Source organism: Oncorhynchus tshawytscha, linkage group LG08 (assembly GCF_018296145.1).
Source record: "Oncorhynchus tshawytscha isolate Ot180627B linkage group LG08, Otsh_v2.0, whole genome shotgun sequence".
NCBI lineage: Eukaryota > Metazoa > Chordata > Actinopteri > Salmoniformes > Salmonidae > Oncorhynchus > Oncorhynchus tshawytscha.
Window position 1 is genome coordinate 17,969,322 of NC_056436.1, and position 243,793 is coordinate 18,213,114.

Here is a 243,793-nt window from a genome sequence, read left to right on the forward strand (position 1 = left end):
GATCACATGCATGGCTGTTTCATGAAAACTTTACTGTGGAAACATATCTGGTTGGTCTCAGGGAATGTAAAACTGTAAGGAATTGAGACTTTTAAAACGAGATTGAGTGAAGTAGCAGAAAATATGTTGAATGAACAACTAATGATCATGGAGAGCCTCACAAGTTTGAGGAAATTACCTCATCCTTCAGTCTAATCTGTCAATTTGGTTAACTTTTGTAGCTCTTCGCTAGAAACAGCTGGAATTTAGCCCAAAATGCTTTGACAAATGTGATTGGTTGACGATACGACATTGGCCCACGTCTCGTCTTGCGCTGCGCAGAACATCAGATCTCACAATGATTGGCGAGGTGTTTACATCACCAGTAGCCTACTATAGACGTATGATATATGTCTTGTCATAAGCGTAACATGACTGCAAAAGAGACCGGTTGGAATGTTAATTCTCATCAAATCAATGAGAAGTCTGACTGAAACATGGGACAAATCAACATTTATTTGTAAATTGGTGTTTTAATTTGTTGATAAAATGCGGAACATGATTGTTTGGTTATGGGACGGGGGGGACAAGGAGCCAAAATGCATGACTGTCCCGTAAAACCCAGGGCAGTTGGTCACCCTATTTCAGCCACTATCCAACCAAGTCATAGAAGTCCCCAAAAAAGGTGGTGCTTACCATTCTGCAGTTAAACAATAAAACGCTCATTTTTAAATAGAGCTTGGGTCGTGTTCAGCAGTGAGAAAACGTTTTGAAAAGGAGTGAAGTACTACATGAATTTGTCCAATAAGAACACATATTTTTCTTTTTCCCGTGCCCTACTGAACACGACTCTGCTAATCCAATCCTCTCTCCTGTCACTGTTAAGACAAAAGCCCTCCTAGGTTCTCTCTCTCTCTTTCTCCCCCTTCTTCACTTCTCATCACAGAGGCTATAGATTGCGGCCATGTACAGTATGGCCCTGCTCCCCTTGTTTATTTAGACCACCTCCATTGTTCCCTCTTCTTTTAGCTGTTGAGACCATCAATACATCTGTTTCAACGGCTGCTAATTAGCAGGGCATTTATTTTGGGCCAGGTTTAACCACAGGGTTGCCCAGCACTCTCACACAAAACCACACACAACCACACACTCACACACACTGTTTACCCAGCATCCCCTGCTCCCACCCACCGCCGTGATCAGGCCAGCCGGCCTCCCTTCCCTCGTCCCTTTGAACGGTAGTCCCTCTGAGTAGGTGCTGAGTGGGGAGACAATAGTCTGAATGGGATCCCCTCAGAGCAGCCTCATTGTGTTAGAGGCTCCCTGTGTGCTTCTGGGACTGCTGGTGCTCTACATGAGCTGAATTAAAACGCTGTTAAAAGACATACGCTGTAGACATGGATAGTTCTCTGTGGTGTGAGAGGAATCAATGACGTAACGCCTCCTCCGCCTCAGTAGGAAAACCACTGTGAGAAGCGGAAAAGATGTGATACTTCAGCTGCGTTTTAACGTGTTTGTGAACTGATTTATTACAAGTACCGTTACTTGATTTTGAGTTAAAATATATATAATCCAGTGTTCAAAATGGAATGCATAATATGTCACATCAGAAGTGTAAAACTATTGATAAATCTGAAGTATCACAGGAATTGAAATGGTCACAATACAAATTATTCTCATATGGAAACACACGGATAAATAATATTAATTAAGCCACCCAAGCACAATGTCATTCAGCTCCATGTCCTGTAACAGTGGCTACTAGCTGTGCTTTTCAAACTGTGATGTGATCTGACTGTCTGTTGTGTCAACAGGAGGAGTTGGAGATAGAAGTATATTGTATAGAACAGATATGAATTGGGAAACGTGTTCAATCTATTCATTACATTTCTATCTGCATCGTTCTGAACCGTCTGTCTTTCTGTCCTCTGTTTTGTGTTGTTACCAGGAGGACGTGGAGGTGGTCCAGAGAGAGAGACAGGGCCCTGGAGCACAGCCAACAGCTGGAGGAGGAAATACAAACACTATGCACGTACCACAGGTGACACACACACATACAGACATCTTAAAGAGGAAGTGTATCTGCATAGTGAAAGTTCTCAGATAACAGGAATATATGGTTTAGTGCTGCTTGGTACATTGGTATAGTTTCTGCTAGGGTTATACAGCTCCAAATAGTGGAGATTTAAAGGCACAATAGTGAAATATGATAAGACTCATATTAGACTTTGTTGTGACTTAGAATCTTAGTGGAAAGTCATTTATGTAATTAAATAAACCTGCTCACTCGTGCATTTTTCCATTGGTACATTGTTATACCATTGGTTTAGGGGACACAGTTAAACAAAAAAGTATCCTGTCATCGTTATCGTAATGATTGTAAAATACTGAACCTAGTAATAAAGTATGTTATTCCTGGGTACTTTCTGATCCCATTCTGCATAAATACTACTAGCCACAGAGCAAGAACTACACATTCATAGGACCACAGATCATTTCCATTTCATTTGGTTGAAAGGGTCAGGTAGCTATGATTGCACCCCATTCTAACTTCTTAATAAAAAATGGCTGCATAGCAAGACAGCTCATTGCTCTCCCGCTTATTAAAAATGTCTGAGAAACATGTTTTCACAAACTCTCCCTCCAACCTACTCATATTAAGAGCTAAAACTAATCCTCATATGCATCGTTTTGCTCTAATTTGAGATATATAAAGTAATTACTCCCTAATTATAATATTAATCCATGGGAATTCATTATTAGAGGTTTTGGAAAAAACAGAAAAAGAGTGCTTTAGCTTTAATTGTCTGCCAATTTCATTTTTTTTTGTAATTAGTCATTCAATGGAATACATTGTGTGACAACACCTTAAAGAGAAAACTGTACAGTGGTGTAGCTAGCATGTCCTACCATCTATTTTCTGTTGGCTCAGAAAGTAGCCCATCTAGTTTGGTAACCTGCATCCTGTTCTTAATGTGTGTCATATCCTGATAGTTAGTTTTCTCTGCATCTCATCTGTCACGTGGTAGAGTGTTAGTCTGGCATTGGTCACCACAGAGTGACAGGGATCCCTGAGAACGCTAGTAGGTTTTTATGGAGTGGTCCACCCCACCCTGGCTTTGCTCTGAGGAGACTAAGGATAGCATTGTATTCTCCTCTTCTCAGACAACTTGCATTATGTGAGAGCGGGAGCAAGAGAGAGAGAGAAAGAGAGAGTCTATTTCATTTGCTTTGGCAATGTAAACATATGTTTGCCAATTGAATTGATAGGGAGAAAGAAAGAAAGATAGAGGGAGGTAGCCTAGTACTATGTCTTATCAGTGGTCCTGTAGACCTTTATGTGGGGAACCGTCCTTCCAGCCCCAACAAAGCGGAGAAGAGAAGCTGGCTCTGCTCTGTGTGTCTGTTTGAGGATTCACTGGCCCTCTCCATTGTGTCTCCTGGATAATACACACAACCAATCACAGGCATGCTAGCTACACTGCTGGTATACCAAGCTAGCTACGGTTTTCTCTTCTATTCTTAAGGTGTTGTCACACAATTTCTTCCATTGAAAGACAAATTACAAAAAAAATATTTGGCGGACAGTTAACGCCAAAGACAAATAAAAAGCACCTTTTTCAGTATTTTCCAAAACCTCTAATAATGAATTCCCATGGATGAATATTAGAATTAGGGGGTAAGTACTTTAGATATCTCAAATTATAGCCAAACGATGCATATGAGGACTAGTTTTAGCTCTTAATATGAGTAGGTTGGAGCCATATGGGCCCTGGTCAAAAGTAGTGGGAAGAGGGTGCCATTTGGGACTCAACACAAGGAGGCTGGACAGAGTCAGTCAGGCCAAGCAGGGCATGTATAAACACTCCGGATGGACATGAAACTCCCTGGAGAAGGCTGATCATCACGGAGGTTGAGTGGGTCGAACTTTAACACCTACAAACTCAATAGTGATTAGCTAGGCTAGCAGAGGGAAACAAGACAGGCTGGCTGCCTGGGGTTTTTCTCAGTAATTACTTTTAGTACCTTATGTTCCTATCTACATAGTGATCTACACAGAACCCTGATTCCATGTTGGTTTTAACAATAAAGAAGCATTTTTTCTTTTGACCACAATCCTAGGGTGTTTCTTTGGAACCTTGGTGTTCATGGTTATGGTCACAATATTATGGTCTGTCCAGCCCACTGGCATTGATCTGGCTTTTGAGCATTGCAATCGTATATTACAGAAAATCAGATCAATGCATGTCTCTGAACGATGACCCAACTTAATTTAAGATCTAGTAGTAACATTAACCATTTGTTTCAAACCACAGTTCTTGGCATATCTCATCAATTGCGTTCTATTCTAATTATTGTGATCCTTCCAATTTATATTAAAATCACCCAAGATAAATACATCTCTGTTTCTATCTGTGGCCTGGTCAAACCCAGTACATAAGCCATCCAGATAGGACACCTTAGAGCTAGGAGGTCTATACACACATCCTACCAATATGGGTGCCTGGTGAGGCAGATGTACTTGAGCCCATAGTGCCTCTATTTGACCTACATTAAGGTCATACCTTCTCTTAAACGGTATATGATTCTGAATATACAGTGCTACACCCCCACCATTCCTATTCCTGTCTCTTCTCAGTAGACTATATCCTTGAATGTTAATTTGCCCATCATTTACAGATGCATCTAAATGCGTTTCGGTCAAAGCCAAAATATGAATATTATTTATGTTGACCAAGTTAAAAACCTCATGTATTTTGTTAGGAAGGCTACATACATTAACCTGAGCTATATGCAACCATTTCCTTATCAAGTGAAGATCAATAGAGCATGTATTCGTTATAGTTGAAGTTGTCATGATACACTACAACACACAAACTCAGATTTGAACATTAAATTGAAATAGCCAGGGAGTTACTCTAGAGTCCCGATACAATTGCCCGTTGATATAAAGTTTATCCATCACCATGGAGACTCGTTGATTCAGGCAACGCTTTTCCTTCATGATGGGATATAGTCTTTTTCTCCTGTCATTGATCTCAGTGGGGAAGTGATCATTCATTCCAAAATCAGTGTTTCTGAGTTCTCTGCCCATGTTCTTCGTCATTTCCTTTTGCTTAAATGTATCAAAACATGCAATAAAAGCCTGTGGCCTATTTCCAGAGGCCTTACCTATTCTATGGACTCTGGAGAAAGTGGCATTAGCACAACATCAGTGGGCAGTTTTAATTGAGTTGACATAAGGTCTCGGACAGTGTCCTCACAGCCTCTGCTGTTGTCATTCTCTGGTATCCCTGAGAATATTAGATTGTCCCACATTGATCGACACTGTACATCAAGCAGGGTTTCTTTACGTTGTTTGTTCTCCCTTTGCACCACCTCCACCTTGCTATGAACAGAGTCTACAATACCTTTCAGCTCCGTGTTCTCTTTCCTTAGATCATCAATCTGACGTTGGCTGAATTCTAAACTAGCATATAATGCATTGATGTCCTCTCGTAATATATCCAAGATATCAAGTTTGGTAAGCCTTTCATTGAAGGATTTTAACAAGTCAACATCCATATCAGTAAACCTCTCCCTACTCGCCACACGCGCCCTCTTACTAGGGGATGGTTTGGTTCCATCGTTGATACCTATTGGCCAACCTGGTTTTGGTTTTGTTGATTTGGTTGGTTGTCCTTAACAATTCTTGAATCCTCCGAAACCAGCGAGATGTTTCTTTGAGTTCGTAAGTACATGTATCTCTCGTCAATGAATCGTTCAAGCTCTTCAATGGATTCGGAATCATCCAGTGTGTTTACAGGCAGAGTTAATCACACAAACAAACTGTTCAGCCGTAACTGATGAAACGTTTAAAAAAGTTGAGTTGTTTAGAAGGAACACATAACACTATGTGTGGAGAAAGAATGTGTGTGGAGAATGTGTGTGGAGAAAGAGAATGTTAAACACTATTATTGCACACAGAGTGAGGTCATGCAACTTATGTGACTTGTTAAACAAGTTTTTATCCCTGAACTTATTTAGGCTTGCCATAACAAAGGGATTGAATACTTATTGACTCAAGACATTTCAGCTTTTCATGTTTAATTAATTGGTCAAATTTTCAAAAAACATAATTCCACTTGGTCATTATGGGTTGTTCTGTGTAGGCTGGTGACAAAAAAAATCTACATTTAATCCATTTTAAATGTAGGCTGCAACAACAACAAAAAAGTGAACCAGTGCCTCACTCAGGGTTAGCCCATACTTTTCAATCTGTGCTCCCCAATACATTTGGTGGATTGTCTAGGAGCCCTCTCAGCAGGCTAGACTCCGCCGGAATAGAAATGGAGGAAGTTATTCAAAATGCTCAGCAGCACCCCTGCAAACCACTGAACCCCTAGCCCAAATTGGTTTGTGTTCATACATCATAGAGGCAGGTGATAAAAATAAGTGATTAAGCAACCAGTCACTCACTGTTAATTACATTTTCATTAGGTAGTAGGAGCGAAGGTAGCCTGGACCCAGATCAATTTGTGCTGTCTTGCCAAATCCTATCGTCTTTCATTTATTGTCATGCCAAACTCAGATGCCATCATAGGAGTTGGCTATTCAGCAGAAACCGATCTGGGACCAGGCTAGAGCCAAAATACTGTAGGTGGATATTCTCCCCAGTAATTGTGGCTTGGCTTGGGATACCTGTGTGATAAAAGGTGAAGTGACCTGGCTGCTTCTCAGAGGTGCCATGGTAGGAAGGCGACAAATGGTCATCCTGTCCTGTATGTAGCTTGGTGTACCAGTCTGTCTGGTAACAGGTGAGCTCTGTGACCTGGCTGTAGCTTGGTTTACCAGTCTGTCTGGTAACAGGTGAGCTCTGTGACTTGGCTGTAGCTTGGTGTACCAGTCTGTCTGGTAACAGGTGAGCTCTGTGACCTGGCTGTAGCTTGGTGTACCAGTCTGTCTGGTAACAGGTGAGCTCTGTGACTTGGCTGTAGCTTGGAGTACCAGTCTGTCTGGTAGCAGGTGAGCTCTGTGACCTGGCTGTAGCTTGGAGTACCAGTCTGTCTGGTAGCAGGTGAGCTCTGTGACCTGGCTGTAGCTTGGAGTACCAGTCTGTCTGGTAGCAGGTGAGCTCTGTGACCTGGCTGTAGCTTGGTGTAACAGTCTGTCTGGTAGCAGGTGAGCTCTGTGACCTGGCTGTTGCATGGTGTATCGGTCTGTCTGGTAGCAGGTGAGCTCTGTGACTTGGCTGTAGCTTGGAGTACCAGTCTGTCTGGTAGCAGGTGAGCTCTGTGACCTGGCTGTAGCTTGGTGTACCAGTCTGTCTGGTAACAGGTGAGCTCTGTGACTTGGCTGTAGCTTGGAGTACCAGTCTGTCTGGTAGCAGGTGAGCTCTGTGACCTGGCTGTAGCTTGGTGTACCAGTCTGTCTGGTAGCAGGTGAGCTCTGTGACTTGGCTGTAGCTTGGAGTACCAGTCTGTCTGGTAGCAGGTGAGCTCTGTGACCTGGCTGTAGCTTGGAGTAACAGTCTGTCTGGTAGCAGGTGAGCTCTGTGACCTGGCTGTTGCATGGTGTACCAGTCTGTCTGGTAGCAGGTGAGCTCTGTGACTTGGCTGTAGCTTGGAGTACCAGTCTGTCTGGTAGCAGGTGAGCTCTGTGACCTGGCTGTAGCTTGGTGTACCAGTCTGTCTGGTAACAGGTGAGCTCTGTGACTTGGCTGTAGCTTGGAGTACCAGTCTGTCTGGTAGCAGGTGAGCTCTGTGACCTGGCTGTAGCTTGGTGTACCAGTCTGTCTGGTAGCAGGTGAGCTCTGTGACCTTGCTGTAGCTTGGTGTAACAGTCTGTCTGGTAGCAGGTGAGCTCTGTGACCTGGCTGTAGCTTGGTGCACCAGTCTGTCTGGTAGCAGGTGAGCTCTGTGACTTGGCTGTAGCTTGGAGTACCAGTCTGTCTGGTAGCAGGTGAGCTCTGTGACCTGGCTGTAGCTTGGTGTACCAGTCTGTCTGGTAACAGGTGAGCTCTGTGACTTGGCTGTAGCTTGGAGTACCAGTCTGTCTGGTAGCAGGTGAGCTCTGTGACTTGGCTGTAGCTTGGAGTACCAGTCTGTCTGGTAGCAGGTGAGCTCTGTGACCTGGTTGTCTCAGGCCTGGAGTCCTAGTTTATTTGTTTAAAGCCCAGTCTCTATTAAAGGGTATTTTACATACCCTGCCCCTGATAACAATCCTCTTTCACACTAAGCATTAATCATATATGCATCCCAAATGGCACCCTACACCCTTTTATAATGCACTACTTTTGACCAGGGCCCGAAGGGTTACCATTTTGAGACACACCCCATCACTAGAATTAGAGGGCAGGTTTGTTGGGCTCTAGCATCTGTGCTGCTGGGTTATCTGATTAGAGGAGTTAATCATTAACTGTTCTGCATTGCAGACTGAAGCCCTTCTCTTCTCTGTTCTGGAGGTCACTGGCAGAAACTACAGCAGTAAGCCAACATGTTCAGAAACTCAGAATTCACAGTCATAAACATTCTATAGATAGACACACAGACGCACAAGAGCAGGTGGGAAGATAAGAATGAGGAATCTGGAGCGTAGCATCACTTGTTGTAATTACTGTACTTTATGATAATCAGGTCATGGGAGCTTAGTTTACTAGGCCTGTTTCTTACTCCAGTTAGGTGTTTGGATGAAACGCAGATGGATGAAACGCAGATGGATGAAACGCAGATGGATTAAACGTGATCAGATCAGTACAACAGGAGCAGACACTCGTCCTCATGAATGGAACGTGATCAGCTCCAACAGTACATGCATGGCCTTGTGCCTTTGTTTTTGTTGTTCCAGGGAGTACTTCCCATGGGCGTTGTCAGCACTATCAAAATACAGCTTAAAATCACCTCTCACCTGGTTTGTGTTGAAACACACCCTCTCAATAGGTAGCTCTCTTTCTCTCCCTCCCTGCTTCCTTCCTTCCTTCCTTCGCTCTCTCGCTCTCCCAGGAAATTCATTCAACAGTTTGCGGACAGTGTTTTTCTTTCCTCTTGATTGGTTTCCATGAATATGTGTTGTAAAGGGAGGTTGTTGTGTAGCTCTGGGGGTTGAGGTGGGGGGTCGAGGTGATGCAGGCAGGGTCAGATAAAATAATCTATAGTGAAGCAACGCTCCCCTCTGTTCTCTTTCCTCTGCCCTCCCCTCCTCTGTTCTCTCTCCCCTGCCCTCCCCTCCTCTGTTCTCTCTCCCCTGCCCTCCCCTCCTCTGTTCTCTCTCCCCTGCCCTCCCCTCCTCTGTTCTCTCTCCCCTGCCCTCCCCTCCTCTGTTCTCTCTCCCCTGGCCTCCACTCCTCTGTTCTCTCTCCCCTGGCCTCCACTCCTCTGTTCTCTCTCCCCTGCCCTCCACTCCTCTGTTCTCTCTCCCCTGCCCTCCACTCCTCTGTTCTCTCTCCCCTGCCCTCCACTCCTCTGTTCTCTCTCCCCTGCCCTCCACTCCTCTGTTCTCTCTCCCCTGCCCTCCACTCCTCTGTTCTCTCTCCCCTGCCCTCCACTCCTCTGTTCTCTCTCCCCTGCCCTCCACTCCTCTGTTCTCTCTCCCCTGCCCTCCACTCCTCTGTTCTCTCTCCCCTGCCCTCCACTCCTCTGTTCTCTCTCCCCTGCCCTCCCCTCCTCTGTTCTCTCTCCCCTGCCCTCCCCTCCTCTGTTCTCTCTCCCCTGCCCTCCCCTCCTCTGTTCTCTCTCCCCTGCCCTCCTCTGTTCTCTCTCCCCTGCCCTCCACTCCTCTGTTCTCCCTCCCCTGCCCTCCACTCCTCTGTTGTCTCTACTCTGCCCTCCACTCCTCTGTTCTCTCTCCCCTGCCCTCCACTCCTCTGTTCTCTCTCCCCTGCCCTCCACTCCTCTGTTCTCCCTCCCCTGCCCTCCACTCCTCTGTTGTCTCTACTCTGCCCTCCACTCCTCTGTTCTCTCTCCCCTGCCCTCCACTCCTCTGTTGTCTCTACTCTGCCCTCCACTCCTCTGTTCTCTCTCCCCTGCCCTCCACTCCTCTGTTCTCTCTCCCCTGCCCTCCACTCCTCTGTTGTCTCTACTCTGCCCTCCACTCCTCTATTGTCTCTCCCCTGCCCTCCCCTCCTCTGTTCTCTCTCCTCTGTTCTCTCTCCTGTGCCCTCCCCTCCTCTGCCCTCCCCTCCTCTCCTCTCCTCTGCCCTCCCCTCCTCTCCTCTGCCCTCCCCTCCTCTCCTCTCCTCTGCCCTCCCCTCCTCTCCTCTCCTGTGCCCTCCCCTCCTCTCCTCTGCCCTCCCCTCCTCTCCTCTCCTCTCCTCTGCCCTCCTCTCCTCTGCCCTCCTCTCCTCTCCTCTGCCCTCTCCTCCTCTGCCCTCCTCTCCTCTCCTGTGCCCTCTCCTCCTCTGCCCTCCTCTCCTCTGCCCTCCCCTCCTCTGCCCTCCCCTCCTCTCCTCTCCTGTGCCCTCCCCTCCTCTCCTCTCCTGTGCTCTGCCCTCCTCTGCCCTCCTCTGCCCTCCTCTCCTCTCCTCTCCTCTGCCCTCCCCTCCCCTCCCCTCCCCTCCCCTCCCCTCCCCTCCCCTCCCCTCCCCTCCCCTCCCCTCCCCTCCTCTCCTCTGCCTTCCCCTCCTCTGCCCTCCTCTCCTCTCCTCTCCTCTGCCCTCCCCTCCTCTCCTCTCCTGTGCTCTGCCCTTGTTTGTCACAGTCATCGGACCTTCGGACCCAGTATGTTTGCATTTAATTAAACAAAGCACACAAACTTTACATCACTCCCATACCTGTCAATAGCACATCTGAATTGATTACCCTCAGCTCTGAAACAGAAGAGGAAGCATAAAACAGGAACTTCACCTTCCCCCCTCTGAAACTCATTAAGGGGACAACAGGCCAGAATGAGTCATAAGATTGTAAAGCTATACAGTATGTACACTCCTAGCTGGGATGGAGGCAGAGGCCTCGGGTCATTAATCTATACTGAACAAAAATATAGATGCAACATGCAACAATTTCAGCGATTTTACTGAGTTACAGTTCATATAAGGAAATCAGTCAATTTAAATAAATTCCTTAGGGCCTAATCTATGGGTTTCACATGGTAGTCAGAGTTAGCATCAATGTTTTGGTTTCCTCTCCTCCCCTATAGATAATGGGTTTCGTTAGCCCTATACTCAAGCGAAGAATACCCCACCCTACCACGCTCTATTGAAAATATAACCACACTACGGTTTACCTCAATCTCTCTCTTTTTGAGAGCAGCACTCTGTCCCTCTCGCATCTCATTGGAAAACACCTGTCTGCTTTTACCTTGAGCTCCACTCTGTCAGTTTGATGTTCTCAGTAATTCAGTCAGTCCCATCAGTAATGTACGGTAATATATTCCACTGACATTCTCCCGCATTATTGCCTCCAGATATTGTCTCATGTAGTGACATAGCATTTGAATATTAAACGTGTCTCTTTGCCACGGGGTGTTGATACAGAATAACGTTGCCTACTGTCAGGTAAACTGCAGGCATGCTTTCATTGCTTAAGGTCAAGTTTCTGTCGGTTTGTGATAGAAGTGTGGCCAGCGGCACTCTCGCTACAGAGTAAAAACCAGAGAGTAGAGGAGACCTGTTGGTTGGAAGCCTGTTCAGTGCATCATCCGTATACTGCACCTTTCATCTACAAGACCTACTACAGTATCCTTGCAGTGTTTCCCATCCTTCTTTCGTCTACAACTTGTTGTTTTCAGAAATTGAGATATGCCTCTTTGCTGTTCTGTCAACCACCTTTGACAGTACTGATGGCCAGTATGTCAAAATATTTTCCTCCCACCAAATTCGAAGCCAAAGGACCATATCAATGTGTCAATCAAATACAATGAAAACAGCTGTTTTAGAGTGGCTTGTTACAAGTCACTGTTGTTAGCTGACACATCTGTAACTCCCGGTATGTTGCTGTGGATGTGTTGACATCCATAGTTTTACTATGTACCTTTTTCACTCCCTATAAATATGTTGTATCTCTGCAATGAGGGTGTATTGTGATGCAAGGCTAAATACAGTTAAGTATAATCTCATTTAGTCTCATGGTATCTCTCCCTACAGCATGCACCCCCCCCTCACCCTCTGAGCATTTTACAGGCAAGGTGGACATGTTGAGGAATGCTATGATTCCAACTGAAGGTCCATGTCATATACCCTTATAAAAGACTGTATCATGAAAGAGAGGCAATGCATGTTTGAATTTCAACATGTAGAAAGGGAAGAGGAAGAAAGGATGCTGTTGTCTCTTTTGGATAACAAGTCACCTGGTACAGATAATCTTGATACCAAATTGCTTAGAGTTACAGCTAACCAAATATCTACCACACTCTCTCATAATTGTAATAAGTGCTTGATGTACAGTGCTTTGCAAAATGATTCATCCCCCGTGGCGTTTTACCTATTTTGTTGCATTACAACCTGTAATTCGAATGTATTTTTATTTGGATTTCATGTAATGGACATACACAAAAAAGTTGGTGAAGTTAAATGAAAAAAAAAAAAACACAGAAAAGTGGTGCGTGCATATGTATTCACCCCCTTTGCTATGAAACCCCTAAACTTTGAACATCCCATGGAGCACCATTAAAGATTAAGATCTGGTGTTCTGAAAGGCCCCAGAGTCTGCAACACCACAAAAGCAAGCAGCACCATGAAGACCAAGGAGCTCTCCAAACAGGTCAGGGACAAAGTTGTGGAGATGTACAGATGTACAGATCAGGGTTGGGTTATAAAAAAATATCAGAAACTTTGAACATCCCACGGAGCACCATTAGAGATTAAGATCTGGTGCAACCAATTACCTTCATAAGTCACATAATTAGTTAAATAAAGTCCACCTGTGTGCAATCTAAGTGTCACATGATATCAGTATATTTACAGCTGTTCTGAAAGGCCCCAGAGTCTGCAACACCACAAAGCAAGGGACACCACCAAGCAAGCGGCACCATGAAGACCAAGGAGCTCTCCAAACAGGTCAGGGACAAAGTTGTGGAGATGTACAGATCAGGGTTGGGTTATAAAAAAATATCAGAAACTTTGAACATCCCATGGAGCACCATTAAATCCATTAGAAAAAAATGGAAAGAATATGGCACCACAACAAACCTGCCAAGTGAGGGCCGCAAACCAAAACTCAGACCAGACAAAGAGGGCATTAATCAGAGGCAACAAAGAGACCAAAGATAACCCTGAAGGAGCTGCAAAGCTCCACAGCGGAGATTTGAGTATGTCCATAGGACCACTTTAAGCCGTACACTCCACAGAGCTGGGCTTTACGCAAGAGTGGCCAGAAAAAAGCAATTGCTTAAAGAAAAAAATAATCAAACACGTTTGGTGTTTGCCAAAAGGCATGAGGGAGACTGCCTAAACATATGGAAGAAGGTACTCTGGTCAGATGAGACTAAAATTGAGCTTTTTGGCCATCAAGGAAAATGCTATGTCTGGCGCAAACCCAACACCTCATCACCCCGGGAACACTATCCCCACAGTGAAGCATGGTGGTGGCAGCATCATGCTGTGTAGATGTTTTTCATTGGCAGGGACTTTGGAAACTGGTCAGAATTGAAGGAATACAGGGAAATTCTTGAGGGAAACTTGTTTGTCTTCCAGAGATTTGAGACTGGGACAGAGGTTCACCTTCCAGCAGGACAATGACCCTAAGCATACTGCTAAAGCAGCACTCAAGTGGTTTAAGGGAACATTTAAATGTATTGGAATGGCCTAGTCAAAGCCCAGACCTCAATTCAATTGAGAATCTGTGGTACGACTTAAAGATTGCTGTACACCAGTGGAACCCATCCAACTTGAAGGAGCTGGAGCAGTTTTCCCTTGAAGAATGGGCAAAAACCCAGTGGCTAGATGTGCCAAGCTTATAGAGACAAACCCCAATAGACTATAACTGTAATTGCTGCAAAAGGTGCATCTACAACGTATTGACTTTGAGGGGTGAATAGTTATGCACGCTCAAGTTTTCAGTGTTTTTGTCTTATTTCTTGTTTGTTTCACAATAAAAAATGTTTTGCATCTTCAAAGTGTTAGGCATGTTGTGTAAATCAAATGATACACACACCCCAAAAAATCTATTTTAATTCCAGGTTGTAAGGCAACAAAATAGGAAAAATGCCAAGCGGGGTGAATACTTTTGCAAGCCAGTGTATGGAGTGTGCCCAGAAGTCAGGAAAGAGTCAAAGGTTATTCCACTACCTACCTTAGATAAATCTGCATTCACTAGTCCTAATAGTTGTCCTATAAGCTTGCTGCCTGTGTTACGTAAATGATATCTGTGCAAATAAAGGATTATTTCTCATGTAATGGTCTCATGTAAGGGTTTCCAGCATGCATACAAAGAAGGACATTCTACAAGGATGGCCTAAGCAAATAACAGATTATTGGTGAAAGAATATGGATGATAGGAAGTTAGTAGATTTCAGTGCTGCTTTTGATGTAATTGATCATGAACTGTTACTAGGTAAACTCAAATGTTATAGTTTTAAGTCTGCAGCTCTACTGTGGACGGAAAGCTATTTATTCAGGAGAAGGCAAAAAGTGTTCTTTAATGGTAGCTTTTCAAACAGTAAAGAACACTGTGGTGTTCCTCAAGGAAGCTGCCTAGGCCCACTTCTCTACTCTTTCTTTACTGATAATTTACCTTCAGTATTGAACAATGCAAGAGTGGTAATGTATGCTGATGACTATACAATGTATAGCGCAGGATCAGAATGTAATGAGCTAACAGATGTACTGAGTTTTGATCTAAGAATTGTGTCTGAAGGGCTTGATATGAGCAAATTGGTGTTGAACATTTCTAAAATGAAATGTATTGTATTTGGTTCACGATATATGCTTGCTGATGATCTCCAATTGAATTTGTCGATGAATAGAAGGCATGTAGAGCAAGTGAAAAAAACAACAACTAGGTGTCATATTGGACGCAGCTTTATCATGGTCAGAACACATAGATAAAATTGTTATTAAGATGGGTAAGGGAATTGCTGTTACAAGAAAATGTTCAGAGTATGTAAGATCTAGCACTCTGAATCAGGTATTCAGTCCCTGGTCCTATCACACTTAGGACCAGGGATTGACCATATAACTGGACAGTACTCTATCACACTTATAGAGTACTGTCCAGTTATATGGTCAATCCCTGGTTCTGTCACACTTAGATTACTGTCCAGTTATATGCTCAATCCCTGGTCCTATCACACTTAGAGTACTGTCCAGTTATATACTCAATCCCTGGTTCTGTCACACTTAGAGTACTGTCCAGTTATATGGACATCTGCAGCAAAGATATAAAAAGGCTCCAAATGGCTCAAAACAGGGCTGGTAGATTAGCTCTTCATTGCTCTAAACAGGGCTGGTAGATTAGCTCTTCATTGCTCTAAACAGGGCTGGTAGATTAGCTCTTCATTGCTCAAAACAGGGCTGCCAGATTAGCTCTTCATTGCTCTAAACAGGGCTGGTAGATTAGCTCTTCATTGTTCTAAAATTTTTTTTTAAATCTACAGTTTTATGTAGAGCCATAGCTGAATGGAACTCTTTACCAATACATATTTTTCAGGCAAAAAGTAAATCCACCTTCAAGAAAAATAAAAGAACATCTAATGCTATAGACCATATGACTGGACAGGAAATTGAAAGAACATCTAATGCTATAGACCATATGACTGGACAGGAAATAGAAAGAACATCTAATGCTATGGACCATATTACTGGACAGGAAATAGAATGAACATCTAATGCTATAGACCATATTACTGGACAGGAAATAGAAAGAACATCTAATGCTATGGACCATATTACTGGACAGGAAATAGAATGAACATCTAATGCTATAGACCATATTACTGGACAGGAAATAGAAAGAACATCTAATGCTATAGACCATATTACTGGACAGGAAATAGAAAGAACATCTAATGCTATAGACCATATGACTGGACAGGAAATAGAAAGAACATCTAATGCTATAGACCATATGACTGGACAGGAAATAGAAAGAACATCTAATGCTATAGACCATATGACTGGACAGGAAATAGAAAGCATCAACTGAATGTTAAATGTGTTTCCTGTCATGTATTTTAAATTGTCTGTATTGTCTACTTGTTAAATGTTTGTAAAGTCTTCCTTTGTAATGTGTTATTAATTGGTGTTGGACCCCAGGAAGATTAGCTAACGTTACAGCATTAGCTAATGGGGATCCTAATAAAAATGTACAAATTCTCTTGGCCTGTGCTGGTGGTCTCCATGCTGATAGACGATTGGTTACTGGTTGTCTGTGAGTCCTTCTCTCCCCAGTCCCAGCCTGGTTTTTGCTGCTCCTGCTCCCTCCCAGTCACATTGGGCCTACCCGCTCCCCGCTAAACAAACAGTCCCCCGCTCATCTATTTGCCTGGCGAATTAACAGGGGGTTGGGGGGGGGGTGACAGCTCTCAGGGCTGGGAAGGCCCCACACCCCACAGATTGGGAGGGAGAAAAGAGGGCATTCTAGTTGGTATTGTGTTTAAACCATCCTCACTGGAGGGCCTCCATTTTACTTGGGAGATAACAGCTTCTTCTCCAAATCAAATGTTATTTGTCATATGCGTTGTAGACTAACAGTGACATGCTTACTTACAGGTCTTTTTCCAACAATGCAGAGTTAAAGATAAAATAGAGATAGTGACACACACTTTGTTCCAACAGTAAAAACTAATGCACATGAACGTGACATTTTCACTCTTGGAATCGTTTGGGCCAATACTGCAGCTTGCAAGTGCTTCCCATGCATTGCATATATGCACTGAAGTCCATAGTACTGTTGCTGATGATTTGCACTTTTATCAAGTGGCTCCTGGCTCCTAGTGGAGGCCAACAAGACAGAGTTGACAGTTTCAGAGCCTGGTCAGTCAGCATGGTCTGGGATATCCTTCAGTCTGATCCTTTCCCAGAAAGAGGCCTGTCGGGGTTAGATGTGTCAAGGTGTGGAGGGGCGGGGTTAGATGTGTCAAGGTGTGGAGGGGTGGGGTTAGATGTGTGGAGGGGCGGGATTAGATGTGTCAAGGTGTGGAGTGGTGGGCTTAGATGTGTCAAGGTGTGGAGGGGCAGGGTTAGATGTGTCACGGTGTGGAGGGGCGGGGTTAGATGTGTTCAAGGTGGGGGGTGGGGTTAGATGTGTTCATGGTGTGAAGGGGCGTGGTTAGGAATGTCAAGGTGTGGAGGGGCGGGGTTAGATGTGTTCAGGTGTGGAGGGGCGGGGTTAGATGTGTGGAGGGGTGGGGTTAGATGTGTCAATGTGTGGAGGGGTGGGGTTAGATGTGTGGAGGGGTGGGGTTAGATGTGTTCAAGGTGTGGAGGGGCGGGGTTAGGAATGTCAAGGTGTGGAGGGGCAGGGTTAGATGTGTTCAGGTGTGGGGGGGGCGGGGTTAGATGTGTGGAGGGGTGGGGTTAGATGTGTCAATGTGTGGAGGGGTGGGGTTAGATGTGTGGAGGGGCGGGATTAGATGTGTCAAGGTGTGGAGTGGTGGGCTTAGATGTGTCAAGGTGTGGAGGGGCGGGGTTAGATGTGTTCAGGTGTGGCGGGGTTAGATGTGTGGAGGGGTGGGGTTAGATGTGTCAATGTGTGGAGGGGCGGGGTTAGATGTGTGGAGGGGCGGGGTTATATGTGTCAATGTGTGGAGGGGCAGGGTTAGATGTGTGGAGGGGCGGGGCTAGATGTGTTCAGGTGTGGAGGGGCGGGGTTAGATGTGTCCAGGTGTGGAGGGGATAGACTGCAGCCCAGGGCCAGGAGCAGAAATAGCAGCAGTAGTAGGATCTGAAGACAGTCACACCCCACCGTTAGCTGACCTCCAGATGGATGGATGGCCCTGGCCCTGGCCCTGCTGGGACGCATCCCAAATGGCACCCTATTTCCTATTGTGCACTAGGGCTCATGTCAAAATACGTGCACTATATAGGGATTAGGGTGGCATTTGGGACCCAGTGCTGGTTGTGGTGGTGTGGGAGGCAGTGGGAAGCAGCTCTGACGCAGGCCCCGTCACACAGAAGTGAGAAGAATGCAGGGAGAGCAAAGTTACACCCCCTCTCCCCCCCATCACCCCCCAGAGCACACTGCTTGCCAGAGGAAACAGAGGTAGCCCAGAATCTGGCACCTGGGTGGAGTCTGACGGGCCTGATGGGACCTGACAGGGGGGTGATGGGACCTGACAGGGATGACTGAGCCTGAAGGGGCTGACAGGGGCTGATGGGGCCTGAGCAGAATGTGCAATGACTTATCTGGAGCTGCCTGCTGAAGCAGACTTGGCCATAGAGGAGACGAGAGGACACAAAGATATAAAGATCCTTTTCATTAGGAAGTGATGGTGGTCTTGGCCCTCTAATAACGACACACTGCTTACTGGTGGTGTCTGTCTGTCTGTCTGTCTCATCATCATCATCATCATCTGTCAGACCTGATACCCTCCTGTGAACTGAATACAGAGCAGCAGAGTACCTAGCTTCTTCCTCCATACGCTTATTATGATGATTTGGTGTTATGTTACTTTCTTATTATTCATGGTTGTAAATGTTGGAAATTGTATTTTCTGTGTAATTTGCAACTGTATAAAGTATTATGAATGATATATTAGAATATTTTAAATACTTTCTGAGCTCCTCTTTAAAAAATGCATCGCAGTGCTACAGGTATTACTACAGACCCGGGTTCATTCCGGGCTGTGCCACAACCGGCTGTAGCCGGGAGTCCCATAGGATGGCGCACAATTCGTCCGGGTTAGGGGAGGGTTTGGCCGGTGGGGCTTTACTTGGCTCATTTCACTGTGGCGGGCCTGGTGCCTGCAGTCTGACCCCGGTCGCCAGTTGAACAGTGTTTCCTCTGACACATTGGTGCGGCTGGCTTCCAGGTTAAGCTGGTGTGTGTTAAGAAGCGAGGTTTGGGCGGGTCATGTTTCGGAGGACGCATGATTCCACCTTTGCCTCTCCCGAGCCCATTGGGGAGTTGCAGCGATGAGACCAGACTGAAAATTGGGTAAAATAGAAAAAAAAAAGAAGAAATGCCATTAAACACTAACAAGTGCATCTAGGCTGTCCATCCAGCACAATGCCCACTCCACTGAAACACTGCTAGATATACTTCACTGCTCTACTGCAGAAAGCATAGGCAGAAAGATTCTGATTCTGGGTTGTTTAGAATGAATGTGAGGAGCTGAGTGTTTACTTGGTCTTATTCCAGCTATAATTGTTGGTTTTGCGACACTGTGAATTCTTAATCAGGCATTATATTTTCTCTGGCTCCTCTCCTGTGTGTGTTTGGGTTTACTGACCACCCTCTGTAAACAGTGTTGTTCCCAATCCCCCACCGCCACACCAGTACACCTTGGACAGACAAGCGCACTACCTGGAACTGTCTTATTGTGCAAACGTGACAGAGTCGCTAATGTTATATTTAAAATACAACAAGGGATTGCCCCATTTACACACAAGGGGGGACAAGGTATTTGTTATTAGTTTGAGAGGGGGAAGAGATTCCTTGCCTTGTGCACTCGTCTACATTTGAACTAGTTAGGTGTGCCATGTTTGTATGTTGATCTGTGACATGGCCTGTATAGTGTGTGTGTGTGTGTGTGTGTGTGTGTGTGTGTGTGTGTGTGTGTGTGTGTGTGTGTGTGTGTGTGTGTGTGTGTGTGTGTGTCACTATGCCGTGTTCATATCCAGTCATCCAGTCACGGGCTGATGAATACAGCCAGGTTCGTAGTGATGATGAATCACCATGTTGAGGGGAACAGGTGGAGAATAACTTCCAGACAGTACCTGGCTCAGACCACTCCCAGATGCTGCCTGATTACCAGTCAGTCAGTACAAACCCAGGGCAGGCAGACAGACAGACAGACAGACAGACACAGCTTAGACAGCTTCGCTCCCAGGCAGGCAGCGTGATTCTCTGGCTGTATCCCAAATTGCACACTAGTCCCACTCCCTTTGTAGTACACTGCTTTTTACCAGGGCCCACAGGGCTCTGGGTAAGGTAGTGCACTAGGGAATAGGGTGCAATTTGGGCCAAAGCCTCTTCTGGCTGTCTTCAGATCATTACAACTGGACTGCTTAAGGAAAATAATCAATGCAGCATGTTTCAAACGGGAGAAGACAGCACTCCTTCAAAAATATCCAACATGTGTCTTCTGTGTAAAAGTGTTTGTTATTTCTGGTCTGTGTGTAGTGTAACTCATGCACAGTATCAGGAATTCAAGAAAACTTTATCAGCATCCACTACCCACTTATGAGTCAACGTTACAATTAAAAGATAACTTTGATACAATGGCCAGCATATGATTAGCTAGTTGTTTAATAATGACAAGACTAAAGATGTATCTTGTGATATGGTTTATCTGAAAAATCGAAGTGAAATGTTTTGCGGGAGAACTGTTGCACAACTACAGGAAACGGTGTTGCCTGCCTATGTGAAAGCCTTTCCACTTGTCACATTGTATTATTTCCATATCAGCTATATCACGGTGAGGACGGGATAAGATGTTCGTGGAAAGAGCTTAAATCCTCCCTCTATAACAAAAAGCTTGCTGTATTTCAGGGTTCACTCACGGCTTTCTATTCTGATTTCATTCACAGCGGGAGCTTTTCCCTGTATAAGTGCTCCCAAAGTTTTTCATTTTAAGAAATGTCTCCATTTGAAGAAAACTTCCATTACCTTTGTATTAACCTTTATTTAACTAGGCAAGTTTTTATTTATTTATTTTTATTAACCTTTATTGAACTAGACAAGCCAGTTAAGAACAAATTCTTATTTACAATGACAGCCTACCGGGAAACGGTGGGTTAACTGCCTTGTTCAGGGGCAGAATTACAGATTTTTACCTTGTCAGCTCGGGGATTCAATCCAGCAACCTTTCGGTTACTGGCCCAACGCTTTAACCACTAGGCTACCTACCTGCCGCCCCTCAGTTAGGAACAAATTCTTATTTTACAATGACTGCCTACTCCGGCAAAACACTCCCCTAACCCGGACGATGCTGGGCTAATTGTGCGCCGCCCTATGGGACATTTGGCTTTATTCGATTCCCTTGATTAGTACCATGGAATTATATTATAATCGAAGTCCTGTGAAATGTGTTCCTATTTGAAAAGACACAAAAAGACAATTTCCCGACATCTTAACGTTTGACCTTAACATCATTTCCAGTTGGATGCTTTTAAACTGAATAGCTAGGAATATTATTATTGACTCTATTTCAGTAACAAACCCATAATAGTCTGTTTAGGTTCAAATTAGATATGTGATGACTGTGCATGTTTTGGCCAGCCTCTCATGTCTCCTTTCTACAGAGCCAAAAAAGCTATGTTATGTTTCCTCCCTCTCAAACCCAGCTTCTCACTCCAAAAGTATTCCTCTCCTCTCTCGCACATCAATTCTCTGGGATTTTCATCCTATCTGGGAATCATTTGCTTTTATTTTCACCCATAAAGACACCGTGATTGACCTTCCCCTCAGCCAGGGAAAAATACTAGATCCTGTCAACGAGAGACGGAGAGAGAGAGACGGAGAGGAAAGAGTGAGTGTATTTTAAGGATTTGTACGTTGGGTTTGGTTTGGGTGGTGTCTGACTAGCTACCCACTTAGTGTCTACATCCTGCCCCAGTTTACCCTGTAACAAGTGTGTCCTTGTGTTAGAGTGCTGTGCACCACCGCACCAGGAATGATGCATTCATTCCTCACATCCCGTCTCCCTCTCTTCCTCACCCTCTCCCCCTCTTCCTCCTTCTGTCTCCCCCTCACTCACCCTCTCTCCCCCTCACTCACCCTCTCTCCCCTCCTCCGTTCCCCTCTCCCCCTTTTCCTTACCCTGTTTCCCCCTGTATTCCTCCCCACCTCGTCTTCCTCCCTATCTTTGGGGTCCCCCCCTCCCCTTGCGTGTCTTTGGGTCATTATAAAGCGCTCTATAAAACACATGTTATTATTCTTTATGTCAACATGCAGGTTGGAGCGGCTGGTGGAGGTGCTGAGGAACAAGCTGGGGAAAGGCAGCGTCCGAAAGGTCATCTGACGGAGACAGACGCAGAAGGTCAACAGCAGTCTGTCCACTCTGTTCCTTGTTTCGTCCCAAATGGCACCCTATTCCATATATAGTGCACTACTTGTGCGCATAGCCCTATATCCCTATAGGTGCCAGTTAAAAGTAGTGCACTGTAAAGGGAATAAGGTGCCAGTTGCGACACAGGACATCGCTGCACTGTCCGAACTGGAGCTACCTGACCCACTGGCTAGTGGAACAGCCACATCTGGTCACCAGGCTTTCTCCCTGCCTGCCCAGGCCCGGGCTGCTGCTGCTGCTGTTTAACGCTGTGTAAACACAACCAAGCCTTAACTGGGCAAACAGTTGTTAGAAGTGCTGCACTCCAAAGCCTCATTCCAGTCTAGGCTCAAACTGAATAGTAAATGTTTACCCACTTGGGTTGTTGGTTTGTTGCTGCCCACTTCTCTTATTCTCTCTCTCTGTTTCTTTCTTAAATTGTACATTTTACTTTACTGACCATCTTTAGATTTTTTTCCGTCATCAACACATTTTGGTATTGATGTTTGTGTTGCTGCCTATCTACGGTGAGCTCCAGAAGTATTGGAACAGTGACATGTGTTTTGGCTCTGTACTCTAGCACTTTGGATTTCAAATGTCACACACTTCTACATTAGTGTCGATGCTACCATGATTACAGATTGTTCTGATGAATAATGATGAGTGAGAAAGTTAGACACACATCATACCACCACAAAAATGCTAACCTCCCGTTATTTTGATGGTGAGAGGTTAACACGTCTTGGGGGTATGATATTTGTCTATCTGTAACTTTCTCACTCATCATTATTCATTCATTCATTCAGGACTACCCGTAATCATGGTAGAATCCACATTAATGTTGAAGTGTTTAGAAACATATTCTATTCTTATTTACAATAGAAGTGACTCCAAAACGACATTATTTACCATTAATTTCTATTGGGCACAAAATAATCTGAAACAACAAAAAACAAACAGCAAATGCATCCAACAAATCTGTAGAGTTACAAGCTTGATGTAATCATTGCGTGCTATGAGCTTGGGACCAAATACTAAACTTTTGACTACTTTAATAGACATATAAGTGAATTAGTCCCAATACTGATGGTCCCCTAAAATGGTGGGACTATGTACAAAAGGTGCTGTAATTTCTAAACGGTTCATCCGATATGGATGAAAATACCCTCAAATAATTAAAGCTGACAGTCTGCACTTTAACCTGATAATCATTGTATCATTTCAAATCCAAAGTGCTGGAGTACAGAGCCAAAACAACAAACAATGTGTTACTGTCCCAATACTTTTAGAGCTCACTGTATCTCTCTGTTTCAAATCAAATGTATTTATATAGCCCTCCATACATCAGCTGATATCTCAAAGTGCTGTACAGAAACCCAGCCTAAAACCCCAAACAGCAAGCAATGCAGGTGTAGAAGCTTGGGAAAGGGACATGCCTGTATGCATTACTGCACTATTTTATTGATAAATTATATATTCTCTTTGATATCCCACATCAATACAGTGTCCTGACATGTTTCATTGAAAAGTGCTGTATTGTAAAGGTTGTTGGTGCTGCCTGGATTTGACATTGACACTGCCTTGGGCCAGATAACATGTGATTTGTTTGGTCAACTCCATCATGCTCTCGTATTAAATCATTCATGGAATTTGTGATATGAAGAACATCACCTATAACTCAACAGTATTCACTATTCTCAAAGGCTAAATCTGTGACATTCGTGTTGACCAAATATAGTTTTATTGTAAGGGATTTATTTCTAAATGTTTATAAAGGTGCAGTACATATTCAACTCAGTCATTCACAACCATTATATCCCGATGGAATGATAGTGACTTCTAATTGAAGATAAAACTCTGTTTTAACACTTCTGTTTATCTAAGGTCTGACTGAGTGTGGTAATGTGGAACAGGTCTTAAAGAGTAAAAAATTAAATAAACCCACTACCTCTGATATTAACTTTGTTAAATCAATATGACAAATTTCTCTAAATTACACAACTTTTGTATTTGTTCTCTCTTACTGACTAAATGGTTTCATGAAGCAATATTCACTTGTTAGAAGTATTCAAAGTAGGTCAAAGTATAGAGAGGGATATATTTAGGTAACTCCAATAGTCCATGCATATCCATTTCATGGAACTTGAACTTCTAGCTTTATATATTTCAATCTTTAAATGTCTTAATTGTAATACATTGGTATTTAATCCCTTGGCACTATTATGTTGGCTATTGTCATAATATCCTAATTGGCCAGATTTTGGCAAAGACATTATTGACTAAGAAATAAATATATGTTGTGGTTCAGAGAGAGGTGCAGAGAGAGAGCGGAGACACTTTCCATGGATGTATTGCTCATGTATTTATTTTCCTGCACCAAAAATCTCTCTCTCGCTCTCTGTATACTGATAGTTTATCAACATAAGAGGGCAAAAGAGATCCGGCGACCTGTACTACAGACTACACGCCAAGCAATTACGTCCACATCGTTTACGTTTCCTTTTTCTCTTATTTGATGGGTTGACCCGCATGAGCTCTACTTTCCTCCCGGTGTCCACCGATAGAACAGCTAGGGCAGTGGTGAGACTTGTGTACCCATATATGGTCGATTATGTACTCGATGGTTGGATGCACCGTTGCCCTCAAGTTGCAATCCAAAGACAGGAGGGGTAGGAGAGGGCCTGTCTATTTGGACGCGAACGCTGCTGTGTTGTAACCCTCCCCTCATAATGCTCAAGCGACACTATGACAAGCTTCTCGATTTCTCTTCTGGTAACCGTGGAGATCGCACAACTTGGGTGTCCCCACTCTTAATCCCACAAGATCCTCCCAGTGTATGTTTATCCGTCAGATAATCAGCCGTGTTCTAAATACGGAGGCTAAATCTTTCACTTTGTTGAAATCTGATAACGTTTGATATTCCTGGTCATCCCCAAGTCGGCAATGCATCCTTATGATCATATACTCGCAAAAATAAATGCCTCGTGTAGCCTCTATGGCCTAAATTTGTTATATATATAGTTAAACTTTATTTAACTAGGCAAGTCAGTTAAAAAAAAAATCTCATTTACAATGACGGCCTAAGAACAGTGCCTTGTTCAGGGACAGAACGACAGATCTTTAACCTTGTCAGCTCGGGGATTCGATCCAGCGCTCTAACCACTAGGCTACCTGCCACCCCTACATTTGTATTATAGTTCAGTTCCCAATCTATCTTGACTAGACTTATAGAAGACGTTTTTATTTATTTTGCTATGTTATTTTGGAGTGTGTGATGCTTGATTCCTTTTGGTAATTTTTCTCTCTTGGTCTTGGTGGAAAAGGATTGCGCACGAGCGCATCAAAAATAAACGGGATCCCCATTCCCGATTACCCCAATCACACGATGACATGCCTACAAAAACTTTTTATACGCTTTAATTAAAAACGTGTTCTGACAGCCCAGTGGTGAATGGCCTTCAGAGAAAAGCGTGACTGATCCTGTTGCTATAACGACACCAAATATTTCCAGTATTTCCTTTCACTTTAACGCATTCCATCCATGTATTCGTTGTGGACACTCTTTTCTACTAACACTGTATGGAACTTGAGGCTCATTGACAATACAAATGTTAATTAAACACATTTTATAAAGCCTAGGCCTATGTCTAAAGCATGCAATTTGGGGGAATGTGTGGTAATTGCACAATGATTAAAAGTGGGCTATCCTGGCTATCGTTGTTTACGGTTGTTCTTTCCATCGGGTTAGACTTTGCGTGTTTCACTTGTTTGACTATAGATTATTTGGGCGTTCCCTATTACATTGCCAAATGGTTTAACATGTATTCTTTGTTTTCAGTTATATAGCAAATACTGTTTGTTTATAGGGCCACATTTAACAGACGGGTATCATAGTATTTCATATTTTGAAATCTGGTATAGGCATACATTTGGAATCATTTCCGTTTGTCTTCGTCCTCTGCAAAACCTGGTAGGCTAATGCATTTGTTTGTTCTAACTTTTTCCGCCACCCTGCAAAAACAGCAACCAACAAAACAACCAAATTGGGTTGTCCCTTATTGTGGCCTCCAATGGATGAATGAAGACACAAAACATCATGGTGGCAGGGAGGCAGGCCGAGGGACCACCAACCTGACATAGTCGGTCCATATTAGGAGGACACAAAGCCCTAATAAACTTCTTCCGTATAATTTTTAATGGAAAACCAGCTGCTTCTAAAGCTGATTTCGGATAGAGCTCTCTCCCTCTTCCCCCTCGGCCTTTTGAAAGGTTCTTTTCTTTCGTCTGTGAATCTGAAGGGGTATTGCTTTGCTCTTTTCGTTGGCCAAGCACAATTGTGTTATTGGAGATAATTAATTCAATCCCCATCAAAAGGTATTAGAAGCGCTTTGGCCCTGTAGTGGCTTTCTAAACTCAGAATGAAAAGACTGAGAAGAAAGATCTATGGGTAGGCTCGCTGATGGTCGCTTTTGAAGTAAAGGGGTCTGCGCATTGTTGTCTACATTTTTGTCCATAAGGCTGAAAAAAGCTCCAGGATTTTTGATGTGGTAACGAGAAATACCACATCAATTGGAAAACAAGGTGCTGGTTTAAATCTTTATGCTGGACACTGCCTGCGGCTGGGCTGGCGGATAACATATGGCACACTGTACTTAAGATTGAATGAATTCATTAAAAGTTTCCAATGTGCTGCATGGGAGAAATATAGCATACGCCCAGGGCAATTTAAAACTATTAATAATAGTAATACTATTATTATTATTAGGGGCCTAATAATGATGATGATAGTAATAATAGATACACGTGTTGCCATATTGTAGCGATCTATTTGTATGCTACAATTCGGATAATAAACCTAATCTGCGTTTATAATTAGGTCTACTAAATTGACCCACAAAAGTGATTACTTCACCTTGCTATCTTGTGGGCATAAAGATGTTGCTATGCCAACAACATATGTATTGGGTTAGCTTTATCAAATATCCTACTAAAGCGAACACTAATGTATGGGTCTCAACGTGATGTGCTCGAACTGTACATTTTACATGTTGTATCATAGCTTTCAAAAAAGCATTTCATTGCCTCTTTCACAGGCAAATATATTAATTGAATATCTCTATTTGCCCGTTGAGTTATGACTCAATCATCAATATAAAGCATTATATATAACGATTAAAATCTAATAAGCAAATATCAAGCAAAAGCTGGCTCTGTATTTGTTCTTTCACTTTTCCATACTGAATCACACCCTGCAAACCTTTTTTTCCAACAGCTGGGCAAACTAATGAACAAGATTTGTCCAAAGTTCAAAGATTGCTTATGGAAACGAGTAGTCATTTTTGCCACAAACTGGAGTTTATGTTATTGTAATCTGCTAAGAACACTTTGTAATAGAGGCTTAATTAACAGAGGAGGAGAAATAAATGAATTACTTGGTGCATTTTGGGCTATCTGCTGGGGTCGATATTTGTATTCAGCCCCTAATACTGCCCAGTACCATACGATTGTTGAATAAGATAGGCCTACTGCCTCAAATGATACACCTTCAAATGCAGTAGGCCTGAACAAGGTTGTAACGGTCCCATCAAGTAATTCCGGTGGGGACCTTGATCCAAACGTATTCCAATTAAATATCTGATTACGAACACAAATAATTGAGATCATATCTGGAGCTAGGATTGTTTCTCCAGTAAATTCATTGAATTTGTGGTCCATACCCTCATTGATATGCTCGTAATTGATTCATGAACACTGTCATTGTAGAGAAATGACTGTAATTGCATATATCACAATCATTTTGAAGAAATAATTTATCTTGGTGAAAATAACAAAAATTCAATATTAACCTAGGCCTAAATTATTCAGGAGAAATATCCAATCGTTGTAGAACTATACAATTTTTATTAGTCACCATTTATGATATTATCGTCCAATTGATTTGAATAGAATAACATTTAAATATAAAAGGACAATACAATAAGAAAATGTATTATAACAATGTAGGTTTTTAGTCTTAATATTGTTAATATGAATGTGAGTTCATCTGGAGTAAATGTAACGACTCGAGCAACTCACGCGCAGACAAGCTTTTCAGTCGTTCCAAATACACTTGTTTTAGATGTAATTGTCTAAATAAACATGGCTTCTTAAAATGTTTTAATATTTATATTACAATAAGTAGGCCTAAACTTGAATATGTCCGAGTGGAAATATAATCTGGTAAAAGCACAGAGCACAAACCTAGCCCATATAACTCCTAGATATTTTCACGACGCTCAATTCAATTATCTATGTTATTTGCGCATCGGGGGGCAATTACATGATAATTAAACACGTTTCACGGTTACTCAGCCAAAATGTGTGTCTACAAAATACCATGATCAAAGTCAAATCTGTTCAGGTTCACGAGCCGCATCATGTAGGGTTACGGTTCACAAAAAGATGATTTGGCCTTTCCATGAGATTGTTAAAAATCCATCTACAACACGCCGGAATCCTTTATGAGGTAAAGCTCTGTGGCTGTATTTCTGTTAGAGTTGGCTTTAGCGTTGCTCATTGATCAACAACCTGCGGTGCGTCAACCGAAGCGCGACCATCAATAGGGTACAGTTAGCGTTTCTAAACTTTACGGGGATATTATGCACTTTAGAGGTTTTGATCAATGGTTATAACCCGCATTTCATATGGAGTTACATTCATGATATAGTAAGATGACGCATTAGTTTACAAGATTGAACAATAAAGCTGGCTATATGCCACCGACTGAAGATCTAGGCCCTATAATTAGTACATTCCCTTTACAATTGTAATGTTTTTAAGGCATAATTAAACGTAATATTGTTCCTGAATTATTTGGATATGCATAAAGTTGGAACAGTTGCGTAATTGAGTGGTAGGCTATATTTTACGCGTCAGACACGGCTTCAAATTAAGGTAAAAAATTACAACAATCAGTGAATAAATCGTATTTGTTTTATTTGGAAATGAACAAGAAATAAGTTAAGCACATGCAGAGACATCAAAAAAACAGAGAAAGACAAAACGCTGACATTAAGCTGCACATAATCACCCATTTTCTGGTTTGAAAAATACCACAAAAAAGACTGGAATTTTGCTGTAGCCTATAAAGAATAACATTTTATTTATAATTCATTTCCACTTGGAATTTAAGATTGCTTAAAAAATGTTTGTCAGATATTTAGCAAATGAAACCAAAGCAATGCGTAAAATGACAACATCCATTCAAAAAGTAGGCTGTATCTGTAACAGACAGGTGTTTTGCGCTTCACCTGCGTCACGCGTTCCACGAGACCTTATTGACTGACCTTCATTCATGCAAATTGTAACACATGGACATATTAATTGTGGGGACTACAAGTTTTGGGAATACAACATTATTTTACAAGCTCGAAATTGTTTTAAATACACTAGCAATGATTTACAGCTGGATATACAATCATTCAATTGGAAACACTTTACAGGACTACTGTATTTTACTCATACATATTCTTATACATTGAAGTAACAGTCCTTATGCACCAGGTGCATGCAAAAATAAGATAAATGTTTTCTGTTTGTCCTTTTGTCGAGCACTATAAAAATGAGAAGAGACTAAGAAGTGTTGAGGACCGGTCTGGAATACACACCTTGATAGTATGACGCCTCTATTGCGGATGGGTCCATGGCTCTGCCTACCATAGACGCGCTGCCGAGGGGTAGACTGGAGGACATACTTGAGCCGTAGGAGGAGTATTGCAAAGCTTGCTCGTAGGCTTTCAAGTCCAGTTTGTGCTGTTGCTCTGAAGATGACATTAAATTATTTATTGAAAAGGGGTGGTTGAATGAGTAATGGGGATCCCCTTTTAGGTGCAGCTGGGACTCGTGCGCCATCGAGTGCGGAGGTAAAGGGAGAGAGGACAGGGACGTGACGGAGCTGGCCACAGGGTGGAGAGGTGGCCCGCTGCTCTTTAGTTCAGAGGCGCTGCTACTGCTCCTGCGGTCCATGATGTGAGGGCTGGAGGACTGGTTGCAGGTGGAGAGGGAGTTGGGGTCCACATGTCCAGTCTTGCTGTTGTCGCTCGAAGGTGACCCAGAACCAGTCTGGTCTTTCCTTCCGTCTCCTTTACTTGAAGATAGCTTTCTATTTTCGCATTTAAAGCGCTTTTGTCTGCGGAGATAACAACCGTTCTCGAACATATTTCCAGAATCTGGGTGCAGGGCCCAGTATGAGCCTTTGCCTGGCTTATCCGGTGATCTAGACACTTTGATGAAGCAATCATTAAAAGACAAGGAATGGCGAATAGAGTTCTGCCACCTCTGTTGGTTCTGTCTGTAATATGGAAATAGGTCCATTATCCATTGGTAGATTTCGCTAAGCGTGAGCATCTTGCTTGGTGCTTGCTGAATGGCCATGGTTATCAGGGATATGTATGAATACGGAGGCTTTGCGTGCGGGTAGCTTCTCCTGAACGACTTGTTGTCCCTTGCTCGGTTCAGGTTGGGCTGGTTATAGGACATTTGGCTCATTGTAGGGCTCATGCTGGCGTATGGATTCAGAGCGTTCATGGAAGCCTGCTGAGCCGACATTGCGCCCATGTTCGAGGGGCTAAGGGCAGTGCCCATTGACGATACCCCGCCGCACATTCCATTCATGGACGTGCTCGGAGGCATCCCTGCCATTGTACCCGGGCTTATTCCGGCTCCCAGGCCGGGGTTCGCGTAGGACATGTTGAAAGAACCGGAGGTCATATTTCCACTGGTAGACATACTCATGTAACTGTTCATACTATTCATGGAACCCAGTCCTGCATTCATGCCGCTGTTTGCCATGGGTGAATATACCTGGAATAACATGAGATAAAATGTGATCACAACAGTGCTTTAGTCTTCCACACACTCAAAGTGCTTGAGTTTAAAAAAAATATTCTGTTGAAATTGCCTGTTTAATGTACAGCCAATCATAATTAATAACGGTTAACACAAAATATTTCGAAACGAAACGTATTTAATTGATTCGATTTGACAAGAAAACATGGGATTCATTTTGAGAACCTCTTAAACAACAGCATGAAAACAGTCCAAGTTATTGTGAATCTCGAACTCGATATTGTTCCACTGTATTAGGCCATATCAAGCAATTATTTGTTATAATAATTAGACATTTCAATTGACATGTTATGTAAGCTTATTATGCACAAACAAAATGAGGTCAAGGAAAGTGTATTACGCCGTCTTACTGTTTGTGTCAAACAAACTCATTCAAATGGAGTTCTAACATTCCATGCACTGACTGCAACTTTTTTCCCGAATAGTATGATTTGAAAAACATATGCCATGATGTCTGGTAAATATTCAGTTCCAAATCCTAACTTATTATCGGACTGCATTACCAACAGATGTAATGGGTTTTTACTTATTGTAAATTGCAAATATCTCAAGTCAGCATTTGGCCCTCTGGCGAACATGCACTCGTTCTTTATATACATCAGGTTGCATTTAGTGACATCTATACCAAAAACAGCCCAATATTCCAAACAACACTGACTTTAATTGAACAATTTGAGGGAAACTAACTCAATGAAGTTTGCTAGAAAACATTCATTGCAAAAACGGAACAATTGGGAATCTGTTAACACTTTATTCTATAACCCAAATCGAAAACCTAGACACATACCTCTTGTGCGTCATTGTAATAGCTGCTCCAATCTGGTGTTTCGTGACCTTCCATTTTCACTGTTCCCAACATTATGGTAGAAATCCACAAATCGTAAACATGCAGTTCCTCAGATTGAAGTTTTGGGGAAATGTATCCTAGGAAATGGTGTGCTGTAATTGGCTGGATGTTGCAGGAGGGCTAGAGAAAAGAAGTGAAGAGATGTTGAATGCAGTGTGAACTGAGTGTAGATCTTCCCCTATTACGAAGACGGTATAACACACCCACTTTTGTGTGTTCATTTTCCTGGCTCATTTTCGCTCACTGTAGTCACACATCCCCTGTCCACAATTCTTCTGTGTCTTTACAGAGACAAACAGCCCAGTCAAAAAAGTTATTTTCACCCTCATAAAAGGTGTGTAAACATTCGATCGGCTAGAAAGCAGGGTTTGAAAGACAGCCGAGCATGGCATTCCTTGTTGATAATTACGCACTTGAAATGTTCCACAAATAGCCAAAATACATTTCATACGCCATGGAGAACGCCAGGCATATACCAAATAGACTGGAACTAGCATTACAAACCTAGTCTTTTAGACCTGTATTATGATACATCATAAAGGACATTTTAATGCAATAAAAACACAACAAAAACGTCCCTGTTTATGACTAATTTCAAAATGTCCATTATGCACACATGGGCGCCAGCACCCTACAATATCATGACAATATTTGCTCTGGCTCACAGACAGTGGGCTATAGGAATCAAATAGCTCAATTCTGCGAGAAATGAGAAGGCGTGAGTACTGAGGATATTGGATATTCCGATACAAATAATTCCTTGATATGCATTAATCTGTCAGGTTTAGTTTAATGTTTTGCCATATGATGCGATGCATATTATTTTCATTGATTTTTCATCTACGCCCATATAGCATTTACTTTTAGCCCACGTAGGCCTATGTTAAAATTAATGTTATTGTCGCTGGTCAATGGAGAGAAGAGGGAACTTGTCAACATCCATATATATACGTGAAAAGACCTTCATAGCCCTCGGCCCTGCTGTACGCTACAAGGGGTTACAGCCACGTCCTTCGATTCTAAACCCGTTAATGAGCGAATAACAGCAATACTTATCCCCTTACATTGGATTATCTCAGGGTGATTTCTAATGCCGTTAGGGAGAGAACATCGATTAGTTCAGGCCGGATTAAAACCTCCCATAATGCTTACTGCTGGATTTGAATTCTGTCACGGGAGATATAGCCAGGGCATCAAAGGCCTACAGATGAAAATGGTTGTTTTACAGATAGGGCCTAATTAGACTCATCGTATGCTTCATTCTATGACACTAGTTATTATGATCATCCTGCTGTTTATTTTGGCACAGCAACATTTTTTTTAAGACTATAATTTGCCCCAAAGAAACGCCAATTGCTACCATCACCACATGAGGAAGGAATTATATTCCACAGTTGAATAGGCTAGTAAAGGCTACTAATTTATACAGAATTTTATGACAATACAGGTTAATATTTCCTGAAGGCCTTCAGTACAGAATAAAAACAATATGGCAACATTGAAATTCTACTTCTGTTGATGAGAGCAACCTGTGCTTAGCATGGAGCCTTATTATAGTCATGTAGGCTAACTCTTTCTATTTTGTTCCGTTCCCGAAGCTCGTCCCGATTCTGCACCCAGGTGGAGTCTGTTTTGTCCTGCCCAGTTGTCTGGTGGTTGCTAGGAGGTCCTCCCAGCCACCAGGAAGAAATATTACAAAACGATTGTCAACTTTTAACTGGCTCTCTATTTTGCCAACGTGTTTATGAGATACACACTGGTGGATGTTCAGATATAACGTACATTTTAAAAATTTGTGCCAAAAGTTACGTCAAAGTACGGTCAATGTCAGCAAAGAGCTGTGACTTATCACTTCACTATTTTAGAAAAAGTTAAGTGTTGGAATTGTCTAATGTGTTAAAGCTAGATAGCAACTAATAACTAGCTAATATAATCTAGAAGATTAAAGGATAGGTAGCATAAACGTAACCACATGTAACATATTGATTTGCATTAGAATATCCCAATGCAAAGTTATCTAATTTTTCAAGTTATTACTAAAACTGATCAGAATTCTGAAGAATGCTGAACTGAAGTCCTATTGGAAAATGTTTTTGCAAGGTGTGACATAATATGGAGGACCAGGCATGCCAGCATATTCCCTATAGTAATAATCCCAACAGAAATAACTTCAAATGTATAACTTTAAATTAAACCAAATTGTTTGCACTCATGACTACTGGTTTCAATCGAATTTTCCACCAATTTACAAGCAAATACTTTATGAATGTATTGTTACAAATCAGCTTGCAAGGTTGCTAGCCAACTACCCTGCCATCACTGCATGAGTCAGCTATTTGCTATCAACACCTAGCTTACAGCTACATTAAAGTAAACCAACGTTTTGGTATACATTACACCATCTAATCAGTCATCAAACAATGTTACCGGTATATGCAAGTACCTTAGCCAGCAAGCCAGCCAGCTAAAGTTAGTTATTTTAGCCTTGTAGCTAGCCTAGCCTGCAAACTAGCCTAGCTAGCCAACCACCATTGTCGACATAGCTAAGTAGTAAGCCAGAGAACAACTAGTCTAGCACAGGCAGGAACCCACAGACCACAAAAAAAAGCCTGCAGATCAAGTAGAGGGAGCGGAAACTTACTGATTGACAGCTGAGTTAGCTACCAAAGTCAAAGAAGAACCAAGTAGAGGCCTTCAGAGGGAGGCCCTTTCACCGGCCTAGGCAAGGGAGAGTCAGCTAGCTAGCTAATCTAATAGCGATATAGTGAGGTAAATCCACATTGAATTTACTCAGTTTATCTCCATCACTGTTGACACTCGTGATGTACTGTACCGGTAGGTCGGTAGGAAATAGAGGTTGAAGGCTTCACATTCAAGCTCGGTTTCAGTCAGAGTCTCATTCTGCCTTCCGCTGGTTATACTAAGTCATTAAAGTCCTCTGGGGTGTAATGAGCAGTGCATACATACAGTAGACATGCGCATGATTCCTATACTCCAATCCACTCGCTTCGATCGGACACACTGCTCCCACTTCAAAGCTTGCATCTAATTCTTGGGACACAAATTAGTCATAACCCTTTCCTTGTGGGTATTACTGCACTAGCTACAAACAACGGAAAACTACGACAACGCTCGTTCGAATACCACTACCAAACACACAGGAGAAGAGGTGTTGCAGTTTTTCACATTCATTTATATGGTTTCTACATAGTTGTTCTCCAGCACTTGGTTTGGAAAGTAATTACATGCTAGCATGGCTAGTAGTTAACGTTAGCCAGCTGGAACTAGCTAGTTAACACCGGTTCTCCATATGACTTTGAGAAATAGTGCATTGTGGGTAGTCCCAAAGACATACGGAAATAAGTTAATAAATATGTAAAAACGCTAAAACATAACTGTTTGTAATTATAGTTAACCAGATTGTGACTACAACTAAGTTATAGTATTTGACCACACTGTGTTACTCTGCTGAGTAAAAACTTATGCTTCCTATATATTTTTTTTTAAGTGGTTCACTGGCAACATTATAGCTAACTGGGCATTTGACATCTTTCAAACTTCATTACCAACTAAATATACACTATGAAGCTGTTGTTGGTTAGGCTGACAGTGCTCCTACTTTGTAACACAGTAACAACAATCTTAACATCAACAGCTTGATCATCAATTGAGTAATCCCATAGAGAAGAAGCATAATTAGTGACAACAGAGATTTACCAATCATTTTAGATTTTATTATTGCTGTTTTTTTACTCATTTTAATTGATGTTTCATTATCACCCATTAAATTATTTCATCTTCAGTACTGTACTTTAAAAAAATGTTTTTTACATGTTTCACTTTCCATCACTTGGTCATGTTGATAGACACAGGGCAACATGCTGAGAAATAAGAAGATCAGAGCCACAGAAGAGCTGAAGCTGAGGGAAGAGTTAGAGGCTCTACACAAGAGTCCCAGCATGACTTCCTAAAAATGAATCAGCTGTTTTTCAACTCCCACGCAACAACAGCACAATAGCCCAGCCAGCAGACTCTCCCCACACACTGGAGTCATGAGGACTGATGGAAGAGGCTACAGAGGGACGTCGGACGCACCCCAAAACAAGACCTCAACAATGTCTGCAGGGTCAGACAGCCCGTTGGAGTTCCATGCAGACCTGCTACAATCCCCACCTGCCTCCTTACCACGGAGCGCACTACTACCAGACATCCCTTAAAGGAAGTCAGAGGTGAGCAAGAGTCAAGGGATAACACATACAGTGCCTTGCGAAAGTATTCGGCCCCCTTGAACTTTGCGACCTTTTGCCACATTTCAGGCTTCAAACATAAAGATATAAAACTGTATTTTTTGTGAAGAATCAACAACAAGTGGGACACAATCATGAAGTGGAACGACATTTATTGGATATTTCAAAAAAAATTAACAAATCAAAAACTGAAAAATTGGCCGTGCAAAATTATTCAGCCCCCTTAAGTTAATACTTTGTAGCGCCACCTTTTGCTGCGATTACAGCTGTATGTCGCTTGGGGTATGTCTCTATCAGTTTTGCACATCGAGAGACTGAAATTTTTTCCCATTCCTCCTTGCAAAACAGCTCGAGCTCAGTGAGGTTGGATGGAGAGCATTTGTGAACAGCAGTTTTCAGTTCTTTCCACAGATTCTCGATTGGATTCAGGTCTGGACTTTGATTTGGCCATTCTAACACCTGGATATGTTTATTTTTGAACCATTCCATTGTAGATTTTGCTTTATGTTTTGGATCAGTGTCTTGTTGGAAGACAAATCTCTGTCCCAGTCTCAGGTCTTTTGCAGACTCCATCAGGTTTTCTTCCAGAATGGTCCTGTATTTGGCTCCATCCATCTTCCCATCAATTTTAACCATCTTCCCTGTCCCTGCTGAAGAAAAGCAGGCCCAAACCATGATGCTGCCACCACCATGTTTGACAGTGGGGATGGTGTGTTCAGGGTGATGAGCTGTGTTGCTTTTACGCCAAACATAACGTTTTGCATTGTTGCCAAAAAGTTCAATTTTGGTTTCATCTGACCAGATCACCTTCTTCCACATGTTTGGTGTGTCTCCCAGGTGGCTTGTGGCAAACTTTAAACGACACTTTTTATGGATATCTTTAAGAAATGGCTTTCTTCTTGCCACTCTTCCATAAAGGCCAGATTTGTGCAATATACGACTGATTGTTGTCCTATGGACAGAGTCTCCCACCTCAGCTGTAGATCTCTGCAGTTCATCCAGAGTGATCATGGGCCTCTTGGCTGCATCTCTGATCAGTCTTCTCCTGTATGAGCTGAAAGTTTAGAGGGACGGCCAGGTCTTGGTAGATTTGCAGTGGTCTGATACTCCTTCCATTTCAATATTATCGCTTGCAGTGCTCCTTGGGATGTTTAAAGCTTGGGAAATCTTTTTGTATCCAAATCCGGCTTTAAACTTCTTCACAACAGTATCTCGGACCTGCCTGGTGTGTTCCTTGTTCTTCATGATGCTCGCTGCGATTTTAACGGACCTCTGAGACTATCACAGTGCAGGTGCATTTATACGGAGACTTGATTACACACAGGTGGATTGTATTTATCATTATTAGTCATTTAGGTCAACATTGGATCATTCAGAGATCCTCACTGAACTTCTGGAGAGAGTTTGCTGCACTGAAAGTAAAGGGGCTGAATAATTTTGCACGCCCAATTTTTCAGTATTTGATTTGTATTTTTTTTTTGAAATATCCAATAAATGTCGTTCCACTTCATGATTGTGTCCCACTTGTTGTTGATTCTTCACAAAAAAATACAATTTTATATCTTTATGTTTGAAGCCTGAAATGTGGCAAAAGGTTGCAAAGTTCAAGGGGGCCGAATACTTTCGCAAGGCACTGTATGTAAGGAATCAGTGGAGAGAGATGTCAGCAATGCTATTGATTCAGTTCATTTGGTACTGTGTCCTCCAGAGCACAAACCTCCCTCGAAGCCAGCCATACCTCAGCTAGCAGGCACTACCAAAGTGGTGTCCATGTTCATGAGGCCACAGTCTCCTTAAAAGCCCAGGACCAGAGAGGCCAGCAACAGGGACCAGGATGTGTACATACAAGAGCAAGAAGGAGTCAGAGCAGGTGTCTATCTTGGAGAAGGAAGCAGCTGAGAGGCGTGTCCAGAGATCAAACTTCCTCAGCAGATGTCAGGCTCTGAGCTTGGACAGCACGGATGAGAGCAGGAACAGTGAAGACTCGACCAATCACACGGGAACGCCCCTGCGGAAGATTAAAAAAAAGAAAATGAGGAAACCGAAAGATAGGTCTACATCTACACCAAGGACTTCCACTGACAACAGCATCTGTACTGTCAAGTTCACCACAGAGCAGCTTCATGAGGCCCGGGGGATCATAGGGGCTGAGGAAGAGGGCCAGGAAGACTCAGACTCCCAGCAGAAGACCCTGAGGAGTCAGTGGCCACGGCTATGGGGCTTGGCAGAGGGAGGATGGTGGATGAGATTATTGCCTCCCTACAGAGAGGAGGCAGTGATATGTCGTCTGCCTCAGACCAGATGATCAAGGGGCTGATGGGGAGAGTGCTGGGGGACCATACAATTAATTCATTCTATTTCTATGTGGGGGACAGCTACAATGCAGACAATTAGGTGACAATAGGATAACAACAGCCTAACAATTGAGATTATGCTGAATGGTCACAAAAACTAAAAGGTGACCTTCATACTTTTGGTAGAGATTAAATAAACCCAGTGATAGGTACATAATAATAATTGTATTAGTTATTTAAAAAAGGTCTAAAATGCTCATAACAATTGCACTTTATTATTTAATGATCCGTTTTTGTTTTCAATCATGTTTTTAAAGGAAGCGAAAACAGCGCAATCAAAATCAGAGGATTCAGAACAGGAGATAGAAGATATTATCAGCCCTGTACAAACAGGTCATGGAGAGACTTACAGGCAGTGTATTTAAATTTATCACATTTGACTTGCCTTGGCTTGTGACATTGAAAAATAGCCTCTCAGAGCATTTGAAAATATTTTAAGTGTTGAGCTTTCTGTTATTAAGGTTGTATAATGTTTGTATGATAGTTAACAGACATCTTATGCTGATTTTCCAGAGTACTCCTCAGATGTCCCACAATTCCACAGAGGATGTTGTGGGTTAAGAGGGAGACACCAACCCCTCCAAGACCTGTTGAGCTCCCTAAAGTCACAACAGGTCTACAAGATGGCTGGCTCACTGTCTGAGAGAATCAGGGGTCTACAAGATGGCCGACTCACTGAGCGAGTCAGGGGTCTACAAGATGGCCGACTCACTGTCTGAGAGTGACAGACCGACAACAACAACTGCTCTATGGCCTCTGCTCTCCCACTGAAGGTACTACTTGGATTTATTTGGTCATCGTTTTTAGTTCAGTAGGTGTTTTACCCTGATCAACAAATTCAACTACTATCAGTTTAGTATTTTTTTTCTGTCAAAGGTGACTTATACAGATGTAATGACAGCTCGAGATGCCATAGCTCCTTCTCAGAGACCAACGAGTGTGTATTTACAAAATAAAACCATTCAAGGCCTTTCACTTGTAGCAGCATGGGCCCCAAAGAACCATAATACTCTTGTATTCCCTGTCTGTCTGGTTGATCATGAGAGTTGTGAGTTGTTGTTACAAACAGATTGAGTGTGATCATTGAGGTTAAACTACTACAAGTGTGTGTAACACATGGATACAACATGAAATGATGCAACACAGACCTAGCCTGTGTTAGCTTCCACCAACACAGAACTGTAGTAAAAAAATAAAACCAGGTTGCTGTCATAAAATCAGGTAACCCTGTCATTGGCTAGTTATAGGTAGCTGTGACTGCTGCTTGTTTTGTAGGAAGTCGTTTCCCAACGACCTCTTCAACTCACTATCATGGTAACCATCTGCAACCTTGACTTTAATGGCTGGGGCGGGGATGGTCTTGGTGGACGGAGGTAAACTCAGTTCCAGAGAGTCTAAGCGAAGTGACTAGGCTATCATCAAAACTCCTCCACCCCATTCTCAGAGACCCATTGACAAAGAGATTAATTATTATGCTCCCGGCCTAACACTCTCTTACGACTGCTCTCAGTCTGTCTGGTGCCTAGTACACCCACACACTTCCTTATCACTGACTGCTTACTCACCCAAAGATACCAGATTTACTGCCTCCTATTGCAAGCCCGGAGTTGGAATTGTGCCACTCACTCCCTTTCCACTCCCTCCTATCCCCATTCATGAAAAAAAATTACCAAAACAAGTGCCATTTAATTAGGTAGGGGTTTCAGAGCTTTGGTTCACTGAAAGGTTTCTGCTGGATATGGATGGGAGGCTTTATAAGGGGGCCAGGCTGCCAGCCTGCCTGTCTGCCAATGGTAGATGGATTAGAGTTAGATCGACAGCAAGTCTAAAGACAGGCAGCGCTCAGGTTGGCTCCACTCCAGTTCTAGAATTCTCATTTCATTGAAAACAAGGTGAATGACTCTGGTTGACCTTACAGGGTTTTTGCTCCGCTCACTGAGCTGAGGCATACCTACCTACCTACCCCAGAGTTCCAGAGAGATGATTCATCCCAGGAGTGGCAGGCCGTAGTCAACATGCTAACCTCCAATAAATTGTCCAGTGTCTGTCAGGTTAGAAGCCCTAGTCAAGTGGTGGATGGAGGCCAGACCTTTCCCTCCCAACACTAAGCGGCCACACAGAGTCGCAAGTTCAAAGAGGGATGATAAATTATGGCAGGGATGATCTGAGCAAATGCACCTTCAGCTCATCTGCGTACGCAACAGAGAATGTTTCATCTGTTGGGACAAGTCACAAGACCACTGTATTGATTGTAGAGGTTTCAAACATGTGAATTGTTGTTGAATCATTGACATTATTCAATGTAACAAACCAGTGGCGCTTTGTTTCAAAGTTACATTTCCATAATCCCTTTACCTTACATGATAATATGGTGTGTAATGACCTGTGTCATTACAGACTAGGTACAGAAGTCAGAAATTATGTTCAATTTAGATATACAGGCAAGTAAGCATTAGCTTGGTCCTAGATGTATTTATGCTATTGCCAACTCAATTGTTGTCATTGTCAAGCCAGTGACAAGGAGGTGGATGATGACACGAACAGACTGGCTAAGTAAGCATATCACAACATTTTACTAAATCACTGTTCTATTGCTTTCCCACAGTGCAGATGAATACAATACCATTCACCATCTTTGTACAACCGCAGTCAGCCAGGCCCTGCCTCTGGAGCTGACTTCCCTGGTCTGTCACACCTCCAGCCGACTCACTGCACCACCACTGTTTCACCAACAGAGGGTAGCACTACAACACATTGCTACCCAGCCTGACAGACACAGGTCAAATTAAATCTCTTCCAGGCTCTGCTTCATAGGATGTCCAAAACTTGGATGTTATAGCTAAATGTGGAATTTAAGTGATATACATATAAACATATATAGTTGAAGTCGGAAGTTTACATACACTAAGTTGACTATGCCTTTAAACAGCTTGGAACATTCCAGAAAATGTCATGACTTTAGAAGCTTCTGATAGGCTAATTGACGTGTCCCTGTGGATGTATTTCAAGGCCTACCTTCAAACTCAGTGCCTCTTTGCCTGATATCATGGGAAAATCAAAAGAAATCAGCCAAGACCTGAAAAAAAATTGTAGACCTCCAGAAGTCTGGTTCATCCTTGGGAGCAATTTCCAAACTCCTGAAGGTACCACGTTCATCTGTACAAACAATAGTACGCAAGTATAAACAACATTGGACCACGCAGTCATCATACCGCTCAGGAAGGGGGCGCGTTCTGTCTCCTAGAGATGAACGTACTTTTGTGCGAAAAGTGCAAATAAATCCCAGAACAGCAAAGGACCTTGTGAAGATGCTGGAGGAAACAGGTACAAAAGTATCTATATCCACAGTAAAACGAGTCCTATATCAACATAAACTGAACGGCCACTCAGCAAGGAAGAAGCCACTGCTCCAAAACCGCCAAAGAAAAGCCAGACTACGGTTTGCAACTGCACATGGGGACAAATGTCTTCTGGTCTGATGAAACAAAATAGAACTGTTGGTCATAATGACCATCGTTATGTTTGGAGGAAAAAGGGGGAGGCTTGAAAGACAGACACCATCCCAATCGTGATGCACGGGGGTGGCAGCATCATGTTGTGGGGGTGCTTTGCTGCAGGAGGGACTGGTGCACTTCACAAAATAGATGGCTTCATGAGGGAGGAAAATTGTGGATATATTGAAGCAACATCTGAAGACATCAGTCAGGAAGTTAAAGCTCAGGTCTTCCAAATGGACAATGACCCCAAGCATACTTCCAAAGTTGTGGCAAAATGGGAAGCTTGTGGAAGGCTACCCGAAACGTTTGACCCAAGTTAAACAATTTAAAAGGCAATGCTACCAAATACTAATTGAGTATATTTAAACTTCTGACCCACTTGGAATGTGATGAAAGAAATAAAAGCTGAAATAAATCATTCTTTCTACTATTATCCTGACATTCTTAAAATAAAGTGGTGATCCTAACTGACCGAAGACAGGGAATTTTTACTAGGATTAAGTGTCAGGAATTGTGAAAAACTGAGTTTAAATGTATGTTAACTTCTGACTTCAACTGTGTGTGTGTGTGTGTGTGTGTGTGTGTTCTGTATTAAAATGTGGTCATCTTCTCCACTTTCTCTCCCACTACCCTCTTTACTTGACTTCATATATATACAAACTTTGCATGTCAGGAGTATCATTACAACATGTAAAAAAAGATACCTTTAATCTCTTTGCAGTATAGTAAATGAAGGCGTGCCCTGTGTGGATGTGACTGAGTCTGATGTAAAGGACTGTGTGACCCCTCCCCAGGACTCAGCCAGCCTGGCTGACTGGCAAAAGATCACTGGATATTAAGTAGAGAAGCCCAGGATGATGCTTCATGGACAGGCGGGGGAGGAGAATGTTAATGCAACTAAATTAATTCAACTTTTTTTCCAAAATAATGATCCACTAGGTGGCACCAAATACATTTGCAACTCATTAGATTCAGCAGGTTGCTTGAAAGATGCTGCTATAACGTAAGGCACAATTATACATTCACTGAACACTAACTACTCAGCGTTGAATGTCTCAATATATTGTTTTGCTTGTTTTAAAGGAGTCATTAAATTGGTTTAAATTAGTTCCCTCAACTTCCCTGTCCTAAAGTGTGTTTCTCATCTGTGTTCCAACGAGCTGAAGAAATTCTGTCACCCAGTGCCTCCCAAGTTCAGCTGCTTTCATGCCTTCATCAAACTCTTTCCAGGTAGTGTGGTACTGAGCCAAGTTCCAGGTGGTGTGGTACTGAGCCAAGTTCCAGGTGGTGTGGTACTGAGCCAAGTTCCAGGTGGTGTGGTACTGAGCCAAGTTCCAGGTGGTGTAGTACTGAGCCAAGTTCCAGGTGGTATAGTACTGAGCCAAGTTCCAGGTGGTGTAGTACTGAGCCAAGTTCCAGGTGGTGTAGTACTGAGCCAAGTTCCAGGTAGTGTGGTACTGAGCCAAGTACAAGGTAGTGTGGTACTGAGCCAAGGACTAGGTATTGTAGTACTGAGCCAAGGACTAGGTATTGTAGTACTGAGCCAATTACTAGGTAGTGTAGTACTGCGCCAAGTTCCAGGTAGTGTAGTACTGCACCAATTACTAGGTAGTGTAGTACTGAGCCAAGTACCAGGTAGTGTAGTACTGCGCCAAGTTCCAGGTAGTGTAGTACTGCGCCAAGTTCCAGGTAGTGTAGTACTGCGCCAAGTTCCAGGTAGTGTAGTACTGCGCCAAGTTCCAGGTAGTGTAGTACTGCGCCAAGTTCCAGGTAGTGTAGTACTGCGCCAATTACTAGGTAGTGTAGTACTGAGCCAATTACTAGGTAGTGTAGTACTGAGCCTCTGATGTTTACAGATGGACAGGCTACTTCCCTGCCAGACACAGTCAGTCCACTGGAACAGTTACAGGCAGACTTAACTTCAGAAATCTCCATCTGTTCTGTGTTTTAGTTGAGATGTGATGGGGAACATTGGCGATGCTCTTTGATCATTACATTACAATATGCCTTACTACTCTGACAGTTAGATGACATTTACAAGGACAAATTGATCATGCAGTTTTAACCTGGTGAAATAGAATATTTTTTAATATCAAATATCTTTGATATATCTGAAATATAGCTTTGAGTCCTAAAAATGGCAAATTGCAATTTAACCAGTTAACCATACCTCACCAATGTGATCTCACCCTATATATATCATACTGCTGTGTTTCTATGGTGTTTTTTACTTGGGCAATCCGGAATGAAAAGGAAGGATCTGCAGGACCTGAAGGAATCAGCCTGTGACCTGACAGAGATAGAGCCAACCAACTCATTGGTCAGTGTGGTGTTCAGTACCCCCCCTACCCAAATGTTCTGTAATTCCCAACGCTGACCCCCATTTCAGACTATAAATATCTTTAATTAAAATGTATGCGGACTTGATAAGTAGTAGCAATATTATCTTACAGTAACCCCCACAATCTGAGCTTTTTAGGCTATTATCATGTGTTCCATTGTGTGCTGAACTGAAGTGTTATGTTATGCAGTACTGTGAGCACTACAGATATACAGTGTTCTATTTCACTGTGTGCCACCAGTGCTCAACAATGACAGCCATGAGAACCTGAGTGCCTTCCTGGGGCCTGCTCTACACTGAGAAACGGCAGTGGCAACAAGCCATGTCCGACTTTGAAGCGGGATCAAACTCGACAGGTAATACCACTGGGCCTCTTGCTGTGACAGAGTCTGGATCCTTTCTTCTGAAAAGAGCAACGGGGCTTTGAGTGAGAGAGGGGAGAGAGACAGGAAGAGAAAGAGAGCGAGGGGTGTTGGTGCGAATAAGAGTTCCACAATGTATAAGAATGTTTAATGTTTAGATCTAGAATCTTGCTCGAAGTGTAATGACTGGTAATGAGAATGTTGTAGAATACCCTGGAGATGGAGATTGAGAAATTACATTTTGCTCAATGTTTTTCTCTCTTTATGATGATTTCTTGTTTCTCTCATGTCTGTAGCGCTGGCCCCAGTGAACCTGGCTTGCTGAAGGTTGGGAAAATATCCTCAGTGGTTGGTGGATACCCACATTTTACCAGCCCCTCCTATTTTGTTCCAGGCCCATTTCTCTTCTATGCTGTACCCCACCCCGCTTTCACCTCTAGCGTTCAGATTGTTTCTTCTAGAGCTGAAACACACTAAAATAAATATGAATGTACCAGCCAATGCCAAAATCTACCAGCATTTGGCAAGTGGCTGGTGTTCATTTCTCACCCTGCTGAAGATGGGTCAGAATTATGTAGCCATCAGAATGTTCAACAATGCCTTCAGGATGGACCCCACCTACATCAGAGGATACAGGTAGCCTAGTGGTTAGAGCATTGGTTCAGTAACCGAAAGGTTGGTGGATTGAATCCCCGAGCTGACGAGGTAAAAATCTGTTGTTCTGCCCCTGAACAAGGTAGGTAACCCACTGTTTCTAGGCTGTCATTGTAAATAAGAATTAGTTCTTAAGTTCTTAACTGACTTGCCTAGTTAAATAAAGGTCAAATGTTAAATAAGAAATACATCTGCCGGACCCAAGCCCATCGCAATGTGCCGCCATGTTTTTTTATTTATACAAATATTTTACATTTATGGTTCATGTACTGCATCTTATTTGTATCTGAACAGGTCAATGATCTGAAGAGAGAAAATCGTACAAGCCACTCACATGAAACCAGGTGCACATCACTTCCATATCATGAGGTAAAGGACCTTTCTGTCACATACATAAAAGCTATTGTCCTTGACTTACAGGTGTCTTTTTGCTGTATAAATGTTATTTCTCAAGTAAGGCTTGAGCTTACTGTAAGTCTATAGAAGTGACTTCAACCATTATTTTAGAGTACAGTAACAGTACTATGTATTGCCAGTTTGACATGCTCTCTCTGTTCCAGAGGACAGTATCTGAGAGACATGGAACAATTTGACCTGACCACATTTTGTATTAAATACGCTGCTAAGATGAACGAAGGTACAAATATTCTATGCATAAAGGAAGCACAATATGAGCTCCCTAACTGACAAGCCATTGCCATCTCTCAGACAGACGCTATATGGCTGAACTCACTGTGTCCCAAATGATATCCTAATCCCTACATAGTGCACTACTTTTGATCAGAGCCCATAGGGCTCTAGTCAAAAGTAATGCACTACAGTATATAGTGAATAGAGGGCCATTTAGGACTCATCAACTGTCTTATATGGACCAAACAGACTGTGATATTTATATTGGCCCTTCCCCACCACCAGCTCTAGGGTCATTTCCTATCCAGCAGGCTGCAGTCCAGTCTTTCCTGGGGAATGATGCCAAAGCCATTGCCTGTCTAGAGGCAGCCACCAACAACCGACCCTCACCTCCTATCTTCATTCTGCTGGGCAAGACTCCGATGAAGGCAAGCATGGTCATAGTATGTTGTTGCTATGTTATGGGTTACCATACCTTGACATGTTTCATCCATTAACTCAGAGTTTCCCAAACTCGGGCCTGGGTGCACGTTTTGGTTTTGGCCCTAGCACTTCACAACTGATTCAAATAATCAAAGCTTGATGATGAGTTGGTTATGTGAATCAGCTGTGTAGTACTGGGGCAAAAACAAAAAGGTGCACCCAGGGAGGCCCCCATTATCCAAGTCACACTTAACTTTTTTTCTACTAGCGGCGACTTTGCCGACAGCTACTTTAGTGAAGAAAAAATGTACTTACTCTATGACTGAGATGTGGTTGTCCCACCTAGCTGTATTAATATGAATGCACTAACTGTAAGTTGCTCTGGATAAGAGCGTCTGCTAAAAGACCAAAATGTAAATGGATTTTTCTATCAAATCCTCTCTTCTGCGTTTAACTTGGTTGTCGAGTGTCCACTTGTTTTCAGTGCGCCCACTGTATGTTTTATTTCAGCCACATCTTCGCCCACTTTGGCAATTTTATCTTCAAGATTTTTGTTCATTTTGCAAATCTCCTTTAGAACTGGGTCATCAGGCTGTTCTTCTCTGCCATTTTCCTTGCTAGCAGCAGGTGCAGGTAGAGACGACATTTGTGTTTTTCATCAAAAGTGTCTGCTTTTGGGCATTTCTAAATAATTTTCCATGTAACCGATATCTTGGACAATTAGTTAAAATGTGTAACTAGGAGTTGAATAATGAGTAAAAATGGGGTTGGAGCTACACAGACTATAGTTAGCTGCTGATCGTCACCGGAAGCAGGTGATTGGCCATCCTTGATATACACGGGAAACTGTTGAACATGAAAAACCCAGCAGCGTTGCAGTTCTTGACATAACCCAGTTTGCCTGGCACCTATTACCATACCCCGTTCAAAGGTACTTAAATATTTTGTCTTGCCCATTCACCCTCAATGGCACACATACACAATCCATGTCTTAAGGTTAAAATCATTCTTTAATGTCTCCTCGCCATCATCTACACTGATTGAAGTGGATTTAAAAAGCGACATCAATAAGGGATCATAGCTTTCAACTGGTCAGTCTGTCATGGAAAAAGCCTGTATACACTGGGTGTAGGCTACTGCATACATGAACAAGGCAACAGTAAACATGTCCCCACAAATGATGCAGCGGCCCCCATTGAGCCAATTGAGATATTGCGTCCCCTTTGAGCCAATTGAGACATGTTTGACTAAAACATTTCAGTTAACTCTAGCTCCCGCCATGGGCCAATAAGTGTCATTTTGTAAATGTCGGCTCACCATGACAAGACGCATCATTCACTGAAGTTGTGTCAAAATCTGGCAAGCACTGTTTGAGATATCACATGTGACTAACATACAAACCACAGTCCCCTTGCAGGAGTGTCACTACAAACATTTACGTGAGAGGAAAACAAAAAGTGCACATGCATGAGTGGGAAACAGTCAAGAGTCAAATTAAAGCTATCAATCCAGCGAGATTTAAGTTGCAAGTTGCTACTCAATGTGTTCACTGTTCAGTAGTTTCTCAGTCCACTGTGCGCCAGGTATTATACAGAGATTTGTCTTGTCATAAGTTACAAGGTCAGATGGTTGTATTGTAAACTTTTTTGTAATAAGTAGATTGTGTTTAGGCCTGTTAAATCAACATGTCTCAAGGATATGTGGTTCAGTGCATTGTAGGCAATGTGGTAATGAATCAAACCCAAAACACTGCCATTCCAGAATCCATTCTCCAAACCCAGAACTCTGCCATTGCAGGCTCCATGCTCCAAACCCAGAACTCTGCCATTGCAGGCTCCAGGCTCCAGCCAATGAGCCTGATTTCCCTAATGACTTGTGATTGGTCTGCCAGATTAGATTCACCAATTGTGGCCAAGGATTTTAATTAAATATGGGTGATGAATGTGTGACCCTGCAGGCCGGGTGCTATGACAGCCGCCTTGTTATTCTGTCAGCAGGGCTGCTATGTTTCATACACTGCTGTTGGGTCTCTGTCTGATACCAATATTTTGTACATTTATTGTAATTCAGTTCCACTAATTTAATTGTGTTTTTAGGTGCTTTTTCAGACTTGATTGTGTTGATGATAGTGGGATTGCATGGAACTGAATCATATTTAATGTCATTGTTTTAGCATAGACCAAGCCCATTCAATTCATACGGTGTATGTGGAGAATAAGTTATGACTAAAAACATAGTTAGCTATGAATAGACAACCTCAAACTGTCTGGTCTTGGTTTTACTCTGTGTGTATGTCTGTTCTCCTCCAGCCCAACGATGCCCTGGTCTACAAGCGGTGGAGGACTACAGAACAGAAGGTGAACTCCAAGAGGCACCTGAGGACTGAGATGAGCCATCCCCATAGTAGTGGTACTGTACAGTCTGTCTCCATATGATGCTACTCAAATCAAAGTTTTTGTATTAAGTACTTGATGTGTTTAGGTCTGTTAAATCACTCAACCAGTAGGTCTGAACCTGACAAATGGTTGACGGTAAAGATACTGTCAATCAAAATTGATACTTTGTGCATAGGAATCTTTATTTTGTGTTATGCATTTAAAGTAACTTTAATGACATTGCGTGTTTCAAGAGTCATGTGCAATCAGATCTTAAGTGCATTTACTGTGGTTATTTTGAAAAAAAGATTTTTGTGCTGAGTTCAAGATCTACCTTCATGAATCCTCATTGAGTCATTGGAAACAGCTTGCAGTGCCCAACAAACAAAGATTGTATTTCTTTGGCTTTGGAGCTCTTTCCCAGTGAAATAACTGGTTTCCTTCTTGCCCATCCAAATCAGCTGAGTCAGTCTTTATAAAACAGGAGCTAGAGAGATGAGTGGGAGGCCTATGGAGTATGAAAAACACCTGCCAAAAGAACCGGCGTGCATCCAGGAGGGAGATAGGAGTGTGAACACAACCATCTGTTCCACTCACATACTGAGTGTGTGTGTGTGTGTGTATATGTGTTGCTTGTTGCATTTCAAGGACAATCATTCTCTCAAAACAATTCTAGCAAAAGATGATATGGCTGACCCAGCTGAATGCAGTGTTTCTTGAGGAGATTCTTCTGTTTTCCAATCCAACATTGTTTGTTGCATTCTAATGGAACATGTTTATTTTACTTCAATATGAGCCCTTAGAATTATACAATTAAGTCAAAGGCCTCTCTCTCCAGCTGAGGAAATCTAAAATGTTTTAGTTATTGCTCACCAAACACTACTTATGTTTAATTTAGTCTGTTTACTGCCCACTGAGCACAGATCTCAGTTCCTCATTTTGATTTACTTTTGATTGAGTTAAACATGAATTCAACGTGAAAACAATTATTGAACCATGTCATTGGATTTAGATTAAAAGTTCGGTGAAAAAAAAGCATACCAGTTTGTGCCCAGAGGGTAGAATCTAATGTAATTTCGTCAATTCTGATAGATTAAAAGTCAAGTTGTCACATAAGACCCAGAAACTGCTCTCCTATCCAACTTTGTCAACATATATATTGCATTTGGCTTTCCTCATGAAACTGTATTTACTTACTTAGATTTTCAGTCTCTAGAGCAGGGAGTGTCGCAAGTACTGCATGATTTTGCACCACCTAGGGACTATACCTGACCCACTGAGCTAATTAATCAGATCAGTGATTGATTAATTTCAACACACCTGGTCTTCCAGGTCGGTTTTAATCAAAAACATGAAGCGCATGCAGCGCTACAGGATCAGGGTTTCCTACGCCGGCTCTAGAGTGAATCTCTATGTTTTTGTACCTGATTTGAATATGACGATTGACTTTATTAATTAAACATACATTTTAAAAATATCACTGGGACTTATTTGAAACTCTCCGTGACATTCCCCCCTGATGTGGAAATGATTTGTCATTGTGTCGTCTGTAATAATTATAGTTGGTATGACAGCTCACTTATTTCAAAATAAAGACGATCTTTGTGCTCTGTTGCCTACACATGCCAGGTATGCTTTTTGATTGGCATTTTTATTAAGTTATTAAATTAAAGATGACAATTTATGCAGTTGTATTAGTCTCGTAAATGTCCAATAGTGTTGACTGCGTTTTAATTTAATAGTAAAATTGCTGATACGACGAGAACTTGTGGAAACTTTAACTATTGTGCGTCGTCATCAAAAGACAAGGCTCTGCAGCAATTTACCAATCAATCAGTTGAAATTGAATGTGTGTTTTGACGTTCAACGACATTTCTATTTCAGATTACAGTAGTGTATATCGATTAGGACCGAGCCTAGTCCCCACCGCAACGTCATTTTACAAGCTGCGTGTCTCAAATGACTACAGCATTCGTAGCTATCCATGGTCCTGAAACGCAACGTCTGCGCGCTGTACCATCGATCAACTGCCGTGAGGAGATGGGTTCTCTGGACAGTACTGTTTGAGAAGGGTTATTTAAGATATACTTTTTTTTTTAACTGCCAAAATGCTCAACGGCTCTATCAGGAATCTAACACTGGAGGACGTTTTTTCCCTAATTAACAACTCGTCTTGGAACGGAACGTACAACGAGTCTCACGGCAGCGCTATCCTCATCTCCTTCATTTACTCGGTTGTCTGTTTGGTCGGACTGTGCGGGAACTCTATGGTTATCTATGTCATTTTCAGGTATGCCAAAATGAAAACGGCAACAAATATTTACATTCTGAATTTAGCCATCGCGGACGAGTTACTTATGCTGAGTGTCCCCTTCCTGGTGACATCTTCACTCCTTCACCACTGGCCTTTCGGCTCCCTTCTCTGCCGACTTGTTCTAAGTGTTGATGCTATTAATATGTTTACGAGTATTTACTGCCTAACTGTACTTAGCATAGACCGATATATTGCGGTTGTACACCCCATCAAAGCCTCCCGGTACCGGAGGCCCACAATAGCTAAAATAGTAAACTTTGGGGTTTGGATGTTTTCTATCCTGGTCATTTTGCCCATTATTATATTTTCCACGACCGTTCCAAACTTGGACGGTTCGCTCGCTTGCAACATTCAGATGCCAGAGCCAGTGAACCAGTGGATGGCTGTGTTTGTGATTTATGCCTTTCTCATGGGCTTTCTGTTCCCAGTCTTTGCTATCTGTATGTGTTACATCCTCATCATCGCCAAGATGAGAGTGGTGGCAATGAAGGCAGGCTGGCAGCAGCGTAAGAAATCGGAGAGAAAGATCACTCTGATGGTGTTGATGGTGGTGACCGTGTTTGTCATCTGTTGGATGCCCTTTCATATTGTACAGCTCGTTAATGTCTTCGTGAAGCACCATAACGCGACATTCATGCAACTCGCAGTGATTTTGGGGTACGCAAACAGCTGCGCCAACCCTATACTGTATGGATTTTTATCAGACAATTTCAAACGTTCGTTCCAAAGAATTTTGTGCCTGCGGTGGATGGACAATGCAACGGAGGAACCAATAGATTACTATGCCACCGCTCTGAAAAGTCGTGGTTACAGTGCGGATGAATTTCAACCAGACAACATGGAATGTGACAGCACTTATAGAAATGGAATCTGCACTTCGAGGACAACGACACTGTAACCTAGCATATGAACATAAAGTGATGAAACGATATAAACAAAATCATAAATGTGACCACTGAGTGTTTTGCTCATTAGGCCTACTAGGCTGTTACTTCGGTATTTATTAGTTTTGTTTACTTGCAACTATTTATATGAACTGAATTAAAATGTTGACTAATCAGAATGTCTTATTATTGTTCGAATCATTGCAATATGGATTCAGGTTGCACTGTGCGTAAAAGTCCTCCAATTATGATAAGTAGCCTTACAGAGCAGAAACAGACTGGCACTACTAGAGGCTGCCGGTGTGCAGTGTAGTTATACCATTTCCACTGTGTGAGCCAGAGTGTGGACTCGAGTCATAAGACTTTGACTCGAGTCTGACTTGAGTCACACATCTGATCACCTGAGACTCGACGTGATAGAAAATAAAATAACTCGAGACTTGACTCGAAACGCACACTCGGCACTCTCTCTGATTGGACCAACTGTCAATCAACACAGGTCGGATGAGCTGGCGCAGTGAGAAGATTTTCTGGGGTCGCTTGTGCGAAAGCTGAATGGGAAAATATGAATATTTTTTCATACATATTTTAATAGGCTACATGTAGCCTGCCATTTTAATTTTATAACAATGCCTTTGCTTATTCGATCTGGTCACTAACATGATAGGCCTACAGCATTGCAACAAATGGTTGTTTCTAAAACATTCTAAACTATGCTTCAGAACCACAAAGTTGTGCATCTTGACTGTTGACCAGTCATTACCACTGGCGCGCAAAGATGGGCTCACACATCCAGATTAGTGACCAGAAATCGCTTGTTTAATTTCCCCTGGTTTTGCTAGGCAAAAATAGAGTAGCCTGCCTAAATTAATATTATCCAGTGGAGATGCGTCAACCATGGCAGGTGGGGCAGAGCTCCATCTGTTTTGAGCCCCACCTGTTTAGAAAAGATATGTGTGACATATCCGTCTGTAAACAATGTTTAAAAAATGTTGCATTAATAAAGCCGCATACAAACATGGTCTCTTTTTTTGCTTTCTTGAGTAAAGCAGCTCCAAAATGAATGTGTTTCAGCCTAGCTCAGTGCTTTTTGTGGTGGTGGGTCAGCCAGCGGAAAATATGGAGAGTAGGAGTTGGTAATGTTCTCTAGTTGCGCCATGATTGGCTCAGTATTCTGTCACTCATGGGGACACTACCTCACCACAAAATCTATGGGTCGAGCTCGAAAATTCAAGCCCCCTGGGTACTGCCATAGACTTCATTAGAAGTGCCCATCCAAGAAGGCTCAAGGTCATTGGCCACAGATAAAATGACATCAAATCATGTCATATCTACCTTAGCTTTGATTAGATTTATCATGTCAACTTCATACTTTCAACATCTTAGCTATCAGGCTAGACAAGCAATCATCATCATGCATCAAGTCAACAATCTACTGGTAAATCCTTTCAATCCTTGTCATATAAATAGAAATTATAGATAAAACGTAACGGTGCTCATCAGCCATTTGACATAAACATTACACAACAAGTTGGAAATCGCAAATTCAACAATGAGTGCTAAGGCGCCACTGCAGCCCCGGGTTCGATCCCAGGCAGTGTCATAACCGGCTGCGACCGGGAGACCCATGGGACGGTGCACAATTGTCCCAGCGTCGTCCGGGTTAGGGGAGGGTTTGGCCGGCTGGGATGTCCTTGTCTCATTGTAGTCTAGCGACTCCTTGTGGTGGGCCAGTCGGTCGACTTCGGTGTGTCAAGAAGCAGTGCAGCTTGGCTCTCGACCTACGCCGAGTCCATAGGGGAATTGAGGTGATGAGACAAGATAGTAACTACCCCGAAAAGGGGGTAACACCATGGGCCAGAAAAGTTTGAATACATTGGCCATGCTATTAATCCGGCATGACTTCTGCAGAGTTCAAAACTGGAAATTCGGAACTGGGAAATCTGACTTCAGTGAGTTCAAGACAACTGGAAACTCTGAAAAAACGAACTCCAATTGTGAAAATACGGGAAAATAATTTTGAACTGTCATCCAACTTTCTAGAGCCCACAAGAGCGCCACCTTCCTGTTGAAGTGAGCACAGCACAACAAGTCCAAAAATGTCTTGTATGCTTCTGCATAAATTATGTAATATGCCAGGGAGATAGTATTACTTACTTAGCTACAGAATGTTGTGTAGTAAGCTGTTAGTAGACCATGTGCCTTACCTAAATCATTTGATCCCTTTTCCCTTCATAATTAGCCTACTGTTCTAACTTGGTGGGGCACATGTAGCCAATAGCCAGTTGTAGAGAAATGTCATCATCAAATATTGTTAGAGCTTTCATTGTCTGCTTCTATGCACCCTTTATTTATCTTACGGTTCTGACTTGGTGTACAGGGAGAATACTATAAGAACGGTCCATGTTCTGAATTCTAGCAACATACATTTCAAAAGTGCTGAACAAATAGTTATATTGACTAGGTCGCTCATTCATGTCTTAATCAAAATTAAGGATTGCCTCTTATCTGCTCCTCTTCCCCTTAATGCCATAGTTTGTACATCTCAGTTGTCAGTAGAAGCCACATTTGTTTAGCAAGTCAGGCATATCAGCTATGCTTTTTTTAAAGGCAGCAAATGAGGCTGAATGAACTGTTTCGCTGCCAGACAAGGCTCCGCTGATAGCCAGGTGTAGCAGTGGTAAGGACAGCTTTATGTAAGCCCTAATAGTTTGTAGGCACCATTTGTTTTGCTGGCATACATCTAAAATCTTTATTTTTGTTTGCCCCACCTACATTTACATGCTAAAATCGCCACTGATAGCATGTCATACTATTTCTGTCCAGACAGCATCAGTTACATGGGCACGCATAGAGGGGCTCTGTTTCGCTTGCTCGAATGCTTTCTCCAGTGATATAGTTTCAGCAGAGAGGATGAGGCGAAACAAGAGGGTTTAGCCTCTCCTAGTATCCCAGCAGCATACCACCCTGCATACCACTGCTGGCTTGCTTCTGAAGCTAAGCAGGTTTAGTCCTGGTCAGTTCCTGGATGGGAGACCAGATAATGCTGGAAGTGGTGTTGGAGGGCCAGTTGGAGGCACTCTTTCATCTGGTCTAACAAAAATATGTCCCAATACCCCAGTGCAGCTGATTGGGGACACTGCCCTGTGTAGGGTGCTGTCTTTCGGATGGGATGTTAAACGGGTGTCCTGACTCTCTGAGGTCATTAAAGATCCCATGGCACTTATTGTAAGAGTAGGGGTGTTAATCCTGGTGTCATGGCTAAATTCCCAATCTGGCCCTCAAACCATCACAGTCACCTAATAATCCCCAGTTTACAATTGGCTCATTCATCCCCCTCCTCTCCCCTGTAACTATTCCCCAGGTTGTTGCTGCAAATGAGAATGTGTTCTCAGTCAATTTTACCTGGTAAAATAATGGATAAATAAATAAAAATAAATCTGGGGTAAGCAATCACTGGGCTAGTTGATACAATGTGACAAGTTTGTTAGGGACAGCTTTGGGGTGGACCCTGTTAAGATTTAATAAGATGTTAAACTTCACTAGCAATAGCTCAAGACAGATAGAAAGGCAGGCAGATAGGTGGAGAAGAGAGATTCATGTGATTGAAAGAACAGGATACTTTCAACTGTTTTTATTTGTTGGCTTTAGGCATACATATTTTACTTAGTTGATGATGGAAGTTATAGGCCTACTGCTGCATTGGCCTATAGACTATCTCTGAGTTCTATGCTCTCCTGTCTTTAGCCACCAGTGGATCACAGTGTATCAGTGTGTCCATATGGCAGAGACTAGTGCCCTCACCATAGTTGAAATTGAACTTTTAGATTTGTATAATTTTACTTCAGATTTGTATGATTAACCATGTAACAATTATTTTGAGAAACAAACACGCTATTATTGAAATGAAACTGTTAAATATTTATAACTGGCACGCAGATCGGTAGAAATTTTAAGATTAATTGTAAGCCTCCCCAAACTTGAAACTCATGAGCCCCCTGTGGTTTTTACTATTGCACCCATTTAAAAAACAAACACGTGCAAGCGTGTACACACATTGGAGGTCCAGTGAACAAAATGGACCCGCCTATGGAAATCAAATGCCCGTTCAACTGATCCATTCTAGCGCTGGGTCTGCACAGAGTGATGAAAGATCAAATTGACCAGGAAAAAAATAAACAATTTTTGAGGAAGCCTGGCGTCCCTTGGCATCCATGAATACAAGCCACTGCCTAGATCTCAGAACTTTTTGGTAGTGAACTCTTCTTTCATAACCCATTAAGGTCCTCATCTTAAAAGGTCCCTCAAGTCCAAATGTCCATCTGGGTTCAACCATAAGGTTCTATCTGACACATGTTCAGTTTTTAAGAAGACTGTAGCTATTTGACCACATAAATGACAGAATAACACTTCTACCAAGATAGAGTCAGAACACATCATCAAATACATTAAGAAATGCATTATGAGCATCAGACAAATCACTGTCATCGCTGAGCAATGATGTGAAAACATTTATGACAGTTTTGTTTTGTTCCTTGTGTACCATTATTGCTGGCTAGATTAGCCTAGACCAGTGGTTCCCAACCAGGGGTACTAGGACCTCTGTATGTACTTGGTCTATCCACAGGGGGTACTTGAGAAGACTCATGAGACAGTAGGCCAACTGGTAAAAGACACATGAAGGGGTACGTTTGGGGTACTCCAGGCAGAGCAAAATTGAGTTGGTGGCACAGTAAGTGGAAAAAGGTTGGGAACCATTGGCCTAGACCATACTTAGAGTGAGATGGCAAAGACATGTCTTGTGTTTGGTCCGGGTCCGTCTGGATTTGTTCAGGCTTGTGATTGGATTGCAGATATAACTTTATAGTGCCAAGTTCTAATGGGTTAATGCAGATATAACTATCTAGTTTTTAATTTCTTTCACTTAAAATGTACTTTTATCAAAGACATATGAAGAACCATTTAAAGATGTATTATATCTGACTAACTCATTTTTGACAAAAATATCAGATAGAACGTATAGTCCCAAGGTCTCGATTTGTAGTAACATGTATCGATTTTTTTCACTTGACTTGAACTTGTGACTTGCTCTTAAAATGTATGACTTGGACTTGATTCGAGACTTGACCCATTCTATTTGAAACTCAGACCTTGTGACTTGGTCCCACCTCTGGTGTGAGCACATACAAAAAAAGTGTTGAACCCTGCTGCCTATGATTAATTTATTCCAGATTTATTGAAGAGTAAAATGAGATTGATGCAGAGTTTAAGTTCAGATTTATGCTCAGTCTCTATGATTCATTATTAATTGTGTAAGTTCAAGTTAAAACAGCAGCAGTGATTTTTGCTTTAACATCTCTCAGGCAGACAGCAACAGGAAAACGTTTTTACCATTTGGCAAAACGACCACATCCTGGTCCAGATAGTGCTGCCAAGCCATCTCTTATCAGCAGTCCTCTCTCTCCTCTTTGGTGCATATTTACTCTGGCCTCTGTAGGCTAGAAGATAAACCTTCCCACAGTGTCTGTTTGCTCATAATTCATTCAACCTTTATTTTCAATTATAATAAAATCAATGCTTTTAAAATCAGTTGATCTATTGACAAGATAGGGTCTTTCTTTTGAACGGAGAAAGAACTAGGTTAATATGGGCTCAACATTTTAAGCCATGGGCAGAGACTGTGATCCTTTATATCAGGACTAGAAACTTCCAAAATACTGAAGCATCAAATTCATCTTCCTATGTTACATGATGCCTTATATATATACACACAAACCACATACAGTATATACAACAGTACAAAAGGTAAGTACGTAAATAAACATAAAGGCCTAGCAAATACTATGAAGAAATGTGAGCCCACATACAAATCCTCAAAATAAAATAATATCCAAGGCTTTCATTTTCACTACTGCAGTGAAAATTGACATTGTATTGTCTAAGTAGTGGTCAATCCTTTCTATTAAGAAATGTTATTCAAGTGCTTATTGACAATTGACTGTAAGAACTGAAATAAGTCTTATATATTGTCAGTTTAAATCTTCAGGTTGTCTGAGTCTGCTGTGACCTCTGTTCACACTTCTGCTTAAGTTGCCTCCTTCTCATTTGTGTTTTCCAGGGAGTATTTTTCCTCCGAGGCCTCTGCCCTCTTTATTGCCATTTTCTCTGCAGTTTTCATGGCCAGTTTCTGCGATCGCCTCCTGAGACAGCACTTCACAGTAGCCAACACCACGACCACCAGAAAGACCAAGGTCATCACTGCTATCACCACAGGTATGAAGATTTTGGCTTGTTCTCCACTCTTGTCCACTATCTCAATGTCATCCGTAGGGGAAGTGGGAGTGGGTTGGTCCGGCAGAAAGATGGTAATTGTTGGCTTGGGAGTGGGAGTGTGGTCTTGGACCAAATAGTTGTCACTTCCTTCAGGAGTAAAGGTAGCTACTGGTAGTTCATTGCATGACACTGAGCCCTCGTCTTGAAGATTTCCATTTTTATCACGGCATTTACAGAGGTAAGAACCCTCTGTGTTGACACACTGGCCTTTGCAGGGCTGATCTCTGCATTCATCATTGTCCACACAGTTTCCAGACCCATCTCTCACATAACCTGCTTTGCACGAAGCACAAATGCCATCTATAGCCGATCCATCATCACGTTTCCATTTCAGAGTTGTTGCAGAGCAAGTCAGTTTAAACAATTGCCCAGACAAACATTCTAGATCCAGTTTATGAGGATTATTTGGGTCTGGCCTTATTGATCGGGCCTCCAGTATGTGTGGGGTAAGACACTGGTCCATGAAAGGCATCTTTTCATCACGTTGTTTACAAATGAATGGACGATTTGTCTTACAGGTACTGGGAACAAACCCCCAGTTCACTATTTCAGTTCCATTAAACTCACCCGAGAGAAATACACAGTGTATAACCGTGCAGGTTGGTTTGGGCAAAGACTTCCACTGATCCAGTTGTGTGTCACTGCTGCTATCCACTGTCCATTTAAAACCTTTCAGAGGTGTGTCATTTTTCACACAATCCAACTTTTCTTTCCTCAAACCCACCCAAAACTCAAATGTACCTTCTGTGGATGGCATGTTCGCGATGACTTTCAAAATCTTTGTGGCTTCCTCCATACTGGCCACTTTAGTTAGGAAACTGGCAGGCAGACAGGCTTCTAAAGCTTTGTCGAAGTTGAGAGGACTCAGATGAAGAGTATAGTGTTCATCATCAGGAACACACAGACCCACCCCCAAGACGCTCCACAGGCATATCCAGTAGTACTCCATTCTCCCCGCTTGCACCAATCGATCTGATGACAGCGGTGCTCAGTCAGACTGATGATGGTCCTCCTGCAAGCCTCCCCTGTAATGGACTGGCTGACGATGCAAATTTTCCTGCTACTTTCTTAGCCTACTCTGAGAGGTCCTCCCAAGACAACAAACACAGGAAGTGTGCTTAGATTTGATACAGCCATCCACTTCCTCTGCAGAGGGGGTGGTGGCATATCCAAACATTAGCAACTTTTAAACAAATTATCGTTGTTGTAAAAGTATACAGCAGCCTAAGATTCAAGGCCTGGCAGATGAGTTGTGAGAAAAATACACTGATGTACTCTAGGTCATATCAGCATAATAACTCCAGTAATTTCAATGATTTAGCTCTTTGATAATATTTCCCCATGAGATCACCAGGCGAGCTTCACTTTCTGTTGTGGGAGATGCAGGAAGTTTTCCTTCACAGAAAAGGCTTGCAAAATAAAGAAAAGAACCAGTGTCACAAATGGGTGCTGAGATCCAACTTGAAACTTGTGAGAGGATATGCCAGCCTGCTGATACTGCCCTGGTATCAGGATGTGATGATAAAAAGCAGAAGTATGATTAATTCCCTCAGGGAATAGACCCTCGCTAATGTGTGCTTTGATTTTTATCAACCCTAAAACACGAAACTCAGAAAGTCATTGTGTCATTGTATAGCAACTTGACTTAGTGAGGCATTCAGGAGGGACCCCACTTGGGATATACAAAGTATTCATTGTCTACTAAGTAAATTACTATTATTTAGGTTCTGCGGCAGTGTTTCTTTGTCAGGGAAAAGCAGATGCTTCCTGGGGAAGTGCCAGAGAATGGCAGGAAGAGAGGCTGAGGTGGAGTGCATTTCTACAACTCAGATAGGAGAGGACCTTATCCACAGCACATCTCAGGCAGGAGAGGACCTTGTCCACAGCACATCTCAGTCAGGAGAGGACCTTGTCCACAGCACATCTCAGACAGGAGAGGACCTTATCCGCAGCACATCTCAGACAGGAGAGGACCTTATCCGCAGCACATCTCAGACAGGAGAGGACCTTATCCGCAGCACATCTCAGACAGGAGAGGACCTTGTCCACAGCACATCTCAGACAGGAGAGGACCTTGTCCACAGCACATCTCAGACAGGAGAGGACCTTGTCCACAGCACATCTCAGACAGGAGAGGTCCTTGTCCACAGCACATCTCAGACAGGAGAGGTCCTTGTCCACAGCACATCTCAGACACATGGGACCTTGTCCACAGCACATCTCAGACAGGAGAGGACCTTGTCCACAGCACATCTCAGACAGGAGAGGACCTTGTCCACAGCACATCTCAGACAGGAGAGGACCTTGTCCACAGCACATCTCAGACAGGAGAGGACCTTGTCCACAGCACATCTCAGACAGGAGAGGTCCTTGTCCACAGCACATCTCAGACAGGAGAGGACCTTGTCCACAGCACATCTCAGACAGGAGAGGTCCTTGTCCACAGCACATCTCAGACAGGAGAGGACCTTGTCCACAGCACATCTCAGACACATGAGACCTTGCCCACAGCACATCTCAGACAGGAGAGGACCTTGTCCACAGCACATCTCAGACAGGAGAGGACCTTGTCCACAGCACATCTCAGACAGGAGAGGTCCTTGTCCACAGCACATCTCAGACAGGAGAGGACCTTGTCCACAGCACATTTCAGACACATGAGACCTTGTCCACAGCACATCTCAGACAGGAGAGGACCTTGTCCAAAGCACATCTCAGACAGGAGAGGTCCTTGTCCACAGCACATCTCAGACAGGAGAGGACCTTGTCCACAGCACATCTCAGACAGGAGAGGACCTTATCCACAGCACATCTCAGATAGGAGAGGACCTTATCCACAGCACATCTCAGACAGGAGAGGACCTTGTCCACAGCACATCTCAGACAGGAGAGGACATTATCCACAGCACATCTCAGACAGGAGAGGACCTTATCCACAGCACATCTCAGACAGGAGAGGACCTTGTCCACAGCACATCTCAGATAGGAGAGGACCTTGTCCACAGCACATCTCAGATAGGAGAGGACCTTGTCCACAGCACATCTCAGATAGGAGAGGACCTTGTCCACAGCACATCTCAGATAGGAGAGGACCTTGTCCACAGCACATCTCAGACAGGAGAGGACCTTATCCACAGCACATCTCAGACAGGAGAGGACCTTGTCCACAGCACATCTCAGACAGGAGAGGATCTTGTCCACAGCACATCTCAGACAGGAGCAGTCCAAGGGACACAGAGGGAAGGGTCCGGTGTGGGGGAACCAAAGGAAATTGAATTCTAAGTGCACAGGAAAAGGAGTCTCCCCCAAAAGCCATCAGAGAACAAAGGAACAAGGGAGTGAAGTCACACTTCCTTTTGTCTACTTACTGTGAAAATGTATGTGAACTCCAGTCAGGGTTTAATTAATGCTTTCCATTTAAGACAGAAAAAATAAACAACCCTGTCTTGTACCCCAGACTGTATGGTTTCAGTGTGATTGCAAAGGATTGTGGGTAGAGGATTTGTATCATCATTTGCATTTCCACTCCCTACAGTGACCAACCACACAGTCCTTCAGGTGAGGAGGCAACTGTTTGCCGTGGTGGATGGAAATCTGCCACAGTACCCCTACTAAACATAATCCGGTCGAAGGACCATGAAAAAGAAACCCAAGATATTTAACTGGTTGGATAGATGTCACCAGGTGTACTCAGCTCCGGTCAGAGAGCAAGCAGACGACAGAGAGGACTGGTGGTTGGATATGGTGAAGGTGTGTGATTCTGCAACAAAGGAGAGGCATAATGTCAGGTTGCATAACATAAAAGGTCATGTTGATAAGGACAAAGCTATTAAAACATATCTCAAATGATGAAAATGACATTGTTAGGTAACTACAATAAACATGGAAAATAGGAAACAAACTTACTCTTAACTTGAACGCACACAACTGGAAAGAAATGTAGGAATTTCTTGCCAGGATTAAAATACAAAAGATGTGAATGAGCGTATCTGGGCAGTCCGGATAATTAGTGACAAGTTTGTGCCATTGAGAGAGTCAACAGGTAGTCAACAAGTTCCATCTCAGCAGTATGCTGCGCCACTGAGCGCTTTTGTACAAAACCAATAACAACCTTTGGAGTATTGAGTGTCAGTGCAATGTGCTTCATCTTATCATCCTAAAAGCTCATTTATGCTTGATCTGGAAATGTGGTCGGAGGCTGTGTGGAGAGTGTGGCGCAATTTCGGAGTCTGCAGAGGCATGCAGAGGTCAAATCAAGCTCCTTACCGCATCGCTGTGCACCTCTCAAATTTTGCAACAATGCGGAGGGCTCCTTAAAGCTCCCCATTGACATGATTGGTTGACGGTAGGTGGGGGCAGGAGGTCCTGTATAAACACAAACTCACTTCACAAGAAGTATGAAAACCCTGAAGTCTGCAGAGGTTGCATCACAGTAAATGCTGTACGGGCACTTCAGACATCAGATTGACCACGCAGAGCCTTTATTAACACTATTGTACTTGAGGACTATTTCTATGGTTTTATTTAGTGAGAGTCATGACGCCAAAAGTCAAATTATGATATTAAAGTAATGCATGCTACCTACACAACGCTTCTGAATACTAGTGATGCTAATTTTTTGTGAACACCGATTCATGTAGCAATACAATGAGTGGTTGAATTATTCAGTACCAATTTGTTTTCAGGTTTTTTAATTTTTCAATGTTTATTCAAGAAAACATGCACTTGATGGTTGCTCCAAACTGTTCACCTATTTTTTATATTCCCCCCCCCCATGAACACTGTTAAAGATTTAGACTGCTTGTTCTCCTCCTCAGTTTAGTTTGTTCTTAAAATACGGTGCCTCTCCCTTCAGTTTCCTGTCGTATCTCATCAATGTAAACACAACCGTTCTCGATGCACTAACTTATTTCCCCTGCCCTGTCATCCATTTTCCTTTGCTATGATTTCTAATGATATACAGTAGGGCAAAAAAGTATTTAGTCAGCCACCAATTGTGCAATTTCTCCAATTTAAAAAGATGAGAGGCCTGAAATTTTCATCATAGGTACAACTATGACAGACAAAATGAGGGAAAAAAATCCAGAAAATCACATTGTATGATTTTTTAAATGAATTTATTTGCAAATTATGGTGGAAAATAAGTATTTGGTCACCTACAAACAAGCAAGATTTCTGGCTCTCACAGACCTGTAACTTCTTCTTTAAGAGGCTCCTCTGTCCTCCACTGGTTACCTGTATTAATGGCACCTGTTTGAACTTGTTATCAGTATAAAAGACACCTGTCCACAACCTCAAACAGTCACACTCCAAACTCCACTATGGCCAAGACCAAAGAGCTGTCAAAGGACACCAGAAACAAAATTGTAGACCTGCACCAGGCTGGGAAGACTGAATCTGCAATAGGGAAGGAGCTTGGTTTGAAGAAATCAACTGTGGGAGCAATTATTAGGAAATTGAAGACATACAAGACCACTGATAATCTCCCTCGATCTGGGGCTCCACGCAAGATCTCACCCCGTGGGGTCAAAATGATCACAAGAACGGTGAGCAAAAATCCCAGAACCACACGGGGGGGACCTAGTGAATGACCTGCAGAGAGCTGGGACCAAAGTAACAAAGCCTACCATCAGTAACACACTACGCCGCCAGGGACTCAAATCCTGCAGTGCCAGACGTGTCCCCCTGCTTAAGCCAGTACGTGTCCAGGCCCGACTGAAGTTTGCTAGAGAGCATTTGGATGATCCAGAAGAAGATTGGTAGAATGTCATATGGTCAGATGAAACCAAAATATAACTTTTTGGTAAAAACTCAACTCGTCGTGTTTGGAGGACAAAGAATGCTGAGTTGCATCCAAAGAACACCATACCTACTGTGAAGCATGGGGGTGGAAACATCATGCTTTGGGGCTGTTTTTCTGCAAAGGGACCAGGACGACTGATCCGTGTAAAGGAAAGAATGAATGGGGCCATGTATTGTGAGATTTTGAGTGAAAACCTCCATCAGCAAGGGCATTGAAGATGAAACGTGGCTGGGTCTTTCAGCATGACAATGATCCCAAACACACCGCCCGGGCAACGAAGGAGTGGCTTCGTAAGAAGCATTTCAAGGTCCTGGAGTGGCCTAGCCAGTCTCCAGATCTCAACCCCATAGAAAATCTTTGGAGGGAGTTGAAAGTCCGTGTTGCCCAGCAACAGCCCCAAAACATTACTGCTCTAGAGGAGATCTGCATGGAGGAATGGGCCAAAATACCAGCAACAGTGTGTGAAAACCTTGTGAAGACTTACAGAAAACGTTTGACCTCTGTCATTGCCAACAAAGGGTATATAACAAAGTATTGAGATAAACTTTTGTTATTGACCAAATACTTATTTTCCACCATAATTTGCAAATAAATTCATAAAAAATCCTACAATGTGATTTTCTGGATTTTTCTTCTCATTTTGCCTGTCATAGTTGAAGTGTACCTCTGATGAAAATTACAGGCCTCTCTCATCTTTTTAAGTGGGAGAACTTGCATAATTGGTGGCTGACTAAATACGTTTTTGCCCCACTGTATTAGGGCCTGATGACAGTCATAACATTGTTGCCACGGTGCCTTTTTCAATTTGAATCACCCCTCTGCATGTCCTGAATTGTAAATGAAGTGTTATGCTCAGTCAGTCAGTTAGTCAGGCATAACTCTCCTTATGTAACACAGTGAAACTTTGCTGTGATGTGCTGGGCGGGTGGTGTGTACTAAGATGGAGGCTTTATGCATCTCTCCCACAAACCGCCCTGCCTGATACAAATGTGAAATTACAACAAAAAAATATTTATTCAGTGATTCTAAGCTACCTGTCGAAAAACTAATATATTGATAACATTCTTTTGACGGACCATAAGCTTTTAATGTCAATGTCCATCAAAAACAGCTTTCTATTCAGAATGAATATGAAGTATTATGCCATCTGCCAAACATACAGCAATGAATGAATTTCACGTCCAACTGAACCAAATAAGATTTGAGTCTATAGTAGGACAGCCTGACAGTCGGCTGTGTGAAGGCTGATTGTGGTGAGGTCCTGCAGGACCTCTCTAAGTGTGAATAGATCTCCAGTGATACATGAAGATGGATATAGTGTGTGGGAGGGGGGGAGGTAGCCCAGTCATTATACATACAGAGCCTTCAGAAAGTATTCACACCGCTTTACCTTGTCCACATTTTCTTGTGTTATAGCCTGAATTTAAATTGAATTAAACTTAGATTTTTGGTCACTGGCCTACACACAATACCCCATAATGTGAAAGTGGAATTATGTTTTAGACATTTTTACAAATGAATTAAAAATGAAAAGCTCAAATGTCTTCAGCCAATAAGTATTCCCTTTGTTATAGCATGCATAAATAAGTTCAGGAGTAAAAATGTGCTTAACAAGTCACATAATAAGTTGCATGGACTCTGTGTGCGATAATAGTGCTTAACATGATTTTTGTATGACTACCTCATCTCTGTACCCCACACATACAATTATCTAAGGTCCCTCAGTCGAGCAGTGATTTTCAAAAACACAGATTCAACCACAAAGAGCAGGGAGGTTTTCCAATGCCTTGCAAAGAAGAGCACCTGTTGGTAGATGGGTAAAAATAAAGAAGCATAAACAACCTGAAAACAAGTTGGTCAACCCTTGCGTCAATCTAAGTAAAATAATGAAAAAATCCCCATCAAAATCCATCAGTTTCAGCTAGAGACATCCCGAAAATCTATAACGCTGATGTGCCAACTTCTGTCTCTAGTGTCCGAACCGTTTGGGCTACAAACTAATATGTAGAAAGGGGAGACTCTCACAAACACCATGTTGTTCCCCATTTTTCTCAACGCTCTACAGAAGTGTCACGGGACTCGTCTGAAGGTAACCCATTCAAAATAATGGACGTTTGGAGGAACGGTAGTTTTGTGACAACAAAAATAAGCGGTTAAATATGTGTCCAAAAAACACAAGTATTTCCTTAGCTTTCTTCTTTCATATCTCCTAGATTTTGGGACAGACACTTCAAAATGTTATTCCTGATGATTTATTTTTTATGAATGTGTTATTCAATGTGTTTCAATAGGCTATAGTAGTAAAGGCCAAATTCAATATTTTATCAAATAACATTTTAATATTTTTGGGGGATACCTAAAGAGGTCCTAAAAATCCAAACCAAATAGCTAAAATATCCATGGTATGACCATCTTAAAACAATTCTGTATATTATCTTACACTTTGAGGTTTTAATCCATTTTTAATTCAGGCTGTAACACAACAAAATGTAGAATAAATCAAGGGGTATGAATACTTTCTGAAGGCACTGTAGGGATGAATTCACACCGATCCCATCAATACCTTGTGGTCCCAAGATCCCTGACATTTACTCTCAATAAGTCCCTGACATTTACTCTCAATAAGTCCCTGATATTTACTCTCAATAAGTCCCTGACATTTACTCTCAATAAGTCCCTGACATTTACTCTCAATAAGTCCCTGACATTTACTCTCAATAGGTCCCTGACATTTACTCTCAATAGGTCCCTGACATTTACTCTCAATAGGTCCCTGACATTTACTCTCAATAGGTCCCTGACATTTACTCTCAATAGGTCCCTGACATTTACTCTCAATAGGTCCCTGACATTTACTCTCAATAAGTCCCTGACATTTACTCTCAATAAGTCCCTGACATTTACTATCAATAAGTCCTGGACATTTACTCTCAATAAGTCCCGGACATTTACTCTCAATAAGTCCCGGACATTTACTCTCAATAAGTCACTGCAAATATGAAATATTCCATACAAATGGAAGAGATAAATAATGTACTCTTTACGAACACGATGACATGGTTCGATGTGTGTGTATGTAACAGTATAGCTTCCGTCCCTCTCCTCGCCTCGAACCAGGGACCCTCTGCACACAGACAACAGTCACCCTCGAAGCATCGTTACCCATCGCTCCACAAAAGCCGCGGCCCTTGCAGATTGAAACGCTATTAGCGTGCACCACTGCTAACTAGCTAGCCATTTCACATTGGTTACATGTACATGCGTGCGTTCACGGATACGTGCGTACGTGTGTGTGTGTGTAAGCTGAGAAGAGGGCTGTCTATTGGTACATGCAGTGGCGATTTTAGAATGTAAAGTTGAAGTCGGAAGTTTACATACAACTTAGCCAAATACATTTTAACTCAGTTTTTCACAATTCCTGACATTTAATCCTAGTAAAAATTCCCTGTTTTAGGTCAGTTAGGATGACCAGTTTATTTTAAGACAGTGAAATGTCAGAATAATAGGAGAGAGAATGATTTATTTCAGCTTTTATTTCTTTCATCACATTCCCAGTGGGTCAGAAGTTTACATGCTACCAAATACTAATTGAGTGTATTGCCTTTAAATTGTTTCACTTGGGTCAAACGTTTCAGATAGCCTTCCACAAGCTTCCCACAATAAGTTGGGTGAATTTTGTCCCAGCTGGTGTAACTGAGTCAGGTTTGTAGGCCTCCTTGCTCACACACGCTTTTTCAGTTCTACCCAGACATTTTCTATAGGATTAAGGGCAGGACTTTGTTATGGCTGTTCTAATACCTAGAATTTGTCCTTAAGCCATTTTGCCACAACTTTGGAAGTATGCTTGGGGTCATTGTCCATTTGGAAGACCCATTTGCGATGAAGCTTTAACTTCCTGACTGATGTCTTGAGATGTTGCTACAATATATCCACATACATTTCCCTGCCTCATGATGCCATCTATTTTGTGAAGTGCACCAGTCGCTCCTGCAGCAAATCACCCCCACAACACGATGCTGCCACCCTGTGCATCACGGTTGGGATGGTGTTCTTCGGCTTGCAATCCTCCCCCTTTTTCCTCCAAACATAACGATGGTCATTATGGCCAAACAGTTATATTTGTGTTTCATCCGACCAGAGGACATTTCTCCAAAAAGTACGATCTTTGTCCCCATGTGCGGTTGCAAACTGTAGTCTGGCTTTTTTATGGTGGTTTTGGAGCAGGGTCTTCTTCCCTGCTGTGCGGCCTTTCAGATTATGTCAATATAGAACTAGTTTTCCTGTGGATATAGATACTTTTGCACCTGTTTCCTCAAGCATATTCACAAGGTCCACAAATTAACTTTTAACAAGGCACACCTGTTAATTGAAATGCATTCTAGGTGACTACCTCATGAAGCTGGTTGAGAGAATGCTAAGAGTGTACAAAGCGGTCATCAAGGCAAAGGGGGGCTACTTTGAAGAATCTGAAATATAAAATATATTTGGATTTGTGCAACACTTTTTTGGTTACTACCTGCCCTGAATGAAGGGTGACCACTGGGTACATGGGGTTAAAGACAGAGTCCTGTATCTCCTGGATGCAATTAAAAGTGTAACCTTCTAATTGGACGAAACACTGACAGTTATTCAGCCTCTTAATATATGAATCAACACACAATGGCAATCATTCCTGTGGGTTAACATATCTGCTAACATTGACTTAATGAGGAATGATGTTCAGAAGTGACTGCAACTGTGCTTACTGACAATGCCTTATATATATATATATATATATATAATAGTGTTGTTCACTCATTAATATAGCTACTTTTGTTAGTTGACAGCTCTATAAACCAGTAAATGGCCTGCTATAATATGTGTTTCAGTTTCAGAAGGCAGTAGAACATTTTCCTTGTACTTTACAATGAATGTCATTCACATGTATCTGTAGGAACTGCGCAAACAGCATTCAGTGCATCAGAACGCTTTAAAAAAAACGCTGTATTATCCACAATATGACCCGAGGATGATAACAGATCGACAAGAAAATTGGCATAACTTTAAAAAAGTAACCTCTTTCAACTTAACTGGACATGGCAAGTTACCTTCTGACATGACTGCTGAATGACTGTTCATATCCATGTAGTACAAGCAGTATTCTGTTTGTTAGAACACAGTGCTTTGCTTTTGCCTCTGACCTGGGATTGACCTGCGAGCTCTGTCCAACCACATTTATCCAATACAGGTAAGTGCTGTGGGAAATGCTTTCAAGCTGAGGCACATATTCACCCTTTGTTCTCGACAAAGTACTTGAACGGAGTGATTCTTGGTGAATGCAATGTGCAGGAAATGAACTGACCCCGGCTGCAGCTGGTAGTCAGACAGACCCAAAGGCCAGACCAGAAGGCCGTTTGAAACTCCTTTCTTTTCTCTACATTTTACTTTCACATTTGAGTCATTTAGTAGACACTCTTATCCAGAGCCACTTTTTTATTATAATTTTATTTTGTTTTTTAGACAATACACAAATATATGCATACAATAGACAACTTAACGTTCTACAGACTACTAAACTAGACATGACGTTGGCTGGGACTTAATGCCCAACCTCAAATAAAGGCAAAAACACCAACTCAGACATACATACATGTAAACAAACATTAATGCCATCACACTTGCTCCCACCGTATTCATACCCACGGTCTCACAATAACATCCCTTCCCATTTTTCATCTTGTGGCTAGCTCCAGTGATTGAGTTTGATGTCACCTGGTTTCCTATCATCTTGAAAAGGGCTTGAATTTAATTTAAATCCCAGATCTGATACATCTTGGATACCACTCAAACAATAATTTCTTTGTAGGTCAATATCAACACTGAGAAATCACAATCCCCATCAGCAGCAGAGGAGATGTTGGTGCTTTGCTCCCTATACCCACTGCTGTGCACAGACAGGGGTAGGTGCAACATTTGCGGGCTGTAGGTTCTGAACAACAATGACAACAACAAAAAAACATAGTATACCAAATTCTTAATTTGTCATTTATACCATTGGCCATAGGGGCAGGTGCTCGGGCACTGGTAGACCTCTATCGGTGCACGTGCCTGCCTATACCATTACTGACATTATGGGTTGACACAGCGTAGCATGGCAAGACAATACATCTACACAAATTATGTGATACAACTTGTGTCAAAGACATTTCACCACTTGCCTGTTGTTAGTGACTATGTATTTCAAAGGAATGCAGGTTTGAATGAGCCATAATGAGCAATAGTTTAATTTGTAGAAAGCTTAAGGCAGTCAGATGGTTTTCATTGAGAGTTGATACATGTGGAAAAATGACTCTGATGTCCTCTGGTGCTTTTCAGCAAAATTAATTTGATCCTTGACTGGAAGTGTTTTCAACAAATCCCTTTTTCCTGGATTTACAAAATGGTAGATAACAAGAGGAAAAACACCCTACAGGAGAAATTGTTATGCAGTTATATTGTTATCACAGGAGGCTGCTGAGGGGAGAATGGATCATAATAATGGCTGGAACGATACAAAAGGAATGACATCAAACACATATATATTTTTTAATGTATTAACCTTTAACTAGGCAAGTCAGTTAAGAACAAATTCTTATTTACAAGGACGGCCTACCAAAAGGCAAAACACCTCCTGCGGGGACAGGGGCTGGGATTAAAAATAAATTAAATAAAAATATAGGACAAACACACATCATGGCAAGATAGACAACACAACACTACATAAAGAGAGACCTAAGATTACATAGAAAGGCAGCAACACAACATGACAACAACATGGTAGCAACATAACATGGTAGCAGCACCAAACATGGTACAAAAATGATTGGGCACAGACAACAGCACAAAGGGCAAGACGGTAGAGACAACAATACATAACACAAAGCAGCCACAACTGTCAGTCAGAGTGTCCATGATTGAGTCTTTGAATGAAGAGATGGAGATAAAACGGTCCAGTTTGAGTGTTTGAGGCAGCTTGTTCCAGTCGCTAGCTGCAGCGAACTGAAAAGACGAGCGACCCAGGGATGTGTGCGCTTTGGGGACAGAATGTTACTGGCAGAATGGGTGTTGTATGTGGAGGATTAGGGCTGCAGTAGATATCTCAGATAGGGGGGAGTGAGGCCTAAGAGGGTTTTATAAATAAGCATCAACCAGTGGGTCTTGCGACAGGTAAAACTGGTTGATGTATTAGGATGTCATCCCATCCATCCCAGTCATTGCCACGAGCACGTTCTACCCAAACTCCTGGGATTGTTACACTCCAAATTGTTGACTGGTACATTATTTTCCTTGAACCTGAATACTGTTGGAAAACTGTGCACAGTTATCTCAATGATTGAAATAATGTTCTACTGTCAACAGTCAATCTGTCCCATAATAGTTCACTATGGTCTTCTAAAAGTACCAAAGTAGTTGTAATTGTCCCTGTATAGAAGTAGGATCTTAATTTCAGCCAGTTTGCTACAGCGGGGAAATGATCCTGCAGCAATTGGACATTTTTAATTATTGTGTGGAATGTAATTAGTGGATGTTTTTGTAAGGGTTGATTCCTTTTTTCGTCAGGGAAAATTAAGTCTGACATTTCAAAATGGAAATTACAACCTTCAGAAGCCCTTTCAAATATCAAATACACTAAACATTTTACATTTCCTGCATTGCAGGAAAGTTCTCCTGCAATGGGGTGATCAAATTAACATCCTGTATTTATTTTACAAATATATATTTATTAAACTAGGCAAGTCAGTTAAGAACAAATTCTTATTTACAATGACTGCCTACATATTGATCATATTGATCTGTCACCGCTAATGTCCTTGGTGGCCCCTCCAAAGTGTTTTTTTCTTGTAAACAACTCAAAAAGCATTGAATCCAATAGCATATTATCTTTCTTGGTATCTTCTTTGTCTAGATGAAGATAGCTTTGCTCAACATGTGGGTCTGCTAAGTGCAGCAGTCTTAGTAGTGGTATGAACAAAAGTAGCTTAAAGAACCTGTTGCTTTAATCAGGAGGACCTGATGAATATTCTTTATTAAGGCATCAATACAAGGCTACAGCAGAAATGTCAAATATTTATGATTTAACTATTGATGATGTAGCGAGGCACAAGGCGAGACCCAAAGGCAGACACAAGAGGCAGATGGTTGGAGCCTTACAATGTTTATTAATCCAAAGGGACAGGCAAACAGTCGAAACCAGATCAGAGTCCAGGAGGTACAGAGTGGCAGACAGGCCAAGGCAGACAGAATGGTCAGGCAGGCAGGTACATAGTCCAGAAACAGGCAAGGGTCAAAACCAAGAGGACTAGAAAAAGGAAAATAGAAAAAGGAGTATGGGGAAAAACACACTGGTTGACTTGACTAAACATACAAGACAAACTGGCACAGAGAGACAGGAAACACAGGGATAAATACACTGGGGGAAATAAGCGACACCTGGAGGGGGTGGAGACAATAACAGGAACAGGTGAAACAGATCAGGGTGTGACATGATGTGTGTGTTGATTTATCAATACTGCTGTATAAGGGATGGTTCAAGGCCGTTATCTTTAAATAATAGATTCTGAACATAAAGTATATGAAAGCAGGTCTGATTTCACTTCAGTTCTGATAATGTTCCCCCTCTGCTGGTGTGATGTACTGCTGTTTGCGACTACATGCTGAATGCCACATATTTCCCTGTAGCCTCCAGAGACCAATGTTAAACAAACACAGAGCAGTGCACCAAGTCCAACTGACAAAGAACAGTATTACTGGGGGGGGCTTTTAACATTACACTCACTTCTGAGGCTTTTAACATTACACTCACTTCTGAGGCTTTTAACATTACACTCACTTCTGAGGCTTTTAACATTACACTCACTTCTGAGGCTTTTAACATTACACTCACTTCTGAGGCTTTTAACATTACACTCACTTCTGAGGCTTTTAACATTACACTATTGTGAATCAACAAACATTTGAAGTCGGAAGTTTACATACACTTAAGTTGGAGTCATTAAAACTTGTTTTTCATCCACTCCACACATTTCTTGTTAACAAACCATAGTTTTGTTTTGTAGCAAGTAAGTTAGGACGTCTACTTTGTGCATGACACAAGTAATTTTTCCAACAATTGTTTACAGACAGATTATTTCACTGTATCACAATTCCAGTGGGTCAGAAGATTACATACACTAAGTTGACTGTGCCTTTCAACAGCTTGGAAAATTCCAGAAAATGATGTCATGGCTTTAGAAGCTTCTGATGGGCTAATTGACATAATTTGAGTCAATTGGAGGTGTAAATGTGGATGTATTTCAAGGCCTACCTTCAAACTCAGTGCCTCTTTGCTTGACATAATGAGAAAATCTGAAGAAATCAGCCAAGACCTTAGAAAATAAATTGTCGACCTCCACAAGTCTGGTTCATCCTTGGGGGCAATTTCCAAATGCCTGAAGGTACCACGTTCATCTGTACAAGCAATAGTATGCAAGTACAAACCCCATGGGACCACGCAGCTGTGATACCACTCAGGAAGGAGGCGTGTTCTGTCTCCTAGAGATTAACGTACTTTGGTGCGAAAAGTACAAATCAATCCCAGAACAACAGCAAAGGACCTCGTGAAGATGCTGGAGAAAACAGGTGCAAAAGTATCTATATCCACAGTAAAACGAGTCCTATATCGACATAACCTGAACGGCCGCTCAGCAAGGAAGAAGCCACTGCTCCAAAACCGACATAAAAAAGCCAGACTACGGTTTGCAACAGCACATGGGGACAAAGATCATACTTTTTGGAGAAATATCCTCTGGTCTGATGAAACAAAAATAGAACTGTTTGGCCATAATGACCATCGTTATGTTTGGAGGAAAATTGTGTGGATATATTGAAGCAACACCTCAAGACAACTGAGTTTAAATGTATTTGGCTAAGGTGTATGTAAACGTGCGACTTCAACTGTACATACATCATAGCAATAGGAGTGTCTCTCGAGAAGCACAACATTGCTATGGATGTGCATTAGTCTTGCAGGACCATCCTTCTTGTCTTGTTGACTCAAAGCTTGCGCTTCCGAGGCTAGGTTTGTCCCCTTGGCCTTATCAAACCACAGTGTAGTGACAAACCGTAACTCTCCATCCTGCACTGTTTAATTGGGGTTGACCCCTGCCTTGGCCTCATTATCAACATGGCCCCTTCATCAACACACCTGACATCCAGTCTGAGGGGTCACAGCTGCCTTGCATTTGGTTTAGTTTTTTGGTGTCCAGACGTTAAATCAAAAGATGACATCTCATGAATATTTATGCCTATTTATGAATGAGACCTTGTAGGTTGCAAGAGGAAGGGAACGTACTTTGTAAATATGCCTTTGTCCCGAATGGCACCCTATTCCCTATATAGTGCACTACTTTTGACTAGAGCCCTATAGACCCCGGGTCCTTGTCCAAAGTAGTGCACTATATAGGGAATTGGATGCTATTGGGGTCGCAACCATGATGGACCTTGCTAGTGACCACTTCTCAGAGCCTGCTGGGGCAAGGAAAGACACCTGTGTGTCCCCAATGGTATCCCCAATAGCACCCATAGGGCTCTTCTCAACATACCTGCACTATATAGGGACGAGGGTGCCATTGAGGACATAACCACTATTCCATTGCCATTTATCCATGTCCTTATATATAACACTCTTGGCCCTTTTGTGCCAGTAATCCATGACAGAATGCTATACAGTCCATTATTGCAGTGGCAATAATAGTAATTGTGTACCATGTGGATGTCAGCTATGCTGATTTAAGCTATGCCTGACTGTCTAAGAGAGGAGGGTATGTTGTGTCATCAGACAATGCAGCCAGCAGGATCGGATTTATGGCTTTTTGACTCCCACCAGCCATTTGATTAATTGAGTGGGTCTTGCAAGGTTTTGTGTTAATTGCCATTGGCACAATGCATATGGGATTTGTTGGCCGACGAGCCAAAAGCTATCCCATATTCAAAGCATCTCTCTCTCTCTCTGATCTGCCAGAAAGCTATTGCACCGTGCAGATAAACTGTTAGAGGACAAATTTGAGGGCCACACAATAGCGTCCTACACTGATAGTACAAAACATTAAAGTGGAACTGACAGCATTTTAGCAACATAAAATCGTATTCAAATCTGTTCATATACACCCTCAGGAAGAATTACACATTTTTAAAACATTTGACAAGCGAGCACTTAGACTTGGTCATTTTCACATTTTCATACATTCTTAGAATGTTTGGGAATTACAATGCATTCAGAAAATATTCAGACCCCTTGACTTTTTACACATTTTGTTATGTTACAGACTTATTCTAAAATGGATTAAAAATATTTTTCCCTCATCAATCTACACTCAATACCCCAAAATGACAAAGCAAAAACAGGATTTTTTTTTTTTTGCAAATGTATATATATAAATAAAAACTGAAATATAACATTTACATAAGTATTCAGACACTTTACTCAGTACTTTGTTGAAGAAAAATTGGCAGCATTTACAGCCTCGAGTCTTCTTGGTTATGCCACTACAAGCTTGGCACACCTGTATTTGGGGAGTTTCTCCCATTCTTCTCTATAGATCCTCTCAAGCTCTGTCAGGTTGGATGGGTAGCATCGCTGCACAGCTATTTTCAGGTCTCTCCAGAGATGTTTGATCAGGTTCACTTGTCCCGAAGCCACTCCTGCATTGTCTTGGCTGTGTGCTTATGGTTGTTGTCCTGTTGGAAGGTGAACCTTTACCCCAGTCTGAGGTCCTGAGCGCTCTGGAGATGGTGTTCATCAAGGATCTCTCTGTACATCTTAGCATTGCCCCTGACTAGTCTCCCAGTCCTTGCCACTGAAAAACATCCCCACAGCATGATGCTGCCACCACCACTGTAGGGATGATGACAGGTTTCCTCCAGATGTGACGCTTGGCATTCAGTCCAAGGAGTTCAATCTTGGTTTCATCAGACCAGAGAGTCTTGTTTCTCATGGTCTGAGAGTCCTTTAGGTGCCTTTTGGCAAAGTCCAAGCGGGCTGTCATGTGCCTTTTACTGAGGAGTGGCTTCCGTCTGGCCACTCTGCCATAAAGGCCTGATTGGTGGAGTGCTGCAGAGAGATGGTTGTCCTTCTGGAAGGTTCTCCCATCTCCACAGAGGAACTCTGGAGCACTGTCAGAGTGACCATCAGGTTCTTGGTCATCTCCCTGACCAATGCCCTTCTCCCCCATTGCTCAGTTTGGCCGGGTGGCCAGCTCTAGGAAGAGTCTTGGTGGTTCCAAACTTCTTCCATTTTAGAATGATGGAGGCAACGGTGTGCTTGGGGACCTTCAATGCTGCAGACATTTTTTGGTACCCTTCCCCAGATCTGTGCCTCGACACAATCCTGTTTTGGAGCTCTACGGACAATTCCTTCAATCTCATGGCTTGGTATTTGCTCTGACATGCACTGTCAACTGTGGGACCTTATATAGACAGGTGTGTGCCTTTCCAAATCATGTCCAATCAATTGAATTTACCACAGGAGGACTCCAATCAAGTTGTAGAAACATCTCAAGGATGATCAATGGAAACAGGATGTACCTGGACTCAATTTTGAGTATCATAGAAAAAGGGTCTGAATATTTATGTAAATAAGGTATACATTTTTTTTCTATTTTACATTCGCAAAAATCTCAAAAAACTGTTTTCATTTGTGGTTGAATACTTATGTAAATAAGGTATTTTATATGTTTTTTAGTTTTAATAAATTAGTTAACATTTCTAAAAACCTGTTTTGGCATTGTTATTATGGGGTATTGTCTGTAGATGAATGAGGGCATTTAAAAAATTGTTTAGAATAAGGCTGTAACGTAATAAAATGTGGAAAAAGGGGTCTGAATACTTTCCGAATCCACTGTATGTATACTAAGGGATTTTTGAAAATTCTATAGCAATATAGAGTGGGAAAGCCGCCATGGGTCCGGACAATTAAGAAACACTGCAGTAAATAAAACCTAATAAAAACATCTGTCCCATCCAAGAGTTTACCCAGAACGGTGCACCATAGCCAAATCAGAGCTACAGTATGCCTTTATGCAAGCAAGCCATTTGCCACACAGGCCTGCCATCATTCACTTTGAACTGGACTGGGTGTTTACAGGCAATAGGGCCTGCCATCATTCACTTTGAACTGGACTGTGTGTTTACAGGCAGTTGGGCCTGCCATCATTCACTATGAACTGGACTGTGTGTTTACAGGCAATAGGGCCTGCCATCATTCACTTTGAACTGGACTGTGTGTTTACAGGCAGTTGCAACAGCGCGACTTTAGATCATTAGAACGCATTCGCCAAAAGCCACAAAATACACCTGGATTTCTGCAAATATGTCAACACCACAGGAGTCCTCTTACATTTGGGAACATTACTCTCCTATTGATAAAAAAAATCATGAAAAAAAGGTAGCTAGCTATCTATCTAGCTAACGTTAGGCTCTGTGATTTTAGCTTGCTACAAAAATAGGCATGCTAGCCTATTAGCCATGTTATGACTGACTTTTGATTGAATTGACATTCCCAGCCTTAGTTACACTTGTCCGTTTTTGTTCAAAATATTGAGTCATTTCAATTGGAGGCAGCAAACAATGTAACAAGCCAGCTGTGATTTACAACCTGAAAGCAATATTTATTTTTTGGACTACCAAGAAATGGGGCGGCAGGGTAGCCTAGTGGTTAGAGCATTGGACTAGTAACCGAAAGGTTGCAAGTTCAGATCCCCGAGCTGACAAGGTACAAAATCTGTCGTTCTGCCCCTGAACAGGCAGTTAACCCACTGTTCCTAGGCCGTCATTGAAAATAAGAATTTGTTCTTAACTGACTTGCCTAGTAAAATAAAAGGTTAAAAAAATATATATCATGGAATGTTGAGTCAAATAAACTCAGCAAAAAAAGAAACATCCCTTTTTCAGGACCCTGTCTTTCAATGATAATTCATAAAAATCCTAATAACTTCACAGATCTTCATTGTAAAGGGTTAAACACAGTTTCCCACAGTTTCCCATGCTTGTTCAATGAACCATAAACAATTAATGAACATGAAGCTGTGGAATGGTTGTTAAGACACTAACAGCTTACAGACGGTAGGCAATTAAGGTCACAGTTATTCAAACTTAGGACACTAAAGAGGCCTTTCTACTGATTCTGAAAAACACCAAAAGAAAGATGCCCCTGTTCATCTGCGTGAACATGCCTTTGGCATGCAGCAAGGAGGCATGAGGACTGCAGATGTGGCCAGGGAAATAAATTGCAATGCTGTGAGACGCCTAAGACAGCGCTACAGGGAGACAGGACGGACAGCTGATCGTCCTTGCAGTGGCAGACCACGTGTAAAAACACCTGCACAGGATCGGTACATCCAAACATTACACCTATGGGACAGGTACAGGATGGCAACAACTACCCGAGTTACACCACGAACGCACAATCCCTCCATCAGTGCTCAGACTGTCCGCAATAGGCTGAGAGAGGCTGGACTGAGGGCTTGTAAGCCAGTTGTAAGGCAGGTCCTCACCAGACATCACCGGCAACAACTATGGGCAGAAAGTGTTCATCTCTGACGAGTCGCGGTTTTGTCTCACCAGGGGTGATGGTCGGATTCGTGTTTATCGTTGAAGGAATGAGCGTTGCACTGAGGCCTGTACTCTGGAGCGGGATCGATTTGGAGGTGGAGAGTCCGTCATGGTCTGGGGCGGCATCATCGGACTGAGCTTATTGTCATTGCAGGCAATCTCAATGCTGGGCGTTGCAGGGAAGGCATCCTCCCCCCTCATGTGGTACCCTTCCTGCAGGCTCATCCTGACATGACCTTCCAGCCATACTGCTCATTCTGTGCGTGATTTCCTGCAAGACAGGAACTTTAGTGTTCTGCCTTGGCCAGCGAAGAACCCGGATCTCAATCCAATTGAGCACATCTGGGACCTGTTGGATCGGAGGGTGAGGGTTGTAACGGATTTGACTTGAGGTTATTACTTCTGGGTCTGGGAATCCGAGAAAAGCCTCCTCACTTTCCTCTTCAAAGATATCCAGGACCTTGCGGCGCTCAATCGCCTCCAATTCCTCAGCCGAGGGGTAACAGGCCTTAAGGCGTGAGACATGGACAACGCGCATATCTTCACCTGTGTCCTCTTTCACCACTCGGTAGTTCAAAGGGCCCATCTGCTCCACAATCCTATATGGTCCTTGCCATTTAGGAGCGAGCTTGGCCGAGAAGAATTGTTCAGCTTTCGAGTAAGGATGAGAGCGATGCCACACCCGATCACGAAGCTGGAACTGCATGTCTCGTCTGTTCTTATCATAATTTCTCTTCTGCTTGAGTCGAGCCTGGATCATGTTCTTTGAGACAAGAGCTCTCAAGTCATGGAGATGGACTACCTGGTCATAGCAAGCAGCGTCTGGAGTAAGCTGCTGGGGCTGTAGCACCATATCCAAGGGTCCTCGGAGAGGACGACTTAGGTTCAGCTCTGCAGGTGTGACTCCAGTGGACTCTTGCACAGCAGAATTCAGGGCAAATCGAAACTCGTGAAGGTGCTTGTCCCAGTGTTTGTGCTGGGTCCCTACATAGGAAGCAATCATCGTCTTCAAGGTTCGATTTACTCTCTCAGTGAGATTGGTCTGTGGGTGATAGGCCGTGGTCAACTTCTGTCTCAGGTTCCATCTTTGGCAGGTCTCCTCAAAGAGATCAGAGACAAATTGGGAACCTCGATCAGACAGGATGTAATCAGGCACTCCCCAGCGAGTCAGGATCTCTTTCGTAAGGATGTTAGACACGGTCCTTGCTGTGGCCTGACACAGGGAAAAGAGCTCCACCCACTTTGAATAATTATCAACAAAAACCAAGCATGTACACATTCTGATTGGAGCTTCTAAGAAATGGACCCATCAAATCCACTCCTAACATTTCCCAAGGTCGGGTAACCACCGTTTGCTGCAACTTGCCAGCAGGCTTTCTACCTTCTGGTTTGTACATTTGACAAACCTGACAATTTCGGATGTGTGACTTCACATCCATGCTCAGATGTGGCCAGTACAGTAATGCTTGCAACCGCTTGTAGGTTTTGAACCTGCCCAAATGACCAGCTAATGAGTCTTCATGGAAATGTTGAAGCAGTTGAAGGCGTAGAGTTTCAGGTATGTACATTTGGTAGAGTGTTCTGTGAGGTAGTTGTACAACTCGGTGGACTTTATCTTCAATGATGGTCAGCTTTGTGGTAGGATTGACCATCTTTTCTCCATCTTCCAGGATAGTCTGGTACAAAGCCTGTACTTCTGGATCATCCTGTTGGGCTTTCCATATGGCCTCATCAGAGATGGGAAAGTCTGTTTTGGGCGAGTCTCGACTGCTTGACAGGACAGTAGCACATGTAAGATGAGGGCCACCATTATCACAAGCAGGAGCTCTGGATAAGGCATCTGGAACAGTGTTGTATTTTCCTTTCCTGTATTCTACTGCAAAGGTGAACTCTTGCAACCGTAGAGCCCATCTTATGAGTCTGGTACTTGGTTTGTTGGTCTTGAACACCCACACAAGGGAGGAATGGTCAGTGACCACAGTGAAATGTCTTCCCTCCAGGTAGTACCTCCACTTTTCCAAAGCCCAGACAACTGCAAGGCACTCTTGCTCGGTTGTGGAGTAGTTCCGTTCTGCTCCATTCAATGTCCGACTGGCGAACGCTAGCACTTCTTCAGTGCCAAGTCCAGTCTGTTGGACTAGGACAGCACCAAGTCCAACATCACTTGCATCAGTGTAAACAACAAAAGGGCAATCAAAGTTGGGATGACCTAAAATGGGAGGTGTGACGAGGTGTCGTTTCAGGGTTTCAAAGGAGGTCTGGCACTCTGCCGTCCATTGTAATTTCACTCCTTTTCGCTTCAACGCGTTGAGGGGTTCTGCCACCTGGGAGGAGTTCTACACAAACCGATGGTACCATCCAGCCATCCCAAGGAACCGTTGAAGGGCCTTGAGTGTGGTTGGCACAGGGAAGTCTTGTACAGCCTTAGTCTTTTCAGGATCCACATGAATGCCGTCAAAAGACACAATATGCCCAAGGAACTTCAGGGAGGTTTGGCAGAAGTTGCTCTTCCTCATATTCAAGGTCAGACCAGCTTCTCTTAGCTTGTCCAACACTGCTTGAAGATCTTGAAAGTGTTATTCTCTGTTCTGGGAGTAGATAATTATATCGTCCAGGTAGACGAAACAGATCTTCCCTTTGAGCTCACCTAACGCAATCTCCATGAGTCTTTGGAAAGTGGCAGGGGCATTCTTTAATCCAAAGGGCATCACCTTAAAGGAAAACAAGCCCTCAGCACAGACAAAAGCAGTCTGGTCCTTGCTTTCCTGGTCCATCTCAACCTGCCAATAACCACTATTGAGGTCAAGGGTAGTGAACACAACAGCGCCAGACAATGACTCCAGGATCTCGTGGATGGTAGGAAGAGGATAGGCATCAGTCTGGGAAACATTGTTGGTCTTCCTATAGTCCACACAAAATCTAAGACCACCAGTCTTTTTTGGGATGAGGACAACAGGAGCAGCCCAGGGAGAGGAGGAACGTTCTATTATATCTTGTGTTAACATATCATTAATGAGTCCCTTTTGAATGATTAGCTTTGCTGGGGACAAACAATATGGCTTTTGCTTGATCGGCATTTCCTGTGTAAGGAATATCTTGTGCTTCAGGAGCCCAGTGCATCCCAGCTTTGAAGTACATACATCAGCATTATTCTGCAGCTGTTCCAACAGCCTTAACTCCTCTGGCTGCTCCAGCTGAGCTCTTCTCACAGCCTGTAAACGGAGATCGTCAGAAGGATTACCAAGGGTTCGTGGTACCGGAGCAACGGCAGAGAAGACTGCCCCATTTGAACCCCAATCATGTAACTTTGTAGCTTCTGATTGGTGCGGTATTAACTGAAAGGAAGGGGATGTCGATGGGGGGGCGTAGGCAGTGACTCTTGGGGTTTCAGCTCTGGTTAAAGCACCCAGAGTAGGATGGTCATTCCTGCGAAGAGAGTTAGGTGTGTTGGCCTGTTGTGATGTGGTTTCTGGAAGGGTTTACTTGATACGGTCTTGGACATGTAGCTGAAGAATGTCCCTTTTGGCTACATCTCCAACAGAACATGAGAGGGGTCTTGGCTGGAGACTCTGGCTGTTGTTGATGGTCTGTCTTGGGTAACTGTTTGGGTGTATGTTTCTTTCTCTGGTCATATTGCTGTTGGCATTCTCTGTCCTTCTCAAACTGCTGTCCCAAGCGAACCAGTCCATCGACAGTGGTGACTCGTTCTCGGAGTTGACTGGCTAGTAGTGGGTTGATGTTCTTCAAGATCAATTTAATGACCTCTTCCTCCTCAATGCCAGGTTTCCACCTTCTGCACAGGGAGTGGTAACCGTATGTAAAGTCACGGATACTCTCTTTCTCTCTTTGTACTCGATTTCTGACTCTGCCAATTCATCGGTGTAGTCCTCAGACAGAAATGCAGAGGAAAACTTGGCCTCAAAGTCAGCCCAGGAGGTAGTGGTGAGACGTGCCACATCCCACCAGTCTCGAGCTGTCCCATGCAACACATTCCTCAATGTGGCAAGGAGTTCTTCGTCAGCCAGGGGATTGAGGGCAAGAAAGTCACGACATCTTTCTAGATACATTAGCGGATCAGGACTGTCATCTTTTTTCCCAAAGGTGGGAAATTGCAATTTAATGGGCATCGCCCCCACATGACATCTACTCAAATCACCATGAACAAACGAGCTAGGAGGGATTGAGGAAGTAGAGGGGGAGGGTGTTATCGGACAATGAAAATGAACATCAGGATGCATGGTGGATTGCATCCTGCAAGGAGTGGCTGCAGCATGGCCTGGTCTTGGCTGTTCAGAGGTGCCAGCTTGGCCCTCAGTGGTCTGAACAGAAGTGGACACCAGAGAAACTCTGTAAGGAGTTGTGCCTAATGGAGGCCATGTCCACAGACACGTCATCCAACATTTTAACACAATTAGAGAGTTCTGTCTGCAAGTGGTCTACAGTGTTAACCATGGGAGAAAAAACAGAATTAACGTCCTTGAGGACCTCAGTGTGATGTTGCAGGCGCCATTGGAGAGTGGCAGTGAGTTGGTTTCGTTGGTAGTCAAACTGCCTGTCCATGGCACCAGTAATTTCCCATCTTCCACTCTCACTGAGCTCTGTCAGCGTGTGGGTTAGAGTACTCAGTGAGTTTCTGAATTCCATGGCATTCTGTTGTTGCTCTACCCTCAGACATTTGAAATTATGGTGGATAAGAGTTTGAAGATGTTGTTGAGTCCGACGAATATCAAGGATGTCACCTTGAAGTTGTAAGACTACAGCCTCTGGAGATAAACCAGACAATGGAGGAAGGTTGGGCGTCAGAGGGAGGGCTAGCTCAGTACTTCCACACAGATCCATGTCAATAAGTGAGTAACTGGTTAGACCTCCTGTGGCCTGTGGTCCAGACCGAGCATTCAGATTCCTAGGGCTCTGGCCCAAATCAACTCCATTATCTCCATTCACATTGTGATTTGTATTGTCAGCTTGGTGGTCAGAATGGCCCTGTGTATTCCCATTGACAGGTATGACAAGGATGAGCACATTATCTTGGGGTGAATCCATTGTTTTAATTCCACACAAAAGATTTGCTTTGGTTAGTTCTCAATGTTGAGCTGTCCCATCTGGGGTGCCATTTTTTATGTAACGGTTTTGACTTGAGGTTATTATTTATAGGGGTGCCAGGTAGGTTGTGCCTACCAGAGAAAACATTGGTTTCTCCTTTTAGTTTGGGTGGGAATGAGTCCCATCTGGTCCGTCAAGTCTACACCAATACAAAGGACTTATGTAAAAGTCAGGATGGAAATAAACTTTTCATAAACCCTTAAAACATTGGAAAGAACTTCCAAAACAACTAAATTATTTTGCGTGGGTTGTATTAGCAACAACAATGATTACACACACACATATAATAATATCACAATGAGTTCTGGTTCCTCCAGAAATGTCCTGTACCTCGGGCCTAAAAAGAGTCCAGCCCGGTAAAGGAGTTCAGTGAACTCAAGTGACTTTTGTCATGCAATATTTGTCCGTTCATTCCATGTAGCATAAACCCAGTATTTAAACATACCGTCAATATAACAATTATTTTACCACAGAACTTTAAAGTGTATCAACTCTTACTAAGTCCTCAACTACAACTAACTACATAAATCATCACAGTATACCTCACATCAAAACAAATGAAATACCGTATACAAAAAGGTTGTAGTCAGACAATCCAATCCGCCAATAGATCTCCAGCGGAGAAAGGCCACGAAGAACGGAGAGGTGTAGTCCACGGACGCAAAGAGTGGATCCGATCCTGGGTAAACTCTCTTAGGCTACAAAACAAACGAAATAGAGAAGCTTCGGAACTGAGGGTTGAACACATCCTCATTCACGTCTCCATCACAACCCCACTTTTGCGCAGCTGATGCTGGCTATTTAATTGGGAATTAAAGGGAAAGCGCCCTATTGGAAGGAGAAGCACTGAGACGGTTCAGAAAAATTCAGGGCCATCACAGGGTTAGGGCCATTCCCCCCAGAAATGTCTGGGAACTTGCAGGTGCATTGGTGGAAGATTGCGGTAACATCTTACAGCAAGAACCGGCAAATATGGTGCAGTCCATGAGGAGGAGATGCACTGCAGTACTTAATGCAGCTGGTGGCCACACCAGATACTGACTGTTACTTTTGATTTTGACCCCCTCCCCTTTGTTCAGGGACACATTATTCCATTTCTGTTAGTCTCAAGTCTGTGAAACTTGTTCAGTTTATGTCTCAGTTGTTGAATCAAGTTTGCTGAAAATAAACGCAGTTGACAGTGAGAGGACGTTTCTATTTTTGGTGAGTTAGAACCCATTTTTAAAACCTTTTATAAAGTTAGTTTTGTAGCATAAACTGGGAATTTGATATGTTTTACTGATGTTATGATTCTGTTTGTTTCATATCTGCAAAGTAGTTTAAACGCTGTCAGTTTAAGAACACCTTCCTAATATTAAGTTGCACCCCCTTTTGCCCTCAGAACAGGCTCAATTCGTCGGGGCATGGACTCTACTAAGGTGTCAAAAGCGTTCCACAGGGATGCTGGCCCATGTTGACTCCAATGCTTCCCACAGCTGTGTCAAGTTGGCTGGTAGTGGATCTCTACTCCAAATAGCTCGTTCCATCTCATCCCACAGATGCTCAATTAGATTGAGATCTGGTTACTGGTCAAGCCACTGCAGTAAACTAAATTCACCGTCATGTTTGTGGAACCATTTCTGGACAATCCTAGACTTATAACATTAGCCTGCTGAAAAAATCCATTCACAGATGGAGACATTGCTGCCATGAAGGGATGCATGAAGGGATTGTTTTACTCAATGTGTAACTCTGTGTCGTTGTATCTGTCGAACTGCTTTGCTTTATCTTGGTCAGGTCGCAATTGTAAATGAGAACTTGTTCTCAACTTGCCTACCTGGTTAAATAAAGGTAAAATAAATAAATAAAATAAACAGACGATGAATATGAAGTTGAAAATGTGTGAAATTTCCCTTTAAATTACTACTCACTAGAGAATTAGTTTAAAAAAAATAATGTACTGTTTCTTGCCTGCTCACTGGATATGTACATTATGCATAATGTTTCTAAAGTGACATGGCTGTTTGATATGCTTGTAACAATGCATACAAAATATAACTGGCATAATCCTAAGTATAGTGACCCTTACTGTGATGGTTCTTGTTTGTTTTGCCTGTTTGTAGTGCACTACTTTTGACCAAAGCTCTATGGGCCCTCTATGGTACATTATATAAACAATATGATACATTTTGGGACACACTGCCAAAGTGTCCATTAGCTGGTAGTGCTGTCTTTAATCCATTAACCTGCTACTATATTTGAAGTGTAATGGTTCAGCACCGACTGACAGTCATAAAGTAATGTTCCCTGGCTAATTGGGTTCGCATCAAAGCCTAATTGCATGTCTGTCTTATTGAGCAATGTGTTCGAAAGGGGGTCAAATACGAAATCAACAAACCATCCGAGTTGGATTGTATTTCATACCATGTTTGGGGTTTGATTTCTGTGGGTTTTCTTGATAACGATCCTGATTTTACATATTTTGGCGCAATTTGAAGTAATTTCTTTCAGTATGAGGAGCAGATGAGGACAGAATCATCCACTCTCAGAAAGAGAGTGAATCATAGGAAAGTTAAAATCTTTCTGAGAGTGAATGATTCTGTCCTCACCTGCTCCTCATACTTCAACTGAAAGAAATCACTTTTCACAATAGCTATATACCATTTAAAGCACATGAATAAAGTCACTGAATGCCTACTTCCTGTATAACTCATCCATGTGAGTTATAGAGTACAGCAGAAAGAACGATGAATGATCTTTCTCTGTCTCACACACACACACACGTCCTTGTCTTCCAAGAGAAAATTCACAATTACATGGATTAATATGACACTCATTGGCATAATTACATTTGATTGAAATCAGTATTTGCATGTGTAATTGGCTGGTCAACCTCCCACATATTCAGTGTCACACTAAGCACATGAACGCTTGTCATACACTAAAACAGTTGTAACGTCAAAGAGAAAGGCACTTACAAAATTATGCTATCAACATTAATAAATAACGCAATTCAAGTTTTGGATTTCATACACATATAATATAAAACATTTATCCAAATAACAAAAACAAGACCCATGGGTCATATTATTCCACAGAGGAAGGAAGAAGGAGCAATGTTGCTGTTGGTGGTAATGCACATCCCCATCTGGAGGACTCTGTAAGAGCAAGGTGCTTGCACCGTCAGGGTTGTGGGTTTGATTCCTGGGGCCACCCAGATGTAAAATGTATGCCCACATCACTGTAATCACTTTGGAAAAAAGCATCTGCTAAATGGCCTAGATTATATTTTCAGTTCACATCATTGCTATTCATACTAACAATGATGAACAACACCCTTATGTCGTCACCCTTTCCTCCAGAATTAAAGTCTATCATGAAGTCTATTCCCCTCACACTCATTATAGCCTTCATCACCCTTTCCTCCAGAAGTACAGAAAATACTATTATAAAGCATTTAAAGAATAGTCTATTCCCCTCACACTATGGCTTTAACCCAAAGGGCACCCTATTCCCTATATAGTGCACTAATTCCTTATATAATGGGCTACTTTTGACCAGGTTCTTTGGAATATGGAGCCATTTGGGACGCAGCCTCTGCCTTCCCCAGTGCTTCCTCCTCTCTCAGTCAGTCAAAGCCCTCTCAGCCGTCTCTGTGTCCTGTGGCCCAAGGTCAGCCTTAATGATGACAGACTCAGCATGCAGCTGCCATCCAAGCCTGGCTACCTGTGCCCTGTTATACTCGATTAAAGTGACCCTGCACGTTTTGTTTTTTGTAATTTGTATGATACGTTACAAATCCAATTCGTGCTTAAGATACCGGAAGGCGTCTTTAACTTCACAGCCCTGAGTCACCACTTTTGATCAAGGCCCATAGGGCTTCCGTTAGGCTCCGGTCAAAAGTAGTGCACTATATAGGGAATAGGGTGCTATTTGGGACAAAGTTTCAGTGACTACAAACTACAGTGGCAGCCGACCATCCACCTGTACAAGGTCATTCTAGAGGACAGACAGAAGGCAAAGTCAGAAGCCAAATGCTGGGCAGGCAGCAGAGAGAGAGAGATTCATCACTATGTATCGCATCATCAGCTCAGGCCTCATTGTCTATTTAGGACCCATTTGCTCTGATAAAGCTTTATTACTGCCTGCGTTTCCCATTTGAAGCACCTCATACTATTTATCATAACTGTCCTTCAGGGGCCAGTGATTTCGCTGGCTCACAGGCTGGCATGAAAGGACGATTGCAGATAAAATATTAAAGTAAAAGGTCCCCAGGGTATCTAGTGTGGATACATATTCACCCATAGTGTACCTGTTACTAATGAGGAATGTAAAGGAATTGTGATTACTGTTTCATATGCACATCAGGTTAGGATGGGGGGTGTCTTTGTATGAAAGTCATCAAGACAACCCCAACGTCAGTTTACACAGCAGTTGGTATCATCATCAAACACAATGAAGGAGGACCACATTAAAACACATCAATGATTACAGCATATTATACAATGGGTGGGTCTAATCCTGGATTCTGATTGGTGTCTATTCTCTCCTGGGCGCTCCTTTCCCACCTGAACCCAGTGGGATCCGTCTCTCCTTGCCCCAGGAGTACGACGGGAGGGCTGCGAACTGCCAGGGGGTCTTGTTACAATTAGAACTTTATCTGGCCACCATCCACCCAGCTCCATCGGACTGTGAGAGGGTGTCCGCCCTCGTCTCATGCCTCACCGGGAGAGCCCTGGAGTGGGCCAATGCCGTGTGGAGAGAGGGAGATGCAGCGTCGGACCAGTTTGAGGAGTTCACCTGCCGTTTCCGGGCAGTCTTCGACCACCCGCCCGAGGGTAGAGCCATCTGAGGCAGAAGACGAGAAGCACCCAGGAGTTTTTCCTGGAGTTTAGGACCCTGGCTGCTGGCGCGGGATGCAGCAACAGGGCCCTGATAGACCATTACCGCTGCAGTCTGTGCGCGGACGTCCTTCGGGAGCTGGCCTAAAGAGACACCAACCGCACGTTTGACCAGCTGGTGGACCTGTCCATCCGTCTGGACAACCTGCTGGCTACTCGCGGACGTTCAGAGCGGGGTCTGGTGGTTCCATCCTCCCGCACCCCCTCTCCGATACCTATGGAGCTGGGATGGGCGGTGCGCAGGGATACTGGAAGCGGTTCCCGCTGGTGCACCATCTGGGGCCGCAGAGGTCACACTGCCGGTCGGTGCCGGGTTGGTTCCTTTGGGAATCGAGGCAGCAGGCAGGGTGCTCTGGCGTCACCCCAGGTGAGCTGGCACCATTCTCACCCAGAGCCCTCTGTTGCACATATGTTTGTGTCTGTTACGTTCCCTGAATTTTCCCCTCATTCCCAGCATAGGGCGATCGTCGATTCATTCGCGACTGGAAATTTTATTGATAGTGCTTTAGCCTATAGTTTAGGGATCCCTATTGTTCCCGTGGATGTGCCCTTCCCCGTTCACGCCTTAGATAGTCGACCAATAGGGTCAGGGTTAATTAGGGAGGTCACCGCGCCTTTATGCATGGTGACACAGGAGGGTCATGCGGAGAGAATTAGTCTCTTCCTCTTCATTGACTCTCCTGCGTTTCCCGTGATGCTGGGCCTGCCCTGGTTAACCTGTCATAACCCCACTGTTTCTTGGCCACAGAGGGCTCTCACGGGGTGGTCGCAAGAGTGCTCAGGTAGGTGTTTATGGGTTTCCGTTGGTGCTACTACGGTGGAAAGTCCAGACCAGGTCGCCACCCTGTGCATTCCCCCTGAATATGCCGATTTGGCTCTCTTTTGAGAAGGCAACTCTATTACCACCTCATCGACGGGGCGATTGTGCAATAGATCTCCTGGTAGACGCTGCACTTCCCAGGAGTCATGTGTATTCCCTCTCACAGGTGGAGACGGAGGCTATGGAAACATATGTCTCTGAATCCCTGCATCAGGGGTACATTCAGTCCTCCACTTCACCTGCCTCCTCAAGTTTATTTTTTGTGAAGAAGAAGGAGGGAGGTCTACGTCAGTGCATTGACTATCGGGGTCGGAATCAGATCACTGTGAGGTATAGCTACCCGCTACCGCTCATAGCCACAGAGATAGAGTCAATGCACAGGGTGCGCTTCTTCACTAAACTAGATCTCAGGTGCGCTTACAACCTGGTGCGTATCTGAGAGGCAGACGAGTGGAAGACGGCTTTCAGTACCTCGTCATGCCGTACGGGTTGATGAATGTGCCATCAGTCTTCCAAGCCTTTGTAGACAAGATTTTCAGGGACCTCCACGGGCAGGCTGTAGTGGTGTATATTGATGACATTTTGACATACTCCGCTACATGCGCTGAGCATGTGTCCCTGGTGCGCAGGGTGCTTGGTCACCTGATGGAGCATGACCTGTACATCAAGGCTGAGAAATGCCTGTTCTTCCAACAGTCTGTCTCCTACCTTGGGTATCGCATTTCCACTTCAGGGGTGGAGATGAGGATTGACCGCATTGCAGCCGTGCGTAATTGGCCGACTCCCACCATGGTAAAGGAGGTGCAGCGGTTCTTAGGGTTTGCCAACTACTACCGGAGGTTTATCCAGGCGTTTGGTCAGGTGGCAGCTCCCATTATCTCACTGCTGAAGGAGGGACCGGTGCGCTTGCAGTGGTCAGCTGAGGCGGACAGAGCTTTTAGTCACCAGAGGGCTCTGTTTACCTCGGCTCCCGTGTTGGCACATCCGGATCCCTCTTTGGCGTTCATAGTGGAGGTGGACACGTCCGAGGCTGGGATAGGAGCGGTGCTCTCTCAGCGCTCGGGTACGCCACCTAAGCTCCGCCCCTGTGCCTTCTTCTCGAAGAAGCTCAGCCCGGCGGAGCGAAACTATGATGTGGGGGACCGGGAGCTGTTGGCTGTCGTCAAGGCCTTGAAGGTATGGAGACATTGGCTTGAGGGGGCTAAACACCCTTTTCTCATCTGGACTGACCACCTCAATCTGGAGTACATCCGGGCGTCGAGGAGACTGAACTCCGCTACCTTGCCAGGCAAGGTGGGCCATGTTTTTCACCCATTTTGTGTTTACCCTTTACTACAGACCAGGCTCTCAGAACGTTAAGGCAGACGCATTGTCCCGGCTGTATGACACAGAGGAGCAGCCCATGGATCCCACTCCCATTCTCCCAGCCTCTTGCCTGGTGGCGCCGGTAGTGTGGAGCCTAGATGCGGACATTGAGCAGGCATTGCGTACAGAGCCCGCTCCCCTTCAGTGTCCGGCTGGGCGTCTGTACGTTCCATCTGCTGTCCGCGACCGGCTGATCTATTGGGCCCATACTCCACCCTCCTCTGGTCATCCTGGTATCGGTCGGACGGTGCGCTGTCTTATTGGGAAGTTCTGGTGGTCCACTTTAGCTAAGGATTTCCTGACTGATCTTCCTCCTTCACAGGGTAACACCACGATCCTGGTCATTGTGGATCATTTTTCTAAGTCCTGTCGTCTCCTCCCGTTGCCCGGTATCCCTACGGCCCTACAGACTGCGGAGGCTCTATTTGCACACGTCTTCTGGCACTACAGGGTGCCTGAGGATATAGTGTCTGATCGGGGGCCCCAGTTCACGTCGAGGGTCTGGAGGGCATTCATGGAACGTCTGGGTGTCTCGGTCAACCTTACCTCAAGTTTTCACCCCGAGAGTAACGGGCAGGTGGAGAGAGTAAATCAGGATGTGGGTAGGTTTCTGAGGTCTTATTGCCAGGACCGGCTGGGGGAGTGGGCAGCGTTAGTGCCCTGGGCAGAGATGGCCCAGAACTCGCTCCGCCACTCCTCCACTAACCTTTCTCCCTTCCTGTGTGTATTGGGGTATCAGCCGGTTCTGGCTCCTTGGCATCAGAGTCAGACCGAGGCTCCTGCGATGGACGACTGGTTCGGCGCGCGGAGGAAACATGGGAGGCCGCCCATGTCCACCTTCAGCGCGTCGCGCTGCGCCAGAAAGTTGGTGCAGACCATCACCGCAGTGAGGCCCCGGTGTTCACACCGGGGGACCGGGTCTGGCTCTCGACCCTAAACCTGCCCCTCCGCCTGCCCTGTCAGAAGCTGAGTCCGCGGTTTGTGGGGCCATGTAAAGTCCTGAGGAGAGTGAACTAGGTATGTTACAGGTTACAGCTTCCCCCCATGGCCTGCTCCAGGAGTCTGACGTGCGTGAGGCTCCTCCGCCCCCTGGACATTGAGGGGGCCCCGGCGTACTCCGTTCGTTCCATATTGGATTCGAGACGTCGGGTGAGGGGCCTTCAGTACCTCGTGGACTGGGAGGGGTATGGTCCGGAGGAGAGATGCTGGGTTCCGGTGGAGGATGTGTTAGATCCTTCTATGCTGTGATATTTCCACCGTCTCCATCCAGATCCCCCAGTGCCTCTCCCTCCGGGTCGTCCCCGAGGTCGGTGCCGACGCGCGTCAGGGGGGGTACTGTCACGACTTCCGCCGAAGTCGGTCCCTTTCCTTGTTCGGGCGGTGTTCGGCAGTCTAGCCATCACCGATCCATTTTTCATTTTCCATTGGTTTTGTCTTGTCTTCCTTCACACCTGGTTCCAATCCCATCAATTACATGTTTTGTATTTAGCCCTCTGTTTCCCGTCATGTCCTTGTCAGAGATTGTTTGATTGTATGTGATGTGCTAGTTATGTGTTGGTGTGCGATGGGTTTTGTACCCACTTTTGTTATTTTGTATATTTTGGTTTTCAGAGTTTAGTTTGCACTTATTAAACGACTCCATTTATACCAAGTTTGTTCTCCTGCGCCTGATGTCCCTGCCACCAACACGCACCCTTTACAACAACAGTCAGGACTTTGCTAAACTGAGTAACAGTAATATGTTGAAGAGTCCGTGTTAACTCAGTGTAAACGAAATGCAGCACAACTCTAAAGATGTGACAGTGGCACGCCATTTTCCTATGCAGTGATTTGAGATGTTCTGTTTTCAGATCTCTGTCTAATCAGTTGTAGTTCTATTTTCAGGTGTCTGTCTGTAATTATTGTAGTTCTGTTTTTAGGTGTCTGTCTAATCAGTAGTTCTTGTGCATAGATGTGTACCCACGTGTACGCCATAAACATGCATCGTAATCAATGAAGCCCGAGAATATAAACTCAGCAAAAAAAGAAACGTCCCTTTTTCAGGACCATGTCTTTCAAAGATAATTCGTAAAAAAACTAATAACTTCACAGATCTTCATTGTAAAGGGGTTAAACACGGTTTCCCATGCTTGTTCAATGAACCATAAACAATTAATAAACATGCACCGGTGGAACAGTCGTTAAGACACTAACAGCTTACAGACGGTAGGCAATTAAGGTCACAGTTATTAAAACTTAGGGCACTAAAGAGGCCTTTCTACTGACTCTGAAAAACACCAAAAGAAAGATGCCCAGAGTCCCTGCTCATCTGCGTGAACGTGCCTTTGGCATGCTGCAAGGAGGCATGAGGACTGCAGATGTGGCCAGGGCAATAAATTGCAATGTCCGTACTGTGAGACGCTTAAGACAGCGCTACAGGGAGACAGGATGGACAGCTGATCGTCCTCGCAGTGGCAGACCACGTGTAAAAACACCTGCACAGAATCAGTACATCCAAACATCAAGGCTGGACTGTGGGCTTGTAAGCCTGTTGTAAGGCAGGTCCTCACTAGACATCACCGGCAACAACTAAGAGCACAAACTCACCGTCGCTGGACCAGACAGGACTGGCAAAAAGTGCTCCTCACTGACGAGTCGCGGTTTTGTCTCACCAGAGGTGATGGTCGGATTCACATTTATCATCGAAAGAATGAGCGTTACACCAAGGCCTGTACTCTGCAGCAGGATCGATTTGGAGGTGGAGGGTCGGTCATGGTCTATTTACACATGTTAAGTTTGCTGAAAATAAACGTAGTTGACAGTGAGAGGACGTTTTTTTGCTGAGTTTAGAAGCGTCAGTATGTTAACTGGAGAATGGCTGCCTTGTTGTTTGGTTAGACATTGTGTCAATGGGTGATATGGGCAAGCAGCTTTTGTGTAAAATCACCAGTGTGCTTTCATCGATGTGATCATTAAACATAGCCTTTGTTTCGTGCAGTTAGTGCTCATTACTCAAGGTGTCAAAGGTATCTTAGAATGCACAGCCGTTACCATAGAGACCGAATGGCCCTGAGATAAAACTGGAGAACTGGAGAAGAACTGGAGGGTGCATATTAGTACAAAATATGATGCATAATATTCCCTGTATGACTTGATGGACTCACTCTCTCACAGTGTACTCGCACAGTATATTTCTACTCGCTGAAAGTGGAATGAGTTAACTTTTCTTTTCACATAACTTTTCTTTGTAATTCCACAAAATGTATTTTTCTTTATACTGAACAAAAATATAAATGCAACATGCAATAATTTCTAAGATTTTACTGTTACAGTTCATATAAGGAAATCAGTCAATTGACATAACTTCATTAGGCCCTAATTTATGGATTTCACATGACTGGAAATCCCACTTGGGAGCCAGGTCCAGCCGATCAAAATGACTTTTACCCCTCAGAAAGGCTTTATTACAGACAGAAATACTCCTCAGTTTCATCAGCTGTCTGGGTGACTGGTCTCAGACAATCCCGCAGGTGAGGATGCCAGATGTGGAGGTCCTGGGCTGGCGTGTTGTGAGGCCGCTAAATGGTCAGAGATTTATCTAACAACAGAAGGTAAATACTTTGATTCAGTCTACACGTCATTTAACTGCTATGGCCAATTCATACATCAGTGGTGTGTTGTTTCACTCAAACTCTGGACATACCCCCAGCCTGCTGTGATGAGCTAATAAAACAGCATGGCTATTGAAGCCAATTGAAACACTAGAAAACAGGCACAAATTAGTATGAAAATAAAATATATATTTCAGAACAATTGTGTAGGTTGTGATGACTGTTAGTGAATGGCTCATTCATTATGTATAGTCAGATTATGAGATAAGTTCAGCATTGCCTCATAAATCTAGTCACAGTCTCTTGGTATTACTATCATCAATAAACAAGTGTGCTGCCTGCTTGAATAGCAATTAAACTCACGATGAGTGCATGCACGATATTATCACGTGATGATGTATGGAGTTTGATTGACTCTTCAGCACAGTGTACCGACGACTGCCATATAACCTTAAAACCTCTATATAGGCTTTAGTTCAATCAATAGCCATTCATTGAAATAAAATACGTATGTGTGAAATGTTCATTCGAGCCAAAGTTGCCATGGAAACTCAACTGCAATTTATATCACTATATTGGTCCCTTCATGTATTCATGTTGTATAAAAGCCTTTATAACTTCATGTTCTCTTTCACTGACCAGATCAAATGAAAACAAACTCAAATGTCACGCTTCATGCATCATGGATGTGTCATAGGGCAGATATGTGTTCCCTCATCTGAATATATGGTTTCAAGTGCTGTACCATAAATACATGTTCAGCACAATGAATATATTGTCAGTCAGCCCGGAGCTGCTTATTGCATGTATTTTTTATTGGTGTGCCAATCTGCCTCTGCTGAACTCTAATGATGTTACTGCCTATCTAGCTCTCTGGAGGGTTGTTTGTCTCAATATATTACATTACAGCATGTCTTCTATGTGAGACAGGGTGGAGGTTTAAGGTTGGAGAGTGAATCAAAAAGTACCTTCTGCTTTACACTGTGATTGAAATTTAACAGGCAATGTTCCCTTGTAGCTGAGACTGCATTCACGGTAAATGCTGCATATGCCGGCTCAATCGAAAATTTATATTGTGGAATCTGTAACGCTTCAGCTTTCCAGACTGAACAGAGCCCTAAAAGCCTCAGAGATGGTCCTATTTGAAGGAACACGGCAGAAATTGATAAAACAGACATTTCCATTGGACATTTGGGTAAAATGGACCAAATCTGAGAACATTCCTTGTCTCACCGTACAGAAGCCATAGATAGACTCAGTTTTCACAATTCCTGACATGTAATCCTCGTAAAAAAATCCCTGTCTTCGGTCAGTTAGGATCACCACTTTATTTTAAGAATGTGAAGTGTCAGAATAATTGTAGAGAGAATTATTTATTTCAGCTAACTGAAATAAATATGTCTAATGTTTTGGGTAGCCTTCCACAAGCTTCCCACAATATGTTGGGTGAATTTTGTCCCATTCCTCCTAACACAGCTGGTGTAATGGAGTCAGGTTTGTAGGCCTCCTTGCTCGCACATGTTTTTCAGTTCTGCCCACATATTTTCTATAGGATTGCAGTCATGGCTTTGTGATGGCCACTCCAATACCTTGACTTTGTTGTCCTTAAGCAATTTTGCCACAACTTTGGAAGTATGCTTGGGGTCATTGTCCATTTGGAAGACCCATTTGCGACCAACATTTAACTTCCTTACTGATGTCTTGAGATGTTGTTTAAATATATCCACATAATTTTCTCCCTCATGATGCCATCCATTTTATGAAGTGCACCAGTCCCTCCTGCAGCAAAGCACCCCCACAACATGATGCTGCCACTCCCGTGCTTCACGGTTGGGATAGCGTTCTTCGGCTTGCAATCCTCCTTCTTTTTCCTCCAAACATAATGATGGTCATTATTTTTGTTTCATCAGACCAGAGGACATTTCTCCAAAAAGTATGATCTTTGTCCCCATGTGCAGTTGCAAACTGTAGTCTGGCTTTTCTTTGGCGGTTCTGGAGCAGTGGCTTCTTCCTTGCTGAGCAGCATTTCAGGTTATGTAAATATAGGACTCGTTTTACTGTGGATATAGATTTTTCCAGCATCTTCACAAGGTCCATTGCTGTTGTTCTGGGATTGATTTTCACTTTTCGCACCAAAGTACGTTCATCTCTAGGAGAAAGAACGCATCTCCTTCCTGAGCGGTATTTATTTTAAATTTTTTAATTTCACCTTTATTTAACCAGGTAGGCAAGTTGAGAACAATTTCTCATTTACAATTGCGACCTGGCCAAGATAAAGCAAAGCAGTTCGACACATACAACAACACAGAGTTACACATTGAGTAAAACAAACATACAGTCAATAATACAGTAGAAACAAGTCTACGTATATACGATGTGAGCAAATGAGTTGAGATAAGGGATGTAATGGCAAAAAAACACCATGGTGGCAAAGTAAATACAATATCGCAAGTAAAACACTGGAATGGTAGATTTGCAGTGGAAGAATGTGCAAAGTAGAAATAAAAATAATGGGGTGCAAAGGAGCAAAATAAATAAATAAATAAAATAAATACAGTAGGGAAAGAGGTAGTTGTTTGGGCTAAATTATAGGTGGGCTATGTACAGGTGCAGTAATCTGTGTGCTGCTCTGACAGCTGGTACTTAAAGTTAGTGAGGGAGATAAGTGTTTCCAGTTTCAGAGATTTTTGTAGTTCGTTCCAGTCATTGGCAGCAGAGAACTGGAAGGAGAGGCAGCCAAAGAAAGAATTGGTTTTGGAGGTGACCAGAGATATATACCTGCTGGAGCACGTGCTACAGGTGGGTGATGCTATGGTGACCAGCGAGCTGAGATAAGGGGGGACTTTACCTAGCAGGGTCTTGTAGATGACATGGAGCCAGTGGGTTTGGCGACGAGTATGAAGAGAGGGCCAGCCAACGAGAGCGTACAGGTCGCAATGGTGGGTAGTATATGGGGCTTTGGTGACAAAACGGATGGCACTGTGATAGACTGCATCCAATTTGTTGAGAAGGGTATTGGAGGCTATTTTGTAAATGACATCGCCGAAGTCGAGGATTGGTAGGATGGTCAGTTTTACAAGGGTATGTTTGGCAGCATGAGTGAAGGATGCTTTGTTGCGAAATAGGAAGCCAATTCTAGATTTAACTTTGGATTGGAGATGTTTGATGTGGGTCTGGAAGGAGAGTTTACAGTCTAACCAGACACCTAGGTATTTGTAGTTGTCCACGTATTCTAAGTCAGAGCCGTCCAGAGTAGTGATGTTGGACAGGCGGGCAGGTGCAGGCAGCGATCGGTTGAAGAGCATGCATTTAGTTTTACTTGTATTAAAAAGCAATTGGAGGCCACGGAAGGAGAGTTGTATGGCATTGAAGCTTGCCTGGAGGGTTGTTAACACAATGTCCAAAGAAGGGCCAGAAGTATACAGAGTGGTGTCGTCTGCGTAGAGGTGGATCAGAGACTCACCAGCAGCAAGAGCGACATCATTGATGTATACAGAGAAGAGAGTCGGTCCAAGAATTGAACCCTGTGGTACCCCCATAGAGACTGCCAGAGGTCCGGACAGCAGACCCTCTGATTTGACACACTGAACTCTATCAGAGAAGTAGTTGGTGAACCAGGTGAGGCAATCATTTGAGAAACCAAGGCTGTCGAGTCTGCCGATGAGGATGTGGTGATTGACAGAGTCGAAAGCCTTGGCCAGATCAATGAATACGGCTGCACAGTAATGTTTCTTATCGATGCCGGTTAAGATATCGTTTAGGACCTTGAGCGTGGCTGAGGTGCACCCATGACCAGCTTTGAAACCAGATGGCATAGCAGAGGGGGTATGGTGAGATTCGAAATGGTCGGTAATCTGTTTGTTGACTTGGCTTTCGAAGACCTTAGAAAGGCATGGTAGGATAGATATAGGTCTGTAGCAGTTTGGGTCAAGAGTGTCCCCCCCTTTGAAGAGGGGGATGACTGCAGCTGCTTTCCAATCTTAGGGAATCTCAGACAACATGAAAGAGAGGTTGAACAGGATAGTAATAAGGGTGGCAACAATTTCGGCAGATAATTTTAGAAAGAAAGGGTCCAGATTGTCTAGCCCGGCTGATTTGTCGGGGTCCAGATTTTGCAGCTCTTTCAGAACATCAGCTGACTGTATTTGGGAGAAGGAGAAATGGGGAAGGCTTGGGCGAGTTGCTGTGGGGGGTGCAGTGCTGTTGACCGGGGTAGGGGTAGCCAGGTGGAAAGCATGGCCAGCCGTAGAAAAATGCTTATTGAAATTCTCAATTATAGTGGATTTATCAGTGGTGACAGTTTTTCCTATCTTCAGTGCAGTGGGCAGCTGGGAGGAGATGTTCTTATTCTCCATGGACTTTACAGTGTCCCAGTGGTATGATGGCTGCGTGATCCCATGGTGTTTATATTTGCATTCTATTGTTTGTACAGATGAACATGATACCTTCAGGCATTTAGAAATTGCTCCCATGGATGAACCAGACGTGTGGAAATTGTAGACCACCAAACTTGTGGAGGTCTTGGCTGATTTCTTTTGATTTTCCCATGATGTCAAGCAAAGAGGCACTGAGTTTGAAGGTAGGCCTTGAAATACATCCACATTTACACCTCCAATTGACTCAAATAATGTCAATTAGCCTATCAGAAGCTTCTAAAGCCATGACATCATTTTCTGGAATTTGCCAAGCTGTTTAAAGGCACAGTCAACTTAGTGTATGTAAACTTCTGACCCACTGGAATTGTGATACAGTGAATTATAAGTGAAATAATCTGTCTGTAAATAATTGTTGGAAAAATTACTTGTGTCATGCACAAAGTAGATGTCCTAACCGACTTGCCAAAACTATAGTTTGTTAACAAGAAATTTGTGGAGTGGTTGAAAAACGAGTTTTAATGACTCCAACCTAAGTGTATGTAAACTTCCGACTTCAACTGTAAATGCAAAGTACTACTACGGCACGGGGGGCTGCCAGGTCCCTCACAAAAGAGGTTTCTAAAGAAAGGTTAAATTGCACCTTATTCCCTTTACAGTGTACTACACTTGTACTTGAGAGGTATTGACATGTTGATTGCACCGAGCTGGTTGTTTGAACCTCTGGCACACAGCTCGGACACCCATGCATACCCCACAAGACATGCCACCAGAGGTCTCTTCACTATCCCCAAGTCCAGAACAGACTATGTGAGGCGCACAGTATTACATAGAGCCATGACTACATGGAAGAGTAGATTTAAGAAACAGATAAAAATACACTTTATTGAACAGCAGGGACTGTGAAGCAACACAAAATGGGCACAGACGCATGCATACACACACATAACATACGCAATATACACACACGTCACATGGATTTTGTGTTGTAGATATGTGATAGTGGAGTAGGGGCCTGAGGGCACACAGTGTGTTGTGAAATCTGTTGTAAATGTATTGTCATGTTTTTAAATTGTATAACTGCCTTAATTTGCTGGACCTCAGGAAGAGCTAATGGGGATCCATAATAAATCCAAATTGGACTAGGGTCCTTACTTAGAATGTCTGCTCACTTGGTCTCCAGGGCAACATACATACAGTACATACAACACTTTGATTAGTCTATTTCAGTGTCTTTTTCATCAAGACTACCCATTCTCTCTGCTGTTGTTAGTCTATTCTGTTATTTTCTTGTATTATATATACATTTCATATATATACAGTATTTGTGTGGCTGATCTTGCCTATTGGTGTTGTGTATTTTGTCATGTGTTCATGTTTTGTGCCGACCCCAGGAAGAGTAGCTGCTTCTTCTGCAACAGCTAATGGGGATCCTAATAAAATACCAAATTGTATGCTCTTGTATCTTTTCGTGTATCTTTTCTTGTATGCTCTTGTCATTTGCTCATAACACTATATCAGTGGCTGACGTGAAAAAAATGGTGCTTTGCTTACTTTGAACAAAGAGTAGAGCTTATTAGGGAACGATGAGTCATTTGCATGTAACCTTTAACATGTGACCAACAATGCCTCATGTAAGGTTACCAGACAATGTGCTGCTAAATGCAAAAGTTGACTCATCTCTCTTCAAATGTAATTTCAGGTTGTGTAATTTTGAGACCTGATTGGGAGTCCTATCGGGCGGCGCACAATTGGCCCAGTGTCGTCTGTCAATGTAAATACGAATTTGTTCCTAGTTAAATAAAGGTCACATTTTAAAAATGTAAATGTAACAATAGATACATTTTGAGGTCTGATCCAGTGAAAAGCTGCTTGCACAATGGCTGTGGTGCTATTCTACAACTGAAATGCCACACAGTGAACATTCTCACTGGAAATGGATAACCTCAGAGTTCAGTGAGATCTGCTGCGCTCTGCTGGTGTACAGTGCATTTGGAAAGTATTCAAACCCCTTGACTTTTTCCACATTTTGTTACGTTACAGCCTTGATCTATGATGGAATTATTATTCTTTTTGCCTCATCAATCTACAAACAATACCCCATAATGACAAAGCAAAAACAGGTTTAGACTTTTTGCTAATTTCAAAAAATGAAATATGACATTTGCATAAGTATTCAGACCCTTTACTCAGTACTTTGTTGAAGCACCTTTGGCAGCAATTTACAGCCTTGAGTCTTCTTGGGTATGACGCTACAAGCACACCTGTATTTGGGGAGTCTCACATTCTTCTGTGCATATCCTCTCAAGCTCTGTCAGCTGCACAGCTATTTTCAGGTCTCTCCATAGATGTTCGATCAGGTTCAAATCCGGGCTCTGGATGGGCCACTCAAGGACATTCAGAGACTTATCCCAAAGCCTCTCCTGCTCTGTCTTGGCTGTGTACTTGGGGTCGTTGTCCTGATGGAAGGTGAACCTTCGCCCAAGTCTGAGGTCCAGAGCTCTCTGAAGCAGGTTTTCATCAAGGATCTCTCTGTACTTTGCTCCGTTCATCTTTCCCTCGATCCTGACTAGTCTCCCAGTCCCTGCCGCTGAAAAATATTCCCCAAGGGCATGATGCTGTCACCACCATGCTTCAACGTAGGGATCGTGCCAGGTTTCCTCCAGATGTGACGCTTGGCATTCAGGCCAAAGAGTTCAATCTTTGTTTTTTCAGACCAGAAATCTTGTTTCTCATGGTCTGAGTCTCCTTTAGGTGCCTTTTTAGGCAAACTCTAAGCCGGCTGACATGTGCCTTTTACTGAGGAGTGGCTTCCTTTTGGCCACTACCATAAAGACCTGATTGGTGGAATGCTGCAGAGATGGTTGTCCTTCTGGAAGGTTCTCCCATCACAGAGAAACTCTGGAGCTCTGTCAGAGTGACTATCGGGTTCCCCCGATTGCTCAGTTTGGTCGGGCGGCCAGCTCTAGGAAGAGTCTTGGTGGTTCCAAACATCTTCCATTTAAGAATGATGGAGGCCACTGTGTTCTTGGGGACCTTCAATGCTGCAGAAATGTTTTGGTACCCTTCCCCAGATCTGTGCCTTGACACAATCCTGTCTCGGAGGTATACGGACAATTCCTTCGATCTCATAGCTTGGTTTTTGCTCTGACATGCACTGTCAACTGTGGGACATTATATAGACAGGTGTGTGCCTTTCCAAATCATGTCCAATCAATTGAATTTACCACAGGTGGACTCCAAGTTGTAGAAACATCTCAAGCATGATCAATGAAAACAGGATGTACTTGGGCTCAATTTCGAGTCTCATAGAAAAAGGGTCTGAATTACTTATGTAAATAAGGTATTTATTTTTTCTTTTATATTTTACATTTGGAAAAATCTCAAAAAACAGTTTTTGCTTTGTCGTTATTGGGTATTGTGTGTACTGAATCTCAGAGAATAGCTTTGTATCCATTGCAGTGCTATGGATGTTCTTTCGTGCTTTCTTTGAATGCCTGACTTTCAAACCAACATATCTTTGAAATAAAAAACATTTGTGCCAATTCAGTTAACTGCTCTGGTTCTCTTCAGTTCAGGATGTGATTGTGCCTTACAACTTCAAGGAGAAGGGCAGCATGTAGGAACATACAGGTAACTGCCAAAATAAAGGAAACAACTGAGAAATTAGGAATACAAAGTATATTGAAAGCAAGTGCTTCCACACAGGTGTGGTTCCTGAGTTAATGAAGCAATTAACATCCCATCATGCTCAGGGTCATGTATAAAAATGCCCAAATGTCCACTATTTAGGCTACCATGGTTAGACGGGATCTTAGTGACTTTGAAAGAGGGGTCTCAAAGGAGCATAGGGGGTTTAAAGTGTGTGTGTGTGTGTGTGTGAGTGAGAGACAGTCACCAGATCTCAACCCAATTGAACACTTATGGGAGATTCTGGAACAGCGCCTGAGACAGAGTTTTTCACCACCATCAACAATACACCAAATTATGGAATTTTTCATGGGTCAATTGTGTCGCATCCCTCCAAAAGAGTTCCAGACACTTGGAGAATCTATGCCAAGGTGCATTGAAGCTGTTCTGGCTCGTGGTGCCCAACGCCCTATTAAGGCACTTTATGTTGGTGTATCTTTCAGTGCTGACCCCATTTAGTCGACTGGTCGATTGTTTGGTCGTTAGGTTGTTGGTCGACTGAGATTTCTTTAGTTGAGTAGTAGCAAAAGATATAGATTTAAAAAAAAATCATGGTGTGATTGGCACCTGTCTGAGTAATCCATTGTGGAGGCCATGGGGATGGCACAGTCCATCAGTCTAATACGTGCTACTGAAGTTGTATATGGTTAAATTACATAAGAACAATGGTGCAACACTAATAAAAATTATATTTATAACAAATGCGCTTTCTCCTGCGTTGGATAGTGGTTGGGGTCCGGTGTTCAGAAGCACATCAGTGAGCTGTTGAATTGGTGCCTTTTCCTAGACCATGTTGTTATGTGCATAATAGTAAAGTTAACCAGCATATTGGTGTTAAGAACAATGTGGGGGAGGCAGCAGCAGAATGAGATGAGAAATCAGGCCTTGCCTTATTGTCTAAGAAAAGTGATGAGAGAGCAAACCTCAACTTAATTAGATCTATAATCAATAACCTAACTAATAAATGTGCCTGATTTTATAAATAATGAATATATCTACAGAAATATCCTGCTTCTTGTTGCCTGTTTGAGTTTTTGTTTAATAATTGCCTACTGATTCCGCAAGCACCAAGCCTCACTCAATGACATGTCAAGTAAACTATTTTACAAATTCGACTGTTTTTAATCTTTGCTATGCTGTAATTTGTCATTTTTATTAGGATCCCCATTAGCTAATGCCGTAATGTTAGCTAATCTTACTGGGGTCCAACACCAATTAATAAGACTTTACAAACAATTACAAATCAAGACTTCACAAACATTCAACAAGTAGACAATTAAAATCCCTGACAGGAAACACATTTAACATTCAGTTGATGCACAAGGCTGTGGGGCAAGATGGATTACCAGGACGTGTACTGCAAACATGCGCTGACCAACTGGCAAGTGTCTTCACTGACATTTTCCACCTCTCCCTGTCCGAGTCTGTAATACCAATATGTTTCAAGCAGACCACCATAGTGTCTGTGCCCAAGAACATTAAGATAACCTGCCTAAATGACTACTGACCCACAGCACTCACTACTGTGGCCATGAAGTGCTTTGAAAGGCTGGTCATGGCTCACATCACCATTATCCCAGAAACTCTAGACCTACTCCAATTTGCATACCGCCCCAACAGATCCACAGATGATGCAGTCTCTATTTCACTCCACACTGCCTTTTCCCACCTGGACAAAAGGAACACCTATGTGAGAATGCTATTCATTAACTACAGCTCAGCGTTCAACACCATAGTGCCCTCAAAGCTCATCAATAAGCTAAGGACCCTGGGACTAAACACCTCCCTCTGCAACGGGACCCCGGACTTCCTGACGGGCCGCCCCCAGGTGGTAAGGGTAGGTAACAACACATTTGCCTCGCTGATCCTCAACACAGGGGCCCCTCAGGGGTGCGTGCTCACTTCCTCCTGTACTCCCTGTTCAGTCATGACTGCATGGCCAGGCACGACTCCAACACCATCATTAAATTTGCAGTTGACACAACAGTGGTAGGCCTGATCACCGACAACGACGAGACAGCCTATAGGGAGGAGGTCAGAGACCTGGCCATGTGGTGCCAGGACAACAACCTCTCCCTCAACGTGATCAAGACAAAGGAGATGTTTGTGGACTACAGGAAAAAGAAAACCGAGCATGCCCCCATTCTCATCGACATGGCTGCAGTGGAGCTGGTTGAGAGCTTCAAGTTCTTTGGTGTCCACAACTAACATGGTCCAAGCACACCAAGACCGTCATGAAGAGGGCACGAGAAAACCTATTCCCCCTCAGGAGACTGAAAAGATTTGGCATGGGTCCTCAAAAGGTTCTACAGCTGCACCAGCGAGAGCATTGGTTGCATCACTGCCTGGTATTCCAACTGCTCGGCCTCCGACCGCAAGGCACTGCAGGGGGTAGTGCGAATGGTCCAGTACATCACTGGGGCCAAGCTTCCTGCCATCCAGGACCTCTATACCAGGCGGTGTCAGAGGAAGGCCCTAAAAATGGTCAAAGACTCCTGCCACCCTAGTCATACACAGTTCTCTCTGCTACCGCACGATGCCAAGTCTAGGTCCAAGAGGCCTCTAAACAGCTTCTACCCCCAAGCCATAAGACTCCTGAACATTTAATCAAATGACTGCCCAGACTATTGTCATTGCCCCCCCCACACTCTCTGTTGTTGTCTCCTATGCATAGTCACTTCAATAACTCTACCTACATGTACATACTACCTCAACTAACCGGTGCCCCCGCACATTGTCTCTGTACAGGTACCCCCCTGTACAGTCGTGGCCAAAAGTTTTGAGAATGACACAAATATTCATTTCCCACAAAGTTTGCTGCTTCAGTGTCTTTAGATATTTTTGTCAGATGTTACTATGGAAAATTGAAGCATAATTACAAGCATTACATAAGTGTCAAAGGCCTTTATTGATAATTACATGAAGTTGATGCAAAGAGTCAATATTTGCAGTGTTGACCGTTCTTTTTCAAGACCTCTGCAATCCACCCTGGCATGCTGTAACTTCTGGGCCACATCCTGACTGATGGCAACCCATTCTTGCATAATCAATGCTTGGAGTTTGTCAGAATTTGTGGGGTTTTGTTTGTCCACCCGTCTCTTGAGGATTGACCATAAATTCTCAATGGGATTAAAGTCTGGGAAGTTTCCTGGCCATGGACCCAAAATATCGATGTTTTGTTCCCCGAGCCACTTAGTTATCACTTTTGCCTTATGGAAAGGTGCTCCATCATGCTGGAAAAGGCATTATTCGTCACCAAACTATCCTGGATGATTGGGAGAAGATGCCCTGAGAAGCAACCCCACACATGAATGGTCTCAGGATGCTTTACTGTTGGCATGACACAGGACTGATGGTAGCGCTCACCTTGTCTTCTCCGGACAAGCTTTTTTCCGGATGCCCCAAACAATCTGAAAGGGGATTCATCAGAGAAAATGACTTTACCCCAGTCCTCAGGAGTCCAATCCCTGTACCTTTTGAAGAATATCGGTCTGTCCCCAATATTTTTCCTGGAGAGAAGTGGCTTCTTTGCTACCCTTCTTGAAACCAGGCCATGCTCCAAAAGTCTTCGCCTCACTGTGTGTGCAGATGCACTCACACCTGCCTGCTGCCATTCCCGAGCAAGCTCTGTACTGGGGGTGCCCTGATCCCGCAGCCGAATCAACTTTAGGGGACGGTCCTGAGCTTACTGGACTTTCTTGGCGCCCTGAAGCCTTCTTCACAACAATTTAACCGCTCTCCTTGAAGTTCTTGATGATCCGATAAATGGTTGATTTAGGTGCAATCTTACTGATTGCAATATCCTTGCTTGTGAAGGCCTTGTGGTGTAAAGCAATGATGACGGCAAGTGTTTCCTTGCAGGTAACCATCGTTGACAGAGGAAGAACAATGATTCCAAGCACCAACCTCCTTTTGAAGCTTCCAGTCTGTTATTCGATCTCAATCAGCATGACAGAGTGATCTCCAGCCTTGTCCTCGTCAACACTCACATCCGTGTCAACGAGAGAATCACTGACATGATGTCAGCTGGTCCTTTTGTGGCAGGGCTGAAATGCAGTGGAAATGTTTTGGGGGGATTCAGTTCATTTGCATGGCAAAGAGGGACTTTGCAATTCATTGCAATTCATCTGATCACTCTTCATAACATTCTGGAGTATATGCAAATTTCCATCATGCAAACTGAGGTAGCAGACTTGGTGAAAATGAATATTTGTCTTTCTCAAAACTTTTGGCCACGACTGTATATAGTCTCACTATTGTTGTTTTACTGCTGCTCTTTAATTACTTGTTACTTTTCTCTTATTCTTGTCTGTATTTTTTGAAACTGCATTGTTGTTTGGGGGCTCGTAAGTAAGCATTTCACATTTCAAGTATTCGGTGCATGTGACTAATAAAATTTGATTTGATACACTTTGATGTCATGTGGTAGTCGGTGGAGGAGGGAGGAGTGACAACGGGTGCTAGTCACAGTCACTCGCGGTCTCTTTTTTAAAACACAGAGTAGCAAGTCTGAGCCCGGCCCGGCACATTCAATCGCTAGTCCGACTTCCTCTAGTAATTTGTGTTTAGTCATTATTTAATCAGACAGTGTGCTTAAAACATCATGCAAGCTCAGTGCATATAGTTGATTTGATTAAACCACATAGGAAGTGTCAATATATGGAAAAATACACTTGAAAATTTGTACAAATCAATTGGATGACTCTTGGTTGACCAATATTTATTTTAGTCGGGGACAGCCCTAGTTTACTTTATTTTGAAAGTTAACTGTAAAAGTTCATAAAATCTGATAAAACATCTAGTTGAAAACAGCATCACTCAAACTAAATCAAATAGAAAGTGTTAATAGTCAACAAAAATGATTTTTACAGTGAGGTATTTTATTAGAAAAGTCTAAATTAACACTGTTAGTAACAAGGCAGATATGATATGAGATCCGGAGAATAGGGAGGGCAGGTTTAATACTCTGCAAATCTGTCTGTATCGTGGAGCATGTTAGCACCACTGTCTGTATAGTACAGATGTAGGATCTTCATTCGAACCATTTTGCTACAGCAGGAAAATAATCCTGCAGAAATAGAACATGTAAATTATGTGGATTATTATAATTAATGGCCATTTTTCTCGGGGTTGTTACATTTTTTTGTAAAGGAAATGTCTGACATTACAAACTTCCGAAGCCTTTTTAAACCTAAAATACACTACAATTGTTAAATATAATGCATTGCAGGAAAGTTATTCCACAACAAGGTGATCAAATTACAATCCAACATTTGTACTAGGCAGGGTTTTGTACCACAATGAGTGTTTGATATGAATGACGAACATTAATTAGATAGCACACACTAAAGGTCTGAAAATAACCTATTATTCTGTGGCGTACGCAGGGAGAACAGAAAACAAATTCAATTAAGTTGTATTGGATTCCCCAAGCTTTACCAACTGACGAAACAACACCCACCTGTTCTCTTTCTGTAAGCCTGCAGCTATGACAGCTCTGATTGACTGGACGATAGTATTATACATTTGTCTGTTTGATATACTTTTTTTTATAGAAACACAGACAGAAAATGTAATATAAAGTAAGTCTGGATGCTGTATTGTTCTAGATAAACTAGACGTATTGCCATTGAAGCATCAAAATAAAACATCCAATAAAATGTCTCCAACTGGATGAGTTAGTGTTCTGAGGGGAAAGTACATCTACATAAATATCAGACTCATCTTACGATTCATATACTGATCCGGGACCAAACATTTAAGCTAGTAGTCACCAACTGATGTTTTCTTTTGTTTGTTCTTTTTACAATCATTGATCACCGACTAGTCACATAAAAAGGCTGTCCTGCAGATCATTTTCTGTATTGCGTCACTTTCCTGTACATAGCCATTTTCAATATTAAAAAGGAGAAAGAGGAAGACATATCCTCTTCTGGTTGTTGACTTTCCCAATTATAGTATGAGTTGACTGCTGTTGAGCAATCCTGGGTTCATATAGTATTTGTTTTCTTCCAAATACTTTAAGTGTTTGAGCCGGTCTTGAGTGCCAGATGGGAGGGGTTTGCTTTTGGGTCTATTCCATTGGCTTTATTGCGCCAGACAAGCTCAATCAAGCACAGATTAAGTACTTGAAAGAAAACAAATACAATCTGCACCCAGGTCTGCTGTTGAGTGGATGATGAGGTGGAACCATGGTCTGTGATGCTGACGTTCAGTGGTTACTATGGGATCTGTCTCAGTCTCAGGCAGCGCTGGACACAGCCAGCTTCTTCAGGTGGTCCATGAATACCTGTAGACTGACGTCATCTGTCAGGATTGGGGCTCCTGACTCCTACACACAGAGAAGACGAGAGTGGAATTCAGTTATATAATCTGGGAAAGTGGTTACACCCTGGAGGCTCCTCAGAGGAGGAAAGGGAGGATCATCCTCAGTGAATTTCATACAAATAATTAAACATGAAAAAAATGATCATTTTTAAATAAAACTATTCACGTCACCAAATAATGTATTAAAAAACACACTGTTTTGCAAAGGTCTACAGCATCTCCGTAGGGTAGCACGATGGTGTAGCAGGAGGACCGGTTCTCACCCCCTTCCATAGACTTACACAGTAATGATGACAATTTCCGGAGGACGTCCTCCAACTTATCAGAGCTCTTGTAGGATGAACTGACATGTTGTCCACCCAATCAAAGGATCAGAGAATAAATAGTACTGAAAGAATAAGCTACATCTAACTAGCATTGCAGTGCATAACATGTAGTGAGTAGTTGACACAGAGAGAGAAAGACAATATTTGAACAGTTTTGAACAAACTAATTTCTTCAAAAATGAAGGAGGCAAGAAAGAAAGAGAGAGCAATATTTTGTTGTATTTTATTCACTTTCACTTCCTTATCTAATGAATGCAGCTAGCTAGTTTAGCCTACTCAAACACCCGGCTCAAACAGAGAGGGATGCTATGTTAGCTAGCTGGCTATGGCTATCCAACACGGTAACTCTTCCAAGTCAAGGTAAGCTGGTGGCTTTATCAATGTATTACCACTGGAGCCCACCAGTGTAACTGCTTGCTGACTGTACTGCATGATTGTAGCTAGCGGGTTTACTAATGCGTTAGTTCTAGTAGCTATGTTGACTATGACGTTAGCTAATATGGTTACAAAGATGGAGGCTGTTTGTAGCGATTAGCAGCAATGATATGAAGGTTTGGCTTGGAAAGTTTTTTTTGCATGGTCACAGAGAGTTGATATGTTGTACACTGAAGTCCACAAGCGAAGGGAAAAGGTGAGAGAAGGAGAGTGAGTAGATATATAAGTAGGAATTATACAACGCACTAAGTTATCATGCTGTTTGAATGTGGCAGCTATGAAAGTAAATTGTGTTTGCACATGATCAGAGGTGTATTCATTCCACCAATTCTGTTGAATGAAACGGGGATAAACATACCTGAATCTGTCCAATATAAACTCTTGTTTGCAACTGTTGGACTAATGGTTACATCCTAGACCAACTAGCTGCAGGCAATAGTGTGCAAGGCGGTATTGAATGTGCCACTGTCTGTCACCTTGATTACTCAAAATGTTCTCTCGACCTGTGCACTTAAGTTGTAAACTTTCATTCATAAACAAGATTGTAGCAACCTCATGATCATTCGGTATAGGAAAAATCTGAGTATCACGTAGTAGCCTAAACCTATCGATGTTACATTGAGCTGGGTGAATGGATTATGAGTGACAGTCATCCAATATGCTGTAATAGAAATAAGGCCATGCTCATGAAAAAAATGAGTATCCTCCCTCATCTTAAATGGCACCCGACAGCCACTAAGTTACACTTTCATTATCCACTAAAAAATGTAAGATGACTACACTAATTTGTGTAGACTTTACCTGCTTGTGTAAATGAAACGGACAACAAGTAAGAGTTGGGACTCTCTCTCCAGCTACATGATGACTTTCAATACAACATTAAGCTGAGTCAGGCTGAACCACAGTGGACCCTATGCTCCTCCAGGATCAACAGTCATTATTGCACACACATGCCATTCAGAAAGAGACAACGTGCTTATCCTTTACAAAATAAAATACTAAAAACACCATCTTTAGCAGTATGTACTTTTTTATTAATAGTATCTTCTCTAGTTCCTGGGTAAAAAAAAAAAAATAAGAATCAGCAGAAGTCTTACCTGGCCCCATGCATACATGTTGTTGTGGGTTTGTGATGGGTTAACTTTAGATAGCAGGAAACGAGCCTAGAAAACAACAAGAACATCAATACAGGAAGTTGAATAGACTTGACAGTTGACATTCATATACATTTGAGCGAGTGTGTGTATGTACCTGTGATCCACCAAACTCTGTGTCTATGTAGCGGGGCATAGGGAAGCGGCTGTGCAGGATCTCCTGGGCGTCATCCGCTGGAGCCTGCAGCAGGTGGCGGAAGTTCTCGTACTCGGGCATCTCCTGGTAGCCTGCCTTACGCCACTGAGACACAGTCTGATGGATAGACAGAGAGAAAGGGTTAGAGAGAGCCCAGTTAGAGATGTCCTGAAGACATGAATAATTACATGTAGACGTTTACAGATCTAAGAAATTAAGAGAAGTCTGTTTAGGAGCAGATTGGTTTTGATTGACATTATTTCAATAGCAATCAATGACACTGGATATAATGTATTTCTTTTTTTCAAACAATACAAAACATACACATACAAATATCAACGACCTCACCCCCCCAGCGCCGCATCCCTATCCGCGCATCATCCACGTATTTTCAATATTTAGATAATAAAGCATCTGACATCTCCATTTTGTTAACGATGGAGTATTGGTTGATTTCCAATTTAAGTATACATTTCTGAAAGATGATTGCTGAGAAAAGTATCTCTATGCACCCTCATATGCAAACAGATTAAATGTACATTTACAATGTAATACTTCTGACAGCTAACTTTCTAACTCCGCCCATAACGTCTGGACCTTATAGCATTACCAGAAGGCATGGATAATTGAGTCATTGTTAGTTTTACACTTAAGACAGGACTCTTGTATAATAGTAAGAGTACATTTTCGTTAACAAATTTTGTTAGTTATGCTCCAACATTCCCTCCATCTTGTGCTAATATAAGTCTTGGTTCCAATAGTTTATATTTTTTTCTAAGAGGTTGTCAGTTGGATATGCTCTCTGCAAGGTTCTGTATAGCTTACCTATCATATGAACATCCTTTTCTGACTTAAATAGGATTCCCTCAAGATTGCTCTGATGACCAAGAGATTTCAAATCAAACATAATTAAGTTGCATGTATTTGAAAATATCTAGATTGGTCAGTCCAAAATTGCTTTTTAATTTTGTCAAAGAAATAAATATATTTCCTATTACCAAGTCATTTACGGTTTCTATGCCTTTAGTTTTCCATGTGGACCATATTATCGGTGAATTATGAAAAGCTATCCAAGGATTGTTCCATAGGGTTGTGCTTTTGGGGAGTGATAATAGCTCTGGTAGAATACGTATAATTTTCATCAATATTGTTATAGTGTTCTTAACTATGAAGTTAATGTTCTTCGCTTAATCCTTTGAAAATTGACAAGTGAAAAGATTTTGGGGATGCACATGCACATCTTCAATATGTACCCTTTGTTCCTCTTTAGTGCACTTAACTATATGTCACAAGTAAAAAGCCCTGGGTGGCGAGTTGATACAATTCCAAGTCTAGAAAGTTAGGAAATTCTAAAACTTACATTTTTATTTCTATGAGCGTTATAAGCCCATAAAAAAGTATGTTATGAAGGAGTATAGTTTTTTAAAGAATGTATTTGGTGGGGTAATTAGAATGACCGAGAATAAATATTAAATATTTGGGAGCCATGCCATTTTTGAAGAGGTTTATTCTACCTGTAAGATTTGCTTTCATATTGGTAAGTAATGGGATTACTTAAGTCATCTGTATATACAGTTGTAGTCGGAAGTTTACATACACCTTAGCCAAATACATTAAAACTCAGTTTTTCACAATTCTAGACATTTAATCCTAGTAAACATTCCCTGTCTTAGGTCAGTTAGGATCACCACTTTATTTTAAGAATGTGAAATATCAGAATAATAGAAGAGAGAATTATTTATTTCAGCTTTTATTTCTTTCATCACATTCCCAGTGGGTCAGAAGCTTACATACACAATTAGTATTTGGTAGCATTGCCTTTAAATTGTTTAACTTGGGTCAAACGTTTCAGGTAGCCTTCCACAAGCTTCCCACAATAAGTTGGGTGAATTTTGGCCCATTCCTCCTGACAGAGCTGGTGTAACTGAGTCAGGTTTGTAGGCCTCCTTGCTCAAACACGCTTTTTCAGTTCTGCCCACAAATTTACTATAGGATTGAGGTCAGGGCATTGTGATGGCCACTCTAATACCTTGACTTTTTTGTACTTAACCTCTCTGGGATATGTGGGACGGTAGCGTCAGGGCGCCAAATTCAAAACAGCAGAAATCCCATAATTAAAATTCCTCAAACATAACTATTTTACACAATTTTAAAGATAAACTTGTTGAAAATCCAGCCACAGTGTCCAATTTCAAAAAGGGTTTACGACGAAAACACACCAAATGATTATGTTAGGTCAGTACCTAGTCACAGAAAAACACAGCCACCTGTCATGTGGATGGAATATCTTGGCAAAGGAGAAAGCCTCACTAACAGGGATGTAAACAAATTTGTCCACCAAATTTGAGAGAAATAAGCTTTTTGTGCATTTGGAACATGTCTGGGATCTTTTATTTCAGCTCATGAAACATGGGACCAACAGTTTACATGTTGCATTTATATATTTTTGTTCAGTATATTATTTGTGTATATTTTTGCTTAAGGTAATTTATATTATATTTGTATTACATTTATTATTTCAGTTGGAAAGTTGAAAGCTTCAAAAGATTTGAATAGAAAAGACCATTCAAGATGGTCGAAAGCCTTTTATAGTATCAACTGCCATTATTGATAAAGTGAGTGTACAAAACATTAGGAATAATACTTGCTCTTTCCATGACAGACTGACCAGGTGAATCCAAGTGAAAGCTATGATCCCTTATTGATGTCACATTAAATCTTAAATCCACTTCAATCAGTGGTCACCAACCGGTCGTTTGCGATCGACTGGTCGATCTCCAAGCCATTCTTAGTTGTTCACCAAACATTTCTGAAAAAAACCCAACAATAAAGCCTTGGGTTCCTAATTTTTGTATTTGTTTCGCATTGTTGGCGGTAGGTGCACTTGATTCTGCAGCCCTAGTGCCGGTAAGGCAAAGTGTTCTCATTTTGAATCATTTCATGTCTGAAGTTTGAACTCCTCCTACTCGGCAAGCCCAGAGATCAAATCAAGGGTACCTAAAGGCCTTCTCCTGGCAAATCAGACAGCGTCTTTCGCCACAGTTTCCACGTGCCATAGACTGTAAAAGGAAGCCTCTAACACAGAAAAGTTGATAATGTGACATTTCAAAACTTTTAAAACCATAACTAGAGAGAGACTCAACTAATACAGCAAAGACCTGCTGTTTTTATGAGTAAGTTCATTTAAAGTTGTTATTCAGCGCCGTCAACACTTTGTTCAACAGTTTTATAAGCCATTAACTTCTTGACGCTACCCATCCCTTAAGCGGGATAATTGTCATCAGCAACCGCTGAATAGCATATAGCGCCACAGTCAAATAATATTACAAAAAAATATTCATATTCATGAAATCACAAGTGCAATATTGCAAAACACAGCTTAGCCTTTTGTTAATCCACCTGTCGTCTCAGATTTTGAAATTATGCTTTACAGCGAAAGCAATTCAAGCGGTTGTGTAAATGTATCGATAGCATAACAAATCATTATGTACACTAAGCATTAAGTAGCTAGGTCACGAAAATCAGAAAAGCAATCAAATTAATCGTTTACCTTTGATGATCTTCGGATGTTTTCACTCACGAGACTCCCAGTTACACAACAAATGTTCCTTTTGTTCCATAAAGATTATTTTTATATCCAAATACCTCCGTTTGTTTGTCGCGTTATGTTCAGAAATCCACAGGAAAGAGCGGTCACGACAACGCTTACGAAAATTCCAAATAATATCCATAATGTCCACAGAAACATGTCAAATGTTTTTTATAATCAATCAACTTTAAAATGTATATCCGAAAATATATCAACCGTGAGTGTAGGTTTTTCAATAGGACTGGGAGAAACAATGGCCACTTTACTCTGTTATGCAAAACTCACTCTGAGAGCCCCCACCTGTCCACTTACCCAATGTGATCTTTCTCGCTCATTTTTCAAAATAAAAGCCTGAAACTATGTCTAAAGACTGGTAACACCTTAGGGAAGCCATAGAAAAATTAATCTGGTTGATATCCCTTTAAATGGAGGATAGGCATGCATAGGAACAGAGAGGTTTCAAAATAAGAGGCACTTCCTGATTGGATTTTCCTCAGATTTTCGCCTGCAATATCAGTTCTGTTATACTCACAGACAATATTTTGACAGTTTTGAAAACTTTAGAGTGTTTTCTATCCTAATCTGAAATAGGCAGTTTCAAATGGTACATTTTTTAGCCAAAAACGAAAATACTGCCCCCTACACGCAAAAGGTTAAATGCGTGTTCTCCCTACTTCCACTCACGCTACAACCAGCACTTCAGCTGCAATAAAAGAGTATAGCTCTTTTATTGCGTTTCGATAAGCCTGCATTGTTATTATTTGCGGCTTGTTTTTTTGTATCAAGGAATACATTACTTTCTCTGGTCATAGGAGTAATGTGAATTGGTGCATGAGGCAGAAATAATGCAATGCGACTTCTTCTAACTGATGGCAAAACTTGTCTCTTTTTCTCAGTGGAGAGAGGAGGGACGGTGAGTCGGGTGATCAGCAGCCTCACCGCTGCTCCCTCCCTACCCCTCAGACTGACCCTCAGATGCAGGCCATCAGTCCAGTAAAAAAAAGCAAATTATTATGCTCACTTAGCTGTCTCACAAGTAATAAAACAAATTATATATTACCAGTGTGATCATATAGCTAAAATTTGGAAAATATAATTTCAAAATGTTCTGAGAAGAACAATGGCAGGGCAATTCAAGTGTAGCCAATATGCAGTTTTAATGTATTGGGCGTATAGCCTACTGCATAAACCTCATTGCTACAGAACTGGTTGTAATAGGTTCATGTTGCAGAATAGGCGTATGTTTTTTAAGTAATGTAAAAGAAAATCTGAGCGGTAGATCTCGGCTTGCATTTTTACGGAGTAAGTGATCTTGACTCAGAAAAGGTTGGTGACCACTGGTGTAGATGAAGGGGAGGAGACAGGTTAAAGAAGGATTTGTAAGCCTTGAGATAATTGAGACACAGATTGTGTATGTGTGCCATTCAGAGGGTGAATGGGCAAGACAAAATATTTAAGTGCCTTTGAACGGGGTATGGTAGTAGGTGCCAGGCACACCAATTTGAGTGTGTCAAGAACTACAAGACTGCGTGGAAGGCTTTTGACATCTTGTGGAGTCCATGCCCCAAATAACTAAGGCTGTTCTGAACAAAAAACGGGGTGTAACTCAATATTAGGAAGGTGTTCCTAATATTTTGTACACTCAATGTATATCTTGTTTTTTTAGCGTATTGTATTATAAAGAAATACATGAACATGTTTCAGTTTAAGTGTCTAGATTTTAAAAACCCTGTTTGATTGATATGTATCAAGTCTGGTAAGAATTCTGCCATTCTATTGCTGAGGAGCTTTGTTATTATTTTATTTTCACAATTTATTAAACTTATGGGTCTGTAATCAGCAGGAGACACTCCAGATGCTCCTGGTTTTAATATAACTGAAATAACTGTTCGATACATGGAACTAGGAAGCACTGAATTGAATGACGCATGTTGTCATTTCTGTAAATAGGGGGGGCTACTTTATCCCAAAATGTTAAATAAAATTATGGGGAAGCCAAGTCAGCTAGGCGAACCGAACTAGTGTGCTCGCATGGTACCTTAAAATACATTTAGCTTGAAAAAACTAGAAAAGTGACAATAGTACTGTTTGTCCATTGAGACTGTAGCCAGTATACACTTCCAAAAATAGTCCAAATTAAAATAAGATAACTCAATAAATCTGTTATTGATTTTGACGTTTTTGCCGAAGAGATCTTAGTCGCACAATTTTACATCTAATTAAGATGTTTGGTGAAGTATTTCTTAATGAAAAAATTACCATGAAAACAAGTTGTCTCTCGTGGAATAACAACAAAGACTTTATTGAAGAATCCCTACTGTTGACCAATCACCAAAGAAGGGGCGTAGCTTCAGCTACCGATTTCAGCTTGTGTGCCTGAACAACCGAAAAAAACAAAGTCCAAAACAAACAAAAATGCCACAAAACATTGTCATAATATATGCACAAACTCTTCCCAACCTCTTTTGGCTGGGAAGCATGCAGACGCCTTAAGAAGGGTGTAGGATCAGTCCAATTTTAGTTTAATTCCGATTTATATAGATTTTCATTGAAGCTTTGAATTATGTTGTTTCTAATTAACATTTGTATCTTTATCTTTTTAAATTATAACTGGATTGGCATGTATCCGTTTGTGAGGGCTGCGAGATGTTTACCAGGTTTATTTCCCATTAAGTAGTATACTTTATTTGAGTTTCACCTGTAGTTGTTGGCTCTCTTCAAAGTAAAAGATCATATTCCTGCTTAAGTTCAAGATATTTTTATGGGCTTTTTCTAAAATAGTAATGTATTTTTCTTATATTTAAATGTTTTAAATCAGATTGAATTTGTGCAGAGAATGAGATTATAATTCCCCTAATGTACACATTAACTTCTTTGGGACTGGGGGGGCAGTATTGAGTAGCTTGGATAAATAGGTGCCCAGAGTAAACTGCCTGCTACTCAGGCCTATAAGCTAGAATATGCATATAATTAGTAGATTTGGTTAGAAAACACTGAAGTTTCTAAAACTGTTTGAATGATGTCTGTGAGTATAACAGAACTCACATGGAATGCAAGAACCTGAGAAAAAATCCAACCGGGAAGTGGGAAATCTGAGATTTGTAGTTTTTCAAGTAATTGCCTATTGAATATAGTGTCTATGGGGTCATATTGCACTTCCTAAGGCTTCCACTAGATGTCAACAGTCTTTAGAACCTTGTTTGAGGCTTCTACTATGAAGGAGGAGGGAATGAGAGCTGTTTCAACCAGGTGTCTGGCAGAGTGCCATGAGCTCAGTCTCGCGCGCTGCCGTGAGAGTTAGCTGCTTTCCTTTTCATTTCTAAAGACAAAGGAATTCTCCGGTTGGAACATTATTGAAGATTTATGTTAAAAACATCCTAAAGATTGATTCTATACTTCGTTTGACATGTTTCTACGAACTGTAACGGAACTTTTTGACTTTTCGTCTGGACCTAGTACTCACGCCTCATGAATTTGTATTAGTGGGCTAAACGCGTGAACAAAAAGGAGGTATTTGGACATAAATTATGGACTTTATCGAACAAAACAAACATTTATTGTGGAACTGGGATTCCTGGGAGTGCATTCTGATGAAGATCATCAAAGGTAAGTGAATATTTATAATGCTATTTCTGACTTCTGTTGACTCCACAACATGGCGGGTATCTGTATGGCTTGTTTTTGTGTCTGAGCGCTGTACTCAGATTATTGCATGGTGTGCTTTTTCCGTAAAGTTTCTTTTAAATCTGACACAGCGGTTGCATTAAGGAGAAGTGGATCTAAAATTCCATGCATAACAGTTGTATCTTTTATCAATGTTTATTATGAGTATTTCTGTAAATTGATGTGGCTCTCTGCAAAATCTCCAGATGTTTTGGAACTACTGAACATAATGCGCCAATGTAAAGTGAGATTTTTTTATATAAATATGAACTTTATCGACCAAAACATACATGTATTGTGTAACATGAAGTCCCATGAGTGTCACCTGATGAAGATCATCAAAGGTTAGTGATTAATTTAATCACTATTTCAGATTTTTGTGAGCCCTCTCCTTGGCTGGAAAATGGCTGTATGGTTTTCTGTGACTAGGTGCTGACATACCATAATCGTTTGGTGTGCTTTCGCTGTAAAGCCTATTTGAAATCGGACACTGTGGTTGGATTACAACAAGTTTATCTTTAAAATGGTGTAAAATACTTGTATGTTTGAGGAATTTTAATTATGGGACTTCTGTTGTTTTGAATTTGGCACCCTGCAATTTCACTGGCTGTTGGCGAGGTAGGACGCTACCGTCCCACATATCCCATATTCCAAACATTTACATATGTTTTTCAACAGGTCAATGACCCAACACATCTCCAGGCTGTGCAAGGGCTAGTTGACCAAGAAGGAGAGTAATGGAGTGCTGCATCAGATGACCTGGCCTCCACAATCCCCTGACTTCAACCCAATTGACATGGTTTGGGATGAATTTAACCGCAGAGTGACAGAAAAGCAGCGAACAAGTGATCAGCATATGTGGGAACTCCAAGACCTTTGGAAAAGCATTCCTCATGAAGCTGGTTGAGAGAATGCCAAGAGTGTACAAAGCTGTCATCATGGTAAAGGGTGGCTACTGTGAAGAATCTCAAATATATTTTGATTTGTTTAAAAAACTTTTTTGGTTACTACATGATTTCATATGTGTTATTTCATAGTTTTGATGTCTTTACTCTTATTCTATAATGTAGAAAATAGTAAAAATAAAGAAAAAAACTTGAATGGGTAGGTGTGTCCAAACTTTTGACCGGTACTGTATATATACATATATTTTTTTTATTGGGGGGGGGCCTAAAAGACTGTAAAAACACCAGCAAATCAAGTGATTTTTAATTGTGGAAATCTGTCCCAAAGTATGCTGATGCATAATAGAGAGATATACAAATGTAAGCAAGGCTTGAAATTATTATGTTTTAGTCAAATATTGCAGTCAAATTTGCAGTCTACAAATTATGTGTAATTATATTCGGGCACCCTGACAATCCACTGTGGCTGAATCTAGTTGATGATCCCTGCACTACTGCAACACTGGCATTACAGTCCCCACTGCTCCCTCATCTATTCACAAATGTCAAATAAGGACAATAGCATCTGGCTGCAACCTGAAATGAAATCAGTCTAGTGTACGATAGAACAGGGATCATCAACTTGATACAGCCGCGTGACGATTTTTTCTTGAGTGGATGGTGAGGGGCTGGAACATAATACAAAATAACTTGTAGACTGCAAATTGACCGCAAGAAGCCAAACAGATATCATATTTGATGTAGTCTGTTAATATATATGTTGATTATGATTGGATGACTGATGAACATACCTCGCCATGGTAGATGAGGATCTGGAAGAAGGTGTCCATGAGAAGGATGCGATCAGGAAGGATACTGCTACTGTCCAGCAACACAGGCTAGGAGAATGAAAAGTTCTACATTTAAACCACATGTAAACAATACTAATAGCAGGATACTGAACTAAGGCTAGGAGGAGAGAAACATGACACCATCTTAAACCACTGCCCTCTAAATGAAATGTCATCCTTCTAATGCAGCTCCAATCAATAATACTGTTTAATGACTAAACCAGGTTGGTTGAGGTATGGGGGGGTTAATCCATTTATCACTCCAGTGTTATTAATCTGCAAAATTGTAATTATTCGCCTACCTCCTCATGCCTTTTGCACACAATGTATATAGACTCCCCTTTTTTCCCCTACTGTGTTATTGACTTGTTAATTGCTTACGCCATGTGTAACTCTGTGTTGTCTGTTCACACTGCTATGCTTTATCTTGGCCAGGTCACAGTTGCAAATGAGAACTTGTTCTCAACTAGCCTACCTGGTTAAATAAAGGTGAAATAAAATAAAAATAAAAATAGGGTGTCATTTGAAAGGTAGCCTAGGTCTCTGCTAATCTAAAAAAAAAAAAAGGAACACCTGAAGTGCCAGAAGAGTTTCACGGTTAAATGACTAAGACTAACATGCTGACCACACCGCTCGCGTTGCAAAATAAATTCACACATACATGTTATTCAATCATTGCACCCACACTGCCTGCGCGCCTCAGTGAGCATCTGCTTGGCCAGGCTCTAAAATAGAAATAGGTTCTATTTGTGACGCTCAACGCGCTGCAAGTCTGGCCTCTCCCATCTCCTCATTGGGTTTTAGGAGCATATACCCACGTGAGTGATTGAAAGATTAACTGACATTCACACTCCAGTCGGTTGTAGTAATGCACCGTAAAGTTGGTTGCCAACCGCCATATAAAGTCCAAAGAAGTAAAAAAGATGCCAGAGGAAGGAGGAGAGATGACGAGAAAGGAATTTGGTTTACCCTTTTATGTGTGGATTAATTGTCGAGGACCTTGTGCAGTAGAGGACCTTGTGCATTTCAGGTAAAATAACAACCAATGTTTATATCCCAGGATAAATTAGCTAGCAACAGTAAGCTAGCTAGCTAAATTGCCATACATGTTTAATGCTTTTTGACCTGTCCACAAATTAAGATTGGTTCAGAGTTTTTGTTATTTCAACCTGCGTGTTGTGATTGTGTCTGGTGTGAGGGTACAAAATCAACAGGCGCAGGCAGGTTCACGCACCCAGTTTGGTCAGCATGTAAGTCCCAAATGGCACCCCATTTTCAACATAGTGCACTATTTTTGACTAGAACCCCGTAGTGCACTATCTAGGGATTAAGGAGCCATTTGTGACGCAACCACTGTTAAATAACTTACCCTTTTCAGAGAGGTGTGTACTACGCTGTCTGTCTGTAAGGTGTTAAAAATCACACTGTTGATATCTGCACTGAAAAAAACGCTTGTCTGGAACACATTACTGTACTCACACACACTACACTAATTAACAACAAGGTAATCTGTTATAAAAGGACCGGGGTATTTGTGCACTCTCTCTCTGTTGACCTGAGCAACACAGCTAGGCTTGCAGAATGTGAGTGGGAGGGAGGTGGGAGAGTCAGAGAGATTTAGGTCTTCATAAGGCATCCATGATTTACGTTTAGAAAGAAGAAGTAAAGCACATTTTTTCAATGGAAAAATAAGTGTGTGAGTGTCTGTGTGTGTGTCTGCTTGTGCATGTCTGTGTCTGTGTGTGTCGGTCTTACCTCTGGGGGCCCGTTGAAGGAGTAGGCATAGAGAATGGGTTGTATCATGATGAGAGACTGGGTCAGGTCCTGACGCATGAACTGGTGTCTGTAGTACGAGCTCTCATCTGGACTGTTGTTGAACACTTGCAGAAAGGGAGACCTTCTCAGATGGAACATAAACTGAGGGACACAGGAGAAGCAGGTTTTAAAATGCATTCCATCATGCTGCCAAAGCTATAATGTGCATTTTAAAATCATTTTTATACAAAGACTGAAACATTACTTTAAAAAATATATTTTTACCGTTAAGCTATTTATAACACATCTGTGTACTAGCTATAACTGTGTTGTTCTACTAAAGAGCCAATCAGTCATTCAGCACATGATCACTTACCTGGGGATAGAGAGAAAAGGTTTCTGAGAAGCGGAAGGAGTTGGGATCATCCTTATGATAATCTCCAAACTTCTGACACTGGAAAGGAGAGAGAAAAAGGCAATGAAACAGGAGACCTACCAGAAAGTCCTTCCGGAGTCTACACTTAAAAATAAAATGCGACTTCACACTTCATCACACTACTTGAGCATGCCTGATAGCCTGGAAATAGCTACTTTCACTGGTTAGCAGTAGGAAATAATGATATTGTTATATTTCAACATCTCCATTTTTTAAAAACCTGGTCCATTTATGAAGGCTCTGTGGAGGGGAAAATAAAGCAGCCCTCTGCCTTGACCCCTGCCAATCTTCCATGTCATGCGTTGCTCTGTCTTACCTATAAGGCTCTGGCCAAAAGTGGTGCACTATAAAGGGAATGGGGTGCCATTTGGGATGCAGACACTAGGAATAGTAGTGAGAATACTGTCTTACCAGTCGGATGAGCTGTCTATCCAGCCAGCGTAGCACGTCGGGACCCTCCTCCGTCTCAGCGCGATACACAGCCAGTCTGGCCATCAGGATGGCTGAGGCCTCCTGGTCAAATGATGCTGCAATGCTCTGGATCTGGGTCCCTGCATCTGCCCAGCTGAGAGAGGCAGAGACAGAGAGAGGAGAGAGAAACAACCTACATAAGCATTGCATATCATTTGACGTAAACATGTTTGTTTATTTCAGTTGTAAGGTTCTCCTTTATAAGGCAAGTGATACTACCAACACGAATCTCTACTATAGTTAGTATGGTTACATGAGTTAAATAAGGGATATGAAGGCCTCCCGGGTGGCACAGTGGTCTAAGGCATTGCATCGCAGTGCTAGCTGTGCCACCAGTGACTCTGGGTTTGAGCCCAGGCTCTGTCGCAGGTGGCCGTGACCGGGAGGTCCATGGGGCGACGCACAATTGGCCTAGCATCGTCCGGGTTAGGCCGGTAGGGATATCCTTGTCTCATTGCGCACTAGCGACTCCCGTGGCGGGCCGGGTGCAGTGCGCACTGACCAGATCCCTAGGTGTATGGTGTTTCCTCCGACACAATGGTGCGGATGGCTTCCGGGTTGGATGCGCGCTGTGTTAAGAAGCAGTGCGGCTTGGTTGGGTTGTGTATCGGAGGACACATGGCTCTCGACCTTTGTCTCTCCCAAGCCCGTACGGGAGTTGTAGCGATGAGACAAGACAGTAACTACTAACAATTGGATACCATGAAATTGGGGAGAAAAAGGAGGTAAAACAAATATAATAAAAATAAAATAATAAGGGATATGATGTCAGATGTTTTGTTCAGGTTGCTTTGACATTGAAAAGCCTTTAAGCATAATAAGCCATTTAAATGAGTAAGTCCACCCCAAGTAAATTGAACTGATGTTTTAAAAACAGTCTGGGACTCTGCTTATCTATACAAATTTCCACTTGCCACTGCCCTGTCACATGTTGAGCATTGTATAAACACAGATCTCATAAGGTAAAATACAATAAAATACAATAACTAACATGAACGTCAACATTGATCAAACACAATACTGAGAGTTACATCACAGCTCAGTTAGTATCTACATAAATACACATTTAACAGTAACAACCAAGATAATCTCCTCTGATCACAAGACAACAAACACACTTTGCCCTCTTTCCCTACCGCGTTGCTATGGAAACAAGATGCATTTGCAGATGCAGTTCCATAGTGGAATAAAAAGTGGTAGATAAACCTCCAAGTCTGTAGTTACTTTGAAAAGAAGATGTGAATGAAGAATCAAATCCAGATTCATATGTTTGTGTGTTTTTATAAGTTTTATGTTTTGAAGTGAGTTAAATACGCAATCTGTGTGTGTGTGTGTGTGTGCGCGCATGTGTGTGTGCGTATTTACTTTCTGGCCGTGGTGGTGACTCGGATGCGTTTCTGGCCACTGGAGTGTTGGTACTGGGTGACGTACTGGACCGCGCCTCGGCCCCCCTGGGGTATAGGTGCATTATGCTGTGTAGAGGAGACAAGAACGGTTGGTAGGATCATTAGAAAACAATTGAGAACAAGTTATCTGATTATGAATGTACACATGCACATGTTATAAAACAACGCCAAGATATGATAAATGTAAATTACCCATCTAACTAGGCTAATATAAGTGGGTGGTGCCTGTGAGTTTTATTCAAATGGTTTTCCCTGTACAAACACACATAACTTCTACTGCCTTCTGGACAACTTTCAGAACAACTGAAATAATTGGGTGATATGAGGGGGCTTAATAATTCATAATAATTCATTAATAATTCATGATTGGGAGCTTTGATCGAATTAGAGGCAAGCTCCTTACCAATAACCCCCAAAACACTCCAGAGCCAAATGGCTCATTAACTGTGCTGCAGCCATTAGAGTGGAGGAGAGGATATTGGATCTCAAGCTTTTGTTTACACAGAGAGCATCTCTCTCCCTCTCTCACTCCTCAAAAATCTAGTGCTTGAAAGTAAGTTGTTCTGGTCTGTTTTTCTTTCCCTTCCACACTCTAATAGATAGTGTATAGTAAGAAACAAGCTAAGCCCTTGTACTGAACTCCACAGGCCAGAGAATAGGAGGATAGCTTGATGACTTGGAGAGGACCATACCCTCCCAGAGAACAGCAGGAGACTGACACATCACAACAGCAACCGGTTCCCTGGAGCCCCAGAGGATCGACACACACAGGATAACGTGACTTTACACGTCAGACTCTGTCCACCAGTCAGTCAGCCAGGCAAGTCAGTCAAGTCAGCCAGTCAGTGCTCATGGACTGAACCAGGCGAGAGGAGAGTTAGCAGCCAGCCAACCCAGGGAGGCCGTGAGGATGCCGGTGGCCCAGGTCTATGCAGCTCTGATGGTGGTCTCCAGTCTGTTCTCTGTGTGTGGTAATGTGGTTTTATTACTGGTGGTTCTTCTTAACAAGGAGCTCCGCACCGAAACCTGGGCCCTGACCCTGAGCTTCTGCCTGAGTGACCTCGCCCTGGGTCTCTCCATCATTCCCTTCGGAGTCCACAACAGCCTGTTCAGAACACAGGGCTACCCCAGCGACGGGCCCCTCTGCCAGGGCAGCGCCTTCCTCTACCTGCTTCTTCAGCTGGCATCCATCCACTCCCTGACCTGGGCCACGATTGACAAGTTTACAGAGATCTGTTTCGCCCTGAGCTACAGCACCATCTGCACGTCCAGGAGGACCAGGGTGGTGCTGGTCCTGGTGTGGCTCTACGGCCTGATCAACGCAGCCTTGCCACTCCTGGGCTTCGGCCACTACAGCTACAGCAGCACCAGGTTCCTGTGTGCCCCCAGCTTCCAGCCAGACTACAGGGGCTTCAGTCTGCTCTTCATCGTGGTCGGGATCATAGCACCCATACTCATCATGTGCTCCATGTATGCGTACATTGTGTATATTGTGAGGAAACAGGTGCGGCGAGGGACATTTGTTTGCAATGAGCAGCACTGTTTTTATGTCCCTGCTAATAACTACTTCAGGAGCTCCTTAGTGATGGTGGCAACTGTGGGTGAGTCTCATTGGTGCTTATCCTTGTGAATAGTACAGTGAAGCTATTGATTTGTTGATGCCATTTATTTCAAACAAAGTCAGGCATAAGCCTTTGATTATGACCCTTTGATGTACTCTGAGCACTGAGCACAGACACATAATAAAAGCCTTTTATGTAAGGAACAAAATGTCAAGGTCCATCAGTGGCTGTTATTCACATTTTTCTGTTGGCTACATTTATAGACGGTGAAATTCAGTCTTCTTGAATTTGTTAATATTAATGTGCTACAATCACAATAAGGCTCATTGTTATATATTTGCGAGTTTCCATAAATATACCAAATAGAATTCTTGTAACATTCCCGTAATTAATCAAATAACTGCCTGTCTGCATTTCTCCATAAATATACTTTTCTAACGTAATTACTCTGATAATCTCCTGTCTTAATTCTCTCCCTTGTAAGTGTGCCTGCTAGTGTGCTGGCTGCCTTACATCACCACCTGTTTCTATGAGACGTTCAGTGGCCATGACCCGCCAGCAGCAGCCTCAGCCGTGGCTACCTGGCTCATCCTCCTCACCTCCGCTCTCAACCCATGGATCAACTCCATGACGCAGACGTAAGCAATAGCCAACAACTGCTCGCTGGGCGCCGATAACATGGACGTCGACTGAGGCAGCCCCTTGCACCTCTCTGATTCAGAGGGGTTGGGTTAAATGCGGAAGAAACATTTCAATTGAATGCATTCAGTTGTCCAACTGACTAGGTATCCCCTTTCAACTAGCCCCAAACAGTCACTCAGACAATATAAAGTCATTTCAATGCTGTCTCAGGAAGAATAAGGCTCAATCTTATACCTCAATATAAAGCCACTCAATATCCTTGTGGTCCATCAATGGCCACATGAAACCAAAATCAGAGGGAATTGAGAAGTGATCTTGATTCAGACGTAAGGGATAAGCAATAGGGCTGGGACCTCACAACACTATCAAGATATTTAGGTGCCAATACAATATGTATTGCGATTCGATACTGCGACTTTATTGTGATTTGATGTTCCAAACACACACACACACACACACACACACACAAAACTATCCAAAAAAAAGAGTCTTTCTATTTAAATCTCCATAGAAACAGCCCCTCTCAACATTGATTGACTGAGGTTAGAGGAATAGAAACCCATGGATTTGGAGATGAAAATGAGGAGGGTATCAAGTTGATTTTGATTGGAGGTGTTTCCGTGCTTTGGACCAAATGTTACCACCTCCCAATACTAAAATATATACACAAACACAGTGCCTTCGGAAAGTATTCAGACCCCTTGACTTTTTCCACATTTTGTTACGTTACAACCTTATTCAAAAATGGATTATATAAAACAAATCCTCAGTAATCTACACACAATACCCCATCATAACAAAGCGAAAACAGGTTTAGAAATTCTTGCAAATGTATTAAAAACAGAAATACCTTATTTACACAAGTATTCAGCCCCTTTGCTATGAGACTCGTAATTGAACATCCTTGAGATGTTTCTACAATTTGATTGGAGTCCACTTGTGGTAAATGTAATTGATTGGACACTATTTGGAAAGGCACAGCCTGTCTATATAAGGTCACACAATTGACCGTGCATGTCAGAGCAAAAACCAAGCTATGAGGTCGAAGGACTTGTCCGTAGAGCTCAGAGACAGGATTGTGTCGAGGCACAGATCTTGGGAAGGGTACCAAAACATTTCTGCAGCATTGAAGGTCCCCAAGAACACAATGGGCTCCGTCATTCTTAAATGGAAGATGTTTGGAACCACTAAGACTCTTCCTAGAGCTGGCCGCCAGGCCAAACTGAGCAATCGGGGGTGAAGGGCCTTGGTCAGGGAGGTGACCAAGAACCCAATGGTCAATCTGACAGAGTTCTAGACTTCCTCTGTGGAGATGGGAGAACCTTCCAGAGAACCTTCCATCTCTGCAGCACTTCACCAATCAGGCCTTTATTGTAGACTGGCCAGACGAAAGCCACTACTCAGTAAAAGGCACATGACAGCCCGCTTGGAGTTTACCAAAAGGCACCTAAAGATTCTCAGACCATGAGAAACAAGATTGTCTGGTCTGATGAAAACTCTTTAGCCTGAATGCCAAGCGTCACATCTGGAGGAAACCTGGCACCATCCTTACGGTGAAGCATGGTGGTGGCAGCGTCATGTTGTGTGGATGTTTTTAAGCGGCAGGGACTGGGAGACCAGTCAGGATTGAGGCAAAGATGAACGGAGCAAAGTACAGAGATCCTTGATGAAAACCTGATCCAGAGCGCTCTGGGGCGAAGGTTCACCTTTCAACAGGACAACGACCATAAGCACACAGCCAAGACAACGAAGAAGTGGCTTCAGGATAAGTCTGAATGTCCTTGAGTGTCCCAGCCAGAATCCGGACTTGAACCCGATTGAACATCTTTGGAGAGACCTGAAAATAGCTGTGCAGCAAAGCTCCCCATTCAACCTAACAGCACTTGAGAGGATCTGCAGAGAATAATGTGAGAAACTCCCCAAATATAGGTGCCAAGCTTGTAGGCACAGCCTGTCTATATAAGGTCACACAATTGACCGTGCATGTCAGAGCAAAAACCAAGCTATGAGGTCGAAGGACTTGTCCGTAGAGCTCAGAGACAGGATTGTGTCGAGGCACAGATCTTGGGAAGGGTACCAAAACATTTCTGCAGCATTGAAGGTCCCCAAGAACACAATGGAAAATAGCTGTGCAGCAAAGCTCCCCATTCAACCTGACAGCACTTGAGACGATCTGCAGAGAATAATGTGAGAAACTCCCCAAATACAGGTGCCAAGCTTGTAGCGTCATACCCAAGAAGACTCCAGGCCGTAATCGCTGCCAAAGGTGCTTCAACAAAGTACTGAGTAAAGGGTCTACTTATGTAAATGTGATATCAGTTTTTATAAGTAATAAATTAGCTAACATTTCTAAAAACATGTTTTTGCTGTCATTATGGGGTATTGTGTGTAGATTGATGAGGGGAAAAAACGATTTAATACATTTTAGAATAAGGCTGTAACGTAACAAAATGTGGAAAAAGTCAAGAGGTCTGAAGACTTTCTGAAGGCACTGTATATTATTTAGTAGGCCTATATGTAAAGTCAAGACTACATTAAGAATAGTCTGATGGATGACAATACTATCACTTGTGAATTATGTATTTATTATCACGTGAATGATGCCCATAGTGTGCAGTAAATCAAGAACCAGCGCATGCCTTTTTTTGCAACTTTTTCAAAAAGTTACATCTTATTTCTGCGTATGTATCCATTCATTTTAGATCACCCCGACTTTACAAGTTTGTAGGACTTTTTCAAAAAGTCGCACACCTCATCTAGCCCAGCCCATAGGCCTTATTGTTTGATAAGGTTTGTAATCACAACTAAAGTGGCCTAATAACTTCTTGAAATTAAGCACATTAATCCGCTTTACAACAGGTGTAGAGCCTAACTGGCATACATTGGATGACATGGGTCCCATTATGCCTGGCAAAAACCAAACACTGCATTTCACAGTAAGAGCCTCATATCAACGGTCAAGAATGGTGATGGTTTGGGGATGCTTTGCTGCCTCAGGACCTGTACGACTTGCTTTAATAGAAGGAACCATGAATTCTGCTTTGTATCATATAATTGAGCTGAAGTTAAAGTGCAGCTGGGTCATGCAGCAAAACAATGATCCAAAACAAACAATCAAGACTACATGAAAATAGCTAAAAAGCAACACATTTGAAGTTTTGGAATGGCCTAGTCAAAGTCTAGACCTAATCCCAATTGGGATGTAGCGGCAGGACTTGAAAAGGGTAGTTCATGCTTGAAAACCCACAAATGTCACTGAGTTACAGCAGTCCTGCATGAAAGAGTGGGTCAAAATTCCTCCACAGCATTGTGAGAGACTGATCAACAACTACAGAAAGCGTTAGGTTGGTTGGAGTCATTGCAGCTAAAGGTGGCACAACCAGTTATTGAGAGTAAGGGGGCAATTACTTTTTCACACAGGGGCATTGGGTGTTGCACAACTTTGTTTATGAAATATGGAATTGGAATTTTGTTATTTGTTCACTCAGGTTCCCTTGATCTAATATTAGGTTTTGGTTGAAGATCTGATAACATTCAGTATCAAAAATACACAAAAGTAAAGTGAATTAGAAGGGGGACAAATACTTTTTCATGGCACTGTATAATATATAATATTTCTACAAATCGATACTTGGGAGTCAAAATATTGAGATAAAATCATCCAAAATAATAATATGTAACTCTAGGATTTTTTCCAACAACACTTAAAATCAATATCCCAAACAGTCCTTCAATAATATAGTGAGTAGTTCTCTCTCTCATTCAACAAATATAAAGAACGAGGCTTGAAGGCCCCTCAATAGCCAATTGAAACAACTCCTGATGGAATTGAGAAGCTAGCTCCAGAACATTTCTAAATGACGACTGTTATGAGGGGGAAAAGCTGAGCGCTTGAGATTATGAAATGAGCTTCTCAGTGTTGGAGCAGAGCTGTAGAGCCGATGAGGCCGAGCGGCTGGCTACACTGCATTGTTGGTTATTTTCTCTACCCCTCTCTCTCTAAATTCAATCTCACTCACTCACTCACTCTCCCTCGCAGGCGCTACAGAGCGGCTCTGCGGAAAAGCCTGAATAAAATACGACGGTTGTTCCAGCGCCATCTGAAGAACTCCTGCCCACAGAGCACCGCCATCCAACTTGAGATAGTGAGCCAAGATCACCACCATCACAACATCTCCAACCCATCACTCTTGTCAGAAGCAAACTCCAAAACAGGGTCACCAGAGGCCAAATCCATGTCAGAGGTGACTATGGAGGATGGTAAAGACACTATGGACACTACACTAGGCCAAGACTCTGTCACTGTGGAGCCATCTGGAAAATAGCCTGACTACAGACTAAAATACAGACCAACTACAGACTTAATTTTATGAATCCCAGGACTCCCTGAAAAAAAAGTGGCAATTGTTACTGAGTGAACAAAATGAATGAATGAAATGAAATACAATACAGGTTGGGACTAAACACCAGAGAAGGATCATTGTGGTGACAGGATGCAACAGACAGACAGTCTCTAGTATGACCAATGGGATTGTGACACTTGTGTCTTAAGTGGATCTATACACGAAGACCGCCATACCAGCGATCTTATTTGTTCTGTTTCTAACTAAAAAGGTTAGCTTAAAATGCACATTGTACAGTCAATCAGGGACATTGGACCATTGTCTGTTTGAACTACAATGTTGAACTACAATGTTTGAACTAGATTGCAAACTGTACTAAACCGTACATATACAGACATTACTGTCTGTCCAAATGTGTTCTTCCTCAATAAATATACCTATGGCAACACTGCCTATCTAAAATCATTGAAATGTAATCTTTCTGTTTATCATAACTGGATGTATTGGATTAAAATGAATGTGATCATCTCAATTACATTTATAGATCCATCTTATACTACTGTATGTTTCATAAAGAGGCCATAGTGGTTTAATATATGAGCACACCATCTGGTGGCATAGTGATGCTGTTGCACCTCTATCCAGTACCTCTGACCAGCCCAGTACAGCAGTGGAAGAGATCATTATGGAACAGCTAGTACCCTCTATGGTGGTGCAATCAAATTCACTGAGTCTTTGGCACAAGTGGAACATTGCTCTGTGGATCACCTAATCTCCTAATTACTGTGATATAAAAACGACTACTCAGAAACCTTGCCAATAAAAAGCTTTTCACACAAAATATGGTAACATTACACAAAATATGGCAGTTATTGCCAAAAGTAGCTTAGTGATCACAATCCAGAGTGTGTAATATGAAGGCATACCTGATTGACCACTTCAAAGTACAGTGCCAGAGTGGTGTTATGGTCAAGACCACATATCTTCCATTGAGATGTGCCCCCTGTTCCAATTTCCTTTAAGGAAACAAACAGAAGGGATCAGTATCAGAACGACATTGTTCTAGAAGGGATCAGAAACAGAGCAACGTTGATACATCTCCTTCGGCAAAGATTCAGGACACACAATATACTGGATTAACAACTACAGTTACAAAAGTGTTGACCGGTCAAAAGTACATATCAGCTGATCGATGATGTAGAGTATTCACTGTTCTATGTATTTGACATGGACTCACATTTTCAGACACACACGGCCCTTTGGCATTTAATGACACACATGGCCCGATGGCTCCTGAAATCTTGATCTCTCGAGATGTCTGAAATGAAGGACAGATGATATTAGAAGATATTAGCAGTTTGCGCACAATTCTATTTGGTAAAATACAAAGTCAAGAAATCTATATTTCCCATAGAGTTTTATGGATAGAATCAACTATCCAAGAGAGCATGTCCCTCTGTTCCAATATCCACACTACATAGAAGCAATGTATTGGGTATGCGTAGATATTGGAACAGTGGCTGTGTTCTAAAATGACACCCTATTCCTTAAAAGTGCACTACTAGTACACTATATTAGGTAAAACGGTACCATTTCAGACACCGCCAGTCTGTGCAATGGCTCTACCTTTATCTCCAGAGTGCCAGCGAAAGCCATCTTGAAGGCTCCAGCCACATCTTTGGTAAAGACCCTCTGGAAGGTTTGTTTGAATAGTGAGGTGTTGAAAGAGTCTGCCATCACCATGTAGCCTCTGCAAAACAGATATACACATAGGAGTTCAACTATACATAGGGTGAATCTCAGAAGTCTCTCTTCGCCGCCTCCTCTCTCCTCGCCTCCTTCTCTTCCTCAAAGCATCAGACGAGAGCATTGGAGAAGAAGAACAGAGGACAAACTCTCCTCTTACTATGGGAGGAGACAGTGTTATTGACATATTTGTGTGTGTTCAGCGTATCAAATGGCACTATATTCCCTATATAGTGCACTACTTTTGACAGGGCCTTGTAAGTCCTGGTCAAAAGTAGTGAACTATATAGGGAGCCATTTTGGACTGAGCCTGTGTGTTCACCAGACAGAGTGTCCTCACCCGGTGTGATTGGAACAACACTTCATCTCCAGAAGTCCGGTCTGGTCCAGAGCACAGGCATAGATGTCTATGATGTGACCGTTGATGGAGGCACGGCTCGCCAATGCCTCGTAATGCTGAAAATGAAGGAAAAGGGTTTTACCCCAACTTCATACAGGATAAAAAGAGGATCCAATATCAGGATGTTTTCTGGATCTGGATCCCCCTGATCTGCCACAACTGATAAATTCATTGTTTGGGGAATTTTCTATTCTACCTAACTGTCCAACTTTTATGGTGATTGTTAGTTCTCAAATATTATGAAAAAACACTTACGAGGCCCGCCCAAGGATTTCCATGGCAGAAAAATACCATAATATACAGAAAACGGTAATACCCGTTTAACTTGTTATGCTAAAACACATCTAGCCATTTAACTGATTGTCTCACTTTAATGTGGTGTAACACACAACTTCATCATTCACAGACAGTGGCAACGGACCTGAAAAAAGGTCTAAATAACAGGAAAAGTGAACCGTCAAAGGTTGAGCCAAAACTTACTTTGGTCCCCTTTTTCATGAACTTGGCGTTGTCCTTCTCAATGTCGTGCCAGGAGCGAATAGGGGTCTTTAGCTCATCTCCTACCACCATGCCTGGACCCTGAGTTGCTGGTCCACCGATGAAGGTCATGATGCGTGCCCCAGTGTTCGGGAAGGTGCACTGGATGGTGGAAAAAAGGGACATTTTATTACAAAACATTTCTATGAAGCGGAGTAAACAATGCAACCAAACACAGACTAAAGCTAGTAATCCTGGTCAATTCCCACGGCATAATAGGTTTATACATCTTACAAATCCTACTTCATACAGGGAAATATGAATTTGAAGTAGTGTGCGGGGGCTGATTAGACTAAAATGGTAATATTGAAAATGGTGTCATTGAAATATGTACTATTACATTCCAATGACAAATATGAACAGACCTGGGTTTTAATATTATTTAAAATCTTTCAAACACTTTGAAAACAATTGCTTCAGTTTGCCTGAGATGCCAGATAACTATTTTATTGGTGCCGTTAGGTCAGGAAAAATGTATCAAACCAAAGTATTTTAAATATTTAAAATACTATTTGAACCCAGGACTGCACTGAGGCAGTTTATATTTCTGTCTAGGTCTAACCTCCAGCAAGCCAACAGCGATGGACATGGCCGACCCTAACGAGCGGAGGGGCCTTTTTCCCTGAGTGACAGGCCAGGGGTCCCTCTGGAGCTCTCCAAGCAGGTCTGTCAGGTTCATGTCAATCTTCTGGACAGGCTGGAGGAATCTAGGCAAAAGAAAATAAGTCCTAAGATTAGTCTAATTTTGTGTCATGCTAAATTATTTTAATGTACAGTACCAGTCAAATGTTTGGACACACCAACTCATTCCAGAGTCTCTTTATTTCTACAATGTAGAAAACTATGAAATAACACATATGGAATCACATAGTAACCAAAAAAGTGTTAAACAAATCAAAATATATTCTTCAAAGTAGCCACCCTTTGCCTTGATGACACATATTTAATAGGTTTGATGTCTTCACTATTATTTTACAGTGTAGAAAATAGTAAAAATAAAGAAAAACCCCTGAGTGTCCAAACTTTTGTCAGGTACTGTATGTACTGCCATGGCATTGGTGTGTGGCTGTATGTGTATTTTTTTCTTATACATTCAATAAAATCAGTCAATTCAACGAATCTACAGACCACAATCAAAAAGGTACTATACTGAACAAAAATATAAATGCAAAATGTAACAATTTCAACGATTTTACTGAGCTTATATAAGGAAATAAGTCAGTTAAAATGAATTAATTAGGCCTTAATCTATTGATTTCACATGATTGGGCAGGGGCGCAGCCATGGGTGGGCATGGGATGTCATGGGCCCACCCACTGGGGAGCCAGGCCCAGCCAATCAGAATTAGTTTTTCCCCACAAAAGGGCTTTATTACCGACAGAAATACTCCTCAGTTTCATCAGCTATCCAGGTAGCTGGTCTCAAACGATCCCACAGGTGAAGAAGCCGGATGTGGAGTCCCTGGGCTGGCGTGGTTACATATGGTCTGAGGTTGAGGCCGATTGGACGTACTGCCAAATTCTCTAAAACTGCGTTGGAGGTGGCTTATGGTAGAAATATTAACATCAAATTATCTGGCAGCAGCTCTGGTGGACATTCCTGCAGTCAGCATGCCAATTGCATGCTCTGTCAAAACATGAAACATTTGTGGCATTGTGTTGGTTGACATAACTGCACATTTTAGAGTGGCCTTTTAGATTCCCCAGCACAAGGTGCACCTGTGTAATGATTATGCTGTTTAATCAGCTTCTTGATATGCCACTCCCGTCAGGTGCATGGATTATCTTTGCAAAGGAGAAATGCTCACTAACAGGGATGTAAAAAAATGTGAGAGAAAAACTTTTTCATGGTCTGAAAAATGCCTGGGATCTTATATTTCAGCTCATGAAACATGGGACCAACACTTTAGATGGTGCGTTTATATTTTTGTTCAGTACACAATGTCAAAACAAGGCTGTAGACTGTAGTGTGGTTTACCTGTTGGAGAGGGGGGGCTGTGGAGCTTGTGGTCCCCGTCCTGCCTGTGCAGCAGTGGGTTTGGTCAAGCCCAGCATCTCCTGCAGCTGCTTGGCGTTAAGGTCTTTAGTTCCCCTGAAGACGTAGCTCTTTGAGATGCCATCGCAGCCCAGTTCGTGGACCTGGATCATGCGTCCGAAGGTGATGAGGCCAACCAGGGCTGTAGGAGGCAGCAGCGACAGGGACATCTGTAAGGACTCCTTCAGAGCCTGCAGGTCTTCATCCTCCATGCAGGTGTCCACCACGTACAGGAAGACCAGAGGCATCTGGGGACCTCTCTGTGGGGTAAAGAGAGAGAACCTGGTCAACTATCCTATTGCATAAAACAGTGAAAGGATGCTAGAATCCAACAGATGACTGACAGTTTCATTTTCTGTGGGGGCCAGGGGGACAGCAAACAAATTTTAAGGTGGACTAATAAAAACAATGACAAAATGGTTTTCAAGTAACATTATCAAGATGTAAGAGAGGTCTATCACAGGCCTTGTTTTAATGTACTAGATGAAAATGAAATAACATACGTGTAGGAAAGATGAGATCTTATCTGAATGTTGTTAAAAACTATTATAAAACGGATCAAATTGAGATAAATCAAAATATTTTGATTTGGGGAAAAAAAATACTGTATTACAATTCGAGAATCCAGCATCGATCAAATAGAAACATTACCTGGACAACATATTCAATGGTGGAGAACTGTGGCAGCAGCTCAGCTGGCTGGTTCACCTCTGATATCCCAGCATAGGTAGGTGGAAACTGATTTCTCTGATAGCAGAAGTTGCAAGCCCACAGTTTGGCTCCGTAATCCACTTGGCTAGGTTGAGAGACAAAATGATTATGGTAAAAATCTGAGAGAGAATTACCACACAGTGTAGTTGTAAACAATACAACTCTATGCACAAGGATTACGAAGATAATGTACAATTCACATACACATTTACTGGAAGAATGTGCAGATGCAAAGTTTGGTAACAGAACTACGGTAAAATGTCTCAGTTTTTTATGCAACCACATTTTCCAAAAGCTCTTAAAAATCTGCTCTGAATTACAATTCAAAGATGTGGCATGACACATTGAGTTTGAAAAAAATATATACAGTATTTTGGTTATTCAAATACAGTAGGAGACAGAATCCGGTAACAGAATAACGGTAACAGAATGACATTCCCTGATCTGTACTATACAGAAATTCAGCATTATGGATATGTATATCATTCTCTTTTAGAAAACATCTACCAGAAAGTCTCAAGACCCCTTTTCCCTCTGTTTGACCAGAAACCAAAGCCTTTACTTACTCCAAATGTTTTATATGCCTTAATTTCTCAAACATATAGACTCTTAGCTTTCATTTGACACTCAATTTGACATGCTCCTATGAACTTCACATGTTGGTGGTCATTTTGCCTTTTACATGGAAATGCTCCCAGACTACAACTATTTAAACAGTACATGTGAACCTTCTGAAGACTGAGGATGTGTAAATCACCTGTTTACAGTTAGGCTACAAATGGAGGAATAGTCATGGATGAGGGAGGGAGAGAATAGGGCAGGGGTCTCCAACCTTTGAGCATCAGTGCCACTTTTACAAAATGAAACATTGTGAGCTACTGATGTTTTTTCTTTAAAAAAAAAAGGCACATTCTTCTCCTCTCCGCTGCAACGCAACTCAGCTCCAGTTCCTTAGTGTAAAAGAGAAAGACATGCACCGTTTTCCGTCAAGATACCTGGTAAAATAATGGTTAATAAAAAATCTCTAAAGGGGCCCTATAAAATCGGTGTTTTTTCTCCCCAAATTGTTTAATATTTTCCAAAATTATGTTCCTATTTGTATTTTTCCTGGTTTTAATTAATTTCACACTAAAAATTACAATGGTTCAGAGAAACAACGAAATTGGATGTTCCGAGTCGATGTTTAAATCACATCAGAAGACCATTTTTGGGGGGGGGAGGTACAGAAAAAAAAGTAACAAATGTAGATTTGTGTAATTCCCCTTTAATTGCGCATCGGGACCTTCAATTGCACATCTAGTGTGCAATGTGATCTAATGTGCCAGTTTAGCGATGATTCTGTACGGCTGCTGCTCATTTCATGGCAAAGTTTTCAAATAGATACAAATAATATACTTTTGCCAGGTAAGCCTACTGTGCAGTTAACATTTAATTGAGAAGGTTTTGGGGAAAGTATTTCTGTCAACTCACAAGACGGTAGAGGTTGACCGATTATGATTTTTCAACGCCGATACCGATAATTGGAGGACCAAAAAAAGCCGATACCGATTAAAATCGGCAGATTTCTATTCATTTATAATAATGACAATTACAACAATACTGAATTAACACTTATTTTAACTTAATATAATACATCAATCAAATCAATTTAGCCTCAAATAAATAATGAAACATGTTCAATTTGGTTTAAAACAAAGTGTTGGAGAAAAAAGTAAAAGTGCAATATGTGCCAAATAAAAAAGCTAATGTTTAAGTTCCTTGCTCAGAACATGAGAACATATGAAAGCTGGTGGTTCCTTTTAACAAGACTCTTCAATATTCCCAGGTAAGAAGTTTTAGGTTGAGGTTATTATAGGAATTATAGGACTATTTCTCTCTATACCATTTGTATTTCATGTACCTTTGACTATTGGATGTTCTTATAGGCACTTTAGTATTGCCGGTGTAACAGTATAGCTTCCGTCCCTCTCCTCGCCCCTACCTGGGCTCGAACCAGTAACACATTGACAACAGCCACCCTTGAAGCATCATTACCCATCGCTCCACAAAAGCCCCCCTGCAAGGTGAACAACTACTCCAAGTCTCAGAGCGAGTGACTTTTGAAACGCTATTAGCACGCACCCCGCTAACTAGCTAGCCATTTCACATCGGTTACACCAGCCTAATCTCGGGAGTTGATAGGCTTGAAGTCATAAACAGCGCAATGCAAGCATTGCGAAGAGCTGCTGGCAAACGCACAAAAGTGCTGTTTGAATGAATGCTTACGAGCCTGCTGCTGCATACCACTGCTCAGTCAGACTGCTCTATCAAATATCAAATCATAGACTAATTTTAACATAATAACACACAGAAATACAAGCCTTAGGTCATTAATATGGTTGAATCCGGAAACTATAATTTCGAAAATAAAACGTTTATTCTTTCAGTGAAATACGGAACCGTTCTGTATTTTATCTAACGGGTGGCATCCATAAGTCTAAATATTGCTGTTACATTGCACAACCTTCAATGTTATGTCATAATTACGTAAAATTCTGGCAAATTAGGTCGTAATGAGCCAGGCAGCTCAAGCTGTTGCATATACCCTGACTCTGCGTGTAATGAACGCAAGAAAAGTGACACAATTTCCCTAGTTTAATATTGCCTGCTAACATGAAATTCTTTTAAGTAAATATGCAGGTTTAAAAATATATACTTCTGTGTATTGATTTTAAGAAAGGCATTGATGTTTATGGTTAGGTACATTCGTGCAACGATTATGCTTTTTTCGCAAATGCGCTTTCGATAAATCATCCCCCGTTTGGCGTAGTTGGCTGTCTTTGTTAGGAAGAAATAGTCTTCCCAGTTCGCAATGAGCCAGGCAGCCCAAACTGCTGCATATACCCTGACTCTGTTGCACAGAACGCAAGAGAAGTGACACAATTTCCCTAGTTAAAAGAAATTCATGTTTGCAGGCAATATTACCTAAATATGCAGGTTTAAAAATATATACTTGTGTATTGATTTTAAGAAAGGTGTTGATGTTTATGCTTAGGTAAACATTGGTGCAACGACAGTGCTTTTTTCGCGGTGATAAATTATGATAAATTAACAGGCACCGCATCGATTATATGCAACGCAGGACAAGCTAGATAAACTAGTAATATCATCAACCATGTGTAGTTTACTAGTGATTATGTTAAGACTGATTGTTTTTTATAAGATATGTTTAATGCTAGTTAGCACCTTGGCTCCTTGCTGCACTCGCATAACAGGTAGTCAGCCTGCCATGCAGTCTCCCTATGGAGTGCAATGTAATCGGCCATGATCGGTGTCCAAAAATGCCGACTACCGACTGTTGTGTATACTTGAAATCGGCCCTAATTAAATCGGACCCAATTAAATCGGCCATTCCGATTAATCGGTTGATCTCAACAAGACAGTTATCACATCAACTGCTAGTGATGGGCATTCTAAGTATTTTCTGTGAGCTGGATATTTTGGCTCCATTTACCTAAAAGAGTCATTCATTTGGCTCCCAAATGGCTCTTCGTTCAGTAAATCTTAGAAATTGAACTAAAACCATGAAAAAAATAGTACACCTTTAAATTAAAGACTAAAATGTTGCCTATCATTATCTCTGATCGTGAAATGTGAGTTGAAATAAATGTTTACCTGATCAAATTACTTACTGACCTGCAAAAAAAATGAAGACAAAATGTTACGCACTAAAGAAATTAGTGTGGACCAGATGACTAATGGCTTCTTCCTTGCTGAGCAGCCTTTCAGGTTATGTCGATATAGGATTAGTTTTACTGTGGATATAGATACTTTTGTACCTGTTTCCTCCAGCATCTTCACACTGTCCTTTGCTGTTGTTCTGGGATTGATTTGCACTTTTCGCACCAAAGTACATTAATCTCTAGGATTCCTGAGCGGTATGATGGCTGCTTGGTCCCATGGTGTTTATACTTGCGTACTATTGTTTGTACAGATGAACGTGGTACCTTCAGGCGTTTGAAAATTGCTCCTAAGGATGAACCAGACTTGTGGAGGTCTACAATGTTTTATCTGAGGTCTTGGCTGATTTCTTTTGATTTTTCCATGATGTCAAGCAAAGAGGCACGGGGTTCGAAAGGAGGCCTTGAAATACATCCACGGGTCCACCTCCAATTGATTCAAATTATGTCAATTAGCCATGACATAATTTTCCAAGCTGTTTAAAGGCACAGTCAACTTAGTGTATGTAAACCTCTGACCCACTGGAATTGTGATACAGTGAATTATAAGTGAAATAATCTGTCTGTAAACAACTGTTGGAAAAATGTCATGCACAAAGTAGATGTCCTAACCAACTTGCCAAAACTATAGTTTGTTAACAAGAAATTGGAGTGGAGTGGTTGAAAAACAAGTTTTAATGACTTCAACCAAAAGTGTATGTAATCTTTCGACTTCAACTGTATATTACTGTAAATATTGATCACTTTCCCTGTGTATGATGATATATTTTGATACTGTGAAACTGTTATACATTTTTTTTAACCTCCTGTTTCAGGAAGTGTTGTCACTGACTATTGCCCCTATTTATAGGACCTTCCACCCCCATCTGGGATATGGATGCCTGATGAAGACCTAAGGGTCGAAACGTTGATGTAAATAAATATCACCTGCATGAGCAGCAGTGTGCGGCGTTTTCCATGAGTTTTCCTACAACTCCAGCACCTGCGGAAAGTACCTGGATGTGTGTATGTTCAGCTTTTGTATCAGACCGTATACCACGAGTATGACAAAACATGTATTTGTACTGCTCTAATTACATTGGTAACCAGTTTATAATAGCAATAAGGAACATTGGGGGTTTGTGATATACGGCCAATATACCACAGCTAAGGGCTGTATCCAGGCACTCCGCGATGCGTCGTGCATAAGAACAGCCCTAACATATGCAGCTCAAAAAGCAATAGAAACAGCATGCAAATCAGGGAGCCAAATTACATTTGCGATTCGGTTACCGACTTCACCAAAAAGAGCTGTTCAAAAAGAGCCATTTGTTTGCGAACGACCCATCACTACTGACTACACAAGGAGTGCTAGACAAACGCCCGCACTACACAGACAGAAATGGGCAATATTTCTGGAAATGAATTGGCAGATATTGGCTTTATAAGCCAGTAGTGTCTAACTGTAACCGATTTGAAATCGCTAGCTAGTTAGCGGTAGTGCGCGCTAATAGCGTTTCAGTCGGTGACGTCACTCGCTCTGAGACCTGAAGTAGTTGTTCCCCTTGCTCTGCAAGGACTGTGGCTTTTGTGGCGTGATGGGTAACGATGCTTCGTGGGTGTCAGTTGTCTGTGTGCAGAAGGCCGGTTAGGGGCGAGGGGATGGACTAAAGTTAAACTGTTACATAACCAGGGGTGGGATAATGTCAATGTTGCGTTGGTTAGATAGCAGCTGGGAGTTTCCGGTGTCTGATACAAGGTAGATTTGTTTATGACAGTTAGAGGTGGAACACATGAAAATTGCATGTACTTTCAGAATTGTTTTGCGAGCTACACATAGGTGGTCGGCAAGCTACTGGTAGCTCGCAATTGACCCCTGGAATAGGGAATGCTCCTTTGTTCCAGTGAAAAATAAAAAAGATTTGGAGCACAATTATCAAAATGTACCAGGCATTTATACACTAAGTGGCCAGTTTATTAGGTAAACCACCCTGATCACAAAAATGGTTCACTCATACAGACAGTGAGTCACGTGGCCGAGCTATATAAAGCAGACAGGCATCCAGTTAGTGTTTGAGTGAACGTTAGAATGGGCAAAATGAGTGACCTAAGCGACTGGGCGTGGAATGATTGTCAATACCAGGCATGCCGGTTCCAGTATCTCAGAAACGGCCGGCCTCCTGGGCTTTTTACGCACGACAGTCTCTAGGGTTTACCGAGAATGGTGCAACAAACAAAAAACATCCATTCAGCGGAAGTCCTGTGGGCGAAAACAGCTCGTTGATGAGAGAGGTCGAAGGAGAATGGCAAGAATTGTGCAAGCTAACAGGCAGGCCACAAACAGCGCAGTACAACAGGGGTGTGCAGAACGGCATCTCAGAACGCACAACTAGTCGGTCCTTGTCACGGATGGGCTATTGCAGGAGAAGATCAGAACAGGTTCCACTCCAATCAGCTAAAACAAGAATAATTGGCTACAGTGGGCAGGAAATCACCAAAACTTGACAATTGATGAGTGGAAAAACATTGCCTGGTCGGACGAATCCCGGTTCATATTGTGTCATGCTGATGGCAGCCAGGATTTAGCATAAGCATCATAAGTCCATGGCCACTCCTGCCTCGTGTCAAAGGTACAGGCTGGTGGGATGGTGTGGGGAATGTTTTCCTGGCACACGTTAGATCCCTTGATACCAGTTGAGCAGCGTTTCCATGTCCCAAATAATTCAGGCTGTCCTGTAGGCAAAGGGGGTTCCGGCACAGTACGAGATGGGTGTGCCTAATAAATGGGCCACCGAGTGTAGTGTATATCTGCTTTATTTGAAACGTGAAAAATACAAAGTGAAAAAGTATTGTTGTCTCACCAGAGCGGGTTAAGGACAGCGCGGCAGGTCGCCCTGCTACACAGCACAGGCTCATACTGGATGGGGGGCAAGTCTGGGCGCTCCTTCAGGGGGGTGAACAAAGAGGCCACGGGGACCACCATGCGGGTGGCCTCCAGACGACTGGAGGGCCAGACGTTCCAGCTGAAACGCACCCCATCACGCTCCTCATTCTGGGCGATAAACTCTGGGAAGGTCGCCATTCCACCCTACAGACTGAGAAGGAGAGAAAGGAGTGTCTGCGTGTTATAGAAATATAGGCTATACATTTTATGTCATGATTCCATTTGATATTTCAACATAGCATAAATTATATAATAGTCCACTGCACTGCAAGGAGTCTCATAATATTATCTTTTTTATAATTGCCTGGCTTTTTACCATTGCAGTGTCCTGAGATACCCTTTTGGACTTTGAGCATAATGTTACACTCCAGCATGTTTACTTCCAATTTGAATGTGTCATATCAATATACTGGTAGAGGAAATGCAGTCAAATATGATGTAACCTATGCTATGGGAAATTCTGGCTTACTTCTAAATAAGGCAAAAAAAATGGGTCTAAAAATCATGACTAGAACCTGGCTAAGGTACAGAATATGATCCTGACTGTGACCCACTTCTTCACCCACTGTCTGATCAAATGTTCAAAATAATTTACTTTGAAAACACACTGAATCTGAATAGAAATCCAATCAACAGGTGTAGACCTTACAGTGAAGCACCTAACCGACAGTGCAGTTTTAAAAAATACGGATAAGAATAAGAAATAAAAGTAACAAGTAATTAAAGAGCAGCGGTAAAAAAAATATATATATATATACAAGGGGTTCCGGTTACTTGGGGTAGTATGTACATGTAGGTAGAGTTCATTAAAGTGACTAAACACAGATGACAACAGAGTGTGGCAGTGGTATGGAGAGTGGAGGGGGGGGGCAATACGAATACTCTGGGTAGCCATTTGACTAGATGTTCAGGAGACTTATGGCTTGGGGCTGGAAGCTGAATTGGAAGCTGCTTGGACCTAGACTTGGCGCTCCGGTACCGCTTGCCTTGTGGTAGCTGAGAGAACAGTCTATGACTAGAGTGGCTGGAGTCTGACAATTTTTAGGGCCTTCCTCGGACACCACCTGGTATGGAGGTCCTGGATGGCAGGAAACTGATTTAAGTTTCCCTGCATTAAAGTCCCCGGCTACTTGGAGCCCCGCGTCTGGGTGAGCAATTTGCATTTTCTTGTTCGAATACAGCTCATTCAATGCTAGTGAATGCATAGTGGCGCCAGCTAGTAGTAAGTTCATTGTATTGAACTATCACTAACCTTTGCGGTCTCCTGAAGTCACAATATTTGACCTGATGAGATTCTATCAGAGATGCAAATGTTCACAATTCCTTAATAGTTAAAGGTCTTTCAAAATGGAAACACTCACTGTATTGGGCTTTTATCTAGCTAGTTAAGTATCTGACCTGAATCAAACACTCTACACACACGTACATTGTAATATTATTGTATGGTGGCATTACACATTTTGTATTGTAGATATGTAGTGTAATGTTATTATGTACTGTTTTATCTTTCGTGTTATGTGCCTTAATGTGTTTGAACCTAGTAGTTGCTGCCTTGGCAGGAACAACTGTAATGGGGATCCCTAATAAATACAAATGGTGACTCAATCAAAAGGCTTTACAAACGGATGCTGGATTACCAGCAAAGCTATTTTGATTGAATGAACAACCAGTCTCTATACAACAACATTAGCTAGATACAGTAGCTAACAAGGGCACGCCAAAAACAATTACAATTGTTCAATAGATTTCAGGAGAGAAAAAATCACATCACAAAAAAAGATAGCTAGCTTGTCTACTTTTTGGGTTGGCTAACTAGAATAAATTATTGCATTCACCATGTTAACAACCAGCTAACGTTAGCTATCTAATTTAGCTTCAGTTAGCGGATCGACCGGCGAATGAAATGTGTAAAAAAATAATTATTCACCCTGCTCAGTTCGCTAAACCGCCACACAACTGTAACTTAATAAGTATTACATCCAAAATACATTACGTAATACACATATCACAAATATGTCTTAGTCAATAATTACAGCAAATAGTAGCACATTTGAATATTTACCTGATGTCCTCAGACTGGTTGACTCTGCTACGTACTGTAGTGACAGTGAACAGCGCCAAGCACAACGTTGGCTGACAACGTAGCAAACAACATGGCTGCGAGGAGTAATGCCACGTCAAGAGGTGTCCAATCATAGCCCCTCACCCACCTTTGAGGATGTAGTCTAATCTTTATGGCAAGAGTTTCATTGATAGAGCGATAACAAATATGATTGACAACTACGACAATCATTGATCAACCAAACAGAGAAAAGGAGACACTTTTTAAAACATTGCAATACAAATTTTATTACATTATGACAACAAAAAATTCCAACTAATTTCAGCATATCCTTTGCAACATCTTCAAATCTTTGTTGGGTTCATTAGGGTACACCGGAAAACATTTTAAATTGTTTTGCAATTAAAAACACAAATTAGGGTATCTTATTGGACAAGTCCAATAGTGACTCCCGGTTGAAGTCTATTTTCTTCTGTTTGGTGCCTAATGAACATAACTCAGGACAAGCTTCATAATCCCATTATTTATGCATCTTTTGTGCCTATTTTACAATTAGTGTAAAAATCACAGAACTTCTTTTGATTTATCCTGATAAGTAAATAAGCCTCTGCATAATTTTATACACAAACATCTTAATTAATTATATTAGAGGCAAAATAACTCTTCTCTCATCTCGTTCTTGCTAAATCCAAATGACAACCTTTTATTTAACCGGGTTAAGGCTCAGTGGTTCACATATTGTTGAATCCCATCATTCCTTTCGCGTTGCCAGCTGCACCCTGTTGGAACTGTCTCATCATGGACTGGAGACCAGACATTCCACCTGAAGAGACAAATGATAATCAGAGTGTTTCAGGGGGATCAGTTAAACTCTAGATCAAGGCAGAGAGGTAGAGTCACTAAACATGATCATAAAGGTTATTTGGGTTGCAAGGTGATTTGTAGATCAGCGATTCTGCAGTCTATATCACATCTATGTCATTACGTTTGGACCGACCATGCTCAAAGTAACAAAGGAAGTTTGGGTAATGTGAAATGACTTTTACAATAAGTCATGCCTACCCATATGGTGGAGAACCCTTGGGTCCATCATCTTTGCCATCTGTTGGTTCAACTTAGCCATCTGAGAGGGGTTGACATTCTTGGACATATCACCACCTGCAAACATGTAAAAGTGCAAAATAATTTAGAGACATTCTACTGCTTGATGAAAGCAAAATTGTGTAATTGGACCAGTGCTTCTGTTTCCGGGCTGAAACGTGACTAGTCATGAAATCCTTGCTTCCCCTGTCCTTGTTTCCTCCCCTCACAGAGTACATTGAAGGAGAGGCTCCAAGGTCCTTCCCTCAGACCTCCTCCAATGTGATTTGAGAGGGAAATGGAGGAAACATGGACAGAGGAAGCAAGAATGACAACTAGTAGTGTTTCAAGAGCCAAGAAGTGCATACCTTTGAACAGGCCCTTGATGCCACCCATCTTCTTCACCATCTGGGCAAACTTGGTGTACTGGGTGAGCAGCTCCTGGACGTCCCTGGTGGCAACCCCTGAACCGCGTGCCACTCTGGCGATTCGGTTCGGCCCCTTGCTGAAGAGCTTTGCACCGTCTTTGTTGTCAAGTTCTGCAAAAACCAAAGAAAGAAACCAGTGAAGAAAACATGTACGCATTTTGTATAACCCTTTTGTTTCTATCCCTTACTCTTGTTTATTGATGAAAGTGGATTGCATCTTTACCTTGGTCGTTCATGCTGTCCATAATTGTCATGAGTTTCTTCAACCTAGCCATGGACTCCTGCTCGTTGCCTTTGCTCATGAAGTCTGTTCCGAAACCTGGGATCATACCCTTGTGACATTAACAGAAGTCAGATTAGCATTGTCATCTTTAAATGTATCCCACACATGACCAGAAGAATATAAACTATTCTTAGGTATTCATTATTTACCAAGGGGGAAGGGTATACAGTTGAGATTGTTTTCGAAAGGTCTTTGTGCTGAAACGTTGACCATCTGCTTGTTTCATCTATAGTATGTACCCCTATGGGGACTTAGATTTCCCCCTATTGAGTATTCTGGTTGCCGCTTACTTACCATGATCTGTCCGAAAGGTCCCATCTTCATGATGTTTTGAAACTGCTCGTACATGTCACGAAGAGTGAACTGACCTGTGGTGCAAATGGTAATTAGAAGAAACTTAAACCATACTGCATAACTATGTTATAGACTGCAGAGCATATGCATACTGCATGTCAGTTATGATATGGGGCTGGTTTTACAAGTATGTTAGCTGATGATCTCATTCTCACCATGTTTCAGCTTGTCAATTAACTCCTCGTTGTCATCCAGCTTGAGTTCATTGACTTTGTCTATCAAACCTTCAATGTCTCCCATGCCTGAGGACAAAATACACACAACTCAATCAATACAGGTTGTACATAACGTAAAACGTGTTATGATGATCCATTATTCAAAAGGGAAAACAGTTTACCCAGTAGCTTGCTGATGAAGGGTTGTGTCTTAAATGGCTCTAAGTCATCAATGTGTTCTCCAGTACCAATGAAAATTATGGGACTCTTAGTAGCAGCCACTCTATAAAAAAGGCAACATGAGTATGAAACATTACCTAACCATCAGGATTATCATGGAGTTAATGAATTCTGCAGTAGTAAGGAAACTCAGTTGACCATAACTTGGATAAACTGTCAAAACAAAGAGTGACATTTACTTACGCACTGAGAGCACCACCACCTTTGGCATGACCATCCAGCTTTGTCACTATGACGGACGCAACTTCTACTTTGTCTTTGAAGGCCTTCGCCTGGGCTTCACAAGCTTGGCCAATGGAGGCATCCATTACGTACACAATGTTGTCAGGTTGCTGGAGGAAATAGAAACATGCTTGGGGTAAGACCATGCATGCATTGATGCATTTTCTCTAAAGCGATACAGTGCGTTCGGAAAGTATTCAGGCCCCTTGACTATTTCCACATTTTGTAACATTAGTCTTTCTAAAATGTATTAAGTTGTCGCCCGTCCCCCCAATCAATCTACACCCAATAATGACAAAGCAAAAACAGGTTTTCATAAATAAAATATCACATTTACATAAGTATACAGACCCTTTCCTCAGTACCTTGTTGAAGCACCTTTTGCAACGATTACAGCCTCAAATATTCTTGGGTATGACGCTACAAGCTTGGCACACCTGTAGTTGGGGAGTTTATCCCACTCTTCAATGTAGATCTTATCAAGCTCTGTCAGGTTGGATGGGGAGCATTGCTGCACAGCCATTTTCAGTTCTCTCCAGAGAAGTTCGAGCTTGTTCAAGACCAGTCTCTGGCTGGGCCACTCAAGGACATTCAGAGACATGTCCCGAAGCCACTCCTGTGTTGTCTTGGCTGTGTGCTTATGGTCATTGTCCTGTTTTTTCATCAGGGATCTCTGTACTTTGCTCCGTTCATCTTTTCCTCGATCTTGACTAGTCTCTCAGGAAATGCAGCTGAAAAACATCCTCACAGCATGCTGCCATCACCATGCTTCACCGTAGGAATGGTGCCAGGTTTACTCAGTTTGGCCTGGCTGCCAGCTCTAGGAAGAGCCTTGACGGTTCCAAACATCTTCCAATTAAGAATGACGGAGGCCGCTGTGTTCTTGGTGACCTTCAATGCTGCAGAAATGTTTGGTACAATTCCCCAGATCTGTGCCTCGGGGCGCTAAGGACAAATCCATTGACCTCATAGCTTGGTTTTTGCTCTGACACCCACTGTCAACCGTGGGACGTTACTTAGACAGGTGTGTGCCTTACCAAATCATGTCCAATAAATTTAATTTACCACAGGTGGACTCTAATCAAGTTGTAGAAACATCTCAAGGATGATCAATGGAAACAGGATGCACCTAAGCTCAATTTAGAGTCTCATAGCAAAGGGCCTGAATACTTATGTAAATACTGATACTTCCACTTTTATTTGTAATAATTTTGCAAACCAACCCCCAATTTTTTTTTTTCAAAATAACTCTTTGTCATTATGGGCTATTGTGTGTAGACTGATGTGGGGAAAAATATATATTTGAGAACAAGGCTGTAACGTAACAAAATGTGGAAACAGTCAGAGGGTCTGAATAATTTCCGAAAGCACATTTTATAATGATGATACAAAAGCTCAGGCTGACAGAGAGATGATCACAGTGGTGCAAAAATACTACTTACCACTGCATTGGAAACCTGCAACATCTCCTCAAAAAGGGAATCTTCTTGCTTGTGTCGGCCACTGGTATCAACAATGATTATTTCAAAGCTCTCATTTTTGAACTTTTCCACACCTTCCGCAGCTATGACGACAGGGTCCATCTCTGTGTAACTGGATTTAACAACGTTAGTGTACTGTATGCAGCAAATAGACTTGCATCCTGTCCAGGGGGTGTACTTGTACATCAAGGTTTCTTACCATATACATTAGCAAAAAAAATAACTTGAGATGCATCACATACAGATGAGAAGCAACCAAATGCAAAGCATACATACCTTCCATAGAATGGAATTCTGGCTTTTGTTGCATTTTGCTTCAACTGATCAAAGGCACCTGCACACACACAAAAATATGTTGTTGACTTAATTTTCTTTTAGCTAATTTTCTTTCTTTTGAGAAGGAATATCAAACAGATACATTTTGAAAATGAAACTACCAGCTCTGAAAGTGTCAGCGCAAATCAAACAGGTTTTCCACCCTTTTCTTTGGTAGTAGTACGCCAGCTGTGGAAAAGGTTTTCAACACAGAACATTAGTGATGGCAGAATATATTTTGGACAAATGACCACCTGAATGTGCATATCTTTAGGCTGAAAGCCAGGAATGGCTCACCTTGGAACAGGTTGTAGTTTTCCCACTGCCCTGAAGACCCACAAACATGATGACATTGTTCTTTCCCTTTGTGGGTGTCCAAGCCTTGACCCCTGGATCCACCAGCTGAGAGACAACCACAACATTAAATCTTAGACACACTCCCATCGCATCAAATGCAACACAGAAACATTGCATCTTTGTAAAATATGTCAAGTGAGAACATAGCGACAGGCCTTTCCAAACCACACAAGCTTCTTTAATGTGTAAACAAGCAATCTGAAAGTACTTGGAAAGTCTTCTCCCCGCATGAAATCTAAACTGATCAGTTGAGTATCCATGTCTGAGGGTATGCCTTCTAATGTGAAACTAATTATGTATTGAGCTGAGCAATCAAAACCTTTAAATACAGGTAGACTACAGCTACTGGATCCTTTATTTCAATTAAGGTAATTTTTTGAAGGGAATGACTGTTGATGGTATAGTACATTGCCGAAACAGTTTACAAAACACGGTGGAATATCAATAGACCAAATTACTTTTGGAAAACCACTAATATAAATATAACTAGGAAATCCCACCAACAACTGTCAATCATCTACCCAAGTTTTCAATCAAAAATTAACTCCTTCGGTTACTTTACACTGGACCATCATTAAACTAATACTAATGTATGGAGGTATTACAATACATTCAGTTTCACGCCACAACAACTAACTAACAAACAATGAAGTAAGAATTAGAGGTCGACCGCTTATGATTTTCCGACGCCGATATCGATTATTTGAAAAAAAAAAAAAAAAGAAGGCGATACCGATTACTTGGCCGATTTTTAAAATGTATTTGTAATAATGACAATTACAACAATAATGAATGAACACTTATTTTAACACATCAATCAAATCAATTTAGCCTCAAATAAATGAAACATGTTCAATTTGGTTCAAAGAATGCAAAAACAAAGTGTTGGAGAAGTAAGTGCGCAATATGTGCCATGTAAGAAAGCTAACGTTTAAGTTCCTTGCTCAGAACATGAGAACATATGAAAGCTGGTGGTTCCTTTTAACATGAGTCTTCAATATTCCCAGGTAAGAAGTTTTAGGTTGTAGTTATTATAGGAATTATAGGACTATTTCTCTCTATACCATTTGTATTTCATATACCTTTGACTGTTGGATGTTCTTATAGGCACTTTAGTATTGCCAGTGTAACAGTATAGCTTCCATCCCTCTCCTCGCTCCTACCTGGGCTCGAACCAGGAACACATCGACAACAGCCACCCTCGAAGCAGCGTTACCCATGCAGAGCAAGAGGAACAACTACACCAAGTCTCAGAGTGAGTGACGTTTGAAATGCTATTAGCGCGCAATGCTTACGAGCCTGCTGGTGCCTACCATCGCTCAGTCAGACTGCTCTATCAAATCATAGACTTAATTATAACATAATAACACACAGAAATACGATCCTTAGGTCATTAATATGGTCGAATCCGGAAACAATAACCTCGAAAACAAAACGTTTATTCTTTCAATGAAATACGGAACCGTTCCGGGTGGCATCCCTACGTCTAAATATTGCTGTTACATTGCACAACCTTCAATGTTATTGTAACGGATGTGAAACGGCTAGCTTAGTTAGCGGTGCGCGCTAAATAGCGTTTCAATCAGTGACGTCACTTGCTCTGAGACCTTGAAGTAGTAGTTCCCCTTGCTCTGCAAGGGCCGCGGCTTTTGTGGAGCGATGAGTAACGATGCTTCGTGGGTGTCAGTTGTTGATGTGTGCAGAGGGTCCCTGGTTCGCGCCCGGGTGTGGGCGAGGGGACGGTCTAAAGTTATACTGTTACATTATGTCATAATTACGCAGAATTCTGGCGAATTAGTTCGCCAAGAGCCAGGCGGCCCAAACTGTTGCATATACCCTGACTCTACGTGCAATGAACGCAAGAGAAGTGACACAATTTCACCTGGTTAATATTGCCTGCTAACCTGTATTTCTTTTAGCTAAATATGCAGGTTTAAAAATATATACTTCTGTGTACTGATTTTAATAAAGGCATTGATGTTTAGGTACACGTTGGACGACAGTCCTTTTTCGTGAATGCGCACCGCATCGATTATATGCAACGCAGGACACGCTAGATAAACTAGTAATATCATCAACCATGTGTAGTTATAACTAGTGATTATGATTGATTGATTGTTTTTTACAAGATAAGTTTAATGCTAGCTAGCAACTTACCGTGGCTTCTTACTGCATTCGCGTAACAGGCAGGCTCCTCGTGAGGCAGGCGGTTAGAGCGTTGGACTAGTTAACCATAAGGTTGTAAGATTGAATCCCCGAGCTGACAAGGTAAAAGTATTTCTTTCTGCCCCTGAACAAGGCAGTTAACCCACCATTCCTAGGCCATCATTGAAAATAAGAATGTGTTCTTAACTGACTTGCCTAGTTAAATAAAGGTGTTAAATAAATATATATATATATATATATATATATATATATATATATATATATATATATATATATATATATATATATATATATATATATATATATATATATATATATATATATGCATCCAAAATACCGATATCCGATTGTTATGAAAACTTGAAATCGGCCCTAATTAATCAGCCATTCCGATTAATCGGTCGATCTCTAGTAAGAATAGTCCGACACTGACCTTGACGAGCTCCTTGAACACAGAATGCTGGATCATTCTCCTCTTGTTCAGCCCAGAGGCCATCTCCTCCAGGTCAATGGATGATCTGTGGTCAAAGAAAGATTACATTAGTAGGATACAGAATTCAGCTTGTCTACTACAGTACAATGTGTTCCTGAATAATGCTACTCACTTTACATTTTCTCTGAGCTGCTTTACCAACTTGATGTTGACATCAGCTTCCAGGAGGGCAGCACACACTTCTTTCAGCATGGCATTTAATACCTAGAGAAAGAGAAGACATTATCTATGAGAAATATCATATGGTCTTGCTTGATTGAAACCTGGCAACATATGTAACTACTATTTAGTTAACAACCACACTTTGCCAAAAGTTGTACAAAAATAAGAAGTTGATTTGGTACTAGATATACCTCCTCATTGATGATGGTGGCATTGCTCAGTGATCGCAATGCCGAGGTTATTTTTCTTCCCAAATCGGCTAACACCATGTTGGCAGGTCTTGTTGAACCTATAAAGAATATTTAGATTGGCAAATTTGGTTATACAGCCACTGCCAACTACTATACCACTTAAATGCTGGATAATAATGTTATGGAAAGTGAATTACAAAATCAGTTGAGAAATACGGCCTCTTCGGCTTCAACGTTGAGGGAACCCCCCTTGTCTCCACACCTTTCACTGACACTTATTGGTGATCAAACGTCCGTTGTTGACTTCCTTAACTGAGCAATGAACGAAAACAATGAGTGAAATCTAGAGATTAGTTTAGCATATAGTCAGGACAACATGACAGAAATTCTTCAATAACTTTTCGACATGAATTAGCTAGAAAAATAACGTAGTTAACGAATACAACATGTGTATGTAAAGAATAGATAATATTGACCAGACTGCACCCACACAGCTTATAAAACTATCTAGCTAGCTAAATTGCTAGCTAGTTAACGTTAGCATCGACAACTCGAGTGAGGCCGTGGTTCTCCGAGAATGTGATACGTATAAAAACAGCATCATCATTTCATTCGATGGATGGATCGCTATCGTGCTAACATTACGACATTTACAAAACAGGAGCTAGCTACTAAATTACCATTATTATAATTATAAAGAAAATCGTTACCTAAAGCTTGCCAACTGGCTTGAGAAAAGCAACCAAACGAACGTCATCTCAATACCAGATATCCCAGAATGCCTATCTACTTCCGGGGTTATGTTTACTTCTTTGTAGCCCCTGTATTTTAAGGTCGTCTGAAATGTCATGTTTTCTACTTAGACTAAACGGTAATTTCATACAACACGTGTCCATTTAATTTGCCAAAATCAATATTCAATATATTTCTACAATATCAGTTACTTTAAATGAAGTAATATATTCTAAATTCTCTCCATTTCACCACTACTATTAATAGGGCTCCAATTATCGCGCCTCCTTAAATCTCAAATACGTATCCGGTATTTTCTACACATGCGTTCAATACATTCAAGCATGAGCAATCGTATGTGGTAAAATATTTGTTGAAATGAACTTTTCAGACGGAAAAAAAGAAATCGTACGATTACTCTCCAGAGTAAATCCCAAGGACCTGCCACGTTTAATTGACTGGATGAAAAACTCTGGTATTTAATAACCTTGGCATTATAGCTATTTTAAGACTAAATCAACCATCCCATGTTCATGTTGGATTATGATGCTTTAACTGTATTACATTAGCTAGTCATTTTTTTTTCTTGCAGATGAAGTGGATGATGGATTGATTGACAATCAAAAGGTTATACTTCAAAGTATTTCAGAGGATCTTAGGGCATGTCTTCCTTTGGAGGCTGTGCTCTCCTCCGAGTCCTTGGCTATTCAGAAGGTGGGTTACTGTAATTGCTTTCATTCCTCAACATCTTTACTCCGGGCCAAATGTACTTGCTGAGTGCTTGTATTTGGTGCAAGGTGTGTGTATTTTATTTTCAGAGAGGAATAAAAATAAAAAACAATACTCACACTTAAAATTAGACTTTTATGTAATTAAATGGGTATTTCACCCAAATTACAAAATGACGTTGGTTTCCTTACGCTCTAAGCAGTCTATGGACAAGGTATGACAACAATCCATGCTTTGGTTTAGTTTCCCTGGAACTGTTTCCACATGATAACGTGTGTGGTACAAATCCCAATCAAGTCATGGGACTGTTTTTCACACATCTCCAAATAATCCAAAAGTATCTAAACTTGTGAAGCTGAACAAAGTCACAGATGATTTGAACACGTGTGAAAAATGTATTATCGGTCCCATGGCTTGAATGGGATTTGTGCCACAAATGCTAAAATGTTAGCATGTGGAAACTGTGCCAGGGAAACTAAACCAAAGCATGGATTGCTGTCATACCTTGTCCAGAGACTGCTTACAGTGTAAGTAACCAGTGTAATTTTGTAATTTCGGTGTACTATCGCTTTGACTATCACAAATAAACTAATTATGTTCATCATCAATTGATTATTCAGACCCAACAGAACCCCCAGCCCACACTGCATGTGGATGCTTTCCTGTATGACGAAGACACCGTGGATACACTCTGTGAGGAGGGCAAGATGAGCCGCAACTACTGCCTGAACTGTGGCACTCACAGAACAGCTCCCCTGGGTAGGTTTGCCTAGCATGGGCCTCCCGAGTGATGCAGTGCTCTAAGGCACAGCAAAGCAGTGCTTCAGGCGTAACTACAGACCCGTGTTTGATCCCAGGCAGTGTCGAAGCCAGCGGAGACCCATGAGGCGGCGCACAATTGGCCCAGCGTCGTCTGGGTTAGGGGAGTGTTTGGCCAGCCAGGATGTCCTTTTCCCACCGCGCTCTAGAGACTCCTTGTGGTGGTGGGCCAGGCACATGCACGCTGACTTAGGTCGCCAGTTTTACAGTGTTTCCTCCGACACGTTGGTGCGGCTGGCTTCTTGGTTAAGCAAGCAGTGTGTCAAGAAGCAGAGAGGTTTGGCAGGGTCGTATTTCGGAGGATGCATGGCTCTTGACCTTCGCCTCTCCCGAGTCAGTTCGGGAGTTGCAGCGATAGGACAAGACTGTAACTACCAATTGGATATCACAAAATTGGGGAGAAAAGGGTGTAAAAAGTAGAAGAAAAAAAGGTTTGCCTTGCCTGGTTAATCATTGTACTTGTTCTGAAGGATCATGCCATCTCACCAACAATCCAATTACCCAAAGCCCATCAATAATCATACTGAACAAAAATATAAACGCAGCATGTAAAGTATTGGTCCCATGTTTCATGAGCTGAAATAAAATATCCCATAAATGTTCCATAAGCACAAAAATATTATTTCTCCCAAATATTATGCACAAATGTGTTTATATCTTTGTTAGTGAGCATTTCTCCTTTGCCAAGATAATCCATCAACATGACAGGTGTGGCATATCAGGAAGCGAATTAAACAGCATAATCATTACACAGGTGCATCTTGTGCTGGGACAATAAAAGGCCACTCCAAAATGTGCAGTTTTATCACACAACACAATGCCACAGATGTCGCACATTTTGAGAGCATACAATTGACATGCTGAATACAGAAATGTCCACCAGAGCTTTTGCCAGAGAATTGAATGTTCATTTCTCTATCATAAACCGCATCCAATGTAGTTTTAGAGAATTTGGCAGTATGTCCAACCGGCCTCACAACCTCTACCTCATGTATGAAGTTGTGTTGGTTCAGCGGTTTGATGATGTTAATGTTCTGAACAGTGCCCCATGGTGGTGGTGGGGTTATAGTGTGGGTAGGCATAAGCTATGGAAAATGAACACAATTGCATTTTATGGATGGCAATTTGAATGCACAGAGATACCGTGATGAGATCCTGAGGCCCATTAGCCCGCCATTCATCCGCCGCCATCATCTCATGTTTCAGCATGAAAATGCACTGCCCCTTGTCACAAGGATCTGTACACAATTCCTAATGCTGAAAATGTCCCAGTTATTCCATGGCTTGCATACTCACCAGACATGTCACCATTGAGCATGTTTGGGATGCCCTGGGTGGACGTGTTTCACTTCCCGACAGTGTTCCACATCCCGACAGTATCCAACAACTTTGCACAGCCATTGAAGATGAGTAAGACAACATTCCACAGGCCACAATCAACAGCTTGATCATGCGAAGGAGAAAATGGCCAGATTATTATATATATATATTTTTAAAGGTATATATGACCAACAGTTGCATATCTTTATTCCCAGTCAAGTGAAATCTGTAGATTAGGGCCTAATTTATTTATTTAAATTGATTGATTTCCTTATGAACTGTAACTCACTAAAATCTTTGAAATTGTTGCTAGTTTCGTTCATATTTTCGTTCAGCATAGATGTGTAAGATAAGGGTGGGTTTATAACCCTCATGTGGCAGCATTGTGTCAAATTAATGTTTATTTGAATGTTTATTTTCTCAGAGTTCATCTCTCACTCCTTCTCGATATTGGAGCTCCAGTTCCTTTTCCAGCATGTCCTACCAGACCTGACTGGGAGACTAGTGGTGGATGTGGGTTCCAGGCTAGGGGCAGTACTCTATGGGGTAAATTACAGTTTGTTTTGGAATGAAAGGGAAACCGTTTATGGCATTGAGATGTATTGTTAAAGGTTATGTGAAAATATTGCAGGAAAATGTCATGAATTCTTTGGCAAAAAAGTATTTACTCTTCCAGTCATCTGTTGTGCTTCAGGGGTACCTGTACAGCTCTGCAGTTCGGCTTGTTGGGGTAGAGATCAGTGCAGAGTTTGTCAGGCTTCAGAATATGGCTGTGGAGAAGTATGGCTTCAGTGACCGAATACAGGTAAAGCGATCATTAGTATAATTTTACATTTATTTTTCTTAATCTTTGTTTTATGTTTTTAAAGAATGTAAATGCCACAGCTTTCTCTCATTGTCTCACATTTCTGCAGGTCATCCATGGAGATATCAGTACTCAGGATTCCCTGTTACAGAATGCAGATGTTCTCATCATGAACAATGTGTTTGAGTACTTTCTACAGCCCAATGACCAAATTAAGTAGGTAAACCTTGGACACCACACCAGGGGTGTATTCATTAGGACATATCGTTTCAAAAAGTTTTCCAACAGAAAATATCATTATCCTATAATGCAGCTTTTCCCAAACTCGGTCCTCAGGAACCCAAGGGGTCCAGATTTTGTTTTTTGCCTTAACACTACACAGCTTATTCAAATGATCAAAGCTTGATGATTATTTGAATCAGCTGTGTAGTACCAGGACAAAAACCAACACGCGCACCCCTTGGGCTCCCAAGGACCAAGTTTGGGAAACGCTGCAATATAGGATGCAGTAAGTGATCATTGGAAGATTTCAATTGCATACTCCTCATGTCCTGTCTCCTTCTCAAAACCAATTGGATGAGAAAGCCAGAGGTCCCGCCCCTCTGACCTTCTCCTCCAATGTGTTTTGATGAGGAGAGTGGGGTAAGGATGCAATTGAGATCTTCCTCATATATTGCATCTGGTAATGATGCTGTGTAGTACCAGGACAAAAACCAACATGTGCACCTCTTGGGGTCCCGAGGACAGAGTTTGGGAAACCCTGCTCTAATGTCTCTATCCTCTTGCTTTTATAGAGCCTGGTATTTTATCGTTCACAATTTCCGCAAGAAAGGTGCTCTATTGGTTACAGTTCCAAGCCTCCAGGAAGCACTTTCTTCACATCAGGTAAGTACTGAAAATGCCTGTAAAAACTTTCTGTTTTCCACACATTGAGAATTGAATGTTTCTATGATGTGTAACTTCAAGCATAATGCACACCTCTCTATTGCTGTACTGTGCTCCTCCTTCAGGGAGGGATCAACCTCAGCAAGTGGGTAGAGGAACTACCTCTGGATTACAACGTCTATCTGGGGAAGGACGGTGACCCGGACGCATTCAAAAGTATACGCCTGTATAGGGTACTGTGACCCTGAGTGAAGACCAAACATCCGCTCAGACTTTCTGTCCCTTGGATATTGACTTTCTGCTGCAATTGCAGATGGATTCTCTTATAGGACTGTGCCCTACCATATCATGTTCAAGGTATAACAATCTATAAAGATGACTGAGTGATCTGTCATAGGAAATCCCAAATATCACTCTGATAATGTTATGTACTTTACAGTTCAGTGAATGATTTGTCAGCCTTTTTACAGAAAATGTTTGACCAATGTCTGAAATACTGTAGTAAATGAGTAGTTAAAACAGTTCCCCTCTCACCCACACTACTGAAACAGGAAGCATGGGAGGGTAGCATAATTACAGCAGAAAGTGACTATTAAATGGCACCAGCTCTGAGGAACTTCTGTGTTGCCTTCTTTACCAACAGCATGGCATCACATCTCTTTTGCAGCGCTTTAATAGTGTTTCATTTTGGACTCTGTGGCAATTGTAATTACAACCTCTTTGATGTATTTTGCACCTTAGTTATGAGGCTCTCTAACTACACCAGACAGGCATCATGCATGTGGGGCGGCACGGTAGCCTAGTGGTTAGAGTGTTGGACTAGTAACCGGAAGGTTGCAAGTTCAAACCCCTAAGCTGTCATTCTGCCCCTGAACAGGCAGTTAACCCACTAGGCTGTCATTGAAAATAAGAATGTGTTCTTAACTGTTAACTGACTTGCCTAGTTAAATAAAGGTAAAATAAAAAAATGCAGTCATGTTATAGTAAACAAGCCGTTAACACCATTGTTGAACATTGGCCTTCAGTCACCATCAATATTCTGTTTATTGAAATATGACACAAGCCTAACTAAGGCTGTGTTTACACAAGCTGACCTTTTTTTTTACCAATCAGATAAGCTCTTTTGCAAATAATTGGTCAAAATATCAGAATAAGACTGCCTGAGTAAAAGCAGCATAAGAACAAAGCACGTACATATTGGTGATTCATACCCCCTCATGGTGGACAGACGGGAAGTTGGATGCATGTGGAGAATGTTAGGCGTTATAATATGTATAGGCGCTATGATTATGATCACTCACTTAAACCCGTACAAAAGTTGTGTATCAGTTGAAAAAGTATGTTTTACCAGAACAGATATGCTATGTTTTACTATTAATTTGTATGATGCTCTGAATCAAGTAGTAACAAATCCCATATTGCTTCTCCACTCCTATGAAGTTCAACGAAGATAAACATGATTGGAGGTGATGATGCGAGTGGCGGGATAAACAACCAATGGAGATCATATAGTCTTCACTCAAGCTACGCCCTCCTACGCGCTTTTCATCTGTGAAATAGAGCGGATCAAATTTATAGTCAACACGCAGTCCGTCCGCTGGTGAAGTGGGGCAGTCCGTTGACTTTTTGTATTTTTCTCCCGCGGATTATTGTTTTAATGTTTACATAACCGATCCGGTAAATCTCTTGAATTCTTCCTCTAGTATGCGAAAATGTTCTCAGGTGTTTTAAACATCGTGGTTTTTAATTGCTAATATCAGACAGGTTCCCATTCATTGAGCACATTTTCATGTGAGTTGGTTGGAAAAGCGTCACTTTTGTGTGTTACTGGAAGCGTGTGCCATTAACAAAGGCTGGATTTCCTCTTAAAATTGTCGTAGATTATCACGACCATTTTTTAAAAATGTTTGAGTCACTGTCCTCATGTCTGAGTTTATTGCCGATATATACTGATTTAAAACTTTGTAATTACATGGTTTCTGGCTTTCTTTTCCTTCCTTTTTGAGTCTCAAAGAGGACAAATCGGAGACGAAGATAAAGAAAGATGCCGCTTCTCCACAGAAAGCCGTTTGTCAGACAGAAGCCCCCAGCGGACCTCAAACCAGATGAAGAAGTGTTTCTTTGCAAAGTCACACATGAAATCTTCAGGACATACGAGTACGTGAAGACCAAATTGATAAATTCATTAACATTAAATAATGATCAATGTTAGTTATTAACTATTAAATGGCCATCCAATTTTGGCTCAACTCAAATTAGGAAAGTTTAACCATAGTGACAGCAAACATTAGCTAGCTTGCTAAGAAGCTAAAATCCACTGCAGTGCTGGAAGATGGACAAAGTACTACTTATTATAAACTAGTTGGTAAATCATTAATAATGTATTGTCTGGTTAACACCTATTTAGCTAGTCATCAGATGAAATGGGTCAGAACCGTTATTTCTATCCAGTTGTCAAACTTTGTTTGGCAGGTGTAGCCAGCTTGATCACCGCTAGTTTAGCGGCTACTATAGCTAGCTAGTAGCGTTGGAGCGACTACCATTTAACGTTACCAGCCGTGTTAACCAAGTATTTGGGCCTGCTAGCCAGCTTGAAGCTAGCGTTGCAAAATAGCTAACTTGACTCAACTTTTTTGACTAGTTTATAATTATTGCCGTAATTTACTGTTATATCCATCGAGTAACTGGTTGGTTAATCTAACCAGTCTTAGAAGTTATCGGATGCTCTCTTAGATACTTTTACATAGTCCTAAAATGAGAGCAGAGCCGTTCGCGCTCATCACAACTCGTCTTGCCTCAGTTCGCGTGTGGAACGTGGGCAGGCTCATTGTTGTGGGATTGTTTATAGCTAGCTAACTAGGAAGCAACATGTTAACTAGTGTGTTTATAGTGAAATATTTTAGCAATTTGTAACCCATAGCCTAGACAAACTTTTTAATTCGGACTTGCCTACGAATAATACTGACTTGTTTCAAGGGGTTCTTGAAAGGTAAACAATTTTCACCCTGGCCCTCATTCCAGATAGACTGCAAGTTCCCATGTTACTGTACATTTAGTAGAGGGACAGTGACAGACATCTTTTAGTTCTGTTCATTATTTTATCACTATTTTGAAGATGGACTGTTTTATATTTGTGGTTTTGTATAAGGTATAATTTCTTTGGAATTGTATTTAGTCAGCATGTGTGACCAACTGATCAACATGACTTTGGAAGACTTTGAGGTCCTATCGATGCAGAAACTGGAAAAGCATCTCAATATTTACAGTGTACACAGATGAGCAAGGTATATGTTGTGCAAGTTAGGTTGTGTTATGTTTTTAATGCCAATTTGGGATGAGCATTGGTTTTCGTTTCCTCCTATGATTTATATGGGCAGCAATATTTTGCATGTGTCCAGCCCAACATGCAAAATTAGTGAGCAATTTCATGCCCTTAAACATTAGGGCCCTTGTCAAAAGTAGTGACGTTACACTATAGGGGATATGCAATTATCTGTACTGATTAGAATCACCCCGTCTCCCAACAAGTGACTTCTTTGAGAGGACCATCCTGTGCAACAGCCTGGTGTGGAGCTGTGCGGTGACGGGCAAGCCTGGCCTGACCTACCTGGAAGCTCTGGACTGTGAGAAGAGAGGTCGTCAGAGCCTCCAGAGCTTCCCCTCAGCCCTGGTGGTCCCCCTGCTGCACCTCACAGCCCTCACATACCGTACCCGGCTCCATGAGATCTGTGATGATGTGTATTCTTACGTCAAGGAGAGGTTCTTCCCTGGGGAGATTGTGGACGTTGTGACCCGCTCCGGTACCAGGTAAAGTGTTAATTTAACCACATGACCTCACCAAGCATCATCAGTTGTACTCAACTTTACTGTAATCTGGGTGTTCTGAGCCGCACCAGTGTCGGGTAATGTGTTGGTTTTATCCATATGATGACCTCCCCGACAGTCATCAGTTTCACTTAATTTTATACATATGACCTCATCTAGTGTCATCAGTTTCACTTCTAACCAGGGGTCTGATATCGTTTGGTTCTATACCAGCTTCCTGAAGGACTACAATGCCTTTTACGTTCTCTCCCTATGAGTCTCGGTGCTTTGATAGTTCCCGTATTTAGCCAAAGGAGTATTCATCCAATGTCTTGTGTTTATTTATGTTCACTAGTATTACCTTGGTGAATGTAGAGCCCAGCTCTTTGACAGTGAAATCATGTTCTCTGTAGTAAACCGATACATGGATTTTTGTCAATGTGGTTGAGAGTTGGCTATGACCTGTTTGGAGAGGGGCACCAGAGGAGCTCTAATATAGAACTATTTGTCACAATGCGCCGAATACAACAGGTGTGTATACCTTACTGTGAAATTCTTACTTACAAAGTAAAAAAATAAACTAGCATTAATAACAATAATGAGGCTATATGCAGGGGGTACAGGTTAGTTGAGGTAATATGTACAGTACCAGTCAAAAGTTTGGACACACTCATTCAAGGATTTCTTTATTTTTACTATTTTCTACATTGTAGAATAATAGTGAAGATTTCAGAACTACGAAATAACACACGGAATCATGTAATAACCAAAAAAGTGTTAAACAAATCAATCTTTTTCTATATTTGAGATTCTTCAAAGTTGCCACCCTTTGCCTTGATGACAGCTTTGCACTTGTTGGCTGCTTTTCCTTCACTCTGCGGTCCAACTCATCCCAAACCATCTCAATTGGGTTGAGGTTGGGAGATTGTGGAGGCCAGGTCATCTGATGCAGCACTCATCATTCTCCTTCTTGGTCAAATAGCCCTTACACAGCCTAGAGGTGTGTTGGGTCATTTTCCTGTTGAAAAACAAATGATAGTACCACTAAGTGCAAACCAGATGGGATGGCTTGTCACTGTAGAATGCTGTGGTAGCCATGCTGGTTAAGTGTGCCTTGAATTCTAAATAAATCTGTGCCACCAGCAAAGCACCATCTCCATGCTTCATGGTGGGAACTGCACATACAGAGATCGTCTGTTCATCTTTGCGTCTCATGAAGACATGGCGATTGGAACCAAAAATCTCAGTCTAATGTCCATTGATCCTGTTTCTTGGCCCAGACAAGTCTCAAATCAAATTGTCACATTTCACCTTACAGTGAAGTGCTTAATTACAAGCCCTGAACCAACAATGCAGTTTTAAGAAAAATAGAAGAAAAACAAATAATTAAAGAGCAGCACTAAATAACAATAGCAGGGCGGTATACATGCGCTAACGGTACAGAGTCAATGTGGGGGGGGACCGGTTAGTTGAGGTAGTATGTATATGTAGGTAGAGTTATTAAAGTGACTATGCATAGATAATAACAGAGTAGCAGCGTAGGTGTGGGGTCGCAATGCAAATAGTCTGGGTTGCCATTTTGATTAGCTGTTCAGGAGTCTTATGGCTTGGGGGTGGAAGCTGTTTAGAAGCCTCTTGGACCTAGACTTGGCGTTCTGGTACCGCTTGCCGTGCGGGAGCAGAGAGAACAGTCTATGACCATTTTTAGGGCCTTCCTCTGACACCTCCTGGTATAGAGATCCTGGATGGCAGGAAGCTTGACCTCTGATGTACTGAGCCGTACACACTACCCTCTTGCGGTCAGAGCCCGAGCAGTTGCCATACCAGGCAGTGATGCAACCCGTCAAGATGCTCTCGATGGTGCAGCTGTAGAACCTTTTTGAGGATTATGGTCAGATTTGGCAAATGGAGGGCGAGGTAGAGCTTTGTACTTTTCACTCTGTGTGTGTGTGTGTGTGGAGTAAAGGTGGTCTAGAAGTTTTGTGGTTGCACATTTAACATGCTGATAGAAATTAGGTAAAACTGATTTAAGTTTCCCTGCATTAACAGCGTTTTCCTGTTTGCTTATGGCGGTATACAGCTCATTGAGTGCACTTTTAGTGCTGGCATCGGTCTGGTGGTATGTAGATTATGTGGTCTATAGGGTAGATTGTGTGGTCTACAGCTTATCATTAGATCCTCTACCTCAAGTGAGCAAAACCTCGAGACTTCCCTTAGATACCGTGCACCAGCTGTTGTTAACATGTATGCATAGACCCTCGCCCTGTGTCTTACCAGAGGCTGCTGTTCTGTCCTACCGATGGAGTCTGGGTCTGGTCGGGTGTCAGTAGTATCTCCCTCCCGTCCAACTCATTGAGGAACTCTTCGTCCAGTTTAAGCTGAGTAATCGCAGTTCTGAAGTCCAGAAGCTCTTTTCGGTCATAAGAGAAGGAAGCGGCAATATTATGTACAAAACAAGTTACGAACAACGTGAAAAAACAAACAAAATATCATGGTTGGTTAAGAGCCGATAAGACTGCAGCTATCCCCTCCGGCGCCATCTTCAAACACATTGGCTTCTCTTCTTCTTGTGTCCTTTTCATAGTGGTGTCTATGCAGCAATTTGACGATGAAGGCCAGATTTCACGCGGTCTTCTCCGAGCAGTTATTTATGTCTGTTACCTTTATTTGGGCTGCAATCTTTGAGGCTGGTAACTCTAATAAACTTATCCTCTGCAGCAGAGGTAACTCTGGGTCTTCCTTTCCTGTGGCGGTTCTCATGAGAGCCAGTTTCATCATAGCTCATGATAGTTTTTGTGACTACACTTGAAAAAATGTTAAAAGTTCTTAATTTTCCACATTGACTGACCTTCATGTCTTAAAGTAATTATGGACTTTCGTTTCTCTTTGCTTGCTTGTGCTGTTCTTGCCATAATATGTACTAGTTCTTTTACCAAATAGGGCTGTCTTCTGTATACCACCACCAGCTTGTCACAACACAACTGATTGGCTCAAATGCATTAAGAAGAAAAGAAATGCCACATATTAACTTTAAACAAGGCACACCTGTTAATTGAAATCTATTCCAGGTGACTACCTCATGAAGCTGTTTGAGAGATTGCCAAGAATGGCCAAAGCTGTCTTCCAGGCAAAGGGTGGTTACTTTGAAGAATCTAACACTTTTTTGGGGTTACTACATGATTCCTTATGTTATTTCATAGTTTTGATGACTTCACTATTGTTCTACAATGTAGAAAATAGTAAAAATAAAGAAATCGTTGAATGAGTGTGTGTCCAAACTTTTGACTGGTACTATATATAATTTCTTCAACTTCCTGAGTGGGAAGTTGACTGACTCCTTCTGGACCTCCCCCTACCTAACATTTAGGCCTACATCAGCACAACCATCTCAGAAAATCCTAGGGAGAGCCCTGATTGTACATTTTTAAATGTAATTCTTGTTAGCTACTTTAGAGCAGCCAGGTACCCTTAACATTAAGTCTATAGTTACCAGTCCTACTAAGGGTAGTCTTCTGCCAACATTATTAGGCAACAAGAAATATGCTTTGGCCTTTTGATTTGAGCAGTGTGGATGTCGCGCTCCATTGTGGGGGTGGATGGGAGCGCACACTTACTCCTGTCGTCCACGATCAGCTCCTTGTTTTTATTGACGTTGAAGGAGAAGTTGTTGTCCTGGGACCACACTAAGTCTCAGACCTCCCCTCTGTAGGCTGTCTCCTCACTGTCCTTATCCTGTGGCTACTAGATTATAGAAGCCACTGGGCATATGGATCTAAATAAATGAGCCAAGAGGACATCGGTCAGCCATCATAAACTGAACTTTGAAAATGACACAACGGGAGGGACTGAGTGGATGGCCCTAAGGCAGGCTCTGTGATTGGCTGAGCCAGCAAAAGGAGTTGTCCCAGACATTACATTATACTGCTAAGCTGTGAGGTAGCTGAGCGAGAGAATGCCAGACAAGAAGCAACATGCACCCACAGCAGGGGGGGCAGAGGGAAGGGGGAGTAGGCCAGTGGTTTAAGTATTAGTGCGAGCATGTATTGTTACAAATATTTTTAAGTCTGGGCCTCAACAATGACCATTCTTTCAATTCTGCTACTATGACTATTGTTACAAGTACAGTTATTGAGCAGATTTAATCTCATTTGAAACAAGTTAATGAACTAGACCTAGAGCCTTGCACTGAATGAATTTTAAGCCCTATCCATGGTCGTGACGTTCAGACTCTACCCTATCTAGGCCCAATTTTCTAATGTGAAATTTAAGCCCTGGTCCTGCCCTAAATCAGAAAGAACTTCCATTAGCTGCTCGTCTGTCTTGCGCTGCATACACTCTGTGCATGACTTGTGAGTATCCATAGCAACACCTCTGCTTGGTGACGAGACCGAGAACAGTTAGCTGTGAACCAGCTACTTTTCGTCACTCAACTCAAGGAACATTTTATTTTCTGTAAAATAATCTCTTCTGTGGAGTCAGACAATGTTCTATTCTTATTTAAAGTGGTTGAAGCACTTCTGACGCTATATGTACATGGAATATGTACTACGCAGCAGTGCACAAGCAAATGGCTCAGCTTCAGAATGTTAATGATACATGAGTACTAGCTGTACCTTAGTTATTGATGGAAAAACAGGCCCTACCCGGCCCTAACCCACTGTATAATGTTGAGACCTACCGGGGTGGGGTGGCAGAGCTCTAACTGGACCTTAGAAGCCCCATGGACTTGTAATACAGGGGTTTTCAGTGATTTTTAGCTTTGTTTCCTATTTGCCATCTCCTACGTGACTTACCAATGTATTGGGCAACAAAACAAACACTTTCATTCGAGATATATTACACACACACACACACACACACAGTTGAAGTCGGAAGTTTACATACTTAGGTTGGAGTCATTAACTTGTTTTTCAACCACTCCACTAATGTCTTGTTAACAAACTATAGTTTTGGCAAGTCGGTTAGGACATCTACTTTGTGCATGACAAGTGATTTTTCCAACAATTGTTTACAGACAGATTAATTCACTGTATCACATTTCCAGTGGGTCAGAAGTTCACATACACTAAGTTGACTGTGCCTTATAAACTGCTTGGAAAATTCCAGAAAATTATGTCGAGGCTTTTGAAGCTTCTGATAGGCCAATTGACATCATTTGAGTCAATTGGAGGTATACCTGTGGATGTTTTTCAAGGCCTACCTTCAAACTCTATAGACCTCCACCAGTCTGGTTCATCTTTGGGAGCAATTTCCAAAAGCCTGAAGGTACCACATTCATCTGTACAAACAATAGTACGCAAGCATGAACACCATGGGACCACGCAGCCATCATAACGCTCAGGAAGGAGACGCCTTCAATCTCCTAGAGATGAATGTACTTTGGTGCAAAAAGTGCAAATCAATCCCAGAACAACAGTAAAGGATCTTGTGAAGATGCTGGAGGAAACGAGTACAAAGGTATCTATATCCACAGTAAAACGAGTCCTATATTGACATAACCTTAAAGGCCACTTAGCGAGGAAGAAGCCACTGCTCTAAAACTACCCTATAAAAGACAGACTACGGTTTGCAACTGCACATGGGGACAATATTGTACTTTTGGAGAAATGTCCTCTGGTCTGATGAGACAAAAATAGAACTGTTTGGCCATAATGCCCATCGTTATTTTTGTAGGAAAAATGGCCCGATTGCAAGCCGAAGAACACCATCCCAACCGTGAAGCACGGGGATGGCAGCATCACGTTGTGGGGGTGCTTTGCTGCAAGAGGGACTTCACAAAATAGATGGCATCATGAGGCAGGAAAAACTGTGGATATATTGTAGCAACATCTCAAGACATCAGTCAGGAAGTTTAAAGCTTGGTCGCAAATGGGTCTTCCAAATGGACAATGACCCCAAGCATACTTCCAAAGTTGTGGCAAAATGGCTTAAGGACAACAAAGTCAAGGTATTGGAGTGGCCATAACAAAGCCCTGACCTCATGCCCACAAATGTTCTATGGGATTAACTGAAAACGTATGCGAGCAAGGAGGCCTACAAACCTGACTCAGTTACACTAGCTCTGTCAGGAGGAATGGGCCAAAATTCACCCAACATATTGTGGGGAGCTTGTGGAAGGCTACCTGAAACAATTGACCCAAGTGTAGCAATTTAAAGGCAGTGCTACCAAATACAAATTGAGTGTATGTAAACTTCTTACCCACTGGGAATGTGATGAAAGAAATAAAAGCTGAAATAAATAATTCTCTCTTATTCTGACATTTCACATTCTTTAAAGTGGTGATCCTAACTGACTTAAGACGGGGAATTTTTACAAGGATTAAATGTCAGGAATTGTGAAACTGAGTTTAAATGTATTTGGCCAAGGTGTATGTAAACGTCCTACTTTATCTGTGTATGTGTTTTTGCCCCCCTTTTTTTTTTTTTCCACCAATTGCTGGTTATGATGTTGTCTCAATGGGCTCGGGAGAGGCGACAGTCGAGACATGTGTCCTCTAAAACAACCCCCTAGTCGCCTGCTTCACACTGCTCATTTCACCCGGAAGTCAGCGGAGGGCTCCGTATACCTCCACATTGACATGATTGGGTGGGGGCAGTATGGTCCTGTTTAAACAAGCTCACTTCCTTAACAACTTCCTTCACAACAGCTCTTAACAGCTCTGCTACACGAAGTGGAAGAAGTATAAAAGCCCTGACTTCTGCAGAGGCTGTATCGCCGTAAGTGCTGCACGGCCAATACAGGCATCGGATTGACCATGCAGCTGTGTTTTTCAATCAATTGAAATGTGTTTTGAATATTTCCTACAGGCAGCTATGTGAAATCTTGGATGTGCAGTCTCCCCACCATTCCAACGGCCCGGTCAATGGGCATGCCAAACTTCAGATGGAGGGGGACTTCATCGTCATCAGTGACAGTGAGGAGGACACTCCTAAAAGCCCCAAATCAAAGGCCAATGGGTCAGTCTGTAAGCCAAGCTATTCAGAGCTGCTTCTGAATATGCATCCTAATCCCTATGGTCAAAAGTAGTGCACTTTATAGGGACTAGGGTGCCATTGCACATGCACACCAAGTCTTTGCCCCTGTCTAGTTTCTTTGTTAGCATGGATTAATACCTTTTTGCCCCCCCGTCATGTTTAAAGCAAGACAAGGAAATCTGTCAACCCGTCTGTGTTCAAGTACAAAGTACGGCCCATCAAGGAAGGCAGTGTTCCCATATTCACCAAGGCTGGTCAGATGAGGTGAGACTAACCTACTGACTAACAATGTTCTGGTAGCTTGTATTGTTCTTATTCAACAGTTAATCCCCTCTGACTTTTTAAATGGAACCACTAACCGTTATTCCTGTCTCTTGCTCGCTTATTTTAGCCGTAAGAAGAACACGTTTTCACGAGACAGACTAAAGCTGCTGCTCAAACAGCACTGTGAACCACAGAACGGAGTCGTTATGATCAAGGTATTAAGATTGAACTTGAAAATATTATGAATTATGCCCGTTGGTGTGTGTTCCTTTTTAAGCAAAAACTCTTAAGGATCTTGTGGCCATTTGAATCAAGTAGGGCCGTCCTCGACTACAGAACCTTGGTCAACCAAAATGTCTTTTCTTTCGACCAATCGATTTGTAAATGTTAAATGTGTATTTTTCCATATAGACAGACCCTATGCGTTTGTTAAATTAAATCCACTGTATGCATTGAGCTTATCTGATGCTTTGAGCTTACTGTTCGATAAAATAACACGTAAATGACTCGAAAGAGCCACAGATCTAGATAACCCAACCATTCTCTTCAAACTCCTGCTGGCTTTTACTCTCCTGAAGTTGCTTACAATAGGCTATACGAGGAGTCGGCAACCTTTCTCATGTGGAATACCAATTTCTTACCAATTCTACCAATCTGCGTGCCAGTTATGTTTTTCATATCAACATTTTTGTGGAACAGTTTCATTTATAAGTCTTCATATCTCAATCATTTAATAAAGAAAATTATACTTTTTAGGTTTAACATCTATTTAATCCCCGTCCCTGCCTCTTGGCAGGCCGTCATTGTAAATAAGAATTTGTTCTTCACTGACTTTCCTAGTCGGCAGGGTAGCTTAGTGGTTAGAGCGTTGGACTAGTAACCGGAAGGTTGCAAGTTCAAATCCCAGAGCTGACAAGGTACAAATCTGTCATTCTGCTCCTGAACAAGCCGTTAACCCATTAGGCCGCCATTGAAAATAAGAATTTGTTCTTAACTGACTTGCCTAGTTAAATAAAGGTTCAATAAAATAAATGAATCAATATGGCCAACTATGTAAAAAAAAATAGCCTACTTAAATCTAACAAATTAAACATTAAATCACATTTGTCTACGCATGGCCTGTCTGCAATGAATGTATCAACTATTAACTTGGCTCAGGCCTGAAGCAGGTGCTAGTGAACTTGCAACATTGTATCACGTTTCCTGCACCATGGGACAGACACAGCTGTTGGCTGTATTCAGACCCTTTTGATATGAGACTTGAAATTGAGCTCCGGTACATCCTGTTTCCGTTGATCATCCTTGATGTTTCTACAACTTGATTGGAGTCCACCTGTGGTAAATTCAGTTGATTGGACATGATTTGGAAAGGCACACACCTGTCTGTATAAGGTCCCACAGTTGACAGTGCATGTCAGAGCAAAATCCAAGCTGAGGTTGAAGGAATTGTCCGTAGAGCTTCAAGACAGGATTGTGTCGAGGTAAAGATCCCCAAGAAAACAGTGGCCTCCATCATTCTTAAATGGAAGAAGTTTGGAACCACCAAGATTCTTCCTAGAGCTGGCCGCCCGGCCAAACTGAGGAGGAGGGCCTTGGTCAGGGAGGTGACCAAGAACCTGATGGTCACTCTGACTGAGCTCCAGAGTTCCTCTGTGGAGATGGTTGTCCTTCTGGAAGGTTCTCCCATCTCTGCAGCACTCCACCAATCAGGCCTTTATTGTAGAGTGGCCAGACGGAAGTCACTCCTCAGTAAAAGGCACATGACAGCCTGCTTGGAGTCTTCCAAAAGGCACCTAAAGGACTCTGACCATGAGAAACCAGGTCCTCTGGTCTGATGAAACCAATATTGATCTCTTTGGCCTGAATGCCAAACATCACATCTGGAGGAAACCTGGCACCATCCCTATGGGGATCGTGGTGGCAGCATCATGCTGTGGGGATGTTTTTCAGTGGCAGGGACTGAGCGATTGAGGCAAAGATGAACGGCGCGAAGTACAGAGAGATCCTTGCTGAAGCCCAGTCGGAGGCCCTGAGCAGGTTAACAGGACAACGACCCTAAGCAGACAGCCAAGACAATGCAGGACTGCCTTCGGGAGAAGACTCAATGTCCTTAAGTGGCCCAGCCAGAGCCTGGACTTGAACCTGATCGAACATCTGGCGAGACCTGAAAAATAGTTGTGCTGCAACGCTTCCCATCCAACCTGACAGAGCTTGAGAGGCTCTGCAGCGAAGAATGGGAGAAACTCTCCAAATACAGGTGTGCCAGGCTTGAAGCGGTTACCCAAGAAGACTCAAGGCTGTAATCACTGCCAAAGATGCTTCAACAAAGTACTGAGGGAAAGGTCTGAATACTTACGTAAATGTGATATTTCAGTTTATTTTTAATACATTTGAAAACATTTCTTACCCTGTTTTTGCTTTGTCATTATGGGTTGTTGTGTGTTTGAGGGGAATACATTCTTTTATCCATTTTAGAATAAGGCTGTAATGTAACAATGTGGAAAAAGTCTAGGGGTCTGAATACTTCCCAAAGTGTGTGTGCGCTACTGCTTGACAAAAAAAAAAAATCTTTGTCAACCAACAGCCTGTCGACTAATTTGGGTCAGCCCTAGAATCAAGGAACTGTCATTTTGCGCTAGTGTTGTTGCCAACAGTTTCTTATTTGTGTTTCATGCTTAGGCATCAACTGTTGCTAAGTACAAGTTGGCAGAACAGCACTTCTCCCAGTTTTTCCCTGACCAGCCGCCTGTGTTTGTCTTCAGTCCTCCTCCTAAAGGGCGGAGCAGGCCCAAGAATGATTCTTCTCCTCGAGAGGTGAGGATTGGCAATGTACTTGTCCCAAATGGCTCTACAGGTCCTGGTCAAGTCGTACACTGTATAGGGAATAGGGTGCAATTTGGGACACATCCCATATGTACACCCTTTGTTATGATTACTCAGTGAATATGTTATAACAATCTTATTATATTGTAAATGCTAAATTTTTGTTTGACTTCCACCATGAATTTGCTCAGTACGTGTGACAATGTGAACCATTTTAAGAGACGATTGCGTTTTGATGATTTATTTCCTTTACTGTAGGCAGCAGAGGAAAAGCTTCGTCTGATGCAGCAGAAAGAGGAGATGATAGCTACGGGTGAGTCCAGTAGATTAGTTGGATATTAGTAGATAATTCTTAGCATGTTATCATGTAAGTGCAAAAAGTAGTGCAGTGTTAGCATGTAAGTGCTAATGAGTCTGTGCCAAAAGATGTATGAATGATCCCATGGTTTGGCTGCCACATTTAATCTATATATCAAGAATGGTGACCATGTGTTTTAATAAATCTGTCATGTTCAGCACATGAAAAGGCCAATCGGGAGAGGGAAGATGACCTGGGGGCCAAAAAGAAAGAGAAGGAGGACAAAGACAAGAAGAGGGAAGCGATGAAAAATATGTTTGAAGAGGAGAAGCAGAGGAGGAAAGACGAGAAAGAACGCATGAAAGTGGAAAAGGAAAAAGTACGTTACGATTAACGTTATTTTTGAGCGATGTCACTGGGTTTTTAATTTACATCTGTACACCATACAACGTCTCAGATCACTTAATATAGATTACACTGTATGGATCGTAATACTATATTGCAGGAGAGAGAGAAGCTGAAGGAGGAGAAGAAGAAATATGCAGAGAGACTAAAGATTTGGAGCAAACCCAGAGAAGACATGGAGTGTGACGACCTGAAGGTAAGCAGCCCCAACCTTAGCTAGTTTTTGTTTGGCCTTATCCTCCGTAATTGAAACGCTTACAAGAAAGTTGGTGCTGTATAGGCAACTTCTGTGTTCGATATGAGTTGGCTATACAGCAGAAACTCATCTGCGTCCATGTTAGCCTTTTGTGTTTTAAGACACAAAGGTTGTGAAACATTGTCCTAAATGGGATCTCTAAGTTGGTAAGTAAAGTTAGCATGTTTAGGCCTCTGACTCTCCTCTATGGAATCATGTCCAGGATCTCCCAGCCCCAGTGCCGGTAGAGACCCGTCTGCCTGCAGAGCTGTTCGGAGATGCTCTCATGGTGCTGGAGTTCCTCAAAGCCTTCGGAGAGCTCTTTGACCTCAAGGACGAGTTCCCAGAAGGCCTCACACTCGGTGAGAAACACTGGCAAAACATTGTAAAAATACAATCACTGGTTCTACAACTTTAGGTTTATCACCCATGTTTGATATTAGAATATAGTTAATTGTGTGAAAGTTCAGTGACTGAGTGTGAAAGTGTGTGAAAGTTTAATTGTGTGAAAGTTCAGTCTGGTTTAGTGTGTGTGTGTGTGTGTGTGTGTGTGTGTGTGTGTGTGTGTGTGTGTTGTCAGGAGTTTTCTGACTGTTGGGCCTTGTCTGTGTGTTCCAGAGGTTCTGGAGGAGGCCCTGGTGGGGTCGGACCCAGAGGGGCCACTCTGTGAGCTGCTCTTCTTCTTCCTGTCGGCCATCTTCCAGGCCCTGGCTGAGGAGCAGGAGGAGGTGGCCCGCGACCAGGTGGCTGAGGTTGAGGCCAAAGGTAGGGACAGAAACGGGCCTCGACAACGCTTGTTTACTGTCAACACCCTGTTTAGTCTACTTAACCGATCGTGATTGGTCACCAAATATACTTTGGTAGTGAGCAATACAAAGTTATCAATGGTGACATTTCACCCAGGCTGTAGGATTGACTGACTAATTACAAAGTTTAGCATATTGAAAAATCTATTAGTTTGTCAGGGTGTGAATCTTCCTTGTTGTCAGATCTGAGTGAGGCTCTGGATGATGATGCGGACCCCACCCATTCTGCCATCAGTGCTGTGGCTTCCCTGGCTGCTGCCTGGCCTCAGCTCTACCAAGGTGAGAGAAGGACTACAATCTTTAATATAGTCAATGTTCATATACAACTACTCGCATATTTGTTTCTTTTGTACTGAGAGCCTGACTTTTCAGTGCATGTCTCTGTAGGCTGCAGTCTGAAGCAGTTGGACCTGGACAGCTGTACTCTGTCAGAGATCCTGAGGCTGCACATCCTGGCATCGGGGGCCGACTGCAACTCTGCCAACGCCAAATTCCGCTACCAGAAACGTGGAGGATTCGGCTCTACAGACGACCCCTGTGTTGAGCTAAGGCTGGCCAACCCTGGGTTGCTCAAGAGGCTGTCCTGCACTGCTGTCTACGACCTGCTGCCAGGTGCCACTGACACACACACACACATACACAGACAGCCTCTTTTTTAAGAAAAGAAGCAGAACTGAAGAAGCTATCCCTTTTTCTTTCTGTGCCCCCAAGTGTTCGGATGTAGGCTACTAGAAAAGTTATCAGGCCTGTCAATCAGACTCAGGAAGAAAACAAGTTTCCCAGTAATATGGGTCATATCTGGTGAACTGTTTGGTCTAGAAACACACCATTTGAGCTGTAGTAATGGTACAGCCACGGAGTTAACAACTATGCAAGCTTTTTTTTCTCTCTAGGGTTCCTGGAAACAACGGTAGAGCGACGCTTAATCATTACAACATATCTGTCTTTTGAGAATTCCAGTTCTCACTACAAAATTATCACACTTCTGAGCCATGCTTGGGAATAAGTACTGTTTATCGAATTGAGTGTAATTTGTCTGGTGTTCTGTCCCAGGTGAGAAGCTGAAGATCCTCCATGCGTTGTGTGGTAAGCTGCTGACTCTAGTGTCTACCAGGGACTTCATAGAGGACAGCGCTGACGAGCAGAGACAGGCCAAGCAGGAGCTCAGGGAACTGAAGGCTGAGCAGCACCGCAGAGAGAGGGAAGAGGCTGCAATCAGAGTACGAAAGAGGAAGGAGGAGAAGTTAAAAGAACAGGAGATGAAATTGAAAGAGCTGAAAGAGAAACATGAAAAGCTGATGGAAGGAAGAAACAGCGACATGAACACTGAAGAGATGAACACCAGCACTGAGAGCCTGAAGGAGGAACATCAGACTGAAGACGAGGAGGAGCAGGCGATCAACAGGACTAGGAAGAGTAATAGCCTTCAGTCCTCTTGGCATACTGCTAGCAATCATAGAAAGCGTTCACATAGTGTGACTCGATCAATTGTTGCGCATAACACTAGAATGCACATTTTGCAATGAAAATGTGCTATATTCTGTAGTCCAGTTCTATATGCATTGTCAAATATTTTCACCTCTGGTTAGTACCATATTGCCATTCTAACACTCCTTTGATTTCACCCTTAGTGATGGGCAGCAATCTCCAGGAGAAGCAGCCTAAAGAGGTGAGCGCTGAGCAGCAGCCGAGAGAGAAGGATCTCCAGGAGCGCATCCAGAAGGTTGCAGCCTGCACTTATATCCTCCCCCTGGGGCGTGACCGTCTATACCGTCGTTACTGGCTCTTCCCCTCCACATCTGCCCTCTTCGTGGAAGATGACTATTTCGGCCTGACTGAGGACATGCTGGATCCCCAGGAACCGACCTCTGAACAGGAGCCAGCCAAGGCTGAGGAGATGGAGGTGTCTCAGAACGAGGCCGGACAACCAGAGGACCTCTCTCAGACAGGCTCTACCCCAGACCCTGACTCCAAACCCATCATCCCAGCCCCCGTCCAGAGCAGCTCTGCTCCCCCAGTGAATCGTCCTAACCACTGGGCCTTCTACAGCAGTCCCCAGGAGGTGGAGGCACTGATCGAGGCCCTGAATCCACGGGGTCACAGGGAGAGCACCCTGAAGGAGGTCCTGGTGCAGGAGAAGGAACGTATTGCACAGCTCCTCTGTATAGCAACCGCTGACCGCTACCACCAGACAGGTACTGACTAGGAGAGGCCTCTGGCTAGACTAGAGCAACCTGATCCAAATGGCAAATCAATCAAATGTATTTATCAATCACTTTTTTATTATTTTACATCAATTGTCATCAAGTCGGCTATGTTGATTTGTCTCACTGCACTTCAGCTGACAATCGCTTCAGGTGTGAATGATTGACTGAATGAGAGAGTGGAATATCCAAAACTACTGGACGTTTGGGATACTCACTGTTTTGCCTGTCTTTTTTTTCTCTACAGATATTAAACCAGAGGCTGGTGTTAACAAAGCTGTCTCAGCCAAGTCCAAGGCTGCTTCTGCTCTTCTCCCAGAGGGCACAGCGGCTCCTGCTGAAGACTTCATGTGCAACAGGCTGAGAGACCTGCTGCTAGATATAGAGGACCGCATCTACCAGGGTACACTGGGACAAGTCAAGGTTAGACTACATCTACCAGGGTACACTGGGAATAGTCGAGGTTGGACTACATCTACCAGGGTACACTGGGAATAGTCGAGGTTAGACTACATCTGCCAGGGTTCATAGGGTTAAGTCGAGGTTAGACTACATCTGCCAGGGTACACGGGCAAGTCGAGGCTTTGGTTGGGCAATAGCTCTTTCTGATTAATAATTTGTTTTATTTCACATAGTAAAAAAAGTTGAGATGCAACCGCTTTACATTTTAGTCATTTAGCATATCATCTCATCCAGAGGGACTTCCATTAGTGCAAATCAGTTCATTATTATAGTAATGATTAGGTAATTACACTTGGGTAAGATGAGGAATGTGCTGGTATGCAGAAGTGCTGTATGTTGAGTCATGAATTGCTTCTGAATGCAAAAAAAAAAGAACTCCCAAACTTTAAATACAAATGTAAATTTCAGTGAGTAAAAACATGGGTGCTTATTGTCTGATATCTTGTATGGTAGGTGATGGAGAGGAGTGTATGGAGGAAAGCACTGGAGGAAGGCCACTATGAACTACTGACCCCTGAGCTGAAGGAGAATGGTGTCACTAAAAGAGAAAACTGTGACGTGGAGAACATGGAAATACATTACTTGAAAAAAGACAGGTAAGTACTGTACACTCACCACGTCAAAGTCCAGTCTGTCATCTTGTGTACCGACATTAGCTAGCTATAATCAATATGGTTTCGGGGTGTAAACGTTAAAACAAAGTTGGGAACCGAACTGAACCCCCCCCCACACACAATTAAAATCAGTGCCGTTGTCACAGCATTATTTTCTGTGTTATAGCCTAACTAGACCATTTGGTTATAAAGGCTTGGGGAAAGTTGTGTAATTTAAATAAAACCAGAGGAAGAGGAACTTTAGGTAACAAGGTGAATTTGCAAGACAATTACGAGATGTAGATTACCAAGACACATGCTCATGCCTGCCCCGCCTCTCTCGCACTGCCCTGCCTGCTCTTTCTCTTTGCTACTGATGAGTGTTCAGTCTTTGGTATGCTGCATGTAGAATATCCTAGCTTAGGCTATTCATGGGACCGAGATGGAGGTACAGTATCTTCAGGCCAGTCTTTCGAGCACGGGATTGGCTAATCTCCGTTGAGTGGGTGGGGGTGTGTTTGCCTCATTATATGAAATGACCGTAGGCTACCGGTATAGCCTGTATCGATTAGGCCTACCCTTTTCAGATAGAATGGTATGTGGCCCTTTGAAAGTGCTACGGCATGTCTTTTAGGCTACACTACGGCTTCTAAACGTCGACACGAAACCTTCTCTTATATGAACGGTATTTTACTTGTCTGTAAAGTAGCGCTGCGTTAAAGCGGGACTCACTTCCAGCACTAGGCAACCAGAACTGTCAATCCTAGCATGCCTGCTGCCTTGCGCGCGGACTGCTCTTTCCTTAAAGTACTTTAAAGTTTTTTAACTTACCAAGACATTTAGTAGACTGAAAGCACATCTAGCTACCCTACCATGAAAAAACAACACAGCAGAATATCAATCAGCGACGTTTATTGTTGTCAGGGAAACAATATAACATTTATATGCCGGCACAGATTTTTACTGACTGCAAAGGTACCGACGCTTCGCTTCTGATGCAGCACTTTTAAGTGTCTGGAAGGTTATACATTACCGACATGTTACTGTAGCTGCGTTCTATGTTTTTAAAGGTTCGCGGGAGAGAACTTCATTGCCCGGCCCTAGTGGTCATACGAATGTAATTGGACCATTTAAAGGCTCTGCATCCAATCTCTGCAGTGTCCGTACAGCATTTACTGCGACATGGCCTCTGGAGAAGTCAGGGCATTCATACTACTTGGGCTTTGCAGAGCTGTTGTGTGAGGAAGTTATCAAGGAAGTGAGTTTGTTTATACAGCACCTCCTGCCCCCGCCTACTGTCAATCCATGTCAATATTGACATAAAATTGTATGATTATACATATATTTTTTTTAAGTTTACCAAAAACCCATGAAATGGCGGTTTAAACGTTCAGAAAAGTTGTCCATTTGTCACATCCCTAATATTGTTACATTGAGATCAATTATGGTTACGTCTGAGAAAAAGGCATAGCCACCAGACACTTAAATAAGTTTTAAAACATTATTCCCAGTGTTTCTTTATTGACTCCCTGAGCTGAGACTGCACAGGATCAGTAAAAAGCTTTCTTTTTTTTTTTCAGGTTACAGGTTTCACTGGTCAGGTTACAGGAGCTGAAGGCTGAGACCAAGAGGTTAGCTAGATATATGGTTACAGTGTGAGTTAGTTGAGAAAAAGCATTCTGTTGACTAACCCCAGTCCATACAAATTTGCGCAACCGCGGCTTTCAAACGAGGCTGCAATGAAAACTAATGGGACTGTAGCGACTGTGTTGTCATCAAAATCTGGGGTGTGTTGTAGGTTCCTATTCAAGCATTGATTGACATGGTAATGGCTCGATAGTATTGGAGAAAAGTAAGGGAAAAACGGACCTCTCTGACGCTGTACGTTAAATTGTGATGTCGTACAGCCTCTCTCCACCAGGTGAAGCTCTTCTCTCACGGATTTAAAAACAGGAAAGGGACAGGGTAAGGACAGATACCTAGTCAATTAACTGAATGTATAATTTTTTTGCGTCATCACTGCAAGCCATCATGACTCTCAAAAGCCGTGACAGCCGCTGTTTACTTCTGAAGATAACTTTAGCGCCGCCCTAAACCTGACTCATTCGAAGCCTTCAAATAGGTATTTAATGACAAACTCTTTTATAGTGTTTTATTTACATTTTAGAGGGGATAAATTGGACAGTGATAAAAGCAGTTTCCCCACCCAACATTAATTTAAAAAAAGACCCGACGGAACTCATTGCCTTCAAATCATGCGGGGATGGGCAGCATGAAGGTCTCGTCATTGATTTTGTGGAAAGGGGAGAAGTTGTGCTTTATAATAGTATTCATATTACAGTTGACCTGGAAGTATTATGTTTTTTGGGGTGCTAAAATAAGGTAAATTGTAAGTTACAGTGCCATGTACAAAATTGTGTTAGCTAACTATAGGTAACAGACTTGTAAAAATGTGGTGTGGAACTCTTTTTGTCAATGTTTGTAATGGGGAAACTCATGACCCCAAGAACAAGCAACATCTGGTACAATAGGTCATACATTCCACATACCTTCCTGTTTAAAAAATGTTTTTATCCCCACAGTATCTTAGACTGTGCTTCCCCAGGAGTCAAAGTTTAACACAATCTCTCTTGGTCTTGTCCATGTTGTTCAGGTTACAGGTGTCATTGTTCAGGCTACAGGAACTGAAGGGGGAGAGTATGAGCACAACGTCCACCAGCCCCAACACCCCTCAGATGGTCAACAACACTGTCCACTACCTGGCTCAGGCCCTGGCCCATATCCAACAGGGAATTGAGAGAAAGTTCCTCAAGGCTCCACTGGGTAGGCCAGCAAAACTCCCCCTCACGTCATAATGCCTTCCTGCAAAGAATTGTCCCAATTGGCACCCTAATATCTTTTATAGTATATATCTTTTGACTAGGGCTCATAGGGAATAGGGTGCCATTTGGGATGCACAGTGTTGTCGTGTCTTCACTATCATTAAAATGAAGACTTTGTTTTTATCGAAGATTCTCTGTAATTAGTTACTCGATTTAAACTGAATAATCATGTAACTGTAATTAACTAGGAAGTTGGGCCACCAAGGAAAGTATTCAGATTACAAAGTTATAATTTCCCAATATAACCTTTCATATATTTTCATATCTGATCAATAGTCTTCTGATTAATGATTTTATTTATTTTACCTCACGTCAGTCTCATTCCAAACGTTGTAAATTGTTGGTTATCTGCATGAATCCAGTCTTCACTATGAGTCATCCATACATCAATTGTCTTAAATCATTTATTTATTACTAAGTAATTCCCAGAAATGCATAAACAACAGTAAATATGGTTACATGAAATGATAGAATGTGCCCTAGTGGGCTGAACCGGCATGACAGCTTGTTAGACAAAGGGGCATTGGGGGGGGGTCGACTAAGAAGTCCCTACAGAGTTAATTATAACAATTAAAATGCTAATCCCTTACACATGACCGCTCACTCATTCTGGAACAATTGCAATCAATATATATATTTACGCTCAGTGTGTCGTCTTGATCGCTGGTGAAAAGTATTTATTTTGTAGAATTGTCCGTCTCACTCTCTCTCTGTCTTGGTTAGAGGGGATAGTTCAAAGTGACATTCATTACAGAATGGATGTTTCGGCGGTTGTCGTTCTTCGCATTCAATGATGCCAAATTCCTAGCTGCAGACTAGTAATTAGTATCAAAAACTTGTTCTCATTCTGTCGGTATCGATAGTCTGAGTTTAACCACGTGGTATGGTTAAAAAGATTCAGCAATGGTCTACACCTTTAGCCCTCTCGTAATTGAGGTAAGCTTGGTCTCAACCTTAGTCCTCCCCTAATGGAGAAAAACATGGTCTGGTGATAATTTCTCAAAGTTGTGTTTTATTCAGAATGGCAGAAGAGGGTTTTCCCAGGATGTCTGACCCTAACTGGTCTCAGGGGTGATCCTCTGATTTAGTTAAACACAATTCCCTTTTGATTTGTTCTTCATTAAACAGTCCACAATCATATTATACCATTGTACAAACAGTATCATCCTCACTCAGTCATCTTAAACAACAATTAGATGTAAACCTCATATCTGAGGCTATTACATAAACAGCGTTATGTGGCCACAAGCCTTAATATCCATATGGTCTAGTTAGGCTAATGTGGCCACACCGTCTCTCATGAGCTTCCCAAGTTGTGACAAACGCACCAGTTCGTAGCTGGATTCTTCACCAATCTTTTACACTTTCTCTGGAACATGAAATGTGTTCGTACCTCAAGTTCTGTGAGGTGGAAGGATTTGCTTTGTCCTCTGTGAAAGTTTACCCTCTCTAATACTGCGTGTCCATGAGGCAGGGTCTTCCTTAGGAATTTACGACCTCACTCTGCCCACAGCAGTCTGGTTGTCTGTACTCAGAGGGCAACGTCATGACAACGTCATGACAGTGTGCACACTTAGATAATGCTAATTGTAGTAATTTTGAGACTTTTCCTGGATTTACAAAATTGTAATTGAGAATCTCTTGAAATGCTTTTTAGGCCAAGCTTCTAGTTACAGACAATGTTACCGCTAAGCTGCAGCTCCCGGGGGACTGCTGTGCAGAATTATCAGCCCACCGAGAGAAGCACGAGATTTAACTTCTTTACTCAACTTTCTATTGCAGTGGTCACCAACTCGGTGATCTCCAAGGCATTCTTAGTCCATCACCAAACATTTCTGTAAAAATCCCAATGATAAAGCCTTTGCGTTCCCATTTTCTTTTTTGTATTCATCATGGGCTGTTGACGGTAGGTGCACCCGCTTCAGCTGCACCGGGTAGGCCAACTTGCCATTTTGAACCATTTCATGTGTCAGAAGGTACAAAATCTGCCTTCCGGGCGGGCCCAGGGAGGCCTACCGCTAGCCACTTAGATGGCTTAGATGACCTTGTCTGCAGTAACGTAGCAGGCATAAAAGAAAGCTCCAGCTAAGTTGATACTGTGAGATTTCAAAATGTTTAAAACCATGACTAGAGAGACTATCAATGAATAGAGCAAAGAGCTGCTGTTTTTGAGTGAGTTCTTGTTTATGTTATAAATGCTACAACAAGCACTGCAGCATTAATGAATGAGTAGGAAGGTTTAAAAAAAAATTTTTTTTTTTTTTTTTCACCTTTTATTTAACCAGGTAGGCCAGTTGAGAATAAGTTATCATTTACAACTGCGACCTGGCCAAGATAAAGCAAAGCAGTGTGACAACAGCACAGAGTTACACATGGGATAAACAAATGTACAGCCAATAACACAATAGAAAAATATATGTACCGTGTGTGCAAATGTAATAAGATAAGGGAGGTAAGGCAATAAATAGGACATAGAGGTGAAGTAATTACAATTTAGCATTAACACTGGAGTGATAGATGTGCTGATGATGATGTGCAAGTAGAGATACTGGGGTGCAAAAGAGCAGAAATAAATAACAATATGGGGGGGATGAGGTAGTTGGGTGTGCTATTTACAGATGGGTTGTGTACAGGTACAGTGATCGGAAAGCTGCTCTGACAGCTGATTCTTAAAGTTAAAGAGGGAGATATAGGTCTCCAGCTTCAGAGACTTTTTCAATTCGTTCCAGTCACTGGCAGTAGAGAACTGGAAGGAAAGGCGGCCAAATGAGTGTTGGCTTTGGGGATGACCAGTGAAATATACCTGCTGGAGTGTGTGCTACGGGTGGGTGTTGCTATGGTGACCAGTGAGCTGAGATAAGGCGGGCTTTACCTAGCAAAGACTTATAGATGACCTGGAGCCAGTGGGTTTGGCAACTAATATGTAGCGAGGGCCAACCAACGAGAGCATACAGGTCGCAGTGGTGGGTAGTATATGGGGCTTTGGTGACAAAACTGATGGCACTGATAGACTGCATCCAGTTTGTTGAGTAGAGTTTTGGAGGCTATTTTATAGTTGACATCGCCGAAGTCAAGAATCGGTAGGATGGTCAGTTTTACGAGGATATGTTTGGCAGCATGAGTGAAGGATGCTTTGTTGCGATATAGGAAGCTGATTCTAGATTTAATTTTGGATTGGAGATGCTTAATGTGAGTCTGGAAGGAGAGTTTACAGTCTAACCAGACACCTAGGTATTTGTAGTTGTCCACATATTCTAAGTCCGAACCATCCAGAGTAGTGATGCTCGGCGGGCGGGTGCGGGCAATCGGTTGAAGAGCATGCATTTAGTTTTAGATGCATTTAAAAGCAGGAGGCCACGGAAGAAGTGTTGTATGGCATTGAAGCTCGTTTGGAGGTGTGTTAAGTGTTCAAAGAAGGACCAGATACAGAATGTATACAGAATGGTGTCGTCTGCGTAGAGGTGGATCAGAGAATCACCAGCAGCAAGAGCGACATCATTAACATGCATGCATACACACACACACACATACATAGAAAAGAGTCGGCCCGAGATTTGAACCCTGTGGTACCCCCATAGAGACTGCCGGAGGTCTGGACAACAGGCCCTCCGATTTGACACACTGAACTCTATTTGAGAAGTAGTTAGTGAACCAGGCAAGGCAGTCATTAGAGAAACCAAGGCTGTTGAGTCTGCCGATAAGAGAACGGTGATTGACCGTGTCGAAAGCCTTGGCCAGGTCGATGAATACAGCTGCACAGTATTGTCTCTTATCAATGGCGGTTATGATATCGTTTAGGACCTTGAGCGTGGCTGAGGTGCACCCATGACCAGCTCGGAAACCAAATTGCATAGTGGAGAAGGTACAGGGGAATTCAAAATGGTCGGTGATATTGTTAACTTGGCTTTTGAAGATTTTAGAAAGGCAGGTTGGATATAGGTCTATAACAGTTTGGGTCTAGAGTGTCTCCCCTTTGAAAAGGGGGATGAGCGTGTCAGATCTTAGACGATACGAGAGGTTAAACGGGCTAGTAGTAGGGGTTGCAACAATTTCGGCAGATAATTTTAGAGGGTCCAGATGATTCTATCCCAGCTGATTTGTAGGGATTCAGATTTTGCCGCTCTTTCAGAACATCCTCTGTCTGGATTTGGGTGAAGGAGAAGCGGGGGGGTACAGAGCTGTTGGTAGGGGTAGCCAGGTGGAAAGCATGGCCAGCCGTAGAGAGATGCTTATTGAAGTTCTCGATTATTGTAGATTTATCGGTGGTGATGGTGTTTCCTAGCCTCTCCTGCAGTGGGCAGCTGGGAGGAGGTGCTCTTATTCTCCATGGACTTTACAGTGTCCCAGAACTTTTTGGAATTAGTGCTACAGGATGCAAATTTCTGTTTGAAAAAGCCAGCCTAAGCTTTCCTAAGTAACTGTGTATATTGGTTCCTAACTTTCCCTGAAAAGTTGCATATCGTGGGGGCTATTCGATGCTAATGCAGAATGCCACAGGATATTTTTGTGCTGGTCAAGGGCAGACAGGTCTGGGGTGAACCAAGGGCTATATCTGTTCTTTGTTTTATATACATTTTTTGAATGGGGCATGCTTATTTACAATGGTGAGGAAAGTACTTTTAAAGAGCAACCAGGCATCCTCTACTAACAGGATGAGGTAAATGTCCTTCCAGGATACCTGGGCCAGATCGATTAGAAAGGCCTGCTCGCTGAAGTGTTTTAGGGAGCGTATGACAGTGATGGTCGTTTGACCGCGGCCCCATTATGGACTCAGGCAATGAGGCAGTGATCGCTGAGGTCCTTGTTGAAGACAGTAGAGGTGTATTTAGAGGGCAAGTTGGTCAGGATTATATCTATTAGGGTGCCCGTGTTTACGGATTTAGGGTTGTACATGGTAGGTTCCTTGATAATTTGTGTGAGATTGAGGGCATCTAATTTAGATTGTAGGACGGCCGGGGTGTTAAGCATATCCCAGTTTAGGTCACCAAACATCTTCAATCTATTCACATGGTGTCCAGGGCACAGCTGGGGGCTGAGGGGGGGTCTATAACAAGTGACAATGGTGAGAGACTTGTTTCTGGAAAGCTGGATTTGTAAAAGTAGAAGCTCAAATTGCACAGACCTGGATAGTATGACAGAACTCTGCAGGCTATCTCTGCAGTAGATTGCAACTCCTCCCCCTGGCAGTTCTATCATGTTGGAAAATGTTGTAGTTTGGGATGGAAATGTCAGAATTTTTGGTGGCTTTCCTTAACCAGGATTCAGACACGGCTAGGACATCAGGGTTGGCGGAGTGTATTGATAGTCTTGGGTATTTTTTTAACGTCAATATTTAACTTTGTCTGTTCATAGGAGTAACAACATGAATTTGTGCATGAGGCAGAAAAAATGCGGTGAGACTCGAGTTTCACCATCAGCTGGAAGATGGTGTCTTTTTTTGGTCAGTGGAGGAAAGGGATAGTGGAGTGATGTTGAGAAGCAGACCCTCAGTCTGCTGCGTTCTCCCTCCACTAAAGCTGACCATGTCCAGGCACCATCCACCCAGTAAAATAAAAAGCAAATTATTTCAAATGTATGCTCACTCAGCTGTACTTCACAAGTAATATAACAATGGATATATTACCGATGTGATCATATAGCATACCTCAAATTTTTGAAAATATATATTTTTAAATGGCCTGAACAACAATGCATTCATTGGCAGGGCAATTTCAAGCAAAGTCAATATGTGGTAATGTTTTGGGCCTACAGCTTACTGCACAAACCTCATTGCCACAGTACTGTTTTTAACTGGTTAATGTTGCATGGCTTACGTTTTTTAAGTCATAGATCTCGGCTTGCATTTTGACTGAGAAGGTGATCTTGATTCAGAACAGTGGTTGCCAACCTTTTCTGAAGTTTTCCCTGTTAACCTTATCAACGTTTCCGTTTACTGTGGCAATTGTGATTGAATCAATGCAATATTAGCCACTTTCAATGCAACATATCGAATAAAACAAAATATGCAAGAGATTTTGTTGTAGGCAGAACTCATCAGAGTAGGATTCTATTGCAATGACACACATGACTCAGCCTGTACTTTATATAGACTAGTGTTGCATAAACTATCACACCTGCAGTAGGCCTATATGCAAATAGACCATTGCCATATGGATCTGTGCCATTTACTTTGAACTGGACTGTTTACAGTATGAGCGGTCGTGAGTAGATGCCCTTGTTTCGAGATCAAAGTGGAGGCTGCATGTAGCCACGTGTGCCCATTGTGTTCATATCCTTTGCTACTTAGTGCGTTAGTATCCAAGTTATAGATCATTTATCAGGAATAGGGGAGTGATTGCTTCCTACAAGAGCACAAAATGTGTACGTTTCTATACATCTTTGAAAAGTCAGTCAGGTAAAGTTATTATTTTATTTTTTTAATTCTTAAAGGGACAGTGTTGTATTTTGAGACAGGCTTGAATAAGCTAAGTCAGCAGAGGGTAGCATTTGTCTGCTTCTTTGTAATAATGGTATGGGAATAATAGTGCGTTTTTAACTTTGTAAAGTGGTTTCTTGCGTCAAACAAAACAACCACACTTTGTCACATCCTTGTCTGAAGGACATGTGAATAAACAGGTTCACGTCAAGCCCTGCATGTTTTTTTCAAAAGTCTCATGGAATGTAGGCCTACATTGAGCACTTCACATTGGCTGCTACTGTAGGCTGAATGATATAACAGCTATTTCCATGTTAAAATGTTATGGAAGGCATTTTCTCCATTGTTTTTGATGGTAGGCCACTCTGGTAGGCCTACATTATGATCAAATAGCCACAGTAGCCAACTTGGCCACTGTTATAACTAACTTAAAGTGGGTACAGCCTCAGTGTTCAAAGTAAATGTACGCTGGAAGTTGGACAGAATTTTCACAACGTTCAAGTCTGCACTCAGCAGACCTGAAATTTGCTCCGTGCTGGAAAAAATTGGAGGGAACATGGCCAGAGGCCTTTATCCGAGCATATTTTAACTAGGGCTGAGTAGTAAATGCTTACTTGATGTCAGCTTGATTTATTTAAATAATCACTGACTTTCATTGTTTGGGTTGAATTCTGTAACAATAAAACAATTAATACAAGTCCTGTGATGGTAGTGACTGCCCATTACTGCTGATCACTGATGAACCATTTATTCGCATTACTTTAAAATATTTTTGTGTATTGCATTTATTTTATTTGACTTTATTTAATTACTAGTCATCTCTATAGAGCTGCTTCCTATGCTGTCTGACAGAATCACTATTTTGTAGTACTTCAAAGTAAATAAGGCATACTTTTATGACTGAATCCCAACTATCAGTCACTTAGATCCTGTATTTTCATGGAGAGATATCTCACAAAGCAACAGCTGCTCTCTCTATCCCCTCACGAATTCTTCTTCCTCTTCCATACCAGGCATAAAAGAAACACAGACCGGACAAGTAGATGCACAATGACTTATGGTTATTGTAGGTAGTTTAGCTCATAAAATAAAGAATATTGGCCTGTTGGAAACTACAACTCCCTTCTGGATCTGATTCATCTTTAGAGAATGCGCTCATTGAGCTCACAGAAAAAGATTGAATTCAAATAATTGAATCGATGTCAGTCAGTTGTTTTTAAAAACTGAAAAATAAGACATTTTTGTTAATCTCTCAGCACTACTTTCAACAGACCTTATCTGCCAGCCAGACAGGGAATGAGTGCTACCTGTGTTTTAATGTCTGCTGTGACCTGTATTTTTCACACTCTAAACTGGTCATTCGAATAGTCCACGCGTATGATCTTTTAGGGCTTTTGATTATGTTTGACGTTCAAATTGATATATTTTGACTTTCATGGCAAAACAGTGCCTCACCTTATTCCCCCTCCCAACAGGCGATGAAGACTCTAAAAAGGACCAGAAGGCAAAGAAGAAGGAGAAGAAAGATGAGGATCAACACAGTGAAGGTAAGGTTGATAGGAACAAAAAAAGGCTAAATTAAATCTTATACTTTTTCCTCTAGCATAATTGTTGAAGGAATTTAATTCCTCTGTTTTAATTCCCAATTAAAATTAAACACTCTGTCAATTCATAAGGACTTGTAAGACCCTTATTTTATAGGAATGGACAGAGTTCCGGTCTTAAAGTCAAGTAACAGCCTTTATTCAAGAGAGTACTGAGTTCATACACATTTTACCACAGGTTATAAACTGAAAATGACGTCAGCATTTTCTAAATGTTCCGTCTCTTCTTGACACTGGTAGAAAGGCCCTATAGCTCTCAAGCCTTCCCTCCTCGCCTAGAGCCAAGGCCAGTCAGTGTAGATAAGCATTCTAGACAGTCTGGAGATAGTTAATTCATTTGTACCAAGGAACAGACCGTCATTGTTCTAACTTTTGCCCACGTTCACACACACATTATTTTCAGTACTGGGATCAAGAATGAAAACTCATACATTTACAGTAACATTTAGTACATGTATAGTAACATAATAGTATTTGGATTAGTCAGTCCTGATTGAAATGTATACATAATTAGTCATCATTGATAAAAATGTGATGGTCTCACTCAAGACTGGTTGTACCCCAATAAAGGTAACCTGAAATTAGATGACAATATATAATAATTAATTATATATTTTAAGGGAATTGGTGAGTGATTGCTGTTGATCTGACAGTTTGAGTGCTGTGACCGTGGTGGGGTGGTGAAGACTGTTAGCTTATATTGTAGATGATGGAGAGGAGTGTTGCATTCTGTGACATGTTTCAAGATTTTTTATGTCACATGCACAAGAAAAGTGAAATGCCTTTCTTGCAAACTCTAAACCCAATGTAGCACTAAAAATAACAAGGTAGAACAAAAACCCATGGGAAGGTAAGACGCTATATGCAGCGATACTGGAGTGTTGGCGATAGATATGTATCGGGGTAAGGTGACTAGGCATCAGAATATATGATAAACAGTAGCAGCGGCGTGTGTGAGTCGTGTGTAACAATAAAATACATGGGTGGGTCAACTCAGTCAGTGTGGTTATTTAGCAGTCTTATGGCTTGGGGATAGAAGCTGTTCAGGACTCTCTTGGTGTCAGACTTGATGTACCGCTAGCCATGCGGAAGCAGAGAGGACAGTCTATGACTTGGGTGGCTGGATTTTCTGGGCCTTCCAGACTGTCTCTTCTCTCTCTGAACCTCAGACGGTAGGGACGGTGGTCGGGTCTAGGGATAGGCATGGATATTTGAATATCCAAATGGACGTTAGTGTTTGATTTACTTGCGAGAGTATACTTAAAAAGTAAAATAAAAAATAATAAGAGGCCTATTTTTAAGAAAATGTAATTATTGATGTGACAGTGCTACATATAAGGATAGATCATGACATTAGACATTTCAATATAACGAGTTGACAGGTTTTTTTTGAGTGCGCCCCAATGAAGAAAGATGTACTGGTAGACAACACACTTTTCGTGCGTGTAGCTTGTCGGCCGATCAAAGCAGCACTACTGTCAGAGGCTTCTTGTGTAGCAAGTGAAGTGGGAGATCTCTAATCGATGCAAAAAGGAATACAAATTACGGAATTAAGTTGGCTAAATGAGAAGAAGGCTGCAATGATCAACCAACAGGTAGGCTGTTTTTTAATGTGAATGGATGTGAGGAGTGCAGCAAAATTTCCTTATCCAGCTAGCATTATTAATTAACTAACTTAACTGGCTAGTGTAGTTAGCTGTGTACTTCCGGCGCCGACAGAGATGGCCGCCTCGCTTCGCATTCCTAGGAAACTATGCAGTTTTTTGTTTTTTTACGTGTTATTTCTTACACTAGTACCCCAGGTCATCTTAGGTTTCTTTACATACAGCCGACAAGAACTACTGAATATAAGATCAGCGTCAACTCACCATCAGTACGACCAAGAATATGTTTTTCGCGATGCGGATCCTGAGTTCTGCCTTACAACCAGTGTAACCGAGTGGATCACATGCAGCGACCAAAAAAAAAACGACTCAGAAAAAGAGGGAAACGAAGCGGTCTTCTGGTCAGACTCCGGAGACGGGCACATCGTGCACCACTCCCCAGCATTCTTCTTGCCAATGTCCAGTCTCTTGACAACAAGGTTGATGAAATCCGAGCAAGGGTAGCATTCCAGAGGGACATCAGAGACTGTAACGTTCTCTGCTTCACGGAAACATGGCTCACTGGAGAGACGCAATCCGAAGCGGTGCAGCCAGCGGGTTTCTCCACGCATCGCGCCGACAGAAACAAACATCTCTCTGGTAAGAAGACGGGCGGGGGCGTATGCCTTATGGCCAACGTGACATGGTGTGATGAAGGAAACATACAGGAACTCAAATCCTTCTGTTCACCTGATTTAGAATTCCTCACAATCAAATGTAGACCGCATTATCTACCAAGAGAATTCTCTTCGATTATAATCACAGCCGTATATATCCCCCCAAGCAGACACATCGATGGCTCTGAACGAACTTTATTTAACTCTCTGCAAACTGGAAACGATTTATCCGGAGGCTGCATTCATTGTAGCTGGGGATTTTAACAAGGCTAATCTGAAAACAAGACTCCCTAAATTTTATCAGCATATTGATTGCGCAACCAGGGGTGGAAAGACCCTGGATCATTGTTACTCTAACTTCCGCGACGCATATAAGGCCCTGCCCCGCCCCCTTTCGGAAAAGCTGACCACGACTCCATTTTGTTGATCCCTGCCTACAGACAGAAACTAAAACAAGAAGCTCCCACGCTGAGGTCTGTCCAACGCTGGTCCGACCAAGCTGACTCCACACTCCAAGACTGCTTCCATCACGTGGACTGGGAGATGTTTCGTATTGCGTCAGACAACAACATTGACGAATACGCTGATACGGTGTGCGAGTTCATTAGAACGTGCGTTGAAGATGTCGTTCCCATAGCAACGATTAAAACATTCCCTAACCAGAAACCGTGGATTGATGGCAGCATTCGTGTGAAACTGAAGGCACGAACCACTGCTTTTAATCAGGGCAAGGTGTCTGGTAACATGACTGAATACAAACAGTGCAGCTATTCCCTCCGCAAGGCTATCAAACAAGCTAAGCGCCAGTACAGAGACAAAGTAGAATCTCAATTCAACGGCTCAGACACAAGAGGTATGTGGCAGGGTCTACAATCAATCACGGACTACAGGAAGAAACCCAGCCCAGTCACGGACCAGGATGTCTTGCTCCCAGGCAGACTAAATAACTTTTTTGCCCGCTTTGAGGACAATACAGTGCCACTGACACGGCCTGCAACGGAATCATGCGGTCTCTCCTTCACTGCAGCCGAAGTGAGTAAGACATTTAAACGTGTTAACCCTCGCAAGGCTGCAGGCCCAGACGGCATCCCCAGCCGCGCCCTCAGAGCATGCGCAGACCAGCTGGCCGGTGTTTTTACGGACATATTCAACCAATCCCTATACCAGTCTGCTGTTCCCACATGCTTCAAGAGGGCCACCATTGTTCCTGTTCCCAAGAAAGCTAAGGTAACTGAGCTAAACGACTACCGCCCCGTAGCACTCACATCCGTCATCATGAAGTGCTTTGAGAGACTAGTCAAGGACCATATCACCTCCACCCTACCTGACACCCTTGACCCACTCCAATTTGCTTACCGCCCAAATAGGTCCACAGACGATGCAATCTCAACCACACTGCACACTGCCCTAACCCATCTGGACAAGAGGAATACCTATGTGAGAATGCTGTTCATCGACTACAGCTCGGCATTCAACACCATAGTACCCTCCAAGCTCGTCATCAAGCTCGAGACCCTGGGTCTCGACCCCGCCCTGTGCAACTGGGTACTGGACTTCCTGACGGGCCGCCCCCAGGTGGTGAGGGTAGGCAACAACATCTCCTCCCCGCTGATCCTCAACACTGGGGCCCCACAAGGGTGCGTTCTGAGCCCCCTCCTGTACTCCCTGTTCACCCACGACTGCGTGGCCATGCACGCCTCCAACTCAATCATCAAGTTTGCGGACGACACAACAGTGTTAGGCTTGATTACCAACAACGACGAGACGGCCTACAGGGAGGAGGTGAGGGCCCTCGGAGTGTGGTGTCAGGAAAATAACCTCACACTCAACGTCAACAAAACTAAGGAGATGATTGTGGACTTCAGGAAACAGCAGAGGGAACACCCCCATCCACATCGATGGAACAGTAGTGGAGAGGGTAGCAAGTTTTAAGTTCCTCGGCATACACATCACAGACAAACTGAATTGGTCCACTCACACAGACAGCATCGTGAGGAAGGCGCAGCAGCGCCTCTTCAACCTCAGGAGGCTGAAGAAATTCGGCTTGTCACCAAAAGCACTCACAAACTTCTACAGATGCACAATCGAGAGCATCCTGGCGGGCTGTATCACCGCCTGGTATGGCAACTGCACCGCCCTCAACCGTAAGGCTCTCCAGAGGGTAGTGAGGTCTGCACAACGCATCACCGGGGGCAAACTACCTGCCCTCCAGGACACCTACACCACCCGATGCTACAGGAAGGCCATAAAGATCATCAAGGACATCAACCACCCGAGCCACTGCCTGTTCACCCCGCTGTCATCCAGAAGGCGAGGTCAGTACAGGTGCATCAAAGCTGGGACCGAGAGACTGAAAAACAGCTTCTATCTCAAGGCCATCAGACTGTTAAACAGCCACCACTAACATTGAGTGGCTACTGCCAACACACTGTCAATGACACTGACTCTACTCCAGCCACTTTAATCATGGGAATTGATGGGAAATTATGTAAATATATCACTAGCCACTTTAAACAATGCTACCTTATATAATGTTACTTACCCTACATTGTTCATCTCATATGCATACGTTGATACTGTACTCTATATCATCGACTGCATCCTTATGTAATACATGTATCACTAGCCACTTTAACTATGCCACTTGGTTTACATACTTATCTCATATGTATATACTGTACTCGATATCATCTACTGTATCTTGCCTATGCTGCTCTGTACCATCACTCATTCATATATCCTTATGTACATATTCTTTATCCCCTTACACTGTGTATAGACAGTAGTTTTTTTTTGGAATTGTTAGTTAGATTACTTGCTCGTTATTACTGCATTGTCGGAACTAGAAGCACAAGCATTTCGCTACACTCGCATTAACATCTGCTAACCATGTGTATGTGACAAATAAAATTTGATTTGATTTGATGATTTGATTTGAGCTAGCTTCTTTAACCTAGCAACAAGTTTCTAACTTGCGCAAATAGGTTTGGCTACTTTCTCTCTCTTTCCGTGTCAGACACATTGGCCTCTGCTCATCTCGCTCCCCTCTCCACCATCTGTGCTGAAACAAGTGCACCTCCGCACGAGCAAGACCCCATTGCAGTAGGAAAGGTTGTTTCTTTTAAACGCATGTATTTCGACTATCCGGATATCTGAAAAAAGTTGTGACATCTTAAATGCCCATCCTTGGGTGGTGAATACTGTAATAATGTCTGACTGTATGTCTCTTCTCTCTCTCTGACCAGACGGTAGTGACGGGGTGGTGAATACTACTGTAATAATGTCTGACTGTATGTCTCTTCTCTCTCTGACCAGAAGGTAGTGACAGTGGTCGGTTGGTGAAGACGGTCCAGGAGCGTTGGAGGGAGTCTCTGCTGGGTTGTTCCAGCATGTCCCAGGTCTTCCTCCACCTCTCCACCCTGGAGCGCAGTGTCATTTGGGCCAAGTCCCTGCTCAACGCCCGCTGTAAGGTCTGTCGCAGGAAGGGAGATGCAGAGAACATGCTGCTGTGTGACTGCTGCGACCGAGGACACCACATCCACTGTGTCCGCCCGAAACTCAAGGTAGGATGGATGATGCTTTTCTTCACACATGGCCTATGGATACCCTGTGTTTCCCCTACAATTTTAATGGCGGGCAAGCACCTTCTGTCCCCCCCTCCCTAAAATAATTGGAACTCGATCGATAATATTGGTATGAAACCTTTTAGAGGTTCATTTGAGGACCCTGTTGTCTTCAAAAGTAACCTGATGAAAGAGTGTAGTTCCCGGTCGCCTGTAACTCTGCTGTCTACTGTACCGGTGTAATCTAAACCTCTTCTTTGCTCTGTGTTGTGTCCAGGCCGTCCCAGAAGGGGACTGGTTCTGCCCGGAGTGCCGTCCCAAACAGCGAGCCAACCGCCTCCCCTCCCGCCAACGGTCCTCTGTCAACTCTGAGGAATTGGAGGAAGAAGACTCTGGGGAGGAGACGATGGAAGAGGAGAAGAGGTGTGTTCTGAGCATTACTGTACTTCATTGGGTTGAAAGTAGGCAGACCCCATTTAGTCCAGGCTGTTGGTCGCCCGAGACTTCTTTAGTTAAGTAGTCACAAATTATATATATTTTTGTGGTACAAAAAACCTGTCTAATTTGCGCCTTTCTCAGTGGACTAATCCATTGTGGGGGCGGTGGGGATGGAACAGTCATCACTCCAAGACGTGCTACTGAAGTTGTATATGTTGATATTACATAAGAACAATGGTGCAACACAAATAAAAAATATTTATTCTATAACAAATGCGCTTTCTCCTGCGTTGGTGGTCGCAGTCCACGGTTCTGAAATGTAATCTTCAGTGTGCCGTTAAATTGGCGCCTTTCCCTATATGTTGCTATGTGCATAATAGCGAAGTTAACCAGCGTATTGGTGTTGAGAACAATACGGCGTGGCAGCAATGAAGTGAGGAAATGGGCCTTGCCTTAATTGTCTAAGAAGATTTAGGAGAGGAAACCCATATTTTAATTAGGTCTATAATCCAATAGCCTAACTGTTTAATTTGTCTGGCTTTATAAATCCATATACACAGTTGAAGTCTGAAGTTTACATAAACTGAGTTTAAATGTATTTGGCTAAGGTATTTCACAATTCCTGACATTGAATCCTAATAAAAGTTCCCTGTCCCTTAGGGCAGTTAGGATCACCACTTTTTTTAAAGAATGTGAAATGTCAGGATAATAGTAGAGTGATTTATTTCAGATTTTATTTCTTTCATTACATTCCCAAAGTTTACATACACTCAATTAGTATTTGGTAGCATTGCCTTTAAATGGTTTCACTTGGGTCAAACGTTTCAGGTAGCCTTCCACAAGCTCCCCACAATAAGTTGAGTGAATTTTGGCCCATTCCTCCTGACAGAGCTGTTGTAACGGAGTCAGGTTTGTAGGCCTCCTTGCTTGCACACACTTTTTCAGTTCTGCCCACATTTTCTATAGGATTGAGGTCAGGGCTTTGTGATGGCCACTCCAATTCCTTGACTTTGTTGTCCTTAAGCCATTTTGCCACAACTTTGGAAGTATGCTTGGGGTTATTGTCATACAACTCTCCTTCCGTGGCCTCCAACTGCTCTTAAACGCAAGTAAAACTAAATGCATGCTATTCAACCGATCACTGCTCGCCCGTCCACCATCACTACTCTGGACGGCTCTGACTTAGAATTTATGGACAACTACAAATACCTAGGTGTCTGGTTAGACTGTAAACTCTCCTTCCAGATTCACATTAAGCATCTCTAATCCAAAATTAAATCTAGAAATGGCTTCCTATATCGCAACAAAGCATCCTTCACTCATGCTGCCAAACATACTAAAACTGACCATCCTACCGATCCTCGACTTCGGTGATATCATCTATAAACTAGCCTCCAACACTCTACTCAGCAAACTAGATGCAGTCTATCACAGTGCCATCCGTTTTGTCACCAAAGCCCCATATACTACCCACCACTGCGACCTGTACGCTCTCGTTGGTTGGCCCTCGCTTCATACTCGTCGCCAAACCCACTGGCTACAGGTTATCTATAGGTCTTTGCTAGGTAAAGCCCCACCTTATCTCAGCTCACTGGTCACCATAGCAGCACCCACTCGTAGCACTCCAGCAGGTATATCTCACTGGTCATCCCCAAAGCCAATTCCTCCTTTGGTCGTCTTTCCTTCCAGTTCTCTGCTACCAATGACTGGAACGAACTGCAAAAATCTCTGAAGCTGGAGACTCATATCTCTCTCACTAGCTTTAAGCACCAGCTGTCAGAGCAGCTCCCAGATCACTGCACCTGTACATAGCCCATCTGTAAACAGCCCATTTATCTACCTACCTCATCCCCATACAGTATTTATTTATCTTGCTCCTTTGCACCCCAGTATCTCTACTTGCACATTCATCTTCTGCACATCTACCATTCCAGTGTTTAATTGCTATATTCTAATTACTTCGCCACCATGGCCTAATGCCTTAACTCCCTTATCTTACCTCATTTGCACTCACTGTATATAGACTTTTTGTTTTATTTTGTTCTACTGTATTATTGACTGTTTTGTTTATTCCATGTGTAACTCTGTTGTTGAATGTGTCTAATTGCTATGCTTTATCTTGGCCAGGTCGCAGTTGCAAATGAGAACTTGATCTCAATTAGCCTACCTGGTTAAATAAAGGTTAAATAAAAAATACATTTAAAAAATGGTCCATTTGGAAGAACCATTTGCGACCAAGCTTTAACTGATGTCTTGATGTTGCTTCAATATATCCACATAGTTTTTCCTGCCTCGTGATGCCATCTATTTTGTGAAGTGCACCAGTCCCTCCTGCAGAAAAGCACACCCACAACGTGATGCTGCCATCCCCGTGCTTCACGGTTCAGATGGTGTTTTTCGGCTTGCAAGCATCCCCCTTTTTCCTCCAAACATAATGATGGTCATTATGACCAAACAGTTCTATTTTTGTTTCATCAGACCAGAGGACATTTCTCAAAAAAGTACGATCTTTGTCCCCATGTGCAGTTGCAAACCATAGTCTGGCTTTTTTATGGCGGTTTTGGAGCAGTGGCTTCTTCCTTGCTGAGCGGCCTTTCAGGTTATGTCGATATAGGACTCGTTTTACTGTGGATATAGATACTTTTGTACCTGTTTCCTCCAGCATCTTCACAAGGTCCTTTGCTGTTCTGGGATTGATTTGCACTTTTCGCACCAAGATACATTCATCTCTAGGAGACAGAACGCTTCTCCTTTCTGAGTGGTATGACGGCTGTGTGGTCCCATGGTGTTTATACTTGCGTACTATTGTTTGTACAGATGAACGTGGTACATTCAGGTGTTTGGAAATTGCTCCCAAGGATGAATCAGACTTGTGGAGGTCTACAATGTTTTTTTTTATCTGAGATCTTTGCTGGTTTTCATTGGATTTTCCAATAATGTCAAGCAAAGAGGCACTGTGTTTTAAGGTAGGCCTTGAAATACATCCACAGGTACACCTCCAATTGACTCAAATGATGTCAATTAGCCTATCAGAAGCTTCTAACGCCATGACATCATTTTCTGGAATTTTCTGAGTTTTACAGGCACATTCAACTTGTGTATGTAAACTTCTGACCCACTGGAATTGTGGTACAGTGAAATAATCTGTCTGTAAACAATTGTTGGAAAAATTACTTGTCATGCACAAAGTAGATGTCTTAACCGTCTTATCTAAACTATAGTTTGTTAAAAATACATTTGTGGGGTGGTTGAAAAACGAGTTTTAATGAATCCAACCCCTAAGTGTATGTAAACTTCCGACTTCAACTGTATCTACAGAAATAAGGCGTATCCTGTTTTGTGTTTAATAGTCTACTTATTCTGCGAGCACCAAGCCTCACAACCACATGTCAGATAAAGCAATTTCACAAATGTGGCTGTTTTGTCATATCTTAGCTATGCTGTAATAAAGGCTTTAAAAAAATATATAATAATTTAACAAACTCTGGTATTATAATTGATTTAGTGTTTACACTGTTCCAAGTGGTCAGAAAAATAATATTGTCATCTAACCGCACATAATGAATAATATGCATGCAGCTCTTGCTCCTATACAATCCTTTTTCTTGATCTCCTTATTGTTATTACAATAATCTGTATGCCTAAGTGTCAGCGATTAGGTGAATGGATAAGCGGAGTCAGGTGCAGGACACAGGTATGAGTAATAATCTGAATTTACTCAATGTAAGCAATGTTCCAACAAGGAAAAATACAAATATCCAGAGTACAAAGAACGAACCCACATGACAATGACAATCACTCACAAAACAGAAAGGGAAGCCAGAGGGTTAAATAAGGAACATTGATTATGGAATGGAAACCAGTTGTGTATAATGAAGACAAAATGAAACATGGATCGGTGGTGACAAGAAAGCCGGTGACGTCGAACGCCGCCCGAACAAGGAGAGGGACCAACTTCGGCTGAAGTCGTGACACTAAGAGAGAGTCCGGTTTAGACTTAATTCTTTAATTTACGCCTATTTCAATATATACTACTGTATCAATTATTCTTTCATGTAATCACGCAGCATACATGCTTTGAAATGCAATCAAGCATTTTTATTTTAAAATGTAATAACAAAGGGAGCCTTGAATAATTAGCCTAAACAATAAATGTTTTTTTGTCTTTGCTGTAATAAAGGCTTCATAAAAAATATAATTAGGACAGTCTATGGTACTTATCATTTTTGTGTTTACATTGTTCCAAATGGTCAGATTTTTAAAAATTGTTTTCTGACAGCACTTTATTGTAATCTGACAGCGCTTGCTCCTATAACCTCCTTTCCACAATTAAGTAAAATGTCTTACACAGATCTGACTTCCCTCCTTAGTAACCAGTAAACATTCCCCTGTTTCGAGTTTATTTTTCATGTCCACTGCATCAATTTATCTGTCACGTATAGAGTTAATAACCAATTTATTGATGCGATTATGATAGGCTATAGGTCAGGCCTTATTGGTCACGAGCATGCAATGCACACGTTTCAAGCAAAAGTTGAGGGAATAGGGAATGTTTTTTCTAAACAAATTAGGGATTTCGGAAACAGAACTTTTCAGTTCAGAAATGACTAACTAAATAGCTGTAATTATGTTGCAGCTTCAGCACGGATGGCGAGATAAACACATGCTGTGCTGCCTGTCAGATGCAGCAGGGAGGAGTGAGACCACATGCGCCAGACAGACACTTGCTGTATTTTTTATGTTTGCTTTTGAGGCATTTGTGTGTCATTATTTCATCAAACAGTGCACTTAAAGCATCAGAAAAGCTCAGTGCATAAGTGGTGTCTATCGATTGACCGAGAGTCGTTTGTTCTTTCGACCAATCAAGATTTTTTGTTGTTGTACAGCCATAGTTTATATTAAATTGAATACTTTAAAACAATAAAAACAACCCAACACATTTAGTTTATTCAGATATCTGAAGTTTCTCTCCCACAATTCTGTCTCCCTCTTCTCCTTTAGTGCCGCTAAAAAGGTCCGGACTGCTGTGAAACCTCCTGTGCCTACTACCAAAGGAAGTCGGTCGAGCAGGACCAACTCAAGTCATTCCACCCCCCGGAGCCAGCAGACAACCCCCAAACAGGCCCCCTCAGCTGGGAAGGGAGCTGCTTCCAGGTCCTCAGGGAAGAAGCCCACCCCAGTCTCCAATAAGCCCACCCCAGTCTCCAATAAGCCCACCCCAGTCTCCAACGGCAGACCTCCACCACGGCCAGGCAGCAGAGTCAGCTCCCGGCTCAGTCATGAGATATTGGCAACCAACGGTACCTCCAGCAGGCCAGGCAGCCAGCCCACTCCATCTCTGTCTCTGGCAGACTCTCGTAAAAGACCAATCTCCGGTAAGACCAGTTGAGACAGTGGGAGAGGAGATGGAAGTGTTGTGTTGGGTGATTAAAAATACAAAATTGTGTTCTTGTAAAGTAGTGTGTTAACATGATGTGTCAGGGTCTTTATATTGCTGAAGATGTAATGCAAAAAAAAAAGGTATGTCTGTATAAGTGTTACATAAGAAAATTAACATTCATCAATTTCCCTCTAGTTTCTAGGCTTTCTCACTCACTGTGCTCATCTTTGCATTTATATTCTCCTTCTGCTGTTTCTCCAGCAGAGGTCTCCCACAAACCCAGGCTGGTCCTGACTCCCTCAGTCTCAGGTTCTTCTTCCAATCGTCGCAGCTCAGGGAGGAACCTAGGAGTCCATGAGCTGTCTGCCTGCGAGCAGCTGACTGTAGAGCTAGTCAGGCATGAAGACAGCTGGCCCTTCATGAAACTGGTGTCTAGGACACAGGTAATACCTGACTTTATTTAAAGGCTGATATGAGAGGCACGCAGAGCGGCATGCATGCGTTTTTTTTAAAACAGCACACACACATGCAAGCACCTCTATGAATACGTTTTCCCATACTATTACATAACTAGCTACGTCACTAGTGACACATACAGTGCCTTCAGAAAGTATGCATATACACCTTGACTTATTCCACATTTTGTTGTTACAGCCTGAATTTAAAATGGATTCAATGTATTTGTTTCTCACCCATCTGCCACATAATGATAAAGTGAAAACATGTTTTTTGAAATGTTTGCACGTTTACTGAAAATGAAATCCAGAAATATCTTATTTACATAAGAATTCACACCTCTGAGAGTAATTACTTTTGTAAAAGCACATTTGGTAGTGATTACAGCTGTGAGTCTTTCTGGGTAAGTCTCTAAGAGCTTTCCACACCTGGATTGTGCAACATTTACCCATTTATTTTCTAAATTCTGCAAGCTCTGTCAAATTGGTGGTTGATCATTGCTAGACAACCATTTTCAGGTCTTGCTGTAAATTTAAGTCAGCTTGTAACACTGCCACTCAGGAACCTTCACTGTCTTATTGGTAAGCCACTTTGGCCTAGATGGCAGTGTATGTTCAAAGTTTTGACTGATCCAATGACCCATTCCATTTCTGTTCAAAATGTTGTATCAAGTCTGCCAAAATGTGCCTAATTGGTTTATTAATACATTAAAGTTCATAACTGCACTCTCCTCAAACGATAGCATGGTATTATTTCACTGTAATAGCTACTGTAAATCGAACAGTACAGTTAGATTAACAAGAATTTAAGCTTTCTGCCCATATCTGATATGTCTATATCCTGGGAAATGTTCTTGTTACTTACAACCTCATGCTAATCACATTAGCGCACGTTAGCTCAACCGTCCCGCGGGGGGACACCAATCCTGTAGAGGTTTTAATTACTTCACTAGTCAATCTCAAAACTAACTTGTTGTATTGCTTTGAGATTTGCGGATTGTTTTGTCTTTTTTAAATGACCTGATTTTGTCTCCTCACTTCTGCAGGTTCCAGACTACTTTGACATTATCAAAAAGCCCATTGCGCTGAGCACTATCCGAGAAAAGGTTAACAACTGTGCATATAAAACAGCCAGTAAGTTGAGATTTTGCTTTTTTGTGTTAACTAAAACATGTTTATGCCATCATGTTTCTGTACTTCACCAGATGGGACATTTTATATATGTTTTTCTCACAGCGGCGTACGTTGAGGACGTGGAGCTTATGTTCGCCAACTGTTTACAATACAACCCTCAGCACACAAATGAAGCTAAAGCAGGAACAAGGCTCCAAGCCTTCTTCAACTCAGAGATCTTTAACCTGGGGCTGGCGGACCGGACCACTCCTCCACTGAAGCGGTCCCGGATGTAAAGCCGACTGACTGAAACTACTTGGTCGTTTTCATTAATGCACACCGTAGCAATTTGTTTTTTACCTGGATGTTTTTCAACAAAAACTAATTTCTTCTTGGACAAATTCAGGTAGTCCCTTCCTATTTCGCTTTTGTTTTCATCCATTTTTTCTCTAGTGAATATCATAATTCATTGGAAAGTCTGAACATTCCCAAAGCATTGTGCAGTGTAATATCATTCCCTCAAGATAATGCAGGAACAACTAACTCGCTGTGAAAGTATTTGCACTCAATATTTGAAAACTACTCTTTTCTATTCGTATTCACTCAGGGAAAACGAATTGTGGTTGGAAATAAATGTTTTTAACAGTGCATTTTTATATTTTATTTTATATTTGTATCTTGTGAGCATTTCTAGACTTTCTTTGCACATACTTTTCTTTGACCATTTCAGTTAAATGACTTAAGTATTACCTTTAATATGGACAGTTTTGCATTTGTTCGTTTCACAGTACTGAACAGTAAAAACAAATTTTGCATGGACTGTTTCAGGTTCCCATCTTTCAGGGAAACACTACACTGGAATCTGATTTACTGTTCCTTATTTCCTATAATTCATTGGTTATTTATTTTAGTTAAGCTAAGAACTTGCTTTAAATTATATTTTTTATAGAACATGTTTGTTTTTGTAAAGAATTATTGGCATAGGTTTTAGTTCAAACTATAGAAAACTGTTTTGTGGTAGAGTTTAAATACTGAGTTTTGTCCCCCTAACTTTCTCACCTCTGCGTTTGTATTTGCTATCGTGTATATTTTCTATATGTAAAAATAAATTCACTGTTTTAATATTTCTTGGTCAGCTCTCACTTGTGTTGCCAATCTCTGATTCATAAATATGAAGTTCCTGAATATATTAATGGCGTCTATATTTTAGGTTAATATTTTTTCTACACCTCACTGAGATAAAATGGGCTCAATATTTTGTAGGGTTAGAGAGAACTTAAATTTCCTGGCGGGGAAGTTGGTTTGCCGGAGTGAAGTGTAGAAATCCGCAAGTGAATTTAGCTTTATTGTTAACCGTAAGTCACAGGACAAATTCCCCTTATCCCTTCGAATCTCACTGCTGATCCCGCCCGCCGCAAGTGCAGTGGCTCATACTCGCGCGCCCCGTACCCCCACCCGGTCAGGACGTTCATTCCCATATCTCTTTACCCCTAAAGATTTCCCCACATAATAGCAAATCTCACAGGACCGACGATCTTACAACATGGTAGGATAATTTACTCTTCTAGTTGAGTGCTGAAACGACTTGTAGTTTCTAGTTGAGTGACGATTTTAACTTTTTGTAACTTTGTTGCAACATTGGGCAGTGTTCGACATTGGCTTGCTTGCTTACGCACCAACGTTTTGATTGCTGGTTACAGTTCTACATTCCGCAGTGGTGCGCTATAGCTACAATGTTTGTTCTATATATCTGTATACATATATACGTGATTTCGTTTGTAAAATCAGTTCCAATTTAGGATTGTTACAGGGCCTGCATCCCCAGGCGGCCATTTTAACCTAATTATAGCGCAGTCCGCTATCTAACTAACGTTTCTCACTCTACCACTGACCGTTACCTTCATGATCTGAAAGTTTAGCCAAGTTGGCTTGCTAGCTAATAACATAGCTAGCTACCTGATAGCAATTATGTTTTCTACACGACAAGCTACCTTTAATGATTGGGACTATCTAACGTCAACTTGTAATGGTCTTGCCTGCCTCCTGTTTTGTTTGATTGCACTCAATACGCCCATGCGGATTTCCACGCTTGTTTGACAGTGGAAACTAGCAAGCATTTGCAAGCCAATATTGTTCCCATAGGTACTGGTTTACTGTAGTGGGCCCAACCGACTAAACAATATACAATATAGTTGAGTGGCGACTAGTGTGTGCGCACTGGAGCTCCGAAGTCACACACAATTATTTCAGGACCCAAAAGACAAGTCTGCAATTACAGGCTATGCTTTGCGTGCTCAAATCAGTCGTTTTTGAAAACGTCATTTTGTGACGTCGTAGCTCCAGTCTGCCCATACTGATCGCACCTCAACACAACTCGTTGAGTTTAATCGGATACCGTGGGCTTTGACACATGCACATGTTGCTATACACCAAGCGAGTTACCTGTCTCATTCACTGACGGTTGACAGTGTGGTGGTCACTAACTAGTCACTGGTCAGCGAGTTTCGTGCACTCTTTTGATATATTGAGGGTGGCTAATCAGCAGTCACCACTGTTGGAATGTCTTATATTGCCACAGCTTGGCTTTCTGGTCCGATTGTGATCTTTAATAGAGAGAACACTTTGGCCAACTAACATAGCAGCCTATGTAGATCAAAGGCCGGCAGATGGCGATATTGTTGATCCAAACGCATTTGTATGCAGTCGGTAATACACTCCTATACCCCTCCGTACCTAAAACGTTCTCCATTCAGGCTGAAAAGTCTTCGATTTCCTCATTAACTACATTTACTGGCGACAAGACTGTTAAATATGTGTACTTTATGAAACACCATTTCCACCACCATGCTAATGTTACATCCTGATGTTGCGCCCTGCTTTCAGCCAGAGTTAACAACTGACTGCTGCAAGCTAATTGGCTGAACGCGATTCGCAACATCCAGGACCAGCATTTCTAGGCGCATTAGCACTTTAGCATTGTGGTGGAAATTTGAGTCTCGTAAATAAAGTACGCATATTTTCCGTTTTTTAAATCTACACCAGGACAAAATAAAAAGGGTGATATAAAAATAACAAAAAATCTATGCCTTTGTAGCCTGAATCGAGAATGTTTTAGGTACGAACCGGTCCGAGGGGGATATGAGTGTATTGCCAGCTGCATACAATGCTTTTGGACGGTAAAATGAAACCATCAATACGCCATCTTCCGGTCTTTAGCCTGCAGCCTATGCAAAATGACTCGGCATGGCGGTAGGTAGTGTCAGAGTGAAATGGTGTTGATTCATTGTGTGTCAAAGGAAAGAAAGGCTATGATCAATGCTGCAGTCACTCTGTTTGCATGACTACTGGTAGCTAGCTACATACTGTTTGTGTGAAGGTTTGAATTTCCAATGCCTTGTGAATTTCCCATCTCCATGCTGTTAGCTATAGGCCTAGATTCAATGTCTACATCATAAATAAACAGTATGTCTTTGTGTTTACTAGCTATTGAAGAGGCAACAACAATAATCTAGGCTGCTATATCATCTGGTTCACATTTGAGTTCTAAATCACACCTTGAATGAACCTTGTATATCATCCACCCCTCTTTCCACAGGCCTCAGGTGTCACTGTCAACGATGAAGTCATCAAGGTCTTCAATGACATGAAGGTCAGGAAGTCATCCTCTACCGAAGATGTAAAAAAGCGTAAAAAGGCTGTGCTGTTTTGCCTCAGCGATGACAAGAAGAAGATCATCGTAGAGGAGGGCAAGTGGATCCTCGTTGGTGACATTGGGGAGTCGGTGGACGATCCATACGCATGTTTCGTCAAGCTTTTACCGCTCAACGATTGCAGATACGGCTTATACGATGCCACATACGAAACAAAAGAATCCAAGAAAGAAGACCTGGTATTCATATTTTGGTATGTTTGTACGTTGCCCTTTGTTAGTTTGAAAGGTGCAAAGCTGCTGTCAATAATGTTTCATAAAAGCCTATATTCCCTAGCTTGGCTGGGGTGTCATTTGGTAGGTACCCTAGATCAGTGGCTGTGTCAACCACTGGTTCAATCGCTGGGATCTGACACCGAATTAGTCAATTCATATGAAGTGTTGTGCAGGAGGACCATAGCTTGGTGGTCCCTGCTATAAAAAGTTTGAGAAACAGAAACATTGCTGATGCTTTCATTTGTGTGGTATGGATTACTATGGAATAAAGCCGTTATTCGCTAGGCTTATTAAGTCATTGAGTTTCCCACCTCATTACAGGGCACCTGAGGGTGCGCCCTTGAAAAGCAAGATGATCTATGCTAGCTCTAAAGATGCCATTAAAAAGAAGTTCACAGGTAAGTGAAAATTGCTGTATACAATCACTATTTCTGTTCTGTTTGACCTGATATTCAATGATCGTGTGGTTCAGTAATTTATTCAGGTGTGTCAGAGAATTTGCATAGTAAAAACTAGGCTATCTTATCAAAACTATCAAGTATGAATAACTACAAGTTATTTTCTTTTCGTATTCATGTTCTATGAAAGTGTCATGAATGTCGGTGTTGGCGTTTCAAATTTTTCAAAATACCATTTAATTTCTACCCCATTGATCCATTGAAAGTTAAGAGAAGAATGTGTGGGATCAAACAAAATTCCCCCAGACACCCCTGTAATTTTTGATAGTGCTTCCTTAGTATTCAATGCAACAGTATAAAACAGATGGGAATTAACTTGATATACTCCCCTTTGTTTTTCAGGTATCAAACACGAATGGCAAGTCAACGGATTAGACGACATCCAGGACCGCGCCACCCTGGCAGACAAGTTGGGAGGAAACGTGGTGGTGTCACTCGAAGGGTTACCATTGTAAATGGAAAATACTACGTGCCATCTGGATTCCAGACGCTTTCATCTTAGCAGCTGTATCTATAGCATTTGAATCTAAAGGAATAGCTTTAGGCTTTTTTGGTCTGTATTTTTTCCACACAATGGAAGGAGATCTCCTTAACATATGCGAAAGCCTACAAGTTATTTTGCCAGAAAACTTCTTCAACTTCTTTTTTTTTTTTTTTTTTTTTTTTTTTTTTACCTTCAAGGAATGATCACACATCACAGGTTTTTCCAAAACAAATATGAACAGCAACGCCACACTACCTGAGATTAATAACACTCCCACAATAAAAACATTAAGATGAGCACTGTTTTTGTGTTCTTTGCCACTTAAACAATGATGACTAAATGCTCAGTAGCATAGGAAAATGTGAATGCTTTCTATAATGCCTTGACAGTCATATTCACTGCCTAGGTTACAGCTAATGGCAAGTATTTTGCACTCATGAGGTTTTCACATGACTGACTTATTTATTTACAATGTTCTATTTTATCCAATATGTTATTTGACATGGCAAAACACGTAATAGACTATGCATATACTAAGCACTTTGTTTATACACTACAAAAGTTGAGGCAAAAAGGTCAAGAATAACTAATGAATCTCTGTATTTATGTTAACTAGATAGAGATGTTACCAGTTTTCATTCCTTTTATGCATATGGACAAGAACAGATCAGTATTTGACTGTTCAATTGCCGCCTTACTTTCATTTGAATGTACAGGACACCACAGTAAAAAGGGGGGTTGGTGCTTGCAGTTTTTTTTAACACTAAAATAAAGATATTTCAAATAAATCAATAAAGATGGCACTATGTGCATTTGGAGCCTTAAGTGGAACATTGTTTTTGAGATTGGGCGAGGAGGTTGCCACTTTACAATAAAACCTTGTGGCAGATAACAGAAATAAGTGTCTTTTGTTCTGTGTTGTCTGTCTGTGTGCATCTGTTCATCAGGAGGGCTGGGCAACAATAAAGAGATACGTGACTGATTTCCTCTAACAGGAAATAGAAAAGATCTGGTCTACATGCTGTGTATTGGTTAATGTTTTATTCAATTAAACCGGATGCAGTGGGTGACGATTTTCTTGGCTCAGTTCAGAACAGTACAATGTTACGGAAAATTCAGATAGAAATATATTGTTTAGAATAGATAGCATTCTTTGTTGTGTAGAAGAGGGAATCATTTCAGTTCTATAATTTCTGTGTAAGGTGGTTTCTCTGATGCTTTTTATATGTAATGTCTACAGTCTTATAAGGGAAGCCAAGCTAGTAAGGCTATTTCTGTAGGAGTACAGTAAATCATTCATGACCGATCATACTGTATGTCATGGTGAATTGGAGTACTGTCAACTGTTTTTTATTTATTTAACTAGGCATTTGGTATTTTATTATTGCAAAAGCAGCAGCTACTCTTCCTGGGGTCCACACAAAATATGAAACATAATACAGAACATCATTAGACAAGGACAGAACTACATACATTTTTTAAATGCCACACGTAGCCTACATATCAATGTATACACACAAACAATCTAGGTCAAATAGGGGAGAGGTGTGGTGCCGCGAGGTGTTACTTTATGTTTTTTGAAACCAGGTTTGCTGTTTATTAGAGCAATATGAGATGGTAGGAAGTCCCATGCAATAAGGGCTGTGTGTGTGTCAGAGCTGTCTGTAAGTTGACTATGTAAACTATTTGGGATTTTCAACCCAATGTTTCTTATAAAAAGAAGTGATGCAGTCAGTCTCTCAACTCTTAGCCAAGAAGGACTGGCAGCATAGCATTTATATCAGCCCTCATTACAATAAGAGCAAAGCGTGCTGCTCTGTTCTGGGCCAGCTGCAGCTTAACTAGGTCTTTCCTTGCCGCACCGGACCACACGACTGGACAATAATCAAGATTCAACAAAACTAGAGCCTGCAGAACTTTTTTTTGGAGTGTGGTGTCAAAAAAGCAGAGCATCTCTTTATTACAGCTAGACCTCTCCCCATCTTTGCAACCATTGAATCTATATGTTTTGACCATGACAGTTTACAATCTAAGGTAATGCCAAGTAATGTAGTCTCCTCAACTTGTTCAACAGCCACACCATTCATTACCAGATTCAGCTGAGGTCTAGAACTTAAGGAATGATTTGTACCAAATACAATGCTCTTAGTTTTAGAGATGTTCAGGACCAGTTTATTACTGGCCACCCATTCCAAAACAGAGTGCAACTCTTTAAGGGTTTCAGTGACTTCCTTAGCTGTGGTTGCTGATGCGTATATGGTTGAATCATCAGCATACATGGACACACATTCTTTGTTTAATGCCTTTGGCAGGTCATTGGTAAAAATAGAAAAGTGTAGAGGGCCTAGAGAGCTGCCTTGCAGTACACCACACTTTACATGTTTGACATTAGAGACACTTCCATTAAAGAAACCCTTTGAGTTCTATTAGATAGATAGCTCTGAATCCACGATATGGCAGAGGTTGAAAAGCCATAGCACTTATGTCTTTTTAACAACAGATTATGGTGAATAATATCAAAGGTTGCACTGAAATATAACAGTACAGCTCCCACAATCTTCTTATTATCAATTTCTTTCAACCAATCATCATTGATTGTACTGCACTGACATCATTTGTGTCAGTGCAGTACATGTTGAGTGCCCTTCTCTATAAGCATGCTGAACATCTTTTGTTAATTTGTTTACAGAGAAATAGCATTGTATTTGGTCAAACACAATTTTTTCCAACAGTTTGCTAAGAGCTGGCAGCAAGCTTATAGGTCTGCTGTTAGAACCAGTAAAGGCTGCTTTTACCACTCTTGGAGACAGAATTACTTTATCTTCCCTCCAGACCTGAGGACAAAGACTCCTCTAGGCTCAGATTAAAAATATGACAGATAGGAGTGGCTGTAGAGTCAGCCACCATCCTCAGTAGCTTTACATCTAAATTGTCAATGCCAGGAGGTTTGTCATTATTGATTAACTATTTTTCCACCTCTCCCACACTAACTTTACAAAATTCAAACTTACACAGCTTTTCTTTCATGATTTGTTTTTTTATGCATGAATATAATAAGTTTGCCCACTTTGCCAATGAAATAATCATTAAAATAATTGGCAACATTAAATGGTTTTGTGATGAATAAGCCATCTGATTCGATGAAAGATGGAGTTGAATTTGTCTTTCTGCCCATAATGTCATTGAAAGTACTCCAAAGTTTTTTTACATCATTCTTTATATCATTGATCTTGGCTTCAAAATAAAGTTTCTTCTTCTGTTGTTGAGTTTAGTCACATCATTTCTCAATTTGCAGTAAATGAGCCAGTCAGATGTACAGCCAGACTTATTAGCCACTCCTTTTGCCCCATCTCTTTCAACCATACAGTTTCTCAATTCCTCATCAATCCATGGAGCCTTAACAGTTCTAACAGTTTCTTAACAGGTGCATGTTTATCAATAATTGGAAGAAGCAATTTCATAAATTCATCAAGTGCAGAGTCTGGATGCTCCTCATTAATCACATCAGACCAACAAATATTGATTAACTGACCAGCTAGTCAATTAAGAACAAATTCTTATTTTACAATGACGGCTTACCCCGGACAAACCCTCCCCTAACCCGGACAACGCTGGGAAAATTGTGCGCCGCCCTATGGGACTCCCAATCATGGCCGGTTGTGATACAGCCCGGAATTGAACCAGGGTCTCTAGTGACGCCTCTAGCACTTAGATGCAGTGCCTTAGACTGCTGTGACACTCTGGAGCCAACTGTAATTTGAACAGCTATTAACTCATATTTGTAATTTATTTTATACAGCGATCTTTCAACCTCAACACTAATAGTACTGCAGCTTCCCGAATTAATGTAGCCGGTCCCTTCATTTGAGCAGGGCCGAGTGGTTCTAGGAGAGCGAGCAGACCGGTGTGTCTTCTACTGCAACTGGGCTGGGGGCCAGGCCTGCTGCTTGTTCCCTGTGGAGAATTTGATCTGCAGGCAGTGAGCAATCCTCTGCTGGTCAGAGCTATTTATGGCCAACACATGCTTTTGTGTCTTGTCGTCGTTGTCCACAAATGGCAAAACGGACAAGTTTCCAAAGAGCAACGAAAGGGAAGCCCTGTTAGAGGAGGAGAGCAGGCAGTTAGAGTACACACGCCCACTGCCCCTACCAAGAATGCGTTTCACACTCAAGGAACAGAATAGGAGAGGAAAGAAAGGAATGGAAAAACATTGAAAAATCCTTGAAGTATTATAAGATGTAAACCCTGCTTATGGGAACTATATACAGTTGAAGTCGGAAGTTTACATACACTTAGGTTGGAGTCATTAAAACTCAGTTTTCAACCACTCCACAAATTTCTTGTTAACAACTATAGTTTTGGCAAGTCGATTAGGACATCTACTTTGTGCATGACACAAGTTATTTTTCCAACAATTGTTTGCAAACAGATTATTTCACTTAAAATTCACCCTATCACAATTCCAGTGGGTCAGAAGTTTACATACACTAAGTTGACTGTGCCTTTAAACAGCGTGGAAAATTCCAAAAAATGATGTCATGGCTTTAGAAGCTTCTGATAGGCTAATTGACATAATTTGAGTCAATTGGAGGTGTACCTGTGGATATATTTCAAGGCCTACCTTCAAACTCAGTGCCTCTGTGCTTGACATCATGGGAAAATCAAAAGAAATCAGCCAAGACCTCAGAAAAAAATTGTAGACCTTCACAAGTCTGGTTCATCCTTGGGAGCAATTTCCAAACGCCTGAAGGTACCACGTTCATCTGTACAAACAATAGTACACACATAAACACCATGGGACCAAGCAGCCGTCATACCGCTCAGGAATCCTAGAGATGTGTCTCCTAGAGATTAACGTACTTTGGTGCAAAAAGTGCAAATCAATCCCAGAACAACAGCAAAGGACCTTGTGAAGATGCTGGAGGAAACAGGTACAAAAGTATCTATATCCACAGTAAAACGAGTCCTATATCGACATAACCTGAAAGGCCACTCAGTAAGGAAGAAGCCACCCCTCCAAAACCGCCATAAAAAAAGCTACGGTTTGCAACTGCACATGGAGAAATGTCCTCTGGTCTGATGAAACAAAAATTGAACTGTTTGGCCACAATGACCATTGTTATGTTTGGAGGGAAAAGGGGCATGCTTGCAAGCCAAAGAACACCATCCCAACCGTGAAGCACAGGGGTGGCAGCATCATGTTGTGGGGTGCTTTGCTGCAGGAGGGACTGGTGCACTTCACAAAATAGATGGCATCATGAGGCAGGAAAAATTATGTGGATATATTGAATCAAAATCTCAAGACATCAGTCTAGAAGATAAAGTTTGGTCGCAAATGGGTCTTCCAAATGGACAATGACCCCAAGCATACTTCCAAAGTTGTGGCAAAATGGCTTAAGGACAACAAAGTCAAGGTATCGGAATGGTCATCAAAAAGCCCTGACCTCAATCCTATAGAACATTTGTGGGCAGATCTGAAAAAGTGTGTGTGAGCAAGGAGGCCTACAAACCTGACTCAGTTACACTAGCTCTGTCAGGAGGAATGGGCCAAAATTCACCCAACTTATTGTGGGAATCTTGTGGAAGGCTACCTGAAACATTTGACCTAAGTGAAGCAATTTAAAGGCAATGCTACCAAATACTAATTGAGTGGATGTAAACTTCTGACCCACTGGGAATGTGATGAAAGAAATAAAAGCAGAAAGAAATAATTATCTCTACTATTATTCTGACATTTCACATTCTTAAAATAAAGTGGTGATCCTAACTGACTTAAGACAGGGATTTTTTACAAGGATTAAATGTCAAGAATTGTTAAACTGAGTTTAAATGTATTTGGCTAAGGTGTATGTAAACTTCCGACTTCAAATGTACATATGTTAAACAAAGTGCTTTCATGACAACTCAGAAAATATGTCAGGACAAGTGAGCTGAAAATAAAAAAGTGGCTCTCAACAAAGATTGTCCATGCAAACAGGATGAGCACAGCCAGCCAGCACATGTAGGTTGTCATTCAGAATTATGATCATAGTTATATACATCATATACACTTAGTCACCTCCAAATTTTTTGGCATCCTTGATATAGATGAGCAAAAAAGAATATAAAATAAATAATACAAATAATGAGCTATATTGTATGCAAAAAAAGGGGGGGTTGTATTGTTTTATGCTAATACATTTTCTCAGAGAAAGAGATTTTGTTTCAAAAGTAAAATGTTGTTTTCTTAAAAAGACACTACCATTCAAAAGTTTGGGGTCTCTTAGAAATGTCCTTGTTTTTGAAAGAAAAGCACATTTTTTGTCCATTAAAATAAAAATAAAAGAAAATAACATCAAATTTATCAGAAATACAGTGTAGACATTGTTAATGTTGTAAATGACTATTGTAGCTGAAAATGGCTGATTTTTAATGGGATATCTACATAGGCATACAGAGGCCCATTATCAGAAACCATCACTACTGTGTTCCAATGGCACGTTGTGTTAGCTAATCCAAGTTTATCATTTTAAAAGGCTGATTGATCATTAGAAAACCCTTTTGCAATTACGTTAGCACAGCTGACAACTGTCATGCTGATTAAAGAAACAATAAAACTGGCCTTCTTTAGACGAGTTGAGTATCTGGAGCATCAGCATTTGTGGGTTCGATTAACAGGCTGAAAATGGCCAGAAACAAAGAACTTTCTTTCTTCTGAAACTCGTCAGTCTAGTCTTGTTCTGAGAAATTAAGGTTATTCCATGCGAGAAATTGACAAGAAACTGAAGATCTCGTACAATGCTGTGTACTACTCCCTTCACAGATCAGCGTGAACTGGCTCTAACCAGAACAGAAAGAGGAGTGGGAGGCCCCAGTGCACAACTTGCATCCTGTAGCTCTAACTCCAAAAGGTTTTGGGACACTGTAAAGTCCATGGAGAACAAGGGCACCTCCTCCCAGCTGCCCAGTGCACTGAGGCTAGGCAACACGGTCACTACCGATAGATCCATGATAATCGAAACTGTCAATAAGCATTTCTCTGCTGCTGGTCATGCTTTCCTCCTGGCTACCCCAACCCCGGCCAACAGCTCCGCACCCCCCGCAGCTACTTGCCCGATCCTCCCCAGCTTCTCCTTCACCCAATCCAGATAGCAGATGTTCTGAAATAACTGCAAAACCTGGACCCGTACAAATCAGCTGGGCTAGACAATTTGGACCCTCTCTTTCTAAAATTATCAGCCGCCATTGTTGCAATCCCTATTACCAGTCTGTTCAACCTCTCTTTCGTATCGTCTGAGATCCCTAAAGATTGGAAAGCTGCCACGGTCATCCCCCTCTTCAAAGGGGTGACACTCTAGACCCAAACTGTTACAGACCTAGGTCCATCCTGCCCTGCCTTTCTAAAGTCTTTGAAAGCCAAGTTCATAAACAGATCACTGACCATTTCGAATCCCACCGTACCTTCTCCGGTGTGCAATCCGGTTTCCGAGCTGGTCATAGGTGCACCTCAGCCACACTCAAGGTACTAAACGATATCATAACCGCCATTGATAAAAGACAGTACTGTGCAGCCGTCTTCATCGACCTGGCCAAGGCTTTCGACTCTGTCAATCACCGTATTCTTATCGGCAGACTCAACAGCCTTAGTTTCTCAAATGACTGCCTCGCCTGGTTCACCAACTACTTCTCAGACAGAGTTCAGTGTGTCAAATCGGAGGGCCTGTTGTCCGGACCTCTGGCAGTCTCTATGGGGGTATCACAGGGTTCAATTCTCGGGCCGACTCTTTTCTCTGTATATATCAACGATTTTGCTCTTGCTGTGGGTGATTCCCTGATCCACCTCTACGCAGACGACGCCACTCTGTATACATCTGGCCCTTCTTTGGACACTGTGTTAACTAACCTCCAAACGAGCTTCAATGCCATACAACACTCCTTCCGTGGCCTCCAACTGCTCTTAAACGCTAGCAAAACCAAATGCATGCTTTTCAACCGTTCACTGTCCGCACCCACCCGCCCGACTAGCATCACTACTCTGGACGGTTCTGACCCAGAATACGTGGACGTCGGCTTTCTATTTCGCAAGAAAGCCTCCTTCACTCACGCCGCCAAACTTACCCTAGTAAAACTGACTATCCTACCGATCCTCGACTTCGGCGATGTCATCTACAAAATAGCTTCCAATACTCTACTCAGCAAATTGGATGTAGTCTATCACAGTGCCATCCGTTTTGTTACCAAAGCGCCTTATACCACTCACCACTGCGACCTGTATGCTCTAGTCGGCTGGCCCTCGCTACATATTCGTCGCCAGACCCACTGACTCCAGGTCATCTATAAGTCTATGCTAGGTAAAGCTCTGCCTTATCTCAGCTCACTGGTCACGATAACAACACCCACCCGTAGCATGCGCTCCAGCAGGTATATCTCACTGATCATCCCCAAAGGCAACACCTACCTTTGGTCGCCATTCCTTCCAGTTCTCTGCTGCCAGTGACTACAACGAATTGCAAAAATCGATGAAGCTGGAGACTTACATTTCCTTCACTAACTTTAAACATCAGCTGTCTGAGCAGCTACCGATCGCTGCAGATGTACATAGTCCATCTGTAAATAGCCCACCCAATCTACCTACCTCGTCCCCATATTGTTTTTATTTACTTTGCTGCTCTTTTGCACACCAGTATCACTACTTACACATCATCAACTGCTCATCATCATCTGCTCATCTATCACTCCAGTGTTAATCTGCTAAATTCTAATTACTTTGCTGCTGTGGCCTATTTATTGCCTTGGAGGCCCCGGGATGTGGCCCATCGCTGGAGGCCCCGGGCTGTGGCCCGTCGCTGGAGGCCCCGGACTGTGGCCCGTCGCTGGAGGCCCCGGACTGTGGCCCGTCGCTGGAGGCCCCGGACTGTGGCCCGTCGCTGGAGGCCCCGGACTGTTGCCGGAAGCTCTGGACTGGGTACTGTCGCCGGACGCTCTGGACTGCTGAGGCGCACTGTAGGCCTGGTGCGTAGTGCCGGCACTGGTGGTACCGGGCTGGTGACACGCACCTCAGGGCGAGTGCGGGGAAGAGGAACAGGGCGTAATGGGCTCTGGAGGCGCACAGGAAGCCTGGTGCGTGGTGCTGGCACTGGTGGTACTGGGCAGGTGACACACACCTCAGGGAGAGTGCAGGGAGGAGGCACAGGATACACTGGACCGTGGAGACGTATTGGAGATCCAGAACATAGAGCTGGTTCAATACGTCCTGGCTGGATGCCCATTCTAGCCCGGCAAATGTGAGGAGCTGGAATAGAGCGCACCGGGCTAGAATAGCACCTTGGAGACACCGTGCGCATCTCTGCATAACAAGGTGCCTAACCAGTTACACACTCCCCACGGTAAGCACGAGGAGTTGGCTCAGGTCTCCTACCTGACTCAGCCAATCTCCTCGTGTGCCTCCCCCCAAAAACAGGCTTCCCTGCTAGCCGTGTACCTTCATATCTTCGCTGTTCCTCTATTCTCCTGTATTTCTTCTCGTAGTATCGCCGTTCCACTTTCGCTGCTTCTAACTCCTCCTTAGGACGGCGATGCTCCCCCGGCTGTGTCCAGGGTCCTGCTCCATCTAATTTCTCCTCCCAGGTCCATCTCCCCATTAAGCGCTGTTTCTCCTTTTCACGCTGCTTGGTCCTTGTTTGGTGGGTTATTCTGTCACGTTCGTCATAACGAGGAGACCAAAGCGCAGCGTTAGATGAATACATTCTTCTTTATTTAAACGAAGAACACTAAACAAACTAACAAAACGACCGTGACGCTATTAACAAGAGTGCTGACATGCATCTACACATAGAGAATAACCCACAAAACCAAAATGGAAAATGGCAACCTAAATAGGATCCCCAATCAGAGACAACGATAAACAGCTGCCTCTGATTGGGAACCAATTCAGGCCACCATAGACCTACATTTCCCTAGACGAACCAAACCCCATAGATATACAAAAAACCCTAGACAAGACTAAACACACATACCACCCTCGTCACACCCTGACCTAACCAAAATAATAAAGAAAACAAAGATAGCTAAGGTCAGGTCGTGACATTAACACTGTCTACACTGTATTTCTGATCAATCTGATTTTATTTTAATGGACAAAAAATTTGCTTTTCTTTCAAAAACAAGGACATTTTTAAGTGACCACAAACTTTTGAACGGTTGTTTAGGCGTCAAAATGATTGCCACCCGATTTGTCATACTTTGTGCACCCTTCCCTTGCTAGGATAACAGCACTGAGCCCTTTTCAATGTTTTATGAGATTGGAGAACACACTGGGAGGGATTCATTCCTCCATACAGAAGCAGGAAATCATGGCAGGCCCCAATACAGCTCATTAAGCTCAGATGAACTTAAGAAAGTAGAATGTTAATGCAGATTTTATTTTGTTTTATTTTATTTATAACAATCTTAAGGGTGCCAATAATTTTGACACCTAATATTTGTTGTATTTTTGTATATTACTTGTTAAACAAAATATCTTTCTCTAAGCAATTGTATTAGTGTAAAGTAATATAATTTCCACAATTATTTTAGCCTACAATGTAGCTCAGTATTTGTAATTTTTTATTTTATACAGTTTTTTGCTCTTTATCAAGGCTACCAATAATTTTGGAGGTGACTGTAGAGTCAAACCTAGAAGTCAAACAAAACATCAGCGATGTAATGATGAAAGGGCATACATACTACAGTATCAAGTTGTGTGGATCAAATGCAATGTATCGTTATGAAGCAACAAGGTGTTGTTACAGTTCTGCACCATGTCAAAACATGTTTCTCAATTTATAAGGATTGCAAAATAGAACAACAACAAGCCTTGTTGATGCTGTGATAAAGTTACACTCACGTCTAGAATTGAAGCGATCCATTACATTGTGTGTGCGTGTTTTGTATAATTGCATCAAATCACAGAAAGACACAATACATGTTTTGTAGTTAATATAATGAATATTTAAGATATTACTTTCAAGGTAAGAAAACGGAAAGATTTGATGCAGTTTATTACATGGTAAAAACATGGCATCATACCAACACTCGCGGACTGTTTATCACCGTGTGAGTTTTGTGCCATCTAGTGGTTGTTATAATATATACATGCCAAAGCTTTATGTATGTCAACAAATTGTAGTCAGCACACAGAACAAAGTTCATACCACAACTGTGCCTCCAAGACAAGTTGTAGACTTGCCTCTTACCCCCTTTGCTTAATGCTGTCCAGTATATATTTTTCCTTCTGTTTCCCCCCTTTCACACCCAGCTAATGCAATTACAAAGACAACAGAACTAATATAATTTGAGGTCAGCTGTTGTGGACTGTCAGATTGTCGTTTATAACCATCATATTTAAAAGTACATTTCTGCCAAGTGTTAGGTAGAGAAGCAGATCAGTAGCCAGAAGATATTCTATTCCACTATATTCTTATAAAACATATTAGTTTAATTGATTTTGATGTAGCTATGGTAGCTATTGCACACATATGCACGCGTACACACACAAAAACACAAATGAATTGACAAATGCACGCGTACACACACAAATGAGGTTATTTAGATTCTACATCACATGATCACTAACTCAGGGGGGTTAAGCACTGTGGCAGCCCTCATTCTCCACATACAACACCCGTTCTTCCAGTCACATTCTGTTAAAGGTCCCTAAAGCACACACATCCCTGGGTCGCTCCTCTTTTCAGTTCGCTGCAGCTAGCGACTGGAACAAACACTCAAACTGGACAGTTTTATCTCAATCTCTTCATTCAAAGACTCAGGCATGGACACTCTTACTGACAGTTGTGGCTGCTTTGTATGATGTATTGTTGTCTCTACCTTCTTGACCTTTGTGCTGTTGACTTTGCCCAATGTTTGTACCATGTTTTTGTGTTGCTACCATGTTGTTGTCATTTTGTGTTGCTACCATGCTGTGTCGTCATGGGTTGCTGCATTGTTATGTTGTTGTCTTAGGTCTGTCTTTATGTAGTGTTGTGTTGTCTCTCTTGTTGTGATGTGTTTTGTCCTATGTTTATATTGTATTTATTTTAAATGTTTAATCCCAGGCCCCCGTCCCCGCAGGAGGCCTTTTGCCTTTTGGTAGGTCGTCATTGTAAATAAGAATTTGTTCTGAACTGACTTGCCTAGTTAAATAAATAAAACATATAATATTAACTAAGGTCATAAATTGGTGGTCTGTGCTGCTCAGCAAATGCAAATATAATCCCCAAAGGTCCAATAACTCAGTTGGATCTATCCATAGACCTGCCTAGTCAATGTTTAAAATTGTTTTGTGAATGTGGTGGGATGAAATTGTAAGAGTGAAAATATTTGTAAGGGCCTATTAGTACCAGTCAAGTGGCTACTCTTGGCCTGACTTGGAGGTTTGGATTGAAAGCTCCACGTTTTATCATCCCCACTGCGGCCTCGTCACGTGACGTCACACGACTTCCTCACTACTCCACCCGCAGCAGCCATGATGGTAGGTGTTATTCACAATTTACTCTAGCTAGCTAACCTTATTGTTTTATGTGTGCAGTCATCTGACACAGACACATTCATCAGTAAACGATGCTTACGGTAATGTAAACGGTAATGTGGCTAACGCATGTTGTCTTGTGCCGTCGTCTTCTGTTTAACGTTACCTAGCAAGAAGGGCTGGACGATGGTCCCGATTTCCTCTCGGAGGAGGACAGAGGAGTAAGTTTGTTTTTCTTCTTAGATTTAAAAAAAAAATGTATCTTATTTGTCTCTGGTCGTAACAGTTAACTAGATTAGCTATTTGCTTTATTGGTTTTCTGCAGTAATTACTTATTGCATGATCTGATCAGCTGTTAGACAGGTGACAACTGACGTCAAATTGGTTGAATAGCTAACGTTAGGCTAAGTTAGCTACAGTAGTCAGCTTGACCACATCAGAAGTCAGTTGACTTCCTAGCTGGCCAGCAACGGTTACAATCCAGTAGGTAGCGCCCTCTTGTTAATTGTGAACATACGTAACCTTATTTTAACTTCTCAAATAAGAAGTATATTGCCATTGCTAACTAGTAGCACACCCATCTAACTATGCACATGTATTAGCTTTCTGCAATTGTTTTGCTGGCTAGTTTGCAAGCTAAGCTAGGAAGTGCACAGCCATCATTTGACAGAGCTAACTAGCCGTTATATAATTGTTGTGTCCTGTTGGAGCATTAGCTATGTAACTAGCAGGCATTGCATGATTGCCATTCTGTTCATTCATTCAGCATGCTGAGCAATATTGTGCTAGCTTGCTAGTATAATTGGATAACAACAACATGACTTACCTTAGTAGACAAACAAATGAGGAAGACTGCTGTCAACATTAGTTTAAAGATTCACATACCTTCTCATTTGTATTTTGGTATATCCCTCTCCTCCAAAAGGGGAAAATCAAACAGTAGAGTCTTGCTATTTCTATCATCTCTTTCTGTGGAATGTAGCCAGCTTTAGTTGTGGGGAATGGTGATTTTTGTAATTGGCTTGTCACTAAATACAATATCTATTACAATATTTTACAGCCTAGGGCAGTCAATGTTGACCTCCAAACTGATGCAACACTCCAAGTGGACATTTCTGATGCATTAAGTGAGCGGGACAAGGTTAAGTTTACTGTCCATACTAAGGTAAGAGAGTTTGCCTATTTGTCAATATTTCTTCCTGTTTGCCCTGACACTTGGCACATAAAATGGCAATAACACAGATAAAACAATGAGACAGATATTTCACTGGATGTATAAATGTGAAGCATCTGCTTGGCCGGCAGTGGGAGAAGATGGAACAAGATGGATTTTGGACTACATTTTGATAATTTTCTCATCGATGAAACATTTGATCTCAATTCAGTTTTCTGTTCCCAAAACTGGAATCTGTCATGAACAGAGTGCACCAAGTTATGTAGACTTTACCCGTTGCAAAAGTTTTCAAAATTGCGTTGTTTAGGAGTGCGAAGGCGAATGGGGTTATTTCACACACACACACTGCAAAGAGTAGGCCTTCCCTAACGGAAACATGCAGATGCATGCTAGAACGCACCAATAGGATCTTGCTTCCCATTACAAACGACAGGCTGTGGTCTCTTGGTTTAGTTATACAAATCTTGGCAATAATGTGCGTTTCTCTGGCTGTCTGAATTGAGACAGATGTCACATGACTTGCAAATATGTTCCTCCCCAGCAGTTGTGTTATCGCCACATTCATTTTGTCTTCTGAATCCTAGTGTGCATGTATGCAAAATATGCTTTGTTGAAGTCATGGAATGCAAATTAAGATCTGTGCATGATCACATTCCACTCCACTTCATTTTCAATGCAGAGACAATTCCAGTAGTTATTACCTTACACTTTCAGTGTAACCTCATAATGTCATGGGTTTATGTTTTTACGGCAACTTTTATCATGTTGCAAGGACTCATTCTGATCCAGATCGTCTGGCTTTCCCCTTTTATTGAGCTGCACATTCTAATTGGCAGAACGATATTTTTAGAAGAGCCATAGATATGCCATACTCTCTTCGGCTATGATTTTCAGTAGAATTTGTTCCACTAGTGACCAATTCCCCTTGGACTGCTGCGCAGAAGACATATGAGCCTGCGCAGAGAAGCACAAGATTCAACTTTCTACAGTTTTCCCCTTCAGTTAATACTATCATCGTTTCATTCTACTGTGGGAACTATGGTTGAATAAATGCGATATTAGCCACTTTCAATGTAATATAGCTAAACAAAACAAACTATACAAGATTTAGTTTGCAAAACTAACTGTGCAAGAGATTATCTTGTAGGCAGAGCGCATTGGAGTAGGAGCATTGACAGGCACGGCTCAGGTCCATACTATACTTTGTCTGATTCTCTGTAATAATTGTATGGGAATAATAATGAATATTATTTTGTGAAGTGGTTTCTTGCATGAAACACATTTTCAGTCACCTCGTCTGAAGGACAAGTGGATAAATAGGTTAATATCAAGCCCTGCATGTTTTTTTGTGTTTTTTTTCCAAAGTCTCATGGACTATAGGCATTGTAGACCACACATTGGCTGCTACTATAGGCTGAATGACAGAACAGCTATTTCCATGTTAAAATGTTATGGGATGTGTTTTTCTCCATTGTTTTTGATGGTAGGCCACTCTGGTAGGCCTATATTATGATCAAGTAGCCTACTTGGCCACTGTTAAAACTGTTACTTAAAGCGGGTACACCCTCTGTTCACAGTAAACGCATGCCGGAAATTGCACAGAATTTTCACAACGTTCAAGTTTGTGCTCAGCAGACCTGAAATTTGCTCAGTGCAAAAATAAAAAAACATTGTTAGTGACATCTGATTTCTACTGTTTTGTTTCCCAGAGCACTCTTCCTAACTTCAAGCAGAATGAGTTTTCAGTGGTGCGGCAGCATGAGGAGTTCATCTGGCTTCATGACTCCTTTGTGGAGAATGAGGAGTATGCAGGCTACATTGTAAGTACTGAGCTCCATCAGAGATACTCTGTGGATGAGTCCCAAATGGCACCCTATAAAGTAGTGCACTATATAGGGAATAGGGTGCCATTTTGGGATGTTTTGGCTTTCAGGATAAGTACATAAACTTAGTGTTTTGTAAAACAATGTAATTATGAATTGTCAATCCCCTTTCTTATTCAAACTCCTTGGTTCCATGCAGTAATGAACTTAGCAAGATGTTCAATTTCAAACACTGTACTGATTCAAGTGTTGATTCCCCATAGATTCCCCCAGCCCCTCCAAGACCTGACTTTGATGCCTCCAGAGAGAAGTTACAGAAACTAGGGGAAGGTGAAGGTTCCATGACCAAGGAAGAGTTCACCAAAATGAAACAGGAACTTGAAGCGTGAGTGATTTAGAGTTCATGGACGGGTTCATTAGGGCACGTTGTGTTTCTTATTTGACAAGTTCAGATAGTACTACATTGTTTCAGTGTTTTCTTCAATTTTGTTCAAACTGAACATGACCCATGTTGCTCTGACATTGTTTTTGTGTTTCAGTACAGTGGTTTGGTTGGGATAATTTGGTGTTATGAATACTATTGGTAATATCTAGGCTATGTCTGTGTGTTTCAGCGAATACTTGGCTATCTTCAAGAAGACCGTGGCGATGCATGAAGTGTTTCTTTGCCGTGTGGCTGCGCATCCTGTCTTGAGGAAAGACTTGAACTTCCATGTGTTTTTAGAGTACAACCAAGATGTAAGTGGGTCATAATGACCAAGTTAGGATTTTGGAGACGATTGTTGCTGTGGAGATGTTCTTAGACAAGCGCTCTCTCGTTTTCATGAACTTTAGATAACTCAAAAGGTTAGTTGGATGTGCCTGAAAACATTAGAATATGTCATTCCCTTACCATGTCTTAGTTTTATCATTGTCATTTTGTCCTTACCTTTTGTTCACAGCTGAGTGTCCGAGGCAAAAACAAGAGGGAGAAGATGGAAGATTTCTTCAAGAATGTGGTGAAGTCTGCAGACGGCGTGTTAGTGGCAGGGGTGAAGGTGAGTTGGTTCACTTTTCTATGTAAACCATTCGTCCACTCTTCTATGTAAATCCATTCAGCCAAGCAAATGGGTATTGAACTTGCTTTGAGTTGTATATTATAATGAAGGCACAACATAAGCATTTCACGACTTAAGCAATGTTTAAAAAACATTGTTCGCATCATGAATGGTGCTCACATTTGTGTAAACAAATTTGACAAATGCATTTCTTCCGATTTGTATTATTTCTAACAGTTATTACTTGTATAAAGTTTGATGTGATTGTCTTTTGGATTTCAGGATGTAGATGATTTCTTTGAGCATGAGAAGACATTCCTTTTAGAGTACCATAATCGTGTCAAAGATGCCTCCGCCAAATCTGATAGAATGATCAGGTCTCACAAAAGTAAGTCTCCTCTGTCGCATAATCTCCACGTGCTAGGTAAGCTTTTTGCTATATACATGGATTTTAATCAGTTACTGAGAATGAGATTGATTTGAGTAATTCCAATTGAAAGTGTTGAAATGCATTTTTTTGGGTGAACTGTGAGTGGGACTGAGTCACTTTGGTATTATGTTTTAATGTTTGTGGAAACCAGCCTGTCTGTTTGTCCATGTGCTGTACATTGTATTTTACGTCTATTTTTTTGTTTTATATTAATTTGCTGACAAATATGGAAATGGGTAAGTTGTATGTTTATTTGTAGTTGGGTCAGTCGGTCTTAACGTATTGGGGATGACAGCCGACTCATTTCAAAACTTTCATGTTCCATTTGTTTAAAAAAAAATATATTTAAATGATGAGGACAATATCTTGTATATATCCCAGGTAAGAGCCATGCCTTTAGTTTCGTGAATGAAAAGTTTGACAAAGCTTCAGGGTATAAATTTCACTCATAAATATATAGTCGTCTGTCATTCCCATGGGTCAGACGGTACATCTGTCATGTCTTAAAGTCCGGTAAGAACTTTTATGTATTGTAATATACTTCATTTCCACAACATTAAAACGTGATACTATATTAGAAAAGTGACTCACTGCGTATTTGAAAATGTCCAGCTGCAGATATTATTTTCTAAAAGATCTATGCTTGCATTTTGTTCAATGCATTTTGTACATGATTGACAGACCGTCTGTGTTTATGAGTATGGGGGTTTAGGTGTTATGTCATCTAAAGTTGTGTTCTTATGTTGCAGGTGCTGCAGATGATATCAATAGAATTGCCTCCACACTGTACACTTTAGGAACCCAGGACTCCACAGATGTGTGCAAGTATGGAACTCAATTATTTGTCCTTTTCTCCCCATATATTGTTTGCTGTCAAAAAGCTTTGATCCAACTGTAACTCAAATGCAACCCACTGTTTTCCAGATTTTTCTTGAAAGTCTCTGAACTGTTTGAGAAAACACGGGTATGTTTTTTTTTTTGCCTGGTCTTTTGATTCTATGTATCACACAATTGTTGTGTACTAGCAATGTTCACTGAAGTTAATAACTAGGCCTATATTCACTACATGTCAAGTAGCTTCATCTATCAGCTGCAATGCAGATTCGCATCAATGACAAAATGAGTTTTGTCTGAAGTCTCACATTTCTGTTGGTGTCCTTCCTCTACAGAAAATAGAGGCTCGAGTGGCTGCGGATGAGGACCTGAAACTTGCAGACTTACTGAAGTATTACCTCAGGGAGTCGCAAGCTGCTAAGGTACAATATCTAACTTGACCCTGCTTTTTTTTAATCATCAAACAATTATGATCAGATACGCTGGTCTGTTATCAGAGGTAGTATCTGCGCATTTCCTGAAGAAATGTCTCCTCAACCTCCATATGTTTGCATTTGTTGGTATTAATGGATTTTTCATCAGACAGTGTAGTGTTTATTATTATTAATGTGCAAAATGGAATCTGCTGTTTCTTTCTTAAGGATCTGTTGTACAGACGAGGGAGGGCCCTGGTTGATTACGAGAACGCAAACAAAGCTCTGGACAGAGCCAGGGCAAAGAACAAAGATGTGCTTCAGGCAGAGACCAGCCAGCAAGTGTGCTGTCAGAAGTTTGAGAAAATCTCAGAGTCTGCAAAGCAAGGTACTTTATCCACACTAATTTATATATTTTGTTTAAGAGTATTAACAATACATTTAATACTTTTTCAAAAATGATTCCTCCCTATTGAAAATTAAATCAGTCCCAGGTTTTGCATATAAGAGAAGCTAAACCAGATTCATGGATGTAGAGAAGTTAATCTGATAACGTTCTCTTTATTCCGGAGTACAGAGCTCATAGACTTCAAGACAAGACGAGTAGCAGCCTTCAGAAAGAACTTGGTGGAACTTGCTGAACTGGAACTCAAACATGCGAAGGTCATTTTGGATTACACATGGTTGTCTATTAAGACAGCCTAAACTGGTGCCTGTGCTTAGTAAAAGGCTGAACCTCTTTCTCTCTTTCTCCACAGGGTAATTTACAATTATTGCAAAGCTGTCTCGGAGTCCTCAAAGGAGACACTTAGGTCTTTGCTGAAGGTTCACTGTACAGGGCTTTCCCCGCTTTGGCCTGATCTTCACTGTGAAGATGGAAGAAAGAGCATATCTGGGGTCAGTTTGTTTTCAGGATGCCTGTTCGTAGTCATCACTACTACCAGAGACACCAAACTCCCTCCACAACTCACACTAAAAGCGTGAGGAAGCCAGTGTGGAATACCTGCAAAATCCACACAGCACATGAATCTATAACTTTGTTTAATCACGTCAACTTTTTAATTGTTAACAATCATCGTTCTCAATGGGAATCTTCTCCCAATCTATATCATGTTTGTCCAGATTTATTATTTGTTATTATTTTACTTAGAGTAATTGTTGAGGGCAATAGTTTCAGTAAAACTTTTCTGTGATGCTGCTCAGTTACTTTGTTCAAGATGAGCTGATTGTTACTATTATTAAAATGTATTGTCACTAAAAGCCTTGTAAATGTTGTATTAGTTCTTACTGTACTGCTAATGATCAAAACGATCTTTACTAATACTTTTGTTTTGTTATTTTATACAAATCCTGTTAATTTTCATTCCAGACAAGTAATGCTTCAATATGTTTGCCTTAATGTAGATTAATCCTATCAAGTATTGTAAAAAAAAAAAAAAAAAAAAAAAAAAAAAGCCCATAAATGGATAAGGTTGTTTTTGTTTCCCCCCAGATTTCTTTAAAGTGCTCTGTATATGAATGTTTTTTTCACTCTGTGACCAAAGCTTCCATTTATGTAGATGGAGAAATGCTGAAACAAACAGTAATACTGATAATTCTGATAAAAAATTATGAAAATAGTAATAAATTATACTATTTACCTTAGAACCATTCTGAACATAATTTCATCCAATGTTTTGAGTAGACTCTTTATCTGTCCAGTTGTAATCCTTTCAGTTCTGTAGCGTTTATGACCCTGAGAAACATGGAAGAAAAGCCAGGGGAAGCCAATGGAAAATGTCCTTCAATATCATATTAAACTCGGTATCAACTGTTCATATTAAGGTTGAATAAAAAAAAGATGGCCACTTTTCAAACCGCTTGTAATAGGCTTCTTTCACCCTGGAAATGTGTAGTGTATTAGGGGGGGGACATTTCATAAATAGAAGGGGTGTTTGAGCAATTCCCTTTTACTCCAGTCATTACAAGGAAGAAACAGACATTACACGAATTAATTGAAAACTGTCCGCTACTTCAACAATTTCGTTTCTACTGATGAATCTCACTATCTCACACACCGAACTTTTACTTTGAAAAGCGCAAACCGGAAGTAAGCTACAAGATCCTGGCGTGCGTCTCAAAAAGTTTCCTCTGTATCTTCAGCTACCTCTTAACCGTTTTCGTTGGTTAGATTGTTAGAATTCTCAAAATACCAAATGAACAGACACGTAGAGGATGATTCATATGAGATAGAGGAGCCAAGTGATGAAGAAAGAGCTGAAGACAGGTAAATATGGTTACATGTTTTGGCGTAAGCATTTGGCTAGATGGCTAGGAGACTTAACGTAAGCTGGTGGGTGGTTCAATGCAAGCATGGTCGCTAGTGATGCTATCTACTAGTAGGCTAACGTGTCAATGTTAATGGTTTGGGTATTGTGTTAACATGATGTTACCTTGATTTGCTTTTAGGCCCTTAAAATGCAAGACTACTTGGACAAATTTGTGATGCAGGGTTGGGGTCAATTCCATTTCAAAAAGTGCCAATTCAAATCAATGATCTCTTTCCTCCATAAGTACTTTATTGTTGGGGCGCAAAAGTTGTGAGTGTTGTTCAAACAGGATATGACCAATTTAAAACTGTACATCATCAAGACATCCCTATGTTGTTGCTGTATTTCCAGCTCTGAGGATGAGCTGGAAGTGCTCTTGAACGGGACCCCGGATCAGAAGAAGAAACTCATCCGAGAATACCTCACTGGGGAGAGTGAGTCCTCCAGTGGGGATGAGTTTGAGAAAGAGATGGAGGCAGAGCTCAGCACCACCATTAAAACTATGGAGTGCAAATGGTTTCCCCTTACAGCATCAGCAGGTGGAATTTCCTTCTAGCATTATTTGTTATTTTTTTGTGGGGGATACTTGTCCAATTAGTATACCTACCTATGCACAGTGTTCTGTTATGAATAGTGATAACACTTCAGCTGCATTTACTGAATTTGTTGGCCATTTTATCTCAATAACATTGTACCGCTGTACTCATTGATGAGTGTCCATCTGTCCATCCCAGGGGAGACTTCGGGTACCAATGATAATGCTTCAACACCTGGGTTGCCAGAGCTTTATGACAATGTTTATTTTGACTCCGATTCAGAAGAGGAGGAAACGGCTCCAAGTAAGTGTGTAGCTCGGATTCATTGGTAAACCAAACTCTGTGACACCGAGGGATGGTTTCCTGGACGGAGATTAAGTTTAGCCCTGGACTAAAAAGCTATTTCAATGGAGATTCTCCATCCAGCATGTTTTTAAGTTCACAACAGTCTTATTGTGTTGTACAGATACTGCAATAAAAAACAATAATTTGATCCTCTTCTGCAGGTAGTTCGTTGGATAAGAGATGCAGGAAACAGCGATCCATCCCCACCAACGATGAACTACTGTATGACCCTGATGAGGATGACCGGGATCAGGCATGGGTGGACGCCAAGAGGAAGAGGTAAGCAATGTATCCACATAAAACAAACTGTTACAAAAGTGTTTTGGTGTGTAAGAGGTACCAGTGCATCAAGTCTGACACCAACAGGCTCTTGACCAGCTTCTATCCCCAAGCAATACGACTGATAAATAGCTAACAAAATATCTACACGGACCGAGTTTACCTTGTATCTTTATTTCAGTATTTGCACTGTTTCTGCACACTCACAGGGCCCTATACACACACACAGTCCAACAAACACTCACTCCATCATATCCTCACTCACACCTTTGTCTGTACATTATGCCTTGAATCTATTCTACTGCACCCTGAAACCTGCTCCTTTTACTCTCTGTTCGGAACGTACTAGACGACCAGTTCTTATAGCCATTAGCCGTACCCTTATCCTACTCCTCCTTTGTTCCTCTGGTGATGTAGAGGTTAATTCAGGCCCTGCAGTGCCTAGCTCCACTCCCATTCCCGAGGCGCTCTCATTTTTTGACTTCTGTAACCGTCAAAACCTTGGTTTCATGCACGTTAACATTCACTGCTTTAGAACACTCGGCCAACCCGGATGTCCTAGCCATGTCTGAATCCTGGCTTAGGAAGGCCACCAAAAACCCTGAAATTTCCATCCCTAACTATAACATTTTCCGACAATATAAAACTGCCAAAGGGGGCGGAGTTAGCCTGCAGAGTTCTGTCTTACTATCCTGGTCTGTGCCCAAACAATTCAAGCTTCTACTTTTAAAAATCCACCTTTCCAGAAACAAGTCTCTCACCATTGCCGCTTGTTATAGACCACCTTCTGCCCCCAGCTGTGCCCTGATTGATTGATTTCCCCCCATCTATCTTCAGACGTTGTGCTGTTAGGTGACCTAAACTGGGACATGCGTAACACCCCGGCCATCCTACAGTCTAAGCTTGATGCCCTCAATCTCACACAAATTATCAATGAACCTACCAGGTACAACTCCAAATCTGTTAACATGGGCACCCTCATAGATATCATCCTAACCAACCTGCCCTTTTTTTAACCAGGAACAGATATAGACCTTGGTTCACTCCAGAACTGACTGCCCTTGACCAGCACAAAAACATCCTGTGGCGTACTGCATTAGCATCGAATAGCACCTGCGATATGCAACTTTTCAGGGAAGTTAGGAAACAATATACACAGGCAGTTAGGAAAGAAAAAGCTAGCTTTTTCAAACAGAAATGTGCATCCTGTAGCACAAACTCCAAAAAGTTCTGGGACACTGTAAAGTCCATGGAGAATAAGAGCACCTCCTCCCAATTGCCCACTGCACAGAGGCTAGGAAACACTGTCACCAAATATAAATCCACGATAATTGAGAATTTCAATGTCTTTTTCTACAGCTGGCTATGCTTTCCACCTGGCTACCCCTACCCCGGTCAACAGCCCTGCACCCCTCACAGCAACTTGCCCAAGCCTCCCCCATTTCTCCTTCACCCAAATCCAGATAGCTGATGTTCTGAAAGAGCTGCAAAATCTGGACCCGTACAAATCAGCCGGGCTAGACAATCTGGACCCTCTCGTTCAAAAATGATCAGTCGAAATTGTTGCAACCCCTATTACTAGCCTGTTCAACCTCTTTCATATCGTCTGAGATCCCCAAAGATTGGAAAGCTGCCGCGGTCATCCCACTCTTCAAAGGGGGAGACACTCTAGACCCAAACTGCTACAGACCTATATCTATCCTACCCTGCCTTTCTAAAGTCTTTGAAAGCCAAGTTAACCAACAGATCACCGACCATTTAGAATCCCACCGTACCTTGTCCGCTATGCAATCTGGTTTCCGAGCTGATCATGAGTGCACCTCAGCAACGCTCAAGGTCCTAAGCAATATCATAACTAGAGGTTGTGCAATGTAACAGGAATATTTAGACTGATGGATGCCACCCGTTAGATAAAGTACGGAACGGTTCCGTATTTCACTGAAAGAATAAACGTCTTGTTTTTGAGATATTAATGACATAAGGCTCGTATTTCTGTGTGTTATCATGTTATAATTAAGTCTATGATTTGATAGAGCAGTCTGACTGAGCGATGGTAGGCAGCAGCAGGCTCGTGAGCATTAATTCAAACAGCACTTTTGTGCGTTTGCCAGCAGCTGTTTATGACTTCAAGCCTATCAACTCCCGAGATTAGGCTCGTGTAACCGATGTGAAATGGCTAGCTAGTTAGTGGGGTGCGCGCTAATAGCGTTTCAAACGTCACTCGCTCTGAGACTTGGAGTGGTTGTTCCCCTTGCTCTGCAAGGGCCGCGGCTTTTGTGGAGCGATGGGTAATGCTGCTTCGAGGGTGGCTGTTGTCGTTGTGTTCCTGGTTTGAGCCCAGGTAGGAGCGAGGAGTGGGACGGAAGCTATACTGTTATACTGGCAATACTAAAGTGCCTATAAGAACATCCAATTGTCAAAGGTTAATGAAATACAAATGGTATAGAGAGAAATAGTCCTATAATTCCTATATTAACTACAACCTAAAACTTCTTACCTGGGAATATTGAAGACTCATGTTAAAAGGAACCACCAGCTTTCATATGTTCTCATGTTCTGAGCAAGGAACTTAAACGTTAGCTTTCTTACATGGCACATATTGCACTTTTACTTTTTTCTCCAACACTTTGTTTTTGCATTCTTTAAACCAAATTGAACATGTTTCATTATTTATTTGAGGCTAAATTGATTTGATTGATGTATTATATTAAGTTCAAATAAGTGTTCATTCAGTATTGTTGTAATTGTCATTATTACCAATACATTTTTTTTTAAATCGGCCGATTAATCGGTATCGGCTTCTTTTTTGGGGGGTCCTCCAATAATCGGTATCGGCGTTGAAAAATCATAAGCGATAGACCTCTAATCATAACCGCCGTCGCTAAGAGACAATACTGTGCAGCTGTATTCATCGACCTGGCAAAGGCTTTCGACTCTGTCAATCACCACATTCTTATCGGCAGACTCAACAGCCTTGGTTTCTCAAATGACTGCTTCGCCTGGTTCACCAACTACTTCTCAGACAGAGTTCAGTCTGTCAAATCCGGGGGCCTGTTGTCCGGATCTCTGGCAGTCTATGGGGGTGCCACAGGGTTCAATTCTCTGGGGCGACTCTTTTCTCGGTTCACATCAATGATGTATCTTGTTGCTGGTGATTCTCTGATCTACCTCTACGCAGACAACACCATTCTGTATACTTCTGGCCCTTCTTTGGACACTGTTAACTAACCTCTAGACGAGCTTCAATGCCATACAACTCTCCTTCTGTGGCCTCCAACTGCTCTTAAATTCTGGTAAAACTAAATGCATGCTCTTTAACCGATTGCTGCCCGCACCTGCCCGCCCGTTCAGCATCACTACTCTGGATGGTTCTGACTAGGAATATGTGGACAACTACAAATACCTAAGTGTTTGGTTAGACTGTAAACTCTCCTTCCAGACTCACATTAAGCATCTCCAATCCAAAATTAAATCTAGTATTGGCTTCCTATTTTGCAACAAAGCATCCATCACTCATGCTGCCAAACATACCATCGTAAACTGACTATCCTGCCAATCCTCGACTTTGGCGATGTCATTTACAAAATAGCCTCCCAACGCTCTACTCAGCAAATTGGATGCAGTCTATCACAGTTCCGTCCTTTTTGTCACAAAAGCTCCATATACTACCCACCACTGCGACCTGTATGGTCTAGTTGGCTGGCCCTCGCTTCATATTCGTCGACAGACCCACTGGCTCCAGGTCATCTAAGTCTTTGCTAGGTAAAGCCCCGCCTTATCTCAGCTCACTGGTCACCATAGCAGCACCCACCTGTAGCAGGCGCTCCAGCAGGCATATTTCATTCGTCACCCCCAAAGCCAATTCCTCCTTTGGCTGTCTTTCCTTCAAGTTCTCTGCTGCCAATGACTGGAACGAATTGCAAAAATCAGTGAAGCTGGAGACTCATATCTCCCTCACTAACTTTAGGCACCAGCTGTCAGAGCAGCTCACAGATCATTGCACCTGTGCATAGCTCATCTGTAAAAAGCCCATCCAACTACCTCATCCCCCATACTGTTATTTTATTTTTTGCTCCTTTGCACCCCAGTATCTCTACTTGCACATTCATCTTCTGCACATCTTTCACTCCAGTGTTTAATTGCTAAATTGTAATTATTTCACCACTATGGCCCATTTATTGCCTTACCTCATTTGCACACACTGTATAAATACTTTTTCTATTGTGTTATTGACTGTATATTTGTTATTCCATGTTTAACTCTGTGTTGTTGTTTGTCACACTGCTTTGCTTTATCTTGGCCAGGTCACAGTTGTAAATGAGAACTTGTTCTCAACTAGCCTACCTGGTTAAATAAATGTGGGAGAAAAACTTTTTTTTTTTTAAACACACATTTATACTGACTCTGCACATGCAAGCTGCTGCTACTCTGTTTATCTTATATCCTGTTGCCTAGTCACCTTACCCATATACATATTTACCTCCATCACTCCAGTATCCCTGCACATGTAAATATGGTATTGGAACTGAGCATACTATATATTTCCTGTATTTGGGTTAGGGTTGCACATGAGGCCTCATCTTCACTGTCACTTTCCAACCTTGTTGAGGATGGCTCGTTGTCAGGCTCAAAAAGCCTCAAATTTGCCTGGGTGGTCACCAACTTTTCAACCCTTGTATTGGTCAGCCTGTTGCGTGCTTTGGTGTGTGTCTTCCCAAACAAGGACCAGTTGTGCTCTGAGTCGGCCGATGATTGTGGGATTTGGAGGATGATGGAGGCAACAGGGGAAAGAGCCTCGGATCCACAAAGTCCCTTCCACCAGGTGGCTGATGAGATATGTTGTCACGATTGCCATATTGCATCTCCATCCCAAAGCCCTTGCTTGGAAGTGTACTTCGCCAGACTGCCAAGAACCTTGCCTTTATCCAGGCCAAGGTGGCAAGACACAGTAGTGATGACACTATAGGCCTTGTTGATCTCTGTACCAGACAGGATGCTCTTGCCTGCATACTTGGGGTTCAACACGTACGCTGTGGCGTGTATGGGCTTCAGGCAGAAGTCTTCTCGCTTTTTCATGTATTTCAGAACTGCAGTTTCCTCTGCTTGGAGCAACAGTGAAGTGGGAAGGGCAGTACAGATTTCTTCATCAGTCAGGATGGCATTGTCTCCCTCAATCCGTGCAATGGCTACTGCTATAGGTTTCAGGCTGCTTACCACTCTCTCCCAAAATACATCATCCAGGAGAATCCTCTTGATGGGGCTGGTCATATCGGCAGACTGATGTGGCCATTTCTTGGAGAGACTCCTTCCCCTCCAGGAGATTGTCAAACATGATTTAAAAAAAAAAAAATTATTTCACCTTTATTTAACCAGGTAGGCCAGTTGAGAACAAGTTCTCATTTGCAACTGCGACCTGGCCAAGATAAAGCATAGCAGTGTGAGCAGACAACACAGAGTTACACATGGAATAAACAATTAACAAGTCAATAACACAGTAGAAAACAAAGGGGGGAGTCTATATACAATGTGTGCAAAAGGCATGAGGAGGTAGGCGAATAATTACAATTTTGCAGATTAACACTGGAGTGATAAATGATCAGATGGTCATGTACAGGTAGAGATATTGGTGTGCAAAAGAGCAGAAAAGTAAATAAATAAAACAGCATGGGGATGAGGTAGGTGAAAATGGGTGGGCTATTTACCAATAGACTATGTACAGCAGCAGCGATCGGTTAGCTGCTCAGATAGCTGATGTTTGAAGTTGGTGAGGGAGATAAAAGTCTCCAACTTCAGCGATTTTTGCAATTCGTTCCAGTCACAGGCAGCAGAGTACTGGAACGAAAGGCGGCCAAATGAGGTGTTGGCTTTAGGGATGATCAGTGAGATACACCTGCTGGAGCGCGTGCTACGGATGGGTGTTGCCATCGTGACCAGTGAACTGAGATAAGGCGGAGCTTTACCTAGCATGGACTTGTAGATGACCTGGAGCCAGTGGGTCTGGCGACGAATATGTAACGAGGGCCAGCCGACTAGAGCATACAGGTCGCAGTGGTGGGTGGTATAAGGTGCTTTAGTGACAAAACGGATGGCACTGTGATAGACTGCATCCAGTTTGCTGAGTAGAGTGTTGGAAGCCATTTTGTAGATGACATCGCCGAAGTCGAGGATCGGTAGGATAGTCAGTTTTACTAGGGTAAGCTTGGCGGCGTGAGTGAAGGAGGCTTTGTTGCGGAATAGAAAGCCGACTCTTGATTTGATTTTCGATTGGAGATGTTTGATATGAGTCTGGAAGGAGAGTTTGCAGTCTAGCCAGACACCTAGGTACTTATAGATGTCCACATATTCAAGGTCGGGACCATCCAGGGTGGTGATGCTAGTCGGGCATGCGGGTGCAGGCAGCGATCGGTTGAAAAGCATGCATTTGGTTTTACTAGCGTTTAAGAGCAGTTGGAGGCCACGGAAGGAGTGTTGTATGGCATTGAAGCTTGTTTGGAGGTTAGATAGCACAGTGTACAATGACGGGCCGAAAGTATATAGAATGGTGTCGTCTGCGTAGAGGTGGATCAGGGAATCGCCCGCAGCAAGAGCAACATCATTGATATATACAGAGAAAAGAGTCGGCCCGAGAATTGAACCCTGTGGCACCCCCATAGAGACTGCCAGAGGACCGGACAGCATGCCCTCCGATTTTACACACTGAACTCTGTCTGCAAAGTAATTGGTGAACCAGGCAAGGCAGTCATCCGAAAAACCGAGGCTACTGAGTCTGCCGATAAGAATATGGTGATTGACAGAGTCGAAAGCCTTGGCAAGGTCAATGAAGACGGCTGCACAGTACTGTGTTTTATCGATGGCGGTTATGATATCGTTTAGTACCTTGAGTGTGGCTGAGGTGCACCCGTGACCGGCTCGGAAACCAGATTGCACAACGGAGAAGGTACGGTGGGATTCGAGATGGTCAGTGACCTGTTTGTTGACTTGGCTTTTGAAGACCTTAGATAGGCAGGGCAGGATGGATATAGGTCTGTAACAGTTTGGGTCCAGGGTGTCTCCCCCTTTGAAGAGGGGGATGACTGCGGCAGCTTTCCAATCCTTGGGGATCTCAGACGATATGAAAGAGAGGTTGAACAGGCTGGTAATAGGGGATGCGACAATGGCGGCGGAAAGTTTTAGAAATAGGGGGTGCAGATTGTCAAGCCCAGCTGATTTGTACGGGTCCAGGTTTTGCAGCTCTTTCAGAACATCTGCTATCTGGATTTGGGTAAAGGAGAACCTGGAGAGGCTTGGGCGAGGAGCTGCCGGGGGGGCGGAGCTGTTGGCCAAGGTTGGAGTAGCCAGGCGGAAGGCATGGCCAGCCGTTGAGAAATGCTTATTGAAGTTTTCGATAATCATGGATTTATCGGTGGTGACCGTGTTACCTAGCCTCAGTGCAGTGGGCAACTGGGAGGAGGTGCTCTTGTTCTCCATGGACTTCACAGTGTCCCAGAACTTTTTGGAGTTGGAGCTACAGGATGCAAACTTCTGCCTGAAGAAGCTGGCCTTAGCTTTCCTGACTGACTGCGTGTATTGGTTCCGGACTTCCCTGAACAGTTGCATATCCCGGGGACTATTCGATGCTATTGCAGTCTGCCACAGGATGTTTTTGTGCTGGTCGAGGGCAGTCAGGTCTGGGGTGAACCAAGGACTGTATCTGATCTTAGTTCTGCATTTTTGAACGGAGCATGCTTATCTAAAATGGTGAGGAAGTTACTTTTAAAGAATGACCAGGCATCCTCAACTGACGGGATGAGGTCAATGTCCTTCCAGGATACCCGGGCCAGGTCGATTAGAAAGGCCTGCTCACAGAAGTGTTTTAGGGAGCGTTTGACAGTGATGAGGGTGGTCGTTTGACTGCGGCTCCGTAGCGGATACAGGCAATGAGGCAGTGATCGCTGAGATCCTGGTTGAAGACAGCGGAGGTGTATTTGGAGGGCCAGTTGGTCATGATGACGTCTATGAGGGTGCCCTTGTTTACAGAGTTAGGGTTGTACCTGGTGGGTTCCTTGATGATTTGTGTGAGATTGAGGGCATCTAGCTTAGATTGTAGGACTGGCGGGGTGTTAAGCATATCCCAGTTTAGGTCACCTAACAGAACAAACTCTGAGGCTAGATGGGGGCAATCAATTCACAAATGGTGTCCAGGGCACAGCTGGGAGCTGAGGGGGGTCGGTAGCAGGCGGCAACAGTGAGAGACTTATTTCTGGAGAGAGTAATTTTCAAAATTAGTAGTTCGAACTGTTTGGGTATGGACCTGGAAAGTATGACATTACTTTGCAGGCTATCTCTGCAGTAGACTGCAACTCCTCCCCCTTTGGCAGTTCTATCTTGACGGAAGATGTTATAGTTGGGTATGGAAATCAATGATGACAACACCACCCTAACAGGTGTTGCTGGGCAGCTTCAATGTGGTGCTCTTATTCTTCTCACTTTGCTTGGTGAGGTAGATTGCTGCTATAACTTGATGACCCTTCACATACCCAACCATTTTCTTGGCTCACTTGTAGAGTGTATCCATGATGTCCTTGAGGAGCAGATTCAAAGCATGAGCAGCACAGCCAATGGGTGTGATGTGAGGGTAGGACTCCTCCTCTTTAGACCAAGCAGCCTTCATGTTCACAGCATTGTCTGTCACCAGTACCTTCTGTGGTCCAAGGCCATTGATGACTGCCTTCAGCTCATCTGCAATGTAGGGCCCGTGTGTCTGTTGTCCCTTGTGTCTGTGCTCTTGTGGAGTACTGGTTGAGGGGTGGAGATGATATAGTTAATTATTCCTTGCCCACGAACATTCGACCACCCATCAGAGATGATTGCAATACAGTCTTCTTTCTCTGATTTGATTGACCTTCACTTGAACTCTTGTTGAAGTCTGCGTCCAGCAAATGAGTAGATAAAGCATGTCTGGTTGGAGGGGTGTATGCTGGGTGAAGAACATTCAGAAATCTTTTCCAATACACATTGCCTGTGAGCATCAGAGGTGAAGCAGTTGCCCGAGCTTTGTATGTAAGATATTCAACAGCATTTCTCTATGTTCCTTCATTGAGTCAAATAAATCTTCTGATTCCAGGAGGACCATGAGCTGTTGCTATCGATAAGGTGTCTGATTAATCATTTTCACCTCGAATAGAAGTAGAGGGACTTTTGTCCGAGGTTGCTTGTTGTGAGCGCTGTGGGAACTTTTTGCACTTGGCCAGATGATTCTGCATCTTTGTTGCATTCTTCACATATGATTTGGCACAGTAGTTGCAAATGTACACAGCTTTTCTTTCTACATTAGTAAAGATTAGAAAGAAATTAGTTTTTTAAAAACAAATACAGTTCCATGTACAGATAAATAGTTAAGCAGTTAGATTAAACAACTCCTTTGGATAAATGTTTTAAAATGAATGATGTATGGAAACAGGTGAATTAACACTCCTCAGTTAGCAGGTTCAAGCAAGCTAAAACCCACATGGTAGCAAAAACAAACTAGCAGAAATTGTTAACAAGTTAGAAATGATTTACACACACTTTGCTGTAGGCTACTATTTACTAGTTAACAAAAAAATAATGTATGTCATATAAAATATATTCACCCCACCCAGTATTGTAATCAAAACTTACCAGAAAGCATGTAGTCCTTGGCTCAGACAGTGTAGTAGTGTGGGCTCAATAGCATCTCATTAGTGTGCAAGATCTTGAGAATCAGCTGTACATGTGATGGAAGAGTGCACTGCACATGTGATGGATGACTGCACTGTGCATGCAGAGGGTTGCAATTCCATTGAATTGGGGTTAGTTTAACCAAAATATGGCACATGATCTAGAATTGCCTTATGCGTATTCCACAAAAAAAGGTTCACTGTTATAAGCTAACTTTTTTTAAATGAATTTAAGCATGGAACATTTCTGGAAAAATTCCAACCCTTTGCAACCCTATATAGTATGCTTGTTTACTTTATTGTGTATTTCTTGTTATTTCTTGTGTTTCTTGTGTTTTTTTTCTAGTAAAACATTTTTTTGATTATTGAATTATTGGGCTTTGAGTTTGCAAGAGAGTCATTTCACTGTACTTGTGCATGTGACATAATTTTTTTATTTTATTAACCAGGTGAAGGTTTAAAGAAAATCTAAATATTTAGGGTCGGTTTCCCGAACCCAGATTAGGAAAGCATGCTTGGAGAATCTCCTTTGAACATGCTTTTTAGTCCATGAGTAGGGTTGGTTTTGGTCACAGATGTCAATTATGTTCCCCTGTTTGATCAGGTACAATGAAAAGAGAAGATTGCCATCTTCACAGAACAGAAGAGGGCAGTCCCAGGGGCTTCCAAGCAGCGATGCTGTCCTTAACTGCCCAGCATGCATGACCATGCTGTGCCTCGACTGCCAAAGGTAAGAAATTAAGACTTGTAGATTAATTTGGCCGTGAATATTGTCTTTAATCGAAATAGAAGAAAAACGTAATTTGTCTGAGTTGACCGCTTGTTTTTTGTTGTTGTCCATAGGCATGACAAATACAGGACCCAATACAGAGCCATGTTTGTCATGAACTGCACAGTAAACAAAGAGGAGATTTTACGGTACAAAACACTCAACGAGAACAATCTGAGGAACAGAAAGAGGAAAGGGCGTCAACCAGAGCCAACAACGGCAATTGAAGCCACAGATTCAGGAGTGGTGGTGGGTGGAGAGATCTACCATCCTGTCCAGTGCACAGAGTGCTCAACTGAGGTGGCAGTGCTCGATAAGGACGAGGTCTACCACTTTTTTAACATCCTCGCCAGCCACTGCTAAAATGACTGTTGCTGAGACCTTTGATATCTCTGTAAAAACATTTGTTACCTGAATGCACATGCCAACATATTTTTGTGTTATAATTGCCTGAATGCACATGCCAATGTATTTTTCTGTTATAAGACAGGTGTGTATTTTGTAAAGGTATGCTGTACAGCCACTGTCCTCCAACGTGATATTAAATTTACCCCTATGGTATTTATTGTATTTTTCTTGGTATTTTATATATATATATATTATTTGTGTGTGTGTGTGTGTGTGTGTGTGTGTGTGTGCAACAAATCTACTTATTTTGTTTTTCTGAAGTTGGACTTGGCTACCACAGATATTTGGTCATTAGTACATATCAAAATAAAATGTTTTTAATATTTTGTAGCTAAACTCTCTTACAGAACTTTCCTCTGATTGTATTACTAGAAATAATAAGAAAACAAAACATACATTTGAGTTTATTGCAATGAGCAAAAATGTTAAGGGAATATTTCAACCCAATGTCCTTGAATCATGTAAACTAGATCTTAGTTGTAGCATGAGTTTTGGTTCAGATTTATCCTAAAAGTTTTATCCAAAAGCAAGGAGGGACCAAATATGAAGGGGCCACCGCATGGGGACATTACTGGTCCCCAGTGGGTTTAAATTAGCACCAAAGATTGTACTTTCCATCTCCATTTCTTTGGTAGCAGTGTATTTTATAGAATAAGCTTTTCTTTTGAAATCCGAGGAGTCAGTACAGGAAAGGAAGTGGGAACTCCCCTTTACGCGTCGTTTTTCATGGAATTCGTGATTGGTTGACAAAGAAAAACGTGTGATTAAACGTCATTGTCACCAGGAACTAATCGGGGATCATTAAAAAGAAGAGAGAATACGACGTAAAGTTATGGCGTTTGAAGATGTCTGGAAGAAAATCTCCTGGTTGTATTACCAGTATATTCTCGTCACGGCTTTATACATGTTGGAACCTTGGGAGAGAGCAATCTTCAGTATCCTTTTTGGGTCGAGAATGGTTCGAAAATAACTCGTCTACTTGGGTACGGTGTTGTAGTTCATTACCTTACGTAGTCGACTGAACTCAACGTTTTGCAATGTAGTTGAGCGGGGACTAGTATGGTAAATCTTAGCGTTTAGTCGGCTACACCTTGCACTATAATTTCGAGTCGTTACAAAGTAATAAACAATTACTGCTGATGGACAACCGTACTAGTCCGCCCTAGGACAGTGTAGTGTGGTGAAATTGGTCGAATTTTTATAGCCATGTAGTAGGGCCTTGTCGCACCTGTAAAAAGCGTGTTTACGCAACTCTCGCGAAATGTGGAACTCTGGTCTCCATCTGTATTTCAAATATTAATTCCATTTGCTTTATCTGGCATAAGAAGTGAATGTGTTGACCAAATATTTTTTTTATAACTAACCCACGATAGACCGCAGCTTGTCGTTTTCAATATCAACAAATTAATCATAGTAGGCGAAACAACCAAGGAGTTATTTGCATGTATTTACATATTTTCTTTATGGAACGGCTGAAGTGCGCGTGTGCAATAACCAGTAGTGTGTGCCACAGAAAGTATTTGACTCAAGCCACAAAATTAAGGGAAATCCACCTTTTCGACAGAAAATAGCCTTGCCGAAATACCCCCACCCCCTTTTCTAATTTCCTTAATTTTGTGGCTAGAGTCAAGTGTGTGGCACACATCAGAGTCAAATACTTTCTATAGAACAATCGAACAAACTTCACATCAGGATAGGCAACTGAAATGAATAATTAATGTATGTGTGTTATATAAAAAACAGAGGAGGTAGTAAAATGTAGGTAAGCAATAAACATTTCAGAACAACTACTAGTCGAATAAGACATGGGAGAGATGATGAGTTTTGGCAAAGAGATTTATTTATATACTAATACACTTGAAACAAATAGCCAAACTGAAAACTACAGACATTACTAGTGCCTCCCCGTGATCAAACTGACATAAAAAATCAAATGAAACGCAGCTTGAACAGAAATCTCAACTAGCAAGCAAGTTGCAGCAATGAAGAATTGAGTGCATACGAGTTTACGCGAAGGGGGGCCGGCCATTGGGCTCCTCTCGGCATATTTGGTAGTGAGTGGAAACGCCAACCAGATGCTTCACACTTATACATTCCGTGAAGTATCGGTGTCATTGTTCTATCTGTGTGTAGACTGATAGTTATATCAAGTAAGTTGGAAACTGTTATATATATTTTTTTTAAGGCAAGATATGGCTATCCAAAAATTTGTGATGACATCACACTAGTAAATTATCTGATGACTGAAGAATTATACAGTAGCCTGCCAGTGCCTACCCATTTGTATTGGTCCTAGTTGTAAGACTAAAAGGAAATGTACACTGAGTGTACAAAACATTAGGAACACTTGCTCTTTCCATGAAAGACTAACCAGGTGAATCCAGATGAAAGCTATGATCCCTTATTGATGTCGCTTGTTAATCCTTAAATCCATTGATGCACCCAATCTAAGAAATGTAATAAAAAAATCCCCATCAAAATCCGTCAGTGTAAACTAGAGATATGTTTTGTTGTTGCATAGGCTGTGTCTCAATGCACAGCATCCGCCTATAGGGGTCTAAACAGAAAACACAAACGGAGCCGACTGAGCATAGCACAGTGTCGCAATGTATTTGTCCTCACAAAAGGGGCGGCTCCTTGTAATGCGCTCCGACAGTCGAGTACTTCCGTGCCACATGAAAATTGGAACGCACTGTATCGTCCCTTCCATAGCCGTGGGGGCAGTGTTGTGTAGGCAATGAAGCTTGATCTATAGGCTATGCGTCAAAGTACCCTATTTTGCATCGATAAGCAAATATAATCTAAGTGACTGTTCAAACAATAAACCAAACAACATTGTAGTCTTATTAAAATCTCCCCCAAAATGTTTTTGGGTTAGAAGTAATAACTAGTGATTACAGGCAACTGAAGCTAGCCATGTGCTTTTTTCTCCATTACCAAAACATGACATATTTGTAGCAGATATAGGAATGAAAACATGAGCATTAATACACGAGCACCATATCAAACTGAGATAATGTTTAGGTTACACTGGCAAGTATAAGAATATTTGCCAGGCATATTTGGGGCTCCCGAGTGGCACAGCGGTCTAAGGCACTGCATCTCAGTGCTAGAGGTGTCACGACAGACCCTGATTCGATTCCAGGCTGTATCACAACCGGCCGTGATTGGGAGTCCCATAGGGCAATGCACAATTGGCCCAGCGTCTTCCGGGTTAGAGTTTGGCCGGGGTAGGCCGTCATTGTAAATAAGAATTTGTTCTTAACTGACTTGCCTAGTTAAATAATAAATATAAATCTTATCATTTCACATGGAGATGCTGAAAATCCACTTCACTCAATGTAGATGAAGGGGAGGAGACAGGTTAATTAAGGATTTTCAAGCCCTGAGACAATTGAGACATGGATTGTGTATGGGTGCCATTCAGAGGGTGAATGGGCAAGACAAGCGTGCCTTTGAACAGGGTATGTTGCACCAGTTTGAGTGTGTCAAGAACTGCAACACTGCTGGGTTTTTCACTCTCAACAGTTTCCCGTTTGTAACAAGAATGATCCACCACCCAAAGGACATCCAGCCAACTTGGCACAACTGTAGGACGCATTGGAGTCAACATGGACCAGCATCCCTGTGGAACACTTTCAACACCTTGTAGAGTCCATGCCCCAACGAATTGAGGCTGTTCTGAGGGCAGGAGGTGCAACTCAATATTAGGAAGGTGTACCATATTTAGCTTACCTGTGGCTTGCTGTGTTTTACTAAAGGTCTAGGCTGCGTTTCAAACACATAAAAGACCCTCCTCCACTTACCCTCACCTTACGCCCTTGGGGGAACCCCGTGGCCATCTTTGTCGTCGGTCCAAATGATTGGTCAAGCAAGGGAAGTTGGCAACATAAGCCCCTCAGCCCTCATTTTTGATTGAGTTTGCGAGTGTACAATTATGTTCACTCCGGGGCCTGAAATGCCCCATAATTCAATTTGCGATGATTGTACATCTGCTAAGAAAAGTCTTCCAAAACTTAAAACCAACATCAATATGGAGAAGTCAACATAAGTAAAAGCAAATGTAAATAAGTTACAAGTTGTGCTACTAATACACATGACGGCTCAAACATAAAAGTCATTTTTTTTGTTTGGTTGGCTTTTAGAAACGTTAGCTTGCCCATAGAACTTTCCCTGACATCACACTTATACATTGTTATTTCCAATATACCTGACATAGTCGGATGGCTAGTATTCGATGTCTTCGGATGCGTTGTCTTCTAGCCAAGATATGAAATGCAATCATAATTGACTGTAGCACATATAAAGCACACACAACAGCTACCGGTGGTTCCATGATGACTGAAAAAACAACCGTGGGATGAACAAGTGACACATTTCCGGGCAAGAGTGGTCCACTTCATTTGAGGGCTGTTTGGAATGCAGCCCTAGTCAATAATAGTTATAAGTATTGGTACATTTCCTTAACCTCTCTCTCAGACTCCATCCTGATATCTGTAGCAGGGATGGCTGTGTACACTGGCTACGTGTTCATGCCTCAGCACATCATGGCCATACTACAGTACTTTGAGATGGTTCAATGACACGAGTTGTACCCAAGCCTGGGTGTGCCTGTGACTGCTGTCACCATGGAATTAGAATAAATTCTCATTTTAATTTTATGGCTGTCACCTGGACCTGGAGGACAGACGGGGAGAGAGAGAACGAGGATCTCATTCCATTTCCTGGAACTATTTTTTTCTGTGCTTGTCATCATGGAAACATGAACAGTGTTCTTGGACAGGGTGGGGGGGGAGTACAGAGAGGAGTCCACAGGCACGTCTGATGTTCTAGGACATTCAACCATTGTTGTCTTACTGAGTTGCTTTGCAGTTTGCACAGCAAATGTAACGGTTTTGTTGTTTCCTATTGCACAGATATACACAGTTATTATTCACTGTACCTTTTTATAAATCGCTTTTTATGACATTCTAAATCCCTCCTGCAATTGTGATTAGAATTTTTTTTCCCGGGGTGGCATATTTTATCACATATTCTTATATACGATTGTATGAGATTGTATACATATCTGTAAAACTTTCGATTTGATATGTTGGTTAGCAAAAATGTTATATTTTTTATGAAACTAACTGAGCAGTCTCAGGATGGAAAGTCACGTTTTGGGGGCATTGCTGAAGCTAACTGTGACATTATCTTTTCTTTAATATATGTAACAAAAATGACCAAATGTCTGTATTCTAAATCTCAAACATTTTTTTTAATTTTAAACTTTAATGTTTCTGAAGTGTCATTGCTGTTGACACATGCTCTAAAATAAATCTCTTTCGTGTGGAGAATTTTGAGGCTCCAACTTGTTTTGCCATTTCCTGTACATCTAGAAAGATCTTGAGTAAGAAATGAGTATAGTTAATTAACATCCTAAGAAATGGAATACAGTACTTGTTACTCTGCTTTGGAAGAAGCAGGTGGTAAGGGCAGAAGGTAGCTTTGCGGTTAGAGAGGCGAGCCAGCAACCGGACGGGAAACATTGGAAGGGAAGTGAGCTGGCAACCAGAGGGTTGCTGATATGTAATCCTAGATGCCATTGCCTGCTGTTGTGCCCTTGAGTAAGGCACTTAACCCCCCACAACAACAACAGCTCCCAGTGTGGCAGCCCCCCAGACCTCTCCAAAACATGTATGTGT

The 243,793-nt window shown here is 42.2% G+C and overlaps 10 protein-coding genes across 14 annotated transcripts; 7 read left to right on the top strand and 3 right to left on the bottom strand.

Moving 5' to 3' along the window:
* Positions 1-28,998: 28,998 nt before the first annotated feature.
* LOC112256850 (hepatocyte nuclear factor 3-alpha) lies at positions 28,999-31,942 on the bottom strand. The gene is made up of 2 exons (XM_024430392.2): positions 31,715-31,942; positions 28,999-30,882 (listed from the first exon to the last, which is right to left on the bottom strand). Exons 1-2 carry the CDS (start codon positions 31,784-31,786, stop codon positions 29,653-29,655), a joined length of 1,302 nt encoding a protein of 433 aa, XP_024286160.1. The 5' UTR covers positions 31,787-31,942; the 3' UTR covers positions 28,999-29,652.
* An 18,654-nt stretch (positions 31,943-50,596) lies between these two features.
* LOC112257171 (somatostatin receptor type 1-like) lies at positions 50,597-52,844 on the top strand. Its single transcript, XM_024430726.1, has one exon. It carries the CDS (start codon positions 50,766-50,768, stop codon positions 51,867-51,869), a length of 1,104 nt encoding a protein of 367 aa, XP_024286494.1. The 5' UTR covers positions 50,597-50,765; the 3' UTR covers positions 51,870-52,844.
* Positions 52,845-107,275: 54,431 nt separating this feature from the next.
* LOC112256849 (protein transport protein Sec23A) lies at positions 107,276-144,660 on the bottom strand. The gene is made up of 18 exons (XM_024430391.2): positions 144,529-144,660; positions 142,384-142,617; positions 135,765-135,909; positions 135,057-135,373; positions 133,642-133,786; positions 133,023-133,181; positions 132,483-132,598; positions 132,023-132,146; positions 131,634-131,714; positions 131,323-131,412; positions 123,809-123,915; positions 122,384-122,537; positions 121,913-121,990; positions 121,537-121,698; positions 119,743-119,829; positions 110,756-110,911; positions 110,602-110,667; positions 107,276-108,747 (listed from the first exon to the last, which is right to left on the bottom strand). Exons 2-18 carry the CDS (start codon positions 142,602-142,604, stop codon positions 108,658-108,660), a joined length of 2,298 nt encoding a protein of 765 aa, XP_024286159.1. The 5' UTR covers positions 142,605-142,617; positions 144,529-144,660; the 3' UTR covers positions 107,276-108,657.
* Positions 144,661-144,788: 128 nt separating this feature from the next.
* LOC112256848 (signal recognition particle 54 kDa protein) lies at positions 144,789-153,264 on the bottom strand. The gene is made up of 17 exons (XM_024430390.2): positions 153,166-153,264; positions 152,653-152,767; positions 152,456-152,553; positions 152,215-152,306; positions 152,043-152,127; positions 149,384-149,488; positions 149,209-149,275; positions 149,048-149,105; positions 148,733-148,883; positions 147,252-147,400; positions 147,011-147,111; positions 146,829-146,915; positions 146,614-146,687; positions 146,260-146,368; positions 145,977-146,147; positions 145,591-145,686; positions 144,789-145,351 (listed from the first exon to the last, which is right to left on the bottom strand). Exons 3-17 carry the CDS (start codon positions 152,531-152,533, stop codon positions 145,260-145,262), a joined length of 1,515 nt encoding a protein of 504 aa, XP_024286158.1. The 5' UTR covers positions 152,534-152,553; positions 152,653-152,767; positions 153,166-153,264; the 3' UTR covers positions 144,789-145,259.
* A 236-nt stretch (positions 153,265-153,500) lies between these two features.
* Positions 153,501-158,361, top strand: zgc:109986. The gene is made up of 8 exons (XM_024430389.1): positions 153,501-153,662; positions 153,780-153,901; positions 154,537-154,675; positions 156,480-156,601; positions 156,750-156,860; positions 156,970-157,076; positions 157,655-157,745; positions 157,871-158,361. The coding sequence occupies exons 1-8, from the start codon at positions 153,566-153,568 to the stop codon at positions 157,985-157,987; spliced, it is 906 nt and encodes a 301-aa protein (XP_024286157.1). The 5' UTR covers positions 153,501-153,565; the 3' UTR covers positions 157,988-158,361.
* A 937-nt stretch (positions 158,362-159,298) lies between these two features.
* Positions 159,299-201,848, top strand: LOC112256845 (bromodomain adjacent to zinc finger domain protein 1A). 5 transcript variants are annotated; one of them, XM_024430384.2, is made up of 26 exons: positions 159,299-159,422; positions 159,752-159,902; positions 161,274-161,552; positions 168,357-168,506; positions 168,690-168,788; positions 168,916-169,003; positions 171,468-171,602; positions 171,870-171,924; positions 172,128-172,288; positions 172,415-172,510; positions 172,773-172,911; positions 173,168-173,314; positions 173,539-173,634; positions 173,743-173,967; positions 174,409-174,771; positions 174,987-175,550; positions 175,807-175,982; positions 176,475-176,617; positions 179,268-179,437; positions 187,387-187,458; positions 193,091-193,338; positions 193,616-193,761; positions 198,778-199,151; positions 199,418-199,599; positions 200,658-200,745; positions 200,848-201,848. In XM_024430384.2, exons 2-26 carry the CDS (start codon positions 159,790-159,792, stop codon positions 201,018-201,020), a joined length of 4,482 nt encoding a protein of 1,493 aa, XP_024286152.1. In that variant the 5' UTR covers positions 159,299-159,422; positions 159,752-159,789; the 3' UTR covers positions 201,021-201,848. The 5 variants fall into 5 exon arrangements, with proteins under 5 accessions (XP_024286152.1, XP_024286155.1, XP_024286156.1 ...); XM_024430387.2 differs by having other exon boundaries at positions 199,421-199,599; XM_024430388.2 differs by having other exon boundaries at positions 193,094-193,338.
* Positions 201,849-202,103: 255 nt separating this feature from the next.
* Positions 202,104-206,483, top strand: LOC112256844 (cofilin-2). Its single transcript, XM_024430383.2, has 4 exons — positions 202,104-202,270; positions 204,320-204,627; positions 204,971-205,047; positions 205,450-206,483. The coding sequence occupies exons 1-4, from the start codon at positions 202,268-202,270 to the stop codon at positions 205,560-205,562; spliced, it is 501 nt and encodes a 166-aa protein (XP_024286151.1). The 5' UTR covers positions 202,104-202,267; the 3' UTR covers positions 205,563-206,483.
* Positions 206,484-217,995: 11,512 nt separating this feature from the next.
* LOC112256843 (sorting nexin-6) lies at positions 217,996-225,642 on the top strand. The gene is made up of 14 exons (XM_024430382.2): positions 217,996-218,078; positions 218,246-218,296; positions 219,136-219,240; positions 220,959-221,069; positions 221,336-221,457; positions 221,687-221,810; positions 222,014-222,109; positions 222,392-222,497; positions 223,289-223,364; positions 223,464-223,503; positions 223,709-223,795; positions 224,015-224,174; positions 224,364-224,449; positions 224,545-225,642. The coding sequence occupies exons 1-14, from the start codon at positions 218,073-218,075 to the stop codon at positions 224,596-224,598; spliced, it is 1,224 nt and encodes a 407-aa protein (XP_024286150.1). The 5' UTR covers positions 217,996-218,072; the 3' UTR covers positions 224,599-225,642.
* Positions 225,643-225,798: 156 nt separating this feature from the next.
* On the top strand, positions 225,799-238,445 carry LOC112256842 (E2F-associated phosphoprotein). The gene is made up of 6 exons (XM_024430381.2): positions 225,799-226,052; positions 226,447-226,634; positions 226,830-226,934; positions 227,138-227,255; positions 237,537-237,662; positions 237,776-238,445. Exons 1-6 carry the CDS (start codon positions 225,982-225,984, stop codon positions 238,062-238,064), a joined length of 897 nt encoding a protein of 298 aa, XP_024286149.1. The 5' UTR covers positions 225,799-225,981; the 3' UTR covers positions 238,065-238,445.
* A 421-nt stretch (positions 238,446-238,866) lies between these two features.
* On the top strand, positions 238,867-243,442 carry sptssa (serine palmitoyltransferase, small subunit A). Its single transcript, XM_024430380.2, has 2 exons — positions 238,867-239,044; positions 242,589-243,442. Exons 1-2 carry the CDS (start codon positions 238,942-238,944, stop codon positions 242,690-242,692), a joined length of 207 nt encoding a protein of 68 aa, XP_024286148.1. The 5' UTR covers positions 238,867-238,941; the 3' UTR covers positions 242,693-243,442.
* Positions 243,443-243,793: the final 351 nt, after the last annotated feature.

Coding starts and splice junctions, on each gene's coding strand:
- zgc:109986 (XM_024430389.1), top strand. CDS start 153,566: ATGAACTTTTCAGACGGAAAAAAAGAAATCGTACGATTACTCTCCAGA. Junction 153,902..154,536: donor AGTCCTTGGCTATTCAGAAG/GTGGGTTACTGT, acceptor TTGATTATTCAG/ACCCAACAGAACCCCCAGCC. Junction 157,746..157,870: donor AAGCACTTTCTTCACATCAG/GTAAGTACTGAA, acceptor CTCCTCCTTCAG/GGAGGGATCAACCTCAGCAA.
- LOC112256843 (XM_024430382.2), top strand. Junction 221,811..222,013: donor TTTTAGAGTACAACCAAGAT/GTAAGTGGGTCA, acceptor TTTTGTTCACAG/CTGAGTGTCCGAGGCAAAAA. Junction 222,110..222,391: donor TGTTAGTGGCAGGGGTGAAG/GTGAGTTGGTTC, acceptor TTTGGATTTCAG/GATGTAGATGATTTCTTTGA.
- LOC112256850 (XM_024430392.2), bottom strand. CDS start 31,786: ATGTTGGGAACAGTGAAAATGGAAGGTCACGAAACACCAGATTGGAGC. Junction 30,883..31,714: donor ATTACAATGACGCACAAGAG/GTATGTGTCTAG, acceptor ATGTTATTCCAG/GTATATTCACCCATGGCAAA.
- LOC112256844 (XM_024430383.2), top strand. Junction 204,628..204,970: donor GACCTGGTATTCATATTTTG/GTATGTTTGTAC, acceptor ACCTCATTACAG/GGCACCTGAGGGTGCGCCCT. Junction 205,048..205,449: donor CATTAAAAAGAAGTTCACAG/GTAAGTGAAAAT, acceptor TTTGTTTTTCAG/GTATCAAACACGAATGGCAA.
- LOC112256845 (XM_024430384.2), top strand. CDS start 159,790: ATGCCGCTTCTCCACAGAAAGCCGTTTGTCAGACAGAAGCCCCCAGCG. Junction 173,635..173,742: donor CTGGCCTCAGCTCTACCAAG/GTGAGAGAAGGA, acceptor ATGTCTCTGTAG/GCTGCAGTCTGAAGCAGTTG. Junction 187,459..193,090: donor TGAGGATCAACACAGTGAAG/GTAAGGTTGATA, acceptor CTCTCTGACCAG/AAGGTAGTGACAGTGGTCGG.
- LOC112256849 (XM_024430391.2), bottom strand. CDS start 142,604: ATGGCGACCTTCCCAGAGTTTATCGCCCAGAATGAGGAGCGTGATGGG. Junction 135,910..142,383: donor GCTGTCCTTAACCCGCTCTG/GTGAGACAACAA, acceptor CTCTCAACCTAG/CCAAGTGGATTACGGAGCCA. Junction 122,538..123,808: donor GTCACCACCACGGCCAGAAA/GTAAATACGCAC, acceptor TGCCTCTCTCAG/CTGGGCAGATGCAGGGACCC.
- sptssa (XM_024430380.2), top strand. CDS start 238,942: ATGGCGTTTGAAGATGTCTGGAAGAAAATCTCCTGGTTGTATTACCAG. Junction 239,045..242,588: donor TTGGGAGAGAGCAATCTTCA/GTATCCTTTTTG, acceptor CCTCTCTCTCAG/ACTCCATCCTGATATCTGTA.
- LOC112256842 (XM_024430381.2), top strand. CDS start 225,982: ATGAACAGACACGTAGAGGATGATTCATATGAGATAGAGGAGCCAAGT. Junction 226,053..226,446: donor GAAGAAAGAGCTGAAGACAG/GTAAATATGGTT, acceptor CTGTATTTCCAG/CTCTGAGGATGAGCTGGAAG. Junction 227,256..237,536: donor GTGGACGCCAAGAGGAAGAG/GTAAGCAATGTA, acceptor CTGTTTGATCAG/GTACAATGAAAAGAGAAGAT.
- LOC112256848 (XM_024430390.2), bottom strand. CDS start 152,533: ATGGTGTTAGCCGATTTGGGAAGAAAAATAACCTCGGCATTGCGATCA. Junction 152,307..152,455: donor CCACCATCATCAATGAGGAG/GTATATCTAGTA, acceptor CTCTTTCTCTAG/GTATTAAATGCCATGCTGAA. Junction 149,106..149,208: donor CGCTGACACTTTCAGAGCTG/GTAGTTTCATTT, acceptor GTGTGTGTGCAG/GTGCCTTTGATCAGTTGAAG.
- LOC112257171 (XM_024430726.1), top strand. CDS start 50,766: ATGCTCAACGGCTCTATCAGGAATCTAACACTGGAGGACGTTTTTTCC.